Source organism: Saccopteryx leptura, chromosome 3 (genome assembly GCF_036850995.1).
Source record: "Saccopteryx leptura isolate mSacLep1 chromosome 3, mSacLep1_pri_phased_curated, whole genome shotgun sequence".
In the NCBI taxonomy this organism is placed as follows: Eukaryota; Metazoa; Chordata; class Mammalia; order Chiroptera; family Emballonuridae; genus Saccopteryx; species Saccopteryx leptura.
In genome coordinates this window covers 57465965-57754322 of record NC_089505.1, presented here as the reverse complement: position 1 = coordinate 57754322, position 288358 = coordinate 57465965, and the positions used below count along the sequence as shown (strand labels likewise).

The 288358-nt window shown below is 41.3% G+C and overlaps 1 protein-coding gene across 1 annotated transcript; it reads right to left on the bottom strand.

The window, feature by feature from the left end:
* Window positions 1-79353: 79353 nt before the first annotated feature.
* PREP (prolyl endopeptidase) lies at window positions 79354-223536 on the bottom strand. The gene is made up of 15 exons (XM_066373570.1): window positions 223273-223536; window positions 217847-217921; window positions 194477-194610; window positions 193177-193307; window positions 189467-189676; window positions 185381-185502; window positions 169844-169949; window positions 148573-148764; window positions 144102-144299; window positions 137654-137757; window positions 93697-93833; window positions 91180-91274; window positions 87685-87816; window positions 84656-84812; window positions 79354-80100 (listed from the first exon to the last, which is right to left on the bottom strand). Exons 1-15 carry the CDS (start codon window positions 223315-223317, stop codon window positions 79806-79808), a joined length of 2133 nt encoding a protein of 710 aa, XP_066229667.1. The 5' UTR covers window positions 223318-223536; the 3' UTR covers window positions 79354-79805.
* Window positions 223537-288358: the final 64822 nt, after the last annotated feature.

The following is a 288358-nucleotide window of genomic DNA, read 5'->3' as shown; positions in this document are numbered from 1 at the left end:
TACTTTAGTCATATCATAATAACCATGACATCATTGATATAACCTAATATTCCTTTGCATTTTAGATTATGTTTTGACAGCAGCCTTTATCTGTGTTCTTGAAAAGATAAGAAATTGCTGCTTTTCCCCCTAGGCAAGCATTTGAAGGCTATTATTGGTATATTTCAAGACTGAATTTTCTGTTGTCATTGAAGTAGACCACGAAATTATAAAACTCACTTGCAAGTACTCCCAAGCAGTATATCTGCAAATCAGGTGGCTGGGATTCTTCAAGGAGCTTAATTTTCTCTGTTCTTTTTCTTTCCTTAATTTCCTCTTAAATATCAGTGTTGTCAGGGTGTCATATTTGGTCCTTTTTCTTCTCCTGGTACACTCTACTTTGCCTACAATCATTACCATCACTGCCTCCTCACCTCTAACTCTCACATCTCCATCTCCCCTACATGCCTCCTTTCTGAGCCTCCTTTATTCTATCTCCGACTGTGCTTAGCCCTAAAAAATGTTTCCCCTCAGATCTCAGTAACCAGGATGGGTGGTTCTCTGAGGCCACCAACTTGCTTCTTACTTAGGGTCTCAATGAAATATTTACTTGATTGTGTTTCTCTCTGCTTTACCACTAAGAACTTCAGGGCAGATCTGGTGGCCAGTCTGAAATTACTGTTTAGGGTCTGCCTTTTGCCTTTTGTGCATTAACCTCATCTCTGTTTTAATTCACTTCACTTAAATTTTTCATTTGTTTATTTTAACCCTGCTATAATGTATGGATGTATATACTCTGTTTGGAATAATCAGGATATGAAAATAAGTAATGTGATATTATATAATAATATATAATAACACACACACACACACACACACACACACACACCCCTTCTGAATGTCTCCACTACCTCGATGTTCCACATGATTATATCCTAATTTCAACATGTTGGAAATGTATCCTCTTCCTAAAATTCTCTGCCATGAACTAATCTGACGAGTTTCCCAAACTAGTAGTAATCTAAACTTAATCTTTGACTGTTCTCTCTCTTTTTCCCACCATCACATCTAATAAGTCATCAAAACCTCCCAATTTATTGTGGGCTTTTCTGTCTGTCCCCACTGTCACTCCCAACAGTCTCTTGCTACTCCAGTTAATTCTGTATCTTGCTTCCAGAACTATCTTCCTAAAGTAAATATCAGATTTTGTTAGTGTCCTGTTTAAAACCCTTCACTATCCTTCCGTTGCCTATGAGATAAATTTTAAACAACGTTGTGTAGTGAACATGGCTGTTCGTGATTTAAACAGTGAACTCTTTTCTCTCCATATGGGAGCTTATTCTCCCTTCCTGGGGTCTGGTCTACCACTCTCTTGAGTTCCAGGTGGGTTCCCTTGGAAGCAGACTCTGAGACAGAGATTGGAGGGCAGCAGTTTGATCAGGGCATGGTTTTGGCATTACCACCTGTAGACAATGAGGAAATAAAGCAGAAAAGGGCTAAAAAAGACGTTGAGCTGTGACAAGTGGTATGTTGGTGCTAGCTTACCAGGAAATTGGCAAACACTGTAAATCAGAGCTTTCCCCTCCTCTGGAGAGTTCACTTACGAACTCATTTTGGGCTGCAGTGCTCTCTCAATTAAAGACTCAGCTGAATCCACAAGGTGTTCAAAAACTGGGATTAAGGACTCCGCTGAATCCACAAAATGTTTTCAAAAGCTGGAATTGCCCTTCAGAGTGGTTGAATTTGAGATGAGGGTGCCTGGCACCTAAACTTCTGTATCATCAGTCATTTGGCTGTGGACTTCCCTGGAAGGGGGCAAGACTTGGGCAAACTCTTCAGCAGAAACAATTACTAAAGAGGCTGACAGCTGAAGGCTGTGTGCAGGCACCATTACATCCCCTGGGGTAGTAAATCCTTCAAGAGAAGCTGGCCATAAGCTTCATATGTTGCAGCTCTCTGAGCACCACTGGCTCTGCTGGGTAGAGGGCCAAGTGGAGGAGCAAGGCTCAAGTCTCAAGTGTGTGATTGGACTTGGGCTTTCATAGCCTTGCAGCTGTAACAGGTAAGGGAGGTTTTTGGCAAAGTCAGGCAGTTTTATGATTTTCTCTCCATCTCTTGAATTGAATATTTAAGAATTATGGATTGTTTTTCTCTTTTATTGAGCTGTCCACCCCAAAGTTCTTTAATTCATCGGCTTCTTCATGCTCCATTATGACAATGGTTCTGAACTGGGGACATTTTTGCCCCGGGGGGGGGGGGCATTTGGCAATGTCTAAAGACATTTTTGTTTGTTGTAACTTCACAACTGTTGGAGGGGATGCTACTGACATTTAGTGGCTGGGAATGCTGCTAAACAGCCTACAGTGAACACACAGAGCACCCCCACAACCAAGAATGAACCAGCCCAAAGTATCAGAGTGTCCCTTACCCAGACCCCCCCCCAGTCCTTCAATCCTAGCTAAATCTTTATTGCCTTTTATCCTGACCAGGTCAAGTAATCAATCTCAGATTCCACCCTATTTCTGGAGTCTGTTGCCCTCAGCTATTCCATTATCAGTTAGGATGCCTTTCTAAGAGAAATAAGCCAAATCACTTTGATTTAGGAAAGAGATTTATTAAGACAATGTGGGATAACTCACATAAATACCAAGAGGGCTGGATTCTGCTATCTCTACTGATCAGGTAGCCCAATTCATGCAGGTCCTAGCCATCCAAAATTATACCACAAAGCTGGTCCAGTGAGGGGACTGCCCTAGCAGGCCGAACATTGAATTGTACAGCCTGTGCACTGGACAGAATGCTCGGCCCAGGCTGGGTGGCTGCAGCCCCTCAGCACTGGGTGTTGCTGGAGAAGATTCCCAGCTGTTTCTGCTTCTCTGCATCCAGTTTCAAAGTCTGGAGCAGATATATCCAACCGAAGATGTCAGCTTCAAATGATGCTGTGGGAGTAGCTGGCAATTTCAGCGCGGATGGTGGGAGGTGGCCTGTACCTGTAACCAAAACTTGTAAGGAGGGGAATTCCCCAGGCACAGAAAGTGTTTTAGATCCTGAAGAGCCAAATATGTGAAAAAGGTGTTAATTATATTGGCATGCATTTCGAGTCATTTTATTGTAAGTATCCCATACAACAAAAGCTTGGAGGTAGATAGCTCTGTTTTTCCAGTATATGTTCTCAAGTTAATTCATAGGTTTCTGATCCTGTCATACCTGCTATTTACTTTGTTGTGTGCACGTGCGCGCACGCACACACACACACTTATACCATGATGTGATAGTAGTCTGGTTGCTATATTTATTTTCTCAGTATAAAAATAGGAGTATGTCTCCTAAAGATCTTACCTTTATTATTCAAATTTATTTCGACATGTGTTATCAGAGCCACAATAAGCAATGCTGGAAGTATTTCCTAAGGAGATAAAGCTAGACAGTATGGCATTTCATTTGCCTTTGATTAATTGTATGCTTGCCTTTTCTTCCATGAAAGATAACTCCACATGCATAGCTCTATCAAAGCAGCAAAACAGAGACCCTTTTGAAGAGTTCTTTGTTCTAGTGTGACATTTCGCTATTTGTTTTTTTTTTTTTTCTTGTCATTTGATGGATCTTTCCATTCACCTTTTCTGACAACATCCAAGATGAAAAGTGCTATGCTTTGTGGATGAGCTGACTTTCTGGTGGCCTGTCTCGTACTAAGCCAGCATTGTCTGGAAGACTCAGGAATTGCCAGTAGGGAAATTATTATTTACTTTTTAAGTGAATTTAATGAGGCACCCTGAAGGAAGGATCTACAGGTGGGTCTATTTTGAGTCTCACATAAAGACTAGGGGCAGCCAATTTGCCTATCATTGTTGGAGATGTTTGGGTACATTAGTAAGAACGCAATTTTAGAAGTTAACACACCCAAACATAGGATTGCTTTCTCATTATTGCTTAAGGTGTCCTATATCTCCATTGATTACTCCAGTCTTATAGATGGAGAAACTGATTGTAGAAAGAGGTGAGGAGTCACTGCACCACCTCACCCGCAGATGTTGTAAAGTACCAAAAGCTGCAGAATTAATATTAATATTTTAAGAGGCTTGAAGAACGTTTTATTAATTTGGGTTAAGGTGTGCAGAGAAATTTTGAGAATAATCTCTGTACTGTGTGATTGGCCTAAAACCAGGATGGCCCTTGGCATTGTATTGTAAATGCTAAGGGAAGGAAAACATGGATTCCCTGACATTCCACCACACCTGTGGGGAAAGGGGTGAATGGCTAGCCATGTGCAGGAAGAGAAAAGCCAAAATAAACCTTTTTTTTATAGTAATGAGCCATTTGCAGGTATTTGTCCCCATGGAAACTACCTCTCCTATGTGAATGCATGTGGTTAATGTGTGTGACTCTGGACAGAGAGGTGGCGGATGAACATTAAAGAGTATAGGAATGCCTTTTAATATGTAAAGAGACATCTTTCTACCACTGTGTTGACTTATAAATTTTGTTTTCTCCAAAATGATTTATGGCTTGCAAATTGAACACTGTCCTATCATGTTAAAGGACATATGACTATAACCAATAGTGATAAAGGACACCTAATTGCAATTTTTGCTTCTGTACTTTTCACTTGCAAACTATAAAAACTAGGTAGAACAAAGGGCCAGCGCGCTCTCCCTCAGATTTCTGTCGGAGTTGCCGCTGCTTGGCCAAGCTAGACAATAAAGCTTTGGTGTGGAATCGATGGATTTTGTTTGTGTCTTCAATGTTTCGGGTCCCTCTGGATTAGGCTTAACAGAGGAGATCACAAATACTAAAAAACAAATGAGAAGAAACAAAAACCAATGCAGCCCTGGCCGGTTAGCTCAGTTGATTAAGAGCATTGTCCTGAAACAAGTTGGTTAAGAGCGTCATGCCATGTTTGATCCTGATCAGGGCACATATGGGAAGAAACCAAAAAATGTACGACTGAGTGAAACAATAAATGCTTCTCTTCCCCCTTCCCTCTCTTTTCTTCTCTCTGTCTCTAAAAGTCACTAAAAAAGTAAGCCCTGGCTGGATAGTTCAGTTGGTTGGAGCGTCATCCCAGAGCATGGAGGTTGCTGGATTCGATTCCCCAGTCAGGGCACATACAGGAGCAGCTTGATGTTCCTAGTTCTCTCTCCCTGCCTCTCAAAACAAAACAAAACAAAACAAAAAATGCTTTTCCATTTATAAAGACCAGTGAAGGAAAAAAGGAGAGGAATTTTTATCAGCTTGACGGTGGAGATCACAAACCCTTGTTTCTTGACTCATCTGACAGGCAGACTTTCTTCCCCTTCTTTTAAAATAAACCTTCCACTTTAAAATAGTTTTAGATTTGATAAAATCAATCAGAGTCCAAAAGACCAGTGTAACAGGCTTTAATGAAAGGAAACCTGATGGGCTGTCTCGTAAGGGAGAGCAGCCCCGGTTCTCTAACAGGTAGAGTTAAATAGGGGATTTGAGGGTGGGGGCTGGTGGTCATTAAGGAAAATGTCTCTTTCAGAGATTTATGTGAGATTAACAGTAAATAAGCTAGGACACCCTCCACACCTGGGTTAGTCACTCAGATGCCTGGGGGAAGGTGATCTGGAACATCTAGAGTCCCTTTGTCCACTTAAGGGAGGAGGGGGATTTTTCCGTTTTCCTCTTAATCCTCTCATCATAACTCTTAGACAACCAACACCTAAAAGCAAATCATTTTATTCTTGACCCAAATTTTTTCCTTATTTGCTTTTTGTGGGTCCATACGCTCTTTTTTTTTTTTCTTCTTCTTCTTTTTTCTTTTTTTTTTTTTTTTTTTTTTTTTTTTGCCCCTTTATTACTTTTCCCCAATTCAGGCCCTCCATCACAGGCATTGTTTGTTATAATTCACAGTCCACCACAAGATTTTATCAAGAAAGAGGGGAGAGGAGAGGAGAGGAAAAAAGGAGGGGGGGAATAATTTCCTTTTTTTTTTTTTAATTTTTATTTTATTTTATTTTTCTTTATTTCATTATTAATTTTTTTTAAAAAAAACAACTTTTTTCGATTTTTTTTTTATTTTTTTAAACTTTTTATTCTTTATTAAATCTCATTAATACTATCAACAAAACCACCCTCAGATGCCATTAAGGAAGAGAAAATCGAATATCATGGATACAAAAGAAAGAGAGGTAACACAGCTAGATGAGGAAAAATCTATGGAGAAAAAATTTAATATATTGCAAACCTTGGAGCTAAATGACAGAGAATTCAAGATAGAAATCCTAAAAATCCTCCGAGATATACAAGAAAACACAGAAAGGCAATTTAGGGAGCTCAGAAAACAACTCAATGAACACAAAGAATATATGTCCAAGGAAATTGAAACTATAAAAACAAATCAAACAGAGATGAAAAACTCAATTCATGAGCTGAAAAACGAAGTAACAAGCTTAGCTAATAGAACAGGTCAGATAGAAGAGAGGATTAGTGAAATAGAAGACAAGCAACTTGAGGCACAACAGAGAGAAGAAGAAAGAGACTCAAAAATTAAAAAAAATGAGATAGCCCTACAAGAATTATCTGACTCCATCAAAAAGAATAACATAAGAATAATAGGTATATCAGAGGGAGAAGAGAGAGAAAATGGAATGGAGAACATACTCAAACAAATAATAGATGAGAACTTCCCAAGCCTGTGGAAAGAACTAAAGCCTCAAGTTCAAGAAGCAAACAGAACTCCAAGTTTTCTTAACCCCAACAAACCTACTCCAAGGCATATCATAATGAAATTGACACAAACCAACAGCAAAGAAAAAATTCTCAAGGCAGCCAGGGAAAAGAAGAATACAACATATAAAGGAAGGCCCATTAGATTATCATCAGATTTCTCAGCAGAAACTCTACAAGCTAGAAGAGAATGGACCCCAATATTTAAAGTCCTGAAAGAGAGGAACTTTCAGCCACGAATACTATACCCATCAAAGCTATCCTTCAAATATGAAGGAGAAATAAAAACATTCACAGATACAGAAAAGATGAGGGAATTTATCATCAGAAAACCCCCACTCCAGGAATTACTAAAGGGGGTTCTCCAATCAGATACAAAGAACAAAAAAAAACAGAGCCACAAGTAAAAGCTCCAAGAAGAACACAATAAAACCAAATTTAAACTGTGACAACAACAAAAAGAAAGAGGGGGAGAAGATGGAGATTAACAGTAGCAAAGGACGATGGAGTGCAAAAGTACTCACAAAATAGTTCGCTACAATGAACAGGGTAGGGACCCTTTTCATTATTCAAAGGTAACCACCATTGAAAAAACCACCACAGAAGCACATGAGATAAAAAAGAGAGCAACAGTGGAAAGATGTATGGAATACAACCAAATAAAAACAAAAGATAGAAAAACAAAAGAGAAGGATCAAACAAGACACAAAACTAACAGAAAGCAAGATATAAAATGGCAATAGGGAACCCACAAGTATCAATAATTACACTAAATGTAAACGGATTAAACTCACCAATAAAAAGGCACAGAGTAGCAGAATGGATTAAAAAAGAAAATCCAACTGTATGCTGCCTACAGGAAACTCATCTAAGTAACAAGGATAAAAACAAATTCAAAGTGAAAGGCTGGAAAACAATACTCCAAGCAAATAACATCCAAAAAAAAGCAGGTGTAGCAATACTCATATCGGATAATGCTGACTACAAGACAGGAAAAGTACTCAGAGACAAAAATGGCCATTTCATAATGGCTAAGGGGACACTGAATCAAGAAGACATAACAATTCTTAATATATATGCACCAAACCAAGGAGCACCAAAATATATAAGACAGCTACTTATTGATCTTAAAACAAAAACTGACAAAAACACAATCATACTTGGAGACCTCAATACACCGCTGACGGCTCTAGATCGGTCATCCAAACAGAGAATCAACAAAGACATAGTGGCCTTAAACAAAACACTAGAGCACCTGGATATGATAGACATCTACAGGACATTTCATCCCAAAGTAACTGAGTATACATTTTTCTCCAGTGTACATGGATCATTCTCAAGAATTGACCATATGTTGGGCCACAAAAACAACATCAGCAAATTCAGAAAAATTGAAGTTGTACCAAGCATATTTTCTGATCATAAAGCCTTGAAACTAGAATTCAACTGCAAAAAAGAGGAAAAAAATCCCACAAAAATGTGGAAACTAAACAACATACTTTTAAAAAATGAATGGGTCAAAGAAGAAATAAGTGCAGAGATCAAAAGATATATACAGACTAATGAAAATGACAATACGACATATCAGAATCTATGGGATGCAGCAAAAGCAGTGATAAGAGGGAAGTTCATATCACTTCAGGCATATATGAACAAACAAGAGAGAGCCCAAGTGAACCACTTAACTTCCCACCTTAAAGAACTAGAAAAAGAAGAACAAAGACAACCCAAAACCAGCCGAAGAAAGGAGATAATAAAAATCAGAGCAGAAATAAATGAATTAGAGAACAGAAAAACTATAGAAAAAATTAATAGAACAAGGAGCTGGTTCTTTGAGAAGATCAACAAAATTGACAAACCCTTGGCAAGACTTACCAAGGAAAAAAGAGAAAGAACTCATATAAACAAAATCCAAAATGAAAGAGGAGAAATCACCACGGACACCGTAGATATACAAAGAATTATTGTAGAATACTATGAAAAACTTTATGCTACTAAATTCAACAACCTAGAAGAAATGGATAAATTCCTAGAAAAATACAACCTTCCTAGACTGAGTCAAGAAGAAGCAGAAAGCCTAAACAGACCTATCAGTAGAGAAGAAATAGAAAAAACCATTAAAAACCTCCCCAAAAATAAAAGTCCAGGCCCTGACGGCTATACCAGCGAATTTTATCAAACATTCAAAGAAGACTTGGTTCCTATTCTACTCAAAGTCTTCCAAAAAATTGAAGAAGAAGCAATACTTCCAAACACATTTTACGAAGCCAACATAACCCTCATACCAAAACCAGGCAAGGATGGCACAAAAAAAGAAAACTACAGACCAATATCTCTAATGAATACAGATGCTAAAATACTAAACAAAATACTAGCAAATCGAATACAACAACATATTAAAAAAATAATACATCATGATCAAGTGGGATTCATCCCAGAATCTCAAGGATGGTTCAACATACGTAAAACGGTTAACGTAATACACCATATCAACAAAACAAAGAACAAAAACCACATGATCTTATCAATAGACGCAGAAAAGGCTTTCGATAAAATACAACACAATTTTATGTTTAAGACTCTCAACAAAATGGGTATAGAAGGAAAATATCTCAACATGATAAAGGCCATATATGATAAACCATCAGCTAACATCATATTAAATGGCACTAAACTGAAGGCTTTCCCCCTTAAATCAGGAACAAGACAGGGTTGTCCACTCTCTCCACTCTTATTTAATGTGGTACTAGAGGTTCTAGCCAGAGCAATCAGACAAGGCAAAGAAATAAAAGGCATCCATATCGGAAAAGAAGAAGTAAAGGTATCACTTTTTGCAGATGATATGATACTATACATCGAAAACCCCAAAGAATCCACAAAAAGACTACTAGAAACAATAAGCCAATACAGTAAGGTCGCAGGATACAAAATTAACATACAGAAGTCAATAGCCTTTCTATATGCCAACAATGAAACAACTGAGAAGGAACTCAAAAGAACAATCCCCTTCACGATTGCAACAAAAAAAATAAAATACTTAGGAATAAACATAACAAAGAATGTAAAGGACTTATATAATGAAAACTATAAACCATTGTTAAGGGAAATCGAAAAAGATATAATGAGATGGAAGAATATACCTTGTTCTTGGCTAGGAAGAATTAATATAATCAAGATGGCTATATTACCCAAAGCAATATACAAATTTAATGCAATTCCCATCAAACTTCCAATGACATTTTTTAAAGAAATAGAGCAAAAAATCATCAGATTTATATGGAATTATAAAAAACCCCGAATAGCCAAAGCAATCCTAAAGAAAAAGAATGAAGCTGGGGGCATTTCAATACCTGACTTCAAACTCTATTATAGGGCCACGACAATCAAAACAGCATGGTATTGGCAGAAAAATAGACACTCAGACCAATGGAACAGAATAGAAAGTCCAGAAATAAAACCACATATATATAGTCAAATAATTTTTGATAAAGGGGCCAACAACACACAATGGAGAAAAGAAAGCCTCTTCAATAAATGGTGCTGGGAAAACTGGAAAGCCACATGCAAAAGAATGAAACTGGACTACAGTCTCTCCCCCTGTACAAAAATTAACTCAAAATGGATCAAAGATCTAAACATAAGACCTGAAACAATTAAGTACATAGAAGAAGACATAGGTACTCAACTCAGGGACCTGGGTTTTAAAGAGCATTTTATGAATTTGACTCCACAGGCAAGAGAAGTGAAGGCAAAAATTAATGAATGGGACTACATCAGACTAAGAAGTTTTTGCTCAGCAAGAGAAACTGATAACAAAATAAACAGAAAGCCAACTAAATGGGAAATGATTTTTTCAAACGACAGCTCAGATAAGGGCCTAATATCCAAAATATACAAAGAACTCATAAAACTCAACAACAAACAAACAAACAATCCAATAAAAAAATGGGAAGAGGATATGAATAGACACTTCTCCCAGGAAGAAATACAAATGGCCAACAGATATATGAAAAGATGCTCATCTTCTTTAGCTATTAGAGAAATGCAAATCAAAACGGCAATGAGATACCACCTCACACCTGTTCGATTAGCTGTTATTAGCAAGTCAGGTAACAGCAAATGTTGGAGAGGCTGTGGAGAAAAAGGAACCCTCATACACTGTTGGTGGGAATGTAAAGTAGTACAACCATTATGGAAGAAAGTATGGTGGTTCCTCAAAAAACTGAAAATAGAACTACCTTATGACCCAGCAATCCCTCTACTGGGTATATATCCCAAAAACTCAGAAACATTGATACGTAAAGACACATGCAGCCCCATGTTTATTGCAGCATTGTTCACAGTGGCCAGGACATGGAAACAACCAAAAAGCCCATCAATAGATGACTGGATAAAGAAGATGTGGCACATATACACTATGGAATACTACTCAGCCATAAGAAATGATGACATCGGAACATTTACAGCAAAATGGTGGGATCTTGATAACATGATACGAAGCGAAATAAGTAAATCAGAAAAAAACAGGAACTGTATTATTCCATACGTAGGTGGGACATAATAGTGAAACTAAGAGACATTTATAAGAGTGTGGTGGTTACGGGGGGGAGGGGGGAATGGGAGAGGGATAGGGGGTGGGGAGGGGCACAAAGAAAACAAGATAGAAGGTGACAGAGGACAATCTGACTTTGGGTGGTGGGTATGCAACATAATTGAACGACAAGATAACCTGGACTTGTTATCTTTGAATATATGTATCCTGATTTATTGATGTCACCCCATTAAAAAAATAAAATTATATAATAAAAAAAAAAAAAAAAAAAAAAAATAAAGGAGGAGGGGGTCATGGCCCCCACCTGCAACCCTATCAAGATTTAGAAAAAAGTTGTAAAGATAGTACAGAGAGGTCCTGTATACTCCCCATGCCTAATTTCCCCTATTAATATCTTATATTAGTATGGTACATTTGTCCCAATTAATGAGCCAATAATGATATTATTAATGAAAGTCTATGTACTTTATTCAGATTCCCTTAGTTTTTATTGAAATACAACTGTTACAGTAATATAATGTTATGGTGATTAAAAATATATAGAAATATGGAAGATATACAAAAGTAATTAAGATATAATATTAAAGCAATTAAAGAAATTAAATAAAGTTATGCTGTCTGGATAGGAATTAATATAGTGTGTACAGATGTGATAAACAGACTCTGCCTTTCACACATGGCCCAGTTAGTGTGTGTGTGAAGTTATGTATAGATAAGAAGTGGCTTGACGTCATAACTCTGTAAGTTAACATAAACAAAAAGCTTCCCTAGGAACATCTTAAAAGTGGCTTGATGTAACATTTCAGTAGATTAACATAAAAAGAGCTCCCTGTGAGGAACTCCCATAAAGGTGGTTTGAGGTGATAATCCTGTAGATTGACACCTGTTAGATGGTGGGTTGAGATGATAATCTTGTAGATTGACTCTTGTTAGAAAGCGTTGGCCAGAAAAGGTGATAAAGCTAAGGGGCCCCCCTGCTGCAGTAGTCGCCTAGACTCCAACATTGAATGTGGACTGTCTCCACACTGCTCCGACCAAGGACAGCCCAGAGAAGCAGCTGATGGGGTCCCCTTAAACTGTACCCAGGCACGCCAAAAGGATTTGTGAGTAATAAACTGCCTGTGTAATTCTTGCAACTAATATGTGTGTCGGTCATGTCTTTCCTCTGGTGGCAGTTGGTCTCGGCACTGATAAGTAGAATCCTCATAGCCACCTCAAGAGTAGTCTGGAAGAGGCTGACAGACTATTGTGTGGGGAAGTCGAATCGGAGATGCCTGATTGATGTAGAGCTCGAGCTCTACTGGGACAATAATTGACTTATAATATTATATTGGTTTAATGTATACAACATAATGGTCCAATATTAGTATATATTGTGAAAGGATCACCACAGTAAACCTAGTTAGCACTCATCACCACACATTGGTACCAATATTCTTTTCTTGTGATGAGAACTTTTAAGATCTACTCTCTTAGCAACTTTCAAATATGCAAGGCAGTATTATTAACTCTAGTCAAGTGCTGTACATTATGTCCTTATGACATTTATCTTATAATTGGAATTTTTACCTTTAAACCACCTTTGCCCACTTCACATACCCTGCTAGCCAGGTGCAGGAAGAGAAAAGATTAAATTAAACCTTTTCTTATATTGATGGGCTATTTACAGGTATTTGTCCCCATGGAAACTACCCCTCCCCTTCTGAAAGCATGTAGTTAATGTATATATCTCTGAACAAAGGAATGACAGGTGAACACTAGAAAATATAGGAATATCTTTTAATATGTAGAGTGACATTTTTACTATTGTGTTACCTTGTAAGTTTTAATGTGTAGAAATGGTTTTTATGAATCCTATAGACAAATGTTATAAACTTGCTAATGAATTGTGTTCCATCCCCCTCCTTCATCCTTTTCCCAAACCTGTATAGGTGAAAACAAAGGTTATAAATTTATGCCATGATGTCAGGCTTTTCCCCTGCTCATGTATAATTAAGGGTATATAACCAGCCCTTAAAATATTAATCAGGTACACGATTTGGGACTGCTGCCCCGTGTACACTATATGCAGCTGACATATTTAATGAATTTCCTCCTTTAATAAAACTCTTCAAAACTCATCTGGACTTGGTGTCTCTATGAAAACTCGTGGAATTGAGGAGTGGGTACTTTACAACAACAGGATTTCATCCAGGATACCACATTACATTTAATCATGTCTTTTTAGGCTTCCCTTGACTGTTTCTGAGATTTTTCTTGTTTTTGATGACCTTGAAAGTTTTTAGAAGTAGTGTTTAGGTATTTTACAGAATATTCCCCAGTTGAGATTTGTCTAGTATTTTTCAAACTGACTTTAAGTCAGCAGGGAGGAAGGGAGTCCTGAGCATCAGAATGGGGAGAGGTTATCTCCCATTCTGATTCCCAGCTGAGGAGGACGAGGAGTAATAACAAACTTCAAAGAGACCATTTGAAAGGAAGACCAGTAACAAACTCTAAGAGTTCATAGTGTTTGTAGACATTCACAATCTATAGGGTTTGCATTACTCCTTCTGGGGGAGAATGTAATGTTAAAAACCTCATTGTTGGTTTAGACTTAACATCTTTAGAGTTCATGACCTGAGGTTTTACTGATTGGAGAAAGTGGGGGCTTGATTGATTCCCTGGTCAGCCGAAACTCAGAACAAAGGAGTGGCCTACTGTGATTATACTCAAATATAGAAGCAAAGACTTTGTGACATTCAAGTAAAATTTAATTAGATACATGGATTTGAAGATCTATAAAATGAGATCAACATTCAGGAAAACAAAACATACAAAACAAAGCCACAGGGATTTTCTTTCTTGGTGGGAAAAAAAGAAGCAAATATCAGGGCCTTTTCACCCACTAATAAGGTGAAGTCTAGTAATACAAAGAACAAATGTAAAGATAAAAGGAAAAGGGGGTCAATATAAAAGCTACACATACTTTTTCCCCCTGTATAGTAAGAAACACCCTTTTAACATTGTTGACTCCCTGTGCATTGCTATTACATTACTCTTGCAAGATATTTCCCCTGGTGAACATAAATAACCATTTCTGTGCATAACTTTCCATATCACACTTAGAATGAAAGAAAAAATTTCAATAAATACAAAGTTAAAAGCCAGCTTTTTACTATAAAGCAAAATAATTAAACATGAACTTAATGGTTACACAAGTGGAGGATGTTGGAGAATCTGTTTAGACAGTATTTATAGATAAAAACCCATTTTTTTTCTCTTTGATAATATAACCCTACCTGTAAAGGGTTTTATAATTAAGATGAATAAAACATTTTCTGAGTAAGAATGCAAAATATCATATCTTGCCAGGATGAACAAAATGAGCTTTTAGAGGTGTTAGAAAAAATGATTTACATAAGATTTGGTACTGGGGGGGATGTCTTATTTAATTTATAACTACTTATTTTCTTTCCCTCAAAGGTTAAAAAAATAGCTTCTTGCATTGATCTTATTAACCTGGTGAATGGTTTGACTAGATCTCTGGGTCCAGTATTACACCTCAGAATAATTCAAGGAAAAATCTACACTAGAAGTTTTAAATGACTCCTTGCAAATTTTATCCACAAAGCTGCAAAGTTCTTACAATTGATAGCAGTGGGCATAGTACAAAGAGCACTCTAAAGAAAAAAGAGAACCGTTTTCTATGTGCCAGCTGCCATACTAGGCATTTTACATGTGATTTTGTTGAATCTTCTCAACAGCTCTGTGACCTTGACATTGTTACTTGCATGGTTCAGAAGAGCTGGAGCACGGAGGGGTAGTTTGCTCACTCAAAGTCACCCAGCTTATTGATGCCAGAGTTGGGATTTAAACCTTGTTTCTATCTGATTTCATGTTATTTCAAAAAAAGTTTTTTCAATATCACTCCAATGTCTCTAGGTGTGGCTTTTTACAAAAAAAATCCTACTTGGACTTGATTTAAACTTTTACTCTGTGGATTGGTGTTTTTAAAAGTTTGGGAAACTCTCAGCCTTTGTTTCTTCCAATATTCTCTCTCCCTTCCCCCCTCCTTCTGTGACTCCAATTAAATGTATGTTAAACGTTCACAATGTAGCCTCTATGCCTCTTACCCTCTTTTTTATTTGCCATTCTGTCTCTCTGTGCTTTACTCTAGACTGCTTCTTCAGAAATATTTTCCATTTCACTGATTCTTTCTTCAGCTATGTATCTATTGTTTTCTCAATTTTGGTTACTATAATTTTTTTGTTCTACACTTTCTGCTGTGTTATTTCTCAAATCTGTAATATCACTTTTTAAATTTCCAGTTTCTTGCTAGAGTTTCCAAGGTTGCCCTTTATCACCATGAACATGGTAAGCAAAGTTATATAATCATTTGTGTCTAATAATTCCACTATTTGGAGGTCCCATGGATCTCTCTCTCTCTCTCTCTCTCTCTCTCTCTCTCTCTCCCTCTCTTCTAAGTGAGAGGAGGGGAGATAGAGAGACAGACCCCCGCATGCACTGAGAACAGGATCCACCCAACAACCCCTGTCTGGGGTTGATGCTCAAATCAACTGAGCTCTTTTTAGCACTTGAGGCTGACGTGCTCTGACCAACTGAGCCACTGGTTGTGGCAGGGGAAGAGTGAGAGAAGGGGGAGAAAAGCAGATGGTCACTTCTCTTGAGTGCCCTGACCAGGAATTGAACCCAGGACATTCATATGTCAGGCCAATGCTCTATCCACTGAGCCAACCAGCCAGGGCCCCATGTGTCTCTTTATGCATTCTGTTTGTTTCTGATGGCTCTTACTAATTTCATCTTATTTCTTTATGTGTCTTGTTATTGTTTTATGTTTGCTGGGTGTTGTATTTGAAAAAATTGCCATGGGATTAATTTGGATTTTAGACGATGATTTCTTCCTCTTGAAAACTTTTCTTCTGCTAGTCCCTAAGGGTGTTGGAAATCCATGGATTGCAATCTGCAGCCGTACTTTCATAGTATAACCCTTTGGAGTCCCAGCCAGGACATGGGTGGTGGGGGAGGGTCAGCAGATTACAACCCTGATAAGCTAGACTCTAAATTTTTTTTTAATTTTATTTATTCATTTTAGAGAGAAGAGAGAAAGGGAGAGAGAGAGAGGAGAGAGAGACAGAGAGAGAAGGTGGGGAGGTGCTGGAAGCATCAACTCCCATATGTGCCTTGACCAGGCAAGCCCAGGGTTTTGAACCGGCGACCTCAGCGTTTCCAGGTCTATGCTTTATCCACTGCGCCACCACAGGTCAAGCCAAGACTCTAAATTTTGATACTTCTTCCCAACACCTCCCTACTCTCACAAATTCATCTTTTGGCTACTTCTTTCAGTCTGAGTATAGAAGACTGAAGATTGAAGAGACTGTATTTTCCTTTTCTAAATTTTGACCTAATAAATCCTTACTATTATTTATCTCTATGATGCTTTTTTTTTTTTTTTTTTGTATTTTTTCGAAGTTGGAAATGGGGAGGCAGTCAGACTCCCGCATGCGCCCAACTGGGATCCACCCGGCATGCCCACCAGGGGGCGATGCTCTGCCCATCTGGGGCATTGCTCTGTTACAACCAGAGCCATTTTAGCGCCTGAGGAAGAGGCCATGGAGCCATCCTCAGTGCCTGGGCCAATTTTGCTCCAATGGAGCCTTGGCTGCAGGAGGGGAAGAGAGAGACAGAGAGGAAGGAGAGGGGGAGGGGTGGAGAAGCGGATGGGCACTTCTCCTGTGTGCCCTGGCCGGGAATTGAACCTGGGACTCCTGCACGCCAGGCCGACGTTCTACCACTAAGCCAACCAGCCAGGGCCTCTATGATGCTTTTAAAATTAAAAAAAAAAAAAATTCTTTCAGATGTTATAGTTGTCTTCAGTGGAAGAATCGGTCCAAATGACATCCTCTGCTATTTCTAGCTGGAAGTAACCCTTTGCTCTTTTTATGACAACCTGAACCTGTTTCTTTCTGGACCCTCCCTGACAAACTATCCTTTACTGAAAAGGTTTCAGCACAGCTCAGAAAATTTGAAGGCTAATTGTCACAGTGAAAAGTGAGAACTAACTAAATACCTGGCAGACTGCCAGTTCTGCCATTTTCATGTTTTGTTTTTACCAGTATCCCTAAGTGATTTGCATGCACACTATAGTTTGAAAATCATTTAACTAATTCATGTTCCTGGTTAGCTGGTTGACTAAAAGTGTGCCTCAGTGTGCATGTGTGTGCATGTGTATGCATGCAAGGCTATCATCTGAATATGTTATTTTCAATTATTTAGCGAATTCATAATCTAGACCTGACTACACTAGAGTTGCTAAGAATCATCTACACTCCACGCGGAAATAAACCGCCTCTGCCCTTACTCTTCCTCTGCCTGGTATTTTTTCTCCCTCAAATCTTCGCATAGCTCTGCCTCACTTCCTCAGTTCGCTCCTCAGAGAGTCCTTTCTTAATCACCTTATCTAAATGGCGTCCGCATCTTCAATCCCCTAACCCAGCTTTATATTTCTTCATATCACTTATTCATTTCTCGCATTATCAAAGATATGGGGTTTTTAGAAAATTGTAATTGCCTGCTGTCTCCCCAACTCCTGCAGTAGAATGTGAGCCCAGTGGGAGCCAGGAATCTGTCTGCTAAGCTCCCCATGTAATCCCTGAGTCTCTGCTTACTCAGTTAAAATATTTTGCCTCATTTTCCGCAAATCACATGAGTGATTTGGTAGTACAAATTACTTTTCAATTTTCTTTTCATGAGAAGAAATTCAAGAAGTCTTGCTCATGATTTTGTACTAAGTTTTTCAGTTGAGATTTCTCTTTGTGTTTGAGTATATTTTAAACTTGGTTCCTATTACACAAATTTGTTGATAAAAAAACTAATGAATAAATCTTTTGCAATTGTGCTTTTAACTAGTTAGCTGTTTCATTTTTACTTACTGTGATCCAATTCTTATCTATATGAATGAACTCCGATTTTGTTTTTCTTTGAGAAAGAGATACAGGAAGGGAGAGAGATAAGAAACATCAACTTATAATTGCATCACTTTAGTTGTTCATTGATTGCTTCTCATACACACCTTGACCAAGCAGCTCCAGCAAAGCCAGTGACCCTTTGCTCAAGCTAATGACCGTGGGCTTCAAGCCAGCGACCTTTAGATCATATTGATGATCCCATGCCCAAGCTGCCAAGCCTGCGCTCAAGCTGGACAAGCCCGCACTCAAGCCAGAGGAGCCCGCACTCAAACCAGTGACCTTGCGGTTTGGAACCTGGGACCTCAGCATCCCAGGCTGATGCTCTATCTACTGTGCCACCACCAGTTAGGTTGGATTAATTTAGATTTTTAAATCAATTGCAGAGGTCTGCTGAACTAATTGACAAATATAGATCAGAGTTTCTCAGAGCTAGGGATTTGCAGTACATTTTTCCTTATTTTTGTTGTATTTCTTTTGTTTTATGTTTTAAATATTTAAACCTTTAAACATTGTAAGTGATAAAAATATTCAATAATTTAACCTTAAAATAATTATATAAAAAATTCAGTGTTTCTAAGGAATATGGAAGGATCATGTCTATTTGCAAGGGGTAGGGAACAAAAAGCCAGAAGGTGATGTTAAGATGGTTTCTTACTCACCATATTTAATGAGACATGAAAATTGCTTAAATGTAAAAGAAAGCTTATCCAATATGGGAAATAAAGAATGACTTTCCCAGAAAGAAAACATCTTTATAACACAGTGGTTCTCAACCTTTCTAATGCCGTGACCCCACAATACAGTTCCTCATGTTGCTGTGGCCCCAAACCAAAAAATAATTTTGGTGGCTACTTCATAACTGTAATTTTGCTACAGTTATGATTCGGATGTAAATACCTGATATGCATTATGTATTTTCATTGCTACAAATCAAACATAATTTAAACATAGTGATTAATCACAAAACAATATTTAATTATATATTGAGAAATATTTATTACTAATTCCAATAAGTAACATTTCACCATGGCATAGCATGGGTTTAAATATAACAACAGTAATATAACAGTAAACAACAGTGCAATATTTTGCAACAGTATGCTGCCAAATTCAGTGAGATGGTTGTGGTTGCTTCTTGCTTACCAATTCAGAAATTCTTGGGGCAAGGCACAGTGAAGATCATTTTCCACAACAAGTCTACTTCGGTATTTAGACTTGATTACCAGCAAGCTGGAAAACCCTGTTTCGCAAAGATATGTTGTTGGAAAAGGAAGAAGAAGGCGCAGCACAGTCTCAGACAGAATAGGATATAACTGTAAACACTTAATCCAGAATTTTGTCAGTGGCATCGTAGAGAAATCTGTTCTTGCTGCATCATTGTTAATTAGGTCAATGAACTCTTCTTGCGCTGTCTCCGAAACATCTTCAACTTTCACTGTGAATGGACTTCTGGCAAGTGCAAATGGGGTGTCAGGTAGATTAGGAAAGTATGATGAAATTTCGTCTGCAAGCATGTGCAAATGTTCTTTCACAGAAGTCAAGCGCCTTAAACAGTCGGCTGTTTTGGCAACTGTGCAACGAGCTAGATGCGCCAAACAATGCTCTGTTATTTCACACTGAAGTCAGATGGTTGTCAAGAGGAAAAGTTTTAAAACGTGTTTTTGAGCTTCGTGATGAACTGAAAACATTTTTTAATCAGAAAGCAAGACCTCAATTCAAAGCACTTTTTAGCGATAAAACTGAACTGCAGAAAATAGCTTACTTGGTGGACATCTTTGTCATCTTGAACGACTTAAATTTATCACTGCAAGGACCAAATGCAACGTGCCTCGATTTGTCCGAAAAAATTAAATCATTCCAAATGAAACTTCAGCTTTGGAAAAATAAATTGGATAAAAATAAAATTTACATGTTTCCTACATTTCTGCCTTCTTTGAGGAACATGACATTGAGCCAGACTTCTATAGGAGGCAGATCTTTTACACTGCAGAATCCGCACAGCAGATTCCTCAGTGTGAGGCCTCTTTCAGTCTATTGGGGGTGCGGATTCCACCTTTGGAATTTTTCTGCTCTAGGAAAAGTTCTAGCGTGGAAAAAATTAAGCAACATGCTCTATATTTGAGCGGAATCTGCTGAGGCCTCCCATTGACTTGAATAGGAGAGGAAGAAATGTGTCGAAAACCGTCATTTCTCCGCCTCTTATTGAAATCAAAAGGAGGCTGCAGGGGATTGTGTGTGGTAACCCGAGATTCTCGGGAGCTCTCTTCCACAAAATCTGCTGCACTCCCAATGAAATCCATAGGAGGCGGATTCAATGCCGGAAACCGCTGATTTCAGCAGTTTCTCATTCAGAATATGGGAAAATAGTGGGAGATATGGGAGATAATTATACTTTGGGGAACAGTGTGAACTACATCTTATAGTGGTCTCTTATAGTATAAGACCGATGTAGTTCACACTGTGTAAATGTATGGTGCTTTGTGTAAATGTAAGCTGCTTTGTGTACTGTGTAATGATTACACACAAAGCACCTTACACTTACACAGTATTGTGTGTATGGTGTGTGTACTGTTTTTACATTATTAACATTTTTTACACCAGCAGGCTGTCTCGCAGGCTCTCTTGGCTCTCCGCTTCTTGCCTCTCCGCCGCCTAGGCTTCTGTCCTCCGGCACTTGCTGCACCCGCCCACTGATGACGTCAGCAAGTGCCGGACACACGTAATGTGCTGCTATGGACTGTGGAGCGTTCCCCCCGCTTCCCCCGCCCCTTAGGCCCTGGACGGATGATGCAATCATGTCTGCGCATGACCGCAGGCATTCAATTTGGAACGCACGTCCATAACGGTGTGCGTTCAAGCTGAATAGCGCTGCTGCAGATGGTAGCGCGGCTTCTCAGTGGCTAAAGCCATCGGAAATATGTATTTTTCCGATGGCTTTAGGCGACCCCTGTGTTTTGGTCATTCGACCCCTGCGGGGGTCGCGACCCAAAGGTTGAGAACTGCTGTTATAACATGTATACATGCCATAATATTGGAGACAATAATACTAACCCTAATAGTCATACCATGTTCATCCTTTACTCAATTTTTGAGCTTTTAAATGTCATTTTCTTATATCACTTTAACCAGAATCATGGCCAGGCCAACCATCTGAATATTTTCATAAGTGATGATACTTGAAGGCATCTAATCAAAGTTAGGCAGCTAACAGTTTACAAAGTAGAAAATACCAAGTTCACTACATTGTATTGCATGTCATAAACAACTAGTCAATTGTACCCTATGGATAACAACTTGGCAATGGAATTTACTTTTTTATGCAAAAACATAAACAAATCTTGAAAACAGTAAGCTGAACAAAAGAAGGGTGTCACATGCTATATGATGCATGGTACCATTTATATGAAATTCTAGAAAAGGCAAAGTTAATTGATAGAGGCAGCAATTAGATTACTGGTTACCTGAGGTCAGGGAGAGGGGACCTAACTGCAAGAGTACAAGGAATATTGCGGGTGATGGAAATATTTTGTATTTGATTGTGGTGATAGTCACATGGTTGTATACATTTGTCAAACTCATCAAAATATATGTCAAAAGCGGATGTATTTGGTTGTATATAAATTATACCTTAACAAAATGATTTGAAAAAAATATTTAAGTCCATCTTCTCAAAACTTTTATTCCATGTACTTTTCTCATCGAAACAATTCCAAGATTCATTCAATATGATTAGTGCATTATCTGTTAAAAATGTGTTCTTATTTACTGTATGTGTTAACACTCCCAGTAATGATAATAATAAAATTAGCCATGTTTTATTAAACCGCTATTCATGTTATTTAGTGAACATTTTCTTTAGGATCTGCCTTATATGAGCATCCACACTTAAATATCTGCTCCTGAAAGCCTTCTCATTGGTTTATTTTTATTTTCTAAGAAATAATAGAGAGATGTGACAAGTGTCATAATTTTAACATATTATGAAATATACAAATGTATATTTAAAGGAGTAGAATAGAATGGTGAGTGCTGATTTCCATATTAGCCTCTTGGTTAGTTATTTTTACAAATAATAACTTACTAAACATAATTCTTTTTCTTACTATAGCTAGTAATTGGACTTACATGAACAAAATAAGACTAACAATGGAAAAAAATAGAAAGAGCCCAAATGAAATTATTTATATTGTGAATCGCATAGTAAAAATAAAGAATAAAACAAATTTGGCATTTCTGAGATGCCTTGGAAATCACACTCCATGCTGGTTGGTTCTGTGGCTGCCTGTTAACATGTAAGTCACTTTTGCACTCAGATTGAGATAGTCATTTTTTTGTTGGTGGTGGTCATTGTAATTCTGCTAATGCTGGTGCTCTTATTATAGCAATCATATAACTCAATTGGCTAGGATTGATTTGTTGACTTTGGGTCTTATCGATAACTTTTACTGACCTTGTGAAATTCACATCCTCATTATGGCATATGTCCAAAATGCTTCAGGAAACAAACTGTGTTGTCACAAGCATATGATTCTGTGAACACTGGACGGAAGAAAGGTTGCTCTGCAATGAGAAACCATAATACCCAAACCAAAGATTTTCCTTGAAAAGCCTAGTATGAAATACGCATATGTATGTGTTTATTTCTTCTCCGGCTGGACATATCTAACTCCCTATTCCTACATTCTTTGAGTTCCAAGGCCTTTAAAGCTTGCTTTGAATTCTGATGAAGCTGCATCAACACAAAAACCATGAAGTCTTATACATATCTGTGTCGACACAGAGATCTTTTACAGCTCTCATAGCAAAACTGAACTCCTGCAGTAAATAATTGTTTCACACAATAAGATGTAATCCCTTAAATCTTTTATTTCTTATCATTTGATTTGGAGACTTATGTGTTGGGGATGTGAATGTGTTAGTGAAGAAAATAATGTTATGAAACCCAGAGAAGCAGCTTTTTATTGATATTCCTGAAAAACAAATCCATATTTTCTAAAAGAGCAAAGCAAATGATCACATTCGCTACAGTAACTTCATCAGTTAGTTCATAAATTTCCTGGAGTGTCCACCCATAGTATGTAGAAGCCTGTTTTACATGCTCTGGAGCATTAGGAGAAGAAACATTGGAGGAGGCATTTTGCCCCCAAGGAATGTAAATTTTAATTAGTATTAAATGAGGGACATATAAGAACACTATGTGTGTATGTGTGTACATATACGCAAATGTCTACATTCATCTCTCTTCATCATCATCCAGCTTCTGCAGCGAAATACAAAGATTAACTAGGACTGCTGGGTTTTTTTCACACTGAGAAAGAAGTTTTTTATTTGCACAATCATTCTTTTCATTGTTAAATTAACAGGGTGAAGCAGTGATTTTTAAGTTTTTTTTATTGAATTTATTGGGTTACATTGGTTAATAATATTATATAGGTTTCAAGTATACACTTCTAAAACATATCATCTGTATATTGTATTGTGTGGTCACCATCCAAAGTCTGGTTTTCTTTCATCACCATTCATTCCATTTACCCTCCTCTACCTCCCCGAACCCTCTTTTCCACTAATAATCACCATACTGTTGTCTTTGTCTATGTTTTTTTTTCTTAATCCCTTAATCTATTTCACCCAGCCACTTAGCCCCCTTTCCCTCTGACTGCTGTCAGTCTGTTCTCTGTATCTATGTGTCTGTTTCTATTTTGTTTATTTTGTCCATTAGATTCCACATATAAATGAAATCATATGGTATTTGGTATTTTTCTGACTAGATTGTTTCACTTAGCATATCCTCTAGTTTTCTCTATGCTTTCACAAAAGATAAGATTTCCTTCTTTTTCTATGGTTGAATAGTATTCTATTGTGTAAATGTACCAGTTTTATTATTCTTATAATTATTATTATTATAGTTATTTGTTCATCTACTGATGGGCACTTGGGCTGATTCCAAACTTGGTGATTGTAAATAGCACTGCAAGGAACACAGGGGTGCATATATATTTTTGAATCAGTGTTTCAGGATTCTTCAAATATACTATATTCCCAGAGATGGGAATGCAGGGTCCTAAGGCAGTTCCAATTTTAATATTTTGAGGAAACTCCATACTGTTTTCCATAGTGGCTGCACCAGTCTGCATTCCCAACGACCGTGCACGAAGGTTCTGTTTTCTCCACGTGCTCGCTAACACTTGTCATTTCTGGATTTATTGATGAGCGCCATTCTGACAGGTGTGAGGTGGTTTTAATTTGCATTTCTCTGATGATTAATGACATGAAGCCTCTTTTCATATGCCTATTGGCCATTTTTATGTCCTTTTTGGAGAAGTATCTATTCAGGTCTTTTACCCATTTTTAAATTGGATTTTTTTTTTTTTTTTTTTATGTTGAGCTGTTTGAGTTCTTTATAAATTTTGGATATTAACTCCTTATTAGATGTATCACTGATGAATATGTTCTCCTATTTGATGAGTTGCCTTTTCATTTTGTTGATGGTTTCTTTCCTGTACAAAACTTTTTTAGTTTGATTAGTATCATTTGGTTATTTTTTCCTTTTGTTTCCTTTGCCTGAGGAATACATCAGAAAAAAAAAATATTGCTATGAGAAATATCTGAGGTTTACTGCCTATGCTTTTTTTTGTATTTTTATTTTTTATTTTAACAAAGTGAGAAGTAGGGGAGAGGCAGACAGACTCCTGCGTGCACCTGACCAGGATCCACCCGGCATGCCCACCAGGGGGCGATGCTTGGCCCCTCTGAGGCTTTGCTCTGCTGCAATTGGAGCCATTCTAGCACCTGAGGCGGAGGCCATGAAGCCATCCTCAGCACCCGGGCCAACTTTGCTCCAATGGAGCCTTGGCTGTGGGAGGGGAAGAGAGAGATAGAGAGAAAGGAGAGGGGGAAGGGTGGAGAAGCAGATGGGCGCTTCTCCTGTATGCCTTGGCTGGGAATTGAACCCAGGACTTCTACATGCCAAGCCGACACTCTACCACTGAGCCAACCGGCCAGGGCTGCCTATGCTTTCTTGTAGGATTTTTACGGTTTCAAATTTTACATTTCATCTTTAATCCATTTTGTGTTTATTTTTATATATGGTGTAAGTTGGTGGTCTAGTTTCATTTTTTGTATGTATCTGTCCTATTTTCCGAGCCCCATTTATTAACTAGACAGTCTCTACCCCACTGGATGTTCCTGCCTCTTTTGCCAAATATTAATTGACCACTTAAGTGTGGGTTTATTTCTGGGCTATTTTGTTCCATTGAAGAAGTGGCCAAGCCTCCGGGGTGAGGATGGAAGCTATGCAAGCATGGGGAGGTACATAAACTCAGTTTCATATGCTCTGAATTTACTTTATTAAAGTAAGGTAGGTTAAATGCTTGACTTTTTCCCTTTTGAGCCACTTTTTTAGAATGTTGAATTGAATCCATAGCTCCTCCAAGGGTGATCAATAAGGAATTTAAGTTTTTAATATTTTTAGGAGGGTGGGCATATCATTATAAATCCATGATTTAAAAAAAATAGATTAATTTCAATCCACTGAAATTTGTATTTCACATTAATGCATATTTTATAAATGTCACAATTATCCTTTCTTTGGCCAGTGAAGCCACTTCAAGTTGTTTTCTGATTCCTACATGTCTCTAAGAGCCTTTGAGAGCTTCCTTTCTTGCTCGTGCAACAAAGTATCTTGTGCATTTCCTGCTGCAGGCCTGAAAGGGCCATTTCTGCAGAGGGCTCTGGTTCATGTTGGTGGAAGTGGTTTTAAAAGATAGAAAAATTAAATTCTTAACAAGAAAACTAAAATTTTGACAAATGCATATAATGAATATATATATATATTCAAATCTATATATTTATTCAAATCTATATATATATATTCAAATCTATATATATTCAAATCTATATATTCAAATATATATATTTCAAATCTAGAGAAAAATTCCATTTTTTAGTTGAGTGATTTGGCATCATCTACTTAAAGACTCCTAAAAGAAGACAATTCCTGCCCTGGCTGTGTAGCTCAGTTAGTTAGTACGTTATCTGGAAGTGGGGAGGTTGCCCGTTCGATCCCCAGTCAGGGCACATTTGGGAACGGATTGAGGTCCTTGTCACTCTCTCTTTCCTTTCCTCTCTTGCTAAAATTAATAAATAAAAAATTAAAGAAAGAAGAAACAAAGATAGCATTTCATTCAATTGATCAATCAACATTACTTGGACACTTTTTGTTTGAAAATTATGTGATGTTAGTTGGGCCAAAGGAGGGATGCATGAGGCCTGATGAGTTGTATAAGAAGTTTATTTATGCATCTGTAAAACAGACGGGCTGAGACCCTAGTGACATCAGCAGAGAACTGCAGGAAGGGGGTGTCTGATATAGGGGCTACTGCAGGTGTCTGCCGATGTGGGGGTTGATGCCCCTGGATGTGCTCAGATTAGCATTTCATGGTTTGTGGCCTCTTTTCCAACCCTCAGGCCCCTCCCGATGGCCCTGTCCCAAGGACACTTCCTAGAACCTACCAGGGTGGGGGGAGTTACCTAAGGGAAGGGAGAAGTCAGGTGACGGAGATTGTTAATGAAGAATCTGCCCCAGTGGGTGGGGGGAGTCTGAGTGTAAAGAACCTTGAATTTGCCTGACCAGGTGGTGGCACAGTGGCGCAGTGGATAGAGCGTCAGACTGGGATGTGGAGAACCCAGGTTTGAGACCCCGAGGTCGCCAGCTTGAGCGTGGGCTCATCTGGTTTGAGCAAGGCTCACCAGCTTGGGCCCAAGGTCACTGGCTCGAGCAAGGGGTCACTTGGTCTGCTATAGCCCCCCGGTCAAGGCACATATGAAAAAGCAATCAATGAACAACTAAGGAGAGCAACGAAGAATTGATGTTTCTCATCTCTCTCCCTTCCTGTCTGTCTGTCCCTATCTGTCCCTCTTTCAGACTCTGTCTCTGACACACACACACACACACACACACACACACACACACACACACACACACACAACCTTGAATTTAAAGGAGCCCTGGACCCAAACTTAACATGTGAGGCCTTCTCAGTTCTCACAGGGTTTTAAGAGTGTACGTGGGTCCTGAGACTGAAAGCTTGCAATGGGCCAAGGATCTGTGTACATTCATTTTACAAAAGAAGCTTATTAAGTGTAGTGGTTAAATGTGAATGGGCTGTGGGAGAATGAGGCATAAAAAAGAATTGACTTATTAGCCACTTACCTTCCATGTACTGGACTCTGCCATCAAGAGTTCAAGAGTGAATTTAAATATGGGGATTTTCTCTCCAGGGTATTTCCAGATAATTTGAAATTAAGAGGAGAAAATAACTAAAAATACTGTGTCTTATGGCCTACTAAATTCCATAGACAGAGGTGGGGGAGGCCTACAGCCAAAGTAGAGTTGGGGGAAGGCTTCTGGAAGAAAGAACCATTAAACTTGGTTGTGAAGAGTGATTTTCCCAGGTAGAGAAAAGGCTGTGGTTCTGGAGAAAAGAACACTCAAGCCATGTAAAACAGCCTCTGCAAAGCCAAAGAGAAGGGAGAGAGAATGTTCCAGTGGACTGGCAAAACATTTGTGTGTTGGAAACAAGGAACAGGAAAGTGGAACCGGCCTGCAGTGAAGGGCGTGGAAGACCACGAGTCTGGAGATGCAGGTAATGATGTAACTGAGAAGGGGGTTATACACCATTCTAAACCGTGTGAGCTGTTTTGATAACTAAACAAGTCTGAGTTCAGGCCCTGGCTGGTTGGCTCAGTGGTAGAGCATTGGCCTGGCGTGCAGAGGTCCCGGGTTCGATTCCCGGCCAGGGCACACAGGAGAAGCGCCCATCTGCTTCTCCACCCCTCCCCCTCTCCTTCCTCTCTGTCTCTCTCTTCCCCTCCTGCAGCCAAGGCTCCATTGGAGCAAAGATGGCCTGGGCACTGGGGATGGCTCCTTGGCCTCTGCCCCAGGCGCTGGAGTGGCTCTGGTTGCAACAGAGCGACGCCCGGGAGGGGCAGAGCATCGCCCACTGGTGGGCAGAGCGTCGCCCCCTGGTGGGCGTGCCGGGTGGATCCCGGTCGGGCGCATGCAAGAGTCTGTCTGTCTCTCCCCGTTTCCAGCTTCAGAAAAAAAAAAAAAAAAAAAAACAAAAAAAAAAAAAAAAAACAACAAAAAACCAAGTCTGAGTTCATGTGGGAAGTATCATTTAAGAATACAATTTTGTCATTTCCTTTATAGATAAAATGTTGACCTTAAAAAAAAAACAACTTTCAAGCTTAGCTGGATAGGGCAAAGAGCACAGTGTTCTGAACAGGCCCGTGGACATCAAGAGGGCAGGGCTGCGGGCTGGCGGAGCAGGGGATGCATCTGGGAAGCAACTGCCCCAGACGGCCACAGGGCTCCCGAGCTGCTTCTCTGTAGCTCTGACTCCGTCTTCTGCAGTGCCTCTCAACTTCCAGTCTTGACATCGCAGGACTTGTCATTAGGAACTCTTTTTCTTCCCTAGTTCCTGACTTTGCTGATGATTTCTGAGTGACTGAATCTTCTAGGACAAGGGTCACTAAATAGTGATGGGAGTTAACATTTGAGTTCCAAAGTCTCACCCAGTGGATATTTAAGCTGGTATGAGTGCAGGCTTGTGGCAGGGTTTTAAGATCGATCCTTTTGGGCATAGGCACTTCCGTGGGGACTTTCAATAAAGTCTGACAAATGAGACCCTGTAGACAGTATTAATCTAGTGTTTATATTAGGAGAAATAGATGCTTCAGTAATAAAGATACTCCAAAAACACGACCTTAATAATGATAATAAAGTTTCTTTCTCCCTCTCACATAGTAGTTTCGAAGTGAGAGTGGCAGAGCAGCAGGATAACCCTGCTCACAGGAGAACCCAAATTTGTTCCAAGTCATGGCTCTGCCATCTCCTGGCCAGTTTTCCTCCAACTTCAATGCATATGAATTCCCTAGGGATCTTCTCAAAAGGCAGATTCCATTTTAGTGGGTCTGGGTGGGACCTGAGATTCTGCATTTCTAATAATTATCAGCTGCTGCTGCTGCTGTTCCCTTCTCACACTGCAGTAGCAAGACCCACGAACGTTATCATTGTCTACATTGTCAGAGCCGAGTCACTACTACAGTCAGAGTCTGACCTGCAGGACGGGGAACGTAGGGTGGCAGAGGCTTCCTTGTTGACTTGGAGGTGACACAGATCACTTCTGCTCATGTCCCTTGGGTGAAATCTTAGTTACATGGCCACACCTTCCGCAAGGATGGCCGGCCGAGAAAGGTCATCCTGCCAGGCAGCCATGTGCACAACATAGCTGCAACTCTGTTACTTTCAAAGAGCAGGGAGCAGATGTTGGCAGACAACTCCCAGGCCCTGCCACATGACTTTATCTGCAGTGCCCTCGTGCCTCCCAGAGAGCTCTGGTGGCCACCCAATCAGGTGAGCGCACTCAGAAAAGTGTCCAGGATGCTTTCCAGACCTGCACTTCACAGCATTCTTCCCTTCAGCACATTCTCACAATATTTCTTTCCTGGAATTTCCTGAGCACAGAGGTGGCCTATTTAGGAGAGAATTCAAGAGCAGATTTTCTCTTTCTACCTTTATGGCTTTGGAAGTGAACAAGATGACCAGATTATACCTCTTTAAGATCTACTTGTTTAATGCTTCCTGTTTTGGTAAGAATAAATTGACACTTCAAGCCTAGTAGCTCATTATTCTAGCAAAGACAGCTTGCTGGGTTGGATCAAATGGGCTGCCGGTTTTCCCGTCCAGTGAGTGAGATAAGATAAGGAACGAGTCCAGGCTGCTGGCCTGAGAATGAATCATAATCACAGTGCATATATAATAAAGCCCAGCTTGTATGTGGATAGACAGCAACAACATGTGGTCAAATAGCTCAAGGATATTGAATGAAAAACTGACTGTTCACAAGTGATGATATTTGTCCTTCTGTTTTTATTTGCCTGATTGAAAAGTGTCTGGCTTATTCAAACTGAAGGAAATTTTCATTTCCTGATATTCTTCTCAATACTCAGGCAAATGAAATAAAATTAACTAAAAATGGAATCAGGTGATCTGTTTTAGCCAAAAGGTTAGAAGGGCAAAGAATAATCTAGTAAACACTCCATGTCTGCTTTAATATGTCCTTGATAAATGAATGTGTTGGGAGAGATACTAAGCTGCTCTCTGAAAAAGAAAAAAAAAAACTGAATATGTACAGTCCCCCAGAACTGCAGGCTAGGGAACAATGAACCCTTAGTTGGATTTTCTCACCAGCATGGCATTTCTGTGCTGTTTTTCATTAAAGTGAAAAATTTCAAAGTCGGAAAATAACCCTGAAATCTTACTTATGAAATCAAATAAGCCTACCATGTCCTTCCATTAGCCCAAACAATTGCTGCCAATTACTGTGACCAGATTTTCTCATTTGTGCTTTTTAGAGAAACAAATTTATTTCAGGAGGAAAGCTGAGAATTGAATCACTTACAAAGATGCTTAAGACCATAGCAGTGGTCTAGAAGAGCAGAATAAATTCTCCTTGGATTCTAAGTCAAAAGATGGAGACTGAAATCCCAGCCCCTAGTTTTCAATAATCACGATAATGATGAAAAGAGTGGTAATGAAGATGTTGATGATGACCACGACAATGACAATAGCCAGTGTTTGTGGAATGCTTCCTGAGAACATAGCACTGTTCAAATGCTTCCTGTGAATTAACTCATTTAACCCTCATAAAAACTCTTGGAGGCAGGTAATACCACAATCCCCGCTTTGTAGTTTAGAGAAAATGAGGCACAGAGATGCTACGGAACTCTGCTAAACTCAGACAGTGAGGGTAGCGGCCACTTCTCACCCAAGACCTGTTTATTTGGGGGGGGGGGGAGAGGGAGGGACATATCAAGCTGACATTTCCCAGCTTCTTTTGCAGTAAGACCTGCAATGGCATGTGAAAGATATGTGCATGTCTAGACTAAAACTGCTAGAAACAGGATGTCCCTTTATGCTTTTCCATCTATCCACTGGCTGGACGAAGGCGATGACGAAGCCCAGGGGGTGGCAGAGCCACAGGTGGAAGGAGCCCAGTCTCTGCATCACTTCCAGCAACCAGAACGCCTTTCCTGGAGTATCCCACAGACAAAAAACAACTTCTACTCCGTCTGAATCATTCCACCTTTGAGGGTCTACTTGTGACCCCAGGCTAGCCAATCCCAGCTGAGCGAACACCTCAGGAAGTAGGGAAGTCTGGATTTCAGTCCAGGCCTTGGGGCTCCATAGTCCGCCTCGGTTAACTTGCTAACCTACTTCTTCACTTGAAAATGAGATCGATTGCTGCAACCTGTCTCTTCAGGCTTCAAAGCCAGTGACCGGAGGCTTCCAGAAGATGGAATTCTATGCAGTTCCTGAGGCAGTTTGGGGCAGAGTAAGAAGTGTCCTGGGCAAGGTGGTCTGCTTGGTTTTGGTTAACAGGCATTGGAGACTGTCTCTCTCTGGGGACCTCACTCATCAGCTGGGCTTCCATGGGCTCCATGATGCTCCTTCTGCCATTCCCCATTTGCCATTCCCCATCTGCCACTTACCATCTCCAGATGTGCGGCATTGATCTCCCTCGAGGAGGCTGCGCTGGAACACTGCCAGTTCTCCCGACTCGAGTTCCTCCCACTATAGTTTTCTTCTCTTTCCCAACTGTCTACTACTGAGATCTCAGTATAATGTAAGCCAATTTGCCTGACTTTTCACCCTGATAGCATCTACTCTGACGACTTAGAAGGGTTATTGTAAGAAGGAATTTAGGTGCATGAAAGTGTGTTGCAAACATTTGGTATAAAATTAGAAATTATTATTAACATGTTTAAGTCTTTATTTCTCATGCGAAAGATGAAATTTTATTTTTTTCAAATAAATATTAGTTGAGAAAATGATCCCAAATGTTTTTTTAAACAATAGTCTTTAAAATTTGACTTTGCAGATGAAATTAATCCAAATATGCTATGTGTCATAAGAGAGTTCTAGAAAGAATTGGAGTGAAAAATGAATGTGGCAATGGAGTATAGAAATAATTATAAAAGTTCACAACTACTGCCTGGCCAGGTGGTGGCATGGTGGATAGAGTGTCGGACTGGGACACAGAGGACCCAGGTTAGAAAACCCGAGTCACCAGCTTGAGCACAGGCTTATCCGGCTTGAGTGCGGGCTCACCAGCTTGAGTGTGGGGTCGCTGGCTTGAGCTTGGGATCATAGACATGACCCCATGGTCGCTGGCTTGAGCCCAAATGTCACTGGCTTGAAGCCCAAGGTTGCTGGCTTGAGCCCAAGGTCGCTGGTTTGAGCAAGGGGTCACTTGCTCTGCTATAGCCTCCCTCCTCACATCAAGGCACATATGAGAAAGCAATCAATGAACAACTAAAGATCTGCAAACGAAGAATTGATGCTTCTCATCTCTCTCCCTTTTGTCTGTCTGTCCCTCTCTCTGTCTCTGTCTCTGTTACATGCACACACAAAAAGTTCACAACTGAGAAGTGTTAATAGCTGCAAATAACACATTCACCAGTAGTTCTTAATGGCAGAGACTGCTGGCTCCTTTGTGGTTTCTTTATGCTGAATTATGACATGGAAGCAAACTGTTAATTATGAAAGACTAAGACGAAGCCTTCGCAATGCCGACCTGTAACTCTTTTTATTCATCTTTGGCAGATGCTTTCCCAGGGCATCACAAGCTCTGCCCATGGGGTTGGAAGTGTTTCTATAATATTCATTTTAATTCATGAGCACAATACTTTCTTCCAGATCTGCATATCCTGCCTGGTTCATTTTAAAGAATCAGGTTTCAGCTTCCAAGCAAAGCAATTCAAAATAAATGGAATAGAAACACCAGAATGGAGAGGACACTTTTATTTGCTTGAGTCATTGGCCAATACATTATATATTATATAATATGTACACTACATAGTTATACTATATAACATAAAAAGTATTGAATATATATTATAATGCATAATATAATACATATTGAAAACCTTTTGTTTTGGAATAATTTTAGATTCATAGAAAATCACAAATCAGGAACAGAGAGTTGACATATGTTCTTCAGCAGCCTCCCCTGATAATAATGCTGTATAGAACCATAATATATTGTCAGACTAAGCAATGAGTTCTGCAAATTATTAACTCAACTATGGCTAGTGCCTGCAGGTCATGGCTTTCCCACTACTCTTTCCTAGTCCAGGTTCCTATCCAAGATTTCACTGCATGTAGTTCTGATGTCTCCTTAATCTTCTCTGGTCTGTGACAGTTTCTCAGCCTTGAAGAGTCCTGGTCAGGTATTTTGTAGACTGTCCCTTAATTTTTAAATTTGTTTGATGTTTTCTCATGACTAGACTGGGGTAAGAAGTTTGGGGGGCAAATACTGCAAAGGCAAAATACCATTCTCATCACATAACAGCAAAGAACTTGACTTATAATGAACTTGACTTATCACAGGTGGTATTTCCTTGGTCACTTGGCCAAGTGTTTGCCAGGTTGCTCCACTGTAAAGTTACTTCCACCCCTTGCCAGTCTATCCTTTAGAAGCAAGTCACTAAATTAAGGAAGAAGGAGGATAAATATCCACCTACTCAAGCGTGAAGTATCTACAAAAATTATTTGAAATTTTCTGTAAGAATGATTTGTCTCTTTCCTCAAATTTTTCTTCAATTAGTTATTTATATTAGCATGGACTCATAGATATTTATGTTATACTTTGGGTTATAATCTAATGCTATGTTATTTTCTTTTTTTAAGTGAGAAAAAGAGAGTTAGAGAGACAGACTCCTGCATGCACCTTGTCCAGGATCCACCTGGCAACCCTGTCTGGGGCTGATGCTCAAATCAGCTGAGCTATCCTCAGCGTCTGAGGCTGACGCTTGGACCACTGAGCCACTGGCTGCAAGAGGGGAAGAGAGGGAGGAGGGGAAGGAGGGAGGGAGATAGAAGCAGATGGCCACTTCTCATGTGTGCCCTGACTGGGAATTGAACCCGGACATCTGCATACTGGGCCATCATTCTATCTGCTGAGCCACCAGCCAGGGCTGGTTATTTATTTCATTACTCAAATCGGTCCAGCTTGGCCCACTTTACTTGGGCCAAGTACTTCCAAGTATTGTATTAATATACTATTTTCTACTCTATTCATACTGTTGTAGAAGATGCAAAGAATAAATAGTTAATATTCCCTGATATTGTCATATAATAAATATACATGTTTTATGTATATTTTTAAAAGTGGCCCATTTATTTTCTAAAACAACCATTGGCAAAAGAGGCATTAAGATTAATTGTGGAAGACTCTCATGGATAATAATCACAAAGGCATAATTAACTTAGACATATATGACATAGGCACACCAAGTACTTGGAAGCACTTTCACGTTCCCTCTTTTTTTTAATAAATACATTTTTATTTTAATGGGGTGACATCAATAAATCAGGGTACATATATTCAAAGAAAACATGTCCAGGTTATCTTGTCATTCAATTCTGTTGCATACCCATCACCCAAAGTCAGATTGTCCTCCGTCACCTTCTATCTAGTTTTCTTTGTGCCCCTCCCTTTTCCCCTCCCCCTCTCCCCCTCCCTCCTTCCCTCCCCCCATAACCACCACACTCTTGTCCATGTCTCTTAGTCTCGTTTTTATGTCCCACCAATGTATGGAATCCTGCAGTTCTTGTTTTTTTTTCTGATTTACTTATTTCACTCCGTGTAATGTTATCAAGATCCCACCATTTTGTTGTAAGTGATCTGATGTCACCATTTCTTATGGCTGAATAGTATTATATGTGCCACATCTTCTTTATCCAGTCTTCTATTTTTTTTACAGTGATTATCATGTTCACTCTTGAATCCCTTTGACATGCCCTGTCTTTTTAATATTTATTTATTTATTTATTTATTTATTTATTTATAAGCATGATTTTTCTTTCTGGCACTAAAAGTGTCCCTAGTTTACCCTGTGTTTTAATGGCCCTACAATCAGTCATTTAGTCAAGAAGCCCTGGTTCATTTTATTGGAGAATCCTGCCTTGTATTTCATAGTTTCTGGAAGCTTTATAGCAGTGTTCTCTGTAGAGAAAACTTTGGCTCAGAGTGGATCTAACTTGGGCTCAGACTGAGAATTAAAATATAGTAGCATCAAGTTGCCCTACAAGGGGCTTCAGGGCAGGATCCAGAGGATTTGTATCATGTGTGAGCTAACAGGCCTTTCTTTTCCTGACCTTTTAGGGTTGGTGCTGAGAAATGAAAATCCTTTGCCCTGTCTCTCAATAGGAATTGGTGTGCCTATGTCATATATGTCTAAATTAATTATGCCTTTGTGATTATTATCCATGATAGTCTTCCACAATTAATCTTAATGCCTCTTTTGCCAATGGTTGTTTTAGAGAGAATTCTCTTTTCTCAGTCATAAATTGTTGTTGCAAGTTCTTGTCTATAGAGGTTGTAAACAAGGAAGAGACTGGTGATGTCCTGTGGAGATGATGTGTTAGAGAAAGGCTGGTAGTAATGAATTGTCTATAAGTAGCAAAGAGATGATATTGAAGAAGAATTCTTGACTGGTATTAATAAGTAAATGTCTTTGGTCAGAATGTTCTTTTAAAAAATTTACTATATCTGTAGCAGGACAATGTATTAGTATACTATTTTCTACTCTATTCATACTGTTGTAGAAGATGCAAAGAATAAATAGTTAATATTCCCTGATATTGTCATATAATAAATATACATTTGGTTTTTGTCCTCAGTTCTTGCAAGAGCTCTTAAAACCTTTGGAATTTTGTGGTAGGTATGACAGAAGCATCTTTTATTATTTAAAATAAGCTCCATTCAACCATAACTGACTTGACGCTAATAAGGTGACTTCTGCAGGATGGAGGCTGGTTGCCAGAGCAGCCAACCCTCAGTTAGAGGGTCGGAGTGGTCAGCCTCACCCCCTGACCTCTGGGGAAGGGAATGAGATTGGAGGTTGACTTGATCACCAATACTGAAGATTTAACCAGTCATGCCTATGTAACAAAGCCTATATAAACACACTGAACGATAGAATTTGGAGAGCTTCCAGGTCAGTGAATGCACTCATGTGCCAAAAGATTGACACATCCCAACTCCACAGGGACAGAAACTTCTGTGCTCAGGACCCTTCCTATGCACCTTTTCACTCAGCTGTTCATCTGTATATCCTTTATTTTAAAACAACAAACAAACCTTTATATAGTAAGCAGTGTTTCCCTGAGTTCTGTGAGGCATTATAGCAAATCATCAACCCTGAGGAGGAGGTCGTGGGAACCCCTAATTTGTGACCACGTTGGTCAGAACTACCAGAGACTTGCACCTTGCAATAGGCATCTGAAGTGGAGGCATCTGGTGGGACTGAGTCCTCAACTTTTGGAGGCTGACACTAACTCTCCGCAGTTAGTGTCAGATTTGAATTAAATTTTAGGACACCCAGTTGGTGTCCAGAGTGTTGGAGAATTGGTTGATGTAGGTAAGAAAAGCCATACCTATTTGGTGTCAGAAGTGTTGTGAGTAAACAGTTTTCTCTTTTATTCTCCTCTTCTTTTCCCTCTGTTTTCTTCACACACACACACACACGCAACACACGCACACACACTCTCAACTCCATAATCAGGTATTAGATCTTTGCTCATGTGTTGTGGGATCTATAGCTCCTGGGAGGAATTAACAGTTACCAGGGGTTGGGTAGCAAACTCTAAAGAGGAAAAATTTCAGCTAATTGTCTAAAGGGAGAGGGAGAGTGTACTCTGCAAGAAAGGAAAGGACTGGGATGGAATCTCTAGAATCTACATTTTCCTGGTACACGGGTGGGAGAGGGTGGAGCTGAGTGCCCACATGTCAGCTTGTGGACAGAAGGAAGAATTCTGAAAGGGACATACCTGGGGAGAGTCTTGGCCTCAGGAAAAGAATCGATAGTGAAATAGCAGCAGCTACAGGCTGAAAACCTTTTGCAGGGCTTTTCCACAATTTTAGGGAGAACAAAGAACTCAAAAGTGACAACAGCATATATCAGCCTTAGTGAATGATGGATGTGGAGCAGACTTGCTTTGATTAGAAAAGTAAGGGAAAATTACAGCATCTGAACTGGGAGAATGGCTATCATGACTCATAGGACTCAGTTCATAGTTGTACTCATGACGATGATTTACTACAGCCAAAGTATACCAGGCACAATCAACAAAGAGAAAAAAAAATGCACAGGGTAAATCCAGGGGGAACAAGTACAAGCTTTCAAGGATCCTCTCCCAGTAGAGTCACATAGGATGTGCTTAATTCTCCCAACAATGAGCTGTGACAACACATGTAAAATGTTGCAAACCAGAGCAGTTCATTAAAGACTCAGTGTCCAGGGTTTTTATTTGGGCCACCCTCTGCCTGGTATATACTCAAATTCCAAACTCTCCAAAGAAAAGTATGTCTTCTTCATAAATCACATTGTTTGTACAGATAATATAGAGACAGTGAGCCACTCTTAGTAGTTAATGATGGGAACCCTCCTGAAATCTAAGTTCTCAGGCACCAGCCAAGGGCCAACTTTGTAAGCAAATCTTTTGAAGGATAACATCAGGCCTGCTACTGTTAACTCTTTTCTTCACAGCATGGTTTTGGATTCTGTTTAGGTAGGATCATTTGATAGAAGAATATTCGTACTACTCTCACTCCCCTTCAGAATGTTGGGATTGGTGGTTTTGGCTGGCTCTTCATCTCAATTGTACCCTTGGAAATTTTCATTTATGGAGGTAACTGAGTGACAACAGAAGAAGTGATGGCCATTGAAAGAGGAATTTATTACAGACAGTTTCCAAGAGAAGGAGGAGGTGGAGGGAGGAGGCTACTCAGGGCCATGTGGGGAAGCACCAGGTTTATTCAGGCAGAGGAGCAAAATGAAAGCATGGCCCAGAGCCTTTTTGTGTTTCCTGTGGGAAAGGCAAGGCAGGAGATTAGCTAGTTTGACTAATGTCAGTAGCCTCTGGGTTATGCGGGTAGTCTCCAGTTTTCTGGTACTTGACTCTAAATTGATTTAGGGCAAAGGAAATATTTAGGGCCTGGTGTGTGAGAGTTAGATAAAATTTGAAGGTGAGTTGTTTATTATCTCTAGGAATTACCAAGCCCTAACAAAGACCTTCTCTCCCCACCAGCAAGCTCCTCAAGATGTCAAAACATTATAAAACTAAAAACATGATTACTACAAGAACCATGTAGTATTTACAGGTAGCACCATCCATCTCCATCTATCAGAGTTCCACGAATAGGCAGATCCACTTTTAAACACCAAGAACATTGTTGGTACAATTAATGACAACTGGGACTGGATCATAGACTCATAGACTTTTAAGGAAAATGACTTATGAACATTTAAGAAAATGTTTTAGGTGCATTTGATAAAATGGCTGGAAAGAAATAGAAGGATTCCAACTAGGTAGAAAGATCTATTTTATGAGAGTGGCTAGATCATATGTAAATATTGGTTAAATATTTGGTTTACATGAACCATAGTATAAACTGAAATAAATACAGGTGAATTATGGCAGTGGTTCTCAAACTTTTTGAAGTTGGGGTGCATTTAAAATCCTACAAATAATTGTAGATGCACTATGTACAAATTTCTGAGAAATATCTTATAATAATTAAGTCAAATATTAAAGAAAAATATAAAGTCTAAGCGTGTTTTTATGGTAATTAAACAAAATAAATATAACAAAATTAAATTTATTCTGACATTAAAAAACATTTTTATGTTACATTTTTTGAGTTATGCTTTTTAGAATTTGTAAGAAAGAGGGGTTAAAAATAAAAAAACGACAAAAAAGTTATCTTTTTATATATAGATACATTCTTAGTAAGATTTAGTAAATTTGGCAGGTCCTGGCGTGAATGTGTTAAGTTTTTTCATTCTTGTGTTTATGAGAAACATGAATCTGATGTGTCCTAGTGATTTCTTCAATGTTTCGGCATATATTTGAAAGGCAAACTCTCATTTCCTCGTCAATACGTTGAAGAATTTCTCTCTTTTTACTCTTAATTGTGTTGAGGGTAGAAAATCCTAATTCACATAAATAGGATGTTGAAAATTGTAGTAAAATGTTCAAAGCTTTTATAGATATTGCCACATATTCTTCTGTTATAGAAATTCAAAAGCCTTCAAGAGACAATTCCTTATGTTTAATCATCAATCCAAACCCTCCGCCATACATATTTTCTTAACTTTACACCAAACAAAGGATAGAAGAAACTTGTCTCCAGTCTTTCTAGGGAACATGGAGGGTGGTGTAAACAATCCAGCACCACAGCTTAACAGCCTTTTGCAACATAATCAGGCAAGTGAGGTGCGGGGTTGGGCAGACTGTCAGTTTACAGCCAATTCCCCACACCTCTGACCCACAAAAATCTAAACTCCAAAAACCCTGTTGGTGTTTTGGTCCCCAACGGGCACATATTTCTCTGGAATACTATAAGGCACACCTTGACATCTTCTAGGGTGCACCAGTGCGCCCTGGTTCACACTTGGAGAACCAATGAATTACAGCAAAGAGAAAAGGCAGTTTGTCACTGGTTATTCATAGATGTATGAACTGAGAAGCAACTGGGAGTTACTTTTTGAGTTGGAACATGAAGTGTTCAAAATCACATGTGAGCAAGAGAAGACTTATATCTGAAAGTGAAGGAATAACAATGATTTGTGGAGAATAGGGGTAGTTTGCAGTGAGTGAGGTCAGTAAAGATACTTGTAGATAACAAACCAGGAACAAATAGGGGCAGGTAAAAAATAAAATAAAGGGAAGACAAATTCTCCAGTCTTAACAATGTGAAGGATGGAAGGCAAAATGGGAGAAATCTCATAAGTGTCTCTCAACAGATGAATGGGAAAACAAAATGTGGTCTGTACACACAATAGAATATTATTCAGCCATAAAAAGGAGTGAAATTTTGTTACTACAACATAGGCCTTGCAGGTATTGTGCTAAGGAAAATAAGCCCGACACAAAAGGACAAATATTATATGATATCACTTACATTAGTTACCTAGAATAGGTGAATTCATTGGAACAGAAAGTTGTGTAGTGGTTACCATGGAGCTGGTGGGCAGGAGAGAATGGGGAGTTCTTTTGAATGGGTACAGAGTTTCTGTTTGGGATGAATAAAAAGTTCTAGTGATAGATAATGGTTATAGTTACACAACAATATGAATGTACTTAATGACACTGAATTGTATACTTAAAATGGTTAAAATGGTAAATTTCAGGTTATGTATATTTTACTACGATAAAAAAAAGAAAAGAAACACAATTAAAGGGGAAAAAAATAGATGTAGTTAAAGTGACCCTGAGAGGGATTCCAAGGTGGTGATGGAGTAGTCGGATGTTCCAACTGCCACCTCCCAGGACCAAATTGGATTACAACTTAATTTAAGAACAATCATCTTAAACGAAGAGGAGTCTACAACGAAGGATCACAGAAGAAGCCACACTGAGATAAGAAGGAAGGGTGGAGACGTGGAGGGGACTGCCTAGCCCCCAGGAGTGAGTGGTGGCTAAAGATTCGGAGGAACTCTCACAGCAAGGAGGGTTGCCCTGAGAGGTGTGCGTCCTCAGCCTCAGGCCAGGGGCTCCAGACTAGAGTGCCAGAGCCTAGAAGAGGCACCCACATAGCATTTGGAGGTGAAAAGAGCCAGGTTTCTGTCTGTGAGAAAGAGACAGAGCTCTCAGAGGAAACTTCATCTAAAATGGCCCGCGCAAGTAAATCTTATTCACAGCCACTTACCTGGGGCTCCGGTGGAGGAAGAGCTGAGAGGATTAGAGTTGCATGAGGACAGTGTACAAGTTGGAAGCCCAGAGAAAGACACTGCGGGGGACAGCCACTGGAACCCCTGTGCTGAGTCATTCTCTAATTCTGCCGTCGCCATCTTTATTGAGTGGGGCAGTCCCTTCTGAGCAGCATAAGCCTGGGGAAAAGCAACCTCTATGCCCCCAGGAGTCTCTCCTACCCCAGTCATAGAAACTGGGTTGTTGTGAAAGGCCAGGAAGCAGGAGACACATCAGTAAATCAGTTTTCTGGTGTTGAGGCTGAAGCTTTTCCACACATGCTCCCGAGTCTAAGACTCATAATTCTGCCTCATGAGAGACTCAGTAGAAACTGTTTGGAGTGTGGGCAGACCACACCTCTGGGTCTCAGAGGTCACACCCACCAGACTTCTGGGGCCACACCCTACTGAGGTCTGTGAAAAACGTCTGGACAGATTGATAATTGGGGCTGAGGGTTGGAGCCATATCCACCACCGTTCCTAATACCTGAATTTCCACAGACTCTAGAATCTACCAGAGGTTTTTTCAGTGGCCAAGCCCAATAAGTCCCATCAAGGTGGGACTCAGGGAACCTTGACCTTTTAAGAAGACCTTACTCCAGGCCTAGAGTGGATAAAAGCTAGCCTGCATGTGCAGCTTGGTTTTTCCATGAGCACCTGGGCCCAGCAGAGGCAGCCACAAACACTGGATTGCTTGTGGCTCATAGAAGGTTGCTGAGGGCCATTCATGGGCAGTGTCTTCCACTGGTCTGCACAGGGTGTCCTCCATGGAGGCCCAGGGTGGGCATATCCAGTGGCCAGGTGCAGAGAGCTTTGGTTCAGGACCTAACAACCCTTGCTAGTGGGGTATCCTAAGAAAGGGCTCTCCACACCTGGCCCAGTGGAGGTGAGTTCCACCCTCTGATCAGCACTGGCACAGAGGCTCATGTGCATTGGATAGGGTGGAACTTCACAATCAGCCAACCTGGGTGCTGGATATTCTGCCCTGTTGGACTAGATTCCTCAGGGGGAAGGAGGAGAGGCTAGGAGCATAGATATTTAATGTGTGGGTCCCTGTGATCTTATTGTTAGACCTGGTCAAGGGGCTTAGCCACTTTCTGGGGGGGGGGCACAATCAGCCTCAGGAGAGCATTCTCTCAGTCTTCCTCCCTGAGACCAGAATCTAACCAGCAGTAAGAACTTCTGCAGAGGGGACTATGAGCCACAGTCAACCTAAATTGCTGCTCATCTTACTAAGGGGAAATAAAATTTGAGGGTCCAGCAATGTAGCAATGTCTGAGGGATTAGGGTCTAGAGTAGGGGCCACTTTTGCCATTATAAGCTCCTGACCAAGAGAGCCCTGAAGTAAGGGGTTACAATAAGGTTGTATTCACAACCTCAGCTTCCCTTGCATGCAACCTGTAGAGAGGTTGGTTGGGTGAAGGCCATTTGAGCCCACCCTACAATCTTTCTACAGAAGACTCTGTGGGAAGACTCAGCAGCTGCAAGAGAAGAAGAAGCAGCTGAAAAGTGAAGACAAATCTTACAGAACTTGAGGCTTTTATGGAGCTGCTGTCATCTCTAAGCAGGAGGAAGCTGATCCTTATACAAAGGTTGGCCCCACTCACATTACCCAGGAACAGAAAATGCAGACAGAAACAGCAAAAGCAGCAGTAGCTATGGATAGGTAGCCTACAGTGGGTTACAAAAAACAGCTGACACCAACCCAAGAAGATCTAGAACCAACACAATGGGTAGTGGGTGGCAGATAGCATCAACCCTAGACTCAACTACCTACAAAAGCAGCACACCCAATGGTGATATCAAGCAGGCACCAGACACTGTGAAGAATAAATATGCCCAAGAGGACAGACATTGCAGAGTGTGTAATACACATAATCAAGATTTACCCTTAGAGCCAGCCAGCCTGAGGGGATAAACGTACCCACAAAAAGACCAACTTCATCTATACTCACATATAGCAAAAGGGAAAATAGTACCCTCAAGAAGCATTCCTAGAACAAGGAAAACAAGTGGCCTGGAGGACAGTACCACTGAGCCCATCTTCTTCATACAGACCACACAAAAATTTCAAAGTCAAACAGCACTACCTAATACATTTACAAAATGGGCAGACAGAGAAATGCAACCAAAAGAAATCAACAAGAGAAATCACCAGAAAAAGAACTAAATGAAATGGAAGTAACCAAACTACCAGATGCAGAGTTTTAAATAATGATTTTTAGGATGCTCAAGGATCTTAGAACAAAAATGAAAGGATATAATGAGCACCTAAATAAAGTGATGGCAAGCATCAAAAATGACATTGAAATCATATAAAAGAACCAGTCAGAAATGAAAAATATAATATCAGAAATGAAGACTGCACTAGAAAGAATTAATAGCAGACTAGATGAAATAGAGGATTGAATTAGCGATTTAGGGAACAAGATAAACAAAAGCATAGAAGCAGAGCAGCAAAAACAAAAAAGGCTCAAAAAGTCAGAAGAAATTCTAAGAGATCTCTGTGACAACACGAAAAGAATCAACATCCCATCATAAGGGTTCCTGAAGGAGAAGAGAAGAAACAAGGGATAGAGAACCTGATTGAAGAAATCATAGTTGAAAATTTCCTTAAATTGATGAAAGAAAAAGTCACACAAGTTCAAGAAGAACAGAGAGTCCGATTAAAGAGTAACCCAAGGAGGCCTAAACCAAGACACATCATAATTAAAATGCCAAAGTTAACAGACAAAAAAAGAATACTAAAAGCTCCAAGAGGAAAGCAGTTAATTACATACAGAGAAGCCTCCATATGGATGACATCTGATTTCTCAACAGAAACACTCGAGGCCAGAAGGGATTGGCAAAAGATATTTGAAGTGATGTAAAACAAGAACCTACAACCAAGGTATTTTATCCAGCAAAGCTATTGTTTAAAATTTAAGGAGAAATAAAAAGCTTCCCAGATGAAATAAAAAAACAAAATGAAACAATGAAAGACTAAAGGAATTTATTACAACCAAACCAGTACTGCAAGAAATGTTAAGGGGCCTGCTGTAAAAAGAGCAAAGAAAAAAAAGAAATAGAGAAAAAAGATTATAGATTTAAAGAATAAAATGTCAGTAAATAAGCACATATCAATAATAACCTTAAATGTAAATGGATTAAATGCTACAATCAAAAGACATAGGGTAGCTGCATGGATAAGAAAACAGGACCACTACATATGGTGTCTACTAGAGATCCATCTAGAGCCAAAGATACACATAGACTGAAAGTGAAGGGATGGCAAAAATATTTCACACAAATGGAATTGAGAAAGAAGCTGGGGTAGAAATAATTATATCTGACAAAATAGATTTTAAAACAAAGGCTATAGTGTGGGATAAAAAAAGTCACTACATAATAATAAAGGGAACAATCACGCAGGAGGATATAACCATTGTAAATATTTATGCACCTAATATAGGAGCACCTAAATATAGAAAGCAGACTTTGATGAACATAAAGGGAGAGATAAACAGCAATACTATAATAGTAGTGGATGTTAATGCCCCACTAACATCAGTGGATAGTTCCCCATACAGAAAATTAACAAAGAAACAGTGGCCTTAAATGACACACTAAATCAACTGTGTTTAACTGTATTTAACCTTCAGAACCTTTCACCCCAAAGCAGCAGAATGTATATTTTTTGCAAGTGCTCATGGTACATTCTCTAGAATAGACCACATGTTAGGACACAAAACAAGTCTCAATAAATTTAAGAAGATTGAAATCATATCAAGCATCTTCTCTGATTATAATGGAATGAAACTAGAAATCAACTACATTAGAAAACTGAAAAACATTCAAACACTTGGAGGCTAAATAGCATGTTATTAATAATAAATGAGTTAACAATGAGATCAAGGAAGAAATCAGAAATTTCCCGGAAACAAATGAAAATGAAGATACAACAACTCAAAATTTATGGAACACAGCAAAAGCAGTCCTGAGAGGGAAGTTCATAGCACTACAGGCATACCTTATGAAGCAAGAAAAAGTTCAAATAAACAACTTAACCCTGCAACTAAAAGAAATAAAAAAAGAACAACAAATAAAGCACAGAGGAAGTAGAAGGAAAGAAATAATAAAGATCAAAGTGGAAATAAATGACATAGAGGCTAAAAAACAATACAAAGACTCAATGAAACCAAAAGCTGGTTCTTTGAAAGGTATACAAGATTGATGAACCTTTAACCAGACTCATGAAGAAAAAAAAAGAAGAGACTCAAATAAAATTAGAAATGAAAGTGGAGAAGTAACAAATGACACCACAGAAATACAAAGTATTGTAAGAAAATACTATGAAGATCTATCTATATGCCAAAAAAAATGGACAACATAGGTAAAATGGATAGATTCCTAGAAACGTATAATCCTTCAAAACTCAATCTGGAAGAATCAGAAAACGTAAACAGACCAATTACAACAAATGAAATTGAAACAAGTTATCAAGAAACTCCCAGCAAACAAAAGTACTGGACCAGATGGCTTCACAGACGAATTTTAACAAACATTCAAAGAAGAACTAACATCTATCCTTCTCAAGCAATTTCAAAAAATTCAAGAGGAGGGAAAACTTCCAAGCTCCTTTGATGAGGCAAGCATGATCCTCATTCCAAAACCAGGTAAAGACACTACAAAGAAGGAAAAGTACAGGCCAATATCACTAATGAACATAGATGCTAAAATTCTCAACAAAATATTAGCAAACTGAGTTCAGCAATACATCAAAAAGATTATACATCATGACCAAGTGAGATTTATTTTGGGGAGGTGAGGCTGGTGCAATATTTGCAAATCAAACAATGTGATTTATCACATAAACAAAAATAAGGATAAAATCACATGATAATATCAATAGATGCAGAAAAAGCATTTGATAAAATCCAGCACCCATTTTTGATCAAAACTCTCAGCTAAGTAAAAATACAGAGAACATACCTCAACAAAATAAAGGCCATCTATGACAAACCGACAGCCAACACCATACTCAATGGACAAAAATTAAAAGCAATCCCCTTATGATCAGGAACCAGGCAGAGGTGCCCCTTTTCACCACTCTTATTCAACACAGTTCTGAAAGTCCTAGCCTCAGCAACCAGACAATAAGAAGAGGTAAAAGGCATCCAAATTAGAAAAGAAGAAGTAAAACTATCATTATTTGTTGATGACATGGTACTGTACATAGAAAACCCGAAAGTCTCAGTCAGAACACTGCTGGACTTTGATAAATGAATTTACTAAGATGGCAGGATATAAAATTAATATTCAGATATCAGTGGCATTTTTATACACCAACAATAAACTGTCTGAAAGAGAAATTAAGGAAACAAGACCCTACATCATTGCAACAACAACAAAGAAAAAGCACCTAGGTATAAATTTCACCAAGGAGGTAAAAGTCTTGTACTCAGAAAATTATAAGACATTGAAAAAAGAAATAAAGGAAGATACAGACAAGTGGAAGCATATACCGTTTTCATGGATAGGAAGAATAAACATCATTATAATTTCTATAATACCCAAAGAAATCTATGAATTCAATGCAATTCCTATTAAAATACCAATGGCATACTTTACAGATACAGAAGAAATATTCCAAAAATTTATATGGAACCAAAAAAGAACACAAAGAGCTTCAGCAATCTTGAAAATAAAGAATAAAGTGGAAGATATCACATTTCCTGATATGCAGTTATACTACAGGCCATAGTAATCAAAACAGCTTGGTACTGGCATAAGAACAGGCATACAGATCAATGGAACAGAATGAAGAACCCAGAAATAAACCCACAGCTTTATGGTCAATTGACATTTAACAAATGAGGTAAGAGCATACAATGGAGTAAAGACAGTCTTTAATGAATGGTGTTGGGAAAATTGGACAAGTATGTGCAAAAAATCAAACGAGACCACCAACTTACACCATTTACAAAAAGAAACTCAAAATGGATAAGAGACTTAAATGTAAGTCGTGAAACCATAAACATCTTGGAAGGAAACATGGACAGTAAACTCTCTGATATCTCTCATAGCTGATTTGTGTCCACAGGCAAATGAAATAAAGGACAAAATAAACAAATGGGACTATATCAAACTCAAAAGCTTTTGCACAGCAAAAGACACCATGAACAAAATAAAAAGACAATCCACACACAATTTGAGAACATATTTGCCAATATGTCTGATAAGGGGTTAATAACCAAAATTTATAAAGAACTTCTAAAACTCAACACTAGGAAGGTAAACAATCCATTCAAAAAATGGGCTAATAAATTTGTGGACTGTAAATGGCAAAAAGCCTTTGTAGATTCGAGGCTTAGCAAAAGGCTAAGTTCTCCCCCCCACACACACTTCACCTCCATATTGGCTATGATGCTGAGTATTTGCACCCACTTACTTGCTTGCTTAAGTTGCTGGAAGCAATTTACATGCCCTTCCTCTGACTCTTTGTTTGTTCAGATGTTGGTTGATTTCACTTATGCATGGTGGGGGTATTCCTGTTATTGCCTTGGGAGAGTTCCTGCTTTGGCCTCAGATGTGTAGCTTTTTAACAAAGACTTCCTTGATTTGCATATGGCTATATAATAAAGCAAACTGGAGCTATGGGGCACTCAGATATTGCCATCAGCATTTGAAGAGTCCTCCCGGTCCCATCTTTTTTTCTTAATAAGTATGTTTCCTTAATTCTGCACCGGTATTAGGAGCTGGGCTGGTCCGCGGCATAAACTAAATAGACTCTTCTTCAAAGAGAACAGAGAGATGGCCAATAGGCATATGAAAAAATGTTCAACATCACTAATCATTAGAGAAATGCAAATTAAAACCACAATGAGATACCACCTCACACCTGTCAGAATGGCGCTCATGAACAAATCAACTCATAATAAGTGCTGGTGAGGGTGTGGAGAAAAGGGAACCCTCCTGCACTGCTGGTGGGAATGCAGACTGGTGCAGCCACTGTGGAAAACAGTATGGAGATTCCTCAAAAAATTAAAAATGGAACTGCCTTTTGACCCACCTATCCCACTTTTAGGAATATATACTAGGAATACCAAATCACTTATTCAAAATAAGATATGCACCTTCATGTTCATTGCAGCATTGTTTATAATAGTTAATATCTAGAAACAGCCCAAGTGTCCATCAGCGGATGAGTCATAAAAAGCAGTGTGTGTATACACACACACACACACACACACACACACACACAATGGAATACTTAAGTGGCTGTGAAAAAGAAGGAAATCTTACCTTTTGAGATGGCATGGATGGACCCGGAAATTATTATGCTAAGTGAAATAAGCCAGGCAGAGAAAGAAAAATAGCATAGGGTCTCACTTATATGTGGAATCTAATGAACAAAGTGAACTGAGGAACAGAATAGAGGTGGAGCTAGGGTCACAGGGAGTAGAGGGACAGCTGTCAGAGGGAAAGGGGATGAAGGGAGTTATGGGAGGGGGAAAATGGGGTGTAATGGAGAATATGGGAGTGGAGGGTGAGGGTGTTATATTGAGTGGGACCCTTGAATTCATGTTAAATCAAGAAATTAAAAAAAAATAAAGTAACTCTGAGGTAAGTATGGATAACAAGATTGGTAGTGGTAACTCTGAGAGATGTGAGAATTTCATGGTTAGTAAAGCTGATACTAAGGTCATAGATTTTATATTCATGTAGACTTATCAGCTTTTTCTAGTTCCTGGTCACTGACTGTTCCATTACCCTCCCTGAACATTGTATGAATGCATGGCTTGGATCCAAGGAAGAAGAGCAGGGTTTTTGATGGAACAATGTAACTGTATTAATACTCCTGAAAAAGAAAGTGCCTTATGACAATAAATCAGCAGATTTGTGTGAGTGTGTATAACATAGAAACACTCTACATTTGTGGCAGTAGTAAAACTATGGGGTACAACTCTAAGAATAATAAATCAAAGGACTGGCTAGTGTTTTGGACAGAGTACTGGATTAGGCATCCGGACCTGGAGTCCTAGTTCTTTCTCTGCCATAAACTGGACTTTGAACAAGACACTTATCCTGTCTGAAGCTCAGTTTCCTGAACTGTCCTTTGTTTCCATACAAAATAAGGGAGCTATTCATGTTATATCTATTTTTTAGTAATTATCTTTAAAATTTAAAAAAATTTTTTTTTTGCATTTTTCTGAAGTTGGAAACGGGGAGGCAGTCAGACAGACTCCGCATGCGCCCGACCGGGATCCACCGGCATGCCCACCAGGAGGTGATGCTCAGCCCATCCGGGGTGTCGCTCTGCCGCAATCAGAGCCATTCTAGTGCCTGAGGCAGAGGCCACAGAGCCATCCTCAGTGCCCAGGCAAACTTTTGCTCCAATGAAGCCTTGGCTGCGGGAAGGGAAGAGAGAGACAGAGAGGAAGAAGAGGGGGAGGGGTGGAGAAGCAGATGGGCGCTTCTCCTGTGTGCCCTGGCCAGGAATCAAACCCGGGACTCCTGCACACCAGGCCGACGCTCTGCCACTGAGCTAACCGGCCAGGGCAAAATTTTTTTAATTTTTAATTTTGTCTGAACTACTTGTTAATTTTGTCTAAAATCAATCAGCCTCTCTACCTTTGGGGCTGACACTGTTGAGACCCAACCCAAAGGCTAATCTTCATGTGTTCATTACCATAGAGTTTGCCTTCCACAAAGGTGTTGAAAATGCCAGTCTCACTTTGCCAGTTTACCTTCCCTCAAAACCATAAGCATGTTACAGAATTCCCACCCATGGGACTTAGAGGAAGTCTGCTGGATGGGAAACATTTTCTACCTGGAAACAAGAGTCATGTGAGAAGCAAGGTCGGTATTTCCTCTTCAGTCATATACTGTGATGTCTGCAGCAGCCATCTTACAATCATAAAGAGACAAATTGAAGAATCAAGTCCTCAGTCTTCTTTGAGGGTTCTTTTCAGCTTCCTGACCACTAAATATTGATGTGCCTTGGGGCTCAGTCTTCAGAATTATTCCCCAGGTAATTTTATTTAGTTATATTTGCTACAATGGTGAAGCTAAAATATCTCCACTCAGACTGATGGCTCAGTGTATCTAACTGTCCAGTAGACATCCAGGTCTAGTTGCAAGGGCATTTCAATTTAACATCATCTAAAACTCTCCTATTTATTTTCCTCTTAAAACTGCTTTTTCTCATTTCATTTCCAGCTCAGTAAATGGTCTGGCCAAAATGTTTTGAAAACATCTTTGATACATCCTTGATGCTTTAAAAAAATTATATTCTACATTCAATCAATCAGAAAATGCCTCTTAGTCCCACTTCTACTGCTACCATCCTTCTCCGAGCCACTACCAACACTTACCATATTATTGCAACAGATTTTAAATCAGTTAACGATGGAATCTGGGTTTGAGGAAATGGTTCGCAAACCTACTCTATTCTTGGATTAAGATTGTTCAGACATAGAGGGTAGTTAACACAGCAAATAAATAATGGAATCAACTGAATGTAAAATGTCTTTGCCAACATAATCACAAGGATTTTGATTGCTTCTCTTTCCTTACGTTATTGTTTTCCCCACCTTTGTGATGAAAGGTGATTAATTGTGAATAAATGCTAGGTTTACTTCTTATTTTTCCTGAAAGATTGCTCCTAATTCTAACATTGCTTCACCAAGACAAGCATGTATCCTCCCGTATTTCTTTCCACAACTACAGTGTTCCAAAGGGTGCTGCTGGAGACATCTTGGTTTGACCTTGCTCTCTCCCACCTTTAATAAACCTGAGGGAATCTGAAATTGCAGGGAACAGCAGGTAGTCATAACCTGACTCACTGCTTGGCTCCTCACAGAGTTGAATATGGTGGCACTCATTAAATATTCAGCAATCTATTCCAGTTTAAGACAAACAGGCGTGATCTTTTCAGATGGTCTAGTGGGTCTGCATTTCAACTGAAGAATGACTTTCCTGCCTCATTAAACATTTAGTCTATTTCTTGGCGTGGTGCAGCTAGCTGCCTGTCGTGACAGCAAACTGAGTGCAGCAGGGCAGACTCCTTTCAATGCAGGAAAACTTTTATCATATTCTCATTGCTGATCTTTGCTAAGATGACAAAAGCGGATGGAAGTGTCAAGAAGACAACTAAGCACTCTTATTCCCAGAAAACTGGCACATGTTCTTAAGAAACAAATATTAGAGCTATCTAGTATCTAGGATGGTTGACAATAACATTATAACCATTTATTTCAGTCCTGAAAAGCATTATCTTTGCTCTGTAGTCTTAATGAAAGCTTGAGCGATTTCTACGAGCTTAGCTAAAAGCTTTTGTAAATGTGTGCTATTATTCACACTAATAATGACCTAAAAGACATGAAAAGTGTAAGCTTTTTTGGTTTCATCATCTTGTTTTTTTGTATTTGGAGCTTTTTGGCCCTCCTGATACTTATCATCATTATTTTAAGATTATCATTTTGTCATATTAATTGTTCCGAGAGACCGTTTATGATGTTGGTTGTCAATTGCTGCTTTTGTAGCATGCATATACTCAAACGTCCCCAGTAAGTGCTGAGTGTACCAGGAATTCAAAGAATCTGTGTTCCTACTAAACTAGTCGAATGATAAAAATCACAACTACTGTATATTTGTGAAGTGCTTTAAAATTGTGCTCACGTCACGTGTTTTAAAAAAAAATAGAGACAACTGCATTTCTTCTTCCAACTTTAAAACCAATAAAACATTGAGCTATTAAGTATGAATTCATTTTAAATATAAGCTCTCAAATTATTTCATTTTCCTTTCACTCCCTCTCCCTTCCATCAACGTTTTCTTACATTGTAGCGTCTTCCTCATGATCTCATAAAGCCAACTTCTAAAAAAACTTTTGTGCATAAATCACATGCTGTTTTACTTGTTGCTCAAACTCTGGGGATGGGTTTTTTACTGCTTTTAATGTATTTTGTCATAGGAGACATTCCTTTGCTTTGGCCTAATTATTCTGCTTTCTACTAATTCTTTTTTTTTTTTACATCAATTCTTTGTTGCAGCACCTTAGTTGTTCATTGACTGCTTTCTCATATGTGCCTTGACCAAGGGGCTACAGCAGACACAGTGACCTCTTGCTCAAGCCAGCGACCTTGGGCTCAAGCTGATGAGCCTTGCTCAAACCAGATGAGCCTGTGCTCAAGTTGGCGACCTTGGGGCCTTGAACCTGGGTCCTCCACATCCCAGTCCAACACTCTAGCCACTGTGCCACCACCTGGTCAGGCTCTACTAATTCTTAAATATCATTTAGTAATGAAATTTTCAAGCTGACTCTGATGTTGGAAATTGTCTAATCTAACTTTCTTATTGTGTAGATGTAAATCTGAAGTTTAGACAGGTTACATATACTTCCTGAGAATTGTTTCAAGTCCTTCTTGATTTCTCAATCTATTTTCTATCCCCTGAGAGATGTTTCTATTTGCCCTCAGACCCCAGGCCTTTATCATGCTCCACTTAACATGCCTATTCCAGGGAGTGCCTTTCTGGGTTGTATATATCTTTCTTTCCTCCCTGGTATCTCTCCAGCCTCCTCACTTCGTGTTTGGGGAGGGGTGTTGCCCTTTGATAGCCATATTTTGTCATCTTCTACCTTAGACAAATTTATTAAACCAAGAAAAAGTTGTACATAAACAATTCTCCACTGCCTATAATGGTGCACCAAGTACCGTTTTCTGAGTCTTTGTCCTCATATCACAGGGCTGGCTACAAAGTTTTCAGTCTATCAGATCTCCAGACTTGTTTCTATCAGCCATGTGTAACACACAGAATGTTGACACCAAGAAAGTGCTTAGTTTAAGTTTTGTCCTGATTCCTTCAGTTAATGTCCAAACACACATTTAGATTTTATCCTTTCTACTTAATTTTTCTGTGTTTTTAAAAAATATTCTTTCTATATCTAAAGAATGTGACAAGAATCGTCACTGGCCTAAGTTCTGTGTGGATTTAATCGAAGTATGCATAGGAACAGGTCTGGTTCTTCGGATTCTCAGGGTTGTCAGATCCAAGTGACAAATCAGAACACTGATTTATTTGTTTGCATGGAAACATAGAATAACTGCAATTGGAGTCCTTTTCTGGCAGGGCTGGCTCACCCTTGTATACCTGGCCCCTTAACTAACCTTTCTCTACACTTTGGCTGAGCCACAGTTCCCTAAGCACATTGCTCCTTGCTGTAAGACAGTGGTTCTCAAAGTGTGCACCAGGGTGCACTGGTGTGCCCTAGAAGATTTCTAGGTATGCCCTATGGTATTCCAGAGAAATATGTTCCTGTTGGGGACCAAAAAACCAACAGAGTTTTTGGAGTTTAGATTTTTGGGGGACAAAGGTCTGGGAAATTGGCTGTAAGCTGACAGTCTGCCCAACTCCATACCTCACTTGCCTGATTAGGTTGCAAAAGGCTGTTAAGCTGTGGTGCTGAATTGTTTACACTACCCCCCCATGTTCCCTGGAAAGACTGGAGGCAAGTTTCTTTTATTCTTTGTTTGGTGTAAAGTTAAGATGATATGTATGGTGGGGGGTTTGGATTGATGATTAAACATAAGGAATTGTCTCTTGAAGCCTTTTGGATGTCTATAAAAGAGATTATGTGGCAATATCTGAAAAAGCTTTGAACATTTTACTACAATTTTCAACATCCTATTTATGTGAATTAGGACTTTCTACCCTCAACACAAGAGTAAAAAGAGAGGAATTTTTCAATGTATTGATGAGGAAATGAGAGTTTGCCTTTCAAATATATGCCGAAACATTGAAGAAATCTCTAGGACACATCAGGCTCATGTTTCTCATAAACACAAGAATGAAAAAACTTAACACATTCATACCGGGACCTGCCAAATTTACTAAATCTTACTCAGAATGTATCTATATATATAAAAAGATAATTTTTTTGTCATTTTTAATTTTTAACTCCTCTTTCTTACGAATTCTAAAAAGCATAACTCAAAAAGTGTAACATAAAAATGTTTTTTAATGTCAGAATAAATTTAATTTTGTTGTATTTATTTCATTTAATTACCATAAAAGCACACTTGGACTTCATATTTTTTTCTTTAATATTTGACTTAATTATTATAGCATATTTCTCAGAAATTTGTATATAGTGCGCCTACAATTATAAATATTTGTAGGATTTTACATGCGTCCCGACTTTAAAAACTTTGAGAACCACTGCTGTAAGATTATGGTACAATTGAGTAAAGTACATTGGCCTCATTGCAGGCCCAGAGCTGTAGCCTGGTCACCGTAATAGGACTTTGCCAGCTCCCAGCACATGATGTGAAATAAGAGACCCTTACGCACTTATTTAAGTGGATCCATTTTAATTTTCCTGCTCCTATCAACATTTTCCCAATGAATATTTGAGTTGCTTAGATCAAATTTTGCTTGATTTCCCCCATTAGATTTATTAACTTCACTCCAAAAGTGCCTTTTCTGATTCTTTTTCCTCATCTTCTTCCTTAAAGAGTGTATCAAATACATGACAAATTTAGATGCAATATTTAATAATGTCAGAGATCCCCAGTTTTGAGTGTTTGCCCTATTTCTGTCTACCATTAACCCCGGCCAGCCCTCCTTGTTCATTGTGCTCTCCTCTGGTCACTGCTCTGTAGACCCCTCTCTGCCTTCCATCTGGATGAAATTTCTGGGGATAAAGAACGTAGGTCTCATGTTTCATAGCACAATAGCAACCTTAGCCTCCACTTATCTGGTTTCCAAAGCACATGTCCACACTCAATCAGCAGCTTAGAACACCGTGTTAGAATGGCAACAGGCTTCCGTGCCAGCCCTTGTAGTCCATTCCTGGCTCTCATCCACCATCTAGCTTCTAGCAAAGCTTGGCACAAAGGTGTGCCATTCTGTCTGAGAGCCTGGCTACTACTTCCACCTCCTCTACTTGGTTAGAAACCAATAGACTTGACCATGATGGTTTGGTTCAAAGTGATCAGTTGGAGAACTCAGTCTCATGGAGGCCACTTCTGTGCTGTCTGTAAAACAACTGTCATGTGACTAGTTACTAGCACGTGACTCAGTGTTGCTTATATGGGATTACATGTGAGAAGTATCCTTTACGATCCACTGTTAGCACTTCCATAACACTTTGTTTTCCATTGTTTCATGGCCATTTGTGTAGTTGTTCATCTCTCCTGTTTACTCTCTCTCTCTAGATTGTAAATTCCTGGCTTGTGGACCCTGACTTTCTCATCTTTCCCCTTACCTACAGCTTTCTGGCCTATAAGGAGCTGAATAAAATGTCTGTGTAAGGAATTTCACAAAATATCTCCTAGAACTGTGATTGAGAATGCACAAAATCTTTCATGGGTGGTGATGAACTGTTAGGTAGCAAAAAACTATAGTGTGGCCGTGAGAAGTTTGGACATCTGATCTTCTTACAGCATGATATATTTTTTGAAATAGTACTTAAAGGAAAGGAGACTGTGTGTTGGATTGGTCATCTTAGGATATACACATGACCAGAAGGCAGGAGTCAATGTGGTAATGCAAAAAGACACACGGCTTGCTTCATCCTCAAACATCCCCTTTCTGTGTTTTCCCCAAGGTTCCTATTTAAGCTAATCGTTTTAGGGGAACTTTTCAGCCCTGTTCAATCAGAAGAGAGGAAATATGAGGCAGAGAGAAAAACCATTACAGGAAGAGGTTCTTCTGAAGAATGTGTATGTTCTTTGAAATATTTATATATTAAAGAGAGTATGGATGGATTTGCATTTTCTGACCAGAAACATCTGGTTTGCCTTGAGGGAAGATTAGGTAGGTGTACCATAGCAGGAAGATGAAGAAAAAACTTCAATATCCAGCCTTTGACATCTAGAGTAGGACTTCTGAGTCTTCAGAAAAGCATTTGTTTTGAAAGGCAAGCTTAGTGGAGAGAGGAAATTTCTTTAGCACCTATCAAGAGCTGTCCTGTGGAACAGGGACAGGGAGACATCAGTGCAGGACATAGGGGTAGGTGGTTGAGCAGAAGAGGAGAGAAATGGAGGGGAGCTGGCAGTGAGACCCGTATGTCCTAATCACCTCTCTTTGAGCTGACCTCCAGGAGCCGTGGGGAATAGGTGGAGACAAAAGCCAAGGGCTTTGTGCCCCGCACCCCTCCAGATCCCTAGGAGGCTGGCAATGTCTACTGGAGGGCACATGTAAAGGAGAAGTTGGCTTGACAGATGGCCGTGGGACAGCTCCCAGCTCTCCACAGCCGGCGGGGGCTGTGTAGGAAGCTGAGGTCCTTCTGTGGCCCACTGAAGAAATCCAGAGGCTCTGGGAGGACAGAGGACTATTTGGAGTCTGAGATCAGAATGAAGAAGTGACAGAGAAAGGGGAAGTGGCCAGCATGCTGGATCCAGGCGGTGATAACAGAATGCAGGTGCATGAGCATATTGAGCACGGTCGCCAGGGTAGGTCCAGAGCAGACCGTTACTGTGTGGAGAGGCCTGCATCCTAGAAGGAAGGTGGAGACAGACTAGCCAGAGCAGAGACTGTCCTTTGTCAGGGAAGACATTTGTCCATGGAATCCACTTGTTATCTAGGAGCCCTGTGAGTTAAATAGCATTTTTATTTTGTCACTAAAGAAGCTGCAGCTCCTGAAGTTGTGGGCAATATGCCCAGGTTCACCCAGGGTCTGGCAGAGTCGGGGCTGTTTCAGCATTCAGCTCCAGCAGCTCATCCAGGTGTTGAACATCACTTTTTCTGCTCCTGTGAAGTTTTTTTTTATGTTTTCTGGTTTCTACTTTTACACATCTTGTTTATTTTGAAAGATGCCCAGAATTCTTCCAAGATATATACTCCAAACAAATAAAATGCAGTGAGGGTTGGCACCGTGGTAATGACGCAATCAATTACCTGTTAATAAAAATGCTGTAGTGATCCCAAAGGAAAAGCTCCACACAGGATGAAAGTGGCTGTTAGAGAACCCTTCTCCCAGGTGATCTATGACTCACTCATTTGGAGCTCAATGGATTGATGTTTTGGACTCCACAGTCAACAGGAGGTAGTTAAACATAACAGAGTATCTAATTTTCAAATGCATCACACTTTCATTTTCCTTTGTTCTGTATATTGTCAGAGTTCATCACAGTAATCTACCTCAATACCTATATTTTCCTCATTAATTAACCAAAACAGAAAGTACTACCAAAAGGAACTTCATTTCTTTTTTAAAAATTTATTATTAATTTTAATTTATTGTGTTTACATGGATTCAAGTGTCCAACCAAATATAACTCCCTCACCCCTACCCCCTTGTCCCCACTGATACCCCCCTTGTCCCCCTTCCCTCTAGGATTTGCTGTCCTGCTATTTACATCTCTGTGTTATGTACATATAATTTCACTAATCCCTTTATCTTCTCTAATCTCATCCCCTCAACCCCTTTCCCTCTGACAGCTGTCCCTCTGCTCCCTGTGACCCCACTTCTGCCTCTATTCTGTTCCTCAGTTCACTTTGTTCATTAGATTCCACATATAAGTGAGATCATATGATATTTGTTTTTCTCTGCCTGGGTTATTTCACTTAGCATAATACAGTGTGTCTGTAAAGTTCATGGTGCACTTTTGACCTGTCACAGGAAAGCATCAAGACAATAGAAATGTGAAATCCGCACCAAATAAAAGGAAAACCCTCCCAGTTTCTATAGGATGACGTGGCAGCATGTGCACATGCACAGATGATGACGTAACACCAGGTATACAGTGGAGCAGCCCATGGCCATGCCAATCGAGATGTGGACGGTACAGATCAAAGTTCAGTGTGTTCTGTGGCTCGCTAAATTCAAATCCGTGACCAAAGTGCAACGTGAATATCGGCACATTTATAACGAAGCGCCACTACATAGGAATAACATTACTCGGTGGGATAAGCAGTTGAAGGAAACTGGCAGTTTAATTTTGAAGAATGAGAAACCCCATTCTGGTAGGCCACCAGTCATTGACAAGTCTATAGAGGCTATACGGGATAGCTACCTAAGGAGCCCTAAAAAAATCTGTGCATGAGCTCACATTGAACTGCACTGAATAGGTATGAAACTGGGAGAGTTTTCCTTTAATTTGGTACACATTTCACATTTCTATCGTCTTTTGTTGCTTTCCTGTGACCAGTTAAAAGTGCACCATGACTTTACGGACACACTGTAGTCTCCAGCCCCATCCATGCTGTTGCAAAAGGTAAGATTTCCTTCTTTTCCACAACCGCATAGTATTCCATTGTGTATATGTACCACTGCTTTTTAATCCACTCATCCACTGATGGACACTTGGGCTGTTTCCAGATCTTGGCTATTGTAAACAATGCTGCAATAAACATGGGGGTGCATATCTTCTTTTGAATCAGTGATTTGGTGTTCTTAGGATATATTCTTAAAAGCGGGAGAGCTGGGTCAAAAGGCAGTTCTCTTTTTAATTTTTTTAGGAAACTCTATACTGTTTTCCACAGTGGCTGCACCAGTCTGCATTCCTACCAGCAGTGCAGGAGGGTTCCCTTTTCTCCACACCCTCGCCAGCACCTATTGTGTGTTGCTTTGTTAATGAGCGCCATTCTGACAGGTGTGAGGTAGTATCTCATTGAGGTTTTAATTTGCAGTTCTTTAATGTTTAGCAATGTTGAGCTTTTTTTTTTTTTTTTTTTTTTTTACAGATACAGAGAGAGAGTCAGCGAGAGGGATAGATAGGGACAGACAGACAGGAATGGAGAAAGATGAGAAGCATCAATCATCAGTTTTTCATTGCAACACCTTAGTTGTTCATTGATTGCTTTCTCATATGTGCTCTGACCATGGGCCTTCAGCAGACTTGAGTAACCCCTTGCTCGAGCCAGCAACCTTGGGTCCAAGCTGGTGAGCTTTTGCTCAAACCAGATGAGCCCAAGCTCAAGCTGGAGACCTCGAAGTCTTGAACCTGGGTCCTCCGCGTCCCAGTCTGACGCTCTATCCACTGCGCCACCGCCTGGTCAGGCTGAGCATTTTTTCATATACCTATTGGCCATCTCTATGTCCTCTTTGGAGAAGTGTCTGTTCAGTTCTTTTTCCCATTTTTTAATTGGATTGTTTGCCTTCCTGGTGTTGAGTTTTAGAAGATTTTTATAAATTTTTCTTTATTAATTCCTTATCAGAGATATTGGTGAATATGTTCTCCCATTGTGTGGGTTGTCTTTTTATTTTCTTCATATTGTCTTTTGCTGTGCAAAAGCTTTTTAGTTTGATATAGTCCCATTTGTTCATCCTGTCCTTTATTTCACTTGCCTGTGGAGATAAATCAGCAAAGATATTGCTGTGAGAGATGTCGGAGAGTTTACTTCTTATGTTTTCTTCCAAGATGTTTATGGTTTCATGACTTACGTTTAAGTCTTTTATCCATTTTGAGTTTATTTTTGTGTACGGTGTAAGTTGGTGGTCTTGTTTCATTTTTTTTGCATGTACCTGTCCAATTTTCCCAACACCATTTTTTATTGATTTTAATTTATTGTGTTTACATAGATTCAAGTGTCCCATAAAATATATCTCCCTCCTGCCACCCCCTTGTTCCCCTTGATACCCCCTTTACACCCTCCCCCAACTCGTTCCCTCCTTCCCTCCAGGATTTGCTGGCCTGCTCTCTTTATCTCTGTGTTATATATAAATAATTTCACTAATTCCTTTCCCTTCTCTGATCCCACCCTCTCCTCCCCTCTCCCTCTGACCACTTTCCCTCTGGTCCATTTGACCCCACCTTAGTCTCTATTCCATTCCTTAGTTCACATTGTTCATTAGATTCTTCATATGAATGAGGTCATATGATATTTTTCTTTCTCTGCCTGGCTTATTTCATTTAGCATAATAGTCTCTAGCTCCATCCATGTTGTTGCAAAAGGTAAGATTTTTTTCTTCATGGCCTCATAGTATTCCATTGTGTATATGTACCACTGCTTTTTAATCCACTCATCCACTGATGGACACTTGGGCTGTTTCCAGATCTTGGCTATTGTAAACAATGCTGCCATAAACATGGGGGTGCAATTCTTCTCTTGAATCAGTGATCTGGTATTCCTAGGATGTATTCCTAAAAGTGGGACAGCTGAGTCAAATGGCAGTTCCATTTTTTATTTTTTGAGGAATCTCTATACTGTTTTCCACAGTGGCTGCACCAGTCTGCATCCCCACCAGCAGTGCAGGAGGGTTTCCTTTTCTCCACACCTTTGCCAGCCCTTATTATGTGTTGTTTTGTTCATGAGCGCCATTCTGACAGGTGTGAGGTGGTATGTCATTGTGGTTTAAATTTGCATTTCTATAATGGTTAGTGATGTTGAACCTTTTTTCATATGCCTATTGGCCTCTTTAGAGAAGTGTCTATTTAGTTCTTTTGCCCTTTTTTTTTTTTTTTTTGTATTTTTCAGAAGTTGGAAATGGGGAGGCAGTCAGACAGACTCCTGCATGTGCCCAACCGGGATCCACCGGGCACGCCCACCAGGGGGCAATGCTCTGCCCATCTGGGACGTTGCTCTGTTGCAACCAGAGCCATTCTAGCACCTGAGGCAGAGGCCACAGAGCCATCCTCAGCACCCGGGCTAACTTTGCTCCAATGGAGCCTTGGCTGCAAGAGGAAAAGAGAGAGACAGAGAGGAAGCAGAGGGGGAGGGGTGGTGAAGCAGATGGGTGCTTTTCCTGTGTGCCCTGGCTGGGAATTGAACTCAGGACTCCCGCATGCCAGGCCAACGCTTTACCACTGAGCTAACCACCAAGGCCTTGCCCATTTTTTGATTGGATTGTTTACCTTCTGGTGTTGAGTTTTAGAAGTTCTTTATACATTTTGGTTATTAACCCCTTATCAGATGTATTGTCGAATATGTTCTCCCATTGTGTGCTTTGTCATTTTATTTTGTTCGTAGTGTCTTTAGCTGTGCAAAAGCTTTTTAGTTTGATATAGTCCCATTTGTTGATCCTGTCCTTTATTTCACTTGCCTGTAGAGATAAATCAGCAAATATATTACTGTGAGAGATGTCAGAGAGCTTACTGCCTATGTTTTCTTCCAAGATGTTTATGGTTTCACAATTTACATTTAAGTCTCTTATGCATTTTGAGTTTCTTTCTGTGAATGGTGTGAGTTGATGGTCTAGTTTTATGTTTTTGCAGGTAGCTGTTTAATTTTCCCAACACCATTTATTAAAGAGACTGTCTTTACTACATTGTATGCTCTTACCTTGTTTGTCAAATGTCAATTGACCATAAAGGTATTGGTTTATTTCTGGGTTCTTTGTTCTCTTCCATTGATCTGTACATCTGTTCTTATGCCAGTACCAAGCTGTTCTGATTATTATGGCCTTGTAGTATAACTGCATATCAAGAAGTGTGATGTCTTCCACTTTGTTCTTCATTATCAAGATTGTTAAAGCTCTTCATGTTCTTTTTTGGTTCCATATAAATTTTTGGAATATTTCTTCTGTATCTTTGAAGCATGCCATTGGTATTTTAATAGGAATTACAATGAATTTATAGATTTCTTTTGGGTAGTATAGAAATTATAAAGATGTTTGTTCTTCCTATCCATGAACATGGTATATGCTTCCACTTGTTTGTATCTTCCTTTATTTCTTTTTTCAATGTCTTATTATTTTCCAAGTACAAGTCTTTTACCTCTTTGGTTAAATTACACCAAGGTGCTTTATTTATTTTTTGTTGCAATGGTGAAGGGTTTTGTTTCCTTAATTTCTCTTTCAGACTGTTTATTGTTGATGTATAATAATGCCACTGATATCTGAATATTAACTTTATATTCTGCCACCTTACTAAATTCATTTATCAGGTCCAGGAGTGTTCTGACTGAGACTTTCAGGTTTTCTATGTACAGTATCATGTCATCAGTTAATAACGATAGTTTTACTTTTTCTTTTCCAATTTGGATGTCTTTATTTCTTCTTCTTGTCTGATTGCTGTGGCTAGGACTTCCAGAACTATGTTGAATAAGAGTGGTGAAAGGGGGCACCCTTGCCTGGTTCCTGATCTTAAGGGGATTGCTTTTAATATTTGCCCATGGAGTATGATGTTTGCTATGGGTTTATTGTAGATGGCCTTTATCCTGTTGAGGTATGTTCACTTTATTCCCACTTTGCTGAGAGTTTTGATAATAAATGGGAGGTGGAATTTATCAAATGTTTTTTCTGCATCTATTGATATTATGATTTTTATCCTTTCTTTTGTTTATGTGATGAATCACATTGATTTATTTGCTAATATTTTACCATCCTTGCCTCCCCAGAATAAGAGCCACTTGGTCATGATGTATGATTTTTTTTTAATGTATTGCTGGATTAGGTTTGCTAATATTTTGTTGAGTATTTCAGCATCTAGATTCATCAGGGATATTGGCCTATACTTTTCTTTCTTTGTAGTGTCTTTACAAAGTTTTGGAATGAGGATCATGCTTGCCTCATCAAAAGAGCTTGGAAGTCTTCCCTCCTATTGAATTTTTTGAAATAGCTTGAGAAGGATAGGTGTTAGTTCATTGAATATTTGTTAAAATTCACCTGTGAAGCCATCTGGTCCAGGACTTTTGTTTGTTGGGAGTTTTTTGATAAGTGTTTTAATTTCATTTGTTGCTAATCGCCTTTTTAGGTTTACTGATTCTTCCAGATTGATGTTTGGAAGATTATACATTTCAAGAAATGTATCCTTTTTACATAGATTGTCCAGTTTTTTTTTGCATACAGATCTTCATAGTATTTTCTTACAATCCTTTGTATTTCTGAGGTGTCAGTGGTTACTTCTCCACTTTCATTTTTAATTTTATTTATTTGAGTCATCTCTCTTTTTTTCTTGATGAGTCTGGTTAAAGGTTCATCAATCTTATTTACCTCTTCAAAGAACCAGCTCTTGGTTTCATTGATCTTCTGTATTGCTTTTTTAGCTTCTGTGTCCTTTATTTCCACTTTGATCTTTATTATTTTTTTCCTCCTACTTCCTCAGGCTTTATTTGTTGTTCTTTTTCTAGTTCTTTTAAATGCAGTGTTAAGTTGTTTATTTGAACTTTTTCTTTCTTTATAAGGTATATCAGTAGTGTATGACCTTCCCTCTCAGGACTCCTTTTGCTGTGTCCCATAACTTTTGAGTTGTTGTATGTTTATTTTCATTTGTTTCAAGAAAATTTTTTATTTCTTCCTTGATCTTATTAACTCATTTATTATTTAATAACATACTATTTAGCCTCCAAGTGTTTGAATGTTTTTCAGTTTTTCTAATGTAGTTGATTTCTAGTTTCATGCCATTGTGATCAGAGAAGATGCTTGATATAATTTCAATCTTCTTAAATTTATTGAGACTTGTTTTGTGTCCTAACATGTGGTCTATTCTAGAGAATGTACCATGAGCACTTGAAAAGAATGTATATTCTTCTGCTTTAGGGTGAAAGGTTCTGAAGATATCTATTAAATCCACTTGATCTAGTGTGTCATTTAAGGCCGCTGTTTCTTTGTTAATTTTCTGTATGGAGATCTATCCCTTGATGTTTAGTGGGGTATTAAAGTCCCATACTATTATAGTATTGCTGTTGATTTTGCCCTTTATGTCTAACAAAATCTGCTTTGTATATTTAGGTGCTCCTATATTAGGCTCATAAATATTTACAATGATTATATTTTCCTGTTGGATTGCTCCCTTTATCAGTATGTTGTGACTTCTTTTTCCCTTACTATAGCCTTTGTTTTAAAGTCTATTTTGTCAGATATAAGTATTGCTACCCTACCTTTATTTTCATTTCCAGTTGCATGAAATATTTTTTTCCATCCCTTTACTTTCTAGTCTACATGTATCTTTTGTCCTGAGGTGGGTCTCTTGTAGACAGTATATGTATGGGTCCTGTTTTCTTATCCATGAAGCTACCCTATGTCTTTTGATTGGAGCATTTAATTCATTTACATTTAAGATTATTATTGATAAGTAGTTTCTCTTGCAGTATTTTTTGTTTGTTTGTTTGGGCTTTTTTTTTTTTTTGGTCTAGGAAGCTTTTTATTTCTCCTTCTATTTTAAACGATAGCCTTGCTGGATAAAGAAGTCTTGGTTGTAGGTTCTTGTTTTGCATCTCTCTGAATATTTCTTGCAAATCCCTTCTGGCATCAAGTGTTTCTGTTGAGAAGTTGGATGTCATTCATATGGGGGCTCTTCTGTAGGTTAACTGCTTTTCTCTTGCAGCTTTTAGTATTCTTTCCTTGTCTCTTAAGTTTGGTATTTTAATTATGATGTGTCTTTGTGTGGGCCTCGTTGGATTCCTCTTAATGGGACTCTCTGTGCTTCTTGAACTTGTGTAACTTTTTCTTTCATCAATTTAGGGAAGTTTTCTTCTATGATCTCTTTAAACAGGTTCTCTATCCCTTGTTGTTTTTCTTCTCCTTCAGAAACTGATGTAAATGTTGTTTTTCTTCATGTTGTCACAGAGCTCTCTTAGAGTTTCCTCTGACTTTTTGAGCCTCTTTTGTTTTTGCTGCTCTGCTTCTGTGCTTTCGTTTATCTTGTCCTCTAAACTGCTGATTTGGTCCTCTGCTTCATCCAGCCTGCTGTTAATTTCTTCTAGTGCAGTATTCATTTCTGATATTGTATTTGTCATTTCTGACTGATTCTTTTTTATGATCTCAATGTCCTTCTTAATGCTCGCTATATCTTTATTTAGTTTCTCATTATGTCAATCCATTTTTGCTTTAACATCCTGAAAATCATTATTTTAAACTCTGCATCTGATAGTTGGTTACTTCCATCTCATTCAGTTGTTTTACTGGGAATTTCTTTTGTTGATCCATTTGGATTGCATTTCTCTGTCTTTCCATTTTGTCTGTGCATGGACTCCTCCTTTGGGTGTGCTGTTTGTGTAGTTAGCTGAACCTAGGGTTGTTGTTGTCTGCCTCCAGCTTCTAGTTGTGTTGTTTCTAGATCTTCTTGGGTTGGCATTAACTGTTGTTTGTAATCCACTGTGTGCTACTTGTCTGCAGCTACTGTTCTTTTTGCTGTTTGTGTTGGTGTTTTCTGTGCCTTAGCTTGGTCAGGTGTGAGGAGCCCTTCTTTCAGATACCACTCTAACAAGGTTTGTTAGGTCATGGACTGATGCTCTTTGCATTTGGCCACTGGATGTGACAGCCCTGGACCTCCCTGGCAGGAACCTGGCACCGACCAGTGGGGGTCACTGCCTATGAATGGCCCTTAGCAACCTTCTTGGAACCACAAGTGATCCAGAGTTTGTGGCTGCCTCTGCTGGGCCCAGGTGCCATTGTAAATATCAGCTGCACTCTTAGGCTGGCTTTTATCTACTCTTGGCCTGGGGAAAGTCTGCTTAAAAGTTCAAATTCCCCTGAGTTCTGCTTTCTGCCACCTCATACTGCTGGCTGCTTGTTAGGCTCAGCATGGTAATTCAGGGATTAGGAAGGGTAGTGGGTTTGGCTTGCCCCTTGGCCTCAGGTTTCATTTTATTGAGACTATTTTTTTCAGCCCTCAGTAGGATGTGTTCACAGGAGTCCAGTGGATATGGCCTCTGAGATCCAGAGGTGTGGTCTGCCCACTGGCCTGCCACCAGCCCACTGCCAGCATGCCCCTGTCCCTCTGGCAAGCACTCAGCAGGGTGGTGGGGTGGTGCAGCTCAGGCTTCAGCACCCAAAACCTGTGTCCCTGATGCGCTCCCTGCCCCTGAGTGACTCCTTGCCCTGACTGGAGCAGGAGAGACTCTGGTAGATGGGGCAATTGCCTCCCTTTGCAGGTGCTGCTGGAAGGTGTTGCTTCTCCCAGGAAAAATGGCCACTTTAGTATTGGAAAATGACTTAGCACAGGGGTGGCCTTCCTCCAAAGTATCTCTCCTTGGGCCTCTGAGTTTACACTCTCTTCTCACAACTCCAGTCCTCTCAGCTCTCTCCATCACTGGAGCTGCAGATAAGTGGCTGTGAATGATGTTTTCTGTGAAGGCCCTTTAAGATGGAGCCTGCATCTGAGAGTTCTGTCTCTTTCTCACAAACAGTAACCTGGCTCTTTTCTCAGCTAAAAACTGTCCTGGCACCTCTTCTAGGCTGTAGGGCTCTAGGCTGGGGCTCTGATTCTAGGGCTGAGGACCTGTATCTCTCAGGGCAGCCCACACCGCCGTGAGAGTCCCTCTGGGCCGCTGCTCACTCCTGGGAGTGGGGCAGCCCTTTCCGTGTCTCTGCCCTTCCTACCAGTCTTGGTGTGGCTTCTTCAGTGATCTTTGGTTATAGATTCATTTTAGTTTAGTCCAAATTTGGTTTTTCAAGATGATTGTTCTTAAATTAAGTTGTAGTCCAATTTGGTCCTGGGAGGTGGCAGTTGGAATGTCCGCCTACTCCATTGCCATCTTCTGGATCAACTTTGCATCTTTCCTAGTCATTCCCTTTCCCAGGGCAGTTTGTTCAGCCATCTTGGTTTGCAAAAGGGAGCTTGAGCTTTAAAACCTGTGGTGGTGTAGTGGATAAAACGTCAACCTGAAATGCTGAGGTCACCAGTTCAAAACCCTGAGCTTGCCTGGTCAAGGCACATATGAGAGTTGATGCTTCCTGCTCCTCCCCCTGTTCTCTCTATCTTTTCCTCTCTCTCTCCCCTCTCTCTCTCTAATAAAAATGAATAAATAAAATCTAAAAAGCAACAACAAAAACCCCTGGTGTTTGCAGGGTGTAATTTAAGTGTGCTGACTTGGGGATATGGGTGGGAAAATGCACCAAAAGAGACTTCATTTCTTAATCAAGATATTGCCATAATTTATGTCCCCAAGTTTTTCTTGAGAGTTAAAAAGTATATACATTTCTCACAGAAAAATTAACAAAGGAGAAGTGGTGAAGGTGCTGGGCCTGAGCACATGGAATCTACTCCATCTGCTTCTTGCTCAGAGCAGAGGCACTTAGGGACCCACGTAGTTTTAGCCTATCACAGGCCGGTACATGCTAACTCAAGGTTTCCACCTCTTGTCTCACCAGCATGTCCCTGGGAATTCAACTGCAAAACCAGAGTGGAGGGAGGTGCATGTTGACAAAAAAATCTGATTAAATACCACCCCTCTTATTTTTTTGGGAGACAAAATGTGTTCACATTATATATTTATTCAAATCTTATTGGTGTAATATGTGTTTTGTTTATAAACACCAGGCCAAGAGTTACTGTTGGGTATTATGCGAAGGCTTACATAAGTGTATGATACTTTTAGAGGGTTCAGGTCTTTACCCTTCTAAAAGTATCATAAAGTTGACATAAATAATTGCTTGAGTTTTCAAAATTGCTTACTTCTTAAATTTGAAAATATTGGTAATGACTGCATGTTTAGTGCTGGGACTGACTGTATTTGTCTTTCTTTCCTTCTTTTGGAGGAGAGATAGTGAGACAGACTTCTGCATGTGCTTCAACCTGAATCCACCTGGCAACCTGTCTGGGCTGATGCTCGAACCAGGTGCTGGAACCAATTAAGCCAGTGACTGCAGGAAGAGGAGAAGAGAAAGGGGAAGGGGAGAGAAGGAGGAAAGGAAGAAAAGGGGGAGATGGAGAGAAGGGGGAGACAAGCAGATGGATGTTTCTCTTGTGTGCCCTGACTGAGAATTGAACACGGGATGTCCACACACCAGGCCAATGTTGTATCTACTGAGCCAACTGGCCAGGGTCTGTATTTGTCTTTCAAACCTTGGGTGTCATAATGACGTGTAGCATTTACTGTACTCCACAGAAGGCATAATTCCCAGCCTGGCTTTACAGTATAGGGACTAGAGCTTGGTACATGTCTTTGCTGGACACTGCAGTGGTTGGGATCTTTAAATTTCGTGATCCAAAGATTTATATGCATACTACTAATGAGTTAAATTTAATTAGTCTTAGGAAATAAAATTATCACCTTTCTTAAGAAAAATTACAACATTCTTGTAATATATGCAAATTCAACTGAAGTTAGAATATGCCAGGACTTCTCACTTAGCTGATTTTTCCCCCCCACTGGTAAGCATATGTTTGTAATTTTTTAAAATCTATTTATTAAATTTAATGCAGTGACATTGATAAATCAGGGTACATATGTTGAGAAAACATCTCTAGATTATTTTGACATTTGATTGTGCTGTATACCCCTCTCCCAAAGTCAAATTGTCTTCTGTCACCTTCTATCTGGTTTTCTTTGTGCCCCTCCCCTCCCCCAACCCCTCTCCTTCCTCGCCCCCTCCCCCCTCCCCCCACCCCCCACCCCCATTGCCATTGCATTCTTGTTCATGTCTCTGAGTATCATTTTTTATGTCCCCTCTATGTATGGATTCATATAGTTCTTAGTTTTTTTCTGATTTACTTATTTCACTCCATATAATGTTATCAAGGTCCATCCATATTATTGTAAATGATCCAATGTCATCATTTCTTATGGCTGAGTAGTATTCCATAGTATATATGTACCAAAGCTTTTTTATCCACTCGTCTTCTGACGGACACTTGGGCTGTTTCCAGATCTTCGCTATTGTGAACAATGCTGCCATAAACATGATGGTGCATTTCTTCTTTTCATACAATGCTATGGTGTTTTGGGGGTATATTCCTAACAGTGGGATAGCTGGGTCAAAAGGCAGTTCGATTTTTAATTTTTTGAGGAATCTCCATACTGTTTTCCACAGTGACTGCACCAGTCTGCATTCCCACCAGCAGTGCAGGAGGGTTCCCTTTTCTCCACATCCTCACCAGCACTTATTCTGTGTTGTTTTGTTGATGAGCGCCATTCTGACTGGTGTGAGGTGGTATTTCATTGTGGTTTTAATTTGCATTTCTCTAATGATTAGTGATGTTGAGCATTTTTTCATATGCCTATTGGCCATCTGTATGTCCTCTTTGGAGAAGTGTCTATTCATTTCTTTTGCCCACTTTTGGATTGGATTGTTTATCTTCCTGGTATTAAGTTTTACAAGTTCTTTATAAATTTTGGTTATTAACCCCTTATCAGACGTATTGTCAAATATGTTCTCCCATTGTGTAGTTTGTCTTTTTAATCTGTTCTTGTTGTGCAAAAGCTTTTTACTTTGATATAGTCCCATTTGTTTATCCTGTCTTTTATTTCACTTCCCCGTGGAGATAAATCAGCAAATATATTGCTCCGAGAGATGTCAGAGAGCTTACTACCTATGTTTTCTTCTAATATGCCTATAGTTTTAAGGCTTACATTTAAATTTAAGTCTTTTATCCATTTTCAGTTTATTTTTGTGAGTGGTGTAAGCTGGTGATCTAGTTTCATTTTTTTGCAGGTAGCTGTCCTATTTTCCCAACACCATTTGTTAAAGAGGCTGTCTTTACTCCATTATACTTCCTTACCTCCTTTGTCAAATATCAGTGGTCCATAGAACTGTGGGTTTATTTCTGGGTTCTCTGTTCTGTTCCATTGATCTATATGCCTGTTCTTATGCCAGTACCAGGCTGTTTTGAGTACAATGGCCTTGTAGTATAACTTGATATCAGGAAGTGTGATACCTCCTACTTTATTCTTCTTTTTTAAGATTGCTGAGGCTATTCGTGTTCTTTTTTGGTTCCATATAATTTTTGAAATATGTGATCTATATCTTTGAAGTATGTCATTGGTATTTTAATTGGTATTGCATTGAATTTATAGATTGCTTTGGGTAATATAGACATTTTAATGATGTTTATTCTTTCTAACCATGAGCACGGTATATGCTTCAACTTGTTTGTATCTTCCTTGATTTCTTTTATCAATGCTTTGTAATTTTCCGAGTACAAGTCTTTAGTCTCCTTGGTTAAGTTTACTCCTAGGTACTTTATTTTTTTGGTTGTAATTGTGAAGGGATTGTTTCCTTAATTTCTCTTTCTGACTGTTCATTGTTGGCATATAAAAATGCCTCTGATTTCTGAGTATTGATTTTATATCCTGCCACTTTGCTGAATTCATTTATCAGGTCCAGTAGCTTTTTGACTGAGACTTTAGGGTTTTCTATATACAATATCATATCATCTGCAAATAATGATAGTTTTACTTCTTCTTTTCCAACTTGAATGCCTTTTATTTCTTCTTCTCTGATTGCTGTGGCTAGGACTTCCAGGACTATGTTAAATAAGATTGGTGAAAGGGGGCACCCCTTCCTTGTTCCTGATCTTAAGGTTATTGCTTTTAATTTTTGCCCATTGAGTATGATGTTGGCTGTGGGTTTTTCATAGATGGCTTTTATCATGTTGAGGTATGTTCCCTGTATTCCCACTTTGCTGAGAGTTTTGATCATGAATGGGTGCTGGATTTTATCAAATGTGTTTTCTGCATCTATTGAAATTATCATGGTTCTTCTTTTTGTTTATGTGATGAATCATATTGATTGATTTACGAATGTTGTACCAGCCTTGCCTCCCCAGAATAAATCCCATTTGATCATGGTGTATGATTTTTTCCATATATTGTTGGATCCGGTTTGCTAATATTTTGTTGAGGATTTTAGCATCTATATTCATCAGAGATATTGGCTTATAATTTTCTTTCTTTGTGTTGTCTTTACCTGGTTTTGGAATCAGAATTATGTTCGCCTCATAAAAGGAGCTTGGAAGTCTTCCTTCCTCTTGAATTTTTTGAAATAGTTTGAGAAGGATAGGAGTTAGTTCTTCTTTGAATATTTGGTAGAATTCAGTTGTGAAGCCATCAGGCCCCAGACTTTTCTTTGTTGGGAGTTTTTTGATAACTGTTTCAATCTCATTTGGTGCAATCGGTCTGTTTAGGTATTCTGATTCTTCCAGATGGATTTTTGGAAGATTGTATGTTTCAAGGAATTTGTCCATTTCATCTAGGTTGTCGAGTTTTTTGGCATACAGTTCTTCGTAGTATTTTCTTACAATATTTTGTATTTCTGTTGTGTCAGTTGTTATTTCTCCACTCTCATTTCTAATTTTATTTATTTGAGTCCTCTCTCTCTTTTTCTTGGTGAGTCTGGCTTAGGGTTCATCAATCCTGTTTACCTTTTCAAAAAAACAGCTCTTGGTTTCATTGTTCATAAGTATTGCTTTTTAAGCCTCTAATGTCATTTATTTCCACTCTGATTTTTATTAGTTCCTTCCTTCTACTTCCTCTGGGTTTTCCTTGCTGTTCTTTTTCTAGTTCTTTTAGATGCAGGGTTAAGTTGTTTATTTGAGCTTTTTCTAGCTTCTTTAAGTGTGCCTGGAGTGCTATGAACTTCCCTCTCAGTACTGCTTTTGCTGTGTCCCATAAATTTTGAGTTGTTGTATGCTCATTGTCATTCATTTCTAGAAATTTTTTTATTTCTTCTTTAATCTCATTTTTAATCTATTCATTATTTAACAACCTGCTATTTAGTTTCCATGTGTTTGAGAAATTTTGAGCTTTTCTGTTGTGGTTCATTTCTAGTTTCATGCCATTGTGTTTGGAGAAAGTGCTTGATATGATTTCAATCTTCTTAAATTTGTGGAGAGCACTTTTGTGCCCTAACATGTGGTCTATCCTAGAGAATGTACCATGAGCACTTGAAAAGAATGTATATTCTGCTGCTTTAGGGTGAAAGGTTCTGAAGATATCTACTAAATCGAGTTGATCTAGTGTGTCCAATAAGTCTGCTGTTTCTTTGTTAATTTTCTTTCTTGAGGATCTATCTAGTGATGTTAGTGGAGTAGTGAAATCCCCTACTAGTATAGTATTGCTGTTGATCTTGCCCTTTAAATCCACCAAAGTCTGCTTTATATATTTAAGTACTCCTATATTAGGTGCATAGATATTTATAATAGTTATATCTTCCTGTTGGATTGCTCCGTTTATCATTATGTAGTGGCCTTCTTTATCTCTTACTATATCCTTTGTTTTAAAGTCCACTTTGTCTGATATAAGTATTGCTACCCCAGCTTCTTTTTCATTTCCATTTGCGTGAAATGTTTTTTTCCATCCTTTTACCTTCAATCTATGTGTATCTTTTGTTCTATGGTGTGTCTCTTGTAGACAGCATATGTACGGGTCCTGTTTTCTTATCCACGCAGCTACCCTATGTCTTTTGATTGGATCATTTAATCCATTTACATTTATGGTTATTATTGATATGTAGTTGTTTGTTGACATTTTATTCTTTAAAGCTGTATTTCTTTTTTGCTATATTCTTTTCCCACTTTGATCTGTTTACAACAGGCCCCTTAACATTTCCTGCAGCATTGGTTTAGTTGTAATGAATTCCTTGAGTTGTTTTTTGTCTGGGAAGCTTTTTATTTCTCCTTCGATTTTAAATGATAGCCTTGCTGGATAAAGTAGTCTTGGTTGTAGGTTCTTGTTCTGCATTACTTTGAATATTTCTTGCCATTCCCTTCTGGCCTCAAGTGTTTCTGTTGAGAAGTCGGATGTCATCTTTATAGGGCAGGCATCCCCCAACTACGGCCCGCGGGCCACATGCAGCCCCCAGAGGCCATTTATCCGGCCCCCCACCACACTTCCGGAAGGGCCACCTCTTTCATTGGTGGTCAGTGAGAGGAGCATTGTATGTGGCAGCCCTCCAACGGTCTGAGGGACAGTGAACTGGCCCTCTGTGTAAAAAGCTTGGGGACCCCTGTTATAGGGGCTTCTTTGTAGGTGATAGCTTTTTTTTCTCTTGCAGCTTTTAATATTTTCTCTTTATCACTTAGCTTTGGTATTTTAATTATGATGTGTCTTGGTGTAGGTTTCTTTGGGTTTCTCTTTAATGGAGTCCTCTGTGCTTCTTGAACTTGTGAGAGTTTCTCCTGCATTAATTTAGGGAAGTTTTCAGCTATGATATGATTGAACAAAGTCTCTATCCCTTGTTCTTTTTCTTCTTCTTCAGGAACCCCTATGATGCGGATGTTATTTCTCTTCATGTTGTCACAGAGGTCTGTAAGAGTTTCCTCAGACTTTTTGAGTCACTTTTCTTTTTTCTTCTCTGCTTTCATGCCTTCATTCCAGTTTTCCTCCAACTCACTGATTCGATCCTCAGCTCTATCTATCCTGTTTTTAATTCCTTCCATTGTGGTCCTTATTTCTGATATTGTATTTGTCATCTCCATCTGATTCTTTTTTATACTTGCTATTTCTTTATTTAGGTGTTCATAATGACCATCCATTGTTGTTCTAAGATCCCTAAGCATCCTTACAATCATTATTTTGAACTCTGCATCTGGAAATTTGATTATTTCCATATCACTCAGTTCATCTCCTGAAGGTATCTCTTGTGGTTTCATTTGGATTGCACTTTTTTGTCTTCTCATTGTGTTTGGGTGTTTTATTTGTAGAGTTGGTTGAGTCTAGGCTTGGTGTTGTCTGCCTCCAGTTTTCAGTTGTGTTATTTCTATGTCTTCTTGGGTTGGTATCAGCTATTATTTGTAATCCACTTTCGGATTTGGGCAGCTTTGAAGTCTTGATTTGTTTGTTTTCTTAACAGATGATAATCGTGTTTACTGATCTCAGCAGGGGGCTTCCTTGAAACTGTATCCAGGAATGCAATGGGTGTAACCTGAGACTCTGAAGGCCTCTTCCACCAACTAATCTCTCTGGGGGCAGGGTGTTTTCTCAGCTTCAGTAAGGGGAGGTATATCTCAGATCTCCATGGAGACCTGAGTTACTGCCCCTCCTCCCCACTTCTTGTTTTCAGTTGTTTCTTGTTGTGCTGATTGGAGCTGGAGAGATGTCTGGAGATCTCTGATCCAGAAGCAATTCAGTACTGTTTTGTGGAAGGTTCAGTCCCTCCCCCAGCTATGGCTGCCTCCAGCACGAATTAGTCAGCTTTTTTAGTTCATTTCCTGCATTCCTTAGCCCCTCACAGTCTGTCCCTCTCCCCGTCCTTTCCACTTGGGAGATAAGCTGGTCTTTTCAACACACCTCGCTCCCTGGTCACCAGGCAAGTGGCTGTGAGCAGTATTTTCTGCTCTTTTCCCTTGGGTGAGATCCCCTCTGGGCTCTCAGCCTCCCCCTCCCCTATGTTCCTGTAAGCAGAGGAGATTCAGGCGCTCCCTACCAGGTTTGTTGTGGCTTCTCCTTTGCTCCTTGGTTTTTGAGAGCTGTTCTTGTAGTCCAGAGTTGGTTTTTCATGCTGATTTTTCCTAAATTGATTTGTATTCCAGTTTGGTGGTGAGAGCTGGGCGTCTGTGCGTCCGCCTACTCCGCTGCCATCTTCCCATCCTCAGCTGATTTTTTATTTCATGTAATTTCAATAAATTTAGATACATTTACTACCACATTTACCCATGTATAAGACGCACCTATTTTTGTAAAATTTGGGGTCTAAAAACTGGGTGCATCTTGTACAGTGGTTATAGATTTTTTACTTGCAATTCCCACTGTTTTGACAGTGATGAGGAGTTGTATGAAGTTTATAATGAATAAAACTTGAGTTCAATAACTTTATGTATTACATTGTTTTTTCAAATTTTGGGCCCCAAAATTAAGATGCGTCTTATACACGGGAGTGTCTTATACATGAGGAAATACAGTAATTATGACAGGATTGCAACATCATTACAGACATTTGAAAACTCAAGAAAACTTTCCGCATAGCTCCTCTTAAGAACTAATGCCACTTTGGTGTGTCTAATCTGTGATTCCTTGGCTGACCCCCATATCTGAGTCATCTGGGAGCTTGTTACCTTGCAGAGCCCAGGTTCTTCCTCTGAGTCAAACTCTCCATGGGTTGATATTTTTAACAAGCTCCCCAGCTGGTTCTGATTTTCCGCTGGGAGATTGACATGCTCAGCTACCCAGGGGATCATTTTATCACCAGTCCATCTGGAGGGCCCACACCAGGCTTTGCAGCATAGATAATCTGTGCCTAAGGGCAGTGGGAAGCCACTCAAGGCTCAAGGTGGAAGGTAACCTGATCTTATTTGCTTTTTATAGCTCATTCTGGAGTTAATGAGTAGATAGAATTTGAGTGGATCAAGACTTGGAATCACTCAATGGTAGAGCATCGGCCTGGCGTGCAGGAGTCCCAGGTTTGATTCCCGGCCAGGGCACACAGGAGAAGTACCCATCTGCTTCTCCACCCCTCCCCCCTCTCCTTCCTCTCTGTTTCTCTCTTCCCCTCCTGCAGCTGAGGCTCCATTGGAGCAAAGTTGGCCTGGGCACTGAGGATGGCTCCATAGCCTCTGCCTCAGGTGCTAGAATGGCTCTGGTCACAACAGAGCAATGCCCCGGAAGGGCAGAGCATCGCCCCCTGGTGGGCATGCTGGGTGGATCCCAGTTGGCGCATGTGGGAGTCTGTCTGACTGCCTCCCCATTTTCAACTTCAGAAAAAAAAAAAAGAAAGAAAGAAAAATGAAGACTTGGAATCAGAGAGACAAATTATGAAACATGATGGGGCTGGAGAGAAGAAGACACAGCTGGGGCATGGTTAGAAGGTGCAACTGGTAGAATCTGGGATGACTGGATTTAAGAAGGAAATAGCAAGACTTCTTGCAGGCTTAGGAAACAAGTAAGGACTATTCATTGAAAGAGGACATTCTTATTTGTATATATCTTTTATTGTAATTTGTCTCAAATAATTTTCCAAAAGAATGGCATTTAAATATGTACTTTAATTTAGGCAAAATATAACTATCATTAAGTTATAAGGTAATCTGCAAGAAGGAAAAGTAGTAACTTTACAGTAGTGGAAAAATCAGGCAGACACCACCTTAACCAAATGATTCAAATTGATATCACCAGGAATAAGGCATACTGTGAGCAAAACAGCTGTGTTAGGCTTCTCAATGGTTTACTGGCTGCAAGCACTTTGCTTGATTAGTGCGTGAATATGTGGCAGCGCCACATGTGGATAGTCTATGTAAGGCTGTGGGTGCTTGTGCTTAGGGTGGATTGCGGATTGCAGTGGCAGATGGCAGATTGCAGACTGCCTGCCTGCCACTGTGAGGGGCCATTTCTTCTGTTTGTTTGCTTGAAAAAATGGTTTTCCCCTGCTGGTTTGCTCATCCACTCTTGCTTGCAAGAGTCTATTAAATGGGAATGGCCCAATGCTTTTGTCTTTGCAGTTTTTCTACCATCTGCCTGAATCCAATGTGGACCTGCCTGGCCTTGGCCGCTGGCATTACATCTGGCATAGTGGGCAGGATTTGGAGCAGATTGGTATAGGGCCACCAACACCCTTGAAAAGTGGGTTAGGGGAGTGGTTGTTGTTCTCCAGAGTATGGTTCCCTGTGGCTATCCTTTCGGGAGCCATGGACTGGGTGTTTTTTACAGCCCAGAGCAGGGGTCCCCAAACTTTTTACACAGGGGGCCAGTTCACTGTCCCTCAGACCGTTGGAGGACCAGACTATTAAAAAAAAACTATGAACAAATCCTATGCACACTGCACATATCTTATTTTAAAGTAAAAAAACAAAACGGGAACAAATTCAATATTTAAAATAAAGAACAAGTAAATTTAAAACAACAAACTGACCAGTACTTCAATGGGAACTATGGGCCTGCTTTTGGCTAATGAGATGGTCAATGTGCTCCTCTCACTGACCACCAATGAAAGAGGTGCCCCTTCCAGAAGTGCAGCGGAGGCTGGATAAATGGCCTCAGGGGGCCACATGCAGCCCGCGGGCCATAGTTTGGGGACCCCTGGCCCAGAGAGAAGGGACCAAGCACCAACAATGGCGTGAACTGGAACGAGTGCTAGAGAAGGAGGCTGACCCTTCTGAAGAGTTGCTGCATGACAGGAAGGCTGAGCACCAACGGCTCCTGGAACTGTAATAGTCTCTGGAGAAGGAATTACAGGTTTGCAAGTTGCAATTTGCCCTGGAAGCTGAACATTGGCAGAGACTGTTGTTTGAGAAACAATTGCGGGTTTAAGAGCTCAAGTCTCAACTTCAGACCAAGAGCCGGCAGCTGTAGGAGCTGAAGCAGGTGCCAAAGAAGGAGCTGCATACATGCTGGCAGAGTGGCTCTGAGTCAGCAGGAGCAGGTGTTTCCAATTCCTTGTCTTCTGAGGAGGAGGTTTGGGCTGAAACTGCCATCCGCAGACTCAGAGCCTGGCCAGTAGTCACCCAGAAGGTAAAAACCCAGCAGCCAAGAGTTCCTCAGGGGAAGGCACAACCCCCTCTGCAGGTAGTGCAGCACTCTGTGGTCTGGCCCTACATCCGTACAGAGCTGATGGAGTCGGGGGTGAAATTCAGGCAGAAACCCAGCAAGGCCCTGGCAGCCTGGCTGCTACAGTTGTGGGACCTAGGGGTGGATGGTATCATGCTCTCAAGAACAGAAATGGAGAAATTGGCCACCATTACCATGCACAACTTCTTGAGGCAGCGTCTTCAGAACTGCCATGACAACCCAGGAAACGATCCCCTATCAGAATGAGTGATGGCTGCCATTCGTACAGCCTGTCAGAATGCTGGGGACTGGCTGGGGGCAATGAGTCAGTGACAGTCCTATAGTGAGCTGCCCCAGGCCCTCCAGAAACTAGTTATGAAGAATGCTGCTTTCAACCCAAGGTCTTGTAGGCCAGTTGAGGAAGTGTTTACAGCAGGGAGGAGGGATCTTATTCTCTGTAGTGCCCCATCAGCCCTTTTTGGGTCACTAGTGGCTATCCTGAGCCCCTTTGTGGGGTAGCCCATCAACGTGGTTACACAGATTTGGGGGAGCTGGAGGCAGCATGAAATCATAAAGCTGTGAGGGCTACTGCCCTTGCCTCCCCCTGACTAACAAGGGAAAGGGGACTGTAAAGGCCGAGGGACCCGTCCAACAGAGATGGGCAGGGGGCTGGAGAACACATGTGAAATCAGCAACCCATTGGTCCACTTCTAATGTGCAGCAGGTGTTGGCATTAGAAGATAATAGGTGGGGTTTTTTTTGGCTTGTTTTTTTTGCAGCAACAGCTAAGAGAACTTATCAAGGTGGCACAGGCCTTGAATGTGTTTGACTCCACTAGGCCCTGTGAGCTTGGACCTCTGAGAGGTTTGGATGGGCTTGTGGTAATGGACAGAGCACTATGGAAAGGCACTGAGGTCCATTCATAAAGAACTATGTGGCTAGTTGCCTGTAATGGACCTTTACCTTGGTGATTTGCACAGACAGCTGGGTTGTCTATCGTGGATTGAGCATTGGACAGTGTAGTGGACTCTTGGACTGTGACCAGAGAGGGGCACTGGCTCCCTTGCTGGATGGACATGCCACTGTGGACAGTACTATGAGACCTTGATGTGGGCGCAGCACCTGCAGAGGCCCTCCTGCACTGGAAAGCTGCTCCCATCCAGTTGCAGAGATGCACCAAGGATACTTTGTGGTTTCAATGGACACAGCCCTGGACTATGTACATGGCCACCCACCTACCATGGAGTAGGAAGCTAGAGGTGCGCCTCCAGTTAACTCCCTGGGCAGAGAGCTCTGGGAGACATTGTGAAGGGCACCTTGGTAATTATTGTATAACTTGTGCTGTTGCTGTAGACTGTTTATTTAATGTACCTCACTCCTCGCACAGGGACCATCACGGAAGATACCTGTTGTGTAGATTGTGAGGTGAGCTACCCTAAAGGGGTGAAATGTGGGAAAAACAGCTGTGTTAGGCTTGCTTGCTGGCTTACCAGCTGCAAACACTTTGGTTGATTAGTGTGTGAGCATGTGGCAGCACCATGTGTAGGTAGTCTATGTAAGGCCCTGGGTGCTTGCCTTCAGCGTGGATTATAGATTGCGGATGGTGGATTGCCTGCCCGCCACTGTGAGGGGCTGTTTTTGCTGTTTGTTTGCCTGAGAGGTGGTTTTCCCCTGCCAGTTTGCTCGTCGGCCATCGCGAGAATCTATTAAACAGGAATGGCCCAACACTTTCTGGCTCCGCAGTTTCTCTGTTTGTTGTCTGCCTGAATCCAACGTGGAGCTGCTTGGCCTCGACCACCGGCAGTACACATACCTATTCTATGTTCCCCCTGATATTATGCACTGAGAAGGGCAGAACGTCACAGTGGGGGATATTCTTGCCAAAAGCTCATAACCTCATTCTAGTTTTGAGAAAATGTCAGGAAAACTAAAACAGAGATGTTCTACAAAATAACTGGCCAGTCCTCTTTAAAGGTGTTAAGGTGGCCCTGGCCAGTGGCTCAGTGGATAGAGCATTGGCTGGCTGTATGGACATCCCAGGTTTGAGTCCTGGTCAGGGCATACCAGAAGAGCTCCAGATTATGTGCTGACTCAGTAGTTAATTCATAAGACAGCCGCCTCTAATAGCTTCATCACCCATAAACAAGGGAGCCGGAATGGATGAACTCAAGTGTATTATACATATTTCCAGTGCTAATGTTCTGTAACTCCATTGTTTGGAAATTAGTTTGTGTGGAAAGGCGAACTGCTTTTTTCCATAAAAAAGGGACGTGGGCCAGAATGACTACACTGAGGGAGTTAGCTGTCCCTCAAAACAAAGGAACCAGAAATAGCCTCTCAATCTTAAATAACATTTATTGTTGTTGCAAAGAAGTCTTTCATGAGATCAGTTCTCACATTTATATTGAGATATATTGGTTATGACTATAGAAGCAAATTTCACTGAGGTGTTATATATGGAGTATGCCTATGACTCTTATTCAGCAATTGAATATTCACAATGCATTGGCCGCCATTTAGTAAATTATCCAAATATGCCTTTTAAAAAAAACAACAACAAAACAACATGTGCCCGCACAGGGTGTGGGGGGAAAAACGCCAAGGGCTTGCTGAAAAGAAGAAGCCTAAAAAAGATAAAATACTTCCTGCAGCAGTTCTGTTCAACTGCAGTCTGTGGGTGCAGGAATAATGTTCATGTGGGGAGTCTCATGCCCAGTGGTGTCTCGGTTGTAACGGTGTGGAAGCCCTTGAGGTTTTTTGCGGCTGTCGAGAGCGGGGGGAAGTCCCACTTACTGAATCCAGTCAATGTTCAGGCACCGTGCTATGAATGCAAACATGTCTGAAACTTCTTCTATCACTTTGGCCGTGGGCTTTCCAGCCCCGTGGCCCGCCTTGGTGTCCACATGGATAAGCAGGGGGTTGCTTTGCTTCCGGCTGCGGCCCACAGTGTACTGAAGGGTGGCAATGAACTTCAGGGAGTGCAGAGGGACCACACGGTCATCGTGGTCAGCAGTGAGGAGAAGCATGGATGGGTACTGGATGTCGTCGGCCTCTGGTAACTTCACATTATGTAACGGAGAGTATCTGGAAGGCAAAGACACTTTCGTGATGCTAAATATCAACAGCAGTTGTTTGTTCACTAGGATAATCAAGGAGGACTGCAGGGCACAGTGGCCTGTGTGGTTTACCAGTCAGTCTAGCAGCAGCAGCAGCCAGGGCTACGCTACCTAGTATGTAGGTAAGCACCGCACCGCTGTGTGGGCCTTCACTGGCCAGGGCCGCTGCCAAATGAAGAGCTGTGTCGCTTATTTGGCGCCTACTATGGAGGGCTGTATAAGAAAAGAAACTCTCAGGGCTGTTGAAATAACCCCACTATATGCACACTTACTGTTTTGAGAATTTTCACATTCTTTAAACTTATTTTCTCACTGCTACTAAGTGGACTGATTGTCATTTTAGATTATTAACCTTTTCTTTGTTGAAAACTTGAAATCAGCTTCCTGTCCCGTTCACGTCTATAGAACCTTTATTCCAGGCTCAGCTGGGCAGTCTTAAGAAGATTGTGCATCCTCGCCAGGCCTACGTTCCTGAGTGTACACCTGGACGGGCTGCTGGCCTCCAGCAGGAAGGAACTGCCTTGGGCAATGGTGAGAAGGTTCGTGGAGGAACCGAGAAGGCACTTTCTGAAGTACAAGATAAGTTCCTAGTCGGCTAACAAGTGTTTTAGAATAACAGCATAGTTGAATGAAACACTGATTGATATAGTTAAGAGAGGGAAATCTCTGGGTATTTTTTCTTTACATTTCTTTACATTATTCAATATGGAGGTCATGTTTTTCAAAGGGTTCAGCATTAATGAATAGAACCAACTACTTTAGTTGAGTTTTATTTTGGAGGGTAGCTGAAAATGGTAAAATTGCTATTCAGTTAACCAAGTCACGGCTAAACATTCTGGGGTTTAGCCCTCCCAATAGATAAGATGAGATGTCAATGAACCAGTTTTCTGACCTCATTTTGGTGTTTCTGGATTAGCCCCAGACTTCCAGGTAACAAACAGTTCTATGGGGAAACAAGATTGGAAAACTCTGTCTAGTAATATAACCCAAGATACACCTGCCACCTTTATACATGAAAGATCCTGAGATACGCTCTAGAAAAAAATCTGTTAGGCTTTATTTATCCAGCTCTTTTTTTAGGGGTCCCCATTAATATTCCAGATGGTGCTTCATGGGACATACTCCAGGCGTGCGGGGCTTGAGCAGCTCCCTACACGGCCCCTTCTGGCTCCACGTGTGGGGCTAAGCTCTCAGCTCGCTCGGGAGCGGCAGGTAAGAGGAAAATGCAGGCCTGTGAGTGCTAGGCTGGAAAGTTAAAGTCTGAAGTGGGAATATAGATGAGTGGGTAGAATGGGTTTACAGTTGTGATACAAACAGTAAGTGATAAAGAATAAACCGAGTTTCGCATACTCACAACTTTAAACCTACTTTTACCTACCCTGTATATCACAGACATCATGAGAGGAAAAAAAATTTAGAACTTTCTTTTCTGGCTTTCAAATTAATTTTAGAAGTATCAGGTTCCATCAAATATTTTCCTGTCTTCAAGATCCAATTAACTCAGTATTTTCAGTTGAGTCCCCCTAAATGTGTATTTCTTCTAAGTTAATTTGAATTATGGCTTCTTCAAATATTCAGCTTTTACCAGTATTTGTCAATGAGGCTATTTGTGCATTTAAAAGTAATAGTTTTTAAATGCACAAAGTAAAGTGTCCCTACCCCTGCCAAAGAACTGGATTTAGTAGTTTAAAAGGATCTAATTTAAGAAATCCAGTCATTTTAGGTGAATCTCTAACTGGAAAGAACTAGGCATAAAAAGCATACAAAATGAAAGAAAAAAACCTTGATAAATTTACAATTAATTGAGAAGTGTGCGGCACAGGCTTCTTGGGTTATTTCAACAGCAATTCTTAAATACTGCTGATAATCCCTAAACCAGTGGTTCTCAAACTTTTTGAAGTTGGGGCGCATTTAAAATCCTACAAATAATTGTAGACGCACTATGTACAAATTTCTGAGAAATATGTTATAATAATTAAGTCAAATATTAAAGAAAAAAATATAAAGTCCAAGTGTGCTTTTATAGTAATTAAATGAAATAAATATGACAAAATAAATTTATTCTGATATTAAAAAACATTTTTGTTAATTTTTTGAGTTATGCTTTTTAGAATTCATAAAAAGAGGTAAAAAATTAAAAATGACAAAAAAGTTATCTTTTTATATATATACATTCTTAGTAAGATTTAGTAAATTCGGCAGGTCCCGGCACGAATGTGTTAAGTTTTTTCATTCTTGTGTTTATGAGAAACATGAGCCTGATGTGTCCTAGCGATTTCTTCAATGTTTGGGCATGTATTTAAAAGGCAAACTCTCATTTCCTCATCAATACATTGAAGAATTCCTCTCTTTTTACTCTTAATAGTGTTGAGGATAGAAGATCCTAATTCACATAAGTAGGATTTGAAAATTGTAGTAAAATGTTCAAAGTTTTTTTAGATATTGCTACATATTCTTCTTTTATAGAAATCCAAAAGGCTTCAAGAAATAATTCCTTATGTCTAATCATCAATCCACGATCAGTGGATATAGCTGCCAGTTCTTCTCTGTTAATGTTAAACCAAAATCACTTGAAGCTTCCAGGAATGGGTTTCTAATCCAATTGTATTGTTCAGTGTTAAGTGATGGAAAAATGCTATAAATTAAATTCTGCCCATCAGCCTTCAAGTTCTATTTTATTTACACTTAACCTTTGCTCACTTCCAGAATCAGATTCTTCAATACCATGCTTCTTTTTGAGAAATCTATCCATTTTATTTGGGTGTATTTATCTAAAAATAATATAATGATGTGTTAATAATAAATATAATAATGATGTGTTAACAAAAGAGCGGTATTTCTGTTAATGAAATGGTATAATAGAGTAACTATATTTATTTTTATATCTGGGCACATGCTGCGAACCAGTGCAGCTAGTAATTCCAGGTCCTGAGTGGGAACGGTGTGGAATTAAGAAAATATGGGGTCAGGAAGGCCCTGTAATTGCTGCTGGCAAGAACAATGTGCACCCCAAAACCACATCTTGCTTTATTTATAGGGCAAAGTGAGGCCATGAGCAAATCAATGGTCTCTGATCATGTTTCCAAGGCAACCCAAGAATTTTACCAAGTGCAGAAAACCCCCACCATACATATCATCTTAACTTTACACGAAACAAAGGATAGAAGAAACTTGCCTCCAGTCTTTCTGGGGAACATGGAGGGTAGTGTAAACAATCCAGCACCACAGCTTAACAGCCTTTTGCAACCTAATCAGGCAAGTGAGGTGGGGGGTTGGGCAGACTGTCAGCTTACAGCCAATTCCCCACACCTGTCCCCCAAAAATCTAAACTCCAAAAATCCTGTTGGTTTTTTGATCCCCAACAGGCACATGTTTCTCTGGAATACCATAGGGCGCACCTGGAAATCTTCTAGGGCATACCAGTGTGCCCTGGCGCACACTTTCAGAACCACTGCCCTAAATAAACCCTTACAAGTGTGAAGAAAAGAGAGTGAAGAGCCAAGAAAGAATGTAGCCTGTGGTCTGGTGAATCTAATATCTGCCATTTTCTCATTATCTCCAAAGTTGGTTGAGGCTACGAAAGGGAAGCTGGATAGTATTTCCGTAACGCAACTCGAAGCTTCAAATATACATAGTTACACTGAGAGCACAAAATAAGTTTACATGTTCCTCTTTATTTCCTTCATTCTTGATTTAAAAAAAGAACTCCCATATAATGATATAAGGTATAGTGTCACTTCTTTAAAAAGTAGTTTTTGATTAATGTACTATAATTTTAGTAGCTTTTTAAAACAATCCTGTTTTCTTATCTCACAGTTCTGTAAGTCAGAAATCTGCATTGGTTTAAGGGTTCTCTGCTTTAATCCATCCAGACTAAAATCAAGATGTCAGTTGGCTGAGTTCTTAGCAGGAAATTCCAGGGGAAAAAAAAATCTATTTCCAGACTCTTTAGGTGGTTGGCACAATCCAGTTCCACAAGGCTGTAGGACTGAGGTCCCCATTTCTTTGCCCTGTGGTTCTCAGGTGCTAGAGGCTCCTTTGTGCATCTTCAGAGTGAGCAGGGGTGGGCAGGTCCTTCCCATGTTCCAGTCTCTGTGACCTCCCTTTTTGCTGCATCCCTGACTCCAGCTAAAGTGCTGACGTCATTATAGATTGGGCCAGTTGGATAATCTTATTTTCATGTCAGATGATCAATAACCTTAATTTAATCTGCAAAATCCCTTCACATCAGTACCCAGATTAGTGTTTTAAGTGAAGAAAGTAGCAAATCTTTGCCAGGGGGTGAGCTGGGGCACACATTTAGAATTCTGCCTTTCACATTTCTGTAGTTTGTTTTTGCTAAAGACAACATTAAAACAAGGCAGACAGACAGTATTCTCATCACTTCCCCTACTTTTAAAGTAAATTCTATGCAAATATGAGACTTAGAGGAGAGCAAGAAGTCAAATGGTATAATTCTGAAGTCAATCAAAGGGATATCAAAATGTTAGCAACACATACATCAATATAAATGAAAACCTTACTTGATAAGCCATTCAAAGTGGTGTTCGCTGTCTGAGCACCCGTAATCGGTGGTCCAGGCATGACCGATGGTGTATTTATGGAACTTTAGCATGTCCATTACTCCGACTTGGGCAATAACACAACCGAAGAGGTCAGGACGCTGATTTGCACAAGCAGCTAAAAACCAAGGTGAAAGACCAGGGAGGCAATCTATCATTAAACACTTAAACAAACCAAAACAAAACAACACTTAGATGCTTTCAGAACCTTGGTTGCCTTTTTACTTAGAGCACAGGAAGAAACCATCATAAATTACCTACTTAATGGTCTACAAGCTTTCCCCCCTCCTTCCACTATATTGGAGGGTGGAATATTCTCACCAGTAATAGAGATTTACTCCTCAAAGTGAATCTCAATGGAGAAGGGTTATTTGAAAAACTCAAGGAAAACCTATGTCCCCTTCCTCTTATCTCTACTTACTTTCACAGCTGATGAAGGAGGTTAAGAAAACTGTTCAGGATCTCAAAACAAGCCTGCGATATTGTGATATAGTAATATATATATTAGTCGTTGTCCCTGACACAGAATTCTGGAGTGTCTTTTGTAATTTATAACTAGCTCCTTTCAACCATACCTGAGTTTATGCTAATGAGGTGACTCTTGGTGGGCCTCTAGATAGCTTCAGGATGGGGACCAGTTGCCAGAGCAACCAACCATACGATTAGAGGGTTGGAACTGTGAAAGTGTTGTGAGAAGAAATAGTTCCGCAGCCCATGGCAGAAGAGGGGCCTAAAACCCAGCTCAGTGTTCTAATCAACATTGGCAACCATCTTGTACTGTTTTAAAAATACTCGTCTTTGTATATATAAGTCACTTAAATAATTATTTTTTAATAATTCAGCAACTATTTATTGAACATCGGCCATGTGCCTAGCAGTGATAGGTCAGTGAATATTTCAGTGGGAAAGACAAAGAAACGGACAAGCAAGGACAGTGTTGAGAAAATTCAGGTGCTATGAAACTAGGGTACAGGGGTACCCAACAAGGTGTAAGGTGGTTAAGGAGGAAGTCACATTAAAGCTGCACATGACTAGGACTTCATCAAGGGATTTGTACTTCTCCTGCCTCTGGCAAAAAATATAGTTCCTACCCTCTGACTTCAGAGCTTATTCATAATGCTGAATCCTTAGTCCCACCCTTGGAGATCCTCCTCAAAGGTGGGAGAGACAGGCATCTGTCCTTTCAAATAAGCACTGTGCACACTGCATCCTGCTGGGGGCACTCTATCTCTGCAGACTCCTTAAGGGACCAGGTTTGTCAACAGATACAGACCAATGCCTGAGTATAAAACCCTGAAAGTATAAAGAGAGTTACTGGATGAACCAGTAAATTTCACAATTCTCCCACTATTGAAATCAGATGGTATTTTCAACATCTTCTGTAAATCTTAGACTTAGTTTGTCTTTCTTTTACAATTCACACATGTAGTCCATAGGCAGAGTCAACTGGGTCCAATTCAAAATACAGCCAAATCCGACCACTTCTCAGAACTTCTGCCACTACACCCCAGGTCCATGCCACCACCGTCTCCCATCGGACAGAAGTCTCCTACCTGGACTGCTTTTTGGCCTTAACCTACACTAACACCATTATAGGTAAGTCAAATTGTGGTACTTCTCTCAAAACTCCCCCAAAACTTCTCATTTCTCAGTAAGCAGTTCCTCTAGTCTGGCTCTGAGGTGCTGCCTGGGTTAGCCCGCGCCACCTCTTACCTCTCCCTCGCTCGCTGTGCCCAGACACAGACGTGGGCCCCTCACCTTTGCTAGAGCCCTCTGAGCTCATGCTGGCTGCAGGGCCTGAGGTGTACTGCCCGCCTCCTTAGCCTAGAATGAAAGCTCCATGAAGGCAGAGGCACTGTCTGCATTGTTCATAAGGTTTTTTATCAGTATACTTTCTAAACTTAAAACAAATTATCTAGGACGTATATATTTCACCTTCAAAGGACAATGTTTTTTTTCAAGATTATATTATTTCGGGGTAAACAGTTCAGAAAAGGAGTTCAGGTTTTGACATGGCTCAGTATATTTCCTAGACAAGGAAAAACAGTGTGTGTGCCGCTACCTGGCCACCCTCCTCCAAAACCGTGGACTGAAAACCCCAAGAACTGTCACATGTGTTTTAAGCTGAGCTTACAGATGCTATTCCACCTTTGTACGATGGCCCCTCATGTCCTAATGACACTGGATGTAAGACTCAGCAAGCAAAGTTTAGGTCCACTATAAATGTCCATACAACGTCCAGTGCTACTGAGAGAGAAAATGCAAACTAAAATTTCATTACCACCAAGAGTTAGGTACTTGGAGGCAGTGCTGGGCCCTGACCCCAGCATCACCATTCGTGCTGTGTCACACTGGGCAAGCTGCTCAGCCTCTGCGTGCCCAGTGTGCCCTCCTCTGTGACATGGAATACTCTAGTTCCCTCTCCTAGGCTGCGTGCTCGCCAAGGGCTCAGCCTGGGCCCGGCACACCAGGTACTCATTATCTTGGAAGCTTTTCTGTGAACTATTTCATTACTATTGTGCCACGTGTCCATTTCTGTATGTACCTCACTTTCCTCATGTCTTTTCTCTGTACCCACAGCATTTAGCATCACCGGGTGTAGTAGCTCAACAAATGTTTAGTGCTATTCACATCTTACAGTCCAAGTGACACAATTCGAGGGGTTATCAAGTTTTGTGCTGCCTGAAGCCTAGAAACCTGGGGCTCTAGTTTGTGGGGTAGGGGGTCCCCCACCCAGCCGGGGGGAGAACTGCAGTCCAGCCTGGAATAGCACAGAACAGGAGGGCAGACAACTTCTCTGGCTATCATGAGTCAACTCTGGAGTGTGGGTTCAGCTGGGTCTTCAGGCCCAAACACAAAGGAGTTTTGCTTACTTTGTACCACTGCTTCCACCCACAAGCCAGAGCAAATCAAGAGCTGTCTACAGACAGTGTATCTGAAAACCCCAGAGTGTTAACTAGTAAGTACCATGAATAAAATTTAGTTCTTACCCACTAAGAGGCCTCCGTTTGAACCTCCATTAATAGTCAGCCTCTTGGGAGACGTGTAACCTTCCTTGATAAGATACTGGGCAGCACACTGAAAGTCGTCAAAGCAGTTCTGTTTGTTGGCCAGGATCCCACCTACAATGTTCCAAGGTGGAAGATAGTTAATTAGCAACACAAAACATTAGCAAACACCACTGTTTAACCCAATGGGAATTCAAATGATGACAGGGATAGTTTCAACTATTGCTCAATTTAATTTAAATACAAGGGGCTAATTCTACATTTAGAAAAATGCCTCAATTCAAATTTTGTTATTCATTGTGAAAATCCACAACAGTTCCACAATTGCTAATTCATTCTGGAATTGTTTGTTTTCTAAGAAATCCTGGAACTTCAAAGGTGAATGTCGCACAGAGAAGAAAGAAATGATCTGTTACGTCAGCAAACCATGAAAATGAAAGACCCTGTGCTTTGGAGAAGCCGAACCGAAGACTGGAAGGAGACTGGAGCAGCGTTCCATCCCAGCGAGCACACGCTGGCCTGTGTGGCTTCCCTCCCGGGAGGGCAGACGGGAGTGCTCCGTGTGGGCACACCGCTCACCCTCTTTGCAGGAGTCTGAAACGGGTAAGTAAGGAATATGTCCTCCAATTTTGTTGTAAATAAGAATTAGGTGGGGAGATTTCTTAAGTCTTTAATGAAGAGAGTCTCAAACATCTCCCCAGGGACTTTGGGCTTTTTCATTGTAAAGCCAGTAGCTTCGACCACCACCATCACAGCTGCCTGGCCTGTGCAGGTTCCCATTGAATTCGGATAGATTGGATAGATCGTAATGAAACAAGGGAGCCAAGAACAGGTGGGCCATTACCTTTAATCCTAGCTTGCACCTGGCAAGCGAGTAAATACACACAGAGGGAAAACACTTCCCTTTGCATTCAGGCCTCCCAAAGCCACTGACTCATCCGAGGTCTCCTAGAATCAAGGGCCCCACCTCTGTTCCCCTTCAGCTCCCCGCCATCTTGCTCCCTGCCTCCTCTACAACCACGTGGTCTCCCCCCAAAAAGGCCTCCTAGCTCCTTCTTTTAAAACTTTTGGGCACGAAAATCCCTCCTCCAGCACACATTAGCATAACCAAGCCCCTTCCCAAGCAGAAAGGTAATTAACCGTATTACCTGGGTGATGGCCATTCATGTGGGCAGAACCATTTTTAACAATAAAAGTGAGCAAAACCAGAAAATACAGATTTTACAAACTTATTTTTCCCAACACTCAACTGGAAGTCACTCCAATGTATAAAACCACACAAAGCACTTACTTACAGAGAGGAACATTTGTAAGGTCTTGGAATATCTAAAAGTAAAAAACAACGGCCAAGGCATGCCCTCCAAGGGACCGATGTCTACAATAAGCACCTATAAACTAAAGAAAAGGCAGCCAGGCCTAATATGATATTTGAGATTAACCACATCTGCAGAAATTCAATGAAAGATAAAGCAGTGGTACTAAAAAAATATTTTCATATCAAAACAAATGCTATTAAGATTTTAATAAGAAATTACTGGTGAATTAGAACAGCTAGGATTACTCAGTTTCCAGGATAATATCATTTTGGCTAGATGATTATGTTTTTTAAAGAGTATTATATTAGCAGAATGGAGTTTAACTTCATCAACATTCAGTAGACTAGGGTCTAACTGAGAAACGTCTGTTTCTGGTCCTTTCACTGTCTAAATTTAAAGAAAGTTTATGAATCAGTCTAAAACATGGTCTACTTTTAGCCTCAGTCAAGCTCCCCAAGGCTTTGGATAATAAATTGGTTCTAATTAATAGAGAGATGAGAAAGAAAAGTGTTGGCCAAGACCCGGGCACTCTGCTGGGTGAGAGCATGGTGGGCCCCTGATGACTGGAGGGGTCTTAGAGGAGAATCCGGTTTCTCTGCGGAAAGACCACAGGCGTTTGTGGTGTGTGTGTGTGTGTGTGTGTGTGTGTGTGTGTGTGTATGTCTGGGTACATCACAAACATTTAAAATAGAAAATTAGGCAAGTTAAAGGGTCCAGAGCTGGCATATGAATTTGGAATGTAAATCAAACATACGGTATATAGAGATTTTATTCTCCTTTTATCAGTCATCTCTTAATATCACAATTTCACAGTATGATTTTAAATTTTAATATCAGGTCAAAGTTAAAAGTATATAATGGAGTCTATGCTGTTTCAAACACAATGAGAAGTGATAAAGTCTTTGGGAATGCCATGGCAGAATTCTACCTAAGATGGGAGGCAGGCCTAGAGCCCATGGGTCGATTAAGAACTCTTGCTAAGACACTCCAACAGTTTGTTGTCCACCGTCAGCCCTTGGGATGTATACCTAGGGGTCGGGCCTTTCCTTAATCTCGACACCTAATAGGTACATATGAAAAATGTCTTTATAGATCTGTCATTTCTGATCATTTGACTAGTGCAGAAAAGCAGAGCCACTGGCCTCAGGTTCGGGAAGGTAGAGAAGAACAGTGGATGAAGGGTAGTGTCTGATGTTTCTACTGTGGGAGAAGACCCCTCTTGCCTGGTGCTGTTGACCAACCCCACGCACGAGTGGCTCCCTTTGTCCCTGAAGGCCTCCTTATAAATGAGGGCTGGTGATGAAAGGGGAGGAGCAGGGAGCTGAGGGCATGACGGGGCCACGTCCTCCCCACAGGACACAGGAGTGAGGTAAGCGAGAAACACGATTTTCAGGCCAGTGGTTAGCCCATGAATTCCAGATACACAAAAGCCTGGAAGGGGGTGTGTGCTCCATATATTAAGAAAAGGGAGAGGTAAGGCTTTACAAATAAAAATTACTATCCTTTAAAAGAGTTGTGAGAATCCAGGAACGAGGCTGAGTACAGAAGCAATCGACTCAATCGACGAGCATACATGCCTCAGGAGGCCAGGGAATGGAGAGGGAAGCATTTAAACCAGAAAAGAACAATGCCCTAGTTCCTGTGTCTGAAACCTGCTTGTGCAGAGTCATAGCAGCAGCGCTTGGAGGGTGCTATTTCTCAGTGACGCTGGGGAATGAGAGAACAAGCAAAGGGTGCCCACAGTGGGAGCAGGAAAGCTCTCTTTCAGGTTGCTCTTTTAAGAGAAAATGACCCACTTTGAAGTCTTTTTTGAGATAGCCAATTAATGCTGAACTGTAGAAGCCAGGCTAGCAGGAGAAAGAATAAATACCCAAGAGTGCCCCCAGACTCACTTCTGAGAGATGGGGAAAAATTTACCCACTGTATTGCCAACACAGCAAATAATTCTGATTATGGTCTACAGTGAATGCTTCTGAAAAACAGGTACTTCATTAAACGAAATACAACGAAAAACAAAATGTGTAAAGACCAAGTTGTTTTTAAAGGAAGGAAATATCCTTTTCATTTGGTTATAATACTTTTTCTGTTCCTAACCCCCTCAGCTCATTCAAACACAGCTCTGACTATGCTGCATTGTGTTTCTGCAGAGAAAACACCTCACCTTTATGCCACGTCTCTCCGTATTCGCCACCTCCTCTGATGTTGGCCACTGCGAGGACGCCACCCATGTGTCTCACAAAGATAAGCCTGGACACACTGAGAAACAGTAAAAATAGTTGGCCTTCCATTATCGCCTAGTAAGGACCACATTATTTCCCTCCATTTCAGAAAAAAATGTACCCCCAAAACACTCCATGTGTAGTATCATCTAGTTTGGAGCCCAATATTTTTATGTTACTTGATTAAAAAAAAAAAAGAAAAGAAAAAAAAAATATATATATAAACTTCTGATGAATGTTTAACTGCAAAACACACATGTTCATGAGTACTCAGTATATGTCATTTTTCAATATTGGTAAACCTTTCACTGTACAAAGTTGGAATGCAGAGGTTCTCATTTCATACTGAATCTACCTTTCAACTATCCTGGCAAACCAAATCCCACTAGCCACGTGACACGGGTCTGGTGTGAACGGGCGGCTCGCAGGAACGCCCAGTAACGGCTCCTGCTCCGCTCTTCTTCTTTCCCGTATCTTTCTCCATAGTCCTCAATTTGGAAAAAAAAGAAAAGATTCTTCCTGAAACATGGATTTTTAAAGTTTTACTGAAACTTAGATGTTATACTAGACAACAGATGGTGAGAAAGGTAGAGGAGCTGAAAGGACACAGCCCAGAAATAAGAAGGGAGAGCTCCCAGACGGAGTGTTTCTAGAAATAAACAAAAGAAACTACAGCACCAGGCTTCTAGGAAAAGAATGGAAAGAGAATAAGGAAACTTTGGATTTTATGGTTTTCTCCTCTTTCCACTGATTCTAAAAATGCTAAGTGATATGTATTTTTCTAGCTGCTGTTAGTTAAAACTAAGTTGTCTTTGTGAACTGTTTCTGAGAATTTTACATTGTTTCTTTTAGTAACTGGGGAAACCGTGAGCTTCTGCCACCTGGGGCTCTGGATGGTCTGAGTGCTAGTTCCCGGGGTCTGGAGGACGGAGAGCAGAGGGGAGCTGGGGTGGGTGGCGTGAGTACACAATTAGACTAGGCTGGCCAAATGGATTTGCAATTGCTTGGTCTTTTCTTCAGTGTTTTTCATGCACCTCTGATGGTCTCCACTGAAACTATCAGCATATCCCTGGCGTTCTGGGATGAAAACAGTAGGGGCTTTCCCTTACTTGTGTCCTGATTCCCAGCAGAGCAGGCTTCACACATACTTGTTGCACAAATGAACAAAGACAGAGGTTAACTACGATTTGCTCAGGAGTTAGTGTTGCCTTGATAACAGCCTCCTTGTGGGGATCACGGGTATGGGCTCAGCATACAAGTCTGACTTGTTCATCAGATGAAGCATGTGATCACTGGCCCTACACTCAGGCATAACTGTGACTTGAAACTGAAGCTTGTATTTCATCACTGTGAGAGAAGGGGCAAACAATGACACACGGTATTTTTGTTGTAAGGATTAGGTGAACCCAATGAACAAACAGCGACTGCCTTGTATCCTTAGACTAACAGTTACAGAGAATAAGTATGGCTTCTGCTTTTACCACATAGACAGGGATACTACTGAAACAGCGACTCTCACGGCCTGGGAAACTCTAATAAGAGATGGGTAGCCCGTCTGTGGGCTTGGGCTTTGCCTAAGATGGTGCTTAGTAGAGAGGAAGCATTCAAGAAGGTAGAATGGCGCCTGACCAGGCAGTGGCGCAGTGGATAGAGCATCGGACTGGGATGTGGAGGACCCAGGTTCGAGACCTCGAGGTCACCAGCTTGAGCACAGGCTCATCTGGTTTGAGCAAGGCTCACCAGCTTGAGCCCAAGGTCGCTGGCTCGAGCAAGGGCTCCCTCGGTCTGCTGTAGCCCCCCGGTCAAGGAACATATGGGAAAGCAATCAATGAACAACTAAAGAACCGCAATGAAGAATTGATGTTTCTTATCCCTCTCCCTTCCCGTCTGTCTGTCCTATCTGTCCCTTTCTCTCTCTCTGTCTCTGCCAAAAAAAAGAAAAGAAAAGGAAAGAAGGTAGAATGGTGAGGTCACTACAATGAGTGAAGAGCAACCATCGGTACACTCATATGATGGTGCCTCACAAACTCTGAAAATACTCTTCTACATGATTTTACACCTTCATCAGCTCCTTAGTAACAGAAGGACAAAATCAAACTGTTTCCCCAGATGTTCAAGACAGTTCACAATTTGGCAATAAACAACTTTGGGGCAGGGACCCCTTTTCAGTTTGATTAAATCCTAAATAATTAGCAGAAGGTCTACTGATATCAAGTACTCAAAGTAACATTTTTCTTGTATTTAAATTTGGGACAGCTGGTGTAATTTACTCTGAATTTATGTCCTGACAGTCACCAGCCCATGAATTTCTTCCCAAATCAGAAAGATGAATCTGTGAATCAGATTTCATGGGAGGTACTATTTATAAGTTGGCTTAGAACTGATCTTGATGGTAGGAGACTTCCACTGGAAGGAGGGGATAAAATATATTCTGAGTGCCTGGAGTGCTCCATGCTCACCTGTAGTTGGGGGTGATCGATATGTTGAAGCCACCGTAGCCATATAAGAAGGCAGGATGAGAGCCATCCAATTTTATGCCCTTTTTATGCACGATGAACATTGGAATCTTTGTACCATCCTTGCTAGGGTAGAAAATCTAGAACAAAAGAGAGAAGAATAAACGTAACACTACTTAGTACACAGCATGCTTTTACGTGGGAAAATTCAAGGGTAGCAATCCTCTCTTAAAGATGCAGAGCAGCAGAGTGGAGGTCCAGGACCACAAAGGTGCCCAATGGTGGAGCAGGGAAGAGTTCATGGGTCTGAAAATAGGGCCACTTGAATTTGAATTCCTGTTCCACAGCGACCAGCTAGGAGACGTCGGGCAGACTGTTCATCCTCCCTTAGCCTCAGTTCTTCCTCCCTAAAACATGGCCTTCCTGGGGCACACAGAAAACACACATTTGTTTTCCGCCCCAGCTCTGGAAAAAGTCAGATTTGGTCATCCTGCTGAACAATTCAATCTAGGGAGAGTTCTTTTCTAGAAAAGAAATTTCACATTCATCTTCCTCTCTAAATGTTAATATACTCAACTGGCCTGCAATTTTCTTTTTCCTTATGTGGGAGGCAGAGAGGCGGAGAGGCGGGGAGGCGGGGAGGCAGAGAAGCATGCTCCCACTAGCACCCTAGCCTGAATCCACCCGGCAAGCCCTCTATGGGGAGATGCTCTGCCATCTGGGGCTTGCTCCATTGCTCAGCAACTGAGCTATTTTAGTGCCTGAGGCAAGGTCATGTAGCCATCTTCAGTGCCGGGGGGCCCACTTGTTTGAGCCATTGGAGCCATGGCTACGGGAGAGGAAGAGAGAGTATGAGAGAGAAGGGGGAGGGGTGGAGAAGCAGATGGTTGCTTCTCCTGTGTGCCCTAACCGTGAACCAAACTCGAGATTTCCACACGCTGGGCCGATGCTGTGCCACTGAGCCAACCAGGCAAGGCCAGCATTCTTTGCCATTTCCATTCGTGGAAAGGCAAATGATTTTTTTCTTGTATTTTTCTGAAGTTAGAAGCAGGGAGGTAGTCTGACAGACTCACACATGTGCCCTACCAGGATCCACCTGGCATGCCCACCAGGGGGCGATGCTCTGCCCATCTGGAGCATTGCTCTGTTGTGGCCGGAGCCATTATAGTGCCTGAGGCAGAGGCCATGGAGCCATCCTCAGTGCCCGGGCCAGCTTTGCTCCAGTGTAGCCTTGACTGAGGGAGGGGAAGAGAGAGAGACAGAAAGGAAGGAGAGGGGGAAGGGTAGAGAAGCAGATAGGCACTTCTCCTGTGTGCCCTGGCCAGGAATCAAACTTAGGACTTCCAGACCCTGAGCTGATGCTCTACCACTGAGTCAACTGGCCAGGGTCTTGATCTGACTTTTCAATGAAAGCATAAACTGAGTCCTGAGTCTTTTTGAAAACTATGGAAAGAATCCATGTGGACATTTTCGACAGAGTCATTAAAAATAGCCCAGGCATTTTCTATCTTGCACTTTCTACTTCCTTAACTAAAACTGAAACTTCCTTAACTTGAAACCACTTCCTTAAAAACTTTTCTTTAAGAGGCTCTGGGGTATTTTCTTTCCCACTGCCCTAGATTTGCTCAATTTGGAGGAGAAGCTAGTAAGCTCCTCGTTCCCATTTGGTTCCCAAATCTGGCCAAACCAGGAAGCTCCACTTCAGAATCCATGCCACTGGTTCTTGAACCTTATTGTCTGGTTCTACACATTTGTGATGGACACGTTAAAAATATAGTTCCCCAGGCTGCCTTCCTCAGAGATTCTGCCTCCACAGGGCTGGGTGGAGCCTTCACACTGCAGAATTAGTAAGTCTCTTCACTAGTCTGACACGGAGGGACCAGAACTAAAAAAACCTAGTCAGATCATCTGTTTTTATCACTTTCTCTGTTCTCATCAATTAATATAAACTAAAATCAGTTATTTTTCCATAATCCCTGAAAGTTTCAATATGGGACTCCATAATTCTTTTTACCTGAGTCCCCTGTGATTTTCTCCAGTGAATTTTTTTTTTAGATTTTTATTTACTCATTTTAGAAAAGGGTAAAAGAGAGAGAGAGAGAGAGAGAAAGGGGGAGGAGCAGGAACTCCCATATGTGCCTTGATCAGGCAAGCCCAGGGTTTCAAACCGGCGACCTCAGCATTCCAAGTTGATGCTTTATCTACTGCGCCACCACAGGTCAGGCTTCTTCAATGATTTTGTCCATGAAATTACTGACTGGTCCAGCATCCTGACCTCCCAACAGTCTTAAATGCCTCAACATCAAGACCCTTGCTACCATCCCACCTATTCAATACTTGCTGAGTCAATTATGTGCCAGCACTGCACTAAACACTGGAGACATAAATATGAACAAGACTTGAATAGTTCTTTCCTTCATGGGACTTAAGAGCCTACAGAAATAAACCACCAGGCACTACAAACACTCATCGCCTTAACTTTGCCCTTAGAACTCACCCTTCTGCAAGCAACTCTGACAGTCCCCATGTGACTACATTTTGTTCTTTCATCACCGCCTTCCCTTTCCTACTCTTGGGGCATCTGATTTTACTCTTTCAATTTATGTATGTATGTATATATTTATAACTTTTACTAAAACATTCCACCCCTTATACTCTGTCTGGCTGTAAGTCCCCTTGGGCTTTCTTCCTCAGCTTGGGACTCTTGGCCAACCCTTTAAGTATTACTAATGTCTAAAACCCTCTAATTCTAACCCAACCCACTGGATTCCTTCTCCTCTGCGCTGTTGGGTACTCAGGAAATGCCAACTCACTTCATAACAAATTGACAATACTTGAACTCATAGGCTTTGAACTTATGCCTTTAGTTACGCCTGCTACCCAAATGAATTCCTTATGTGTTTCCTTGTGTTTTGCTTCCTATGCCTTTTTAAATGTCTTCCTTATAACTTTTTTGTTCCTAAGTCAATTCCAGAGTAGTTGTTTTCAATGTTTTCCATTTTCTTCCATGACCAGCACCACCCATTTGCACCCCCTGCTCTTTTTATCCGCCACATGCTAGGAGGGCTTTCTGCCGACTTCACTCCCTATCTACAACCTCAGAGAAAGAAGGATCGCTCAGCCTTGACTCCACTCCTCTCCCACTCCACCCCAATCTCACTCTCCCAATTACCACAATTTTCTTTTTGTATTATCTTTCTTTTCTTGTCATACAGACTCAAATTTCTCCTTTACTATATAACAAAACAAAGACCCCAAACCTTCTGCATTGTCCTGTCCACCCCTCAAGTTAAGTCTCCATCTCCCTCCCTCCCTGACCAAACATACCCAGTAACTTGTACCCACTACTTGTCGCTTGTTACCCTGTTCATTTCTCTGTCCCCATCATTTTTCAAAGGGCGCCAGTGAACATTTGTGTCTTTCCTCCTGTCCCTCTGTCCCTGCCTCTACCCAGGGGTGTATACCCTTCCCAACCTTTTCCCAAGTTTATAGAGACACATCTCTTTATAATTATTCACACACAATTACATGTGAATTAATATTATATGGATATTTGCTAAGTTTACTCCTCCTACTCCTCACTTTGCAATACTTCATGGAATTCTTTCCAGGATAAAGCATCCTGATTTATCTCATTAAAAAAAAATCACTGCCTAATATTCCATTGTATGGGTATATGTACATTTATTTAAACATTTGTTCACCTAAAGATATTCAGACTATTCTTTTTATTCTGTTAACAATGATGGAATGCATTCTTTTAAGGTAAATATTATATACTCATGCTATGATGTCTGTGGGATATATTCTTAGACATGAACTTTGCTAGATCAAAGTGTATGTGCCTTTGAAAATTCAATAGATTCTTACAAATAATTCTCTAAAAATGGTGTATTAAGTTAATCTCCTAGAGACAATGATTACCTACATGTCCCTTTCTCATCAGCAGTGGATGTTAAAATGGATTTTAATTTTTGCTAGTCTAGAAGACAAACAGTACCATCTCATTATTGCTTTAAGAATCAGTTTTTACATTAGTTAAATTTTTCATCTATTTATTAGTAATTTTCTATCTCTTCAGAGAATAAAGTATGACTCCCCTTTTACTGTGTTACTGTTCAAATAGTTTATAGAAACTCTTCTTACATTAAGGATATTAACCTTTTGCCATCATATGTTTTATTTGTATTTCTTTCTAGTCTATGACCTGTTGTTTTTTTAAAATTGATTTTAGAGAGAGGAAGGGAAAGAGATAAACATGGATTTGTTGTTTCACTTATTTGTGCATCTGCTGGTTGATTATAGTAAGTGCCTTGACCAGGAATCTAATTTTCCCTAAATGGCCAACTATTACACACCATTTACTGAAGAATCACTCTTTCCCCCACTGCTCAGAAACACCATTTTGAACTGGTTTCTTCCCAGGCCTCATCTGTTTCAATCCCCACCTGGCCCTACCACTCCTTTGGCTCCTGGGTAGAGAATTTCTCTGGTTCTTTTTTAATTGCTCTAATTCTTTTTCAACCTTCCTCGTGGGTCCATTACTAGCTCTTCTTCCTGTTGCCAAATGCTACTGTTCTGCAATTTTGTCTAGTTAGTCTTCTCTTTTCTGTCTGAAATCTCCCTCTGCCATCTTAGAAAGCTCCACTAACCCACTGAGGACCCCCTGTGCACAGCTGCAGGCCCACGTGAGGGTCGTGACTGCCTGGTCCGTGCTCCTCTTCCACATACTCTTGTTTCGCCTAGGCGCTGCAGTCTCTTGTTTCTCTCTCTTCTCAGCCACCCGCTGCCAACTCTCTGAATCATATCTTGTGCCAAGGACCCCCATGCCCAGGCCCTCACTGAATCATTTTAGTTCTCACAATCAGGCCCCTCCTCTCTATTTGGCAAACCTCAAAATTCTCTACCCCATTAGCCTCAAACCAACTGGTCTAGAATAAAACCTTAAATGATTATTTGTAGCATACAAAAATTATAATGTAAATGATATATACAGACAGTCCCAGCCTTACAGTGGTTTACTTACATTTTTTTTTCAACTTTACAATGGTGCAAAAGAGATACACACTCATTAGAAACTATGCTTGAATTTTGTTCTTTCCCAGGCTAGATGTGTGGTACCACACTCTCTTGTGTGCTGGGCAGCAGCGGTGAGCCAGCTCCCAATCTGCCACACAATCAGAAGAGTGAAGAACAACCACGTCTTTACTGTGTAGTATTAAATGCATCTTCAACTTACAGTATTTTTAACTTAGGGATGGGTTGGTACATTAGAATGTAACCACATTGTAAGTCTAGGAGCATCTGGATATATAATACAACAGCCATTAGTGCTGGATGAGTAGACAAGAGCAGACAATTGCCAGAGCTTAAATTCACATGTTACTTCTCCATTTGCAACAGTTTATTACTACCACAATACTCAGGTTCAAGTTAAAAAGTAAAAACACTTATATTTTTCCTCTTACATATAACCAAACAAGACAGCTGACAATACATATCCATTCTTTTTGAGTGCCTGTAGGTACCACCCTTTCATTGGATGACAAAGCTTTTATGGGATTCTTAATGGACAGGGAAACAAAGTGCTCACAGGGCGCTGACAGGCACCCATTTGAGAAACAGAAAAAGTCTGTCTGTTATCCAGGCTCATCACGTGATGGGCCTTGTCTTTCCTGCTCGCTGTCAGCAGCTGAACAAATGGGTTGTGCAACAGATCGAGGTCAGCAAAGAGCCTGTGACAGCAGCGTTAGCAACAGGGTCTCCTCCTGGCATAATCTTTCATCCTAACAGATGACAAACACCACCCAAGAATCTAAGACAGACTGTCTCTGGAAGCATCCATGAGATCTTAAAGAGGGACTACTTTAGTGTGTTTTTCTTTCTTTCTTTCTTTCTTTTTTTTTTTTTTGTATTTTTCTGAAGTTGGAAACGGGGAGGCAGTCAGACAGACTCCCGCATGCGCCTGACTGGGATCCACCCAGCATGCCCACCAGGGGGCGATGCTCGGCCCCTCTGGGGTGTCGCTCTGTTGCGACCAGAGCCATTCTAGCACTTGAGGCAGAGGCCACAGAGCCATCCTCAGCGCCCGGGCCATCTTTGCTCCAATGGAGCCTTGGCTGCGGGAGGGGAAGAGAGAGACAGAGAGGAAGGATGGGGGAGGGATGGAGAAGTAGATGGGCGCTTCTCCTGTGTGCCCTGGCCGGGAATCGAACCCGGGACTCCTGCATGCCAGGCCGACGCTCTACCACTGAGCCAACCAGCCAGGGTCTAGTGTGTTTTTCTATGAAACCTTCATCAGGGACACCACACATAAAAAAAATAAATAAATAAACACCCCCACAGTGATTCAAAGCAACAGTGGTTTCCAAATATGAATGAACCAGCCAAAGGCTGATCAAACATTAAACTAACAACACTTCTTTCCTTAAATTTTGTTTACCTTCTCTTCGAAAAAAAATTCATCATTTTGGAGACTCACATTGTAGCATCGAAAACCAAGACCATTAAGCACAGCGAGGCATAAGGAACCGCACCCTCTATGAAGGGCACACTGCTCCGCGATGGACAGGGACGGGTGTTTTCCGGGCGGCTGCAAGACTGCCAGCCTGGCAAAGAGTCTGTGCCAGGTCTTTCTCAGCACCAAGGAATTAAGATAATTCCAAATTCTGGGAACTTAAAATGTTTGAGAGATGAGGAGAGGTGGTCACTCCGGGACCTCACCTCACCAGTCACCCCACTTACTTTTACAAATGACAAACCTAAAATCCAAAAGAGTAAGAAATTTGCTAAGCTAACACAGCAGCTTATGGAAAATTACCATATAGGTCTCCCAAGTCCCTGCTCCAGAATTTTTTCTTCCGTGACACAAAGTAAATCACTTCAATTTATGAGTTCCTTGTAAATACCTTTATTGGGAGTAATTATGCAAATTTTTGAAAATGTTAGAACACAGATTTAAGATAGTCTCCCCTCACCCCCAACAATGATTACTCGTCTCTAGAGAATCTAGGAGACAAAGATACTATGCTTTCTTTGCCTGTCTTTGTTACTCTCTTGAAAAGGAGACTCATTCAAGAATGTCAAAAGCCATGTCCCAGATGAGAAGTTATTATCTATTATTATTATCTTAAATTGGAGATAGATTATTAAAGTAATAAAAATGCCACCGCACCCTGTCATGTTGCACCACTAAAAACATTCAGTTTCAATAGTATTTTTAAAAGGCTTAACTAACACAATCCATTTCACAAACAAAATAAGAAATGCTTGAGGGAACCATAATAAAAAGCCTCTTCAAATATCTAAGTAATTAAATTTAAAGCAGCTTCTAATTTTGTACATTTAGAACCATATTTTAATGAATGACTGCTTAACAGATAAGAGCTCACAGATTTCTGAGCTGAAATCCTTTAAATTAAAAAAAGGACCATATTGCTATGGTCAGTTGGCTTAGCGGTAGAGCGCTGGCCTGGTGTATGGAAGTTCCGGGTTTGATTCCTGGTCAAGACACACAGGAGAAGCAATCATCTGCTTCTCCACACCCCCTCTCCTTCTCTCTTTCTCTCTCTTCCCTTCCTGCAGCCATGGCTGAAATGGTTTGAGCAAGCTGGCCCCCAGGTGCTGAGGATGGCTCCATGGCCTCACCTCAGGTGCTAAAATAGCACAGTTGCCAAGCAATGGAGCAGCTGCTCCAGGTGGGCAGAGTATCACCCTGTAAGGGGCTTGCCAGGTGGATCCCAGTCAGGGTATATGCAGGAGTCTGTCTCTCTGCCTTCCTGCCTCTCATTTAATAAAACAAAAACAGAACAAAACAAAACACTATATTAAGGGAAAGAAAGAAAAGGTCTGTGTTTATATAAAGTACATAGTCTAAAATGTCAGAAATGACCCATCCTTATCATCAAGCATGACTTTCGAAGACATCACCAAAGAGAAAGTGGTTTTACTCTGGAGCAGTGGTTCTCAACCTTTCTAATGCTGTGACCCCGCAATACCATTCCTCATGGTGCGGTGACCCCAAACCAAAAAATAATTTTGGTGGCTACTTCATAACTGTAATTTTGGAATATAAATACCTGATATGCATTATGTATTTTCCGATGGCTTTAGGCGACCCCGCTGGGGTCGCGACCCACAGGTTGAGAACCGCTGCTCTGGAAGCATGTTTTGGCACAAGGCAGCATCTCTGAGTACATGGCTAGCTGTCTTAACATCTGAATATGGCCTCAGATAGAGGAAATAAAATATCTGCCTTTAAAGGAAAAAGAGGAGCAAGTAAACATAAACCAAGGAAACATGAATGTTCTTCAAGAGAATGACACTGGTCATGAAAAGATCAGCTGTCTCTACCGAAATGATTACTTTTCTTGAGAGGAATACATTTAGCAACAAAATCAGTAGTAAGACACTCAAAGATGTGCAACCATTTAAGCTCCTGACAATAACCTTCATCCCTACATTTGATCTGGTTCAGATTTGGTGCTATGAGTCAAATGCCAGGACTCACATTATCATCAGTAGCGGGACCACTCATCCACGGAAGATGAAGGTGAACTGCAGAGGGCCAGCCCTTCGGAGAGGAGCGCATCTGGTGGCGGCAGCGCCTGCTTAATTTTAGAGCCTGACAGGCAGGTTTAAAGGACAATGTTCATAAAAGGGTGTTGAGCTTCCCTTTTTATCAGAGTTGACAGGAGCCACTTGTATGGCCTATGCTGAGTGTGGCAAATTCATCTGACAAGTAGCAGAGCGGCTCAGAAATCCTGCGGTCAGCACGCAGGGAACAAGACATCCCATCACCTGAAGAACCGAGCTGGAGGCAACCTCGCTGCTCCCATTTTGTAAAGCAAGTCGTCCGTGAAGAACTTCTTAGGACTTGGAGCGGGCATTGCAGATTTCTGTATTGTGCTTAGGTTAAAAATCCTAGTCTGGCACTAGAAAGTCATTATCTATTTTCTAAGCATTTAATTCTGGAGGAGTGGGGAGGGGTTTAAGATTACCTTTAGGCAGAAAATATAAGAGCCATTTTCCATTCCGTTTCCATTTACTTTTCAAAGGATGGTTGGAGATTTCTGTAACATTGGAGATTTAAAAATTCCCCTGGGGCCCCTCATTAACAACCAAGTCAAATTGTTAAAAATATGTTTCAAGTTTTGGTACATTTCTTGAGCACTACCAATGTGCTAGGTGGTGGTATACTGATAGTCTAAAATGCACCAGCTCTCTAATGCTCGACCATCTATCTGTTCTTTTGAATAAAAGGCCTATCCCCAATCTCAAACTGTGGAGCCACAAGGGAAATAGAAAGTGGAAGGTTCTGGACACAGGAAAGAAGGATGATGATAGAGGCACAACTGGCTCTTTAGCTACTGGTACTTTGATGAGATTATTTATAGGTACTCAGGTGTTTTAAGGCAGAAAGACATTCAGGGCTATGATGAATAAATATGACTTGATTGCAAAGCAGTTCCACTGCTCTGATTTGTTTGTGGGCAATACAAATACTTAATCAGACATTTTCACTAAAGTGAAGGACTGACTACATGCAGAGGTCTAGAGCAGGGGTCGGGAACGTATGGCTCGCGAGCCAGATGTGGCTCTTTGGATGGCTGCATCTGGCTTGCAGACAAATCCTTAATAAAAAAAAATTAAAAATATAAAATATTCTCATGTATTACAATCCATTCATTTCCTACCACTCATGTTCATGGTTGTGGGTGGCTGGAGCCAATCATAGCTGTCCTCCGGGACAACACCAAATTTTTATTGGATAATGCGTCACATACACGGGTCGTTGTGAGGTCAGGAAGTAAACTTCCTTTTAATCAAGTAGTCAGCTAGCTAATTGTAGAAACCCTTTTGACGAAGAAGATGGCTCAAAGAAAAAAAGATGAGGAGTATCGTACTTTTCAGCAGGAATGGACAGAGGAATTCACCTTTGTGGAGAGAGCAGGTTCTGTAGTGTGTCTAATATGCAATGATAAAATTGCATCGATGAAAAGGTCAAATATAAAGCAGCACTTCGACACACACCATACTACATTTGCATCGAAATATCCAGCAGGGAACACCAGGAAGAAAGCATGTCAAGAGCTACTGTGCAGAGTGCAAGCTAGTCAGCAGCAACTCCATGTTTGGACCCAACAGGGTGACTGGAATTCAGCTAGCTTTGCTGGTGCTTTAGCAATTGTGAGAAACGGAAAGCCATTCACAGATGGGGAGTATGCCAAAATATTCATGCTTGATGTTGCCAATGAATTTTTTGACGACTTTTTGGATAAACACAAGATAATCAAACGAATAAAAGACATGCCTCTGTCGGCAAGAACTGTTCACGATCGTACCATCATGATGGCAGATCAAATTGAGGGGAGGATTTATTCAAGTCTTTCACTGAGTTCGCTACAGAAAAAAAATCTACTGATGGATAAACTTATTTCGGTGTGTACTGATGGTGCTCCGTGCATGGTGGGGAAAAACAGAGGATTCATAGTGCTTCTTCATGAACATGAAAAGAGACCCATCCTAAGTTTTCACTGCATCCTACATCAGGGGGCGCTTTGTGCTCAGATGTGTGGTGAGCAGCTTGGTGAGGTGATGTCGTTGGTCATTCGGGTGGTCAACTTTATTGTTGCCTGAGCTTTAAATGATCGCCAGTATAAAACACTGCTGGATGAAGTTGGGAATAATTATCCTGGTCTGCTTCTGCACAGCAATGTGCGTTTGTTGTCAAGTGGGAAGGTGCTGCTCAGCTGTTTTGCGGCTTGTCTGAGTGAAATCTGGACTTTTCTTGAAATGAAAAACGTTGAGCATCCTGAGTTAGCTAACACTGAGTGGCTCCTGAAGTTCTACTATCTCGTGGACATGACTGAACATCTGAACCAGCTCAATGTGAAAATGCAAGGCATTGGAGATACAGTCTTACCCCTTCAACAAGCAGTGTTTGCATTTGAAAACAAGCTGGAACTCTTCATTGCCAACATTGGGTTGTTTACTACACTTTGAAAAACTGAGAGAGTTTAAAGATGCATGCACTGCAAGTGACCTTGATCTCCAGCAGTTAGCGGGCTTCACATCTAATCTCCTGCAGTCATTCAAAGTGCGCTTTGGAGAATTTCGTGAGCGCAGTCATCTTTTTAAGTTCATCACCCATTCACATGAGTGTGCAGTGAACAGCACCGACCTGAGTTACATCCCTGGTGTCTCCGTCAGAGATTTTGAGCTACAAGCTGCTGACCTGGAGGCCTCAGACATGTGGGTGAATGAAGATTTGGAAAGACTTGCATGACAGCAAGCAGAGTTGGTGAGCAAACACAAGTGGGGAGAAATGAAAAAACTTCAAACTGCGGCCCCACTGATTGTCAAAACTTGGAATGCGCTACTGTCACATACCACACACTGCAGCGTGTGAGTATTGCTGTACTGACAATGTTTGGCTCTACGTATGCATGTGAGCAGTATTTCTCACATCTAAAGAACGTTAAGACCAACCTACGATCACGTTTAATGGATTGAAATCTCAACGCCTGCATGAAGCTTAACATCACCACTTATCAACCAGATTACAAAGCCAACAGCAAAACCATGCAGCCACAGAAGTCACATTAATGGTAAGAAGTACTTTATTCATCATTGGCTAGCAACAGCATAACAACATTATTAAAAAGAATTCAGAGACTTATTGTACTTTAAAAGTGTTGGTCTTACATAAAATGCACACATTTACTTGTATTTAGTGTTAAACATATTGTATGGCTCTCATGGAATTACATTTTAAAATATGTGGCGTTCATGGTTCTCTCAGCCAAAAAGGTTCCTGACCCCTGGTCTAGAGAAAGCAGCACTGTTTTTATAGTAGGCACTGTATCTAAGGGCGTGCGTGCAGAATGCATGAATTGCCCTGTAATAAGGCTCACTATGACGAGATTTAAACTGCGCATGGAATGCACCTGTGTTTGTTTTGCTCATCATGAAAACAGTAGGATAAATCTATCATGAGGGGTTATGAGCTCTGCACTGGTTGCATTCATTAAACATGCACTGTTTGCATAAAATAAACTGTTCCTTGAATGAATGAGTTATAATTGCATATGAAATACTCTCTTTCCATTCTCCAAATACCTAACTCAGCCAGCCTCAGTTCCTGAAGGTCAATGTCATCTTCGATGCTTCTCACACCCTCTTCTCCCTGCCTGTCTACATGGTAGCCTTGCCATCTAACAGACCTCCTGCTTCCAATCTGGGCAACTGTTAACACGTTACTCTCCCCGAGATCTACCTTTTAATGTAGGCCACTCCCCTACTGAAAACATGCAAGACTTCCCCATTCGCTACAAAACAAATCCCACATTTATACCAGAAATGAAAACTCTCCACTCTGCTTTCAAGCTTTGTGAATCCTTCTCAACCTAACTGCCCTCCCCACTGAACCTGTCATTTCACACCTCCAGAAACCCTGCTCCCAATGTTGCATGCCTTTATAAACTAAAGCATGACCCCTCCCCCCAAATTAATTGGTTGTTAGGCATTCACCTGTTTGATGCCCTCGACTCCTACCCAATACAGGCATCCCCAAAGCTACATCTCAGGTAGGTTGAACGTTTCGTATTTCTTTTCTTGTTTTTGTATTTTTACGAAGTGAGAAGGGGTGGAGGCAGACAGACTTCCACATGTTCCCAACTAGGATCCACCTGGCATGCCCACCAGGGGGCAATCGGAGCCTGCAATCGGAGCCATTCTAGTGCATGAGGTGGAGGCCATGGAGCCATCCTCAGCACCTGGGCCAACTTTAAAGCTCCAATGGAGCCTTGGCTGCAGGAGGGGGAGAGAGAGATAGAAAGGAGAGGGGGAAGGGTAGAGAAGCAGATTGGTGCTTCTCCTATGTGCCCTGGCCAGGAATCGAACCCAGGACTTCCACATGCCAAGCTGACGCTCTACCGCTGAGCCAACTGGCCAGGGCATGTGGCTACTTCTATAAGTGGGAAAGAACTTTAAAATGGCACAAATGACAGCTCATTTGACTTTGGAGCCTAATTGTTAGAAAGTTCTTCCTTCCCTGAAAACATCAAAATAACTAAAAGCATAGAAAACAAAAGTTAGCCAAGGCTCTGGAGATAGAACCTAGTGATAGTAAATTCCTATATAAGCTAACTAACTAAAATTTCCATACATTTAAAAACATATTAAAAATCTTGCCAGTTAGTTTACATATTTTTCACAATAGAGTTTTCCTTAGTCCTTATATAGGTCAAAATACGTGTTACTTATTTTACTTGTTTTGTTTAAAACAGTCACACAGTTCTTACCATGTACCAAGCAGTATTCTAAGGATTTTATAAAATATTCCCTCATTTTAATCCACATGTGAGGTCTATGACATGAATACTCCCACTTTTTAGAGGGGGGTCATTCTGACCCAGAGGAGTATTTAGTCCAAGTCATGTATCTCCTAAGTGATGGAGTCTGGATTTGAACCTGGGCCGTCTGACTCGACTCAATGCATTAGTGACCCTAAGTGAGGGATCAGCAAATCCCCTGAAACCTCCCGCCAGGGGCACTTCCTGAACCCTCTATGGCAGGATCGTGCCCTCACAGATGTCCCTTCTGGGGTTATGTGTCTATTCTGTACCTAGAGGGTGCCTGGAAGACAGTAGGACAGAAGGCACTTGAAAACAAAAGCTAGATAAATGCATGAATGAATGCTTAAACCGGGCCCTAAGCTTCAATCAAACAGAATGAGAGTAAATATTTTAAATGGCAGTTCATTAAAAAAAATCCATACAAATATAGCAACCTAAAGTCTAGCATCAAAATGCTTGTAAGTTGAACAGTGTAATAAGACAAATTAACTCAGGTTAAGGGACTTAGAAGCAACATAGGCATGGGTATGGTTACAAATTTCCAACTTAATGAAAAATATTTAACAGCTGACATTTTCTTATGCACAGCTGTTAATCTATTTTAGCCATGCCTGGCAGAGGAGCGGTATGGATTTTAAATTGTTTAGTTATGGTAATTTACTGCATGAGACTGCACCCACATGGTAAAACTGGACAAGAATACTTGAAATCCATTTCAAATCCTCATTACTTTAAAATTATAGCAGACTGCTTATTTATTTTATTGCATTAGAAAAATAAAATCAATAACCAAAATGTTGCAAAGACAAACTCTGGGCAGGACTATCAGTAACAGAACAGAACAGAAAGAACTGCAGAGCTTTAAGAATCTGTGGCTGGTAGTTCCGTGCACCGTAAAAGGGTGAACTCAAGAAATGTTAGCCAGAGGAGGAACAGCAGGGTGGGGTGTGGACGGACAAAAGCCCAGGAACCAGGACGTTGGCACAAATTGTCCAGTTACCATTTGCTGTTTGTACGTCCAAGGGGTGAGATACCACAAAACCCCGCCAGAAGCAAATGCACACAAAATTTTATTGCAGAAAAACAAATTATTGGAATACTGAAAAGGTGAATTTGGAAGTAAAATTCTCTGGCACAAAGACATATTTCTGTTGGTAAATATGTCCAACAGTGTAATAACACTCTGATCCACTTCTACCTAGAGCCTCTCAGACAACACAAATTCAAATCATCAAAGAACAGCCCTCCGGCGAGTGAGAGGCAAGAAAGAAACCCATCTTAGAAGATTCGAGGCGCTTACAGAAGCATCATCAAGAAGCCAGGTCCTGAGCACTGTGGTGCATTTCGCTCCCCCCACTAGGAAACACGAGGCTAGGAGTTCAAAGAGGGTCACTTAGAGCAGTGGTCCCCAACCCCCGGGCCGTGGACCGGTACCGGTCCGTGGGCCATTTGGTACCAGTCCACAGAGAAAGAATAAATAACTTACATTATTTCCATTTTATTTATATTTAAGTCTGAACAATGTTTTATTTTTAAAAAATGACCAGATTCCCTCTGTTACATCCATCTAAGACTCACTCCTGACGCTTGTCTCGGTCACGTGATACGTTGCCGCTAAAATTGAACCCATAAACTAGCAAAATGAGTGAAAAACAAAATTCCATTGAAAGTTTTTTTGCGAAGTGGAAAAGGGCCAGTGAGGAGACAGAAGAACCTACAACCTCGAAGAAAAAGAAGGCTTCATTTAATAGACAATACCAGGAGTCCTACTTGAAGTATGGATTTATCGCAACTGGTGATTCTCACGCACCAAGGCCACTCTGCATAATATGTGGCGACTGGCTAAGTAATGAGGCCATGAAGCCTTCAAAACTGCTTCGCCACTTGGAGACCAAGCATCCTACTTTAAAAGACAAGCCTTCTGAGTATTTGGAAAGAAAAAAGCATGAACAAGAAGGACAGAAACAATTACTGTGGCCACTATATCAATAAATGCGAGTGCACTGAGAGCATCATACTTGGTAGCTAATTGTATTGCTAAGGCTAAGAAGTCATTCACCATTGGTGAAGAATTGATCCTTCCAGCCACTAAAGACATTTGTCGTGAACTTCTAGGAGAGGCTGCGGTTAAAAAGATAGCACAGATGCCTCTTTCGGCTACCACCATCACACGGCGCATTGAGAAAATAGCAGAGGACATTGAATCACAATTGTTGGAAAGGATTAATAAATCACTGCGGTATGCTCTCTAGGTTGCTGAATCTACAGATATTGACAACAAGGCAATGCTACTTGTTTACGTGTGTTATCTTTATCAAGAGCACGTGCATGAGGATATGTTATGTGCACTATCATTGCCAACCAAAACCACAGCTGCAGAACTATTTAAATCGCTGCATGACTATATATCAGGAAAACTGAAATGGTCTTTTTGTGTTGGCATATGCACAGATGGAGCTGCTGCCATGACCGGAAGGATGTCTGGTTTAACTACTCGGATTAAGGAGGTTGCACTGAATGCGAGTCTACACATTGTGTCATTCACAGGGAAATACTGGCTAGCCGAAATATACCACCGGAACTTAACAGCGTATTGAATGATGCCATTCAAGTTACTAACCACATCAAAGCACACGCCCTTCACTTGCGCCTGTTGGAGTAGCTTTGTGAGGAAATGAACGCGGAGCACAGACACCTTCTCTTATACACAGAAAAAGATGGTTATCCCGAGGGAAGTCCCTGGCCAGAGTGTTTGAATTACGGGAGCTGCTGCAGAGATTTCTCTCAGAAAAAAAGTCACTGCTAGCAGCACATTTCAGTGATGAGGAATGGGTTGCAAAACTCGCTTACTAGTGTGACATATTTAACCTCCTCAATGAACTCAATCAGTCACTTCAAGGGAAAATGACAACTGTCTTCAAGTTGGCAGATAAAGTAGCTGCATTTAAAGCCAAACTGGATTTGTGGGGACGACATGTGAACAGGGGTATATTTGACGTTTCAAACATTTGCAGGAATTTTGGAAGAGACTAAACCCAAGCCTTCATTGTCCCAGCTGGTGCACGATCACCTGTATTTGCTTTTAAAAGAGTTTGAACGCTTTAAAAGAGTTTGAAGAGTTCCCAACCACAAAAGACCCACAAATTGCCAAGGAGTGGATCCGCTATCCATCTGTCAACAAACCAGGTGAATCCAGCGTGTCTATGCAAGAAGAGGATCAACTACTGGAGATCACAAATGATGGCAACCTTAAAAATATGTTCGAGACTACAACTCTGCTGGTATTCTGGATTAAAGTCATGGCAGAATACCCCGAGATCGCCACAAAAGCACTAAAATCCCTGTTTCCATTTCCGACATCCTATTTGTGTGAAGCGGGATTTTCTGCATTGACAGCAACCAAAACAAAATTACGGTATAGACTGGACATAAGCAACACACTTCGGGTGTCACTGTCTCCCATTACCCCTAGATAGGACCCTCTCGTTGCAGAGAAACAAGTTCAGGGCTCCCACTGATTTAGCTTTATGGTTGTTGAGAGATAGGCTACTATCTCTCATTCTATAAAAACATTATGATAACCCTCAACTTACAATATTCATAACAATGGTGAGTTGTATTTTTCATGCACTTTATATTTGTTTTTGTGTTGTTTCTTATTTTTAAGGCATGTTTAAACGTTACCATAGCGACTGGAAAGTGTTTGGAGGCAGAGAGGATGTTACTCATGTTATGTTGTTGGTGCGATGTTAAGAAGACGCTTCTAATAAAGTTGCATACGAGTACACAGTGGATTCATGTTTATTTTTATTGTCGTAGGTTCATGATTGGTAGCGAGCCTGAACCTATCATATTACATATTGATGTCAGACATGAAACGTTGTCAGAATAACAAATTTAAATACAGCCTGAATAATGAGGACATGCTCGTTCCTCCTTTAACTTAGCCCAATAAATATCGTAAGTTCAACAATTATATTTAAAAATACCACAGTTTTTGTGCAGGTTGCATAATTTTATTTTGTCCATTTAACTGTCCCACCCTAAAGGCTGGTCCGTGAAAATATTTTCTAACATTAAACTGGTCCGTGGCCCAAACAAGGTTGGGGACCACTGACTTAGAGGATACAGAACTAGAGACTCAGAAGAGCATTACAAATACCTGTGGGAGGCAACTCATCAGGGGTCGGAAAAGAGGAAGGGCAAAAAAGGAGGGCAAATCACAAAGTTCAGAAATCACAAGCACTAATTTTTCTGTGATTTATAAACCAAATTTGGATGTGTAAAATATTTTATATTTGTACAGTAGAATAACTAGCAAAAATCTCATCAGTATTTTTTTCTCATTTGATGGCTATGAAATGCCCCCCCATTTACCCCAACACAACCATGATAGATCTTGTCTACTAGTTTTAAAATGTGTAAATAACATATTTTTAATTACACACAAACCTTTTTTTTTTTTTTTTACAGAGACAGAGAGAGACTCAGAGAGAGGAACAGACAGACACAGACAGACAGGAATGGAGAGATGAGAAGCATTAATTATTAGTTTTTCGTTGCGACACCTTAGTTGTTCATTGATTGCTTTCTCATATGTGCCTTGACCGCGGGCCTTCAGCAGACCGAGTAACCCCTTGCTCAAACCAGTGACCTTGAGTCCAAGCTGGTGAGCTTGCTCAAACCAGATGAGCCCACGCTCAAGCTGGTGTCCTGGGGGTCTCGAACCTGGGTCCTCGGCATCCCAGTCAGATGCTCTATCCACTGTGCCACCGCCTGGTCAGGCCACACAAACCTTTTTATTAGCACTAATAATCAAGGTGGCATTAAGGTAGAAAAATCCACTTGAAGAAAAATGAATAAGCGAATCATGTTCGTGGAAGAGCTAGACAAGGACACCATGCTGTTCTGACATGGATGCATTCAGGATGGTAGATGGGAAACACCTGACGATTATGATGCATTGGGATCAGTGTGCAGAAGCTGGCTACAAAGCCAGCACACTTAGTACAAAAACTTAGTGAATTCCAGTTACAATCTCTACTGCCTAGTAATGAACACATATGGCCCAGGCTTGTACGGAGACCCCTCACTCCCTAAGAGGCAGCTGGATTCATTGGCTCCCCTCACAGCCTCTTCAGTCCATTGCTACCTGACTTGAACTGAATGCTCTCAAATGCTCATGGCCAAAACCTACACTGCAAACTGTATCGCCCATGACTTCTCTGCAATACCAAGCCATCCTCCTTGAAACTTCTCCCCCAGCTCCCATGATGCAAGTTCCCTCCACCCCGATCCAACTAAATGTTAGTGCTTCCTTGAGACTATACCTACTGCTGGGGTTTCCAAGCCAAGCCCATTGGTTCACCAACCACCTCCCTGCCAACCTTCACGATTCTCCCTGACTCCTGAGCACTTGGTAGATACCAGCACATTCGGTATAGGCCCCTTTTAAGGGCGCTCTATTGTAGAGGGGATACCAGACGCCCAGGGTAGGACCCATCTCCTTTCCCTGGCTCATTTCCTGCCACTGCTTCCAGCCAGAGTGCTGGTGACTCCTCTGCTTTTGGACAAGCTCGATGCTCTCCAGTGCCCTTCTGCTGTCTGCCCAAAATGCCCTTCCTGGCAGCCTTGTTCCCAGGAGCCATCTCAGGTTCTCTTCTGCCTCTGGGTTCCCGCAGAACCTGTGATCAACTTTTAAACAGTTTTTCCCGCTATCACATTGCTAAGAATGTTTGCTAACATCCCTACTTCCCCAGTAAATGCTATCCCCTTCCTTATATCCCAGCACTGCCAGACCACAAGGTAGTAGCTTAATAAATGTTTGTGAAATAATTATGCACACATGTTTACTTAAGTAATCTTCTCACTTGAAATTTTTATTTTACTTAAATTAGTATTAGTCAGTATAACTATCATTGTCTTAAGCACCTGCTTAGGCACAGGGATGCTATACGCACGTTAGACTAGCAACATGGAAAGACATTATAAGAAGCACAAACAAGGAGATTCCAAGATGGTGACGAAATAGGTGGATGTTTCAACTGCCACCTCCCAGGACGAAATTAGATTAAAACTTAATTTAAGAACAATTATCTTGAAAAAGAAACTCTGGACTCAAGGAAGAGGACTCTATAACCAAGGATCACAGAAGAAGCAACACCAAGACTGGTAGGAAGGGTGGAGACGCGGAAAGGGCTGCCCCGCTCCCAGGAGCGATCGGCGGCTGAGGGTCCGAAGGGACTCTCACGATGAGGAGAAAGGTATGGGTGCTCAGTCCCAGGCCTGGAGCCCTAGCCTAGAGCCCCAAAGCCTAGGACAGGGTCACACATAGCATTTGGCAGTGAAAAGAGCCGGGTTTCTGTCTGCGAGAAACAGACAGAGTTCTCTGACCAACAGGCTCCATCTTAAAGGGCCCGCACAGAAAATCTCATTCACAGCCACTTACACGGGGCTCCAGTAGAGAGAGAGCTGAGAGGACTAGAGTTATGAGAGGAGAGTGTAAAGTTGGAGGCCCAGGGAGAGACACGGTGGGGGATGGCCACCAGAACCCCTGTGCTGAGTCATGCTACAAATACTGCAGTTGCCATCTTTCTTGGGTGGAGCAGTCCCCTCTAAGCATCATCAGCCTGGGGAAAAAGCAACTGTTCCACCCTCAGGAGTCTCTCCTGCTCCAGTCATGGCGACTGGGTCGTGCTGAGAAGCCAGGAAGCAGGCAGAATGCCAGTGACTCAGTTTTCTGGTGTTGAGGCCAGAACTTTTCCCTAGACACTCCTGAGTCTAAGACTGATAATTTCACCTCATGGGAGACTCAGTAGAAACTGTCCAAAGTGTGGGCAGACTACACCTCTGTGTATCAGAGGCCACACCCACTACCCTTCCCAACAAGCAGCCAGCAGACACTACAAGAGACGGAACTCAAGGAAGCTTGGCCTTTTAAGCAGACCTTCCCCTCAGGACCAGAGTGGGTAAAAGCTAGCTTAGGTGTGCAGCTGGTATTTCCATGTACACCTGGGCCCAGCAGAGGCAGCCACAAACTCTGGATGGCTTGTAGCTCCAAGAAGGTTGCTGAGGGCTAGTATAGGCAGTGTCTCCCACTGGTCTGCACCAGGTTCCTGCCACAGAGACCCGGGGCTGGCACATTCAGTGGCCAGCTGTGGAGGGAATCGGTTCAGGACCTAACAACCCTTGCTAGAGTGATATCGTAAGGAAGGGCTCCTTACATCTACCCAGCTGAGGTGAGTTCCACTCTCTGTAATCAGCACCGGCACAGCGGCTCTTGTGCATTGGATAGGGTGGAGCTTCACAGTCAGCCAGCTGGGGTGCTGGATATTCTGCCCAGTTGGGCTGGATTCCACAGGAGGAAGGGAGAGAGGCTTGGAGCATGGACATTTAACATGTGGGTCCCTGTGAGCCTATTGTTATATCTGGTCAAGAAGTTTAGCCACTTTCTGAATGGGGGGGGGGGGGGCACATGAGTACCAGGAGAGGACTCTCTCAGTCTTCCTCCCTGAGACCAGGGTCTCACCAGCAGTAAGAACTTCTGCAGAGGGGACTGTCGGCCATACTCAATGTGAACCTGCTGCTCACCTTGTTGGGGAGAAATAAAATTTGAGTATATAGCAGTGGCTGAGGGATTAGGCTCTGGAGTAGAGGCCACATTCCCTGTACAAAGCTCCTGACCAAGACCCCTGAAACGTTGTATTCACCACCTCAGCTGCCCTAATCCACCAAGAGTGTAACCTGTAGAGGGGTTGATTGGGTGAGGCCAGTCTGAGCCCACACTATAGTCTTACTACAGAAGACTCTGTGGGAAGACCAGGCAGCTGCAAGAGGAGGAAGAGCAGCTGAAAAGTAGAGACAAATCTTAAGGAGCTTGGGGCTTTTACGGAGCTGCTGTCAGCTCTAAGCAGGAGGAAGCTAATCCTTATACAAAGGTTGGCCCCTCTCACAGTATCCTGGCACAGAAAATGCAGATGCAAACAGCAAAAAGAGCAGTAGCTACAGACAGGTAGCCACAGTGGGTTACAAACAACAGCTGACACCAATTCAAGAAGATCTAAAAACAATACAATTGGTAGTGGGTGGCAGACAGCACCAACCCTAGACTTAGCTAGCTACACAAAGAGCACGCCCAATGGAGGAGTCTAGCAGGCACCAGACACTGCTGAGAATAAATGTGCACAACAGAGTGGACATTGAACAGTGTCTAATACACATGGTCAAGGTTGACCATTACAGCCAGTCAGCCTGAAGAGACAACCATACCCACAAAAGGACCAACTGCATTCAATACATACAACAAGAGGGAAATAGTATCTTCAAGAAGCATTCCTAGAACAAGGAAAACAGGTGGCCTGGAAGTCAGTTACACTGAGCCCATCTTCCTCATAAAGACACTGCGACAAATTTCAAAGTGAGATTGCACCACCTAATACACAGACAAAATGGGCAGAGAAAGGTGACCCAAAAGAATCAAGAAGAGATATCCCCAGGTAAAGAACTAAATGAAATGCAAGTAACCAAACTACTAGATGCAGAGTTTAAAACAATGACTTTTAGGATACTCAAGGATCTTAGAGCACAAATGGATAGATATAATGAGCACCTAAATAAAGAGATAGCAAGCATCAAAAAGGACATTGAAATCATAAAAAAGAACCAGTCAGAAATGACAAATACAATATCAGAAATGAAGACTGCACTAGAAGGAATTAAAAGCAGGCTGGATGAAGCAGAGGATCAAACCAGGAATTTAGAAGACAAGATAAACAGAAGCAGAGCAGAAAAAAAAGAGACTCAAAAAAACTGAGGAAACTAAAGAGACCTCTGTGATAACATGAAGAGAAACAACATCCACATTATAAGGGTTCCTGAAGGAGAGAGAACGAACAAAGGACAGAGAATCTGTTGAAAGAAATCAGTTGAAAATTTCCCTAAATTGATGAAGGAAAAAGTCACACAAGTTCAAGAAGCACAGAGAGTCCCATAAAAGAGAAACCCAAGGAGGCCCACACCAAGACACATTATAATTAAAGTGCTGAAGTTAAGAGACAAAGAAAGAACACCAAAAGCTGCAAGGGAAAAGCAGTTAATTACCTACAGTGAAGCCCCCATAGGATGACATCCAACTTCTCAACAGAAACATTTAAAGCCAGAGGGACGGGTAAAAAATATTCAAAGTGATGCAAAACAAGAATCTACAACCAAGACTTCTTTATTGAGCAAGGCTATAGTTTAAAATTGAAGGAGAAAAAAAAAGCTTCCCAGACAAAAAAGGACTCAAGGAATTCATTATAACCAAACCAAGACTTCAAGATGTGTTAAGGGGCCTGCTGTAAAAAGAGCAAAGCAAAAAAAGAAATTGAGATACAGAGGACTGTAAATTTAAAGAGTAAAATGGCAATAAATAAGTACATATCAATAACAACCTTAAATTTAAATGGATTAAATGCTCCACTCAAAAGACATAGGTTAGCTTCATGGATTGGAAAACATGACCAGTACGTATACTGTGTACAAGAGACCCACCTCAGAACAAAAGATACACACATACTGAAGGTGAAGGGATGGAAAAAAAAAGTTATTTCATGCAAATGGAGATGAATAAAAAGCTGGGGTAGCAATTCGTATATCTGACAAAATAGACTTTAAAACAAAGGGATAAAGAAGGTCACTACACATAATGATAAAGGGAGCAATCAAACAGGAGGATATAACCATTGTAAATATCTATGTGCCTAATATAGAAGAACCTAAACATATAAAGCAGATTTTGATGGACATAAAGGGTGAGATCAACAACAATACTATAATAGTAGGGGATTTTAATACCCCACTAACATCAATGGATAGATCCTCCAGACAGAAAGTTAACAGAGGCCTTAACTGACACACTAGATCAGGGGTCTCAAACTTGCGGCCTGCGGGCCGTTTGTGCGGCCCGCAGACTAATCCACGAGGTTCAAAATATTTTGGATAAAATTAAGTAAGCCTAGGGGCCTACTTGTATTTTTCATTTCTCTAGCATCCTAGCTAGATATTAGTTTAGTTAATAGCAGTTGTGATGCAAACTACAGTTTCTGGTCGTTTTGTGACACTGAGTAAACTGCATGTACGATTGTGCTTGTTGTACTGATTTTTTTTTGTTTTCAACTGCAGTGAGAAAAGTGTTGCGTAACAGTTGCCTTTTGTAGACCTAGTGCGGCCCGCCGAACGGCTGTGATCTTGCTCTGCGGCCCACATGCTGAGTTGAGTTTGAGACCCCTGCACTAGATCAACCGGATTTAATTGATATCTTCAGAACTTATTACCCCAAAGAAACAGAATATACATGCTTTCAAGTGTTCATGGTACATTCTCTAGGACAGACCACATGTAAGGACACAAAACAAGTCTCAATAAATTTAAGAAGATTGAAATCATACCAAGCATCTTCTCTGATCACAATGGCACAAAACTAGAAATCAACCACAGTAGAAAAAGTGAAAAACATTCAAACACTTGGAGGCTAAATAGCATGGGTTAACAACAAGATCAAGGAAGAAATAAAAAAATTTTCTTGAAACAAATGAAAATGAAGATACAACTCAAAATTTATGGGACACAGCAAAAGTCGTCCTGAGAGGGAAGTTCATAGCATTACAGGCATGCCTTAAGAAGAAAAAGCTCAAATAAACAATTTAACTCTGCATCTAAAAGATCTAGAAAAAGAACAACAGATAAAGCCCAGAGGAAGTAGAAGGAAGGAAATAATAAAGAGAAGAGAAGAAATAAATGACAGGCTAAAAAAACAATATAAAAGATCAATGAAACCAACCACTTGCCCTGGCCGGTTGGCTCAGCGGTAGAGTGTCGGCCTAGCGTGCGGAGGACCCAGGTTCGATTCCCGGCCAGGGCACACAGGAGAAGTGCCCATTTGCTTCTCCACCCCTCCGCCACGCTTTCCTCTCTGTCTCTCTCTTCCCCTCCCGCAGCTAAGGCTCCATTGGAGCAAAGATGGCCCGGGCGCTGGGGATGGCTCTGTGGCCTCTGCCTCAGGCACTAGAGTGGCTCTGGTCGCAACATGGCGACGCCCCGGAGGGGCAGAGCATCGCCCCCTGGTGGGCAGAGCGTGGCCCCATGGTGGGCGTGCCGGGTGGATCCCGGTGGGGCGCATGCGGGAGTCTGTCTGTCTCTCCCTGTTTCCAGCTTCAGAAAAATGAAAAAAAAAAAAAAAGAAAAGAAACCAACCACTGGTTCTTTAAAAAGGTAAATAAGACTGACGAACCTTTAACCAAACTCATCAAGAAAAAAAGAGAGAGGACTCAAATAAAATTAGAAATGAAAGTGGAGAAGTAACAACTGACACCGCAGAAATACAAAGTATCTTAAGTAAATACTATGAAAATACATGACAAAAAACTTGCCTAACTAGGCAAAATGCATAAATTCGTAGAAACGTACAATCTTCCAAAACTCAATCAGGAAGAATCAGAAAACCGAAATAGACTGATTACAACAAATGAAATGGAAACAGTGGCCAAAAACTCCAGGCAAAAAAAAGTCCTGGACTGGATGGCTTCACAGGCCAATTTTGCCAAATATTCAAAGAAGAACTAACACCTATCCTTCTCAAGCTTTTTCAAAAACTTCAAGAGGAAGGAAGACTTCCAAGTTCCTTTTATGGGGCAAGCATCATCCTTATTCCAAAAACAAGTAAAGACACTACAAAGAATGAAAACTATAGACCAATATCCCTGATGAACCTAGATGCTAAAATGCTCAACAAAATATTAGCAAACCGGATCCAGCGATACATTGAAAAAAATCATACATCATGATCAAGTGGGATACATTTTGGGTAGGCAAGGCTGGTACAAGTGGGTTTTATTCTGGGGAGGCCAGGATAGTACAATATTCGCAAATCAATGTGATTCATCATATTAACAAAAGGAAGAATAAAAATCACATAATATCAATAGATGCAGAAAAAGCATTTGATAAAATCCTACACCCATTTAGGATCAAAACTCTCAGGAAAATGGGAATACAAGGAACATACCTCAACATGACAAAGGCCATTTATGACTAACCCATGGCCAACATCATACTCAAGGGGTAAAAATTAAAAGCAATCCCCTTAAGATCAGTAACAAGGCAGGGGTGCTCCATTTCACCACTCTTATTCAACATAGTTCTGGAAGTCCTAGCCACAGCAATCAGACAACAAGAAGAAATAAAAGGCATCCAAATTGGAAAATAAGAAGGAAAAATATCATTGTTTAAAAATATATATTATCATTGTTTGCTGATGACATGATACTGTACACAGAAAACCCTAAAATCTCAGTCAAAAATCTACTAGACTTGATAAATGAATTTGGAAATGTGGCAGGATATAAAATTAATATTCAGAAACCAGTGGCATTTTTATGCACCAACAATAAGCTGTCTGAAAGAGAAATTAAGGAAACAATCCCCTTCACTATTGCAAAATAAAATAATAATATAGTACCTAGTAGTAAATTTAAGCAAGGAGATAAAACACTTGTACTCAAAAAATTATAAAACATTGGTAAAAAAATCAAGGAAGATACAATCAGGTGGAATCATATACCATGTTCATGGATAGGAAGAATAAACATCATCAAAATGTCTATATTACCCAAAGCAATCTATAAATTCAATGCAATTCCTATAAAATAACAATGGCATACTTCAAAGATAGAGGATAAATATTTCAAAATTTAATGGAACCAAAAAAGAACACGAATAGCTTCAGCAATCTTGAAAAGGAAGAATAAAGTGGGAGGTATCACACTTTCTGATATGAAGTTATACTACAAGTCCATAATACTCAAAACAGCTTGGTACTGGCATAAGAACAGGCATACAGATCAATGGAACAGAACAGAGAACCCAGAAATAAATGAACGCCTTTATGGTCAATTGATATTTGACAAAGGAAGTAAGAGCACACAATGGAGTAAAGACAGTCTCTTTAATAAATGGTGTTGGGAAAACTGGACAGGTACCTGCAAAAAAATGAAACTAGACCACCAATTTACACCATTTTCAAAAATAAAGTCAAAATGGATAAAAGACTTAAATATAAGTCGGGAAACCATAAACATCTTGGAAGAAAATAAAGGCAGTAAACTCTCTGATACCTCTCACAGCAATATATTTGTTGATATTTCTCCACGGGCAAGTGAAATAAAGGACAGGATCAACAAATGAGACTATATCAAACTGAAAAGCTTTTGCACAGCAAAAGACACCATGAACAAAATAAAAAGACAACCCATACAGTGGGAGAACATATTCGCCAATATGTCTGATAAGGGGTTAATAACCAAAATTTATAAAGTGCTTGTAAAACTCAACACCAGGAAGGTGAACAATCCAATTAAAAAATGGGCAAAAGAACTGAATAGACACTTGTCTAATCATCAGAGATATGCAAATTAAAACCACAATGAGATACCACCTCACACCTGTCAGAATGGTGCTCATTAGCAAAACAACAAATAAGTGCTGGCGAGGGTGTGGAGAAAAGGGAACCATACTGCACTGCTGGTGGGAATGCAGACTGGTGCAGCCACTGTGGAGAACTGCATGGGGTTTCCTTAAAAAATTAAAAATGGAGCTGCCTTTTGACCCAAATATCCCACTTTTAGGAATATATCCTAAGAACACCAAATCACTGATTCAAAAGTAGAAATGCAGCCCCATGTTTATGGCAGCATTGTTTACAATAGCCAAAATCTGGAAACAGCCCAAGTGTCCATCAGTAGATGAGTGGATTAAAAAAGTATGGTACATATACACAATGGAATACTATGCAGCTGTGAAAAAGAAGGAAATCTTTCCTTTTGTGACAGCATGGATGGACCTGAAGATTATTATGCTAAGTGAAATAAGCCAGGCAGAGAAAGAAAAATATCATATGATCTCACATATATGTGGAATCTAATGAACAAAGTGAACTGAGGAACAAAATAGAGGCAGAGGTGGGGTCACAGGGACCAGAGGGACAGCTGTCAGAGGGAAGGGGGATGAGGGATGGGATCAGAGAAGGTGAAGGGATTAGTGAAATTATATATACATAACACTCAGATACAGATAACAGGACAGCAGATCTCAGAAGGAAGGCGGGAGGGAGTTAGGGTAAGGGGGGCAAAGGGGTGTGATGAGGGACACGAGGGTGGGTGGCGAGGGTATTATATTGAGCGGGACACTTGAATCCATGTTAACACAATAATTAAAATTACTAAAAAAATACACAAACAATGAAGAAGACAAGAACTGTGGATACAAATCAATAAAAATATTAAGAAATGAAGAAGAAATTTAAATACATGAAAAAGGCTGCTGTGGAAAATGTCAGAAAAGTTAAAAGCCAAAGAGAGTAAATTAAACTTCCAAAGTCTTTAAAAAGTAATAAAAATAAATCCAAAATAATGATCACACACTTTCATAAAACATAAAGAATGGGTTGATTGAATTTGCATGTTAGTAGAATTGCTTTTTTTATAGGTCAACTTGTCCAAAGTGTCCCCAAACATTTGTAAGCAGGTAATAGCACAATAAATGTGTGCTAGGAAAATATAAAAAATTCTTACTTTGATGCTCTAAGAAGGAGGGGTAGTATTATTTCCTGCTTTGGTCATAGACTATATATGACCCCTAATACACTTATATTTTGTTTTTAAATTATTGATTTTAGAGAGAGAAGGAGAAAGGGTCAGTGAGAGATATAGATAGATTGATAGATAGATAGATAGATAGATAGGTAGATAGATGGATAAAAAGAGGTGCATTCATTTGTTGTTTGACTTAGTTGTGAGTTCACTTGTTGCTTCCCATATGTGCTCTGACTGGGGATAGAACCTGCAATGTTAATGTTTCGGGACAACGCTCTAATTCACTAAGCTAACCAGCCAGGGCAGACGCAAAATACTCTTAAAAGACTAGATCATGCAAAAAATTCAACAGAAGTACAAATGACAGTAAACATTCATTTTTCTGACAATATTTGCTGGTTTTGAATAGACAGGACCAATTACCACAGGAGAGGAGAGGCAGATGTCTCAGCTTAGAAATGTTACAGAAAGGACATGTTCCATATTCATAGGTTTCTGGCAATCACAACTAGACAACTTCAGAATGTACCATCTATCTGGGCCTCTATTAGTCAAGTATTTCTATGTATCTACTCTGTGCTCTTAGGGCAGTGGTCCCCAACCTTTTTTGGGCCATGGACCGGTTTAATGTCAGAAAATATTTTCACGGACCGGCCTTTAGGGTGGGACGGATAAATGTATCATGTGACCGAGACAAGCGTCAAGAGTGAGTCTTAGACGGATGTAACAGAGGGAATCTGGTCATTTTTTAAAAATAAAACATCCTTCAGACTCAAATATAAATAAAATGGAAATAATGTAAATTATCCGTGGCCCGGGAGGGTTGGGGACCACTGCTCTAGGGACATAGCAGGGGGCAAAAACACTTTACAAATAAGAAACGGACGAGAAGATAATGTCAGCTGGTGGTAAGTGCGAAGGGGAAACACTAAGGCTGGAGCCGTCAGGAAGGCCTGCTCTCTCAACGGGACTGACAGGGACAGGATCTCTGATCAGAGCAGTGAACGGGGGGTGAGCCTTACAGGCAGAGAAAGGGAGGGCGTTGGGGGTGGGGGAGTGCGTGCTCACTCACAAGCAGAGCAGCAAACAAAGCAAGAGGGCTGGTCAGACAGAGGATGAGGGGAAGAGGGCAGGGGCCGAACTGTGGGGTCCGTGGGCATTACTCAAAACTGGTCCAACTAGCAAATGAACATAAATCATAAGGGATATGCTATTTATTAAGAAACCGCTTTAATTTATGAAACAATAGCAAATAGTCACTTCCTTTTGACCACTGATCTCAGAACTGGCTGCCCTGCCTACTAATACTGACCCCAGTCAGGAAGTTGGCTGCTAATGTATCGAGAAGAACATTCATCATTCACCCACACTGACACCAGCCCAAACTCTAAACACTGCGGGGGCATTATGTTTACGAGAGACTGAAACCCAATGAAGTCATCCCAGGAGTTTGGCTAGATCACAGGTACATTTCCCAGAAGAAAAAGCAGCTTCTGAGAGGCACCCTAGCAGACAGGACCAGTTTCAACTCCACCACAAACCAACTGGCCACTGGCTGTGCCGCCAGGGCGGCCCCTGAGGCTGTGGAGGAGAGTGGGAAGGGAGGATCCCAGAGCCCCAGGGAGGGCTCTACCCCCGAAGGGTGGGAGACAGAGGGAGGTGCCCCAAAGGGGTAAGACAAAGGGGCAGGTGGGCAAGGAGGGGTTGGAGTAAGTGGATGGAAAACTGGAGAATGAAGACGAGTCCAGTTTCCTGCGACACCATGACACAGCCAGGGGGCCCTAGTGGACAGCAAGCCCTCCCACCCCACCCCATCCCAGCCCAGCCCCCGGCTGCCACCCTGCCTCCAGCACCACCCACCCTCCTCTCACAGATCCGGAGGCAGCTGAGAATTTGTGGGCCCCATGCCAAGTTCCTGGATCAAACGTTTTCATGAAGGACTAGTGGAGGCCCATGCTATGGGCAGAATTCTGAAAAGCCCAGAGGACAAGGCTGCACAGGACAGTCTACAGTTAACATCAATTCAGGCGAAGCAGGAGCTCAACCAGCAGTTCTAATTCAGTAAAGAAGGAAAACAAACATTACTTACAAAGCACTGTGTTGACAAACTCTCCCACAATCTTGAGTTTGCCAGAGGAAATAATAAGGTCCTTGGAGAAAAAAGGTGACGGACAGTTCAACAGGTTTTCTAGAACTGCTTGTATTTTTAGAGAATAGACTTAGAAAATGAAAGCTCAAAAACAATGGAATGGATTTCTACTGACAGAATTTTAGGTGCTGTGGTCAAAGGAGGAGCCAGTTACAAGGCAAGCCCCCCCTGCACCAAGGCCCACTCTGCTTGCTCGGGGAGGGCCTCGTGGTGTCAGCAGGATGCGTCCTGCTTGCCTGTCATCTCTTCTCCCAGCACATGAGGGCTGCCTGTCACCAGCTGTCCATTCTGAAGCTGGTCTGTCCTCACCTCATGGTGTTAACCAGCAAACCTTCCACACAAAAGGTCCGCGGGCCATTATGGCATGGAAATGCTTTCTGCGCCACCAGGACAGGCAGTGCTTGTGGGGAGGTGCCTCGGGCAGGGCCTAGAGAAAGCCCTGTCTGACGGCTGACCAACAGCACACCAGAATGAGAGGTAACACTTTTCTGACTTCAAGCCCCTGAGATTTCGGAGGTGCCCGTTAAGCACAATGGCCAGGATATCTTTTTTTATTTTTTTATTTTTCTGAAGCTGGAAACGGGGAGAGACAGTCAGACAGACTCCCGCATGTGCCCAACCGGGATCCACCCGGCACGCCCACCAGGGGGCGACGCTCTGCCCACCAGGGGGCGATGCTCTGCCCCTCCGGGGCGTCGCTCTATTGCGACCAGAGCCACTCTAGCGCCTGGGGCAGAGGCCAAGGAGCCATCCCCAGCGTCTGGGCCATCTTTGCTCCAATGGAGCCTCGCTGCGGGAGGGGGAGAGAGAGACAGAGAGGAAGGAGAGGGGGAGAGGTGGAGAAGCAGATGGGCGCTTCTCCTGTGTGCCCTGGCCGGGAATCGAACCTGGGACTTCTGCACGCCAGGCCGACGCTCTACCACTGAGCCAACCAGCCAGGGCCCAGGATATCTTGAATGATACAGAAAAGAGCCACTGGGAAGAAATCCATTAGTAAGACACAGAAAATTCTAATGTACCCAACAAAAATGTACATATTTCAAAATTTTAAAACTACTTTTGACTTTTAGTTGAAACTAAAAAACTGTTATAGGGAAAGAAATAGGTAAGAAGAGCATTCAGGGCCTAAGAGAGCTCACAGAAGGCAAGTGAGGAGCTGGTACTTGGCGTTGCTGGGAAGCCCCCGCTCACTCTTGCACCACTTTCCCTTTCTCGCCTCCTAGAATGGAGAAGGCCACGCCTCGGTGAGTGCCAGCCCCTCCCCCAGGGCCTGGGTTCCCCTGGCCTTCTCCAGGAACTCAGCTGCTGTGGTAGATCCCTTCCTGCTAGAACCAACTCATCACCATACCAGAGTAATCTGGTCTCTCCCACCTGAATACGATAGCTATGCCGCTGACTCCCATACCCCTCTACCCCTTGCAAGTTCATCTTCTCCAAAGACTGTCTATCCCAGTGCTTCTCATTTCCCTCCCCTCAGGCCTTCTCCCTGACCCTGAACTTACTGCTACAAAAGCTATGGAAGGCTGCATTTGTAAAATGTCTTGTGAAATTAAAGATTGAATTTTTGGATTGATAGTCTTCTTAGCACAGCTGTACATGTTATTTTGCTGACAGAAAACAACAAATCTGAAAAGTACTCTGTGGGAGAGATAGAAACCACAGCTGTTAAAGGTTATAGATGTTCCGTTCACTTATCAAAGATTATTTTTTCTTGAAAAGTTTAAAAATAGGAGCTTTTCAGATTATAGCATTAATACAAGATTTGTGTAACTAGAAAAATTCTGCAATGCACTAATGTTTGAAAGCCAAGTGAATGCCCTAATCCCTCAATCCACTCACCGCAGGAAACCAGTATTATGAACACCATGTACACTTTTCCCCTTTTTCTTAGCTGCCATCTACCTTCACAACTCACTGAAAGTGCTCCTGTCAAGATCACCAAGGGGCCCACTTTGTCAAATTCAAGAATTCCTCTTCTTTCCTTACTTGTCTAACCAAACACGCCGAGTGTCGTCTGCTACGCCCGCCTGTTACTCTCTATCCTTCCTTCGTGGTTCCAGCCCACCTGGTTTTCCTGGCACCTCTCTGTGGTGCCTCAGGCTGCTTGGCTGGTGTTTCCTCCTTCCACTCCCTCCTAGATGTCCTGAGCCTTCTTCACTCTGTACATGTTCCTCCTTGTATTGTCTTTGACCTTGGATTCAACAACACACTTAAAACCCCAACTCAGATCTCTTTTGACTCTAAGACGCAAATATCCAACTCAGTATTTGACATGGCCACCTAGATGACAATTTAATAAGCAACGCAAACTTGACAATGTCCGAAACACCTTTCCTCCCAAACCCACTGCCAACAACTTGATACACGGTACCAGTGCTGAGCTCAACTTCAAAATCTCAGAGTCCTCCCTGCTGTAGCCCTGTCCTTCTCCGCAGCACATGCGATCCCTTCATGTTCCCTGTGGACTGTCCCCTCCAGGTATATTCCAAACACACCCTTCCCCAACGTCCACTGTCTCTACTTTAGTCCAGGCCAACTTATCTCTCACTGGTCTACTGCTAAAGATGTCTACCAGCTCTTTCTGGGTCCTACCTGCCCTTCCATCTATTCTCCATGTGAGAGAAGATGGTTTTCTAAAATCATAACATGTCCCTTTCTATTAATAATAGTCTAGAAGCCTGCAAAGACTCTTACTACACTTGGGATTGCTAACAAGGCCCTTCCCTCTCCCACTCCCACTGCCAATCCCCTCGGCTCATCATGCCCTCGACTTTTCTCTCAGGTCCTTGCTGAGGCCAAGAGCTTTGGTCTCAGTGGGACCTTTGTTCGACATTCTGGGCTCATTTCCCTTCATTTTCACATGGTTAGTTCCTTCTTAGCCTACATTCCACTTAAATGAAAACTCAGAGGAACTTTTGTTGACCACTCAATTCACACTCATCATTCTCTGCAACAGTCTTTTATTTCATTTGCAGCCCTTCCCCTAACTTTATTTTCATATTTATTTTCCGTTCACTTGTTTTTGCCTGCATGTCCCACAGGGCGAAGACCACATCTGTCTAGGTCACTGCTACAGTCCTAGTGTTCAGCACAGCACAATGCTTGGCCCAGAGTAAATTCTTAATAGATACACAGGTCAGATGCAGGAAGTGGTTTTCCCCATCCCACCTCTGCCTACAGATTCTGAAGGCTGACAAATTTCTGAAGGCAGGAGAGGAGAGCTGCTGGCAGTTACACATGCACTTGTAGGAAGGGTAACCATCTAGCTCTGAGCAGGGAAAGCTCCAGAAATGCCCTAACACTCCTTTGTCCTTCCTATCTCTGAGGAGTCTGAGCAATGATTCAAAGTTGGCATTTCAACCCAGTCAAACCTGCAGATTCTCAACCCAACACACTAGCCAAAGTTTATTCACATTTTTCTCTAATATTTTCCAAATATTTAAATGAGCTATATCCACAGTGAATTCTAGACTTGAACTAGATATATCCTATACAAAACATGGAAAACGTTAAGGTCCAGAGGTAACATGATTTTTACTTGCACCCTAAATGGGTTTTCTGTTTGAGACTCAATTTCAGAATTATCCACTACCTTAATTAGAATCAGAGAGCATATTCCCTGTTTATGCAATGTTAATATTCATAACTACTCACTTACATACACATATGTACAAACAAATGCAGCTGGAGGCAAGGAGGACAGAAGGCATCATCTATAACTAAACTCAGCAGAACTGACTAGCAGATGATTTTAATCACATAAGAGTTAATATGAGCTGCATATATCAATACAGCAGGAATAGATGATTCACAATCCTTTTGAGACATTAACCAAGGTAAATGAAGAAGCTTTCTCTAGTGTCTTCATAAAGTCACAGTATTTTATATCAATTTCTCCAAGAAGACCCAGAACTACCCACACCTCAGGGTACTCAACTGTTGCCTGTGACAACCTGATCAGAGAAGCCAGCACTTCTCAGAGGCGGCAGCGCCATGCTTAGGAGCATCGCAGAATAGCAGACTTGGGTGTGAGGGCCAGATATGCCACTGTGGGACCTGGGGCAACTTATTTAACTTCCCGCCACTGTAGGCTCTTCATCCAGAAAATGAGGACCATGACAGCCTTGATCTCAAAGAGGGTTTTTCTCTGAAGAAACGAGGCGACGCAGAGAGCACTCTGGCGCAGAGTTGGGCACACTGTGTGCACATGCCCAGGCTACGCTTCCAAGGAACAGCTGAATACCCCCCTCTCCCTGCCTTCTGCTCTAGACTGAGTCCCCAAAGGCAGGAATCAGAAGAGAAGCTTCTATACAGGAGTTGGGACTTGGTCGAATACTAAAAAATGCGTAGTTTCAGAAAAGGGAGTAAGAAAAGGAGAAGTGCCCGGACGGAACACGAAGGAAGGAGAGCTGGGCAGACGAGAGCCGAGTACGAGGTCAAGGGCTGCGGTGGCGGGTGGGCCTGGATGGTGGAGGACCTGCGGGAGGACTCCGGGCAGTGAGGTGGCCCCTCTGCAGGGATGGAGGCAGGAGGGCATAAAGAGTTGGACAGAGGTTGCCCTGGCCGGGTAGCTCAGTTGGTTAGAGCATTGTCCTGATACACCGAGACTGTGGGTTCAATCCCTGGCCAGGGTTCATAAAGAATCAGTCAATGAATGCATAAATAAGTGGAACAACAAATCAATGTTTCTCTCCCCCTCCTTCCCACTCTCTCTAAAATCAACAACAACAATAATAACAAAAGAGTTGGGTAGAGGAGCTCAGACTCGATACAGACAATGACCAGAAACCGGACTGTGTCCTCTTGAATACCGCCATGATGCCTTTTAATTCACAATATTTTACCATCATGTTTACCCCTATTGCAACATTCTAATCTGACTCTTACATTTAGTTATCCCTGAGAGCAAACAATGAGAGCTCTTCTACTTCGCTAAAACCAGGAGGCAAAACCATTACTGACCTAACTTCATTGGTCTGAAGAGTCTACAAACTACTCACCAGATACCTGATATAGAAACATCCTTTTAGGGGTAAGAATCTTAAGGATTTAGAGGTCTTTCAGTCTAATTTTTAATTTTAGAAGTGAAACAAACAAACAAACCCCAAACCAAAAACCACTGAGCTATACAGAGTGCAAATAACTTCTGAGAACGAAAAGTGCAAGATTAACACATCTCTGGAGGTCTACATTCTAGTCTTGGCTCTGTCAATTATTAACGGTGTGACCTTTGTTTAAACACATTACTTGAGTTTTAGTTTCCTCATCTGTACAATGAGAGGGCTGAGCTAGATTAACCCCAATGTATATGCAATTGGAAGGTATGTAACTTTGTCCAGAGCCCAGAACCATTTTGGCAAAAAAACAGACATCAAGGAAAAAGCCAGAGGCGACTATGAAATCAGGGACCTGACCACCTCCCCAAAGGCTGAGTCATGCCACACTTCCATTCTAGAGAGAGGCCCCTCCCCTCACACCCTCTGCAGTTACACAGAGGAGGCTGCCTTCCTGCTGGAACCACAGCAGCAGCTGTCTGGGGCCATGAGGTAATGCTGGGAGCAGAAGCCACGTGTGATGAAGCCACAGGAGAGAAGGCACTTTGATTGCTTACACCTTGGACACCAAGACGGTCTTGACTGATTCACTCTATGCTTCTTTTATTTAAGAAGGAAACAAACATCTCTCTCTTGAAAGCCATGCTCATTCTGACACTCTTCCTGTTGTTCACAGCTGAAATCTAATCACACCTTGAAATTCTGATTCATCTTTAAAAACAAATTATTATTAAGTAGCAAAAGATAAGTGTCATCAGCACACACATTCAGAGATGATACGATGCTACTGACTCAGTTCTAAAAAGCTGGAAATGACTTCCTACTTTCTAAAATATTAGATAATGAAACATAACATTTTTTCCCCAACATAGTTTTCTCCCAAGGAGCTGGAGCTAGTTGTTAGCTGTGAGTAATCTGAAATCTACCCACTCAGTATCAGCAAAGCTGTCCAACCTGCAACTGTCATGGATCTCAAAAGCCGGGATTCTAAGACCAACGTAAACAAAATTTAAACCTATAAACTCAGTATGACCTTTAGATATCTAAATATTAAAAGAAAACTCTATACACACTAATGGGTAGGACCGTCACCTGATCTCGGGCAGTTACTGCTTCTGACACTACATTTTTAAAGAATTAACCCAGACTGCCTTCTAGAAGTCAATCTAAACATTCAAAACAAATCAATACCTATTCGAACCTAACATCTTGGTAAAACAAACTGAGCCAATTCCTATGAGGCTGAGTCCCCACCAAGTTTCCCAGGGGAGTCAGCCAATAGGGCTTCTTTACCTGGCTGACTTCCCATGCTGCTCGTCACCACGCTGGGGTTCAGCCGCTTTCCCCAGCCAGGCTCACTGCAGCTCACTGCGGTCCCCATTCATAATTTAAACAGGATCTACTTCCTCAGGTCAAAGTTCAGAGACACTCAGGAAGGCTCAGTACAGCCTGGGCCAGCCTGAGCTGTCATCCACCTTGCCCCGGGGAAGGCCCACAGGGGGTTCAGAGTCTCCCCAGGCCTATCGTGGGGGTTGGAGGCTCAATTCTCAAGGCCACCTTTTGCTTTTTACTAAAAGTGAGTCACATAATCCCAGGTTGCTGCAAAGTAATATCCTTTCTCCAAGCACAGAAAAGGATTTATGTCCAGTGATACAGAGACTACAGCAACTACAGACTCGGACACCATAAATCATTTCTCTATTATATGATAGCAAGAAAACAAAGACTCTTATCAGTCACAGTCAGACCATCATAACAGCTGACATCTAAAGGGGAAAGACACAAACATGCACCCTCTGAATATTATGCCTATAACCTAAATTGCCTGCATGACAAAGAGAAGTCTAAAGAAAGGCAGGAATTTCTTCATGCAAGAGTACGTCACAGTGAAGCAGGCTGAATAAATAAGTAAGTAACATGAGTCAACAACAACTGACTAAATTAAAACAGGCTTCCAACCACAAGCACGGTGACTCCTCACAAAGTTCTTTGTTGAAAATGGCCCCCCATTCACTGTTCACTAACACAGTCTGAAGATTTCTTGAGAACACAATGTCATAGGAAACGCTGCCACTAGCTTGACAGTCAGCTCACCAAGGATGTGGATGTATGTGCCATGTGCTCAGCACAGCAGTTAAGCAATTAATGAGTATCACACACTAATTAATGTTCTGAGAACACATTCTCTGAATGGCAAAGCCTGTATGGAGCAACACAAATCAGTTACCACCAAGGTTAGAAAAATCTTGACTAAATTAAAACATTCTTTTTTTTTTAATTTTATTTATTCATTTTTAGAGAGGAGAGAGAGAGGGTGAGAGAGAAACAGAGAGAGAGAAGGGGGGGAGGAGCTGGAAGCATCAACTCCCATATGTGCCTTGAACAGGCACGTCCAGGATTTTGAACCGGCGACCTCAGCATTTCCAGGTCGACGCTTTATCCACTGCACCACCACAGGTCAGGCCAAATCTTGACTAAATTAAAGAAAACAAAATGCCTGCCTACTCCTTCTACCCCCAGGCATCTTGGTAAAACGCAAAGAATCATCTATTTTTTTTTTTTTTTTTTTTTTTACTTTTCTGAAGTGAGAAGCTGGGAGGCAGAGAGAGAGACTCCTGCATGCGCCCCACCAGGATCCACCTGGCTGCCCACCAGGAGATGATGCTCTGCCCATCTGCTGCTCTGTTGCAACTGGAGCCATTCTAGCGCCTGAGGCAGAGGCCATGGAGCCATCCTCAGCGCCCAGGCCAACTTTGCTCCAATGGAGCCTTGGCTGCAGGAGGGGTAGAGAGAGAGAGAAGCGAGAGGGGGAGGGTAGAGAAGCAGATGGGTGCTTCTCCTGTGTGTCCTGGCCGGGAATCGAACTCAGGACTTCCACACGCCAGGCCGATGCTCTACCATTGAGCCAATCGGTCAGGGCCAACAATCATCTAATTTTAACATTTCCGTTTGGCTACACAGCAAACCACCTTTAGGTTGTTATTGGTGTTTCAAAGGTATCATTGTAGGTAAACCTCAAAAGTAAAATTCCTACAAAGTGTAAGAGAATAATAGGTAATGAAACTGGACTACAGTTTGTCCCCTTGTACTAAAATTAACTCAAAATGGATCAAAGATCTAAACATAAGACCTGAAACAACTAGGTACATAGAAGAAGACATAGGTACTAAACTCATGGACCTGGGTTTTAAAGAGCATTTTATGAATTTGACTCCACAGGCAAGAGAAGTGAAGGCAAAAATTAATGAATGGGACTACATCAGACTAAGAAGTTTTTGCTCAGCAAGAGAAACTGATAACAAAATAAACAGCCAGCCAACTAAATGGGAAATGATATTTTCAAACGACAGCTCAGATAAGGGCCTAATATCCAAAATATACAAAGAACTCATAAAACTCAACAACAAACAAACAATCCAATAAAAATATGGGAAGAGGACATGAACAGACACTTCTCCCAGGAAGAAATACAAATGGCCAACAGATATATGAAAAGATGCTCATCTTCTTTAGTTATTAGAGAAATGCAAATCAAAACTGCAATGAGATACCACCTCACACCTGTTAGATTAGCTATTATTGACAAGAAAGGTAATAGCAAATGTTGGAGAGGCTGTGGAGAAAAAGGAACCCTCATACACTGTTGGTGGGAATGTAAAGTAGTACAACCATTATGGAAGAAAGTATGGTGGTTCCTCAAAAAACTGAAAATAGAACTACCTTATGACCCAGCAATCCCTCTACTGGGTATATACCCCCAAAACTCAGAAACATTGATACGTAAAGACACATGCAGCCCCATGTTCATTGCAGCAATGTTCATAGTGGCCAAGACATGGAAACAACCAAAAAGCCCGTCAATAGATGACTGGATAAAGAAGATGTGGCACATATACACTATGGAATACTACTCAGCCATAAGAAATGATGACATCGGATCATTTACAGCAAAATGGTGGGATCTTGATAACATTATACTAAGTGAGATAAGTAAATCAGAAAAAACCAGGAACTGCATTATTCCATACGTAGGTGGGACATAAAAGTGAGACTAAGAGACATTGATAAGAGTGTGGTGGTTACGGGGGGAGGGGGGAGAGGGAGAGGGAAAGGGGGGAGGGGGAGGGGGAGGGGCACAAAGAAAACTAGACAGAAGGTGACAGAGGACAATCTGACTTTGGGTGATGGGTATGCAACATAATTGAATGACAAGACAACCTGGACATGTTGTCTTTGAATATCTGTATCCTGATTTATTGATGTCACCCCATTAAATAAATAAAATTATAATAAAAAAAAGAGAATAGGAATTAAGATAAAAATCTATGGTACATATTTATAATTCTTACTACTTTTGTACTTATTAAGTTTGTTTTTTCACCATAAAATTGGCTCTTCCTTCCAAAAAATTGTCTTTTATAAAATGTGGAAACTGTCATTAATGGAGTTTATTCACAGTACACACAGTGCACTGTTCTTTTTCATGTCTATAAATTTTATTTCATTTTGGGAGGAGAAAAGGCCAATCTCTCAACTAGATGAAAATGAGATATTGAGAAAACAAAAAGTGTGTTTTCACTACACTCCCTTCCCCTTCGTTATGCCACATCCAGCCAGGCACAGACACTGCTCCTCGCATAGGAGGTCACTGCCCAGGGCCACCCTGCTGTGCAGGATCCGGAGGGCAGGGTTCCTTTCTTCTTGAATTTACTGTGAAATCATGAAACCACACCGCTACGAAAAGGCAGAGGCGGTCTCTGAACGAAGGGTGGTGGTAAAATTGTTCGTGAATTCAGTGGGGAATGAGGAGCTTGGGAAGCCCCTCAGAGCCCTGCCTGGCTTCCCCTCTGCTGTGAGGACAGCCCCCTTTTCCTGGCCAGGAGGGTTTCAGGCACTGCACTGTCGACCAAAGCTTGCACCTTTCTGTCCCTCCCTGTAGTGACATCCTTGGGGCACATGACCTTTCAGATCTCTGTCTCAACTTCCCAGTCTGACTATAAATTTCCAAAATTAATCTAAATTAATATAGATTTCCTGTGTCTCAAATTTCCCTATATTCCCACTGAATGTCATGTCATAAATATTTGCTGATGGACTAAATTTAACTAACATTTTCCTATTCACTTTTGTTTAAAATGAAACATATTACTGATTAACAAACATAGACAGATTTTCAGGATAATCACGTATTACCCAACCTGTTTAATAAATGTAATTTCTACTGTTCAGTAATTCAACTTCTTTTTAAAACATGGGCACAGAGATTCTAATCAAAGTTATGTGGTCATGTCATTCACAACAAAGGAAGGAGAAAGAAAAGATTAGATGATTGTAGATCTGATAAAACTATCTAAAACTAAATTCCTAATACAGCCCAGACTGGAAGAAAAATGAACAGCCTTCCAGGATCTGATTCTCAAAATTATCTTTCTGACACAGATCCATTTTCTACCCACAGCTGCAGTCAGGGATGGAGAAAGGCTATGTAAAGAGCAACTTTGTTCTGCAACTGTCATATTTTGTCAGCAAAATATGACACCATATCCTCCCCCTGCCTCCTCAACGTGCTCTGGGTCCTGAGTCAAAGAAACCACACAAAGGACAGCTCTCTGTGGCTTATGCTTCTGTTTCTTTAACACCCCTCCCCATTCTCTTTCTTTGGCTTGGTCTATCTTATCATCTACATCACCAGGTCGATGGGCACAGTCACAACCAGCATTAACTTCACTGGCCAGCCACGCAGGGTAATCCATGCTGCAGTATTTGCTTCAAAATGACAACACTGCCTCAAAGTCTGCTTGTGCCCCAAACAGGCTGGGGATCGTCTTTTTAAACTATATACAGAATAAATATAAACACCAGGGTCACATGGAATTAAAAGTGGCAATACCCTAAAGTGACTGAAAACAAAAACAGAATACGTGTTGTGTTTCAAAATGCTGTGGTGTCTCTGGTACCCCATCAAAATGCTTCCCATTCATGCCCAGACCCTGCTGGAGGGCGCTCCCACCATGGTGGGGGGCTGTCAGCCATCCCACTGAAAGCCTCATCAGAATGTGCGACTATCTGTCACACTCACATTTCATGTCCGAGCTCTGCTGCACGTACTTGAATCTCAACCACTGCAAAATGGATGTTAAGTGAAAAGAGTCTGTGGTGCCGTCCATTTCAAAGGTACCCTTACACAAGGAAGAACTCTATTTTAATGACTCAGTGCAGTATGTGTACAATCAATAGATATAAAATCTTCTACTGGCATTATACAAAGTCCCTACCCCACCCACAGGCACAGCTCCATTTTCTAAACCATGGAAATGAGGAGCAGTGCATTAAGATCTGTAAACAATGTATCCTGTCCAGTTACCATCTCTTTAAATATTTACCACGAACCGTTCTCCCCCTACTGCAGCAGTACAAATACAAGGTTGTCAGTATTTGCATAGCTCAACGTCAGGGAAGTTATCATTGTGAAGTAGAGTCGGGCACAGAAGAATTCAGGGACTCTTCCGATGACACAGGCAACTGGCACCACCCAAGCACACCCTCCCCCCGTTTAATCTGGAAATTTCAGGCTGCTCTCAACACAGCTCAGACTTTCACTCCACACAAGCACCTGCTCAACTGTAAAGTTTTATCTTTCCATTTGTAACTGAAAATTATATCAGGTGGTAACCAGTTTCTTTGTTTATTAATGTAATTTTGTCAATTATTGGGATAGATAAAAACAGCTATTTGATAGGAGGGACAATTCTAGCCATCGTCACTGAGAAGAGTTGCTTCCTTGTAAGAAGCTGCCTCCCTGACAGCTGTCATCATTGCAGGTGTCTTTCCTCCCCAGACTCCAAGGGTAACTGCATACTTGGGCAGTGTTTGGGAAGATAGAAAACAGCATTTTGCTTTTTTTGCTATAGACCTGAAGGGTCGTGTAGTAGAGATGAGGAGATAGGGGGTTTCTTGTAGACAGCTAAGCCCAATTCTAGGGCAGCCAAGGCAGTGCCCTCGAGGGCAGGAGAGGGGGTGGTCACTGTGCCCGGGCATCTGTGCCATTCCTGATGGGAGAGGCAGCGATACACCCACATATGCACACCACGCCCCACCCCGGCCCTGGGGATGCCCCGGCAAGGACTAGAAGTGGGCCCTGAGATGGGCAAATGTTACAGTTGATAGGAACAAATTTTCTACACATGGAGAAAAGGGAAAACAGAAAAGAATGACAGGCAAAAAATGATTCTGAATTCTATGCAGGACGAGGCTGAATTAATGAACCATCTTACCACCAGACAGAGGCTACCTGCCCCTACAGGATCTCTCTCCATGCAAGGCTCATCTTGAAAATGAAAGAGGAAACAAGCCAGAATAGATATGGAAGATAAAAATCTGTTATATTGATGGCCAACACTGATTGAAAAATACCTGATTATATGCTATGTGCCAGACACTGAGTATATATCTCATCCCATACACTCCTATAGGAATCCCGCAAAATACATTTTACAGCTAAAAATATTCATGGCAGAAAGGTTAAAGGACTTGCCCAATGTCACCCTCTGAGTGTGCAGATTTTGGGGCCAACAGAGCTTCATGACAAAGGCCCTAAGCATCAACTGAGAACATTCTGATTTTATAAATACTAGTTATATAGACCAGGGATCAACAAACTTTCTCTTAGAGGACTAAATACTAAGATATTAAGTACTTTAGGTTGTGTGGGCCATACAGTCTCTGCTGCACCCATCCAGCTAAAGCGCTAAAGCAGTCACAGATACTATGTACACAAACGGGGGTAAATGTTCTCCAAGAACCTGCAGGCCAGTCTGCCAACTCCCGCTACAGAGCAGGGGGCTGGCAAGCTGCAGAGCTAGCCAGATCCAGCCCACCATCGGTTTTTGTCAATAAAAGATTTAATTTTTTATTCTCAGGATCTAGCACATCATCTACTATTTCTAGATAGTAAAGAGTAATTCACCAAGCTAAGATAAGGGGCCCTGGTTTCACAGAAACATTCTCAGGAGCACCAGGCTCTTTGTTCTAACCTTCCTTCACAGACCACATTCTGATTCCTAAATTCCTGATCTGCGGTCCATGTGGCCTCGCCTCCAGGTGGGAGAGCCCTGCTACACACCTGCTGCCTGACAGGTGCACTCACTCCCACTGCAAAGGGGCACACACATTCTGCTCATTGATCAGTAAGTGATCCAGTTTCCAGGAGGCTCCGTATCTTTGGGGAGCTGAACAGATAAGAATGGAGATTCTTAACCTAAAAGGATGGTGACCAGAGGCTGAGCTTGTGGTGCCAAAACAATTAATTAGTTAATTCATTCATTTTCATATTTTATAGCATGCCCGCTCTGTGCCAGGCAGAAATACATATGAACTTCAGACTGAAAAGACAGATTCGTAGCACTTGACTGAGTACTTCAATAGAGCAAATCTATGTTGTTATTTATGACACCACAAGGCTTGAGCTAGAACACAACCCACTTTCAAGAAAACAAACTAACATAGGCAATCTGTGTTGCTCCGATAGCTACTGAAGAAAGACGCCCCAAACAAGGGACTCACGCTTCCTGTCAAGAGCTGCAGCTATGGGAGGACCCGTAAGCTGGGGGCGGGCGGGGACCAGGCCTGGCTCAATGCATTGGAAACAGCAGGAGCTGTCTTCTGCATTACTGTGGATTACCTCCACAGCTCCCGACAAGCTGGGGTGGGAATGACCTAGCCTAAAGGTCAGACTTTCTAACTCACATATCAAGAGTAAACACACCTCCGTACCTGGATTGTCTGGTAATCAGAAGCATCGATGCCTTTCACAGTCACCTCTCGGAAGACTCTTGGCTCCAGCTCCTCTTTGGTCAGATCACAGTGATAAATGATGCCTAGAAGGAAGTGGAAGTTTTAGTTTAGTTTATGAACACGCTAGACACAAGGGGAGCAAGGATCACCGAGCACAATCAGATGCCACAAGGAACAAGAGAGGAACATTCGGGAGTATTAGAAGAGGGAAAAAAACTAACTGTGGAAACCGAACATGTCTTCTCCACACCATGTCACTTGAGTACAAGTTAAAAATAAATAAATAAAAAAGAAAACTGCATGCAGGGCCATTTTATCTAAGAGCCAATTAAGATGAAAACTCAAGATTTTCCCAAAGTCAACAGCCAGTCAGGGGTCTCTGGATGGCAATCTGGGGCTCTTGCTACCTACCTGACACCCATTTTTTCAGGGACACACAGCTGGACAGCAATCAGGGACCAAAGACGATTGGGGAGCCATTTTCAAATCGCTTTTTAAATTTTGATTATACCAGTTAATTGATAAGTATCAATTAACTGGTATAAACGATCCCACAAATGGCTAAACATGCACCAAGATTTCCAACTTATTTAACCACTAACTCAGTGGTTCTCAACCTTTCTAATGCCGTGACCCCGCAATACAGTTCCTCATGTTGCGGTGACCCCAAACCAAAAAATAATTTTGGTGGCTACTTCATAACTATAATTTTGTTACAGTTATGATTCAGAATGTAAATACCTGATATGCATTATGTATTTTCCGATGGCTTTAGGTGACCCCACCGGGGTCACGACCCACAGGTTGAGAACCACTGCACTAACTAAAACTCCATTTCCTGAACTTAATGCTTCTCTACTCTAACATTTAAGGACTAAAGCAGTGGTCCCCAACCTTTTTTGGGCCACGGACCGGTTTAATGTCAGAAAATATTTTCACGGACCAGCCTTTAGGGTGGGATGGACAAATGTATCACGTGACCAAGACAAGAGCCAAGAGTGAGTCTTAGACGGATGTAACAGAGGGAATCTGGTCATTTAAAAAAAATAAAACATTGTTCAGACTTAAATATATGATAAATAAAACAGAAATAATGTAAGTTATTTATTATTTCTCTGCGGGCCGGTACCAAATGGTCCACAGACTGGTATCGGTCTGCGGCCTGGGAGGTTGGGGACCACTGACCTAAAGCGAAGAAACAATAACGACAAGTTCTACTGTTTGGAAACAACACTGCTGTGGTTAATGAAACAGAATGAGTCATCCAGAGTGGCTGTATGGAAACAGCCCTCCCACGTAACAGTGTAAATATATGCTGTCAAACATAGAGAAGATCGATTTCGTGACCCCCACACTTGTTGGAAAACCAGAAACCAGCCCTGGCCGGTTGGCTCAGCAGTAGAGTGTCAGCTTGGCATGTGGAAGTCCTGAGTTCAATTCCCAGTCAGGGCACACAGAAGAAGCGCCCATCTGCTTCTCCACCCTCCCCCTTCTCCTTTCTCTCTATCTCTCTCTTCCTCTCCTGCAGCCAAGGCTCCATTGGAGCAAAGTTGGCCCGGGCACTGAGGATGGCTCCATGGTTTCCACCTCAAGCACTAGAATGGCTCTGGTTGCAAGGGAGCAATGCCCCAGATGGGCAGAGCATCGCCCCCTGTTGGGCATCCCATTCGGGCGCATGTGGGAGTCTGTCTCTTTGCCTTCCCACTTCTCACTTCAGAAAAATACAATAAAGCCCTGGTTGGATAGCTCTGTTGGTTAGAGGGTCATCCTAATACACCAAAGTTGTGGATCTGATCCCCAGTCATGGCACAAACAAGGATCAACCAATGAATGCATAAATAAATGGAACAGAAAAATACAAAAAAAAAAAAAAAAAAAGAAAAAAAGAAACCCAGAAACCAAATGGTCCTCCCACAGGACACATTCTGATTGATCTTGTATCAACTTGTGGCTGCTTTCTTCTCAAATGCTCTGTGTGCTTCACTAACAGTTAAGAAAAAATACTCTGCCCCTGACTGGCAAAGAGTAGTACATGTAGATTCCTAACAGCATGAATGCGAAACCCTACAAATTTTATCTCAATTATCACGCCTACTGACAAATTATTGTAAGGTACTATAACAGGGTGTCGAATTAACATCCACAGTGGGGAGATATGTAACATGACTGCAGGATTGGCGATCTTCATTTAAGCTATACTTAGAGTATAACTTAAGTCCTTCCAAACTACACTCGGGGCATATGCGAATTTTCCTAGATGAATGGAATCTCGAGGGCAAAGGTTATGTTTAGATATACATAAATTTTTGAAAAGCTTCTTGGTCAGAACCCACCCTCTTCCACAAAATACACAAAACATCCCATCTGAATCTTTGGAAGAAAAATAAAAACACTCAAACAACCAAACAACTAAAAATAGAGATGGCAGAGCAAGCATGTGCCGTTGGAGCACCTGACCCCCCTGGCATCACTGCTACCTCTAGCGCAGTGACTGGAAAAGGACCTGCGAGCCAGGTTCCCAGCTCTGACAGTTTCTGGGCCAGCGAGCTTAGACGATTCACCAAAGTACTAGAATGCAAATTCCCTAGTGAAAGACAAAAGAATAGGAAACACACTCTAAATGTCTGTTTATCTAGAAAAAAAACAACAAAAAACTGAGACATCAAATCCTCCAACAGCAGAATGAAATCACTGTACTACAGGGGCTGGCTACTGCCTGACCTCTCCTCTCCTCTTGGAGGAGGCTGGGTTAACACTAAGCTACCACTGCTTAATATATTTGATCTATACCTGCTATGTATTTACAGACCCATCTGGGTTAGCCCAGGTTAGCCACTTGCACAGTCACCCTATAATGTGAATCCTTATGATGCAATGATGGCTTGTCTCCTGTCTGATTTGCCTTGTTAAGTATAAAGGAAGGTGGGGTTTGGAGAAAATATCCTAGAATCATGAGCCAGAGAGGACTGGTTAGGTGATCTCTAGGAAATCCATTTCAAAATGTAAGGGTCAAAGGGAGAACTGGATTATAGAGATTCCTTTGCATGTCTGGACTTGAGAGGGGTCTCTGATGAAAACAAGTATTTTAATAAGGTTATTCTATTCTAGCAACAGGAAAGAGGCAAGGACGATCAGCTGGGACACTCTTGCTAGAATCTGAAATAAATGTAAGGAGATAAAAGAAATGGGAGTTAAGAGGAGCAGGTGACCCCATAAGAAACCATGAAAGAAGAATCAGAGAGATATAAAAAATTGGATATGTAAAGAAAAGGCAAAAAACTCTGCAAAAGACCCACGTAGATATTGTTTTACCTGATTATAGGTTGGGTTTGAAGGTTTTTAAAATAAAATAAAACAATTCTCTTAAAAATTTCTGTGTACCTAGGTATTTACCCAAAGGAGTTAACTTATTTATGTCTCCAGAAAAACATGTTCATGAATGTTTACAGCAGCTTTAATCATGATTGCCAAAACTGAGAAGTAACTGAGATGTCACTCAGTAGGTGAACGTGTAAACATAAACTGTGCTACATCCTGACAATGAAATATCCAGTGCTAAAATATAATACGCTATAAAGCCATGAAAAGACATGAAACACCTTAAATGCATATTACGAAGTGAAAGAGGCCAATTTGAGCACAGAGGATTTCTAGGATATTTGGAAAAGGGAAAAGGAAGGAGATAACAAAAGGTTGCCAGGAGTTGGGGGATGGGAGAGGGGTGAAAAAGCAGAGCACAGAGGATTTCTAGGGCAGTGAGAATATTATGTAGACACTATAATGATGGACACATGTCATTATACGTTTATCCAAACCCATAGATTCACCAAGAGTGAATCCTAAGGTAAATTACGGACTTTGGGTGATCATGATGTGATGTTGGTTCATCAACTGTCACAAATGTAACACTCTGAAGGGGTGGGGGCACGCTGAGAGGGCGGGAGGCCATGCATGTAGGGGAGCAGGGGCTATGAGAGAAATCTCTGTTCCCTGCCCTTAATTTTGCTATAAGCCTTAATCTGCTCTAAAAAATACTTTTTTTTTTTTGCCTTTCCCAAACAGTTTGGGAAGGTTCTTCAATTTCTCACTGCTGCTTCCCAGAGCCGTGCACCGAGGCTGCTGGACTGGATTTTTACGACAAGCAAATCTGTCTGGAGCTAACCCTAGACAGCCTTCCGAGGTTCCACAAGCACAGAATTAATCGGCTCAACCACTAAGTGGCTTGAGCCACAGGGAGTAAGAGCATCAAGCTTCAAACTGCCTTGGCTGCCTATTTTCTCCATGTGTGACTCAAGGTACGTAAGTCCTAAATGTCTTGGGCTCAAGGCACATCTTCACTCTGAACCTCCATGGGGACAACAGTCAGCTGTGGCGTGCACCTGCCAGATGTATCACATGTCCATAGCAGCTGGAGCTGCAGTAATTTTTGGCCCTGGGGCTTTACTTATAATTTACTATCTCTGTTGTTTACTGTAGTAGCGGATAGCTAACTTTCAGAGACCTGAGTAGACAGCCTTTAAGGTGATATGTATGTGTGTGAAGATATATATACACATACTGACAATTCTTGCTTTTAGGAGATTTAATTTAACTATCTGATGACCATTTTTACATTTGGACCAAAAGGCCTGAGTCTGGAAGTATTGTTCTCTGGTTTTAGATATTGAATTGCACAAAGGAGACAAAAAGCAGATAGAGGCAAAATGAAGAACGGAGAAGAACAAGCCATTACAGCAACGAATTAAAGCTTCTTCATAAACTGCCTGGAGGTACAGAACTTAAGAAAACACTTCTCCTTCCGAACTTCACAGCCACAGGCCCAGGTAACATTTCACTGCTTGGCAAAGAACGCACTGTTTTACCCTGGGACAATGAGTCCTTTCCTTCCTAGGTAGTAATGAGCTTGTTTCTAAAATAAAAGACCACATGGGGTCACTGAGGGAGTTACAGGCCTTTGGTGACTCTGGCTTTTATTAAGAGCAGGTGAGTCCCCCTCCCCGCCCCCACTCTGTTCTTCTCTTTGACCTTTAACTATTTCCATTGTTTAAGCTGTGAGCTTTTCCCATGTAAAATTTCTAGAACCAGTGTAACCTGAGCAAATAAGCTGTGGACCCTACAGCAGAGGGCTAAGACTGGTGGTTTTTCTTGGTTCCTGTCCATTGGCTGCTGCTGTACCCCAGTCCCCTGGGGAGGAAGGGTGAAGTACAGGACACCTAGATGTGGGGTTCTTGATCTGACAGTCCCTGACTGCTGGCCCTGGTTTCCGTGGCCTGTGGGCACTTTCCCTAGACTCCTAGAACCTGTGAAAGGCACGTGGGAAAGTCAAGCTTGACAGGTGTCCCAGGTATGCAATCAGACCTCCTCACTAAGCATCACTCTTTTGGTTTTAATAACGTTGACAGCAACCTGTCAAATGATACGATTCCTATGAACTGCTTGCTCTGTGATTCTGAGGTGCAAAAAAAAAAAGGTGGATGAGGCATCATTGGCATCTGGCCAAACCCCAGAGGGAGGGCTGATGAAGCCATTTCCACACCTGCCCAGCTCTCCCTGATGTCTGCTTTATTTGTCAAGGCCCAAACTACTGCAACAAAACTGGGTAGGACCAAAAGGACTTTGGAGGAACTTGGAAAATGAACAAGAAAATGTGCAGGAATTTTTTTAGCCAGATTGATTTTTAGGATAGGATCCGCTTGGTCAAATGCAAACTGCCAATTGAACCAGGCTCCTGGGACAAATCGCAATACACGTATCGGTTCAGCTGTAAGTGTATCCTTCAGCTGTAACAAAAATAGGACAGCCAAGTAGAGAAGCCCCCCCCCAAAAAAAAGCAAAATGAGTGTGACCAACTTAAAAAATTAAAAAGAGAAATATGTTTACTATGTTTACTTTCGGGAAAATTAACCCGTACCATAAAATGCAAAACTATAATTAATAAGCACTTGTTTCCATTTATTAGAATCAAATAACCAGGTTTTTTCTATATGATGCAAGACTGTATTTTAAAAATTCTCTTAAGTTCAGTTTAACAACTGCAAAAGTTATTCTTAGTATGTTCTAGAAAACAATTTTTAATGTCAGATGTGACAATAGATTTTTATTTTAAGCTTTTAGTTCTCATATAAACCAAGGCTGAATCTGAGGTTACACTTGTTCATACTAATGTTTCTGATCAACCTAGAATGACATTCAGTCCTGTCCCAGACACAGAGACTCAGGATATAAGGTTAACAACAGTGCCGTTTAGGCGGTCACATTTCCTTTTGTTCTGAGCATGTGTCTTACTGTATTCTTCCCATTAAGTGATTTGGCTGTAATAGAGCATCTGTGATTTCAATAACACAGCATTATAGTCCCATTTCCCAAAAGAAACCCAAACATTAGTCTGATTTTAAAAATGAACCAGACTTGGTGAAAAGGCTCTCACCTGGAGATAAAAAGGAAGTAAACTGATAAAAGATTTCGGAGTCTTTCTTCTGCCCGCTGTACCCCACGATGCTGCCAACCTCGAGTGGGAAGGTCTTCAGGAGAGCACCAGTGGCCAGGTCGTGAAGCTGCAGGGTGTTCTTCACATCATGGAGGTAGCACAACACCAAAAAGTTAGACCTGACGCAAGCCACCCATTCTGCAAAGACAAGAATCTAGATGAAGCCTCACGCAGTCCTGAAAAGGAGGGGAAAGCACACTGATGTCACTGGACAACAGTTCTTGAGCTTTCCATTGTGCTAGGCAGCGACAAGACTTGTGAAGTGAATCTGTAACCGGTTTTAATCATTCAACTAGTGTTTAGCATATTCCTTTAATAAATGATTGTCACTGTTATGTCCAGAGGAAACAAAATATTCCCCACCTTGGGCCAGGGGCTTCCGATGGTGTAGATAACGTGTGTACTATAAATAACCCCGCCTACCTATTTTGTGTTCAGTATCATGCCACAGGAGATATGAAAAAGAAAACAAGCCCTGGCTGGTTAGCTCAGTCAGTTAAGAGTGCTGTCCCCAAACAAAATGGTTGCAGGTTCGATCCCTGGTCAGGGCACACATGAGAAGCAGCCAATGAATGCACAATTGAGTAGAACAAATGAATACTTCCCTCCCTCCCCTCTCTCGCCCTTCCTCTCTCCATCTCTCTAAAAATCAATCAATAAATAAAACTCTGGCTGGATAGCTTGGTTGGTTGGAGTGTTATCTCAGTGGGGAGGTTGCTGGTTTGATTACCTGGTCAGGGCACACACAGGAACAGCTTGATGTTCCTGTCTTTCTCTCCCTGCCTCTCTCAAATAAAAAATAAGAAAGAAAATAACAAAAACCAAATTATGATCCATTTCTATTGGGATTGTTTATTCAACAAAAATGTGGCAAGTTCTTAGTATGTGCCATGTGCCATGTAGGGTGCTGGGAGCCAAGCAGGAAGATGATGTCACTTGTGCCCTTCCAACACAACCATACAAAAACACAAGTAGTAACGTGGAAACAAAGCTAAGTATAATAGTTAGCTGAAGGAGCAAAAAAGTGAGCGCCTTTCAGCAAATGACAAATTGAGTCCCGGGTAGAGGGGTGCAGAGATGGGAGTCCCTGGGGTGGTGGCAGCAGGGACGAGGGGGTGGGAAGCCAGGCAGCTCACGGAAGGAAGGCCAGACCAAGGAATGAGGGGAGAGAAAGGAGTATGAACAAATGAATGAATGCACAGCGGGAAGGGAGAAAGGGAGGGAGACTGGTAAAGAGAACAAGTGAGAGATCTGTTTTTAAAGAAAACAGTCGTTCAGTTTGGAAGTGGGTGGCCATGGTGGTGGACTGAAGGGGGACACAGTGAGCTGGTAAGAGCACAGTTTAGTTCCGGCTTGGCTGTTAGGAGCTCCTGTTGGACAAAGGGAGATATAAATAGAGACGACATCAGGGAAGGCTATAGAACAATGAAGGTGCACATAGCGGGGAGAGGAGACCAGGAAGAACACTTCTGCCCTAAGCCAGTCAAAGCAAATCAGGTGCGGATCAAGTCTAGAGACAGAGAAAACAAATAAAAGGCATTTCCTAAGAAGAATCCCCAGGACTTGGTGACTGTGGGGAAATGGAAAGTAAGGTAGAGAGATCAATCCTCAGCTGCCAAGGCTGCAATGGCAGGAATGGTGCTGTCATCTGGCGAGCGGGGAGGGCAGAGGCAAGCACGGTGACAGGGAAAGGGGAAAACAGAAGGGCAGGCACAGAGCTCAGTCCACTTCGTTCTAGACAAGGTCAGCCTGAAGTAAGGCCAGGCCACACAGAGGGAGACGCTGTCGCAAATGGCTAAGGACAGGGACGCCGGTAACGGCTCAGACCTGTGGGTGACCAGCCCTTCCTGGGTTTCATGATGGGAAGTGTGATTGTGGGATCCTTGATACTGCTTTTAAAACCCACGAAATCAGTAGTTCACTTATAACATTATCAACCATCAACACGAGGAAGGCATCCATCAGGGAAGGCTGAGGGGCACGGGAGGCTGGCGTCTGGCTGGGTTGTTTAGATGACCACAGCAAATTGGTCCTCAAGTGAAGACACAGAGAACTCTTACAGCTAAAGGTCATTTGCTCACTCTCCAATACAATTTTTTTTAAAGTGCCTTAAGTAATTTATCTCATGTGGCCTTAATGTTTTAAAGAAAGTATGGGGGAGCGGTGGTAACTCCTTCAAAGAATAATTAATCTGTGTTAACTATGAGTACATCAGAATTATAAAACAGACAAAGTGAGCAAGAAAAGGACAAAGTGATTTGCCGACTGCCATTAATAAATGCTCTGACTTGACAGCGGTACTTTATGACTCATCCCTGGTTTTTATACTCAGTAGGGCATTGCAGGCTAATGACATAGCGAATTTAACTTTTTGAATCAATGAGTTCTAGAAAATATTGATGGTTTCCCCTTTCTAGTTTAAAGAACTTATAATCTTCCAGAAAGAAGGTTATAAAAATATATCACTCTGCCCCCAAATCTCTAAGCAGTGATTTGCATTTCATTAGATCTACACGTGAAAAAGGATGTCACCTTAAGGCATAGTTGAATCACATTTTTTGTGCCTTTAAAAGGCAGAAAAGTCACATGCCTGGGAAGATACTTATTTCTGAGAGCTCCCTATTTATTCAAGAACCACTGATCCCACCTGACTTACACCTGAAACGCATCCAGGACACCCAACATGAAGATTGATGCCACCAAAGTCTCACTTGGACCAGCCAACATATGAGGTCAATTCATGTGGCTCTTAGGAAGTAAGTACTCACTACATGTCCAGCTATTACCACCTTTGCGGGGGGGGGGGGGGGGGGGGGTGTCATTCTGTTTCAATTTGGACAGAAGCCATCAGGTAACCAAAGGCACTATGAACCTGATTCCTCACATGAAGATGTTCAGGGAAATGGCCAGTAACCTGTGTATTGACTCATGGACCCCTGACCCAAATATCAATAAGAGCACAGAGTGGTTCTGATTTTCTGGGAAAGAGCCCAGTCGTGCTGTAAACCCGTTTCCTGCTGGTGAGATCAAGCCAGAGAGCGAGCACTGGTGCCTGATCCGGACCTGGGAGCTGAAGGGACTGGGACATCTGGAAGGCTGGAGAGGGTCGACTAGGCACTTCAGGGGACCAGCCCGGGCTACTGTTCTGGAGGTGCGGATGTGGGTGTTTCCGGAAAGACCAAGCATGAGCTTGTCTTGGGTCCTGTCCAACAGGACTGCCTCGAGGGGGAGGAGACCTCAGTACAGAACAGTACGGAGGAGTGCGGCCAGATGCCCCGGAGCTGGGGTAAAGACCCCAGTAAGCTTCCTCTTGGGCCTGGGTACGACAGAGAAAGGGGCCAGGAGGGGCGCCCACGGGCAGCTCTCCTGGAGACAGCCCGAGCCAGCAGCTGCCCAGCTTTCCCCTCAACCCACCATGCAGGCCAGGTTTAAGTACCAGCCAGGCACAGAGCACCCCGCCTTGAGTCAAGGGAGAAAGAGTCCCTCACCTTTCTAGGACGTGGATCTGGGTCTGTCTGTCTGTCTCTGGCAGCTGGGCTTTTAATTCCTTGGAAAACACCTGCAGGGACTGTTTCACTTGAGATGGGGCCATCGGGCAGATCTCAAAAGAATTTGTTTTCTTTATTCTATACCTTATTCGTTCCCATTTTGGAATGGCCCTAGCTTTTATCTGCATTGAACCCATTAGCAGAAGTTCACCTCCAACTAGTAAACTCTCCATTGTCTTGAACATAACTGGACTCTCCCTTTTGTGTAAAAAAACTGTAGCAAACTTAGCGAGTTTTATTCTAATCAAATCCAGCTGTCAGGCAATAAATAATTTATAAAGCAGTATGTCATTTTGGAAAGTCACATAGGAAATGAATAAAGGGAACTTAAAGGCATTCGGAAACATGACTGAAACAGAGGTGAGATTCTCGGGAGGTGACTGGGGCCCCGGGCACACAGCGGCACTGCGGCGGATCTCAGTTCACCCTCACAGCAGTCTCTGGTCTAATAAGAGGACTGTAGATCCACCCTATGATCTACAGTAGGTGTGACGCAAACAGCCAGAGGGTAGTCAAAAGCTAAAAAGCTAAGGTTTTTGAATCCAAATGGTTTAAAAAATGAAATGTGATTAGCAGACAATAAGTATATGAAGACAACTGATATTTAAAAAAAAAAAGGCACTACCTTTGAAAGTCTGGACTCTTAGCTTCACAGTAAATTATGAAGATCCTGTATAACATTGTAGTAACTACAAAAATGTCATATAGTAAATTACTGGTTGCATTATTTAGACACCTCCTGCCCAAAGATTAGAGGATGAAGGTTCTTTACTTTGTAATTGGACACCAGAGAATGAGATATACAATCTGCTAATGTTCTCAGAAGAAACAAATGCACAACTTCAAGCAGCACACAGCCTTACCCAAGACATCTTTCTCATGCTCGGGAACAAGCACTTTCCACTTAGACTCCTTGGGGTCCGTGAAATCGATGTTGATCAGGCGATAGTTGGGAGCAAGGCGATTTGTCTTGAACGTGAACACCGTCCCCTCGTTGGTCACGTAGTCATATTCTCCTTCAAAGTTGTCGATCAGTTTTACCCACTTCAGGATTCCTGGTGAGAGACCAAGCGTCCCTGTCACCTCCCAGTGTTTACAGAGGTGGGGGGTGTGTGTAGGGAAGGGAGGGCACATCTTTTCTGTCTCCAGAACACAAAGTGGCACAATATTTGGAAGGTCTAAGGTCTGAGAAAGAGTGAGGACAACTGTGGGTAAATTTTGAGGTTTTAAAAAATGTGAAGGAATTATTTTTGTCCTGGAAAACCTGGCCGTGCAGGAGAGTGAAGGACCTCTCCTCCAGCCCACCACCCCACATAACCTGGCAAACCCTCTTCTGCTGAGCGTGTCCTCAGACCTGAGCACTCCTCCCTATGCTATGGTCATCACCCCATGCCAAGTCTTCACCAGTCCCCTCTGGGTCTATGTCGGTGGCCCTCATCCGGGGATGATTCTATCGCCCTAGCGGATGCTTGGGAATGTCCGCAGACATTTTCAGTTGTCATAACCTAGAAGGCGAGAGGAAGGCGCCTATCAGAATCTAGAAGCAGAGAAACCGCTAGACGTGCTTCAGCACACAGGGTAGCCCCTGCAGCGAACTACTGGTCTGCAGCAGTAGCTTCCTGCCTGGTCTTCCCATGGCCAGCCTGGGTCCTCTCAATACAGCAGCCACCACAATGGTGTAACAGCCACACTGGGCCATGCTGGTGCCCAGCTTAAAAACTTCCCCAGGGCTCTCTGAATAAAATCCGAATCCCTTTTTATGACCTCCCTGGTGTTGCTTGTTCCAGTCCTCACCCAGTGAGACAACCTCAGCTTGTTTCCACTTTCACTGCACCTCTCTCTGTCCTCCAGCAATACATGCCTTCATTAGGTTCCTTACACACGCTTGTCACGGGGCACGTCCTCCACCTGACCCCTCCCCTCTGCAATGGCTGGGCACCCCTCACTGCACTCAGACAATTTCTTCACAGCATTTCTCTCAAGGTATGTACTTGTTTACACTGTCTTTTCACTACTTATTACTCAGCACCTAAATAGAGTGGCAGGTACTTCAAAGGTACAAAATAAAATTGATGTTGAATGAAAGAAGTAATACTTTCCAGGCCTTTAGTGCTAAGAACTAGTCTGGAGATGGTCAACACTCCATACCATCTTAAATGTGGTTCACTATCATCATCATTTAAATGACTCACTAAATGCCACTTTCAATATTTAAAAAACCCACCCAGAAGACACCTGCTTCACAATGTTATCAGAACTGTATGTTCAAAGTACATCCTAGAAGTTTTATAAACAAAAAGTTCTATAACTTCTAAACTGTTGAAAGGCAATGCCAGATTCTAGCTATTCTCCAATTAGTCTCCTAGTTTCAATTTCACAGTGAATTTGCGACATTAATTTGGATAGTTCATTTATATTCTTTGAGTCTTTCAAGGCAATTTTACATTCATTAAGTATCTTTATATAATTGGTTGTTGAATTAAATTTATCAAGAAAATTATCCCATGGTGAAAGAAAGTGAGTTTTATGGTCAGACACACTGGATTAAAACTCCAGCTCCAACAGTAGTTAGTTGTATGAGCTTGAGCAATCTCTTAATCCTTTTATAAACCTCATTCTACTCAACTGTAAACCAGAACTAGTAAATACATTTTAAAAATCCTTATAAAGTTACTACTAATACCTACTGCACGACAAAAACTCAAGAAATATTTAAAAATAAACAACTGAAATTAAGACTAATAATAAGATAAGCAGTTTAAAAAATCTACAACTTTCCTACATGCTAGCAATAACCAGTTAGAAAATTCGGGGGGTGGGGAGGGTCCAGGCAGGGGAAGGACTCATTTACAATAGAAGCAAAATTAATACAGTATTTAGGAATGCACTTAACATGCAATGTGGACTCTATATGAAGACAGTTCTAATTTTTTTCTAAGGAATCTTAAAAACAACAATAAAAGTAACAAAACCTGAATAACTGGAAACACATACCATAGCACTAGATGGGAAGACTCAATATTTCAAAGAGGCAAATAATCCCAGAGGAAATCTACAAATTTAACACAATTCTAATCAAAATCCAAATGACTTTTAAGGAATTTGACAACATCATTCTCAAGTCCATCTGGAAGAACAAGCAGGTAGAGATGACCAACACATTTCTGATCACAGAACGAGGAGGCGCTTCTTGCGCTATGATTCTCTGAACAAGTCCCTCCCTCGTGAAGGTAACCACCATCCTGAATTTTATGGTAATCTTACTTTTATTTGTTTTTACTGTCTTAATATGCATCCTTAAAAACTATAGTCTAATCTTACCTTATTTTTGAACTTCATATTTAATGAAACCATACAACATGTATTCTCTTGCATGTGACTTCATTTGATATCACATTTGTTTTTGTATTTTTCTGAAGTGAGAAGTGGGGAGGCAGAGACAGACTCTCGCACGTGCCTGACCGGAATCCACCCAGCATGCCCACTATGGGGTGATGTCTGCCCATCTGGGCCACTGCTCCATTGCAACTGGAGCCATTCTATCACCTGAGGCTAGGCAATGGAGCCATCCTCAGTGCCCGGGGCGAACTTTGCTCCAATGGATCCATGGCTGCAGGAGTGGAAGAGAGAGAGAGAAAGAAGGAGGGGAATGGGTGGAGAAGCAGATAGGCGCTTCTCCTGTGTGCCCTGACTGGGAATCAAACCCAGGACTTCCACATGCCAGGCCGGCGTGCTACCACTGAGCCAGCCAGCAAGGGCCTTGATATGACATTTATGAGATTTTCACCCTCTGGTTATTATTTCAGCTAAATCCCATCGTATGCAAAGAACACACTCTGTATAGTTTCAATCTTTTAAATTAGTTCAGAAATACTTTATGGTCTAATCTTTTTTTTCTTCTTAAATGACTTTAAAATGTTCCTGTGTGCCTGTATGTGACTAAAAAGAATGTGTATTTTGCAACCTTTGAGTGTGATATGTTAACTATATCTATTAAGTCATTTGTTCATCATATTGTTCAAATCTATATATTTACTGATTTAGGGGGCCAATCTTTTCTGTTAGTTCCAGAAAAGATCTGTGAAAATGTTCCCCTACGATTGTAGATTTATCAGTTGTGTCTAATCTCATCTTTAATCCAATAATTTAATTTTTAATGTTAATCATAACTTTATTTGTAGAATTTCTACCTAGTCCTCCGTTTGGTCATTTTTTTACAGAATTGTTTCTTGCTTTGCTGCCATGTTTCTCATTTACTTTTTGTAAAAACAGCATCACACTCATTGCTTATTTTTAGAAGTGTGTGTAACATATTAGTTTTACATTAAGAATCTGATAATTCCACACTGGTGTTTCAGCTGGCTCTATTTCTCATGCTGGTGAATTTCTTCATTGGCTTTGTGATTTCCGTTGAAACATTATGTGCAGGAATTCTTGGAAACCTGAGCAGGCTGGCAGTCTTCCAGAGAACGTTTATATTTTCCTTGTTTGCCTTTTGGAAGGCAACCAAACTGGGAGTACTTTAAATTCTTGGTATGAGAATTTTTGGACCTCATAGGGACAATCAAGACAACTTGCACCCATGTGAAAGTCAGCCTTTCTCATTTTATGAGAAATGACATCCTGCCTACCCCTCCGCTTTACTGGTGCCAAGGTAAAGACAGGTAGGTTTCCATCCTATACACACCCTCCTCCTTACCTCTTAGCTCTACCTCTGGTAGGTTAATTTTTCAGTCACCCTTACACTGAGGCAATCTCTCATTAGACTCTCCACCATGGAGAACCGCAGGCATTAGCTTTAATTCCCCTTGCCTGAGGTGGCCATTAAAGGGAAGTTCAGCCTCCAGGGCCTCCCAAAAATATTCTGGGACAATCCAGGATTCCTGCTTTCATTTTGTCTTTGGTCCCAATGGTTTATCTTCTTTTGTGTCAACTTTTAATATGCCTAGAAAGATGCTTTATAAAGTTTTTACAACATGTTGGTTGCTTCCATTGGAAGGCTATTCAGAACAAATAATCTGACAAACTCCCTTAAACAGAAGTCCATACAATTAATTTTCATAATACATTAAGCTCTGTATTCAAGTTACAATTTTATTTTCAGTGACAAACAGCTGACCTCAAAAGGAGGTGACCACTCAAAGGTAAATGCATCTTAGTTTACATAAACCAATGCTTTAAAAGAAAAAGAACCTAAAAACTACTCCTTAGAAGAATAAGTAAGAAAATTAGCTGGCAATGAAAAATTTGTAGATAATCAGAAAGGTACATTTCTTTATGAGAAGAATGATAAAACAATTTTCTGGAGTATAACTTTTGTAGACACAGAATCTTGGTTCAGGGAAATATCGGATTCCTTAAATGTTCCCCGACAATAAAATACTTTGCGATGTGAAACCTTATTTCACAAAGTAACCATCTTAGAGTTTCTGCTTGAAAAGGTCTTGTAGCAATTGCAGTGGTATTTATCATAATTCTATCCACTTCCATGATATAAAAAGCCACAGAAATATCCGACAAAGGCAAAACAGTAGAAGCTTCCTCAGTACCTCAGTATAATCAGGTGAGCCTGAAGATGTGCCACACTTGTTTTAAGTAACCAAGCTCCACTGAAAACACACACACACACACACACACACACACAAACACACACATGCACACACACGCACATGCACACGCACGCGCACACACACGCACACTCAACAAGTTTGTGGTTTTATTTGCCATCAAATTCTAAAGCTTTAACCTTAGTCATTATAAATAGATACTACAAGTCATAAATTCATTCAGATTAGGGAAGGTGGCTGGATTTATATAAATCCAGCTATGAATTTGAAAAGCAGTTCAAAGTATCAGCCCTCACAGGGCAGCATGCTTAAAACGGGAGCTCACTAAATCTTTCTGCTTTCCCAAAACTCCCGCTCCTCAGGGCTTTGGACATGACCTAATTCAAGAGAAATGGCATTTCAGATGAACAATGGGGCTCATTCAATCTTGCCATGCATAAGTTAGAAAATTGCTGATTTAAATGGAAAAAAGAAAAATCACTTTTAAGAAGAGACATGGCTAAACTCCCAAACCATCTCACTGTATGCTCACCTTTTCTGAGGTTCTTTTTGTCTGTAAGTGACATTATTCACTCTGAAGCCAAAAGAATTCAGTTCCTGAACTTCTCTACATTAAAGTCAAAATTACTTTTTACGAACCTGCTTTATGGTGGGGGAGTGACTTGCTTACTGAGTGAAGACTACCTTGCAGTAAGTTATCTCAGGCTTTCCCTAGAGCGAAGGCATTTACTTTCATTGCTTTTTTGGACATCAATGGTATTAACTATGTTTCATAGGAAATGGTTTGTAAGCTCTCTAATAAGAGGAGCTAAAAAGTGGTTATATACTTTACAGAACATAAAGGGCCTGACGTAACGACGGCAAGCAAATGAAAAGTGTGGGTTCTGCTTCAAGATGGAGGGGACCAGAAGGCTACTACTGGTCCTCCTGGTCGGATGCCCTCCTTCCATCTCATGATGGTGAGAACGTGGGCTTGGGAGTTCAGCTGACATGGGTCTGAATCTTTAAATGGCATCAGGAAGGCTAACTGGTTTCACCAACCTCAGTTGCCTAAGGACATAGGCTCCTCAGAGGCTGCTGAGAAGACTGAAAGATCTAAATTTAAATTTGTAGTTCAGAATTTGGCACACCTAAGATAAATAAACACCACTTACTACTAGGCCGAATAACCCCAGCGTTTTTCAAACTACAAAAATAAGCTAAATGTGGCTTCTGAACAGCACGACTTGCTAATAGTGAACTTCTAAAGTTTAATTCCCATCTCTCACACCACACAGCTCTTTTCCTAGAAAAACCCTTATGAGCACTAATTTTAAATTAGTAAAAGTACTGATTTTATCATTATTATTTTATTCCCAAATTCATATGTTGCTTATTTTTATATGGCCTCTTGATGTTCTAATTCTTTTTTCAGTCCCACTCTGATATGTATACTATTTTCTAATAACTCTCTACCTGTCACAGAAGTCCTCTGCTGGTGGTTTAGCTTTTATGCTCAGATGATTTTGCTAAACCGTGGATAAATCATTTGTTTAAAGGTTCTCGAATGTTTCTCTCTCCCTTTCCACTGTAACCCCAAAGACGGCCAGGCCCTCCAAGTGTGACCCATACGTCAATATTGTCTCAACTACCTAACAACAAGAGGTCGTCTGCTTGGCATTAGCCAGAGATGGCTGAATGTAGTTGTCTGGCCAATACCGAGCTGTCTTTTATCTTTATGTGTAGAGTGATTTCTTATGCAGGAGAAAGCCAATTTTCATTAATGACGTGAGAGCATTAAAGACAGGGTGAGTACCGATAAGTTCCTCAGTCTAAATTGACCAAACTTTCAGCAAACAAGGACAAAAGGTTAATAAAAGTCTGGACGGAGTACAAGATAAACTGATACTGCTTACAAAACTCAAATATGTTAGCACCATCCATTTTCCTCCAAAATGATTGATAAATGCTGTGACATAAACAAAGACCACTTCAGGCTTGTTTTAAGGATGGTGTCATTGAAGGAGAAGAATGTGGCATTCCTAACAAGGATTTTACACATATGTAGTTCCTTTTACCTACCAAATGCCTCCTAAAGATTCTAAAGAGAAAGAAAAATAAACAAAGGAAAGGAAACAGAGAGGAGATGGAGGGAGTTTAGCCTTTTCAATCTCCAGAGATGTCCTAACGCTGATGGTGCTCAGTCCCAGCACCCCTGACCTGCCCTGAAATGGTGCACTGGTGGTCTCACGGCTACTATCCGGCGGACAGGGGGCACTCCACAGGCAGGGACAACAGCCCACAACAGGGCTTCAGTACATGTCTGCTTCCCCTATATCTGCCGATGACATCAAGACAACAGAGAAACCAAATTCAATTTTTTTTTTTTTTTTTTTTTTTTTTGTGGCAGAGACAGAGAGGGAGACAAAGAGAGGGACAGATAGGAGAGGGACAGATAGGGACAGACAGGAAGGGAGAGAGATGAGAAGCATTAATTCTTTGTTGCGGCACCTTAGTTGTTCACTGATTGCTTTCTCCTATGTGCCTTGACCGGGGGCTACAGCAGATGGAGTGACACCTTGCTCAAGCCAGATGAGCCCGCCGCGCTCAAGCCAGTGACTTCGGGGTTTTGAACCTGGGTCCTCTGCTTCTCAGTCCAATGCTCTATCCACTGCGTCACTGCCTGATCAGGCAGAATTCAAATTTTAAAGACGTTAGTAGCATCTTCTAACTTAAAAAAAATTCAGAAACATTCACATTAAGTGAAATGTATACAAAAGTATACTGAAAACTCACATTTTTAGGGTATAAATTAAGTTCTCATGAACATTTTTTAAAAGTTCATACATTTGAAAGAAAAGAGGTCTAGGCCTGATATTTAACGGTAATGTTAAAAAAAAGGTGAAAATTTGTTCTAAATGTAGTCTAAATGAAACTATATATATAATCAAAATAAAATTATTTATAACAAATTTGGAAGCAAAATGTGTATTTTATATAATTCAAAAGAAACAGTCTTAATTTAGAAAAGTACACAACATATAATTAAGAAAATGCAGACACACATCATTTTCTTGCAAGGTTCAGGATGAAAAATTTCAATTAATATGCAGCCATGAATCACGTTAAAAATCACAGGGTCAAGACTTTTCTACAGACAACTGATAAAATGTCATGCTGGCCTGTGTGATACTTCGATACTTCTACACTTTTTAAACGAGGAAGAAATCTGCTCATACCACATACAGGACTGGAGAAACACAGGCTGATCTAGTTATCATTCTTAGAGTTTAATAAAGGACAGAAATTTAATTTAAAATATTAGGAGACCAGGAAAGTAGATTCAAAACACCCAGGAGAGAGACCTGAAGATGGCAGCGGAGTAGGCGGACACAGAGACGCCCAGCTCTCACCACCAAACTGGAATACAAATCAATTTAGGAAAAATCAGCGTGAAAAACCAACTCTGAACTACAAGAACAGCTCTCAAAAACCAAGGAGCAAAGAAGAAGCCACAACAAACCTGGTAGAAAGCGCCTGAATCTCCCCTGCTTACAGGAATGGGGGGGGGGGGTGAGGCTGAGAGCCCAGAGGGGATCTCACTCCAGGGAAAAGAGCAGAAAATACTGCTCACAGCCACTTGCCTGGCGACCAGGGAGCAAGGTGTGTTGAAAAGACCAGCTTATCTCTCAAGTGGAAAGAAAAGAGAGAGGGACAGACTGTGAGGGGCTAAGGAATGCAGGAAACGACCTAAAAAAAAGCTGACTCATTCGTGCTGGAGGCGGCCATAGCTGGGGGAGGGACTGATCCTTCCCCACAAAACAGTACTGAATTGCTTCTGGATCAGAGATCTCCAGACATCTCTCCAGCTCCAATCAGCCCAACAAGACAAAGCTGAAAACAAGAAGTGGGGAGGAGGGGCAGTAACTCAGGTCTCCATGGAGATCTGAGATACACCTCCCCCTACTGAAGCTGAGAAAACACCCTGCCCCCAAAGAGATTAGTTGGTGGAAGAGGCCTTCAGAGTCTCAGGTTACACCCACCGCATTCCTGGATAAAGTTTCAAGGAAGCCCCCTGCTGAGATCAGTAAACACAACTATCACCTGTTAAGAAAACAAACAAATCAAGACTTCAAAGCTGCCCAAATCCAAAAGTGAATTACAAATAATAGCTTATACTAAACCAAGAAGACCTAGAAATAACACAACTAAAAACTGGAGGCAGACAACACCAAGCCTAGACTCAACCAGCTCTATAAGCAAAACACCCAAACATAGACATAATGAGAAGACAAAAAAGTGCAATCCAAATAAAACCACAAGAGACAACTTCAGGAGATAAACTGAGTGATATGGAAATAATCAAACTTCCAGATGCGGAGTTCAAAATAATGATTGTAAGGATGCTTAGGGATCTTAGAACAACAATGGATGGTCATTATGAACACCTAAATAAAGAAATAGCAAGTATAAAAAAGAATCAGTCAGAGATGACAAATACAATATCAGAAATAAAGACCACAATGGAAGGAATTAAAAATAGGATAGATAGAGCTGGGGATCGAATCAGCGAATTGGAGGACAATGGAATGAAGGCATGAAAGCAGAGAAGAAAAAAGAAAAGAGACTCAAAAAGTCTGAGGAAACTCTTAGAGAGCTCTGTGACAACATGAAGAGAAATAACATCCGCATCATAGGGGTTCCTGAAGAAGAAGAAAAAGAACAAGGGGTAGAGACTTTGTTCAATCATATCATAGCTGAAAACTTCCCTAAATTAATGCAGGAGAACTCTCACAAGTTCAAGAAGCACAGAGGACTCCATTAAAGAGAAACCCAAAGAAACCTACACCAAGACACATCATAATTAAAATACCAAAGCTAAGCGATAAAGAGAAAATATTAAAAGCTGCAAGAGAAAAAAAAGCTATCACCTACAAAGGAGCCCCCATAAGGATGACATCCGACTTCTCAACAGAAACACTTGAGGCCAGAAGGGAATGGCAAGAAATATTCAAAGTAATGCAGAACAAGAACCTACAACCAAGACTACTTTATCCAGCAAGGCTATCGTTTAAAATTGAAGGAGAAATAAAAAGCTTCCCAGATAAAAAACAATTCAAGGAATTCATTACAACCAAACCAATGCTGCAGGAAATGTTAAGGGGCCTGTTGTAAACAGATCAAAGTGGGAAAAGAATATAGCAAAAAAGGAATACAGCTTTAAAGAATAAAATGGCAATAAACAACTACATATCAATAATAACCTTAAATGTAAATGGATTAAATGATCCAATCAAAAGACATAGGGTAGCTGCGTGGATAAGAAAACAGGACCCATACATATGCTGTCTACGAGAGACACACCTTAGAACAAAAGATACACATAGATTGAAGGTAAAAGGATGGAAAAAAACATTTCATGCAAATGGAAATGAAAAAAAAGCTGGGGTAGCAATACTTATATCAGACAAAATGGACTTTAAAACAAAGACTATAGTTAGAGATAAAGAAGGCCACTACATAATGATAAACGGAGCAATCCAACAGGAAGATATAACTATTATAAATATCTATGCACCTAATATAGGAGCACCTAAATATATAAAGCAGACTTTGATGGATTTAAAGGGTGAGATCAACAGCAATACTATACTAGTAGGGGATTTCAACCCCACTAACATCACTAGATAGATCCTCAAGAAAGAAAATTAACAAAGAAACAGCAGACTTATTGGACACACTAGATCAACTCGATTTAATAGATATCTTCAGAACCTTTCACCCTAATGCAGCAGAATATACATTCTTTTCAAGTGCTCATGGTACATTCTCTAGGATAGACCACATGTTAGGGCACAAAAGTGCTCTCAACAAATTTAAGAAGATTGAAATCATATCAAGCACTTTCTCCGATCACAACAGCATGAAACTAGAAATGAACCACAACAGAAAAGCTCAAAAATTCTCACACACATGGAAACTAAATAGCAGGTTGTTAAATAACGAATGGATTAAGAATGAGATCAAAGAAGAAATAACTCAAAATTTATGGGACACAGCAAAAGCAGTACTGAGAGAGAAGTTCATAGCACTCTAGGCACACTTGAAGAAGCTAGAAAAAGCTCAAATAAACAACTTAACCCTGCATCTAAAAGAACTAGAAAAAGAACAGCAAGTAAAGCCCAAATGTAGTAGAAGGAAAGATATAATAAAGATCAGAGCAGAAATAAATGACATAGAGGCTAAAGAAACAATACAGAGGATCAATGAAACTAGGAGCTGGTTCTTTGAAAAGGTAAACAAGATTGATGAACCTTTAACTAGAACCACCAAGAAAAAGAGAGAGAGGACTCAAATAAATAAAATTAGAAATGAGAGTGGAGAAATAACAACTGACACAACAGAAATATAAAATATTGTAAGAAAATACTACGAAGAACTGTATGCCAAAAAACTCATCAACCTAGATGAAATGGACAAATTCCTTGAAACATACAATCTTCCAAAAATCAATCTGGAAGAATCAGAAAACATAAACAGACCAATTACACCAAATGAGATTGAAACAGTTATCAAAAAACTCCCAACAAAGAAAAGTCCGGGGCCTGATGGCTTCACAACTGAATTCTACCAAATATTCAAAGAAGAACTAACTCCTATCCTTCTCAAACTATTTCAAAAAATTCAAGAGGAAGGAAGACTTCCAAGCTCCTTTTATGAGGTGAGCATAATTCTGATTCCAAAACCAGGCAAAGACAACACAAAGAAAGAAAATTATAGGCCAATATCTCTGATGAATATAGATGCTAAAATTCTCAACAAAATATTAGCAAACCGAATCCAACAATATATGGAAAAAATCATACACCATGATCAAGTGGGATTTATTCTGGGGAGGCAAGGCTGGTACAATATTCATAAATCAATCAATGTGATTCATCACATAAACAAAAAGAAGGAGAAAAACCATATGATAATTTCAATAGATGCAGAAAAAGCATTTGATAAAATCCAGCATTTGATAAAATTCATGATCAAAACTCTCAGCAAACTGGGAATACAAGGAACATACCTCAACATGATAAAAGCCATCTATGAAAAACCCACAGCCAACATCATACTCAATGGGCAAAAATTAAAAGCAATACCCTTAAGATCAGGAATAAGGTAGGGGTGCCCCTTTCACCACTCTTATTTAACATAGTCCTGGAAGTCCTAGCCACAGCAATCAGACAAGAAGAAGAAATAAAAGGCATTCAAGTTGGAAAAGAAGAAGTAAAAACTATCATTATTTGCAGATGATATGATATTGTATATAGAAAACCCTAAAGTCTCAGTCAAAAAGCTACTGGACCTGATAAATGAATTCAGCAAAGTGGCAGAATATAAAATCAATACTCAGAAATCAGAGGCATTTTTATATGCCAACAATGAACAGTCAGAAAGAGAAATTAAGGAAACAATCCCCTTCACTATTACAACCAAAAAAATAAAGTACCTAGGAGTAAACTTAACCAAGGAGACTAAAGACTTGTACTCGGAAAATTACAAAGCATTGATAAAAGAAATCAAGGAAGATACAAACAAGTGGAAGCATATACCATGCTCATGGTTAGGAAGAAAAAATATCATTAAAATGTCTATATTACCCAAAGCAATCTATAAATTCAATGCAATACCAATTAAAATACCAATGACATACTTCAAAGTTATAGAACACATATTCCAAAAATGTATATGGAACCAAAAAAGAACATGAAGAGCCTCAGCAATCTTAAAAAAGAAGAATAAAGTGGGAGGTATCACACTTCCTGATATCAAGTTATACTACAAGGCCATTGTACTCAAAACAGCCTGGTACTGGCATAAGAACAGGCATATAGATCAATGGAACAGAACAGAGAACCCAGAAATAAACCCACAGCTCTATGGACAACTGATATTTGACAAAGGAGGTAAGAAAATACAATGGAGTAAAGACAGCCTCTTTAACAAATGGTGTTGGGAAAATTGGACAGCTACCTGCAAAAAAAGGAAACTAGATCATCAGCTTACACCATTCACAAAAATAAACTCAAAATGGATAAAAGACTTAAATGTAGGCTGTGAAACCATAAGCATCTTAGAAGAAAACATAGGCAGTAAGCTCTCCGACATCTCTCGGAGTAATATATTTGCTGATTTATCTCCACGAGGAAGTGAAATAAAAGACAGGATAAACAAATGGGAGTATATCAAACTAAAAAGTTTTTGCACAGCTAAAGACAATAAGAACAGAATAAAAAGACAAACCACACAATGGGAGAACATATTTGACAATACGTCTGATAAGGGGTTAATAACCAAAATTTATAAAGAACTTGTAAATCTCAACATCAGGAAGACAAACAATCCAATCAAAAATGGGAAAAAGAAATGAATAGACAGTTCTCCAAAGCGGACATACAGATGGCCAATAGGCATATGAAAAAATGATCAACATCACTAATCATCAGAGAAATGCAAATTAAAACCACAATGAGATATCACCTCACACCAGTCAGAATGGCGCTCATCAACAAAACAACACAGAATAAGTGCTGGCAAGGATGTGGAGAAAAGGGAACCCTCCTGCACTGCTGGTGGGAATGCAGACTGGTGCAGTCACTGTGGAAAACAGTATAGAGATTCCTCAAAAAATTGAAAATCGAACTGCCTTTTGACCCAGCTATCCCACTTTTAGGCATATACCCCAAGGACACTATAGAACGGCTCCAAAAGGAGAAATGCACCCCCATGTTTTTGGCAGGATTGTTCACAATAGTGAAGATCTGGAAACAGCCCAAGTGTCCGTCAGAGGACAAGTGGATTAAAAAGCTTTGGTATATATATACTATGGAATACTACTCAGCCATAAGAAATGATGACATCGGATCATTTACAATAACATAGATGGACCTTGAAAGCATTATACGGAGTGAAATAAGTAAATCAAAAAAAACTAAGAACTATATGAATCCATACATAGATGGGACATAAAAATGAGACTCACAGACATGAACAAGAATGTGATGGCAACGGGAGTGGGGGGGGTTTGGAGGGGGTTGGAGCAAGGAAGGAGAGAGGGGGTGGGGGAGGGGAGGGGCACAAAGAAAACCAGATAGAAGGGGACAGAAGACAATTTGACTTTGGGGGAGGGGTATACAGCACAAGCAAATGTCAAAATAATCTGGAGATGTTTTCTCTCAACATATGTACCCTGATTTATCAATGTCACTTCATTAAATTTAATAAAGATTAAAAAAAAAAACACCCAGGAGAATATTAATAGGTACTAATGGAGGATGGCTTATAAAGTGGAACACCTGAGCACCAGGACACCTAAGGGAGCAAGTGAAGTCATTCAAGACAGGCCGATGCCACTTACTAGAAGACTATGTAAAGAAAAAATTATTCTGGCACCTGTTAAAATGGTAAAGACTTCATTCAGGACTAATGCAATAGGTGTCAAGACTATCACAATAACAGAGCGTTCCAGCTTAGCTCCTACAGAAAAGACAGATGGGGATTTATAGCTAATGAGCAGAACTGGAGGTTGGGAGTGGATGAAAAATTGCTAAGAGGAGACAGCAGGGTAGGATTCTTGCTAAACTGACCCATTAGGACTCCTGGTGAAGGCACATGAAGGTACTCTGATAGCAAGTAGGGGTGGGTAGAGAAGGAATTTGATCAGATATCGAAGGTGGGGGAATTCTGTCCAAGCTGATTTAGTCGAGTTCTTCTACAACTGGGCTGTGCAGGCCCAGCAAGGAGGTAGAGGGGGAGGAAGCAAGGCTGAGGCCCAGTTGAGCAGAGGGCTCAGAGGAGCCTGACTAAAGGCTGATCAGGGAGAATTTTGTCATCTGTCAGGCATGATTCTGGGCACTGAGGACAGCACTGGGAGCAAGACAGCAAGGTCGCTGAACTCACGCAGCTCACGGTCCTCAGTGTGTTTGCATAGAGAGAAAAAGGAACCAGAACAGGGGACCGGAGCAGAAGGGCCAACTGTGGAGGGAAAGGTACCAACCAAAAGCACGAGGAAGTTTCTGAGGCAGAAATTCCTTTTCCTCAAAGAAAGAAGAGTGTGACGCAGAACATGCCCCGACCACCAGCGCAGAAAGGGCTGGGACATTCTTTGGAGGGGCCCTGCTCAGCTGCTGAACATGTGGGACAACGATAGGAGCTTCTAAGACCCAGACAGAAGGCCTGGTAAGGCGAGTCAGGGGAGTGACCTGAAGAGCGGAGCAGCACAGGTCCCATCTGCAGTTCCTGCTGAAAGGTACAACAACCCGCAGTTTGTAAGGAGCGTGCGAATGCAAATGGCAGAAATGAGGTTCTTCAAAGAGAGGCAGAGGGTCACAGGAGAGAGACTGGCCCACAGGGCAGCAAGCAGGCTGACGGGCAGTCAGCAAGTCAGGGAACACAAGTTCAAATCTACACGATCAATGTCAACGACAAAGGAAACCAGTTTTGTGAAGAACTCTTTTTTTAACTCTCAAACTTTCAAGACTTTTTTCCATCCTGTATTTATGCAGTTTTTTCCATGTGCTGTCTTTTTCTATGACATTCAACAGCCAGCCACCACAGTATTTGTGTTTTTTCAAAGTGCATAATGTGAAAAGGTACTCTTGGCAATATGTGCTGACAAAAATGACAGGGTAGAGAAGAGCTGGTAATTCTCCCTGCCTCTATGGTCAAAAGGATTAAAACCACAGCATAAAGTCTTCAGGGATCAAAAGGGGGATACATTTCAGTAATATAAAGTTAAAGATTTCATAAGATTGGATTTAGCTTTCAGTCACCAGCTATTCAGGTTTTACTCACTCAGTACTTAACAAGGACAGCTAGCACTGATGTTAAGTGTTCATCTTCCCCTTAGTTTAAAAAGTAAAACAAAAATGAGGGAGCTGGTAAGAAAGAGCAAGACAAAGACCCCAGGCAGTGGTCGTTGTTACCACGGGGCACATCCCCTTACTGAATTTTCAATTATCCACCTGCAAAATTAGACACTTTTTCCCTCATAGTCTCCCACTACAGGAACATCTATTTATGTTTCCTTCAGTGAAAGAATTCTTTTCTGATTATGAATCTGGCTTTGCAGAACACAAATCAATACCAAGAGCTGTGTTGAGAGCAGCTTTAATACGCAATACAAGTGTGTACGTTGGGGCACGCTCCATCTATTTTACTACACTACTTAAAACCAAAAGGGGGTGATTCCCAATAGTCCCCTTTTGTCAAGAAACAACGGGGTGGGGGGAGGAGTACTTGAAAACCCACTACATGCCAGGAACTCTGCTAAGCCCTTTCCTATGCATTTTCATTACGCCTCACAATTCCTTGTGAAGTAGCTATTACTTTCCCATCTGTAGTTATGGAAATATTAAGACAGAAAATAACTTACCCAGGCCTAGGGTCATCAGTTATTTAGTGTTGGAGCTGAGACTAAAATTCAAATTTGATTTGAAAATCTTATCATTATTGTCTCAATATATCCAACTGCATTTAATAGAAATTATTTTTTAAAATTTAACAATCACTATTTCAGTCTGCTGTGTCTATTTTATAAACTAAATATATTTACTAGTGTCTTCACAGTTAAATTCACATATAGTACTTATTTCTTTAAATCAGGGGTCCCCAAACTTTTTACACAGGGGAACAGTTCACTGTCCCTCAGACCATTGGAGGGCCGCCACATACAGTGCTCCTCTCACTGACCACCAATGAAAGAGGTGCCCCTTCCGGAAGTGCGGCGGAGGGGGGGGGGGAATAAATGGTCTCAGGGGGCCGCATGTGGCCCGCGGGACTGTAGTTTGGGGACGCCTGCTTTAAATAGTCATAACCATATCATAATAAACTAGCATTCAATTAAAACAAACACACAAAAAATCCCCCCGCCTCCTGAAACCAAGTCTCTCTATTCTTGTCTTAAAAAATTGACTTTTGAACCCACAGGTAGAAACTGATACACATTTCATCTTTTTATGGCTGGTCAGTCACTGCAACTATCAAGAGCTTTCAGAATCCTAGGACTGCCACTCAAAAGAATTAACTACTCTGAGGTTCATATTATCCACAGATTTACTGCTAGCAAAGCAATAATGTAAAAAAATGACAGGCCCAGCACTACACTCAGAATTTGGCAGCTATAGCTGGAGAGCTCTCTCCATGTTGATCCCAATCTATCAGTACATAACTCAACAGCTTCAAATCTACTTCAAATTCTAATTTCTTGTTTATAGAATAGTATATACTTTTCTAAATGTCTAAAATGAATTCTAAAGCTGGGTCAGTTTAGTAACTTTATTAAAAATAAAATTAGGCCCTGGCCGGTTGGCTCAGCGGTAGAGCGTCGGCCTAGCGTGCGGAGGACCCGGGTTCGATTCCCGGCCAGGGCACACAGGAGAAGCGCCCATTTGCTTCTCCACCCCTCCGCCGCGCTTTCCTCTCTGTCTCTCTCTTCCCCTCCTGCAGCCAAGGCTCCATTGGAGCAAAGATGGCCCGGGCGCTGGGGATGGCTCTGTGGCCTCTGCCTCAGGCGCTAGAGTGGCTCTGGTCGCAACATGGCGACGCCCAGGATGGGCAGAGCATCGCCCCCTGGTGGGCAGAGCATCGTCCCTGGTGGGCGTGCCGGGTGGATCCCGGTCGGGCGCATGCGGGAGTCTGTCTGACTGTCTCTCCCCGTTTCCAGCTTCAGAAAAATGAAAATAAATAAATAAATAAATAAATATAATTAGGGCCCTGGCCGGTTGGCTCAGTGGTACAGCGTCGGCCTAGCGTGCGGAGGACCCGGGTTCGATTCCCGGCCAGGGCACACAGGAGAAGCGCCCATTTGCTTCTCCACCCCTCCGCCGCGCTTTCCTCTCTGTCTCTCTCTTCCCTTCCCGCAGCCAAGGCTCCATTGGAGCAAAGATGGCCCGGGCGCTGGGGATGGCTCTGTGGCCTCTGCCCCAGGCGCTAGAGTGGCTCTGGTCGCAACATGGCGACGCCCAGGATGGGCAGAGCATCGCCCCCTGGTGGGCAGAGCGTCGCCCCTGGTGGGCGTGCCGGGTGGATCCCGGTCGGGCGCAAGCGGGAGTCTGTCTGACTGTCTCTCCCTGTTTCCAGCTTCAGAAAAAAATGCAAAAAATAAAAAATAAAAATAATAATAATAATAATAATAAAATTAGGCCCTGGCCGGTTGGCTCAGCGGTAGAGCGTCGGCCTGGCGTGCGGGGGACCCGGGTTCGATTCCTGGCCAGGGCACATAGGAGAAGCGCCCATTTGCTTCTCTACCCCCCCCTCCTTCCTCTCTGTCTCTCTCTTCCCCTCCGGCAGCCAAGGCTCCATTGGAGCAAAGATGGCCCGGGCGCTGGGGATGGCTCCTTGGCCTCTGCCCCAGGCGCTAGAGTGGCTCTGGTTGCGGCACAGCGACGCCCCGGAGGGGCAGAGCATCGCCCCCTGGTGGGCAGAGCTTCGCTCCTGGTGGGCGTGCCGGGTGGATCCCGGTCGGGCGCATGCGGGAGTCTGTCTGACTGTCTCTCCCCGTTTCCAGCTTCAGAAAAAATACAAAAAAAAAAAATAATAATAAAATAAAATAAAGTAAAATAAAATTAGGTGAGCATTGTGAGACTTGTGTACTCTACTCCTCTCCCTGTGGCTTTCCATGAGCTCACTGGGATGGTATTTTTTGACATGTCAACTTATCTAGGTGTTACTTGGAACTTGGAAGGTATTTTGTAGAAGTGACTGAAGTCTATCTGATCAGTTGACCCTAAGTAAGGGAGATATCCTATACTGTCTGAGTGTCTGATTCAATAAGTTTAAAAGTCTTCTGGCAGAGCTGAGAATTCCCCAAAGAAGAAAATATTCTGCTTATGGCAGCAGCTTTAGCTTCTGTCTGAGTTCCAGCCTGCCCTACCTGATGGCCTACTCTACTGATTGCAGACTTGGCCGGCCCGAAATCATGAGCCCACTCCTTACAATCAATCTCTTAATATACATGTCCTACTGGTTCTGCTTCTTAACTCAAACCTTGACAGATACCTTCACAACCATCGATCTCTCACAAATACAAAATACCTAGAAATGACCTGAACAAGAAATATGTGGGATAATATAGGGGCATAGGCCCTGGCCGGTTGGCTCAGCGGTAGAGCATTGGCCTGGCGTGCGGGGGACCCGGGTTCGATTCCCGGCCAGGGCACACAGGAGAAGCGCCCATTTGCTTCTCCACCCCCCCCTTCCTCTCTGTCTCTCTCTTCCCCTCCGGCAGCCAAGGCTCCATTGGAGCAAAGATGGCCCGGGCGCTGGGGATGGCTCCTTGGCCTCTGCCCCAGGTGCTAGAGTGGCTTTGGTCGCAAAGAGCGATGCCCAGGAGGGGCAGAGCATCGCCCCCTGGTGGGCAGAGCTTCGCTCCTGGTGGGCGTGCCGGGTGGATCCCGGTCGGGCGCATGCGGTAGTCTGTCTGACTGTCTCTCCCCATTTCCAGCTTCAGAAAAATATAAAAAAATAAATAAATAAATAAATAAATAAAATATATAGGGGCATAACTTTGAGATATCTAATCCCAAATAAGCATACAGATTCACACACAGTCCTAGTCAAACATAGAGCTGAACTTTTGTTTAGATCATGACAAAATAATCATAAAGTTCCTCTGGGAAAAAAAAAGGGGAACAATTTGGAAAATAGTAATTGCTAACATTTATGAAGTCTTTGCACTGGGCTGCAAAAACAAAACAGACAAACAAACAAACAAACAAAAAACACCTAGGAAGCAGAGAAGACAGCTGTCAAGTAACTGAAGGAAAGATCAAGCTAGGAAGGTAGGCCGGGACCCGGCTCATTTTGTAAACAGTGTCATCCAATCGGAATGTAGTATAGCAATTTAAGGTTTCTGAGATGCCCTTTTTTTCTTCTTTATGTTCATTCATGGCTGGACTGTCTAGAATTTTGTTTATGAGGGTCTCATGCACTTCTGCACCATTGACTTCATTCTGGAATCCCAATCTGCAGGTATCACACCCTCTTCTCGAATTCCACACTAATGTTTGCCATGATAAACTGGGGGATGAAAAAATATATAAGGTGAGGAAAAAAAAACCAAGAAGTCAGGAAGAAATCACAGAGGCTTTCCTCAAGTTCTGCTGGTACTGATAAGTTTCACTCAAAGCATCACTATCCATTATTAGAGTGGACACAGCAATAGTTCAGTCTTTGAATATGTAAGTAAAATTTTCTTCTCTGTATTTGGAGTAAATTAAGCAATGTGTTTTTTTTTTAATTTGTTAACCCCTATTGTTTAATAATAATCTTATCCAGGAATTTAAATATTTAAAATGATTAAATAGAAAATGAAACTAGAACTCTCTGGAGAAAGAACACTGTAACTGGCATTTATAAAGAACTAGAGAAAGGCCAAGTCCTTCCCATCTCCTGTCACACAGAAATAGAGAGCAGGACCACAGCGCAGTAATGGCTGCTCCTGTTTCTTTCAGATTCGATCTTCAGAGGTTTGCTCAGTTCTATGTACACCTGGACTTGTCCCTCAAATGAACAATTCCTGGGTGGTAGTCTGCTCCTGTCAGGGAGTGTGAACACCGATGTGGTTGATCCCATTTTCTTGAGATCAGAATGGATGTATCTTTAAAAAAAAAATAGGAAAAAAAAGCCCATGTACGTTTATTAAATGGATATATATTTAACACTAGAATAAGAGTATTGACTTCATTCTGCTGTATGTGTGGCTAGTACTCTGCAGTATCTAAGAATGTTTGGATATGACTCTTACTTAGAGAATTTTAAAAATGGTACAATGACCAATCAATAACAAAAAATATATAGTCTTATAATGTAATATATACATTAATACCAATAATGAGGTCATCTAATAACAGAAAAGTATACTCAATATTGTATAGTTTGAAAATCTGTGTCACCATCTCTAAAATATATTTATTTTACATTAAGCAGAACATAGTATAATTGGTGTAGTGTCTTATCTGGTGCCAGTATATCTGATAAAATTTTTGAGCCTGGGAATTTTTAGCAAAGTAAATCATGCAGTTGAAAGCTTTAATGCTTGACGGTGGTGCTGGTATGACATAAGTGTTGGAAGAGAACATGTAAAATGAGCCACCTCCAGAATTAGGAACTCGCTGCTTCTATGCTTACATCATGACATACAAAGCTTCAGGAAGAAAAAGCAGGCTATCATTGCGCATGTGGCTCTGTACTGAGGCGCTGTCTTATGAGTACCTGCTAACCTAGTTAATAGTACTGTTTTACAGACCAAAGTGCCAGCTTCTCCTTAACACTCTTCATCTGCAATACTCACAGGATATTTTCTCACTTACATGTAAGAAAAATATGGTTAACCTCGACCTACAGAGAAAATGCTAAAGCCAACAAATACCTTCCTTCAATTTTTCTTCATTTTATGGGATAATGTGGGAAGAAATAAAACCTATGAATGAAGATGATACGGTTAAATTAAAGGTTTCTTGGAAAATCAACTAGAAGACAAAATAACTGCTTTTTAAGGGAGCTTTCTGGAATAATTATCTGTGATTGAAAGGTAACTTACCAGTGATGCCATTGGATTCCTGCTGCAGGTCACAGTACCATAGGCGATTCACGGGATCACAACCCTCTCTTATCGATAACAAGACATAGTGACCATCGTCAGACAACTATAAAGGAAACAAAAACCACGCCCGAGGATGATTACAATGTACGTTTTTGTGAGAGTTCTGTTAAATATTAAGTAAAAAAAATAAAGGTTAAACTCAAACACAGTAAATATTCCTCAAAGTTATGAAGAGATTAAGAAAGTTACCAGAAAAAGAGATGGACATACTCTTAATCACAGTTTAACAAAACAGTGAAACAAATAAGGAGAAAGTATCAACAGGTGTAACTGAATGTCATAATGGCGTGATGTGATATTTACTTAAATTCAGCCTAGTCCTTAACTGCAAATACAGACAATCTGTCATTTTGAATATTAATGTTCCTGACTTTGAAGTTTCGTAGCAGGCTACATTTTCAAAAAGTTGTTCTAAATGAGTAAAAAATTAGCAAAATGGGTATGGATGCAAAGAAGTCCGTTTATGGTTCACATTGGTCTCATTAACAATTTCTATTGAACAACTCTTCATGACTATCTTCAGTGACCTCTACCACAAGACATCAGAGAGCAAGACCTGTGCTAATGTCATGTTAAACAGGAAAATCTTAAGTAGCAAAAAATAACCTTGATAAAATACTAATGTAACAAACTATGGTTTTGAGTTGTTAAAATATACCTGCTATCAAACTATATATATATAGTTGAAATATGTATATATACATACATATGTATATAATATATATGTATATATATGCACACTATAATTTTTTCATTAAACAATTTAAAAAATTAACCCATGTTGATATATGGAATTTTCATTTAACTGTTGTGCCAATCTAAGAATATAGCACAACTAGTTAATCCATTGTCCTATAAATACCGTATTTCCCCATGTATAAGACGCACTTTAATTTTGGGGCCTGAAATTTGAAAAAAAAAAATTGTATTGCATAAAGTTATTGAATTCAATGCCCTGGTTAGCTGGCTCAGCGGTTGAGCATCGGCCTGGTGTGTGGAAGTCCCGGGTTCGATTCCCAGTCAGGGCACACAGGAGAAGCGCCCATCTGCTTCCCCCTCTCCTTTCTCTCTATCTCTCTCTTCCCCTCCTGCAGCCAATGCTCCATTGGAGCAAAACTGGCCCGGGCGCTGGGGATGGCTCTATAGCCTCTGCCTCAGGTGCTAGAATGGCTCTGGCCACAATGAAGCAACGCCCCAGATGGGCAGAGCATCGCCCCCTGGTGGGCATGCCAGATGGATCACAGATGGGCGCATGCAAAAGTCTGTCTGACTGCCTCCCTGCTTCTAACTTCAGAAAAATACAGTCCCCCCAAAAGTGTTATTGAACTCGTTTCATTCATCATAAAATTCATTCATACAACTCCTCATCACTGTCAAAATTCCCATCCATTAGCTTCTTCTCATCTGTGTCTGATGACCAATCACTCTTCATATATTGTATTGTCCTCAGTCCCATCTATGGCATTTGAAATGCCACACTTCTTAAATGACTTGACAGTGATCTCAATCTTGATATTATCCCAGGATCTTTTCACCCAGGTACAAACTTCTCCTATAGTTGGTTTCTTCACTCTTTCTGCTGATGTCAAATTGTCCCCAGAAGACTTCAACCATTGGTTCCATTCATCTCTCATGGCAGCTTTGAAGGGTTTGTTAATGCTGACATCAAGTGGTTAGAGCTGGGATAGCAAGCCTCCAGGTATGACGGCAAGTTTTGTTTTTTGCTCTGCAGCAATCTTCTTTGTGTTTTTTGTTACGTATGCCCTGAACTGAACAAGCACCAACAGGGCAGGTTTGCGTAAGAGCACATCTGGTCTCCTTCTCCAAACTTTCTCAAACCGGATCTTCATCCCATTCTGACCCATGCAACCCTTGTCATGAACATGGACAATCACTCCTCGAGGAATATCTTCTTTTGGCATTGTTTTGCATTTGAAAAACAGCATAGGAAGCAGCTTGGTTCCATCAACACAACAAGCTAGAACAACTGTATAATGGCTCTTTTCATGTCCACTTGTCTTCACAGTTACAGTTTTCACCCCCTTCTTATCAACAGTTCCATTACTTGAGACATCAAATTGAAGGGGAACTTTGTTCATATTTGCAATCTGTCCCAACTCACACTGATGAGTCTTCCAACATGGAATGACAAAATGATGAAATTCAAGGACCTTCTGCTCATAGCTTTTAGGCATCTTTTGGGCAGTCTGGTGCATGTATGCATGCTTAGTCCATTCTGTTTCATGAACCTGAAGCTCCAATTGTGTCGTCCTTTGAAATCAGTAACTTCCTTTTCATCAGCAATTCTTGCCTCATGCGGAACCATCTTTGTGGACACAGGAATTCCAATTGCCCTTTGCTCTTCAATCCATATCTTCAATTCCCTCTCTAAATCAGGCCATTTTGCTGACTTGACTCTCATGGCCTTCTTCTGCTGTGGTGTTTTCAGTAGGGTTTCTTCTTCCCGTAGCCAGTCTTGGATTCATTTCTCAGTAGAAGGAAAACCAAATTTACATTCAGCAGCATGATTCCATTCACTTTTGCAAATTGCATCTCTTTTAACTTGAGTTCAGCACTGTATGAAAATTTTTTCTGAGTCATTTCTGGGCAGAATGTGGCAAAACGTAACCTACCGTAATATACTCCGTAACAAGTGAGAAACAATGAGCACAAAGACAACAAGTGTGAAAAAAGCGGCAAATGCAAGTAAAAAAATCTACAACCACTGTATAAGACACACCCAGTTTTCAAACCCCAAATTTTCCGTTAAAGGGTGTGTCTTATACATGGGGAAATACGGTAAACATTTAGTTTATTTCATTTCTATTACAAGCAACATTTTAGAAAAAAATTCTTGAACATGTCTATTTGTGGCCTTTTATAAGTGTTTGTTTCCCTTATATAAGTATTTCTATATAACTAAAAGTAAAATTGCTCAGGGGTTGGATATGCACAAATTCAACTTTATGAGCTATTGCCAAATTAAGTGGTTAACCAACTCATACTCTTACATTTCAACAGTGTACAACAGTTCCTATTTTTCTACATCCTACTGTGTAGGATAATTTAATGTGTCCACTTGGCTAGGCCACAGTATCTAGATACTTCATCAAACATTATTCTGAATGTTTCTGGGAAGGTACTTTTTTGGATAAGATTAGTATTTAAATTAGTGCACTCTGAATAAAGCTGATTAACCTATGTAATGTGAGTGACTATCATCCAATCAGACAAAGGCCTTAACAGAAAAAGACTTACTTCCAAAAGCAAGCAGCAACTCTGCCAGTAGATGGATTCCAACAGAAACTCTCCCCTGGGCTTCCAGCCTGCCAGTCCATCCTGCAGACCTGGGACTTGTCAAACCCCCACAATCACGCTAGCCAAGTTCTAAAATATAAATCTTTCTCTCTACACTTATACACAGACCCTCTTAGTTCTGTTTCTGAGAACCCTGACTAACACACTTACCAACTGTCATTTGTTCATTCAATAAAAATTTCCCAAGCAGATATGTTCCAGTCATTTTCTAGGTGTTAAGGATACATCAGTGAACAAATCAAGAAAAAACAAACCACGTTCTAGTCTAGTGGAGGAGACACACACAAATATAGAATTGCATAGTACATGGAGAGCAGGCAGAATGCATGCGAAGGGACTGGAATATTCAGTATGGCAGTCAAGGTAGGCCTCATTAAGAAGGTCTTTCCATCATTGCCCTCTGACTTACACTGTTTCAGATGGAAAGTCGTTTCTTATCTTCTTCTCCCTATCTGTAATGTGTTTTCTTCACTGGCTGCTTTAAAGATTTTAAACATTTTTTATTATCTCTGATTTTCTGAGGACTAATTATAATAGGCTTTGCCATAGTAGCCGGCTTGAGATTTGCTGAGTGTCTTGGATCTGTAGGTGTCTATTCATCAAATTCATAACATTTTTGGCCATTTTTTCACTCATATACAGAGTGGGGCAAAAGTAGGTTTACAGTTGTGTGTACACAAAAACATGTATTCTTGTTATTTATTAATTATTACATTACTTTCCACATGAACAACTGTAAACTTGCTTTTGCTTCACCCTGTATATTTTTGTGTCCCCTTACACCTAAGGTAAGTCTTCAAATACATAATGTTGAATCAGTTAGTATAAATCAATGACACTATGTTCATTTTTGTTTCAGTTTTTTTTTCTCTTTGTGGTTTAGTTTCAATGATCCAGTCTTCAAATTCCCTGATATTTTCTTTAATAGTCTCTAAACTGATGTTAAGCCTATGTAGACAAGTTGTCAATTCAGATAGTTTTTTTTTTACCTTTAAAAGAATATGTAGTTTGTTTGTTTTTATATTTTTTCCTTTCTACATTATAATGTTTTCTAAAATCCCTTTAAAATCACTTTTATAATAGCTTTTAAAAGGTCTGCTAATTCTCTTACCTGTCATTTCTAGATCTCTTTATTGACTAATTTTTCTCTGGTTATGTCACATTTTTTGCTTCTTTACACATAGTAACATTTTTTTATTTTTCCAAAGTTAGAAGCAGTGAGACAGACAGACAGACTCCCGCATGCACCCAACCAGGATCCACCCGGCATGCCCACCAGGGGGAGATGCTTTGCCCCTCTGAGGCACTGCTCCTTTGCGGCCGGAGCCATTCTAGCGCCTGAGGCGCAGGCCATGGAGCCATCCTCAGCACCCAGGCCAACTTTGCTCCAATGGAGCCTTGGCTGCGGGAGGGGAAGAGAGAGATAGAGAGAAAGGAGAGGGGGAAGGAGCTGAACCTGGGACTTCCACATGCCGGGCCGACGCTCTATTGCTGAGCCAACTGGCCAGGGCCCATAGTAACATTTTTATTGGATTCTGAATATTTGAATGTTGTCTAGCTTTTTTTTTTGTCTTCCTTTAAACATTTTGAGCTAGATAATTTGTTGGAAAATCAGCCTGATCCATTCAAGGCTTGTTTTTAAGCTTTGTTGGTAATGTCCACAGCCTACTGCTAAGGCTTGGCTTCTCCAGGTCTCTGCTGAATACTCTGGATATTCACAAGGTCTTTCTACTTTGGACAGAATGTGAGTCTTCCAGACTCATTAAACCTCTGGTAGTTATTCTTAGCTTGAATTATGGTGCCTCCTATGCATGTGCCACTAATGGCTAAAGATGTAAGGGGCTATCAAGGCACATTTCTGGGACTCTTCGTGGGTAGTTTCTTCCTTCTTTGGTACTCCATCTGAAAATTCCAGTGGTTTCAGTTTTCCTAAATCTCAATTTCTGGATCCTAAATTCAGCGAGACTACAATATTCTGTGGGCTCCCCTCTTTGTGCTGGAGTTCAGGAAATGCTTCTAGGTAGAGAGCTGAGCCAATCACAGTGTTCATTTCATTCACAGATGAAAGCCCTGTGATGCCAGCAGACTCATATCTGCAAACAGTTGCTTTGTCTATTTTGTATCATTTTCTAATAGCTTGTTGCAAGAGGGCTAGTCCAGTACCAGTTACACCACCATGGCCAGAAGCAAAAAGTCTGTCACAATGTTTTTATTTTTTAAATTATTTTATTTTATTTTTTAAGTGAGAGGAGAGAAGATAGTTAGACAGACTCCTGCATGCATTATGACCAGGATCCACCCAGCAATCCCTGTCTGAGGCCGATGCTCAAATCAACCAAGCTATCCTCAGCGTTTGGGGCCAACATTCTAACCAACTGAGACACTGGCTGCAAGAGAGGAAGAGGAAGAGGAAGAAAAAGACAGAGAGAGAAGACGGAGAGAAGAGGGAGAAGGAAGGGAAGAGAAGCAGATGGTTGCTTCTCACGTGTGCCCTGACCGTGGATCGAACTTGGGATGACTGCACGCTGGGCCGATGCTCTATCCACTGTGCAACCAGCCAGGGACTTATTTTTTAACTTACTTTTAATTTTTTATTGGATAATGACATTTTTAATGTATATTATTTATATGCTTAAAATACACAGATATAAGAATAACATAGGATTAATTCAAAAGGTAATACCTATGATTAATAAAAATACATAGTGATATATTTCCTTCAGTCTCATTACATAGTAGTATATTTTTACTTTTTCTGTTTCTTCTTCCAATAGAACTTCCATAAACTTTGGCATATGCTTCTTTTATTTTATGCAGAGGTCAAACTGTCAAACATAACATTCATGTTGACTTGTTGCACTGCTCTTATCAAGCCCATCTACGTATCATTTTCAAAGAAAACTTTTAGGTGTTTTATGATAGAGTTACTGAACTGCATAGTCACCTGGTCTTGTGTTAATAACCAAATCTTCATGGACATGAAATTTCTTTAGAATCCAATAAGAAAAGGGTAAAGAAAGTTTTTTCATAATCTGAATCTACATGCACTTTTTCAAACTAACGAAAGTATTTTCTTTTATATATTATGTTAAGAGAATTAACTGTGTGTATAAAATTGTAAGTATACTAAAAAGCTGGGAGACTAAAATCGTCCAGGAAATTAACAAAAGGAGTGAAAATGGATTTTAATAGCTTTAAGAGTTAATCATTTTCCTCTCAGTGCAGGAAACTTTATCAACTTTATTTTAGAGACGATTTTGAATTTCTTTTCTTTTATAATAGCAGTCAATCATAACAGCCCTTTAATATTAAGTACATCTGCAAAACTTAACTTAGAAAAACTTTAAAATGTCAAACTAATCACCTACAATGTTCTTTTACATTACTTATTACGGGTTTGTGATAAAGAGATACTGTCAGGGTAGTCACCGCACACATGACGTGCATTAACAAACATTTCTAACTGGTAGCCGTTAAATCTAATTGCCCAGTGTTCCTAAAACAGTGTGGTACTACAGCAACGGGGGAAAAGAAATCAACCTAAACTCTGCATGATGTGTTGCTTGTTATGCCAGAAACAGACATAACAGAAAATTCTAGGAAAGGATAACCCATTCCAAATAAAGTAAGTAATGTAGGTTTAGACCTGACACAGCTGCTACTGTTTCTAATCCACCTGGCTGTTTTTATTGGCAGATAAGCTTGGTTATTTAAGCATCTATGGTTTTTTTGCTTGTTTTTTTTTTTTTGTGACAGAGAGAGACAGAGAAAGGAACAGATAAGGACAGACAGACAAGAAGGGAGATTGATGAGAAACATCAATTCTTCGTTGCGGCACCTTAGTTGTTCAATGACTGCTTTCTCATATGTGCCTTGACCAGGGGGCTACAGCAGACCGAGTGACCCTTTGCTCAAGCCAGTGACCTTGGGCTCAAGCTGGTGAGCCTTGCTCAAACCAGATAAACCCACGCTTAAGCCGGCGACCTTGGGGTTTCTAACCTGGGTCCTCCATGTCCCAGTCCGACACTCTATCCACGGCGCCACCACCTGGTCAAGCAACTATGGTTTTTCTCTTCTCTTTTAATGAGCGATAGAGGTCAGGTGAGAAAAGTGACTGATCAGCAAACCCCACCTTACTATTACAAAAACCAACTCTCCACCAGGAGCTGTGTTACGTGTATACACAAGCAGTACCGCCTTCTAGCTTTACTCACATCAGTCTTTAGTCTGGCTTCCTGACTGTTCTGCCTTCCCAAGCATGCTGCTGAGATTTTCCTGCATGCTAATCAGCATGATGGATACGATCACTTCATGCAGTGCTAATGAAAAAGAGGACGCAGACAATGAGCCACGGGCACACACAGTCCAGTTAGGAATCCACCCCGGGATGAATATAAAGACAACCACTCAGCCACTCCTGGGATGAAAATGGAAAGTGCAGGATTCCCAGGGAGTGCAGAAGGAACTGAATGGTCACCAGCAAGGACACCTGCTGGCAGCCTCAGGCTCAATTACTAGAGTTAATGTCAAGAGGACAATGGTGCCTTTAAAATGATACACACACCAGACATGGGGGAAAGTCTGTTATGAGCCCCTCCTAAACTTTGTATTATATAAAAATGTTAAAATAGAACAGGGTGCTATGACAGAACATCTTCCAGAAGGGCTGGAGCTTTGTTTGCTCTTTGTTCCTAAGCATTAGCTGGCCCTACCACAGGAGTGGATGCAAAGCAAGGTCGTCGGGGAATAAATGCATGACCTGTGCTGACCACAGCACAGAAGAGGGCTGCCGAGCAATTTCTGCTCCAAGTCACAACATTCCAGCATGTCCCCTTACAGGGACAGGTGAGGCAGCATTCCACGAGGGACGTCTAGGCTTCACTGACTGTACATGTTCTGGAGGTGAGGCTGGGTGCACACCAGATCCAGAAGGTCTTTGTGAGGATGAACGTCTGCAGGCGAGGGGGGAGACTAAGAAAATTAATATTCATGAGTGCCTATGGTGAGTCAAGCATCAGGCACAATTTTACATGTTAATATATGTATAATATACACAAATGTGTACACAATGTTTTTGTTCATTCTAAGGGTCACAAGTAAACACATTAAAATTGCTTATGGAGAGATATGCAATGAATATTAAGAAACAGGATTACTTCTGTACAAAAAACACTTTTCTTTTCAATTCTTAGGTATAACAGAATGAGGTTTTCAATAATAGGATTCAGCTAAGTAACCAGAGTCTGGCTATTTTCTCCCTAATCTTTTCTAAACGGACTTGATACATTTTTGGAATCTTTATTCTACAGCACCCTCTGCTGGGAAAAGTGCCTCAAAATGCTTGATTTCTTTGTTGTTGTTTTCCCTCCAAATGCTCTACAAATCATTTTGAATAAAGAGCTTTGTTTTTCTGCCCAAGAGAACCTTCTAAAATGACAATTTCTATCCTTCCGCAATCACTGCCATGCGACTAAAGTCTCTTGATCTATATTAAATAATAATTTGTCACTGTTCTTTCCAGCCTGTTGAGACCAGCTCAGCAGTGGATGTGCACAAAAGGAAGGCGCTGCGGGATTTAAGAAAAACACACAAGATGCAACACAGAATAGATGGGTGCAGGGGACACCCAGCCTCTAGGACTGAGAGCCCAGATCTCTGCAGCCTCATCGTATTTATTCATGTCTTTTCTCATCAAGCAAATCAGCAGAGCCTGGGTCAAATTAGTCTACAATGGATTCAGGTGCAGAGAAAGATGACCAACCGATGCCCCAGGCATGTAGGAAAATGACTATGGGGATCAGCTGCTTCCTATAAACAATCATAGTGGTGCTTGCTGGAGCTGCGTTCTGCCCCCACAGGACTTGGCCTTCCGAAGTCCACACGAAAGGCTCGTCTCAAGGCTGCTGTTTAATCTCTCAGCCATTTTCCTACACAAGCCAAATGTTAGAGCTCTCTGTTGGATGTCACTGGCATGAGGACGCTGCTGGGAGGGACCGAGAGCAGGGGGCTGGTCGGTGAGGAGGGCAGCGGCGACACTGCACTTCTAGGATGGAGCAAGGCAGGGATGCGGCTTCCCGTGGATCAAGAGGCACCCAGAAGGTAGCTGGCCGCCAGTCCTCCGAGAGGTCCCTGCTGATAAAGGACGGTGGCAGGGGTAGGATGTGGCAGAGGTACAGTTCGGAAGGGAATCCTGCTGGGAGCAGAAGCTTTGAGGGACAATGCAAAAGAGAATAGTCAAAGAGTTTATAACCCACATCAGGGAACAACAAAGTACAGAGGTTCCCAGAATTGAGGGGACCTTATTACCAAAGGGTACCTAAGGGAGCTGGTGGGCTGTGAGCAGCCAGGAGACATCAACAGCTCCTGAACAGCAAAAGCCCTGTTGCCCTTCTCCGCCTCTTCCTGCCCGCACAGACACCGAGGACAAAAAGCCGAGGTGAGCACCCAAGGAGAGGTAAATGGGGATCGTGCCGCTGTTCATAATGGCCTCGCCTATAGAACGTTATTTCCACGTCCAGCCTCCTCATCCCCAGCGTTTCCTTCTGCCTCTTCATATTCCCCACTTCCAATCCCCCAGTAGCTCTGATCTGCCCGCCCTGTTTTGAACTAGGTTGCATTTTCTAGAGTGTTTTATAAATGGAGTTGAATACTCTTTCTTTTCTGGTTTCTTTCACTAAGCATAAATAACTATTTTGTTAGATGTATCAATAGTTATTCCCTCTTATTGCTGAGTAATATTTCACTGCAGAGATATACCACAATTTGTTCATTCATGTACTTTTTAGTGGGTATTTGGATTATGTTCAGTTTGGGGATGTTATGAACAAGGCTGATCTGACTATTCATGTGCCAAGTCTTTGGGAAAAACAAACAAACAAACAAACAAATAAAACCAGGGGAAGGACTGAACAGTCCCACCCATCTGCCCACCAAATTTGAGCTGGGGAGAGGGAAGAAGAGCATCAGCTGGAGTTGGTACTTTGTTTTGGACTGCAATGGATCTTTAGTAACAGTGACAGTTCTAATACCCAAAAGTGCCCAGAAGGCTATGGGTTCTGCCAGGTGAAAGCTGCTTCCTGGGGAGAGACGCTGTCATAGGCAACAGTGGGAAAGTAAAGCTGCTTCCTGGTTGTAACTTACAGAATTCCTGAAGGCAAGAAAGGCCTGTCCAGTGCAGGGAAGCAGAGGAGGGGTCTGGATTGCAGCAGCCAAAGGGGAAGAGGGTGGCAGCAAGCCAGGGAAATCTGTGCACACTCAGCCAGCCTCCCACGTGCAACTCGAACCACACCTACAACGTCTGACAAGCCACATCCCACTGCTCTCATCTCAAACCCAGCAGCTGCGTTCACACCCAGGAAGCCTGCCTCACAGTTTCTGAGATGCTGTGATAAATCCTCCAACCACAGACTCTCAGAGCTGAAAAGCCCTGGAGAAAACAAAGGAAACAGGCTTGGGGAGTGGAAGTGACTTGCCCAAGGCCACCCAGACAGGAGTGCTTTCTGCTCCAGTACCCGCCACTGCTGTCACACTGTCTCTCCGTTCAGAGACATTGTTAAATGTGTTGATGAAACTCAAGCGGTCCTGGGGTTACGACACAGTTCCATTCCTAGACAATGACGTAATCTGAATCTTGGTGTAAGTTGAAACATATGCTAACCTAACACAAATGGAACACTTGAACTTTTACCAGTCCAAAAGGGCGTAGGCAGTGCACTGGGGGACGCCAACTCTCTCACTCACAGGCCGCATTACTGCATATTCTTCCACCGCGCACAACCAAACTAGTTCACCCACGTATTCTGTAAGTATGATGCTAACAGCGTCAGCCGAAACACTCATGTCTCAATTTTTTAAAGTTTTTTATGGGAGTGAGAGTTGTAAACTCGAAACATCATATGTCCAAACTGTTGTAAACCGAGGACCCTCTGTACTAGGTTCAAAACGATAATCCTCAGAGGTGGGTGCATGGGGTGCGTCCTGGGCCCCAACTTCTAAAGGGCCCTGCAAAACCCCAACTTTACACTTTTTTCTAATGACACCAAGTTTGGTTTCATACGTGCAATTTTAACATTAAGAGTACATAATATTTTTTATTTAAAAATATGGTTAACATGTATTTTTATTTTCCCTCTCTCTCTTTTTTTAAGGGGTCCAATATTTTCTTCTGTGCCTGGGACCTCAACAGACCTTAATCCACTTCTGATGATAAAAGCAACATTGCAACACATGCATGGTTATGAAAAGAACTACTGCTTTTCTCTAAGGAACTGATCACTAAATAAAGGCTGTTTGGAAACTTTGCTTCATTTCCAGTGAATGCCCCGTGTGCTCAACCATACACTGTGATCCACATTTTTCTGACCTGGAACCGAACCACTAATTTAGGATGGGCTGGGGCTCCTGAAGGTTTATACCTAGAGAACCACAGTCCTCATGTTGAAAGGACAGAGTGCTCCTTTATGCAGATCACACAGAACAGGGTGAAGGAGGATGGGAACACTCACCAAAGTCAGCCAGACCTGCCCAACCAACCCTGGCAACTGCTAGGGTGACATCTGTCTAATAAGGCAGCTCAGGCAGTTGGAATAGAGCTGAAGGGAAGTCTCCACCCAGTTTGTGTTCACTAAACCCACTGGTTTTCTTATAGACTTTCTTTGCACTATTTATTAATTGGGGTCCTGATCCATTATAAAGTTCCTTAGGACTCACTTTGTCCCTTTAGCTTTTTTTTTTTTTTACAACTTTATTACTTCTGTTCAGTACAGATGCATCTCTTCACTTCATTCTGTAATAGCCACTGCTGTTGTTTTTGGGTGGCCTCTTTCTTCTAACCAGAGATACAGAGTGCATGGGGGTTAAGAAGACAAAGGGGCTTGACATACCCAGCAGGTAGTTCCAGTCATGGACTTGCAGACGAACCACTCTAACAGGTATCCTATTCTGTCCATGCAATGGATAATCACTGATTCTCAAGACTGTGGTAAAGATTATATTAGACAAGATATGCAGAGTGAACATCTATTGAATAAACGGTACAAGAATCATGTGAACTAGTTAAGTCTGTTTTTCTTTTCAGTTTCCTAGCTAGAATTGAGTATACAGATGTTAAATGTTTATATGATGTATCACCACTCTATTTTTAAAATCTACAGCTCAAAGCAGCATTTTGCATAATAATGCTATGGAAACACCTCAAGTGTCCATTCCTGAATGAATCCATGAACAAAATGTGGTATATACACTGACGAAATATTATTCAACTTTAAATAGCAAGGAATTCTGACATTTGCTATGACATGGACAAACCTTGACATTATGCTAAGTGAAACAACCAGACATAAAAGGACAAATGCTCTATGATGACAGTTATATGAGGTACCTAGAGTAGTCAAATGCATGGAGACAGAAAGCAGAATGGTGGTTAGCAGGAACTGAAGAGGAGGGGATGGGAATGCATTGCTTAAGAGGAACAGTTTCAGTTTTGCAAGATGAAAAAAACCTGGAGATGGATGGTGCTGACTGTTGCACAACAATGGGAATGTACTTATCACCACTTGTTGGGCAGATAAAATATAAATATATTATGCTCACTTTGTTAAAGATGGTGCTGCCCACTTGGAAGCTTGTCGCCCAGGTGATATAATGTGTGTTGGGGGCGGGCTGTGGGCAGGCAGGATCCTTGTAGCCTGGGGCTTGGTTTTGGGATTAAGCCTTTCCTACCCTTTTTGATGTGGGGTGGTGCAATTCCATCATGCCTCAGATAAGTGACTGTATTAGAGACTTCCCTATTTTGTATATTGGATTAAAGGTTTGATTTCTACACTATAAAATGGGGGCAGACTGGGAGCTTGCTCTCTCGGTTCCTGAGATCAGCGTTAGAGAAGAGAGTAGAGAAGGGCCTTGTGGAGGAGACCAAGAGAAGCAGCCAAGATGGTGGAGTGCTGAGTAGAAAGTCAGTTTGTGCAGAGTTTGTGCAGGGAGAAGGAAGGAGATGGGGAACAGAGGTGAACGAGTCTGGTGAGCTAGAAACCTTTAATTCTAGGAAACTCAGATAAAGTCAGTAGCTTTGTGAGTGCTGAATGAGTGGGTTTGGAGCCCAGTGTGTGTTTTTACTTGCCCGACGGGTGCAAGCTAGGATTAAAGATAATGGCCCACCAGTTCGTGGCTCTGTTGTTTCATTACCATCTGTCCTATTCCAATGCAAACCTGCATGGGCCAGGCAGCTGTGATGATGGCCATAAATACTGGCTTTACACCACTCTACACATAAAATGATTCAACTGGTAAAATTTTATGTTATGGATATTTTACCATGATTTTTTATAAGGTATTAAAAACTAATTGCTTCAACCATGTGCTAATAAAGAGATCTGAGCAACTAGAGTTGCATGCATATTCTACCATTAAGCTGTTTTCTTTTAGACCAGTTTGCTAAAATATACTGACATTCTGGTATTTATTTTAGTATTCCTGTTATTGTGGCAACCAAATAATTTTAATTTGATTAGAATAGGCCTGATGTAATAAGTTAGCTTTGAATCAAAAAATTTCTCCAGGAGAGCATGTTTTTGACCTTATAATGAATCCAGGGAGAATAAAATTTGATTACTAAAATATGTTATTTTAGGTTTTCCATATCAATAACCCCTCTACCTCCCCAAAAAAGGTAAGTGAAAGAGACACATATGACCTGACGTTTTAGGTGTTTTGGGTAGCATACTTTATCTTCCTAGTTGTTTCACTCAGATGAAAGTAAAAACGTATATTATTTTATAAATAAATATGTACTGTCTATAATAAGCAGAAACCTTAGGTAAGAGGAAAAGCAGGCTAAGAAGAAAACTTCATAGAGACATTACAAACGAAGTCAGAAGAGCCGTTAAAGATAAATATGTCAGAAATACGGCAATAGTAAATACACAAGAGAAGTTCGTAGGGTGGTTATTAGGGAGAAAGAAAAAGTATGAAAAAAGGGTACAGTTTCCAGTTTCAGGTAATGAAACGTAAGTCCTATATAGTCATTTTTAACACACTGTATTAAAGTCTGGGAAAATATTTCTATGAAGGGCCAGAAAGTAACTATTTTGAGCTTTATGGGCCAGCTGGCAACTACTGAACTCGGCTGTTAGAGCTCAAATGCAGCCATAGACAATACGCAAACAAATGGGTGTGGCTGTTTCAATAAAATTTTATTTACAAACACTGGCCAGATCTGGTCTGAGGGCAATAGTGTGCCAAGCCCTGATGTAGCAAAACAAAATAAACAAAAGGACAATTTGGAATAAGGTGTATCAACGCACACAGACTAAAATACCATGGATTCCTATGCTCTGCCCCAGTGAACCAAACCCATGAGCAGAAATTCAAATTTAAAAAGTCCCTTTCTTACCCAAGTCCTAATAGTCGCTCAGAGGAGCTATATTGCTCAAAGCGCTAAACAGTTTCTAGTGGATTCTTCAATCCCACTAAAAGTGGGATGATAGCCTATTATATTAAAACATTCAAAGGTTTCCTTTCTTTAAAAAAATATTTCTTAGTACCCAGAAGTGAATTCACAAGAGTAAATTCTTACTCTAAGCACCTCTAAGTATTTTTCAGTTGATTAGCAAGATACAGAATAAAACCCAGCCCACTAATTTCAAAGACGCATCACTTCAACAGACAGTGGTTATCGTCAAGATCCCCAAGGACTGTATAAACTATCTATATAAAATGGAAAGATATCTGAAGAATACATATTTTCGTGTAAAAACAAGTAAGCAATATACATACACAAAGAATACACTTGTGTAAAAAAGAAAAACACACTGCATTTTCTTTTATATATATATAAAAGGAAAATTGTTAGGATACTTTTCTCACCTCTAAGAAGCAGGATGCCAAGTTTCACAGTGCTCATGTTTTATGTCATCTGTACTCTTAAATTTTTTATCATAAGCATGTACAACTTTTAGTATTAATATTTTTATGTTGCAGTTAAAAGTTCTATAATCACCTTATTATTAAGAGTCATTTTGAATGCCAGTATTTTTGACGAAAAGACCATTTTCTCAAAGGATTTCTACCATTCATAAAGGTCATCATACAACAAGGATATTTATATACACAGTCCATGGGACATGGTCTTTTTGGGTAACTTTCATAGCAGTACATTACCTCAGCTCCGCCCATCCATTTAGGCTCATCGGGAAACTCGGCACACAGAACATCTTCTGACTGATCAGTCCCCAGGACATGGTAGCAAAGCTTTTGGTGGAGATTGCTTGATGTCTCTGTGCCTGAAAGAGTTAAATATTTATACTGAAAGGCAGTTTACAAGTTTAAGAGAATCTATTCCACTCATATTGTATAATGCTAGGAACAAAGTTATATACCTGGTTGCAGGATATAAGGTTATTATATAAAAGTTAGTCACTTTTATATATACCTGCCATGAACAAATGGAATTTGAAACTAAACATACAATACCACTTACATTAGTATCCCCTAAAAGAAATACTTAGGTATAAATCTTAACAAAATACATGCCAGATCTATATGAGGAAAACCATAAAACTCTGATGAAAGAAATCAAAGAATTAAATAAACGAGAGGTATTCCATCTTCATAAACAGGAAGACTCAATATTGTCAAGATGTCAGTTTTTCCCTACTTGATCTACAGACTCAATGCAATCTCTGTCAAAATCCCAGCAAGGTATTTTGTGGATAGCAACAAACTGATTCTTAAGTTTATATGAAAAGAAAAAGATCCCAAAATAGCCAACACAATATTGAAGAAAGAACAGAGTTGGAGGACTGACACTACCTGACTTCAAGACTTACTAAAGGTAATCAAATATTGATGATATTGGCAAAAATAGACCAAAAGATCAATGAAACAGAGTAGACAGCCCAGAAATCGGCCTACATAATATAGACAACTGATCTTTGATAAGGAAGCAAAGGCTATATAATAAAGACCTTTTTTTTCCAATGAAGTGTTGGAACTGGACATCCACATGGAAAACAATCTAGACCAAGACCTTACACACTTCATAAACATTAACTCAAAATGGATCACAGACATAACTGTAAATGCAAAACTCTAAAACTCCCAGAAGACAACATAGGAGAAAACCTAGATGATCTCAGGTTTGGTGGTGAGTTTTTAGATACAACACCAAAGGCACAATTCATAAAAGAAAAAACTGATAAGCTGAACTTCATTAAATTTAAAACCTGCTCTGTAAAAGATACTGTCAAGGAAATGAAAAGACAACCCACAAACCTAGGAGAAAATGTTTGCAAAAGACATATCTGATAAAGGACTGTTATCCAAAATATACCAAGAACTATTAAAACTTGACAATAAGAAAACAAACCAACTAATTAAAAACTGGGCCAAAGACCTTAACAGACACATTGTCAAGGAAGGTACCTAGTAGAGATGACAAATAAGCACATGAAAAGGTGCTTCACATCATATGTCATCAAGAAAATGCAAAGAAAACAATGAGATACCACTACATGACTATCAGAATGGCCAAAATCCAGAACACTGACAGCACCCAATGCAGATGAGGATGTGAGGCAAGAGGAACTCGTACTCACTGCTGGTGGAACGCAAAATGGTACAGCAAGTTTGGAAGACAGTTTGGCCATTTCTTCCACTCCTTGGTATTTACCCAAAGGAGCTGAAAACTTATTTATGTCCTTGCAAAAACCTGCACACAAATATTTATAACAGCTTTATCCAAAATGGTCAAAACCTGGATGCAACCAAGATGGTCTTCAGTAGGTGAGTGGATAAATAAATTATGGTACACAGACAATAGAATATCATTCAGTGCAAAAACAAAATAAGCTATCAAGCCACGAGAAGATATAAAACAACCTTAATGCGTATTACTAAGTGAAAGAAACCAATGAAAAGGCTAGATACTCTATGATTCCAACTATACGATGTTCTGGAAAAGGCAGACAGTAATACTGGTGAGACAGTAATAAGATCAGTGGTTGCCAGGGGTTAGGAGGGAGGGGGGATAAAAGGTGGAAAACAGAGTAATTAAGGCAGTGAAACTACTCTAATAATACTATGTTAGGTAAAGATCATTATACGTTTGTTTGAACCCATGGAATATACAACACAGACTTTTAAAGTCTAATATAAACTCTCAATTTGCAGTGATTCTGAGGTGTCAATGGAGGCTCATCAACCGCACCACTCAGGCGAGGGATGTTAATAACGGGGGAGGCTTCGCATGTGTGGGGGCAGGGGATGCAGGGGAAATCTCTGTACCTTCTGATGAGGATGTGAAGGTAAACTGCTTCTGCTGTGAACCGAAAACTGCTATAAAAGCTAGTTATTAAAAAACAACAACTTAACAATCAGTTAGGCGTCATCCTGAAAGTAAATCACACATGCTGATTTTGGAGGCTACTATGAGATTGAACTGTTTTGTTTTGTTTTTAATTTTGAAAATGCACAAAGCTTTCAGAACAATGAAGAAAAAAAGTAAGATAACACCATAATATATATTAAAAACAAAACAAAACACAGAGCCCTTGAGTACTTGGTGATCTTCCAAAGTCTTCTTTCCCAGAAACTGGTGAGAAGTGCAGTCTGAATCGCTTAGTTTTTACTGTAAGCACCTCCATCTCACATCCCAGGAGGCTGCTGAGGTTCTCCGGACCACAAGGCAACAAATGACAGTTGGGAGGCGCTGGCTGTCTTAATTTGATCACATTTCTGTTTTTGCCACAGCAAGCGGAAGGCAACTAAAATTTTCCATGTTTTTCACAAGTTAACTTAACACTGTTCTCCAACAAGAAATGGCCAGTTATATACTATTTTGATCTCCCAGAGCTTAGAAATAGCCAACACTTTCTAAAACCACAGGCACTCTTATCATAGGCAGCTACTTCAATGCACAGAGCCCAGAGGTCTTTCTTCAGCCAACATCCTTGATTAAACAACCTCTTAGTTCCTCGTCTTGTAGTTCCTTGGTGAATTCAGAGAAAGGTACTGCAGTAGTGTAATCAAGAGGCAGCAAGCACTAAACATAGATAAAAGAGATGGAAAAGTGTTACAGCCTTATTCCCAGTTCAACTTGGGGGTAAACAGCAAAGAAAGCGTATCTAAAGATGACAAAGATACAGGAAGTCATGACAAGGGGACACCGTGTGCAGCAGAAAGCACCGGAGTAGCTGTGCTTCTTGCCAGCCACAGGCTCTGACACAAGTGACTGAGACTCTGCCTCCCAGCTCCAAATCTCTAACAAAGGGATTATAAATCCACCTGTAAAGACCAGTCAAGACATGAAAATGCTATACACCACCTGGAAATATGGAGTACATAAAGATGATGATGTTGACAGCTTGTCTAGCAAGGTATAAGGTATGGGGCCCTCCCTGCCTGGGAAGATGAGGAGTGAGAGGGGAAAGAAAGAGGGACCAGTGAACACAACAGGATCTTTGTGCTACTGAAGAGGAGAGAATAGATGTGTGTGGGAAGTGAATAAGGAGAAAAGTGTCAAGATAAATGCAACCAACAGGGCACTTGCAACTCCTGATCAGGGAAGACTTGATTACTGCAGTAGAAAAAAATTTTTAAATATTCAACGTGATTAAATAAGTTGGTTTTACCAAAAAAATAAAATAAAAATCCATCTTCTCCATTATCCCCTTGGGAGACAGAACACATTTGTGAAGGACTGATTGCAATAATGACCTCAATTTTTTATGGTTCCTTGTATCTATTTCACCACCCTCTGAATAGGGGCTGGGCAACAGAATGCAGGGGTGATAATATAACCAGCAAGCCCAGGCATCCAAGAGGTTGTGCCTTTGGCTCTCTCTCTCTCTCTCTCTCTCTCTCTCTCTCTCTTTCTTGGAATCCTGCTGAGCTGCCATGAAAATTAGTCTGCTAGACTGGTAGAGGATGAGAGACCACATGGAGCAGAACTGAGGCCCCAGACATGTGAATGTGTCAAGCCAAGATCAGCCAACTGCCCTGCAGCTGATCATAAATACATGATCAAGCTCAGCTAAGCCCAGAAATGCTTCCTGGCCAACCTATATACACTTAAGCAAAATAAACAGTCATTCTAAGACACTAAGATTTGGGGTGATCGGTTACACAACAAAGCTAACTGATACAATATTCTTTGAGGAATCTTGGCTCTAAATCAGACAACCTCTGTTAGGGTTTAGCTTCTCTTTTTGAAGTTATATGAGTCACACTTCTGAAGTCTTAACTCACCATCACTTTTTCCATCTTGTTGGGGGTAAGAGTTGTAGAACATTCCCTTCCCATCATGGGTCCAAGCCATACAGCTGAACTTGACTCTTTCAAGCACATCTGGAAGCTCTTTGGCACCACTGACTTTCATAAACTTGATCGTCACCCAGTCTGAGCCACTGGCACTCAGACCATAGGCAAAATATTCACCATCTTCACTGAATGCATAGCCTATGGAACACAGGAGAAATCAAACAGTGATGGAGACATGATCCCAAGCCCTGCTCTGCCTTCTGTGTGGTCCGATGACGCTCTCTGTCATACATGAGAGCAGAACGTGGTAGTGAGGAACTCTGGGGGCTGAGCCCAGGTGTTACAGGAATTTGCTTTACGACCTTGGACAAGTCTGCATTTCTTCACCTGTAAAATGAAGTATTGGATTATAAGACCACTAAGATGCTTCCATTAGTTAATGTCTATAATTCAATAGGCAGTTCAGTTAAGCAGAGCTCATCTCGGACTTTCAGCATATTTCATTTATACTCTAAAATGAATGGGAGGGAAAAGGAGTAAGGAAACTGCCTGTACAGTAATGACTACATTATGACACATACCATGTAACAGAACTAAGGTAATTTTTTTTTTTTTTTTTGTATTTCTCTGAAGTTGGAAACGGGGAGGCAGTCAGAAAGACTCCCGCATGCGCCCGACTGGGATCCACCTGGCATGCCCACCAGGGGGCGATGCTTTGCCCATCTTGGGGCATTGCTCTGTTGCAATCAGAGCCATTCTAGTGCCTGAGGCAGAGGCCACAGAGCCATCCTCAGCGCCCGGGCAAACGTTGCTCCAAAGGAGCCTTGGCTGCGGGAGGGGAAGAGAGAGACAGAGAGGAAGGAGAGGGGGAGGGGTGGAGCAGATGGGCGCTTCTCCTGTGTGCCCTGGCTGGGAATCGAACCCGGGACTCCCGCACACCAGGCCAACACTCTACCACTGAGCCAACCGGCCAGGGCTGAACTAAGGTAATTTTTGAAAAGGACTCCAAACTATCTGCGGTCACTCTTTACAACCTCATTCTCTGAGCACGGCTGGCACCCAAGGATAATCTTCCATATCACCTGACCACCGCAAGCAGGTAAGTAAAGCCTGAGGGTTTGCAATGAAGATCTCACACAGTGCACATTCCAAAAGGGACCACGGAAAAGAAAAGCAACACCATCCATGGACTACTCTCCCATGTCCAATTCTTTAGGGCCACGATAGGCAGAGACTGTAATCACTATGGAATGTTTCCTGACAAATATGTACACTTTTCTAGTAGCTTTCAGAATCATGAAGTATATACGGCATTTGGTACCAGACAATGACACCAGAAATTTCCTCTTATGATGTTTGCTGAACTTTACTCAAGGGTTGAAAATTACCCTAAGACACCCAACTACATTCAGAGGTTTTCTACTAATTATTTTACATAAAACTTGTATTAATAGAAAATATGTTTAAAATTTCAAAAAGCCTACTGATTAATCACTTATAATTCCTATAAAACATTCAGTCTCATAAGTATATAATTGCAAAAAAGAAATTAGAAATGATGGGAAGAAAATATTCACTTTCCATTCTACATAACATTGTAGTGTTTGGATTATTTATATATAATTAGAAACTTTACAGGAAAAATTTAAATAAAACATTTTGACTTGAAATATATATTTTAAAAAAGGATATACTATCAAAAGAATCTGAATGTTTACCCATACTGTAACTTCCCTATTATTACCAATCAGAAAGACTGAAGCCAGGTCCCAGTCTAATTTTCCCTTTCATCCATCAGGGCCTGTATATGGCAAGAATGCTATTAAAAAAGTTATTGAGATGAATTAGCAGAGCAGGAAGTGAGACCCTATTATAATGAAGTCTTTCTGGATGAGTTGCAAGATAGACCTTTGTTAAAACTAAATGAATTCCTATATCCCTATACAGGGCATACTACTGCACAGAACCAATGTATTAAGTTCATTTAACGTCAGGTCTGACCAGGCAGTGGTGCAGTGTATAGACCATTGGCCTGGGATACTGGGGACCCAGGTTCAAAACCCCGAGGTCACTGGCTTGAGCACAGGCTCACCAGCTTGAGCGAGGGGTCACTGGCTTGAGCGTGGGATCATAGACATGACCCCATGGTCGCTGGCTTGATTCCAAGGGTCACTGGCTTGAGCAAGGATTCACTGGCTCAGCTGGAACCCCCACGCTTCCCCAAATCAAGGCACATATGGGAAGGCAATCAATGAACAATTAAGGTGCCGCAACGAAGAACTGATGCTTCTCATCTCTCTCCCTTCCTGTCTGTCCCTGTATGTTTCCTCTCTCTCTCTCAAAAAAAAAAAAAAAAAAAAAAGTGCATTTAACTCCAAGCTCCAATTCATGGAAAGACACTCTTATAAGTTGGCTGGCATCTTATTTTCAATACTGATTACCTTCAATACTAATTAGTAAAGGATCGTCATTTACATACACAGCCTATGTGGGGACAGGAGGAGAGGGAACCACTAAATGAATGCCTTTATGAAAGGGTCTTTGTACTGATCTGCTGGATTCCCAACTAACAGATTATAGGACTTCAGTGTTCCAACTGCTCAAACCTGTATGACTAAACCTATACCTGTGCTTTTTTAATAAAACAGAAGATGCTAAAAAAGATGTGCCAACTTCACGAAAATCATCTACAATGCTACCAAGACATGGTTCTCCGAGTCTACAATTATTAAACCACAGAGCAGCAAACCTGCTGACCCTAGAACTAGTGCTGATGGTGCAGAGTTACTTAGGAGGCATACAGAAACTGCAGACTAGAATTATTTTTTACTCAGTTATTAAACTTATATCTTTAGGGTGCAGGGTATCAAGCTGTCCAATTTTTACAAGATTGTATTTTTTAAAACTTTTCATTCTAACATACTGGTAATTATCTAAATTTATTAATAAGTTTCCCCTCCCAAGGAAAGAGATCTCATAAAAAGTCCTTCCTATTTTATATTTATAGTGGAAACATTTTTTTGCATAGCTTAAATTTTTTATAGAAGAAGATTACCAGTAATTTTTTCCTAACCACAGATAGTTCTCAGGGATGTTGGAGGAAATGATGATGATTTCCGGATCCCAGAAGCCCTAGAAGCTAATTTGTGTCCGGCATGAAGTTTTCTCCAGCTCCGCTTCCTGCCATCAGAACAACACACGACGACTCATGTGCTCTAAAATGCTGTGCAAAATTGAGCTTTCCGCTTTGCCAGGTGGTGGTGCAGTGGATAGAGCATCAGACTGGGATGCAGAGGACCCAGGTTCGAGACCCTGACGTCGCCAGCTTGAGTGTGGGCTCAAACGCTTTGAGCAAAGCTCACCAGCTTGAACCCAAGGTCGCTGGCTCGAGCAAGGGGTTACTCAGTCTGCTGTAGCCTCACAGTCAAGGCACATATGAGAAAGCAATCAATGAACAACTAAGGAGTCACAACGAAAAACTAATGATTGATGCTTCTCATCTCTCTCCGTTTCTGTCTGTCTGTCCCTGTCTATCCCTCTCTCTGACTCTCTCTAGCTCTGTAAAAAAAAAAAAAGCTTTCCTGACATTGCATGTGCATCTGTTCTGCGATACGGCACGTGTTGTTTGGCATTTCAGAGCAGAGGTGACTGTAAGTGAAGGCCCTGGGAGTCCCATGGGCTGGCTGTGGAGCACTCACCTCGAAGTGCCACGGTGCCATCATCGGAGAGGACATTGGGGTCTAGGAATACTCTGGCTTCATCCTCTAAGGAATCCTGTACATATAATACTCGTTGGTTCTGTAAACCTGTATTGTAAAAATAAAAATACCTGGGAGACAGAGACAGTTTTTATTTAGCTGTGGAGTCCCCTACTTCTGAAGAAAAACCAAATACACGTAAGTAAAGAAAAAACCCACATCCACACACACAAAATTACAACTGCAAACTGGCCACACCAGGGACATGGGGACTAAGGTGGAAGGTCCTACCATCTCCCTGTAACTAAGGTTTGTTATCTGAATTGCTATAGTATTTAAATTCCGCATCTTAGTCAAATACAGACAAAGTCTTTTATTTGCTAAAATGAATACTAATATTTAAATAGAGCAGTAACTTTTTTTCAATGAAGAAAGCAGATTTTCTAAACTGAAATTGCTGGTTCCCTTCCCTGCCCAGGCTTCTAGGTGGGGGTTGGCAAACCTTTTCTGTAACGGGCAAGACTGCAAATATTTTCAGCTTTGTGGGCCATACAGTCTCTGTTGCTACTACACAACTCTGCAGTTGTAAAAAAAAGCAGTCATGGATAACACATAAATAAATGGACATGGCTGTGTGCCATTTCCACTTTGTTAATAAAAACAGGTGGTGGGCAAGGTGGGCATGAAGATTGCACTTTGCTGATCCTTGCAGGGGAAGACAGGGCTTCTAGAAATTGTAAATTCTAGATGGGGCTTCCAGAGAGGCTTAAGGATCTAACAAGAGAACACGTTTGAGTGAGTGTAAGCAGGAGAGGAACAAGAGAGGTGAATTATTAGCTTCTACTTCTTGGTCAATTTTCATTTTTGGATAGACAAAATGTATACAATAAAATCTTTTTAAGTGGTATAAGCCAAAGATAATTAGTTTTACAGGCAAATAAATCTCCACTGTTGTTTATGGATCATCCCATTTCAGTACTTACTAGCCATAAAAAAAGCAAGAATTTCTTTCACTCTAGATTGCTTTCTAGGACATCTCTCTACTATATTTCTACCTTTTTTTCATTTTTTGGCAATTATCTTTAATTATAGCTGACATCTACTAAATTTCTTAATTCTTATTTTAAGAATTTGGACAACAGACCAAAAGATATTATTCTCATATTTAAGCATAAAAATGAATCAATTTTATAATGAGTTAATTTGATAAACTGACAAGTTATTTAGAATCATTTTAAAATTTAAGAAAGCATTCAATTAGAAAAGTAAAATACATTTAAATGGAAGCAACCTCACATACCGCTTTCCTTTCTTGAAGTGGCAGCTATACTTGGGATAGTCATACAGTTCAGTCATTTTCTCTTTGAATAAACCTCTGATAGGACATTGCTCAAGAAATGGCACAGTAATCTTGTTCTGAGCCTCCACAAAAGCCTGCAGAAAAAATTTAAATGGTCAGAGCAAGTCATATATAAAATTTTCCATGAAAAATGTTATACCTTAATATGTATCAAGAGATTCAGCAATTCTACTTCTGGGAATACATCCAAAGAAAAGAAAAACATTATGATGAAGAGCTATCTGCACCCTCATGTTCAGAGCAGCATTATTTATAATAAACACAATTTAAAAAGACTTAAGTCTCCACTGATGGATTAACGAATAAAGAAAATGTGACCTATATGTATATATTGTACAATGGAGTATCATTCAGCCACAAAAAGCAAGAAATTCTGCCATTTCTGACAATATGGATGGACCTTAATTGCATTATGCTTAGTGAAATAAGTCAGCGGAGAAAGACAAACACTGTATGGTTTCCCTTACATGTGAAATCTAAAAAAACCATTCATAGAAAAAAAGATCAGATTTGTGGTTAACAGAGGTGGGGCAGTGGGGGACAGTGGGGAGGGGGTCAGTGGGGTAGGGTAGGGGGGAAAAGGAGGGCAGGGGAATTGGATAAAGGTAGTCAAAGGTACAAACTTCTAGTTATAAAATAGTAAGTATTAGGGATGTACTGTCTAACATGATGGCTATAGTTAACACTGCTGTATGACATATGAAAGTTGTTAAGAGAGTGAAACCTGAGTTCTCATCATAGAGAAAAAATAGATTTTTTTCTTTGTATATCTCAGATGATAGATGTTAACTAAATTTAATAAGGTAAACACTTCATAATATACAGTGTGTCCGTAAAGTCATGGTACACTTTTGACCGGTTACAGGAAAGCAACAAAAAAGACGATAGAAATGTGAAATCTGCACCAAATAAAAGGAAAACTCTCCCAGTTTCATACCTATTCAGTGCAGTTCGATGTGGGCTCACGCACAGATTTTTTAGGGCTCCTTAGGTAGCTATCCTGTATAGCCTCTACAGACTTGTCATTGACTGATGGCCTACCAGAATGGGGTTTCTCCACCAAACTGCCGGTTTCCTTCAACTGCTTATCCCACCGAGTAATGTTATTCCTATGTGGTGGTGCTTTGTTATAAACGCGCCGATATTCACATTGCACTTTGGTCATGGATTTGAATTTAGCGAGCCACAGAACACACTGAACTTTCCTCTGTACTGTCCACATCTCGACTGGCATGGCTGTGGGCTGCTCCGCTGTATACACGGTGTTACGTCATCATCTGCGCATGCGCACATGCTGCCACATCATCCTACAGAAACTGGGTTTCCCTTTTATTTGGTGATTTCACATTTCTATCGTCTTTGGTTGCTTTCCTGTGACCAATCAAAAGTGCACCATGACTTTACGGACACACTGTATATGTAAGTCAAATCATTATGCTGTATACCTTAAATTTAGTGCTTTATGTTAATTATATCTCAAAACTGGAGGGAAAAAAGAATAAAAAAAGGTATCAGTGAAAGCATGTTTTCCCTTAATAAATAATGACTAATACTTACATGGCACTACATATGTACGAGGCAAGTATTAACTCATGTGGAACACAAAATCAAAGGTTCCTTTTCTCTTTCTTTTTAGCAAGAGAGGGAGAGAGAGAGACAGACAGACAGACATAAAGGCAGTCAGGAAGAAAGAGAGATGAAAAGCATCAACTCGTAGTTGCACCACTTTAATTGTTTACTGATTGCTGCTCATCCGTGCTTTGACTTGGGGGGAGGGGCTTCAGCCAAGCCACTGACCCCTTGCTCAAGCCAGCAACCCTGGGCTCAAGCCAGTGACGCCGCGCTCAAGCTGGATGAATCCACACTCAAGCCCATGATCTCAGGGTTTTGAACCTGGGTCCTCAGTGTCCCAGGTCACCGCTCTATCCATTGCACCACCACCAGTCAGGCTCAAAATTTAGCCCAGCTTTATGGATAGGGAAATTGAGCCTCAAAGTGGTTAAAAAGCTGCCCAACAGCATATGGCAAGGAAACAGCAGAGATGCCTCCTGTGAGTCCATGCTCTCAGCAAACACACTGTACTGCTGCTCGTGTCACACATGGTCGGTAAACTACACTCACACTGTGCCAGGTTTTGCGCTGCTTAGTCAACAGCCAGCCAGTGATTCCAAACAACATCAGAGTAAAAGAAGTAAAGTTAGAGATACCTAAGTGCTATTTTATAAATTTTGTTTTTGGCTTACTATCTTTCTAAGACCTACTACCTTATCAAATTCACAGAACTTCACTAAAATTTGAAGCTAAAGAATACTTTTTAAAGATGGAAAATGGGTAGCATTAAATATTTATAATAAATGGTTTATATCAAGAGCAAGAGGTGGCCTGTCAGAAGTCAAGAGACCTGGCCACAAGGCAAGAAAGGGCAGTGTTTATAACAGATCAGCTGTAGCCAACATACTCTATTCATAACTAAGCAGTAATAAATTTAGACTTAGGTTTTGATTTTTAGTTACAAATTTGATACACAGTTGTAAAGCCACACAGGAGAGCATTTTGGACATGACTAAGTGTGTGCAGAAGCATCACCTGATGGGGGAAGGAAATGCCATGACTTCTTTTTTTTTTTTTTTTTGTATTTTTCTGAAGTTGGAAACGGGGAGGCAGTCAGACAGACTCCTGCACGCACCTGACTGGGGTCCACTCGGCACGCCCACCAGGGGGCGATGCTCTGCCCATCTGGGTTGTTGCTCTGTTGCAACCAGGGCCATTCTAGCGCCTGAGGCAGCAGCCTTGGAGCCATCCTCAGCGCCCGGGCCAACTTTGCTCCAATGGAGCCTTGGCTGTGGGAGGGGAAGAGAGAGACAGAAAGGAAGGAGAGGGGGAGGGGTGGAGAAGCAGATGGGCGCTTCTCCTGTATGCCCTGGCCGGGAATCGAACCCGGGACTCCTGCACGCCAGGCCAACGCTCCACCACTGAGCCAACCGGCCAGGGCTTGACTTCTTGACAGATATGGAAATGGAGGCATTCCATATCGTGGTCATGGATCACGGTCATGCTGAGTTACCAGTAGCTCTGAAGCCAGAATCACCTTATCCCAGTCACCGTAACAGTGACTGAGGCTGACACCATGTCTGATACTGGACGTGAAGATGAAGCAGACCCACCTATGGGGGAGAAGGGGCTAACCTGGGCCTCCTATAATTTCCTCCTACCTGGGCTGAGCTGAGCAGGGTAGGGCAGGCACCTCGGGGTGCTGAAACACCAATACAGATTTAGTAAGAAACGAGTGTGCTTCAGCACTGGTCCCGGCATTGAGGATGGAGGTGTGACAAGTTCAAGGCCAGCTGCCTATTATCATGGAGCTAACATTCTACTAGGGAAGGCAATACACAAGCCAGAAGGTTCCAGAGAGCAGTCAGTCCTACAGTCATCATGGAGAGGTGCTGCTACTCAACGCAGCATCCACAACCTGTGCTGGTCCTGCACCATTTGCTACAAGCCGAGGATGTGAGGAGCAGAGACTGAGAGGCTGTGTTATGAGCAATGTGACCTTGCTGAGACATCTTTGTTATGGTTCATAAAAATACCAATCCACATGGTTTGGAAATTTAAAGGCCAGTGATTCACCACAGATCCTGGGAAGTACTGAGAAGAAAGACACTTAATTCAGGGAAGGCAGCAGGGAGATTCTTCAGAGAAGGTTTGAATTGAGGTCTGACAGGCAAGAGGGAACAGCCATGCAAAGGGGGGAAGAACTTGCCAGGCCTAGGACCCGGCACATAAGTCAGTGAGGCTAGGAATGAGTAGGAGAGAGCAGAGACCCAGGCAGGGGCCGAGCCCGATCATAGGGCACCTGCTGGGCAGTTATGAAGTTTGAAACTTTGTTCTAAGTGCAAACAAGCTATGGTCACTTAAGGAGACAGTTACCTAATCTGGTTTGCTCTGGGTGAAGAATAAACTGCAGGGGAGCAAAAGTGAAAACAGGGAGGTCAGTTAGGAAGCTGGGGTAGTAGTCTGGTGAGAGAAGAGACCACATGGAGTGGAATGGCTGGTCTGTAAATGGAGCGGGAATGGCCACTGAAACGGGAGTGGGACAGAGAAAATGAGCACCATGCACATTAACATGTTGGTTTGATGGCTGCTTCCCAGAAGGGCCTCACTAGGACATTCTAGCTACTCAGGGCTCCCACCCTGAGACCCCAGCATGCTGAGGGTCCTGGTTGGTCCCTCCCCTTCCAGGGGGAAGGTCCTCTGAGGAGGGAAACCTGCTGACTTCATTTCCCCAATCCTTCTGATCTGTGTTTGTATGGGGCTACATCTAGGCCTTATCCTGCCTGCAGGTGGGTCCAAGAGTCACAGATTGCTCCGTTTGTTTTCCTTGGAAAGCTAGAACAGTTTCTCTGATTACTCTGTTTTGGTTTGCTTCTTGCAGATGTCTCATGGCATAATCACACCTGCTGCAAAAGAATCCATCTCAGGTGAAAGCAGACACACTGGTTCTTCTCGCTTCAAATGTTCATAAAACCATTATGCCAGGTATACGAATGCTACCAAATAACTAAATAATTCTAGGATTATTACATTCAATTTTGTCACCTCTCAACCACAAGTGTTAGTCAAGTACTTTAAATAGAGCAGTATTTAAAGACTGGGCCCTTTCAAGTCAAATACCTAGATGCAAAACCAAACAGTGTTCAAATTCCTTAGGGTCTAAAGCTCTTTCATAACATACATCCTCGTGCTTGAGCAAATCCTTTTTATGAAGGTACGGGAAATTTTCTGTAAAGGGATTTTGTAAAATTTAGGGTTCCACAGAATGCCAATAAAATTTTTAATATTTTACCTAGGAAAATACCTTCTTGCTCATTTATGGATTCAATAGTCTGGTTTTCCTTGGTCTAAAAATTACAACAAATCTGGGGGAAAGGAAAGGTGTAAGGATAAAGGAAATAACCTGGAGGAATTACATGTTGATACACAAGCAGGGGGAGGAGAAGGAATGACCTCAGTGTCCCTCAGCTGTCTCAGCATCCAATGGATGCTATTAAAATAACTGAACCCAAAAGCCCATTCAAACACCTGCAGCTAAGCCTCCAGAGAGGTTTAGCAGGGTAGATTTTACAGCTATGGATGAATTTGAACGCATTTTCCTAAGAATAGCTTGCTCAACGCACAGAAATCCTGTTTATATATTATAAAACTTCAAAGTTTCAGTTATGCAAGATGAATAAATTCCAGAGATCTTCTGGATAACACTGTGCCTGCCTCTAAGTTAACAATACTGTATTATACACCTAAAACTTTAAGAGGGCAGGTCTCATGAAATTTAATTCTTACCACTGAAGAAAAAAAAGAAAGAAAGGAAAGAAAAAAGGAAAAGCGCCCAGGAGAGAATTGCTCTGCTGGAAGCCGGAGAGTCCTTTAGCCCTACTGTCTCTAGAAAGAATTTTTTCGAGTTGTCCTCACATGCACTGTATTTTAATCCACAAAATACCGCAAGTCCTTTTAGAAGTAATATTCTTACATAGATGAATAAAAATGAGGCATAGTTACTTGTTAAATATATACACAAAACAGCACGATTATATAACATGGGATTAAAGAGATGAATTAAGGATAAAAATAAGTGCTACAGAAGAACAAATGAAGGAGAAAGAACTCCCAGGTGAGGGTGAAGTGGGCTGGGATAGAGCCCATACAGATGGTCCAAACGACCAGGGGGAGGTCCAGGTAGAAGACCAATTCAGGCATGGGTATCAACCTCCAGTCTTCCCAAATACCAATGACAGCTAGGGGTAGTGTCATCTATACTCCACAGATTTTGAGGAGTTTCTGCTGCAAATTCCAAATACATCTGTGTGTGCGCATGTGGGCTCCTTGTATCCCAGTGACCAGAGGGGGTTAGTACACTTCCATCCCCTTTGCGGGAAGTTTAGCAGAACCTGGAAATGACTCCCCAACTGCAAGATAACCCCATAAAAAGAAATCAAAAGGTGTCCAAGTAATCCCTGAGGCTGCGGGACCCAGGGCCAGGAAGGCTGGACTGTCACACGGAAAACTGGAGGCAGGTCATGCCAAACAGAAAATCTGATGTAGCTGCTTTAGGAAACACACCTAGCAACTGGGACTATAAATGGAATAATGTATTTTATAAAACTAATACGAGGACTCTATACTTCAAAGAAAAAAAGAGTGCCCCTTATTTTCCAGCACTCACTGAATTATTTACAAAAATTAGGAGTACACCAGAGGACAAAGGAATCCTTAAAGCCCCGAGAAGCACTGGGACCACAATGCTATTAACCACGACTAAGGGAGGCGCCTCTCTCTTCCTGGCCTCACAAACCCCTGACTCATTCCCAAAGAGAATTATCGAATTCAATCCATGAAATCACGAAATCCACTGGGCTTGTCTTTTAACATTAAAAGCTCAGAGTGAGTCCATTTACTCTCTCTGAGAACATCTGTTCTCAGGTTAAGAGAAGCTCCCCATGAGTGTACGGCTGCACATGCCGAGCAGAGCAGGTGGAGCCTTCCAGCAGCCCTCCCAGGTCTCCCTCCAGTTCTTGCCTGTCCCCATCTGGGCTAACCAGTGTCCTCACTGAGGCTAGAACTGTCTACCAGAAAAAAGCAGAGACTCACATTTTGACCTGAGAGTCAAGCCTTGTTTTCAAATCGAGTCTTAGAAGGGAGCGTGCTCGAAGCTGAAACTTTAACCCCCTCCACCCATCTAGCTCAGTTATCTGGTGTACACTACTGACCAGAAACTTCGCAACCTAACTAAAGCCCAATCACGAAGAAGTTAAACACATACACATCCTTTCTTGAATATTCTGTGGATCAATGAGGGGATCCAAACTAGAACAAGAACATTTAGAAGAACAACAGAAGACCACTAAGAATTCAAGTTCATGGGGCGTGGGGAAAACATTTGGCATTGACTTTTTAAATTTTGGTACCTTTGGGAAGTCCCACTGATAGAGTGGGGGATGTGACCTCTGCTGGCCATCAGAGCACCCCCCCGAACTGCACTGACCCAGGGTCGCAGTGCATCCATGCAGGATGAGACTTGTGATAGTCTAGAGCAGCGGTTCTCAACCTGTGGGTCGCGACCCCGGCGGGGGTCCAACGACCAAAACACAGGGGTCGCCCATCGGCTGGGGTCGCGACCCACAGGTTGAGAACCGCTGGTCTAGAAGCTTGGTATCAGGAGTCCCACACACATAGGTTAGCTGACCGATCCAGTCCCACAGCACTGAACTCAGGAGTGTACTGGAACAGGTCAGGAGACAGTGTTGGTGCCTGGGTGTGCCATGTACTGTAGGACAGTGATCACACTGTGATTGGTACGGTACATCTGACCCTGGGCAAGATGCTCAGTATAAAAAAAAGGCTGGGTCTAGAAAGTGATAGTTATGCCTTAAGAAAGTTTGGGGTTTACCCTCTCTCTCAATCAGATTTTATCATTTCTGGGTATTGGTAACTTGTACCACCATCTATCATAGATATTACTGATACCTCTGTCTCTTTTCTAACTATGCTAACTCCTTTCTACATCTTTATGTAAGTAAACCCTGCTCATTTTCACAAGCAGAGTCTTTCCTCAATTCTTAGCTACAGGCAACAGTCCATAAAGTAGTCGCGAACCCAGACAAAGCAACAAGAATCCTTTGCAGGGAGATAGGAGTTGTCACCCTAAGTCTGGGGCTGTAAGGGTCACGTGACGTAACACCTGAGGAGGCTAGGCCCGTCCTTCCCTACCACACAAGAGAGGATACTGAAAATAAAACCATTGGAGAAAAGCATATGAGCTAAAAGACAAAGAGAGATAGTTTGCCAGAAATATCATGTGTACTCCTGGACCATCATTTATATGAGCGAGTGTGAGCTGGGGTTCAGGCACTGCTCACGGCGAGTCCTGATGAACACAACTCTTCTGTGAGTCCTGCAGATCGCTGAGCAAGGGGAGGCTGCGGGGAACGTGTGATGGGGGGGGGGGGGGGGCGCTGAGCAGGAACTGAGCAGAACTCTGCCTGAGGGCTGGCTGGGGAAGCCTGAAAAAGATGTTTTATCGGTAAAGGAGAAATAGTGACATTGAACTAAATGCTCAAACAAAAAAGTTTTAAAGAAACAAACAAAAAATAATGAACTAGAGAAGTAAAGGAGTATAACATGTAAGTCCTAGAAATGCTTCTTTAAAAAAAAAAGAGGAGGAAAACACATTCTACCAAAGGGGAGAGAAGTTACAGGTAACTAAAAATTAGCAACAATCAAGAACCATAACAACAGACTGGGAAAGTAAAGTTTAATATAATTAAACACTACATATAACCCATGCTAGCAAATTTTGAAGTCCCAATGATGCAGACCATTTTCTAGGAAATACAAATGACTAAACTGATCCAAAAAGAAAGAAGATCTGAAGTAATAGCCATGAAAGGAAGTGGAGAAAAAGAGCCCAAAACTGCAATGAAAGAATTTTTCCCAAATAGTTCTACAGATGAGGTCTTTCAATTATTAAGCAGAATATTTCCATGCTATTTGACTGTTCAATAATTAATGCAATGGCAGGCATTTAGTCAGCGCTGACCTGTGTCTACCACTGTGCTGCATTGTTCAAAAACACTACCACTTAACTTTCACCACAACCTTACAATTTTCTCCAATAATCAGAAAACTGAAACCTAGAGAGGTTAAACAGCATGACCAATGTCACAAATCTAGTAAAATCATAGAGCTAAGATTCAAGCCTGTCTTTCTACCTTTAATGCTTCTCTTTCATGACTACACACTATTGCCCTCCCATGAATAAATAGGTCCCATGGTCTCTAAGGGTTCTCTCATTAGTTGCTGGGGGGAATGGGTAGAAAGAAAACTCTGGAAGCAGGAGACAATTTAGGAAGTTCTTTTACATCCAGTTCAGTGGCAATGTATGCTTAAACAGGGACAATGTCAGCAAAGATAAAAACAAAGAGAAAGGTCTGAGATTTTACGAGGTCAGAACTGGAGCTCCAAAGAATCTTGCGTATGATTAGGGCTGGTGCTCTCCCTAACTCCAACAGTCAGAGCGCCATGCAATTGTCTATAGAAGAGTCCCAGGTGTCTTTGTTATGAAATATGCCTTGGTTTCCCCCAATGAGAAAAATTAGAGCCACAAATACTGCCTCCCACACACAATTCACAAAGATGCTGTAAACCAGGGGTAGTTAACCTTTTTATACCTACCGCCCACTTTTGTATCTCTGTTAGTAGTAAAATTTTCTAACTGCCTACCAGTTCCACAGTAATGGTGATTTATAAAGTAGGGAAGTAACTTTACCTTATAAAATTTATAAAGCAGAGGTACAGCAAGTTAAAGCATATAATAATAATTACTTACCAAGTACTTAATGATGGATTTTTGCTAAGTTTGGCAGAATAAATCTTTATAAAACAACTTACTATAGTTAAATCTATCTTTTTATTTATACTTTGGTTGCCCCGCTACCGCCCACCATGAAAGCTGGAACGCCCACTAGTGGGCGGTAGGGACCAGGTTGACTACCACTGCTGTAAACAATAGTGAGGAGCTGACTAAAACTTAAGCCTCTTGAACATGGCCTCATAATAACCAAAGGTGTTATCTTTCCCTAACCATGTCTAACTAAACATTCTCAAGGGCCATTTCTCAAGCTTTTTGGATCTTAAGAACTACCTGTGAGGTGCTTGGGAAACAAGAGATTCCTACTGAGATCAGATGCTCCGGAAGTAGAGCTTGGAAATGTGTAACAAGTGCCCAGGTCCTCTTCAGGACCCTGTGCTTTCTCCCCTGAATATGGCAGATTTTAGATACCTAAGTGTGAAGAAAGGACAGAAAAAAGCAAGCCTGGGAGAAGTCATAGTTACCATAGTTCTTTAATTGTTGGTTCTTCCCAAAGACACCATATCTAATAGCATTTCTCACAGAGAAACTGTAGGTGATTGAAACCAAAGCTGAGTTAACTGCCTGCAGGGAAAATATCAACCTTAAATATATACAATAGCTAATGAAGATGAGCATCTTTTCATATATCTGTTGGCCATTTGTATTTCTTCTGGGAGAAGTGTCTGTTCATGTCCTCTTCCCATTTTTTTATTGGATTGTTTGCTTGCTTGTTGTTGAGTTTTATGAGTTCTTTGTATACTTTGGATATTAGGCCCTTATCTGAGCTGTTGTTTGAAAATATCTCCCATTTAGTTGGCTGTCTGTTTTGTTGTCAGTTTCTTTTGCTGTGTGTAGTCCCATTCATTTATCTTTGCCTTCACTTCCCTTGCCTTTGAAGTCAAATTCATAAAGTGCTCTTTGTAACCAAGGTCTATGAGTTTAGTAGCTATGTTTTCTTCTATGTAATTTATTGTTTCAGGTCTTATATTTAGGTCTTTGATCCATTTTGAATTAATTTTAGTACAAGAGGACAAGCTATAGTCGAGTTTCATTCTTTTGCATGTGGCTTTCCAGTTTTCCCAGCACCATTTGTTGAAGAGGCTTTCTTTTCTCCCTTGTGTGCTGTTGGACCCTTTATCAAAAATTATTTGACCATATATATGTGGTTTTATTTCTGGGCTTTCTATTCTGTTCCATTGGTCTGAGTGTCTATTTTTCTGCCAATACCATGCTGTTTTGATTGTCGTGGCCCTATAATATAATTTGAAGTCAGGTATTGTAATGCTCCCAGCTTTGTTCTTTTTCCTTAGGATTGCTTTGGCTATTTGGGGTTTTTTAAAGTTCCATATAAACCTAATGAGTTTTGATGGAATTTTGATGGGAATTACATTAAATTTGTATATCGCTTTGGGTATATAGTCATTTTCACTATAATTATTCTTCCTATCCAAGAACAAAGAACATTTTCCCATTTCATTATATCTTTTTCGATTTCCTTTAACAATGCTTTGTAGTTTTCATTATATAGGTCCTTTACATTCTTTGTTATGTTTATTCCTAGGTATTTTATTTCTTTTTTTGCAACCATGAAGGGGATTGTTTTTTGAGTTCGTTTTCTGATGTTTCATTGTTGTCATATAGGAAAGCTATGGACTTTTGTATATTAATTTTGTATCCTGCGACCTTACTGTATTGGTTTATTGTTTCTAGTAGTCTTTTTGTGGAATCTTTGGGGTTTTTGATTACCAACAAGACAGGTAATAACAAGTGTTAGAGAGGCTGTGAAGAAAAAGGAACCCTCATCCACTGTTGGTGGGAATGTAAAGTAGTATAACCACTATGGAAGAAAGTACAGTGGTTCTTCAAAAACATAAAAATAGAACTACCATATGACCCAGCAATCCTCTACTGGGAATATACCCCCATAACTCAAAAACACTGGTACGTAAAGACACATGCAGCCCCATATTCATTGCAGCATTGTTCACAGTGGCCAAGACATGGAAACAACCAAAAAGCCCTTCAATAGATGATTGGATAAAAAAGATGTGGTACACATATACTATGGAATACTACTCAGGCATAAGAAATGATGACATTGGATCATTTACAACAACATGGATGGACCTTGATAACATACTGAGTGAAATAAATAAATCAGAAAAAACTAAGAACTATATGATTCCATACATAGGTGGGACATAAAAATGAGACTCAGGGACATGGACAAGAGGGTGATGGTTACCGGGGGTGGGGAGGGGAAGAAAGGGGGTGGGGGGAGAGGAGGGGCACAAAGAAAACCAGATAGAAGGTGATGGAAGACTATTTGACTTTGGGTGATGGGTATGCAACATAAATGTCAAAATAACCTGGAGATGTGGCCCTGGCCGGTTGGCTCAGTCGTAGAGTGTCGGCCTGGCGTGCGGAGGTCCCGGGTTCGATTCCCGGCCAGGGCACACAGGAGAAGCGGCCATCTGTTTCTCCACCCCTCCCCCTCTCCTTCCTCTCTGTCTCTCTCTTCCCCTCCCGCAGCGAGGTTCCATTGTAGCAAGGATGGCCCGGGCGCTGGGGATGGCTACTTGGCCTCTGCCCCAGGCGCTAGAGTGGCTCTGGTCGCGACAGAGCAACGCCCCGGAGGGGCAGAGCATCACCCCCTGGTGGGCAGAGCGTCGCCCCCTGGTGGGCGTGCTGGGTGGATACCGGTCGGGCGCATGCGGGAGTCTGTCTGACTGTCTCTCCCCGTTTCCAGCTTCAGAAAAAAAATAAAATAAAAAAATAACCTGGAGATGTTTTCTCTGAACCTATGTACCCTGACTGATTAATGTTACCCCATTAAAATTAATTTAAAAATAAATAAAAAAATGTATACAAGCACATTAACATTAAATAAATGGTTTTGGGTCTGCTTTTCTAAAACAGAACTTGACCTTATAGTGAACAAACAAGGTTAGATACCTAGCTTCAAGTGAGGGTGTGGCTCAGCTTCCTTCTGACACTGACCTCCAGCAGCTCAAAGGTCAAGTGGCTTGCCCGTCTCCAACCTCTGGTCCCTAGGCTAGAATGTAGTAATTCCATGTCTGCATGGGCCATGTCTGTCCGCTAATGACAGTGTACCCCTTCCTTCCTGCCCCCCTCCCATTTGACCAAATTCCTGGCACAGTGGACACACTGTGAAACTAAGGATGGGAAGAAAGGGAAGGTACAGCACATATGGAGAAAAGAGAGAATGAAACCAGAGGACCTGTGGCTGTGGGATGGCCAGCAATCCATTCTCCTTCCCCGGTGTCCTCCCTTCTCAGAGGGACAGTAACTCCAGTAGTTGTCCTACTGGACAGAACACAAAGAGGATCCCTGGGGGTTTTCTACCAAATATTTTCTTATTGCCTCCTCTCCTGGGACACAGTTACTTGAACAAGTGACAGAGGTTGAACACCCGGAGATCAATGACGCCACGCACAGTGCTGGGGGAAGAGTGGAAGGAAACGCCTGCCACAGAGCCCTAGAAATATCTGCTCCTGCCTCTTCCAAGCCCGGCCCTGCAGTCCATCCCCAGAGCTGGCCTCACATGCTTGCCGTCAATTCCCTACGTGCCTAGCATGGCCAGAATCAGTTTCTATTCCTTGCATCAAAAACCTAGTTGCAGAAGGCAAGAAAAGGAGATAGAAAAAGAAAAGAGAAAGCAATGCTTGGAAAAAGTTGGTCTTGTGCCAGTAATGCCTTCATACTTTGACAACTCTCCCATCCACAGATCAAAAGAAAAGTTGTTCCGTAAATACATCTTTCAACTGTGGATTTATGAGACCTCTGTTTCCAAATTATAGTAAGGCTCAATATTTCCATAGGAGGTGGTAAGACACCTATGACCTCAGAAGTCTTAGAGACTGAGATAGTATATTTACCTAAAGCATCTCCTGTTTCCACTAGAGAAGTGATGACCAAGTAGTAATTCTCAATCCACATCCTGACATGAAATATTAGTGGGCATTTCACAGTTTTGCCAGTGGGGTTCAGAAGGCAGCAATAAAAAATAATGCTACCAAACAGCTTTAAAGTACTCTTGACCTAGATTAATCATCATGCCTGAGAACAAGGAAACAACATTTAGAAGTCACAGTTCCATTTAAAAAAAGAAAAGAAAAATCAATGCTCAGAATGTGTTAAACAAACAAACAAACCATAGAATTCCAAAGGAAAATCCTGCTTAGTTTCACTGGTGAAAATTAAGAGTCTTTAAAGTTAAACATTCCTGCCTGACCAGGCAGAGGAGCAGTGGATAGGGCTTCGGACTGGGATGCGGAGGACCCAGGTTTGAAACCCCGAAGTCGCCAACTTGAGCGCGGGGTCACTGGCTTGAGTGTGGGATCATAGACATGACTCCATGGGCAGCTAGCTTGAAGCCCAAGGTCACTGGCTTGAGCAAGGTGTCATTCGCTCTGCTGTAGCACCCCCTTCCCCGGTCAAGATACATATGAGAAAGCAATCAATGAATAACTAAGATGCTGCAACAAAGAATTGATGCTTCTCATCTCTCTCCCTTTCTGTCCTTCTCTCTGTCTCTCTGTCTCTGTCACACACACACAAAATTACAGTAAAGTTAAACATTCCTTTTTTTTCTTCTTTTTCCAAGTGAGAGGAGGGGAGACACACAAACCGGGATCCACCTGGCAACCCATCTGGGGCAGATGCTCTGCCCATCTGAGGCCATGCTTGCAACTGAGCTATTTTTAGTGATTGAGGTGGAGGCTCCACGGAGACATCCTCAGCGCCTGGGACTGATATGCTCAAACCAATAGTGCCATGGCTGCAGGAGGAGAAAAGAGAGAGAGAGAGAGAGAGAGAGAAAGAGAGAGAGAGAGGGAAGGGGTAGGGGTAGAGAAGCAGATAGTTGCTTCTTCTGTGTTCCCTGACTGGGAATTGAACCTGGGACATCCACACTCCAGGCTGATGCTCTGCCACTGAGCCAACCAGCCAGGGCCTTAAAGTTCAACATTCTGATGAAGCAATCGGAGGACAAGAGTCTGAAGGTCTGTATTCTAATACATTTAAGCAGGAATGCAGAAGCTGTACTATCTATGTTTTTACAGACCACTGTTGTGCATGGAAAATGAATTTTTACCTACATTTGCTTAGTTGGGTGCCATTAAAACCTTGGAGCTAAATGAACTGAGTATGATTACATTCATTGTATAGGTGAAGAAAATGAACCCAGGTAAGGTAGCTTACTGTGCTCACAGAACATAAAAATGCAAGACCAAGGGTTCCAATTTGTGTGTTTTGATTTCTAGTCCCTTCTTGCAAATACTCTATTCCTTCATCCTGCCTCCTAACAGAAGTAACATCACAAATGCCTGTAAAGCTCACAGGATGCAGGAACTAGTTACAGAGTAGAGTTACAGTTTGTCTTAAAGTCTTCAAAGAGTACCATAAACCAAACACACGTGTGTGTGTGTGTGTGTGTGTGTGTGTGTGAGCTTTTTGCTCAAACCAGATGAGCCCGCATTCAAGCTGGCAACCTCAAGGTCTCGAACCCGGGTCCTCCACATCCCAACCCGAAGCTCTATCCACTGCGCCACCGCCTGGTCAGGCTCTTTTATACTTTTAATTAATGTATTCTTCAGTTCCACAGTCATCTCTATCTGCCGTCTTTAGATATAGGACATTGAACTCGAACTTCATGGTACTGGTACTGGAAGCCCTGGAAGCAAGCATTCCCTTGTTGGTTCCACAGGGGTCCACACCCTGACAGCACAGTGGCCTCACAGGGAAATGCAATGAACAAAGGAATCCTGCTCACCTAGCACCCCGCCACTTCCTGCACACGCTGTGCTGGCAGATCTGGGCCACACTGGTACCGGAACAGAGCAGAAACTCCTTATACCACACACTTTTAGGGTTGACCTTAAAGAATGAAAACAGAGCAAGAAACAAACAAAAAAACAGATGTCATAATAGACAGAAAGGATACCTGAAAGCAGGTATTGACCTTCCTAAACTTTGACTTGCATGACATTAAAATACACAGAAATCCTAGGCTACCCAAATATCCTAGAGATGATAAGAAGTCCTTTAAGATTTAAATCTCTCCTGCCAAGGAAGGAAACAGTACAGGGACAGGAGAATATAAAGGTGACATACCCAGAATTTCTTACCTGGCAAGACAAGGAATTTTCTCCTCTCTACTTTCCCTAACTCTTTATCAGCAAGTGTAATGGACAACCCCTAACTATTCAGCCAAAATGGGATTTGGGAAGGGAGAGCAAACAGTGTCCTAGTAAAGAAGACCTCTGGTGTGTCTTGATCCTCTTTGAAACAAACGGTCATTTTATTTTTTAAGAAAGAATGAGCATAAACAAAAAGCAATGTTTTGCTTTTTAGCTGATTCCTATTAGAGTTCTTCTCTCATGAGCCACAAAGGAAATGAAGCTGTTGCCACTCTCACTTTACCCGGGGCAGTTCTCAGGAGGAGAAATATTAGTCATTCCATATATGCAGTTGATATTCTACATTTGGTTACCTCCGGTACCAAAACCCCAGGGCAGAGTTTGTGTGAAAGCCAGACTTGACAATGATTTACAATTAAGGCAGTTATCCCCTGAAGAGTATACATTCTTACTTTCTCTGTGTATCTCCCCTTCAGTAACTCCGCAACAAAGTCTGGAAAATTCAACTATGAAACTGAAACCACAAAAGATAGTTACATGGGGAGACTCAAGAGATAACAGGGTTGCAAAACCAAGCCCAGTGATGTAAAGAGAATGTGTCACCATCAGGAAAGACAGCAAATGGCGCAGAGTGGACTGACTGCACCATAATGAGGGAGAGGCCAGTGACCAGCCAGAGAGGCTGTTGTCTCAGCGAACAAAACAAAGTAAGCAAGGGCCTGAGAGTTGGGAGAGTGGTCCCCTCGCCAGTAGAGAGAAATCTCTATGATTCCCCCCAGATCTGTGGTCCATCTACACAGTGAAAAACATAGGCTGATTTTGAAGTCTCTGGATTTGGCCACTGGGCCTCTGATGATCATGAAGAGAATGGTTTACATGGATGAGAGAAGTTACTGGGAACAGTGACAGCGGAGGAGGGGGTCCTGGCTACATCAGGGGCACGCAGAGTGGCTTGTGGACAGTTAGAGAAAAAGAGGTAGGAGGCTCGGTGTAAGATCTGAAATAAGATCTGAACAGGGCACACCGGAAGGGACCTAGAGACAGACTGAGGGAATTAGAAAGAGAATGCAAAGAGCCAGGGCAGAGTATGAGGTCTGGGGTTTGCTTATTTGTCACAGTAAACTAGAGGGAAATTTAGGAAGTTAAAGATTAGGAAGTCAACCAATGCATGTTAATATCATGGATGGCAGAGCAGGGCAGAGTCCTGTTATTAGTAGACTGGAGGCTCAAATTACCTCAGTGTCAAAATATTGGGATGCAACAAGATGCTACAGGCTTCCTCCTACGATCTGCAAAAGGCCAATCTGGAAACGCCTGTTGACCGGGAAGTATGGGTTGCCTGTTGGATCCTGCCTATCTAGTTTTCAAATCATTTTAATGACTGAAAACCTCCCGCTCTGGCACCTCAGGCTGCAACTTCCCACTTTATACCAGTGAAATTTCTCTCAATTCAGACACTAATATCTAAAGTGCTTTGAACCAGAGCTTTCTCTTTTCTTATTTTTGTTATTCAGTTAGCATTTCCATATAGATTCTCCTAGAATCATTTTTACAAAGGTAGTTTTTAAAGTTCTGGTAATTTGCAGCACTGCAAATTTATATCCTTCCCTCACTTAACATTCTACCAGAAGCACTTTTCATCTTAGTAAGCAACCTGCATCCCCCAACATTTTCATAGCTACATATGCTGTTTCATCAAGCAGATTCACCATATCCTGCTTAAACACTATACTATTGCTGGAAATGGAGATCATTTCCAATTTTTCACTACGATAAATAATGCCTATAACTGGCCCTTTTCTAGATCTCTATATGTCTGATGGACATTATTACTCTCCAAGTAGACTTAAAGTCTCTTCGTCATTTTCAAGTATTTGCTTTGCTGTTGCTATCAGACAGGCTGAATTTTTCATCACTGATGGTATATATGAGTACTGCTGGGATCATATTTACTTTGTACATATTCACTTTATTGAACTCATTAATTCTAGAAAGTTTTCAGTTATTTCCCTTAGGTTTTCTAGCTACACAATCATATAATCTACAATTAATAATTTTAGTATTTTCTCCCGTCCAAATGTTGGTTTGTCTTTTATTGCACTGGTCAAAGTTTTGCAAACACATTAAAAAATAGCAGCGACAGAGACAGTCAAGCCCACAGTTTAGGCTGTTGATTTGGTTGAGCTATCATCTTGTTAAAGCACTATTATTCCAACTTACAGTTTTAGATTATCTTTATTTTTAATATGCATTAGGATAATTATATAGCTTCAGTTAGATTAGTAATATTAAACTATTCTTCAATTCCTGCAATAAACTCTTTTTGTTAAACCTTCTAATATTTATTTATATTGTTTACATCTATATTCAAAAGAAAGGCTGGCCCATATGTTCGTAGTCCAACAGCTGTGGTTGGTCTCAATTAATATATATATTATACGTGTAAAATACACACTGGATTCAAAACTTAGTTTAAAAAAAAGAATGTAAAATATCTTAATATTTTATATCAATTATCCATTACACTGCTAGTATTTATGTACAGTTGACCCTGGAACAACACAGGTTTGAACTGCAAGGCCCACTTACATGTGAATTTTTTTCAATAAAGATACAGTTAGCTGGAATCTCCGGTTTTGCATTCTCAGATCCAACCAACCACAGCTGAAAACAGTATTTTCTTTTTTTTAATAAATAAATTTTTATTAATGGTAATGGGGTGACATCAATAAATCAGGGTACATATATTCAAAGAAAACATGTACAGGTTATCTTGTCATTCAATTATGTTACATACCCATCACCCAAAGTCAGATTGTCCTCCATCACCTTCTATCTAGGAAAACAGTATTTTCAATCCATGGTTTGGAATCTGCGGTTGAGAGCAGTGGTGGGATCCAGCCAGTTTGCACCAGTTTGGCAGAACCGAAACCTAATTTTTGGTTGAGTTCAGCAAACAGGTTGTTAAAATGGCCCTTGTAATCAGGGTTCTCTCTAAGGTGGATGCCTGGGCAGCTGCCCAATTTAGAAATCACAAATTTACATTCCTTAATCTTTTTTAACATTCATCTGAGCAACAGCATATTCTAAGTGCCTGTAGGAATGTTCATTCCGTCCATGGATGAAAAAAATTGCAATTAAGGACGCCAATCAAGAAGCAATATGGAAATATCTTCAATAACAGTTTTATTGTTTTTCATCAGGTATTAATATTTTTTCATTAATATTTCAAAACTCTTCCTTATAACAATCTAGTTTTATTTACTTCTTTAATTGTTCTTATTTAAGTATGAAATGCATGAAATAATAAACTACCTTTTGGTATATTGCTTTTTTATATTTAAAATTGTCATTAGAGCAGAGAACCAGTTGTTAAATTATTTGAATCCCACCACTGGTTGGGAGGGTGGGGTCCTAGATCCAATCCTCCGAGATCAAAAGTTATCCACAGATCTTGAGCCGCTTGGGAGTCGGCACCATTAACTCCTGCATTGTTCAAGGATCGAATGTACTAGATTAAATAAAATATATTATTACAATTATTTCCACCTGTTTCTTGTTATTTTCTTAAAATATGGCTACTAGAAAAATCTGAATTATCATATATATATGACTTGCATTATACAGCTACTGAGCAGCATGGGTCCACTTTTTCCTCTTTACAAAACATCTATGTTAAGTTTTCATATCAAGGCTAGATGTACTTCAAAGAATCAATTAAGTTGTATAAGATTTTCCACAATCTGGAACATTAGCTTAAAAAATGCATTTATACAGGCTTTGACAGCTTGAAAGGACTCATCCAGATCCAACTCCTCCCACCCTGATATTTGAGGATTTTCTAAGGTATAAGTCTGCTCTCTTTTTTTTTTTTTTTACAGAGACCGAGTCAGAGAGAGGGATAGACAGGTACAGACAGACAGGAACTGAGAGAGATGAGAAGCATCAATCATTAGTTTTTCATTGCGCGTTGCAACACCTTAGTTGTTCACTGATTGCTTTCTCATATGTGCCTTGATCGCAGGCCTTCAGCAGACCGAGTAACCCCTTGCTGGAGCCAGCGACTGTGGGTCTAAGCTGGTGAGCTTTTGCTCAAACCAGATGAGCCTGCGCTCAAGCTGGCGACCTTGGGGTCTTGAACCTGGGTCCTCTACATCCCAGTCTGATGCTCTATCCACTGTGCCACCGCCTAGTCAGGCTGCTCTGACTCTTTTTTAAAGGGAAAAGCCTTAATGGCAGGCACTGTCAGAACCAGAAAACCCACATTAAATATGAAATTAAATCAAAGAACTACTGATAGCATTTCAGATCTTAGTGTCAAGAGTTACCAGTGTTCCTCGCTTCTAGACCGGGTTTTAATGAAAATGTAACAAGCAGCCTTTTCTTTGTTTTGGAAGCAATGTGGAGATTCTCCGGATGTGGTTAGTGTACCTTGGTATATACGTGAATAAATAACTACAAGTGGAAAACATTCATGCTGCTCTTCTGCTCATTAGAAAAACACACCCTACTTTTTCAGTCTGAGACCCAAATTCAACTCATCAGATCCCAGATGACACATTAGACTTCTGTTTAGAGAGGAATAAGAAAAGTGTGCATGGAGGATACCAAGGGAAAGCTAAGTTTGCACAGGCCCTCTGACATCTGAGGTATGCTGTCTGAACGGGTTAGCGTGGGAGTTTGGGGGTGAGCCCACAGTCCACGCAGAAGGACCTACAAAGACCCACAGCAAGCACAGACATGAATATATGTCTACAGCTTGTATTCCCAAAGCTATTACACCCAGAGTCCTTATTTTCTTTTGTTATTTTTAAAATCTAAAGTTGAAAACCACCTGGGCTACCTGGGTTCCCATACTGGCTCCACATTTACCAGCTGAGTGACCTTAGATATATTACCTAATCAGTCAGTAACTCAACTTCTTCATTTGTAAGATGGGGAAATAAAAAGATCTATTTTCGGGTTTGAGAATGAAATGAGGCAAGGTAGGCAAAACTACCAGTAAAGTGCCCAGCACACAGTAAACATCTAATAAATGTATACCATGAAAATAACAGTGTACACTCATCAGTTCTACCAAATGCTGACTATAAAATCACTAATTAGCAAAGTCTCGTCTACTAATAAGTGGCTTGTCAACCACAGGACCAGCCATTATTAATTAAGGAACAGCAAAGTGTACATTCATTAACACATAAACCAAAACTGAGCCATCCTGACAGTGCTGAATCACTCAGTTCACCACCAACGCCTGAAGAAACACAGGTTGCATCCAACACCTCAGTGTAACCACCACACAGTCCGTGGGGACAGTTTTCCAAGAGACGCAGAAGCAGCTCATTCCCTTCCCTGCTGCCTGCCTCCCATCCATCACGGGTTACGGAGCTGCCTGTGATTCTCCACTCTCAGGCTCAACCCTTACCGTTAGCCCAATGCTGGACGATCAAGGTAGTCCACGGCAGGTTCAGGGGAGGGGCAGCCCCCACCTTCCCCCTGCTCCTCCTAGCCTTACCTGCAGAGGTACAGCCTATGCCAGCTTTAGATACTCATCTGTTTCTCATTTGGGAATGTCTACCCATCTATCTCTATAACCCAATGCTTCATGAAAGAAAAATGAAAACCCAAATATGAATCATTCTCACCCAGAAAAGGGAGAGAAGGACTAAAGGTAGACGTAAAAGCCATTACAAAGTCTGAAAATGATGCTGTACTTACTCCAAGGACAAAGGACAGGGAAGAAGGTGCAGGAGTTTCTGCAGTGAGTAGCCATGTCTTAGCTCCTCCTGTACCTGCGGTCCCTCACCACAATTTATACCAGGAGGAGGGAAATGCTAGAAGGAATATGTGAGGGCGGTGACAAAGAAAACAGGCAGGACAGCATGTAGGAATGAAGGAACAAAGAGACGACGTGGGATTTACCCGAGTAGGAGCAACCTCTCTCTGCCTCCACTTTTTCCTCTTCCATAGCTTTCCGTGCCCGCTAACCCCATTCCTGTCCTCATCAAGCTTTTTCCCAAGAAGACAGCAGAATCTGTAACCCCGCCGACCAGGAGCTGCAGAGCAGCTGAGGGGCAAGGGGGAATCCGAATCCACTGCCGGATCCACATCAGGAGTGAATACTTCTTGGCAAATCTGAATTGCCTTGGAAATGAGAGTCAGTTTTCCAGAGAGCATTGGTATACACGGTGGAAAGCGACCACAAGTGCAGCAGGTGCTTTCTGAGGCTGGCCAGGAAAACCACCCAGACTACATTTAACATCTCTTTTTTTTAAAAAAAAATGAGACCTGACTGGGTAGCTCTGTTGATTAGAGCAGTGGTCCCCAACCCCAAGGCCACGGACCGGTACCGGTCCGCAGAGAAAGAATAAATAACTTACATTATTTCCGTTTTATTTATAGTTAAGTCCGAACAATGTTTTATTTTTAAAAAATGACCAGATTCCCTCTGTTACATCCATCTAAGACTCACTCTTGACGCTTGTCTCAGTCACGTGATACATTTATCCGTCCCACCCTAAAGGCTGGTCCGTGAAAATATTTTCTGACATTAAACTGGTCCATGGCCCAAAAAAGGTTGGGGACCACTGGGTTAGAGGATACACCAAGGTTGCAGGTTCAAGCCCCCGTCAAGCACACCCAGGAAGCAACCAATGATTGCAGAACTAGGTTGAGCAACAAATCAATGTTTCTCTTCTCTCCCTTTCTGTCTCTCAAGTCAATAAAAAAAATTAAAAAGAAAAAGAAAAATTGCTAAACGTTCTCTGGGATTCTAAAGAAGCTCCAATAAACTTCTGGGATGGTAAGCATATTAGAAACTATATACATATTCTTATGTACTAAGTAATACGTAAATACAGTTATAAATAAGAGTCAAAGAATTTGAAGTGGATTAAAGAAACACTATTCCCTCATCTAGGCAAACTTAATTAATCACACACAGCATATATAAATGATGAGTCCCAGATGACAAGTCCTGGGCACTACAAGGAAGAAAATAATATTTGTGGGGTATAGTACTTAAGGGTAGCTGTATATCTGTGGGGTATAGTACTTAAAGGTAGCTGTATATCTGTGGGATATAGTACTTAAAGGTAGCTGTATATCTGTGGGGTATAGTACTTAAAGGTAGCTGTATTAATGAAATGACTTCAGCTCAAAAAATTATGTGTTTCTCCAAAAGAACAGGAAAGCTTTATGTTTTTAGACAGAGCAGAAAAGTCTCCCCTTCACCCCCTTACTTCTATAAAATGTAAGATACTTACTAGTTTATTTAGAATTTCATTCATTTTTTTGTTACATTAAAACAAGTAGGTAATCTAAAATCAACATTTAGTCTTCAAGACCTGATATTTGTTCAGTGTATTAGGTTTTCTTTACTTTGAGGGGAAAAAAAATGTGTCAGGCAATTCTTTTCCTTCACATTATTTTTCTCCTGGTTTTCATTTTTTTGGTAAGAATTAGTTTTCTTTCTGATATTTTTATTTCAAATAGTTGGTTCAGCGGTGTCACTATAAACCATAAAAATTATTCAGAACGGTACCTGATCATCTCTGGGGTCTAAAAACATTATACTTTCATCTTCTCCCATTAAACACTTGACAAAGTGGCAGTACTAACAAGAACATTCAGCATCCCACAGCACAAAACACAGGAAGATACCAGCAAGGAACAGGCAAAGTTACCAATGTCTACAGTTTGCTGCTAGCCACGAAGGAGGCCTTATCTTGAATTATAAGCCCCAATTACCTTTGTCTGCTCACTGTCTGGGTCTTCAAGCCAAGCATAAGGGTCAGGAATTTTATGCCCATGATAATCCTGTACCTGCAAAAGACAAAATGTTTTATTAGGTATTAGTGTCTAACCCCAATTAAATTAGTATTTCCTGAACATGATGGAGAAACAAGAAAGGAACAGATAAAAATATCCCAATTGGCTCACTGGCAATGTATCTGCCCAAATTACCCCATGAACCAGAGTTGGCTGGTTCTCAAAGGTGTCAAGCCACCCTCCATGAAAAGAATGTTTTAGCTGGAGAGGGAAGAAAGATGAAAGGTCAGAACACGAAACAACTCCATCTGTACAACACAAAACAAAGGCCTGCTGTTGGGCTAAAGAAACTTGAAAACATGTCAGGGGCACAGCACAGACTCACACAATGCTGCAGGGATGAAAAAAGGGCACTCACACGTGTTTATTCTCCTGCTCTTACTCAGCTAATGATTAGAAAATCTCCCTATAGAATGTGTGTGTGTGTGTGTGTGTGTGTGTGTGTGTGTGTATAAAACACATGATCAGTTTTGCCTTGTCTAAGCTGTCAAAATGAAAGTTACTAATGTGTAGTTAAAATGATTCTAATTGACACCAGCTGAAAACACCGGCTTCCATGCAATGAAAGTGTACTTCTAAACTGAAGCTTTTCTTTCTTTCTTTCACTGTTTATAAAAGGAGCAAAGGCATCCTCCATTCAGACAACCTGATGAATAAAACTGCTTCGTGTTAAGTAGGGCCTGGCTGGGAGGAAGCCTCAAGGAGCTTCCATGGGAGATGGTCATCAGCACTTCCTCGGGGTGTCTGAGAAGCCCAAATTCCCGGCCTGGCCTCAGAGCCTGTCCGAGTCTAGAACAGCAATCTGGAATCACCCCTCCCCAGGTGATTGATTATGCCTAAAGAAATTTTGCAAAGAAAAAACTGTTACAAAACCTCTCCATTTCATACCATCAATGATTAATCTATAAGTTAGTTAAAACCACGTTGACAATATCTTTCCAATCAAGTCTCTCTGAACAACTCCAATATTCAGGTTAAAGCTTCTCATATAAGATTGTGTGAAAGACTACTATCTTAGATAAACTTTTAATCTGTGTCCTTGCTCTATTCTTTCGTACTGGACGGCAGGGGCTATTCTCTAAGGACAATAATCACTCTCCTGGGGAAGAAAATCCCGTTTTTACTTCTGGTCAAAGTTCAGTGTGCCTGCTACCAATTGAGAAGAATGTCCCTGAGCCTAAAACCCTACACTAGTGGTTCTCAAAGTGTGCGCCCTAAAAGAATTCCAGGTAAGCCCTATGGTATTCCAGAGAAACATGTGCCTGTTGGGGACCAAAAAACCAACAGGGTTTTTGGAGTTTAGATTTTTGGGGGACAGAGATGTGGAGAATTGGCTGTAAACTGACAGTCTGCCCAACCCCCCACCTCACTTGCCTGATTAGGTTGCAAAAGGCTGTTAAACTGTGGTGCTGGATTGTTTACACTACCCCCCCCCCCATTCCCCAGAAAGATTCTATCCTTTGTTTGGTATAAAGTTAAGACGATATGTATGGTGGGGGTTTTCTGCACTCAACACAATTAAGAGTAAAAAGAGAGGAATTCTTCAATGTATTGACGAGGAAATGAGAGTCTGCCTTTCAAATATATGCCCAAACATTGAAGAAATTGCTAGGACACATCAGGCTCATGTGTCTCATAAACACAAGAATGAAAAAACTTAACACATTTGCAACGAGACCTGCTGAATTTACTAAATCTTACTAAGAATGTATCTATATATATAAAAAGATAACTTTTTTGTCATTTTTTAACTTCTCTCTTTTTATGAATTCTAAAAAGCATAACTCAAAAAATGTAACATAAAAATGTTTTTTAATGTCAGAATAAATTTAATTTTGTCATATTTATTTTGTTTAATTACCAAAAAAGCTCGCTTGGACTTTATATATATTTTTGTTAAGGTTTGACTTAATTATTATAACATATTTCTCAGAAATTTGTTTATAGTACAGCTACAATTATTTGTAGGATTTTAAATGCCTCCCGACTTCAAAAGGTTAAGAACCACTGCCCCAGGCTGTCTGCAAAGGGTCTGCATCTGTCCTCCTCGAGTGTCGGGGAGAACACTTGGGGACATGCACACCTGGAAGGATGTGCTGTTCAGGTGGAACACTCAGGAACTGCTCATCCAACAGCTGACAAGCGCAAAGGGCATAACATCAGACTAAAACCTCTTCTGATGAGTCTCCATAAAATAACCAATTTTCACGGAAAAAAAACACCAATTTTCAATTCTTATCTAAAGCTTCTAAATTTCAGCTGTCACAAATGAAAGAAAGCTTTTTATCTTCTTATGCTCGTCTTTTACATTTTACATATCTATATGTGGTTATAAATTATGCTTAAAATAGCAACCTTCTTTTTCTTGACAATAAGAAAGCAGATAAAGAGTCCTGTAAAGCAATGGTTTTCACCCATCGGTCAGTGGATTGGCGCCAGTCTGCCAGAAATTTCGTGCCTGTCCCTTCACTTAAGAGTGAACCACCTTGATGTTGTATGAAGGTTATGGTCTATAATCACTGGGAAATTTCTGGTGGCCTGGCACTGATCCAAGGGCCAGTGGTTGAAAAACCCTGCTATAAAGGATCTTCCAATTCAACATTTTTAGGTTTGATGGCAGGAACAAGGTTGGGCAACATGCCCAGGGCCATACTGAACCAGAGCTGGGGCTAAAAAGAATCTGCCAACAACTTTCCTCTAAATATTCCTTGGAGGGGACAGAACAGACACTTTAAACATGTTTCTAGATTATGATGTTACTAAAACTCAGACATATCCAGGGACTTAACTTTTCATAAGGAAGTGGAAAAGGTTAACTGGAAACCATGTTCATTTTATGACTAAGTGTTGCCAAGAACTACACCCAAAGCAATAAATCTTTACTGAATATCCACACTATTGTGCCCAATGTTTTAAAGAAACCTTGTAGGAGGGTTAATGATAGTTCTACTTTACAGATTACAGAATGAAATTCAGAGAAGTTAGTAAGAATAAAGGCCACAGATGTACTGTTTACCCAGATCCCTATGAGCTAACCATTGTGCCATAGACTATAGCCACATTATCTCATTTGTCCTCACTGTGAGGACAAAATTTTCCTCATTTTCCCAGAAGAGGTGACTGAAGCTGGAGAGAGCTAAAGCAATGGACAAAGGTCAGATGGCTAATAAGGTAGGGCTGTGACCTACTCTGAGTCCATCCCAAAGCTGGACTTAACCTCTTGCTAATGAACCGGGTCAGGTTTAAATTGGCAGATGGACAGCTGGACCCTGACTCAGAACCCTCTATGTCCTACCCTGTGCTGACTCCTGCACAGTGTTGACCACTGAGGAGACTGCCCAGTATGTGGCTGAAAGATATCCAAGTGAGAGACAGAGAGCTACAGCGATCTCTAGTACCTGCTGGAGAGAAACAAAGCCATCCTAGTACTCAAGGCTGTAATTTGAGCAAAGCTGTAAGTCCAGTCTAGGGCTTAGTAATCAGGACTCCTGTCACAGGAAAAAGATACCCCAAGTAGCTATGTGGGATGAGTACACTGTGGAATCCACAGAGCAGGGTCCAAGCTGGACCATGGCTACTTTCCCTTGGCCATGAGGTTTTGTGCTATCATGAGTTCTTTGGTGAGAAGGAAATGAGAGTATTAAAATCCATGGTACTGTATATATAACCTTTCAAGTTATTCATAATCTGATGTCTTCATGAAATTCTCACTTAGCCCCTCCAAGAACTACTAAACAAATAAATGAACCGTAGGATTCTGGTAACACGAATAGAGAAAAACAAAGTGAGAAGCAACCCCTATTCCAAAAAATAAAACTTATCAAACCACATAATGGGTTACTGTTTCTATTTTTATCAATCCTGAAAACTCAAAGATCCTCAAGACTTGAATTGAGATATTCACATGTCTTTCCATTACCAAAGTCTGGCAAACTGCAGTGCTAGACTGATGTGAATGAATGAAAGATGATATTCTTACTGTAGAAGCAAGTAAGCCCTCTGGTTGGTTTGCCAAGCCAGCCCTAATATTTCATATATGAGAAAGAAGACCTAAACAGGTAAATGAAATGATCTGCCAGAGGCCATCCTACTAGTGAGCAACAAAACTAGAACTAGCACTTGGGTCTTCTTACTTGTCCTGTCCCTATCCTGTTCGGAAGAATCACTTTACAACCAAACACAAAGGAAACAACCTTTTGAACCACAGGATTAGGGCTTCTTGAGCTGTTAGAGTAAATTTAATAAGCAAGCAGCTAAACAGACTGAGAAATATGGTTAGCAGATGGCCACTGGTCAAAGAAACTGTGACTACATCAGTGCCACTTGGAAGTTTTAATTTAAAACAATATGTCCTTTACTCTAAAGGCTTAGTACCCTTTAACCTAAAGTAAGATATGCTTTACACTACAATCTGGCATAAATCGGGTCCAGCAAGAAGAAAAAAAATTAGAACTGTATTACAAAATTATTTTTATTGTGATTCTATTTTAAGTAATCTGAGAAATTTGGCTATTTCTAAGAGAATCATGCCTATATTTGAATGCACTAATTAACCTGGCATCTTATGATGCCAAATTAATTTACACAGAAAAAGGTGTTTGCCCACCAACTCCACCCACTGAATGGATCTCAACAGTAACTCTGAGTTCATCTATAGTTTAGGTAAATGGTGGCTAACCCCTCTACAAGGCAAAACTTAAACTCATCCTGAAAAAAGGCCATTCCCTTTCTCTTCTAATGCCTCCTCTCACCCCCTCTCAACTCCTTTTCTTGTCTAGGAAAACTTGGATCAGCACTGCCACACTACGGGGTCACCATTCTCCTGCCTGTGAGCCTAGTCTCTATATCCCCAACGCCCAACAACACCCGGCCTGGGGAAAGGCAGTCGCTCAATACACGTTTTTAAAATCGAATGAATGAACTTCAAACTCTAAGGATTTTAAATTTGGCAGTTTAAAAAGTTTGCTTTGTGTTTAAATTCTACATTATCTACACACATACACTCTCCTACCACCATATTTACGCAAGAGCCTCTTCCAGTTAAAAAGCAGTGACACTTTCTACCTGGGCGTCTGCCCTTGACCTCATTGATTTTAGGAAGCCACCCAGCGGCGGCAGAACGCAGGCTCCGCCGCCAGCAGGCGGATAGTGACGGCCACCGGAGACTCCGGAGCTCCGAAAGAGCCCCGCGCCCCCTGCCCGTTTCTTGCAAACAAAGGCCGAGGGGGAGGAGAGGGGAGGGACACAGGAGCCGAGGGGAGAGGGACTGCGGGTAGAGCAGCTGCGGGCGGTGGCTGGCGCGGCATGGGTGGTGGGGAGCCGGTTGGGCGCGGGCTGGTACTCACAGCGGTCTCGTCGCGGTACACGTCGGGGTACTGGAAGGACAGCATGGCCGTGGCGAGCAGGGGGCAGCGCGGGGCGCGGGCTCTGGCAGGACGCGAGCGAGCTGGCCTGGCTGCGGGCCAAGGTGGGGCGCGGGCAGGAGCCGAGCGGGCGGTGGCACGCGGAGAACTATGGGCCAGGGCAAGCTCTACAGACCCGCAGCGCGGTGGCGAAGACGTGCGGAAAGCAGGAAGCAGCTGTCGGCGAGGCCGGGAGCCCCTCCCCGGCGGGCGGGCCCAGCGGCGGCGTCTGCGGCAAGAGGGAGCGGGCGGCGCGGTGCGTGCGCCGGGCTGGGCGCACAGCTCCCTCTGCAGGAGCACCGGCATGCGAGAGCCTCCTGGGCGCACGACCGCCGCGCTGGGGGCGCGCCGCACCCACGCCCGACACCCGGGCTGCCGCGCCGGGCACGCGCCGGCCGGGCACGCGCCCGACACCCCAGCCCGAACTACCGCGCGGGGCACCCGTCAGGTTACGCTTGCTGGGACCAACCCTCCTCCCGCCCTCTCCGGAGTCCCTAAGCTGCCAGCTTCGCCATTTCCCCGCTCCCGAGGACTAAGGGAATGAACAGCAGGGGTTGTTTATTGATCGATTCCCCTATTTTCCAGTTCTTTGGGTGGGTAGGGGCGGTAGGGACCTTGCCTCTCCCCAGCCTTGTGAGCGAGCGGAGGGCTTGAGGTACCCTAACTTCCACTGCTTGCGACTTTGGACTTTGAAGGGAAAGGATAATGGATCGTGGTGACCAAGAAAGAAAAAACACATCTCCCTTCATTTCATCATCCCTGGTGGACACAGCGTGGTTTAACATCCAGATTACGGAAATTCCTTGAGATGTTGGTCGACAATGGATGTGCCCTTATTTGAGATTTACCAATTCAGAAGGGACCAAGAAAACATTTAGGGTCTTTTGTTCATTCTCCTGAGTTCTTTTATTCCTCTCCTGCCAACATGTTTATTTAGTGAGCACCTACTATGGTCCCTGCGCTTGGGGTAATGGTGGGGTGTTAGAGATGCTTGACCTCAAACTCATGATGATAATTACATTTTGGCTAGTGATATGTGTTCTGGTCTTGCTTTCTGGCCTAGCTGGAAGAAGCTTTATAGCCTCAATCATCAGAGATGTGGTGCTTGTCCAATGTGTTTTGCACTCCTGATTTCTTATAAGTCCTGGGAAGAAATCATGGGTATGACCAGAAAGTCCTTCACATCCTGAATTCCAAGCGGACAAAGTAACTACTGTAAACTCTATTTGTTTATATTTGGGGGGGGGGGGGTTGTTGTTGTTTTTGTATTATTGTCTCAGTTCCATGCCTCACCATTAGTTCAGTGTTTCTCTTCATTGTGGGATGTTTTATAATAAATTTTTGCATATGTTCCCAGACCCTTCCTTTTTGGGCAGTCTGAGAATCCTCAGATTGTAGTGGGGGAAGCTCACTCTACTGATGCCAACTTAGTGCAAACAAATACAAGGACATAGCATGCTACAGCCCAGAACCCCTGATCCCAGTCAGCCTGTCCAGGGGCTGCCACACATTGCCCTATGCTTCTGCCACTTTCGGGGTTCTTAAGAGCAATCCAGAACACATGACCCAGCAGATCTCCTAATGACAACAACAATAATAATAGTCAATTGCTTATTGAGTGCTTCTTATATGTCAGAAATTTTCATATTTAACTTTATGAAATAAAAGCTAATATTATCCCACTTTTACAGTTGAGAAAACTGAGATCACTTTTGCCTAGGACTTAACAAATTAAAAAAAGAAAAAAATAAAGCTAAAATTCAAACCCAGGTCATTCTGATGCCAGCACTCATTCTTTTTTTTTCTTTTTCTTTTAAATTATTTATTTATTTTTTACAGAGACAGAGTCAGAGAGAGGGATAGATAAGGACAGACAGACAGGAATGGAGAGAGATGAGAAGCATCAATCATAGTTTTTCATTGCGACACCTTAGTTCATTGATTGCTTTCTCATATGTGCCTTGACCAGGGGGCTACAGCAGACCAAGTAACCCCTTGCTCGAGCCAGTGACCTTGGGTCCAAGCTGGTGAGCTTTGCTCAAACCGATGAGCCCACGCTCAAGCTGGCGACCTTGGGGTCTCAAGGTCCTCTGCATCCCAGTCCGACGCTCTATCCACTGCGCCACTGCCTGGTCAGGCCCAGCATTCATTCTTAACCACTCTGACGATCTCCCTCTTTATAAATAAGTAGGAGTACTCTATGACCTACAAGGACACCCATTAATAGGAGGAACTTCCCTAGGACTTCATTTTAGAGGTATCTAAAGTAGAAATTATGGGAATATGGTATGCAAAGAACAAATCAAACCTCAGGTATCATCCTCTGTTTCTCTCTAGGCAGCTATCCTGGTGCCCAGCTCCTCTGGGCCCTAAAAGCCTGTAGGGTTAATACTGATCATGGCCCTTCCACACCTTCTAGCAGATGGCTCTTGAAAAGTGCATCATGTTCTGCAAGGAACAAACAGACCTTGAAGAAGCCTCCCTGCTCCCTGAGTCCCGGCACATACAATTCCTGATATTGGCTTTGGGCCACTATTGTTGAATTGCTTTACAGTATAAGCCAGACCACGATGTGACCAGTGCAGACCCTCAGCTGACTGGCTGCCACTGGTACTTCCCCATATGTAAGTGATAAAAGCTATGTCTGCTCCATCTGATCCTCCTTGTGTTTTTATTAAATATCTGAGAGACAAGTGGACATACCTGGTCTCAAACTCCTGAATTCCAGTTGGCTTGCTGGCAGGATATTCCAGAAAATATCCATGAACAGCATCTCTGTTGAGGAGTTGCTGGGGCTAATCCCAGAGACGTTGCTGGAGGAAATCCTAGAGAAGGTGCTGGGGGAGATCTCAGGGCGCCCAGCCAACTGTGTGTAGCATGGTGTTGCCCCACTGGTGGATTCTTTTTTTTTTTTTCATTTTTCTGAAGCTGGAAACAGGGAGAGACAGTCAGACAGACTCCCGCATGCGCCCGACCGGGATCCCTGGTGGATTCTTAAGGTCCACCAAACAACTGGGTGGATGCCCCCAAAAGTCCTGTGAATGTCCTAGCTGTTTTGAAGGTTATGGGGGACCATTAGAGTCTGGGAAAGAAAAAGGCTTTAAGAGAAGCTGCAGAAGCACTTACCTGGCCAACGTTCTACCACTGAGGCAACTGGCCAGCGCTGGGCACCTTGCGTACTGTGACACAGAAGCAATTAGCTGCTGAAACAAGAGTGCAGCGTTTAGAGAAAGAATTGAAACTAAAGAGATATGAGAGGGTTGCAGGCAGACCATAAGGAAGCCTTAGGATGACAGTTAGAACAGGGATTTTTTTTTTTTTTTTTTTTTGTATTTTCTGAAGTTGGAATCGGGGAGGCAGTCAGACAGACTCCCGCATGTGCCTGACTGGGATCCACCTGGCATGCCCACCAGGGGGCGATGCTCTGCCCATCTGGGGCATTGCTCTGTTGCAACCAGAGCCATTCTAGCGCCTGAGGCAGAGGTCATGGAGCCATCCTCAGCGCCCGGGGCCAACTTTGCTCCAATGGAGCCCTGGCTGCTGGAGGGGAAGAGAGAGACAGGGAAGAAGGAGAGGGGGAGGGGTGGAGAAGCAGATGGACGCTTCTCCTGTGTGCCCTGGCCAGGAATTGAACCCAGGACTCCTGCATGCCAGGCTGACGCTCTACCACTGAGCCAACCGGACAGGGCCCTAGAACAGGGATTTTTTAAACATCATGGAGCCTCCTTCTGGAGGTCTGAAAGTTGCTGTGGTCCTGGGAACAAAAGGGGCCTTAATACCACCCCAAACCTTGTGCAGGCTGTCAGAGTAGGAAGGGTTAATAGCACAATCTTAATGTGAAGGGAAAAATAGCAATTATAAAACCTCAAGCCTGAGTAACCCATGCCTGATATCTGCCCTCCCTCCTCTCTAGCCTCCTTGGAAACTTGTCAAGGACAAATGAAAATCTTGCCTTCTCTTCAGCTATTAACAATACTCATATATATATATATATATATATATATATATATATACACTAAAAAATAAAATTATTCCAAAGTCTTTTTAGCTAATGGGGTCTGGGGAAGCATATGATATTACCATTGGTTTAAGTTTAATGAATATCTTTTAAAGACATTAACAGAAAATACGTATTTGCTTTGCCTGGGTTTCTAAAAGTTTCCTGTTATGTCTTTTAAAAAATATCAGTGTGTTTGCCAATGAAAGAACCTATTTCTAGAAGTTATGAAATGTGTTCATAAAGATATCAATCTAAACAATTCTAATTAGGTCAGAAAGAAACAGTACATTTAAAAACTTTTTTTTATTAATTTCAATTTACTGGGTTAACATAAATTCAATGTCTCACTCAATATAACTCCCTCACCCCCACCCCTCTTTGTCCCCTATGCCCCCCCTCTCCCCCCTTCCCTTTGGGATTTGCTGTCCTGTTATCTGTATCTCTGTGTTATGTGTATATAATTCACTAATCACTTCACCTTCTCTGATCCCATTCCCTCATCCCCCTTCCCTCTGACTGCTGTCCCTCTACTCCCTGTGACCCTATCTCTGCCTCTATTCTGTTTCTCAGTTCACTTTGTTCATTAGATTCCACATATAAGTGAGACCATGTGATGTTTGTCTTTCTCTGCCGGGCTTATTTCACTTAGCATAATAAACTTTAAGTCCATCCATGCCATCACAAAAGGTAAGATTACCTTATTTTCACAGCTGCATAGTATTCCATTGTGTATATGTACCACTGCTTTTTAATCCACTCGTTCACTGACGGACACTTGGGCTGTTTCTAGATCTTGGCTATTGTAAACAATGCTGCAATAAACATGGGGGTGCATATCTTCTTTTGAATCAGTGATTTGGTGTTCTTAGGATATATTCCTAAAAGTGGGAGAGCTGGGTCAAATGGCAGTTCCCTTTCTAATTTTTTTGAGGAAACTCTATACTGTTTTCCACAGTGGCTGTACCAGTCTGCATTCCCACCGGAAGTGCAAGAAGGTTCCCTTTTCTCCACACCCTTGCCAGCACTTATTGTGTGTTGATTTGTTCATGAGCACCATTCTGACTGGTGTGAGGTGGTATCTCATTGTGGTTTTAATTTCCATTTCTCTGATGATTAGTGGCGTTGAACATTTTTTTTTTTTCCATTTTTCTGAAGCTGGAAACAGGGAGAGACAGTCAGACAGACTCCCGCATGCGCCCGACCGGGATCCACCCGTCACGCCCACCAGGGGCGACGCTCTGCCCACCAGGGGCGATGCTCTGCCCACCAGGGGGGCGATGCTCCGCCCATCCTGGGCGTCGCCATGCTGCGACCAGAGCCACTCTAGCGCCTGGGGCAGAGGCCACAGAGCCATCCCCAGTGCCCGGGCCATCTTTGCTCCAATGGAGCCTTGGCTGCGGGAGGGGAAGAGAGAGACAGAGAGGAAAGCGCGGCGGAGGGGTGGAGAAGCAAATGGGCGCTTCTCCTGTGTGCCCTGGCCGGGAATCGAACCCGGGTCCTCCGCACGCTAGGCCGACGCTCTACCGCTGAGCCAACCGGCCAGGGCGTGTTGAACATTTTTTTCATCTGCCAATTGGCCGTCTGTATGTCCTCTTTCGAGAACTGTCTATTCAGCTGTTTTGCCCATTTTTTAATTAGACTTTTTACCTTCCTGGTATTAAATTTTAGAAGTTCTTTATAAATCTTGGTTATTAACCACTTATCAGATGTATTGGCAAATATATTCTCCCATTGTGTGGGTTGTCTTTTATTTTGTTCATGGTGTCTTTTGCTGTGCAAAATTGTCCAAGCTGGATGGCTCACTTGGCTGGAGCATTGTCTTGCTGTGCAAAAGCTTTTCAGTTTGATATAGTCCCATTTATTTATTTTGTTCTTTATTACACCTGCCCATGGGGATAAATTGGCAAAAACATTGCTACGAGAGATATCAGAGACTTTACTGCCTGTTTTTTCCTCCAGGATGTTTATGGTTTCACGACTTACATTTTAATCTTTTATCTATTTTGAGTTTATTTTTGTGAATGGTGTAAGTTGCTGATCTAGTTTCATTTTTTCCATGTACCTATCCAATTTACCACACAATTTATTTTTTTCAGTATTTTTTAAATTTTAATTTATTATGTTTACATAGATTCTAGTGTCCCCCAAATGCATCACTCTCACCCCCATGTTCCCCACAACATCCCCTTTCCCCCCTCCCTACAACGCCCTCCCCACTTCCCTCCAGGATTAGCTTTTCTGCTCTCTATAACATTGTGTTATGTGTGTATAATCTCACCAATCTCTTTCCCTTTTCTGATCCCTTCCTATCATCCCCGTTCCCTCTGTCTGCTTTCCCACTGGACCCATTAATCCCGCCTCTGTCTCTGTTCTGTTCCTCAGTTCATATTGTTCATTGGATTCCTCAAATGTGTGAGGTCATATGATATTTTTCTTTCTCTGCCTGGTTTATTTCATTTAACATAATAGTTTCCAGGTCCATCCATGTTGTCACAAAAGGTAAGATTTCCTTTTCTCATGGCTGCATAGTATTCCATTGTGTATATGTACCACTGCTTTATAACCCACTCATCCACTGATGGGCACTTGGGCTGTTTCCATATCATAGCTATTGTAAACAATGCCGCCATAAACATGAGGGTGCATTTCTTTTTTTTCTTTTTTTTTCTGAAGTTGGAAACGGGAAGGCAGTCAGACAGACTCCCGCATGTGCCTGACTGGGATCCACCTGGCATGCCCATCTGGGGCGTTGCTCTGCTGCAACCAGAGCCATTCCAGCGCCTGAGGCAGAGGCCATAGAGCCATCCTCAGCGCCTGGGCCAACTTTGCTCCAATGAAGCCCTGGCTACAGGAGGGGGAGAGATAGACAGAGAGGAAGGAGAGGAGGAGGGGTGGAGAAGCAGATGGGCACTTCTCCTGTGTGCCCTGGCCGGGAATCAAACCCGGGACTCCTGCACGCCAGGCCGACGCTCCACCACTGAGCCAACCGGCCAGGGCCACATTTCTTCTTTTGAATCATTGATGTGATGTTCTTGGGATATATTCCTAAAAGTGGGATGGCTGGGACAAAAGGCAGTTCTATTTTTATTTTTTTTTATTTTTATTTATTTTATTTTTTTGCATTTTTCTGAAGCTGGAAACAGGGAGAGACAGTCAGACAGACTCCAGCATGCGCCCGACCGGGATCCACCCGGCACGCCCACCAGGGGCGACGCTCTGCCCATCCTGGGCGTTGCCATATTGCGACCAGAGCCACTCTAGCGCCTGAGGCAGAGGCCACAGAGCCATCCCCAGCGCCCGGGCCATCTTTGCGGGAGGGGATGAGAGAGACAGAGAGGAAGGCGCGGCGGAGGGGTAGAGAAGCAAATGGGCGCTTCTCCTGTGTGCCCTGGCCGAGAATCGAACCCGGGTCCTCTGCTCGCTAGGCCGATGCTCTACCGCTGAGCCAACCGGCCAGGGCCTATTTTTAATTTTTTGAGAAATCTCCATGCTGTTTTCCACAGTGGCTGCAGCAGTCTGCATTCCCATCAGCAATGCAGGAGGGTTCCCTTTTCTCCACATCCTGGCCAGCACTTATTCTGTGTTGTTTTGTTCATGAGCTCCATTCTGACTGGTGTGATGTGATATCTCATTGTGGTTTTAATATGCATTTCTCTAATGATTAGTCATGTTGAGCATTTTTTCATTTGCCTATTGGCCATCTGTATGTCTTCTTTGGAGAACTGTCTATTCATTTCTTTTGCCCATTTTTTGATTGGATTGTTTATCTTCCTGGTGTTCAGTTTTACAAATTCTTTATAAATTTTGGTTATTAACCCCTTATCAGACGTATTGTCGAATATGTTCTCAAATTGTGTGGTTTGTCTTTTTATTTTGTTCATGGTGTCTTTTGCTGTGCAAAAGCTTTTTAGTTTGATATAGTCCCATGTGTTTATCCTGTCCTTTATTTCCTTTGACCGTGGAAATAAATCAGCAAATATATTGCTGCAAGTGATGTCGGAGAGCTTATTGCCTATGTTTTCTTCTAGGATGCTTATGGTTTTATGACTTACATTTAAGTCTTTTATCCATTTTGAGTTTATTTTTGTGAATGGTGTAAGTTCGTGATCTAGTTTCATTTTTTTGCAGGTAGCTGTTTAATTTTCCCAACACCATTTGTTAAAGAGACTGTCTTTACTCCATTGTATGCTCTTACTTCCTTTGTCAAATATCAATTGTCCATAAAGGTGTGGGTTTATTTCTGGGTTCTCTGTTCTGTTCCATTGATCTATATGCCCATTCTTATGCTAGTACCAAGCTGTTTTGAGTACAATGGCCTTGTAGTATAACTTGATATCAGGTAGTGTGATACCACCCACTTTATTCTTCTTTTTCAAGATTTCTGAGGCTATTTTTTGGGGGGGGGGCGGGGTTTCATATGAATTTTTGGAATATTTGTTCTATATTTTTGAAATATGTCATTGTTATTTTAATAGGAATTGCATTGAATTTATAAATTGCTTTGGATAAAAGAGACATTTTAATAATGTTTATTCTTCCTAACTATAAACACGATATATGCTCCTACTTGTTTGTATCTTCCTTGATTTCTTTTATCAATGTTTTATAATTTTCCGAGTACAAGTCTTTAACCTCCTTGGTTAAATTTACTCCTAGGTACTTTATTTTTTTGTTGTTGTTGCAATAGTGAAGGGGATTGTGTTCTTAATTTCTCTTTCAGACAGATAATTTTTGGTGTATAAAAATGCCTCTGATTTCTGAGTATTAATTTTATATCCTGCCACCTTGCTGAATTTATTTTTCAGACTTAGTAGTGTTTTTACGGAGACTTTTGGGTTTTCTATGTACAGTATCATATCATCAGCAAATAATGATAGTTTTACTTCTTCTTTTCCAATTTGGATGCCTTTTATTTCTTCTTCTTGTCTGATTGCTGTGGCTGGGACTTCCAGAACTATGTTGAATAAGAGTGGTGAAAGGGGGTACCCTTTTCTTGTTCCTGATCTCAAGCGGATTGTTTTTAATTTTTGCTCATTGAGTATGATGTTGGCTGTCGGTTTGTTATAGATGGCCTTTATTATGTTGAGGTATGTTCTCTATATTCCTATTTTGCTGAGAGTTTTGATCATAAATGGATGTTGGATTTTATCAAATCATTTTTCTGCATCTATTGATATAATCATGTGATTTTTATCCTTCCTTTTGTTTATGTGGTGAATCACATCAATTGATTTGTAAATATTGTACCAGCCTTGCCTCCCCAGAATAAATTCTACTTGATCATAATGTATAGTATTTAAAATGCAGGCCCTGGCCGATTGGCTCGGTGGTAGAGCGTCAGCCTGGCCTTCAGGAGTCCCAGATTCGATTCCCAGCAGGGCACACAGGAAAAGCACCCATCTGCTTCTCCACCACTCCCCCTCTCCTTCCTCTCTGTCTCTCTCGTCCCCTCCTGCAGCCGAGGCTCCATTGGAGCAAAGTTGGCCCGGGCACTGAGGATGGCTCCATGGCCTCGCCTCAGGTGCTAGAATGGCTCTGGTCACAACAGAGCAACACCCCAGATGGGCAGAGCATCGCCCCCTGGTAGGCATGCTGGGTGGATCCCGGTCAGGCGCATGCGGGAGTCTGTCTGACTGCCTCTCCATTTCCAACTTCAGAAAAATACAGATAAAATAAAATAAAATAAAATAAAATGGATCCAGTTTGCTAATATTTTGTTGAAAATTTTAGCATCTATGTTTATCAGGGATATTGGTCTATAGTTTTCATTCTTTGTAGTGTCTTTACCTAGTTTTGGAATCAATGTTATGCTTGCCTCATAAAAGGAGCTTGGAAGTCTTCTCTCCTCTTGAATTTTTTGAAATAGCTTGAGAAGGATAGGTGTTAGTTCTTCTTTGAATATTTGGTAAAATTCCCTGTGAAGCCATCTGGTCCAGGACTTTTGTTTGTTGGCAGTATTTTGTTAACTGTTTTGATTTCATTTGTTGAAATTGGTCTTTTTAGGTTTTCTGATTCTTCCAGATTGAATCTTGGAAGACTGTATGTTTCTATGAATTTATCCATTTCACCTAGGTTGTCCTATTTTTTGGCATATAGATCTTTATAGTATTTTCTTACAATTCTTTGTATTTCTGTGGTGTCAGTTTTTCTCCTTTTTCATTTCCAATTTTATTTATTTGAGTCCTCTCTCTCTCTCTCTTTTTTTTCCTTTTTTTCCTTTCTTTTTTTTTTTTTTTTTTTTTTTTTGTATTTTTCCAAAGCTGGAAACGGGGAGGCAGTCAGACAGACTCCCGCATGCGCCCAACCGGGATCCACCCGGCATGCCCACCAAGGGGCGATGCTCTGCCACAATCAGAGCCATTCTAGCACCTGAGGCAGAGGCCACAGAGCCATCCTCAGTGCCTGGGCAAACTTTGCTCCAGTGGAGCATTGGCTGAGGGAGGGGAAGAGAGAGACAGAGAGGAAGGAGAGGGGGAGGGGTGGAGAAGCAGATGGGCACCTCTCCTGTGTGCCCCGGCCGGGAATCGAACCCGGGACACCTGCATGCCAGGCCGATGCTCTACCACTGAGCAAACCGGCCAGGGCCTCTCTCTTTTTCTTGATGAGTCTGGTTACAAGTTTGTCAATCTTGTTTACCTTTTCAAAGAACCAGCTGTTGTTTTCATTGATCTTAAGTATTGTTTTTTTAGCCTCTGTGTTATTTATTTCCACTCCTGTCTTTTTTATTTCCTTCCTTCTACTTCCTCTGGGCTTTATTTGTTTTTCTTTTTCTAATTCCTTTAGATGCAGGGTTATGTTGTTTATTTGAGCTTTTCAGGCAAAAGTTAATAGTAATAAGTAATTGTATACTATTTGTATACTTATATTTTTATTAAAGTATATGTTTGGAAATTCTATGAAAATCTTCAAGAGTCTACAATGTTCTGAAATACTTTCATTTGTAGTTCTGATTGTTATCTTAAATGTTGTCACGGTGACAATGAACTACCCGAAGTAAGCAAAGTTTGGTTCCCAATGCTTACATGGGTACCACTTGTTGAGGCGACAGTGAACTGCCCAGAGTCCAGATGCTTCGAAGGGCTGAGGGGAGGCAACAGCCCCAGTTTGCAGACTGAAGGACTGAAGCCCCATCCCCAGCCTGACTCAGATATTTATTAGCCTATACAAATAACTCAGGTTAATAAACAGAAGAAGTTTTCAGGGGTGAAGTGAAGGACAAGGAACATGCTGACTTCTAATCTCTGTTCTGAGAGCCTAAACAATTTTCTTGTTGCTGAATCTTATCCTACTGTTTTTCTGTTTCCAGCATGGGGTCAGAGAGGTCCTGGACTCTCATTTCCTCAGGGCTTTTAACCTAAGGAGTTTCTCTGCCTCTAATTGTTTACCTTAACTCTGCAAGTCTTCACAGCATATTCCTACAAAATGTTGTTAAAAGAAACATACTCCTTTGCCAATTGTGTTATAATCAGGTCTATAGTCATGTCATTTTAAGTTTTCTTTCTGCATTTTAGAGATAGCCAAGAGCAGTTTGCCTACATGGGAAGGCCAGCAGTGGGCATTCACTGTCTTAACCATGGTAAACTTGCATAGCTATCTGCCAGGGGCTAGTTGTAACTGCTTCATCAGCTTGGTCCAGGCCAGCAGAAATGCTATTGTATCATTACATTGATGGTGTCATGTTACCTCTGGTTCTTTTCCTGCCCTAGAGAAAGCTGCTCTCTCTTTATTGGCCCACCTCAGGCTATGAGGATAGAAAGTTAACAAATGCAAAATGCAAGGTTCTGGCTTATCTGTCAGATTCTTGGGGGTTGTTTGGTTGGATAAAACAAAGGTGATGCCAATCACGGTTATTGAAAAGATCCAGATATATGCCAAGCTTCAGTGGTCAATGCAGTAGCAAGAATTTCTTGGGTTTTGGTGTTACTAAATAGTTTTTATTCCCCATTTAGCTCAGCTAGTGTGACCCTTGTACAGCTTATCATGGAATGGGATCATCTTGGATTGGATGGAGCATCATAAGGCAGCTTTTCAGGCCACTAAGCTGGCTATAGCTACTGTCCAGGCATTAGGGATAGTAGACCAGGGCCAGCCATATGAACTGGATGTTCACATAACACCTGAGGGGAATGGCTGGGGCTATGTCAGAGACAAGGACAGCTGTGTACACTGCTAGGTTTTTGGTCCCAATTATGGTATGGAGCAGAAAGCTGGTATAGCCCCATTGAACAGCAGGTGAGCATTGCATACCAGGCCTTACCATAGAAGCAATCACTGAACCTGCTCCAGTAGGTATATATATCCTATCACCAGATTAGTGCATTTGGTTTTGAATAAACCCAAAAGCGTGGTAGTCCAGATGGCTACCTTAACCAAATGGAGTGTGTACATACAGCAATGATGTGAGCTAGCAACCAGCTGCCTGAGGAAGGGACTGCAAGGAATACTGGTCCTGGTAACTTACCAGGCTACCAGTCAGACAAAGCCTGAGTCTGAGCTGTGACCCTCCCTGTTCCGGGAAGGGAAGCCCCCCATCCTGGAGGTAATGCAGCAATGGGCTGAACTGCAGGCAGCATAAATTTTCATAACCCAGGAACCTGGGTCCCTAATAGTCTGCACCAATTGTTGGGCAGTGTATAGAGGACTGACTCTCTGGCTCCCTGCGTAGGAGCAAGCCAGTTGGAGCATACATCAGAAACCCCTTTGGGGTCAAGACATGTGGGCTGATTTTTGGTGAATATTCCAGAGCAAGGCTGTCATGGTGTCTCATGTCATGGAATATCAGCCTCTGAACAGCCCTGGTGATGAAGAAGCTGACACTTTGGTGTGGATCCGGTGGTTGTAAGATGTACCAGCAGGTGACACCACAGACTAACTGCACCAGAAGATGCATCATGCTGGTCAGTGCACCATGTAAGAGACCCATGCCCCCTCCCACAGGAGGGTGGTAAGATCCAACTATATTGGACCCTTACCTCATAGTGAGGGATCGAGGTATGCACTTACCTGTGTTGATATGACGACAGAACTTCTGCAAGCACACCCAAGTGGAAAGGTCAATCAAAGAGCAACCATCTGGAGGCTGCAACAGCTCTGTGCCTCTGACAGCACCCCTGAAGTAATTAAAAGTGACCAGGGAACCCATTTTACCAGACACCTGGTCCAGAATGTGCCGGGCAGAGAACCGGCACATTGATTGGCAATTCTATCTGCTCTATAAGCCACCTGGAGCTGGACTCACAGAACAGTGCGATGGACTGCTGAAATGGGCTCTCAGGATGGATACTGACTCATATCAAGGATGGATGACACGTTTGGCAATTGCCTCAGGGTCTTGAATGAGCAGGTGCAGGGTGGACAAGTCGCCCTGGGGCGTTGTTGACCCAGCCCTGGTTGGCACCTGTGAGTATCCAGCTGCAGTCCACACTGGGATAGCTAACTCTGTTTGGGATTAGATGGTACAGATTAGCCCCAAGTGATGCTCCATTCTTTTCCCTTGTTGGGGAGGGTCTGGCCTAGGACCTGCTTTTGCAACTGGTGGTCTCAGATAGTTGGCCAATGCAAGTCCCATTTCCAGAATTCCGGTAGTCAGACCATTCCCAAAGGGACATACATTGCCTCAGTTTGGCAGATTAGGACCCCACCTATACACCTATCCTCCATGGGTAAGGAGGGGGGCACAAAGGCAAGGTATAGAAAACAAGGCATGCCTTTCAGAGTGTGACCATACTGACACAGGATCATACAACTGCCTGCATCTTACCTGATGGTAGGGATTTGCCTTTGTTAGTACCCTTATCTTACCTATATATCATCCCTAGGTTAAGTATGAGTAATTCTTTTTTTCAATGGGCAGGACACTTTGCTGACATCCAGAACCACAGTGCATGTTGGGTGTGCTCAGAATTTCCTACCTCAGCAGGGGATGGGCTACCCTGGCAAATATATCCAGCCCATCAGACAGAACGGACCTAGTTGCAGAGGGGGAACCACACTGACCCTACTTTCAACAACACCAAGGGGCAGGTGTTCTGCCTGGTATGGAGGGTGTACAGTGGGTTGGGAACCAGACTCAAGCCTGGCCTCAGCTGCCTCTCAGCCATGTAGTTTGGACTGGACTAAGTTGGATGGCCACCTTAGGCACTGACTCATGTATCCCAGCCCCTCGTTGCATTGAAAGAACTAGTGGGGCTGGTAATGTAACCCACGCCATGGGGTGGCTACCACAGTCTTTGTGTGAAAACACAACTTACATCTACATCACTGCCAATGACTGCTGGGGTTGACAAAAAGCAACCTTCCAAACAAGGGCCTTCCCCATCTTGTGGGGAACCTTCTGGGTCTATGGACCTTATGGTTGGCCCTTCCTGCCTCACAACTGGACTGGAAGGGGTTCCTGGGGGTATCTATGCATCCCTGGCCATGGTTTAAATACATTGCCTGGGATACCAAGGAATTAGGCCAGCATCAAGACCTGATACTGGGTGTAGTGCATGGCCTAGTGGGAGTAGGCCTTTGGCTTTCTTCGCCTCACCTAAAGGTAACATCATGACAGGGCGAGCTGTAGATGCCCTGGCCCAGTATGTGGCCTCTGCTTTGAACCATTCCAGAGAGGCTACTGCCTAACTGACGGGTGAGGTAGCCCAAATGTGTCAGGTTGTTTTGCCACGTGCTTAAGGAGGCAGGCTACTGATCATTTGTTGCTTCTTGGCTACCTCAACCCTACCCCAAGTTCTTGTCGAAGCGTCACTCCCAACCACATTTAGTAATCCTCAAGAAAAGATTTCTGGTAAATGCACAAGGACACTGAGTCGAGGTGTAAGTAGGGGCTGAGACCCACCTGGTTCTCCACTTGCCACACCGAGCACACAGGCACTGGCTGCACCCGCCTGCAGGAAGGGCTATATTTATATTCTCACAATGCTCCACTGAAAAGAGGTGGCATTTTACACAAGACTGCCATCTTGTCAGCATCTCTTAAAGACTGATGCCCTGGATGCTGCCTGGATGATCCACCTTTTAGTTTGATTGGTTTCCAGGTAGCCAGCTACCCTACTAATTGGTGAATGCAGTCTTTTCTGACTACTTTCCCTCAAATATTTATACTCTTTTTTCCAATGTAACTTTTTTATTGCTTTTCTAGAGAGACAGAGAGAAGAAGGAAGAGAGAAATAGAGAGGGGGAAGGATTCATTTGTTGTTCCACTTAGTTGTACGTTCATTGGTCACTTCTTGTATGTGTCCTGACTGGGGATTAAACCCTCAACCTTGGTGTTCTGGGACAATACTCTAAGCGACTGAGCTAACTGGCCAGGGTCCTCCCATGTAAGTTTTAATGAAAATGTTAGGTTCTTGTATATATATCACCTGTACAGCATCATGAAATGTGAAATAGCACCCAGAATAAGTGAGGTTCTTTTCCTGGCCCTGCACTAATGGTTGCCCTGGCTTTGAATGAGTCCTTACATCATCATTATTTTTATCTGTAACATGAGAAAATGGAACAGGTGGCTTCAAAGAATCCTAAGAGTCTGCTTCTAAGTGAGAACTAAAGTGAAGATATAGGAACTTCAAAACTAACTCTGGAATTAAGAATAAAATTGCCCTGAGGAAAAGGGGGTTTATACCTTGTGAACAGATGGAGGTGAGAGTGGGCAGTGATTGTCAACCAAAAGGACTTTCTCTGTAGTTTTCTTTTGTTTTTAACTAACCATGAGGGCAGATTTGGCTCAGAGGTCATCACTGGCCTTATAGTCTTTACTAAATTCACAGATCTGACCTTTTCAAGAACTGTAGCGTTTCCCTTCTACTACCCTTTTCTTGATAGAGGCATGTGGTTAAAGGACATATATATGAGCTGTCTGGAATTACAGCTGTGAAATCTAAATCTCCACATCTTCCTCCCCTTCTCGACTTAATGCCCAACTGAATTAGAGACTAAAATGAGAGGACAGAGCTGAATTCAATCCAGATGAAAAATTTGGGCAGAGAAAGTAGATCAACAATGAACGTGAAGCATGTTTCTAGTTCAGTTCATGGAAATTATCTTTACCATTTCTAATGAAGTTCTCAAGTTAGGGGTATTTAGAGATCTGGAGAGAGGGAACTTTTCCCACCTACATGTAGAATGAACTTGTTTTATTTAACCAGAGCAAGGTGAAAATGATCTATTCATCTGTTTTAAGTTAAGAACTGAGAACTTAAAACGATACAGTGAACATACAATACAATGTACAGGTGATGTGCTGTAGAATTGTGCTCCTAAAACCTGTGTAATTTTGTTAACCAGTGTCACCCAATAAATTGAATAAAAAGGAAAAAACTATTCATAAATATGTAATAGAAAAATGTGTCAGTTCAAACTTAATGCCTATAGAAGTAGAGAGGTGAGTCAAGATTTGGAAGGAGCAGAGAGGGAAAGAAAATAAGATAGACAAAGCAAGATGGAGTGACAGCATCTCAGATTTGCTAATATCAAGAAAGGTAAAAATAAGCATAAGAAGATAGTATGGAGACAGACAGTAAACACATGAAAACACATGCAGACAGTCAGAGTTGGACAATAAGAGAGACAGTCTTCCACGGAACAACAACTCATCTTATGGCCTTTAGAACATTAATGTTAAAATTCCTTTAAAAACTTCAAAAACATATTTTATTTATTCATTTTAGAGAGAGGAGAGAGGGAGAGAAAGAAGGGGGGAGAATCAGGAAGCATCAACTCCCATATGTGCCTTGACCAGACAAGCCCAGGGTTTCGAACTGGTGACCTCAGTGTTCCAGGTTGATGCTTTATCCACTGCGACACCACAGGGCAGGCTAATATTAAAATTTTTTTGTTCTGTTGAAACGTTTACAATTTTGGGATAATGAATCACATGCTCTTTTGATGTTTTTCTTATTAATATAAACTAAGCTGCATATCTGACCTACACACTCACAGTTCTCTACCCTGCTCAGTATCTCCAGTTTTCTCTGGAGTTACTGAATAGCAACAAGACTATTTTTCCCAGTTACTACCGCTTTTCTAATGCAGTAATCACAGGTATTGTCTTGAGTTAATGATTTCAAGTTCACTGGGTTGGTCTTATTTGACATGCATAGTTTAATCATTTCACAAAAGACCAGAGTGTAGTATTATACCCTCTAATATGTAATGTGTGCTGGGAAGCATTCGTCTTCAGTCCAATACCCTCTGCACTTTTAGAGATTCAATTAAACCTAAAGAGTTTGGTGTCTAGCTGGTTTAAGGGTTGCCCAAACCCCTAGGACAATCTCAGTTCTATAAGCTTACTCTTGTTGATAGCTCAAATTCCATCAAAAGGTAGCTGACAATTCCCAATTCTACATAAGCCTTACTTACCATTCTCTCCCTTTGGGCGGAGGGGCGGAGAAAGAAGAATCACTTTGTTTTTGTTTTTCTAATAAAAGTGCTACATATTTGGGCGAAAAGGCAGGCTAGATAATTCCTGCTAAAGGAAGAATTGTTAATGCCTTTTCCAGGCTCTCAGAAGCACCTCCCTTACTACCTCCACACAGACTGGCCGTTAAAAAACATGAGTGATCAGGAGAATGGGAAGCAGTGGGGTCACTGGGATACAGAACACCTAGCAGCATCATTTACGCTGTGTTCTATGTAAATGGTACCCTCTGGAGTTATGCAATGTAGGTTCCCTGTACACACTTCAGAAAGACTGTCCTGAAAACAAATAACTATGTTTGTGTTGTCTATCACAGGGGCCATCTTTGAAGTAAAGCATCCTTTTGAAGGCCTGGAGGTTTTCTACTGAGAATCAACCATGATTTAACTCACAATCACAGATCAGGCAAGGAAACGATACTGGCTTTTAGTTTGTTAGCATTCAGCAACAGTTTCATATTTGCCATCTTTCCAATGTTGAGCCCTCCCCCACAAAGCCAAATCTGAATCTGCATTAGCTTGGTAAACTCTACTTCCTCCATCTTGATGATTCTCTGAGACCCCACACCACCCAACTCATGCACAACACAGCACCAGGGGCTATTTCAGCAGCAACTAGCTGGTCTTGGCCTACTACAGTCTTTTCTTTAAAATCTCTCAAAGGCTCTCAGGCCCCAAGCGGGTGGTTGTTGGCTTCAGTGTGCCTTGTGTCTTTCTCTGAATGAACACAGGTTCAGCACTGATGAGGAAGCTGAATCTATATTAATCTAGTGAACACCACTTGCCCAACCCTGGGAGCTTCCTGAGACCCAACCTCACCCAACTTCCATACCTCCTGAGGCTCTTGTCGTGGTGGAGCATTACCGGCAGCTGGCAAGCAGCAGCAGCAGGACTTGGGGTCCCCTGTGCATTTTGTGAGCTGTCCCAGGCCTGGCACTGGTGGAAGCCGCCTTGGTTTGTATCATAGCCCCTCCCATGCACTTTCAGGTACAGCACAGGCAGCTACTAACTGCGGATCACTTTGCAGCTCTCACCAGGTAGCCGGGGGCCAGTCACAGGCAGTAGCTGGCCTTGGCTTGCACAGGGGCTTCTCTCAAGATGCCGCAGAGTCAACATATTCAGTGACTGCTGTTAGACCACAGCAGCATGACCCATTAGCATCACAGTGGCATATTCAAAGTGTTTTCAAAGTGTGGTCTCAGTAGCACCAGAGACTACTGGCATGAATCCTGCTCTATAGTGTCAGCTCCCATGGCAGCTTGTATTCTGTGGTTGTGGCCAACCCTCCCAGTCTGTCAGCCTGAGAGTCAAACTCACCCACAGACATGCCAACAACAATCAAGATTCAACTATAACAGGAGGGTCACAGAAACCCACACCAGGGACTCTCCTGGTGCACTTGGCTTAGGTGATCAGGGAGACTATGCCACTGGGCCCAACAGAACACTTACTACATAAGACCATCCTGCTAACACTGGAAGATATAGCAGATCTGCCTAATAATAGATACAAACGCAGAGGGGCAGCCAAATAAAGACACAAAGAAACATGTTCCAAATGAAAGAACAGGAGAAAACTCCAGAAAAATATCTACATGAAATGGAGGCAAACCATCTATCAGATACCAGAGTTTAAAACACTGGTTATAAGGATGCTCAAGGAATTTAGTGAGAACTCAAGCAAAGAAATAATAAGCATAAAAAAGGACATAGTAACCATAAAAAAGAACCAGTCAGAAATGAAGACTACAATAACCAAAATAAATAATACACTAGAAGGAGTCAATAGCAGATGAAAAGAAGCAGAGAATTAAATCAGCAATTTAAAAATTAAAGTAGCAAAAAACACCCAGTTGGAACAGAAAAAAAAAAAAAAAAAAAAAGGTAAGGATAGTTTAAGAGACCTCTGGAACAACTTAAAGCATACCAACGTTTGCATCATAGGGGTACCAGAAGGAGAACAATAAGAGCAAGAAATCGAGAATTTATTTTAAAATATAATGACTGAAAACTTCCTAATCTGGCAAAGGAAACAGACATACAAGTCCAGGAAGTGCAGAGTTCCAAACAAGTTGAATCCAAAAAAGCCACCAAGTTACATGATTAAAATGGCAAATGTTAAAGACAAAGAAATAATTTTTTTTTTAAGTGAGAGGCAAAGAGGCAGAGACAGACTTCTGCATGGGTCCCAACAGGGATTCACCCAGTAAGCCCCCTACTGGGTGATGCTCTGCCAATCTAGGGCCACTGCTCAGTTGCTTGGCAACCAAACTCTTTTAGTGCCTGAGGTGAGGCCATGGAGCCATCCTCAGTGCCTGGGGCCAACTTGCTTGAACCAGTCAAGTCATAGCTGTGAGAGGAGGACGGGGATGGTAGAGAAGCTTCTCCTGTGTGCCCTGACTGGGAATCAAACCTGAGACTTCCACATGCTGGGCCAAAGCTCTACTACTAAGCTAACCAGCCAGGGCCAAAAGAATTTTAAAAGCAACAATAGAAAGGCAGTTAGTTACTTACAAAAGAGCTCTCTTAAGACTGTCAGCTGGTTTCTCAACAGAAACTTTTCATGCCAGAAGGAATTGGTACAAAATATTCAAAGTTATGAAAAGCAAGGACCTAAAACCAAGACTACTCTACCCAGGAAGGCTATTGTTTAAAATTCAAGGTGAAATAAAGAGCTTTCCAGACAAGAAAAGTTAAAAGAATTTGTCACCACCAAATCAGTATTATAAGAAATGCTAAAGGGACTTCTCTAAGAAGTAGGATGGAAAAAATATATAAACAATAAAATGGCAAAAACTATGTACTGTCAATCATAATTTTTAATGTAAAAGGATTAACTAATTTAATCAAAAGATAGTGTAGCTTAATAGATAAGAAAATAAGACCCATATAGAGGCAAAAGTAGACTTACAGTTGTTTGAGTAGAAAATAATACAATAATTAATAAATAGTAATATAAAAACAAACTGTTTTACCTACTCACAACTATAAACCCACTTTTACCCCACCCTGTATATACTGTCTATAAGAAACCCACTTCAGACTGAAAGATACACACAGACTGAAAGTAAAAGGATGGAAAAAAATATTTCATGCAAAAGGAAACAATAAAAGCTGAGGTAGCAAACTTATACCAGACGAAACAGACTTTAAAACAAAGGTTATAATATGAGACAAAGAAAGACATTTCATAATGCGAAAGGAATCAATTCAACAAGAGGATATAACCCTTGTCAACATTTATGCACTCAACACAGGAGTACCTAATTATATAGAGCAAATATTGATGGCTATAAAGGGGGAGATCAACAGTAATACAGTCATTGTAGGGAACTTTAACACCCCATTGGCATCAATTGATAAGTCTTCCAGACAGAAAATCAATAAGGAAATAGCCACCTTAAATGACACATTGGACCATATGGATTTAAATTATATTATTTTTAGAGTATTTCACCCCAAAGTAGCAGAATATACATTCTTTTTAAGGGCACATAGAACATTTTCTAGGATTGATCACATGTTAGGTCACAAAACAAATCTCAATATTTTTAACAAGATTGAAATTGTATCAAGCACCTTCTCCAAACACAATGGTATAAATCTAGAAATCAATTATAAGAAAAAAACCTCGAAAAATGCACAAACACATGGAGGCTAAGTAACATGCTACTAAACAATAAGTTAACAATAAGGTCAAGCAAGAAATCAAAAGATATCTTGATGCAAATTTAAAAAAGATAAACACAATGACCCAGAATCTACAGGACACTGTGGAAGCAGTCTTAAGACAAAAATTCATAGCAGTAGAGGCCTACCTCAAGAAAAAAGAAAAATCTCAAATAATCTAGCCTTACACTTAAGGGAGCTAGAAAAAGATCAACAAACAAAAACAGTGCAGTACTCACATTAAAACAGACATGTAGATTAATGAAACAGAATCAAGATCTCAGAAATAAACCCACACTTCCATGGCCAATTAATATTTGACAAAGGAGGCAAGAACATACAATTGGGTAAAGACAGTCCATTTAGTAAGTGGTGTTAGGAAAATTGGACAGATGTATGCAAAAAAAGTGAAACTAGATCACCTTCTTACACCATATACAAAAATAAACTCAAAATAGATTAAAGACTTAAGTATAAGACAGAAACCATGAAACTCTTAGACAAAAACATAGGCAGTGAACTCTCTGACATTGCTCTTAGAAATACTTTTTATAATACAACCTCTTAGGTAAGGGAAACGAAATAAACAATAAACAAATAGGACAGGCCCTGGCCGGTTGGCTCAGTAGTAGAGCATCGGCCTGGTGAGCAGAAGTCCCGGGTTCAATTCCCGGCCAGGGCACACAGGAGAAGCACCCATCTGCTTCTCTACCCTTCTCCCTCTCTTTCCTCTCTGTCTCTCTCTTCCCCTCCCGCAGCCGAGGCTCCATTGGAGCAAAGATGGCCCGGGCGCTGGGGATGGCTCCTTGGCTTCTGCCCCAGGCGCTAGAGTGGCTCTGGTCGCAACAGAGCGATGCCCCGGAGGGGCAGAGCATCACCCCCTGGTGGGCGTGCCGGGTGGATCCCGCTTGGGCGCATGCGGGAGTCTGTCTGACTGTCTCTCCCCGTTTCCAGCTTCAGAAAAATACAAAAAAAAAACCCAAAACAAAAACAAATAGGACACATCAAGCTAAAAAGCTTTTACACAGCAAGGGAAATCATCAACAAAATGAAAAGACAACCTATAGAATAAAAGATATTGGCCAATGATAATTCCAATAAGGAATATACAAAATTTATAATGAACTCACAGAACTCAATCGTCCAAAACCAAACAATCCAAGTAAGAAATGGGAAGAAGACCTGAATAAGTGTTGTCCAAAGAGAACACATAGTAGATGGCCAACAGGCATATAAAAAGATGCTCAACATCACTGATCATTAGAGAAAGGCAAATTGAAACCACAATGAGCTGTCAACTCATACCTAACAGAATGACTATCATCAATAAATCAACAAACAACAAATGTTGGCAAGGATATGGAGAAAAAGAAACCCTTGTGCACTATTGGTGGGAATACAGATTGATGCAGCCACTGTGAGAAACAGTATGGAGTTTCCTGAGAAAGTTAAAAATTGAACTATCTTATGGCTCAGCAATTCCATTTCTGGGTATTTATCTGAAGATTTCCAAAACACTAATTTGAAAAGCTATGTGAACTCCTATGTTCATTGCAGCATTTATTATAGCCAAGATATGAAAGCAAGCTAAATGTCCATCAATAGAAAATTGGATAAAGAAGATGTAGGACATTTATACAATGGAATATTACACGGCCATAGAAAATGAAAACTTACCATTTGGGACAGCCTGAATGGACCTGTGCTAGGTGAAACAAGCCAGACAGAGAAAGATAAATGCCATATGATTTCACTTACATGTGGAATCTAAAGAACAAAATAAATGAAGAAACAGACCCATTGACACAGAGAACAAACTGATGGTCACCAAACGGGTAGGGAAGTTAGGGGACTGGATAGAAATGGTGAATGAATTAAGAAGCACAGATCGGTAGTCACCAATAGTCATAAGGACATATACAGTACAGCATAGGGAATACAGTCAATAATATTGTAATAACTATATATGGTGCCAGGTGGGTACTAGACTTATTAGAGAGAATCAGTTTGTAAATTATATAAATGTCTAACCATTATTCTGTGCACATGAAACTAATATAAAATAATATTAAATGTCAATTATAATAGAGAAATAAATAAATAATTTAAAATAATTTTAATGATTTTTAAGGAAAACAAGCAAAATAAATAAGCTTTGGGATTCTTGAGTGTATTTTAAAGAGAGTGTAACAACCCAGAATAAGATATATATGTAGAATATAAAGCTTATGAACACAGAAAAATATTTTCCAAGAAATTTGTCATGCAATATAATGGCAATTACCATAGTATATACTTTTGTGGTGCTCAGTAAGTTTTGTTTATTTAGATTGACTTCTGTAGCGGTTTGCAAGTGTTTTAAAATTTAAAGTTGTCTTAAATGTACAAATTATTTTCCAAATATATCCATGAAGCACATTCTGAAATCTCCAAAACATCCCTGGATAGTGGGAAATATTTATGTAAGATGAAAATGAAGGGGAATGAGCTTAGGGAAATATCTGCAATTACACGAAGCAAGTTAACTCAATTAACATTTCTGACCAAAAAAAAATACTTGCTTCTGACTTAAAATGATGAAAACAATTGCTTCATTTATTAAAATTTGTGAAATATTATATTTATATATTTTTAGAAGCAAATGCTTTTCCTGATTTGGATAACCTTTGCTAAGAAAATGTTAACTATTTTTAAAATAATTTTTATAAATTGTAATTTTATGATTTATTTTGATAATTCTGAACATGTTTTCCTGAAGTTACTTCCTTGATGATAAGAATGAGGCTTAATATTTCTTGATGAATGTAAACTTAATAGTACCTATGTGAATTTTTTCTACCTCTGAAGGTACAAAACTGATTAATATGTTTTAGAGCTTTTCCTTTAATTACAAAAGAACTGCACATATATATTAGGACATTTAGAATATATAGATAAGCCAAAAAATTAAATAAGACTTTAATGTTAATTAAAAAGTGAAAAGTTTATATTAAGGATGATAATAGATATTTATAGCACATATAAGTATTAAAATCTAGTATGCAGAATATATTTTAACTATTCTGAGAAGTCAGTAAGAAAAAAATTCTCAGCCCAACAAAATGGGCAAAAGGTTTAAATAGGTCGTTCATAAAAGAAGTCCAAATGGCCAATTAACACGTGGAAAAGAGCTTAACTTTACTAGTAATCAGGAAAATGCAAATTAAAACCACAGTGTCGTACTCTAAAATCTACTCATCAGAAGTGTGGGCTTATTCCCGTTGGTTTCCTTATCTTCTCATGGCAGGCCCAATTTCACAGACGGTCTTCCACACCTTATTCACTAACAGGCTCTGGTTCATGCTAACACCTGCCAAACTCGCTGAAGCGCAGCTATAACGGTTTCAAAGTTCAATGCTCTGCCCTCTGCTGGCCTGACTCAGATTTGGTAGCTTTGCTTTCACTTCAGACTCGGGCGGCTCTTACTGTTCAGTAATAATTTCTATTGAGAGCTTTATTCGACATCAACTGCTTCACCAATTCTCATTGCCCCTAGGTCTCTTCACTTATTTTGTGAAGTTTCCAATTCATAGAGAACTTGAAAATGCTTATGCCATCGTACAGTTTCTGCAGATGCTGTATCAGGCTCTCCGAAAGGGAGACTTCTTAAGGCTGCTCACCTCCTCAGGGCTTAACCTCTCCAGTGACATCTTTATCTAAGGCCAAGGTCTGAGGCTTACTCTACTTTCTAAGTTACTGATCCTCTCTTAGTCCTCAGGTAGGTAATCCAATACTACCTACCTAGGTCCTTAAGGTGGAGTTAGGCATCCCTTCCCTGAAGTGCTATACATATCAAGAAAGTCTGCAGTGATATTGATTACTTTCAGTTTATTATAATTAAGACCATTCCCATGAAAAAGCGTGTGTACTGCACTGACAGCTGCCCTAATCACTCATCCTGTGTATATAGCCCAGGACTGTCTGTTTCCAATTTTCTCTACAAAGAATGTACACATTTTATATATATATTATATATATAATATATATGTTATATACTGTAAGGTAGTCTATCGTTATAATACAGGACCAACACAAAGTGTATTACTAAAAATTTACCTAGAAACTCAAGATTTGCAATTATAATTCAAAACTTTAACATGAATATGATTTTCTTTGCTCCTTCTCCCCTCTTGACCTTCTGAGACTTAGTTCTTCAGAATCTATTCCCTTAGAATTCTAGTGTGTGTGTGTGTGTGTGTGTGTGTGTGTGTGTGTGTGTTTGAGTGTGTATACATATACACCTTTCCATTATGGAAATTGCTTCTCTCTAAAAGGCTTTTACAAATATGAGAGTTCTTGATCAGATTATTATTTGCTGGCCTACAGGTTTTGACAACCCATTAAAATCTTCTACACCTTCAGATTAACATCTTAGCATCAATTCTAAACCTAACCTAAAATATTTCTTTTGCATTTATGTCAGTTATCAGGAAATTTATTCCTCACCTATATTTAATTGTTATATTGCTCTTTCTGGAATTTTTCCAATTATCTCTTGAAAAAAATTTACCTATGTCTATGAAAGTACAATGAGGAAAATGGATAAAAGAATAATTTCTGGGATAAAATGCACATATTGGGTGAGGTATCAAAACTTCACCTGGTTTTCCCTCAAATGAAAAAATGAGTCTTTCTCCAAGAAAACAATCACTTAACAGTTATATACAGGTAACATCCCTGTATAAAAGGTTGAATTAAATCATGGAATTATAAAAAGACATAAAGTCATCATCTTGTTCTCAAGCATGACCTGATTATTATATTAGGATTTTGATAGCCAGTTCAGAAGTAAGTCTTTGATTTAATTAATCTTTTATGAGGATGTACTATTTTCCAGGTACCATGTTAGTAGATGGCAATCCACTATTATGAATATCACAAACATAGTTCCTGTTTTGATGGAGCCTAGATTCTGGAGGGGAGGCCAGTGCAGCAGGACCTGCAGGACAGGGTGCAGTGGGAGGACAGAGGTCACCTAACTCAGTCTTGCAGAGATAGAGTAGGGTTCCTCAGGGTAGCCATGTTAAAGCTACAATTGTGAGAATGAGTAGGAATTAATGAGGTGCAGTCCAGGAGGTGGAGGGTGAAGTGGGAGGTAAAGAATGTTTAAGGGGGCATCCCATGGAGATGCTGAGAGCGGAGGGCAGGACACATTTGTGGCCTTGAAGCTTAGGTCCCTCTGGAGCACACCGAGCAATGTGGGAGTTGGCGGGGGAAGCAGGAGAAGAAAACTGCTCCAAATCATACAGGCCTCTTGCACTTGTTGGTAGAGAGCTAGGAGAATTGTGCACTGCCTTTACAACAAATAGATTTAGTACTGTGTGTCAGATAATGGCATGGATGTAATAAAAACAACAAGAGTCAGGGTAGATCTAGCTGCAGTAGTAAAGAGATCTTAAACATTCTGTGTCTGACGGCCCTGGCTGGTTGGCTCAGTGGTAGAGCGTTGCTCTGGCGTGCGGAAGTCCCAGGTTCGATTCCCGGCCAGGGCACACAGGAGAAGCACCCATCTGCTTCTCCATCCCTCCCCCTCTCCTTCCTCTCTGTCTCTCTCTTCCCCTCCCGCAGCCAAGGCTCCATTGGAGCAAAGATGGCCCGGGCGCTGGGGATGGCTCCATGGCCTCTGCCTCAGGCGCTAGACTGGCTCTGGTCGCAACAGAACGAGACCCGGATGGGCAGAGCATTGCCCCCTGGTGGGCATGCTGGGTGGATCCCGGTCGGGCACATGCAGGAGTCTGTCAGACTGCCTCCCTGTTTCCAACTTCAGAAAAATACAAAAAAAAAACAACCCCAAAACACAACAAAAAAACATTCTGTGCCTGACAGAACAAGATGTTTATTTCTTCCCCACTTTATTGGACCGAGTGGTTTCAAGCCAGTAGCTAAGGGTAGGATAGGGGAAGGTGGACTCTGCTCCTTGCACAGATGCAGGGTGGTTGCAGCTGAGCTGTCTTGAACACACAGCCTCCAGTGCCACCGCCACACAAGAGGAGTAGTGGATTTGAGTAGGTGGTTTTTAAGGGCCAGGCCTGAAATGAATACAGTGCTTTCTCCCACGGGTCATCAGTCAGAACCGTCAAGTGGCTATACATCAAGACATCTGGACAATGGAGCCCAGGCGTCGGCCAGGAAGAAGAGGATTTGGGGGGAGCCTGGCAGGTTTGGCCCTGTGGTGGAGAGATTAACTGGCAGACGGTCCATCAGAACCATTGCTCAAACTTTTCCCTCAAAACCCTTTGTCTGTTTGCCTCTGGTCATTTCATAGTCTTTGTCTTCTTTCAATTTCTATATAGGTCCCCTTTGATTATTCTTCTTAACTCTACCCACCACTCTTTCCTCAGCTGCATCGATACATTGATCAAATCCTCTGACTCTCAGCATAACAGGCTGTTTGCTTGCCCAGCTCAGCCTGTTTGAAGGAAAGAGTAGCCCTATTGGTCAGATGGGGTAACCAGAAATGCTGGTTGGAGAGTCAGTAGGTGGTGCTGTGTGTCAGCAAGACACCAATTCCAATGCCATGCACGCTGAATGTGTGCAAGGATGTAGTCACTCTAGAACACAACATTGGCTCACTTGACCTACTTCCTCAAGACTACACTTTCAAAAAGAGGGGCCACCCCCAGGCTGACCAATGGATTGTTGAAAATAGTGATGTTGACATGCTCTGATCTGACTGCCAACAAAAATTTTCCTTTGTGCAGATGCTTTCTTCATGTTGTACTCAGGAAGGGCAAAGAAGTTCGACCTGTCTGGGTTGGAGAGCTCCACGAACTGCTCTCCTTGGGCTCCTTGGGAGTTACAGAAAGAGGCGTGCATGTTGTTTTAATGGGAGTTGGACCTACTACTTTCATAACTACTGATTAGTCCTGTTTGCTGTTGAGAAATTCTAGGGCTCAACATCAAAGGTCTCATTGTTCGGTTATTTCTCTTTTTCACTGTGTCACCTTGGTAAGGTAGCCTTTCACTCAGCAATGTCTGCTGGGTCATTTTTCATAATACTGAGAAAGTGTGGGTGATAGTGGTAAGATACAGATTTGGAGATACTCATTCTCATCAAGAGTTTAAAATTGACATTCAGCAGAGATGATGAGGGATGAGAAATGTGTTAATGAAGAATTTGTTTTTATTTGTTTATGTCCCTTGGGTCTGTTTTATTTTTATACAAATTTAAATATTTTAAAATCATATATCTGTGCTTGTGATTAATCAAGCCCTCCACAGGCTTTGTATAAAATAGGTGCTACCTAGAAGAAGGAAATCTGCATATTAACATGTTTATTACTCTCTTAATATACCAGTCTCATATAAATGCAGGTAAAAAATTGATCTTCCTTAAGGCTAATTAGGTCTTACAGTGTATAAGAGATTAGTATTTTGGTATTGTCTATAAACATCACATAGTTATAATTCACCATCTAATTCTTAACCATATTTCAAATTAAGCCTACCATATAAATGAACTCTCTCATTAGTAATGCTCATCTATTATTATTCTGTTAGTCTTTTCTTTCTCCCTTTCTCCCTCCCTCCCCTCTCTTTTTCTTTCTTTCTTTCTTTCTCTTTCTTTCTTTCTTTCTTTCTTTCTTTCTTTCTTTCTTTCTTTCTTTCTTTCTTTCTTTCTTTCTTTCTTTCTTTCTTTCTTTCTTTCTTTCTTTCTTTCTTTCTTTCTTTCTTTCTTTCTGTGATAGAAGGGGAGGCAGATACAGACTCCTGTATGTGTCCCTACTGGGATTTACCCAGCAAGCCCACTAAGAAGCGATGCTCTGCCAATCAGGGGCATTGTTCTGTTGCTTAGCAATGAAGCTTTCTTAGCTCCTGAGCCAGAGGCCATGGAGCCATACTCAGCATCCAGGGCCAACTCGCTCCAATTGAGCCATGGCTGCAGGAGAGAGAGAGAGAGAGAGAGAGAGAGAGAGAGAGAGAAAGAGAGAGAGAGAGAGAAAGAGAGAGAAGCAAGAGGGGGATCGGTGGAGAAACAGATGGGCACTTCTGTGTGCCCTGACTGGGAATTAAACCCAGGACATCCACATGCTGGGCTGAAACTCTACTACTGAGCTAACTAGCCAGGGCCTTTTAGTCTTTTCAAAAAACTTTCCTTAAAACATCTCTTCTAAGAAGCCATCCTCTTTGCCTGACCAGGCAGTGACACAGCTGATAGAGCATCGGACTGGGATGCAGAGGAGCCAGGTTTGAAGCCTCAAGGTCATGGGCTTGAGTGCTGGGTCGCTGGCTTGAGCCCAAGGTCACTGGTTTGAGCAAGGGGTCACTTGCTCTGCTGTCGCTTCCCAGTCAAGGCACATATGAGAAAGCAATCAATGAACAACTAAGGAGACTAAGGAGCCACAACAAAGATTGATGCTCCATCTCTCTCCCTTCTTACTTGTCTGTCCTTCTCTCTGACTCTCTCTATCTCTGTCACAAAAAGAAGAAGAAGAAGAAAAAAAGAAGCCATTCTCAATCACCTCCACTTCACTCATATTGCTTCTTTGTATTTTATATATCTTTTATCCTCGTTATCCTAGCGAGGATCCTGGATCAATCAGGATAGGCCAAGTAATACTGTGGTAACAAATAGTCCCCAGACCTCAGTGTCTTAAATCACTCATTGGATTTTTCTCTCATACTTCCTATACAGTATGGCTCAGTAGGGACTCGGGACCGAATCCAGACTGACAAGAGGCTCCATCCTCACACGTGTTCCATAATCATCACATTAGGGCGAAGTAATTGTAGCAAAATACACACTGGTTTTTCATATTTTATTGGCCAAAGGAACACACATGGTCATAATTAACTGCAAATCGAGAAGAAAGGTATAGGTTAGATTAGCAAACATTACCTCCTATTTGAATAAGTCTTACAATTTTAAAGCACTTTCTTTTCTCAGGTAAGTAGGAAAAGTTAATTACTAACTTTTCCATCTACATATAAAAAAGTCAAGCCTTAGAGAGATTAATATATATATTTACCATTAGTTTTTATTAAAAATTTAAATTTATTGTTAACATGGATTCAAGTGTCCCACTCAATGTAACACCCTTGACCCCCAACCACATGCTCCCCATCGAACCCCTTTGTCCCTCTCCTCCAACTCCCTCCCCCTTCTCACTGAGATCTGCTGTCCTGTTATCTGTATCTCTGTGTTATGTATATATAATTTCACTAATCTCTTTACCTTCTCTGATCCCATCCCTCATCCCCCTTCCCTCTGACTGCTGTCCCTCTGGTCCCTGTGACCACACCTCTGCCTCTATTCCGTTCCTCAGTTCACTTTGTTTATTAGATTTCACATATAAGTGAGATCATATGATATTTGTCTTTCTCTGCTTGGCTTATCTCACTTAGCATAATAATCTCCAGGTCCATCCATGCAGTCGCAGAAAGTAAGATTTTCTTCTTTTTAGTGGCCACATAGTATTTCATTCTGTATATGTACCATAGCTTTTTTTATCCACTCGTCCGCGGATGAACACTTGGGCTGTTTCCAGATCTTGGCTATTGTAAACAATGCTGCAATAAACATGGGAGTGCATATCTTTTTTTGAATCAGAGTTTTGGTGTTCTTAGGATACATTCCTATTTGATCCTAATAGCTGGGTCAAAAGGCAGGTCCATTTTTAATTTTTTGAGGAAATATCATACTGTTTTCCACAGTGGCTGTATCAGTCTGCATTCCCACCAGCAGTGCAAGAGGGTTCCCTTTTCTCCACACTCACCAGCACTTGTGTGTTGATTTGTTAATGAGCACCATTGTGACAGGTGTGAGGTAGTATCTCATTGTGGTTTTAACTTGCATTTCTCTGATAATTAAATGTTAAGTGACATTGAACATTTTTCACAATTCTATTGGCCATCTGTATGTCCTCTTTGGAGAAGTATCTATTTAGTTCCTTTGCTCATTTTTAAATTGGATTGTTTGCCTTCCTGGTGTTGTGTTTTAGAAGTTTGTTATAAAGTTAGAAGTTTGATATAGTCCCATTTGTTTATTTTGTCCTTTATTTCACTTGCCTGTGAAGATAAATTGACAAAAATATTGCTATGAGAGATATCGGAGTTTACTGCCTATATTTTCTTCCAATATGTTTATGTTTTCGTCACTTACATTTAAGTCTTTTATCCATTTTGAGTTTATTTTTGTGAATAGTGTAAGTTGGTAGTCTAGTTTTATTTTTTTGCATGTCCAAATTTTCCCACACCATTTATTAAAGAGACTGTCTGTACTCCATTGTATGCTCTTACCTCCTTTGTCAAATATCAATTGTTCATAAAGGTGCAGATGTATTTCTGGGTTCTCTGTTCTGTTCCATTGATCTATATGCCTGTTCTTATGCCAGTACTAGGCTGTTTGAGTACAATGGCCTTGTAGTATAACTTGATATCAGGAAGTGTGATACTTCCCATTTTATTCTTTATTTTCAAGATTGCTGAGGCTATTTGGGTTCTTTTCAGTTCTATATAAATTTTTGGAATATTTATTCTATATCTTTGAAGTATGCCATTGGTATTTTAATAAAAATTGCATTAAATCTATAGATTGTTTGGGTAGTATAGACATTTAAATGATGTTTGTTCTTCCTATTCATGAACACAGTTTACACTTCCACGTGTTTGTATCTTCTTTGATTTTTTTTTCAATGTCTTATAATTTTCCGAGTACAAGTCTTTTACCTCCTTGGTCAAATTTATTCATAGGTACTTTATTATTATTTTTTTGTTGCCATAATGAAGAGGATTGTTTCCTTAATTTCTCTTTCTTACTGTTTATTGTTGGTGTATAAAAATGCAACTGGATTCTGAATATTAATTTTATATCCTGCCACCTTGCTGAATTCATTTATCAGATTTAGTAGTGTTTTTACTGAGACTTTAGGTTTTCTACATACAGTATCATGTCATTAGCAAATAATGATAAATAATGATAGTTTTACTTCTTCTTTTCCAATTTGGATGCCTTTTATTTCTTCTTCTTGTCTGATGCTGTAGCTAGGACTTCCAGAACTATGTTAAGTAATAAGAGTGGTGAAAGTGAGCACCCCTGCCTTGTTCCTGATCTTGAGGATTGCTTTTAATTTTTGCCTGTTGATTATGATGTTGGCTGTCAGTTTGTCATATATGACCTTTATTACGTTGAATATGTTCCCTGTATTTCCATTTTGCTAAGAGTTTTGATCATAAATGAGTGCTAGATTTTATCAAATGCCTTTTCTGCATTTATTTATATAACCATGTGACTTTTATCTTTCCTTTTGTTTGTGTGATGAATCACACTTACTGTTGCAAATATTGTACTAGCATTGCTGCCCTGGAATAAATCTCACTTGATCATGATGTATGATCTTTTTGATGTATTACTGGATCCAGTCTGCTAATATTTTGTTGAGAATTTTAGCATCTATGTTCATCAGGGATATTGGCCTATAGTTTTCTTTCTTTGTAGTGTCTTCATCTAGTTTTGAAATGAGGATAATGCTAGTCCCATAAAAGGTGCTTGGAAGTCTTCCTTCCTCTTGAATTTTTTGAAATAGCTTGAGAATGATAGGAGTTAGTTCTTCTTTGAATGTTTGGTAAAATTCACCTGTGAAGCCATTCGTTCCAGGACTTTTGTTTGTTGAGAGTTTTTTGATAATTGTTTCAATTTCATTTGTTGTAACTGGTCTGTTTAGTTTTTCTGATTCTCCAGGACTGAGTTTTGGAATATTGTATGTCTCTAGGAATTTACCCATTTCACTTATGTTGTCCAATTTTTTAGCATTAGATCTTTATGGTATTTTCTTACAATTTTTTGTATTTCTGTAGTGTCACTTGTTACTTCTTCAAATATATTTATTTAGGTCCTCTCTTTATTTTCTTGATGAATCTGGTTAAAGGTTTATCAATCTTGTTTATCTTTTTAAAGAACCAGCTCTTGGTTTCATTGATCTTTTGTATTGTTTTTAGCCTCAATGTCATTTATTTTCACTCTGATCTTTATTGTTTTCTTCTGTGTACTTCCTCTGGGCCTTATTTGTTGTTCTTCCTTTAATTCTTTTAGGTGCAGGGTAAGGTTCTTTATTTGTACTTTTTCTTGCTTCTTAAGGTATGCCTGTAATGCTATGAACTTCCCTCTCAGGACTACTTTTGCTGTGTCCCATAGCTTTTGAGTTGTTGTATGTTCATTTTCATATTTTTCAAGGAAATTTTTTATTTCTTCCTTGATCTCATTGTTAACCCATTTGTTATTTAATAACATGCCAATTAGCCTCCAAATGTTTGAATGTTTTTCAGTTTTTCTATTGTAGTTAATTCTAGTGTCATGCCATTGTGATCAGAGAAGATGCTTGATATGATTTCAATCTTCTTAAATTTATTGAGACTTGTTTTGTGTCCTAACATGTGGTCTTTCCTAGAGAATGTGCCATGAGCACTTGAAAAGAATGTATATTCTGCTGCTTTGGAGTGAAAGATTCTGAATATATCAATTAAATGCAATTGTTCTAGGGTGTCATTTAAGGCCACTGTTTCTTTGTTAATTTTCTGTCTGGAGGATCTAGCCATTGATGTTAGTGGGTATTATAGTATTGGTGTTGATCTCGCCCTTTATGTCCATCAAAATCTGCTTTATATACTTAGGTACTTCTTTATTAGGTGCATAAATATTTACAATGGTTATATCCTCCTGTTGAATTGTTCCCTTTATCATTGTGAAGTGACCTTCTTTATCCCTTACTATAGCCTTTGTTTTAAAGTCTATTTTGTCAGATATAAGTATTGCTACCCCAGCTTTCTCTTCATTCCATTTGCATGAAATACTTTTTTCCATTCCTCCACTTTCAGTTTCTGTGTATCTTTTGTTCTGAGGTGTGTCTCTTGTAGATAGCATATGTACAGGTTCTGTTTTCTTATCCATGCAGCTACCCTATGTCTTTGTATTGGAACATTTAACCCATTTCCATTTAATGTTATTATTGATACATACTTATTTATTGCCATTTTATTCTTTAAATCTACAATCTTCTTTCTTTTTATAGCAGGCCCCTTAACATTTCTTGCAGTACTGGTTTGGTTGTAATGAATTCCTTAGGTTTTTCTTTGTCTGGGAAGCTTTTTATTTTTCCTTCAATTTTAAATGATAACCTTGCTGGATAAAGTAGTCTTGGTTGTAGGTTCTTGTTTTGCATCACTTTAAATATTTCTTGCCAATCTCCTCTGTCTCAAGTTGAGAAGTTGGATGTCATCCTTATGGGGGCTCTTCTGTAGGTAATTAACTGCTTTCTCTTGCAGTTTTTAGTATTCTTTCTTTGTCTCTTAACTTTGGCATTTTAATTATGATGTGACTTGGTGTAGGCCTCCTTGGGTTCCTCTTTAATGTGACTCTCTGTGCTTCTTGAACTTGTGTGACTTTTTCCTTCATCAATTTAGGTAAATTTTCAGCTATAATTTCTTCCAATAGATTCTCTATCTCTTGTTTGTTCTCTTCTCCTGCAGGAACCCCTATGACATGGATGTTGTTTCTCTTCATGTTGTCACAGAGCTCTCTTAGAGTTTCCCCAGTCTTTTTGAGCCTCTTTTCATTTTGCTAATCTGCTTCTGTACTTCCGTTTATCTTGTTCTCTAAATCGCTGGTTTGATCCTCTGCTTCATCCAGCCTCCTGTTGATTTTTTCTAGTGTAGTCTTCATAAATGAAATTGTATTTGTCATTTCTGACTAGTTTCTTTTTATTATTTCAATGTTCTTTTTGATGCTTGTCATCTTTTTGTTTACGTTCTCATTGTGACCATTCATTGCTGCTCTAAGATCCTTGAGAATCTTAAAAATTATTATTTTAAACTCTGTGTCTGGTAGTTTGGTTACTTCCATTTCATTTAGTTCTTTTCCTGGGGATTTCTCTTGTTGATTTATTTGGGTCATATTCCTTTGTCTCCCCATTTTGTCTGTGTATTAGGTAGCACTGTTAGACTTTGAAATTTATTGTAGTATCTTTATGAGGAAGATGAGCTTGGTGAGACTGACCTCCAGGCCACCTGATTTTCTTGCTTGAGGAATGCTTCTTGAGGGTAGTATTCACCCTCCTGTTGTATGTGAGTATTACATGCAGTTGGTCCTTTTGTGGATGTGGTTATCCCTTCATGCTGGCTGGCTATAAGGGTCAACCTTGATCATGTATATTAGACATTGTGCTATATCTGTCCTGTTGGGCATAGTTATTCTCCACAGTGTCTAGTGCCTGCTAGACTCCTCATTTGGGTGTGCTGCTTGTGTAGCTGAGTCTGGTGTGGTGCTATCTGCCATCCACTACTGGTTGTAATGGTTCTAGGTCTTCTTGGGTTGGTATCAGTCATTATTTGTAACCTGCCATGGGCTATCTATCTGGAGCTACTACTATGCTTACTATTTTTGTCTGCATTTTCTGTGCCTGGGTAATGTGGGAGGGGTTAAACTGTGTATCAGGATAAGCGCCCTCTTGCTTAGAGATGACAGCAGCTCCATATAAGCCCAAGCTATGTAAGATTTGCCTCCATTTTTTAGCTGTTCCTCCTTTTCTTGTGAGCTGCCTGATCTTCCTACAGAGTCCTTTGTAGAAAGACTTTAGTGTGAGCTAGACTGGTTTCACCCAACCAACCCCTCTACAGGTTATAAGCTTGATGGGTCAGGACTGCTGAGGTTGGAATACAACGTTAGTGGAACCCCCCTACTTCAGGGGGTCTCTTGTTCAGGAGTTCACTATGGGGAAAGTGGCCCCTACTCCAGAGCATAATCCCTCAGACACTGCTAGATACTCTAATTTTCTTTCTCCCCAACAAGCTGAGGAGCAGGTTCAGATCAAGTGGGGCTGACAGTCTCCTCTGCAGAAGTTCTTTCAGTTGGTGAGGCCCTGGTCTCAAAAAGGATGACTGAGAGAATCCTTCCCTGGGGCTGACTGTGTTTCCCCCTAGAAAGTTTCTAAGCCCCTCAACAGACCCAACAGTAGGCTTGCAGGGACCTATACTTTATTTTTTTTAATTTAATTTAATTTTATTTATTCACTTTAGAGAGGAGAGAGAGAGAGACAGAGAGAGAGGAGAGAGAGACAGGGGGTGAGGAGCTGGAAGCATCAACTCCCATATATGCCTTGACCAGGCAAGCCCAGGGTTTCGAACTGGCGACCTCAGCATTTCCAGGTCGACACTTTATCCACTGCGCCACCACAGGTCAGGCGGACCTATACTTTAAATGTCTGTGCTCCAAGCCTTTCTCCCTTCCCCCTGTGGAACCTAGCCCAGTGGGGAAGGATATCTAGCACCCAGTTTGGCTGACTGTGAAGTTCCACCCTATCCAATGCACATGAGCCGCTGTGCTGGTGCTGATCACAGAGTGTGGAACTCACCTCAGCTGGGCCAGGTGTAAGGATCCCTTCCTTAGGATACCCCACTGTCAAGGGTTGTTATGTCCTGAACCAATGCTCTCTGCAGCTGGCCTCTGGATGTTCCAGCCCTGGGCCTCCTGTGAGGGAAGCCATTGCAGACCAGTGGGAGACACTGGCTGTGATTGGCCCTCATCAACCTTCTTGGAGTTACAAGCTATCCAGATTTTGTGGCCGCCTCTGTTGGGCCCAGGTGCACATGGAAATACCAAGCAGCTGGCTTTTATCTACACTGGGCCTGGGGGAAGATCTGCTCAAAAGGCCAAGTTTCCCTGAGTCCCGCCTCCTGCAGCCTCTGTCTGCTGGCTGCTTGTTGGGCTCAGCAGCTAAAAAACCTAAGCTATTGTCTAGCCCCTGCAGCAATTCAGGGGTTAGGAAGGATTATGGGTGTGGCTCTGCCCCAGGTGGTAGTTTGTCCAGATTTTTTCACAGACCTCTTTCTTGGGCAGAGAAGTCCCTCTGGGGTGTGTAGGGTGTTGGCCCCAGGAGTCTAGTAGGTGTGGCCCCTGAGACCTAGAAATATGGTCTGCCCACAGTCCAGACAGTTTCTACTGAGTCTACTGCTGTGAATCAGTGAGGCTAGTAATTCCAGGTCCTGAGTGGGAATGGCACGGAATTAAGAAAATAGGCTTAAAGAGAAGAAAGATGGGCTCGGGAAGACTTTTTGCAATGCAGAAGATAGCTTGCAAAAGGCGAGCCCCCCCCCCCCCCCACACACACACACCTGCTTTATTTAAAGGGCAAAGTGAGGTCATTAGCAAATTAAAGAGATCATTAAAACAAAGTCACATTTCCAAGGCATCCCAAGTGTAAAGCCAGTAGCCACGGCCACTATCACAGCAGCCTGGCTCATGCAGGTTCCCATTTAATTCGGACAGTCAGTAAAGAAACAACGGAGCCAAAAACTGATGGGCCATTATCTTTAATCCTAGCTTGCACCTGGCAGGCAAGTAAAAACACACACTGGGCTCCAAAACCCACTCATATTCAGTGCTCACAAAGCTACTGACTTATCCGAGTTTTCTAGAATCAAAGGTTTCTAGCTCACCAGACTTATTCACCTCTGTTCCCCATCTCCTTCCTTCTCCCTGCACAAACTCTGCACAAACTGGCTTCTCACTCAACACTCCGCCATCTTGGCTGCTTCTCCTGGCCTACTCCACATGGCCTCTTTCTGCTCTCCTCTCTGCTCTCTCCTCTAATATTAATCTCAGGAACCAAGATACAAGCTCCCGTTCTGCCCCATTTTATAGTGTAGAAATCCAAACCTTTAATCCAATATACAAAATAGAGAAGTCTCTAATACAAAGTCACTTATCTGAGTCATAATGGGATTGTACCACCCCACATCAAAAAAGGTGGGAAAGGCTTAGTCCTAAAACCAAGCCCCAGGCTATAAGAATTCTGCCTGCCCACAGCCCACAGAGACAAACATTAATATCACCTGGGTGATGGCCTCCACGTGGGCAGCACCATCTTTAACAAAGTGAGCGTAATATATTTTATCTGCCCAACACCAAGAATTCTACCAAGTGCAGAAAACCCCCACCATATATAACATCTTAACTTTACAAAACAAAGGATAAAAAGGAAATTGCTTCAAGTCTTTCCAAGGGACATGGGGGATAGGATGAGTATAAATAATCCAGCACCATAGCTAACATGAAGGTGTGGAAAATTGGAAAGTATGGCCTTTAGCAACTTCACAGAACAAGTGAGGTGGGGGGGTTGGGCAGACTGTCAGCTTACAACCAGTTCCCCACACCTCTGTCCCCCAAAAATCTAAACTACAAAGACCCTGCTGGCTTTTGGTCCCCAACAGTCTACCATGAGGAGGAAGCACTAGTCATAGACTCTGGAGTATGTGGGTGGGGAAAGCTCTGGCCCCAACACCAGATACCGAGTCACTGATGGGCCCCCTGCTTCCTGGTTGACTTCTCAGAAGGGCCCAGTCTCCATAGGGTGGGGCAGGAGAGAGTCCTGAGGGTGGGGAAGTTGCTTTCCCCTAGGCTGATGCTGCTCAGAAGGGACTGCTCTGCCCAAGAAAGATGGTGACTGCAGTATTAAAAAATGACTCAGCACAGGGGTTCTGGTGGCCGTTCCCCACAGTGTCTCTTCCTGGGCCACCAACTTTACACTCTCCTCACACAACTCCAGTCCTCTCAGCTCTCCCTCTGCCGGATCCTGGGTAAGTTGCTGTGAATGAGATTTTCTGCACTGACCCATTAAGACGGAGCCTGCATCCCCGAGATCTTTGTCTCTTTCTCGCAGACAGAAACATGGCTCTTTTCACTGACAAATGCTGTGTGGGCGCCTCTTCTAGGCTTTGGGGCTCTAGGCTAGGGCTCTGGGCCTGGGGCTTAGGACCCACACCTCTCAGGGTGACTAGAGGCAGATAAGGTTGGTTGAGGCCCCAGGCACAGAAGAAAATATTGGGTTCTTTACATTAGAAAAAAGTATAAAGTTGGGGTTTTGCGGGGCCCTTTAGAAGTCGGGGCCTAAGGTGAGTGCCCAGTGTGCCCGCCATTAAATCTGCCTCTGAAGGCGACCCTTCCTGCAGTGAGAGTCCCTTTGGACCCTCCGCAACTCATTCTTGGGAGCAGGTGGCCCTATCCGCATCTCCGCCCTTCCTACCAGTCTCAATGTGGCTTCTTCTGTGATCCTGGGTTATAGACTCCTCATTGTTTAATCCAAAATTGATTTTTCAGATAATTGTTCTTAAATTTAGTTGTAATTCAGTTTGGTCCTGGGAGTTTGCCATTGGAACATCTACCTACTCTGTCGCCATTTGGGAATCTCCTGAGAGATTAATATATTTTAAGGTCAAATATATCCCTTTTAGGGTAGACTATCAAGACTGGTGGAGTTTTTTTTTGTTGTTGTTTTTTTCATTTTTCTGAAGCTGGAAACAGGGAGAGACAGTCAGACAGACTCCCGCATGCGCCTGACCGGGATCCACCCAGCACGCCCACCATGGGGCGACGCTCTGCCCACCAGGGGGCGATGCTCTGCCCATCCTGGGTGTCGCCATGTTGCGACCAGAGCCACTCTAGCGCCTGAAGCAGCGGCCACAGAGCCATCCCCAGCGCCCGGGCCATCTTTGCTCCAATGGAGCCTTGGCTGCGGGAGGGGAAGAGAGAGACAGAGAGGAAAGTGCGGCGGAGGGGTGGAGAAGCAAATGGGCACTTCTCCTGTGTGCCCTGGCCGGGAATCGAACCCGGGTCCTCCGCACGCTAGGCCGACGCTCTACCGCTGAGCCAACCGGCCAGGGCAAGACTGGTGGAGTTTTAAAAAATAAATTATCTACAATTTTCAATAGCATATTTGTAATGTTTGAATGAACAAGTGTTAATGCTGTGGTTCAAGTCTGGTGTTTGCAGGAGTAGAAAATAAACATTTCTCTGGCTATGGGGCCCTCAGCAATCAAGGGAAGTCCGAGTCCTTTAGAGTCTTCCCTCTCAGCTGTTCTAGGAGTCATGGGGATATTTACTGTGCGCTAATCAATATGGTCAGCCTGGCACCATGTGGTCCTCTGTCCTTGCCCTGTCTGCGTAGTGACAGTTCCTGCTAAGCACTTTGTGCTTGTGTTGAAGGAGCTCACACCGCTTGCAGAAAGATGACACACCCGTGAAATGGAAATGGGTTGTGGCCTTGGAGAAGCTGTCTCTTTTGACTTAGGAAACTACAGCCCACAGTTGGAAAAACTCTTTTAGCTTGCTTGTATTGAGTCTGGTTTCAGCTCTTTCTCTTTCAGACTCAGTCATGAGCCTTTAGCCACTTTGTGACATAAACAGGATCTCGCTGTCCTCTTGGGTCAGAGATATGGGCCTCAACTTTCTTTTCTCCTAAAGATGAATTCTTTCTTAGAAAGCCCTTTAATCACTCATGCAAGCAGACACCTGGTGAGTCCACCTTACCATCTTCTAGGCATGCCCCTACTTGTCTGACTGACATATCAATTGTACCTACTTGCTACAATATTTTAGAGAGGCATAGACTTGTTTCTCCATATGAAAAAAATATTACTAATTAATGTAATGGATCTAAGCACATCAGTATTTCATGATCTGTGCGAAGATCAACATGCATTTCAGATGTTCTGCCATCTAAGCAAGTGATAACGACTGGTATAGGAAAATGAACACTGAACTCCAAGGCCCAAACTTAAATAATCGTCTCAGATCAGCAGTCTGTGAATGACCTTGAGAAAGTATCTCAGCCTTTCTGAGCCCTTTTGCTATTCATAAAATAAAAGTAGCATGGATGGATTTCTAAGGACATTTTTAACTATGAAATTTATGAGTTGTGCACAGAATTTACTATTTGCAATTACTGTCAGCAGGTGGCAGCAAAAACCCAATCTTTAATAAGTCTACGAGAAGGGAAAGCTAACTGCTGTTGATTTATCCTCAGAATTTTAGAGAACGTTTAGTTGATTTTGTTCATCTTAAATATACAAGACACTGTGATAGAAAGAAAATTTGTACAATGTATGTTGTAAAATGAATGGAAAAGTACGATGTTTAAAATTAATATGGTTACTATGAATTTAGTACTTTTCTTCTAGTTATGATTATATTTTCAATGTGGCTGTGGCTGAAGGTCTTAGGACACCAAAACTAAGTGATATTTAGAATGGGTCATTTATATTTTTAATTTAGCTATGGGAGGGTGGATTAACAACTACCTTCACAAGTTTCTTTTTGCATGTTGAATCAGTTTGGCATTTTTGTTGTGTGTTGGAAAAGTTAATATATATTGCAATATATGCTATCATTATATTTTATATTTTATCATAGCTCAAGTCTCATTAAAATGAATTCCAAAGAACTATTAAAATATAAAACCTTATTCATTTATTAAAATTTTGCTGATTTTAACAGTTTGAAGTGAATAGGCTGTTTATGGAACATTGACATTTTTATTATCCATAAGTTTTATTGCAATTACCTAAACACTAATATAAAATATATGGATAATTTATTAAAATGTCAATGCAAATGTATTTATGCCACTTGATTTAATATTATTAAAAAAACAATGATATATGGAACTGGGTAAAATGCTACAGAAAAGACTTGAAGATAGGAGCTTTATTGCAGGTGGTCTCTTAAAGGAATTTATAATTTTAATAACATGAATATTTAGATAGCATGTTATTCTTTGAAAATTAAAGGGAAAAGCCTGACCAGGTGTTGGCACAGTGGGTAAAGTATCGGACTAGGACACAGAGGACCCAGGTTCGAAACCCTGAGGTTGCTGGCTTGAGCATGGGATCATAGACGTGACCCTATGGTCGCTGGCTTGAGCCCAAAGGTCTCTGACTTGAAGTCCAAGGTGACTGGCTCGAGCCCAAGGTCACTGGCTTGAGCAAGGGGTCACTCAGTCTGCTGTAGCCCCCTGGTCAAGGCACATATGAGATAGCAATCAATGTACAACTAAGGAGACTAGGAGCCACAACGAAGAATTAATACTTTTCATTTCTCTCCCTTCCTGTCTGTTTATCCCTTTCTGTTCCTCTCTCTGTCTTTGTAACAAAAAAAAAAAAAGAAAGAAAAGAAAATTAAAGGGAAGTTATGGAAACTATAGTCTTGAGCTCTTCCTGAATTACAGACTTGTACATTCAAATGCCTTCTTGACATCTGTACTGAGGCTCACTATGGACAAAATAAGCTAAGTATGAACAAAAGAAAGCTTTATATGAGTATGAAACTTTAGGTAACTTAGATAATCAGGTCCCTTGCTCAGGAGGTTTAATTACATTATTTATTAGCAGTGTTTGAATCTTTATAAAATTCTTTATATTAAAAAAATATGTTAGCCTGACCAGGCAGTTGCTCAGTGAATAGAGCGTCATACTAGGATGCAGAGGACTTAGGTTTGAAACCCTAAGGTCACTGGCTTGAGCATGGCTTATCAGGCTTGAGCGCAGGCTTACGAGCTTGAGCGTGGGGTCGCTGGCTTGAGCGTGGGATCAAAGACATGACCCCATGGTTGCTGGCTTGAATCCAAAGGTTGCTGGCTTGAAGCCCAAGGTCACTGGTTTGAGCAAGGGTTCACTTGCTCTGCTGTAGCCTCCTGATCAAGGCACATATGAGAAAGCAGTCAATGAACAGCTAAGGTGCCACAATAAAGAATTGATACTTCTCATCTCTCTTCTTTCCTGTCTGTCCCTCTCTCGGCCTCTGTCACACACATACACACAAATATATATGTTAGCTTAAAATCAGTCATTGTCAAGTTGACCACCAAGATTACAGAGCTACCAACAGACAGGACAGAGGAATACTAAAAATTATACAAGGTACAATCCTTGTTGGTTGATTAGGATAAAATTCTGAAAAATACTCTGAGACTTTTAAAGTACATTCTTCTCTAATGTCACAAATTCCTATTTTACAGCTGAAGAGATTTAATGGTGATAAATGATGGCTACAAAGCCCAATACTCTCCAAACTTTACACTGTTTTTTATACTTAAACTAGTGTTTACTCTGACCCATGTGCCATAATACCCTTACTGACCAGAGGTACCCACTAGCTATATGTGGCTACTTAAATGTAAATTAAATACAATGAAAATGTATCTCCTCAGCCACACTAACCCCATTTCAAGTGCTTAGTAGCTATCTGTCTAGTGGCTCCCATTTTGGATAACACATATATAGTACATTTCCATTATTACAAGTAGTCCTACTGGGTAACACTGGCCTAAGAAGTGGAATACTATGACCTTCGTGTGTTCAGGTGTCATCCTTTCTATATATAATACTCAGTTTTTACAACTGGCAAAATATAAAATACACTTTGGAAGGAAAGCACACACTTGCTCTAAAATTGATCTCCTTAGCTGTATAAAGATGGTTTAATCTTTGTAAAGTTGGTGTTAAGTATTGTTTGGCTGGAATATGTCACAAGAAATAAAATAATATGATACCTTTGAAAGAAAATGTCTCTTGATGAAATCCTTTTCTGAGGTTGCTTTATCTAATGCAGGAGAATTTTTTTTCTTCATTTAGAAGATGCTAATTATTCTCTTTTAGGCCTGATAAACTGTATCTAGCTCTATATAAGTGGACAGTTGTGCCAGCAAATAGAAAAGTTGGCCAGTAGCACAATGGATTATCCTTTGCCCCACCTCCTCTTGAACTGCCTTGGCTGCATGTATTTAAAAGTCTAGGCACAGGACATTTCATCAGAGTAGACTCTGTGATATCTGGTTATTGATCTATGAATGAATCTTGTCAACATGACTGTTTATTCTACTTCAAAATATTTGTGAGTCAGCCAATTCAGGTAGCTACTTATTCTCTTTTAGAGCCTGGAGTTGTGAAAACATGTTAAAATAAAGTGTTTTCCCCACTGAAAATATTACATTATTTTGTGTTGGCATGATATTCTAGAACAATATTTAAGAACACTATTGCCCCTTTTGATAGGTGAAAATAACTTAGAGAGAAGCTCTTGGTAAGGATGAATACACTTGATATCTTCAGCACAGATTCACTGGGCACACAGAAGTGTTACAAAATCTAGTAGCCTTGCCTAAGTAGTGGGATGTTCATGCTCCTTTGTTTGGGAAAGTAAGAGGGCTTTAGAAAGCTTGCTGGACATAAAAATTATGAAGGAATATCAGAGCATACATCCTGCATGAATTTTTTAATAATAATAAACTTATTAAAACATTCATACTCCAACAGTATTAAAAAAGATAGATTGCAAAGAGCGTTAGCTATCACAAGAGCTAAAGAAAACATTTACAGCCAGACTTCTCACTCTATTTTATTTTATTATTATTTTTTTTCATTTTTCATTTTTCTGAAGCTGGAAACAGGGAGAGACAGTCAGACAGACTTCTGCATGCGCCCGACCGGGATCCACCCAGCACGCCCACCATGGGGCGACGCTCTGCCCACCAGGGGGCGATGCTCTGCCCATCCTGGGCATCGCCATGTTGTGACCAGAGCCACTCTAGCGCCTGAGGCAGAGGCCACAGAGCCATCCCCAGCGCCCGGGCCATCTTTGCTCCAATGGAGCCTTGGCTGCGGGAGGGGAAGAGAGAGACAGAGAGGAAAGCGCGGTGGAGGGGTGGAGAAGCAAATGGGCGCTTCTCCTGTGTGCCCTGGCCGGGAATCGAACCCAGGTCCTCCGCACGCTAGGCCGACGCTCTACCGCTGAGCCAACCGGCCAGGGCTCTTCTCACTTTAAATGTCAGCTCTGATACATGCCTGGCTTAGTGTCCCAAGCAGGACAGTCGTGCATGACTGTGCTTGTTGTACAAAGGGCAATCTACACAACCATAAAAGATGGCCTCCAACAAGGCATTTAGTTACATCATCAGAGAGTCACAGTCACTCCCAGAAGCGATCAGAGCATACAGAAGAATGTTCTTTCCCTGAAGTTGGTGCCTAACTAACATCCCTTTGAGGTCACTGAGCTGGAGCATACGTGGTAAGTGCTTTCTCTTTCGGAGATGTTCTGAGATATAAGCTGAAAACTCGTGCAGACTTTGAGCTTGTAGTGGTCTGCATATGCCTGCCTTTTCCAAAATTCCAGAAATTTAGAGCAACTTTAAAGCAAAGAATCAAGAAATATTCATGATTTTTAAAGTACTATATTCAGCTATGCCAATACCTAGAGCACTTCAAATTTTAAGTTATTGGGAAATATTGGGCCATTATACTAAATTTCTGGTTGTGAGACTGATCTGTCCTTAGGAATTAACCAATGAGATGTATAGGCAGATGGTCAGCAGACTGGTAATATCCAAGAATAAAATTACTTATGTTCAATTGGCATTTTGTTGTAGTGGGTCTTCATAGTTCAGGGGCAAGGAATCAGGGGGCTGGGGTTACCTTCTGGCTCTGCCTCTTAGTTCCTTACTTGCTCATTCATAAAATAAATGTTTGGGTAAGAATATTCCCAAGATCTCTTCCAATCCTTAGTTATAACTCTTGTTGTATTCAAATTTATTGAAAGAGTATGTCATAAAGGAATATTTTTAGATCAATACTAACCCACAAAGACTTGTATATATTGCTCAATCAGAACTTTCATGTTTGAAGAAATCTTTAATCTCTAACATTGGTATATCAAATTGCCCCTCTATTATCCCTACTTATTTACTTTTAAAAATTAAACCTTTATTTTGGGATAATAGTTTTAGATTTACAGAATCAGGTTTGCAAAAATATAACAGAGTTCCCATGTATTAATACTTTGCATCCAGTTTACCTTATTAGCATCTTATATTACTATGATACATTTGACATAATGAGTGGGTCAATTTTAATACACTAATATTAGTTAAAGTCTATGCTTTATTAATATTTCCTTAATGTTTACCTAATGCCTTTTTCTGTTCCAGGAAGGATCCAATCCAGGACACTATATTACATTCAGTTAGGTCTCCTTAGGCACCTTTTTGTTGTGAGTTGCTTACACTTTCCTTGGTTTTGATGACCTGGACAATCTTGTGCAGTGTTGGTGAGGTATTTTGTAAGCTGTTCCTCAAATGAGATTTGTCTGTTGTTTTTCTCATGATTAGACTAGAATTAGGGACTTTGTAGGAGAAAGACCACAGAGGTAAAGTGCCATCTCATCACATCATCTCAAGGGTACATACTATCAGTAAGACTTATCACAGTTGTTGTTGATCTTGATCACTTGGGTGTTTATGAGATGTCTCCATTGTAAGGTTACCTTTTTCCCTTCTTTACTTTTTGGAAGAAAATCATTTTGCTCAGTCTACATAATGGGTGGGAAAATTTAACTAATTTTTAAGTCACCAGAAGTTAAATTTTAGAGTAAGGTCATGGCCCCATAGTATTCCATTGTATATATGTACCATAGCTTTTTAATCCACTCGTCCTCTGACAGTCACTTGGGCTGTTTCCAGATCTTCGCTATTGTGAACAATGCTGCCATAAACATGGGGGTGCATTAATTTTACCTTTTGCGACAACATGGATGAACCTGGAAACTATTATGTTAAGTGAAATAAACCAGGCAGAAAAAGAAAACTATCATATGACCTCACTCATTTGAGGAATCCAATGAATAATATGAACTGAGGAACAGAACAGAGACAGAGGCGGGATCAATGGGTCCAGAGGGAAAGAGAACAGAGGGCAAGAAGATGAGAGGATGGGATTAACCTGAAGGGAAGGGGGGAGGGCGCTAAGGGGGACAAGGGGGGTTGAGGGGAATATGGGGGAGGGGGGATGCATTTGGGGCAACACTAGAATCTATGTAAACACAATAAATTAAAAGAAAAAAAAAGAAAAAAAATTTAGAGTAAGGTCTTCCAATGTTTAGCCACAGTTCTGAAACTAGTAGGTAGGTTAAGAACAAACAGTTTTGCTAGTTCTTACTAACATGGAACAAAATTGATGGGAGCAAAGAAAAATGGCTATGATTTATCCTTCTGCAATATTTTAATATTTCGCCTTTTTCTTAAAGGAAGTTGTTCTAACTGTCAAGAAGTGCAAAACAACACGACTTCCTGCCTCCCTCTCCCTCAAAGTCTAGCAAAAATAATCTATTACTTTAAAGGTGGAGGAAAACAGGCTTCTTTTTAGTTGCTTTAGTGAGGATTGGGGAGCTCTGGGTCAACCTAGTTTTTCTCAGTTCTAGCTATGGGAATCTTCATATTTACATTAAGCAGTTTCTGTGCTTCAGCACCCCTGAAACTTCCTTTTGTCTCCACCCCCCTAGCAACAATGGATTCCTGAAGTGTGAATGTTCCTGCCCCAACAAAACATTTTTAACCTATTATTTTAACTTATTTTTTTAAATTACAGGATATATGTTTTTATAATAAAAAATTGAAACAATCCAGAAGTACATAAAATATAAAAGTAGAAGGCCTCTCTGGCTCTGCACATGCTAGAATTTAGTCCATTATTAAATGTTGGCTTTTAATCAAAGATGCTGGCGTCGCTTTATTTGAAAAACCCCTACTATAATGCAGTACACAGAAATTAAAAGATGAAAAGATCTGTTTAAAATTTGGCTTGGGCTATTCATTTGTTACTTATTTAGCAAATATTTAGTGGATACCAGTTATGTGCTAGGTGCTAGCAATATGTGGGGGTATAAATGATGTAAAAGCAAACGATCTGTCCTTAACCCTTTGAGAAGTAGGAACGTTCATGTACATCCTCGTGCTTCCTGATCATCCAGAGTACAATCGATTTATTTTAAAAATGTGTAAGGCAAAATTGAAGAAAAAGGCAATGTATGTTCTTGTTTCCATAAATTGGTTATCAAACAAACATGATTTTAAGTTAATAAAACTGTAACTGTAACTAATTTCATTTTTTAAAAAAAACTCACTTCCGGGGGTCAGCATGAAAAAAACTCACTACTCAAAGGGTTAATGTTGCTTACAATCAAGAGAGAGGGGCAACTTCCATAAACAACAAAGAAGTAAACCAATGTCTTCATGCAAGCACATCTGTCGTACACAGAACTTTGAAAAAGGAATTTTTGCTTTGTTAATAAGATTATGCCCAACTCACAATATACTTTTTTTTTCCCCAGGAGGGAAGATAGCGAGGCAGACTCCCTCATGCACCCTGACCAGGATCCACCCAGCAACCCCATCTTGGGCCAATGCTTGAGTACCAAACTATTTTTAGCACCTGAGGCTGATGCACTCCAATGGAGCTATCCTCAGCTCTCAGGGCCATGCTTGATCCAATTCAGCCACTGTCTGTGTGAGGGGGAAAAGGGAGAGAAGGGAGAAAGGGAGGTTGGGAGAAGCAGATGGTCACTTCTCCTGTGTGTCCTGACTGGGAATTGAACCCTGGATGTTCATGTGCTGGGCCACTACACATTATACTTTTTAGTTTACTTAGTTTATTAAATGCTATTAAATGTTCTTGTTTTAATTTTAAAAATAGTAAGGGCCCTAGATGGTTGGCTCAGTAGACAGAGCATCAGCCTGGCATATGAATGTCCCTGGTTTGATTCTAGGTCAGGGCACACTAGAGAAACGACCATCTGCTTCTTTCCCCTTCCCTCATTCCCACTCCTCCCTCTCCCCCTCCCACTGCCAGTGACTCAACTGGTTCAAGCGTTGGCCCTGGGTGCTGAGGATAGCTCAGTTGATTCGAGCATCCATACCAGACATGGTGGGGGGGTTGCCCAGTGGCTCCCGGTTGGGGTGCCTGCAGGAGTCTGTCTTACTATCTCTCCTCCTCTTACTTAAAAAAAAATGGTAAGAACTGAATCTATTTTAGCTATATGAGACACTTACACTATTTTTCTTAAACTGCACATGGTAATTAATTCTGGTTTTCTAAGATGATAAAAAAAGACTTTTTCAACTAATCATGCCATGAAAGGAGGGTGCAGAACCTAACATCTGAATCTTTGTGAGTGTGTTGGGTATACCTCACCTAAAACCATTGATGGCAAAATAATTTCAGGAAAATGTACCCCTGACAACAATCACCATTAAATAAGTACAAATTAATTTTATTATAAATTAACTATGATTAAATCACCTTTGAAGCATTGTATCAGAGAAATTATAAAAGACCAAAAAACCCCTCAAAGAATTTATTTCCACTTATTTACAGAACCTTTCAATATATTAAAAAATTATTTAATGATTATGGTCTCTTTAATATAAATATATATAGAACTTTATGTTATTTTACTTTATATTATATTTTTCCATGTTCACCCATTGCAGTTATTATTTTCATGCTTGCTTAACATTCATAGCACTGATCTTTTATTATGTTATTAGCCTTTTTGTTGGAATTTTAGATTTTTCCCAGTTTTGGCTAGTGTATTTAATGCTGTTCTAAGCTTATCTCTTTATTTAGAGGCACTTTCCAATAATATGATTTTCTCCTCATGAATTGTTTCCTTAAGATATGTTTTCAAAAATAGGATAGTGCATTACTTGCCATTAGATATGCATTGTCAACTTGTTATACATTGTCAACTTGTTCTGCAAAATAAATGTTATCCATTCACAAAGCCTAGAACAATAAATGGACAAAATTTTTCTGAAACATTGCCAATACTATATTGAAGCAATTTTATTAGTGGTAGGCAAACAAAACAAAACAAGACAAGACAAAACAAAACAAAAAACCCTCATTTTTTTTTATTTCTAATTTTACCGGTAAATTTTGTAGTTATTTGGAAATCTCTCTTTATTGATCTAAGACACATGACACTGATCCATAGATCATGCCCCTAACACCAAGACTGTGCTGGCAGGAAACAGAAACCCAGTACAGGCCACCTAAGACCCTCCATGGAGATGGTTTTTTCTTCTCTTCTTTCTCTCTATTCTTTCTTTCTAAATTAGATTCTCTGGGTATATAGCAAAGAAAATAAAATCATTATGCCAAAGAAATATTCACACTCCCATGTTCATTGAAGCATTATTTACAATAGCCAAGACATGGAAGCAACCCTAAGTATCTGTCAACAGATGATATATATGGAGTACTATTCAGTCACAAACAAGAAGCAAATCCTGCCATTTACAATCACGTGGATACATGGATGAGCCTCGAGGGCATTATGCTGAAATGAAATAAGCCAGACAGAGAAAGACAAATACTGTATGATCTTATTTACATGTGGAATCTTAAAACAAAACAAAACAAAAACAAAATTCATAGAAAAAGAGATCATATTTGTGGTTACCAGAGGAAGGGAGAGGAGGGGGATGGAGGGTGAGGGGATATCGGATGAAGGTGGTCAAAAGGTTCAAACTTCCAGTTATAAGATAAATAAGTACCAGGAACATAATGTACCGCATGATCTTATATATATAATAGTTAACACTGCTATAGGGTATGTTTGAAAGTTCCTCAGAGGGTAGGTTCTAAAAGTTCTCCTCACAAGGAAAAATTTTTTTTAAATTTTTGTATCTATATGAGATGATGGATGTTAATTAAACTTATTGTGGCGATGTCTTTGCAATATATGTAAGTCAAATCATTATGCCGTACACCTTAACTTTACACAGTGCTGTATGTCAAATTTATTTCCATAAAAGGAAATAAAAAATGTCTTAGATTCTGAACTGCTGAAACCAGAACAGGAATAACACAGAACATCGAACAGTGAATGTCACAGTTGTACTCCCTCAAATAGCCTTTGACTCCCTAAAAGTAGCCTGTAATTTTTTGGTTTTCTGCAGGGAAGAGGAGAAGATAGTGCCACCTTCCAATCCTGGAGACCTTGCTTAATAAAAACAGTGACTGATGCTCTTATGGGGATGATCTCTCATATGGTCTCCCTCTGCCTCAGGGAACACATGAATAGTCACTGGTGTCACTCATTAAGAGAATCAAGCTAACACAAAGGGAAAAAGAGTTCCAGAATATATTGTGAGTAAACAAATTGCTTAATAAAGTGTAAACAATATCAGCTCAGAATGCCCAGGGCATTCCATCACTACTAAAATATACAAAGGCCATTTTTTCAGATGTAGCTTACTAAAGAGACATCTAAAGTGAATGTACTAGGCCCCGCAGTCTGAACTTTGACAATTATGTAAAATAAAGGACAAAGACAGGGTTATCAATAATAATAATTCATCAATGGGAGTGTGTTCTCTACCTTTCAATGTGTTGTGAACCCGTCAAATGGCACCATTGTCTCCTTAGATGGGCAGGCAATCCCCCGGGAATCTTTGTTGCCTCCCTTGAAAAACATTTAAAACAAACAAGCCCCTTTCTCTTCCCATAGACAGTACAAGCAATATTAATGGTTATCTACCTGTGATAAGTACAACAGTCTCATTTTACCTGACTTGAAAGGGTCATCTGTACTGTCAAGCCCAATTAACTTGTCTTACTCTCACACAAAGAAGGGAGGTTACTGAAAGGCCACATCTTGCCTTATATCTTGGCTGCTCTGGTAACAATGGCTTGATCAAAGGCCATCAAAGCATCAGGCCAATAAAAGCAGTCCCTGCTTTTTTGGATACTGGCATAGTGCCACACATGGGTGCCTGTGGGTTCTTATTGAAAGGTTCAGATGCCAAGACAGGGTTTTATACATATAGGTCCTCCCAGGGTTGAGAGAGGCCTGAGGCCACTTCCCAACTTTATAATAGTGTTATAAATAATTGCGGTGTATTGTAAATATTTATGGCTAATAAATGAATGCTTTTAATACAAAAGCAATGCAATATAATTGAGATTTTCATAAGATAATTATAGGATTTATAAAAAATAGTCACTTAAAATAGTACAGGATAGGTGGGATGCCCATGATGAGACAGAGCTTAAATTTGAATGATGAATATCTTCTGTCAATCAAAGACTTCCTTTGTGAAAAAGAACTAAAAGTACATATTTGAAGCCCTGGGTTAATAGGAAGCCTGAGTCAATTACAAGTCAATAGCTCCACTGGCATAGGTTATATATGTGCTTATTTTAAGTTGATCACAAAACTGAAGTTACTTTCCTGGTCCACAGATGCTAGGCCAGTGATAAAAATCCATGGGGCACTCAAATATCTGTTGGTATACTGGGTGCTGTTTCATAGATTTCTAATGCTAGAAGGAAATAAACAACAACAACAACATCATTTGTTTATTCTCTTCTCTCTAGGGCAGCTTGATTCTAAGTCACCTATATGCTTAGCTAGATATGTATGCCACGGTGGTTCTTGCTTCCATTAATGGTTCATTTTGATGTTTATAAATCTGAATTTGTGATGCAAAATTAAATAGGACCGGGATTACTTGATCTGGAGAGAAAAGGGGGAATTTGGCAGGATTTTCAGATGTCCCATATAGATGGGTTTTCTGGTAATTCTGTTTTTAGAAGAACAAACAAACACACACACATGCACCTGTACACGTGTACACACATGCACACGTCATCACTTATGTGGATTTACTCACACAGTGTTAGAGTCCAGATTAAACACTACAGGGCATTACTATTAGTACAGGTCTTGTCAAAATACATACCATATTCTCCAGATTTAGATCTGGCAAACCTAACAAGGATGAACATTGATAAAAGTCATTAAGTAGTTAAATGTCTTCTGTATCAAGTTGAAAAATAGAATTTTCACAATTCCGTTAAGGATATAAAAGAATAAGTGGATTTAAATAGGTTGGACAAGGCATACATTCCAGACAGAAGAACTTTTAAACTTCAAAATACATTGCTAAGAAAACTTGTGGAGTTGCGGCCTCTGTTGGAATGAGGATACTAAAAACCAAACAAGATATTTTTCTTTGATATAAGTGGTTTGATCCTTACTCTGGTACAAAAGAGAAATGAATGAAGAAAGACCATTCAAGGTCTAAAAATAGGTTATTTTTCAACTTGAAAAGTAGATTTAACTCTCCTGAAATAGCTCTAATACTTTTATTATTATTATTATTATTATTGATATTAATATTATCATCACCATTGTTATTTTGACTACTCCTTTTTGATGATCCCAACTCAACTAGACTGATTGGTTGATGACTTGAGTTTTAAAGGTACAACTGAATGTATCTGTTTTCTTTAAATTAGGTCAGATCTGAGTTCTGTTATACTGAGGCATTTTGGAAATGAAAGTTTAATACTTAGCAAGAAAGTAAAACCAACAAGAGACAAACCAGGGATTATTACGAGCCACTCTAGCTAGACTAAAGGGATGGCAAATGGGCATGGTGAAGCATAATAGACCCTCATACAGAAGCTCTGGGTATTCCTGAGAGTGTGAAAGGATGGTCCTTCTGAGCAGGAGAAGCCCTTAGTGTGCATAATAAAGGCAAAGAGCAAAAGGCTGGGTGACAGAAGCTGAGCACAGGACATAGCACCTTGACTCTCTTTTGTCTTCTCTCCTAGCCTCTCTTCATGTTAGTAGGCAGAGTTGCCTTTCTAGATAAGTGCCTATGATGCTAAGGTGTCTATGTCTGGCAGGATTAGCAACTTTAGTAGGTATTTTTGGACAAAAGAGAGCCTTACAACCTAACTAGCAGCAAATTAGTTGAACAAATAGTTTTGAGAATGTATTTTGGTACCACTGTCTACTCTGGTGGGCAGGATTAGGTCCCCAAAGATATCCATGTTCTAATCCTTAAAACCTATAAATATATTACCATATGTGACAAAGGGAAATTAAGGTTGCTAATCTGCTGACTTTAAAATAGCAGGAGTTTCCTGGAATGTCTAGGTGGGCTCAATGTAATCATAAGGGTTTCTATAAATGGAAGAGGGAGGCAATAGAATAGGTCAGAATGATGTAGTACGAGAATGATTGGACTTACTTTTGCTGGCTTTGGAGAGAGAGGCAGAGGACCTGGAGACAAGGCTTGCGGGCAGCTTCCAGAAACTGGGAAAGGCAAGGAAATGGATTCTTCCCTCGAGCCTCCAGAAAGAAGTCAGCTCTATCAACATCATGATTTTAGTTCAATGAGACTCATGTTGAACTTCTATTTTATAGAACCACAAAATAAATAAATTTGCATTATTTCAAGCCATTAAATTTGTGGTAATTTGTTACTGCAACCATAGAAAACTGATACACCTACCTTTGCAGTTCCAAATGATATTCCTCTCACCACACTAAGTAGTCCATTGGAGGAAGAAAACCAGAACCAGGAGTTTTCAGTAGCTTTATGCATGTGTCATTCACCCATGGCAATGAAGAAGACTATTTGTGACGATCTGTTCTTTTCACTTAGATAGAGACACAAACCAGCCTCCCAGCAATATATGCTTACTTGCCTTTCTTACCTCTCCAACAAAAGCCCTCCTCACTGGACCCAAATTTGGTGTTTTAATTTTTCTTTTCATCACATGATAGAAGATTTTCATGTCCAAAATGCATGACGCATTTTGTTGGCAGTACTCGGTACTCGGCTCAAATCTTTGTGAGTGCATTGTGACTTCAGTTGTATTATTTACCTCTAGTTCAGGATTGTGGGGCACAAGTGAGAGGCTAGTTTTATTGAAATAACCATTTTCATTCAAACAAAATGCAAGTCATATGCAACAAATACCACAAACCCACTTTCTAAGACAGAAAGTAAATGGCAGTTTAGGCTAAATAAGAAGTTGACTTACTTTCTTATCCTAATTTCTGCAGTGGATCCACTGAACTCACTAATATTCAACAGTGAAAAGTAAACGTTATCTTTGTGGAATGGATACAGGGTTCATTCACCAAATTGGTCTTTAGTTTCCTGTAAAATGAGAGTGAAAATAAAATGATCTTATGCTTTAGCACAAGGAACTAGTGACAAAGATAAGAAAGTTTTTGAATTATGTCATGTCCTTGGGAAATAAGAAACTGAGATCTGAGTTAGGAATATCCCATCTACCTTCTAGTCTTATTAAATGCTGCATATTGTTAGTCTCTAGCATTCTAGTGCTGTGATAGCTACTGTTGATTGCATATTACATGAATTATTTAAACCTCTCTTGTTACAGGTGAGAAAATAAAGCAAAGAAAATTGCCCTGGACAATGTTGTAGTACTTGGTGAATCCAGGATTAAAATCTGGGCTTCTGGGACTTCACAGCTCTAGTTTGTAACATGGAACTTTATCAGCCTCAAAGTATGCTTTCCACTATGAAAACAGATAAGCTTAGCATGTCATCTTCTTGCACAACATAATCTTTACATTTGCATGCCCCTCACACCAGGAATGTTCCTAACTTTCTTCTCCACCTACCCAAACTCTGCTTAACACGTAGAGCTCAACTCATTCCATTTTCTTCCCCCACATTTTCCTTACCTTTATAAGCAAGGTTTTGGGAATTGAATAATCATTGTAGGATCCTTGGCAACAGCCAGCACAGGGCTCTGCACATAGAAGGCAGCTGCTGAGTAGTGTAAATCCCCCTGCTCCTTGTCTCAGAAGATCAGGACTTGAACCTCTGCTTTCCCACATACTAGCAGTGTGGCCCAAGAGTCAGTGAGCTCATCTGTAAAGAAGAAGCAAAAAAGGAAAGAAAAATAAGTAATACCCACTCATAGATTTGTTCTGGAGATAAAATTAGCTATTGCTTACAAAAGTACATTCCAAAATAAAGTACTGTTCAAATATGAGGGGTAGTAAGATAAAGTAAAAAAATTTCATAGTGCATTTCTTGAACCAGTCCTGAGATTGTTCAACTGTGTCCAATTGGACATGAGCACATTATCTTATATACGTTATAATGCCATTGAGGAAAACTGCTGGGATCAGGACTGTTTATCCAGCTAGACAATGCTAAGGCAAGTTTTCAAAAACAAACTCCAAGTGTTTGTCTGTTCAATAGACAATTGGGAGCGACTCTACAAAGTCTCTGGCCTCAAATTAGAGCAAAAGGGATTTGGTCCAGACATAAGGAAATGCTTCATGAATATAAAGACTATGAAACCCACTATTAAGGGAAATTGTGGAGACGTACAGCAGCCACAAATAAGTTACTTCATGCTGCCAAATTGACCAAAGAGAAAAAGAGACATGTTTATTTTTCAAAATGTGGATATTCTAAAGCAATGAAATATCTTCTTTCACTATACTGACATACAGTGCTTTTTGCACTATAAAAGTAAATTCTTTAAAAGAGGTTTAAAATATTAGAGATGGCATCTCTTCTGGAGAAGAAAACAAAATGAAGAAACTATTAAAAATGGAACCACTCAAAACTCTATATTATGGACTGTTATAAAAACTTACCTAAAAATAAGAAAATCTGTAAGAGATTGTCTCAATGGCATTAAAACCATCCTGCTGCTTCCTGCAACAATAACTCTGTATCTTTGAGCACCCACCACTGTTATGCTAAAATTGGGGACCACACACCCTATTTGGCATAGCGAGTAGTAGGAGTCTAGAAGGCACAGCAGACTTAAATCCTTATGTGGATGTGACACAGAACAGGTGACAACTTTAATGCCATTACAGACGTTGCTTCAGTCTAGCTGTCCTTTGTATGTGTGTTTCAGAAGAATGAGACCATTTCTGTGACAGCTGAATACTGACAGCAAATGTAACCGGAGTCCAGTTAAAGGTCACTGACCGAGCTCCACACTCTACTGTGAGCTTATCAGGGCCATCTCTTGAAATAATAGTCACTTCCAGGTCTCCTTCATCTTCTTCATTCTTTGCCTTCCTTTCGCCTCCCCCACCAGCGCCCACCCTTCCCGCCCAGGCATGTATCCTTCAGCAAGGTTCTCTCTTTTCTTGGGCTTTTCCTGTTGCCATCACAAAGCCCTCAATGTCCTTTATGGAGTATCTTAATCTAACCTTGAGTCAAAGGCCATTCTTGCCTCAGGAAAAAAGAAAATCCCCCAATTTAATCTTTTTTTAAAAAGGAGAGGTTGTAGTTTAAAAGTCAATGCTCAATTAACATGTACAGAAGAAAATTACTAGCCTAAATTATGTCATTTCATAATTTCCTTAGAGAAACTGAGTGAAAATGTTTCTAACAATTGCAGAATCTGCCATGTGGGCAGTGTGCCTCTGCATTTCCTGGGTGATTGACTCTATATTCCTAAAATACAGAAGTACTGGCTTAAAATGATTACCAAAGCAGACTTGTGTCATTACTGCTCCAAGTCTTAGGACATTTCAGACACTTATTATGTTGAGCATTTACATTCCAAGTTCCAAGAAAGTTGGAACAGTTCAGCAGTTAGGTGGAAATAAAAAGGATCAGTCTTTTATTGTAGAAAATGTAACTAGTTAGTGATGTGTGATGTAGAGAATTGCCAAAATCTCTAAGTAAATTACACACGATGTTTCATGGCTGGGTGTAAAGCCAGTAGCCAGGGCCGCCACTACAGCCGCCCGGCCCATGCAGGTTTGCATTGGATTCGGACAGTCGGTAAAGAAACAACGGAGCCAAAAACTGATGGGCCATCTTCTTTAATCCTAGCTTGCACCCGGCAGGCAAGTAGAAACACACACTGGGCTCCAAAACCCATTCACATTCAGTGCTCACAAAGCTACTGACTTATCCGAGTTTCCTAGAATCAAAGGTTTCTAGCTCACCAGACTTATTCACCTCTGTTCCCCATCTCCTTCCTTCTCCCTGCACAAACTCTGCACAAACTGGCTTCTCACTCAACACTCCACCATCTTGGCTGCTTCTCCTGGCCTCCTCCACGTGGCCTTTCTCCCCTCTTCTCTATCCTCTAATGATAATCTCAGGAACCAAGAGCACAAGCTCCTGTTCTGCCCCCATTTTATAGTGTAGAAATCCAAACCTTTAATCCAATATACAAAATAGGGAAGTCTCTAATACAAAGTCACTTATCAGAGACATGATGGGATTGTACCACCCCACATCAAAAAGGGTGGGAAAGGCTTAATCCCAAAACCAAGCCCCAGGCTACAAGGATTCTGCCTGCCCACAGCCCACAGAGAGACACATTAATATCACCTGGGCAACGGCCTCCACATGAGCAGCGCCATCTTTAACAAAGTGAGCATAATACATTTTATCCGCCCAACACCGGGTATACCTAATGTTCTTGTACAGTGTTTCTTCCAGTGTAGTTTATTCAGTTTATTCCAGTTTCTTTGAAGAGAATGTATAGAGTTAAAGCATGGCAGGGAACTTGGGGTGACTGACCCCAAGTCCTGTGCTCTGTGGTCAGGAACAGTTCTGAGAAGGGCAGTATCAGCTTGTCCTAGAACCCCTCTCTGCCTGCATCTGCACTGATTCTCCTGCTGCCTCGCTATATTCTACTCACACCAGTCTTCTCTTTTGTTCCTTAAATGTGCCAAGTTAGCCCCCTGCTTGGAGCCTTGGTCTTTAACACTGCCTGCCTGGTACCCACAGGTATGTGTGCCCACTGGGCTCCCTCCTCACTGCATTCGGTCTCTGCAGCCATCTTATTTAAGGGAGCATCCCTTTCACTTGCCATCTCCTTTCCTTGCTTTAATTTTCTCCATTCACCTTATAGATTTTGTTTTATTCACAGCTATGTCCTCAATATCTCACCCACTGTCTGGCACATGGTCAGTGTTCAATAAACATCACTAAACTAATGAATGAATGGATGACTGGTTGTGCAACCTAACGGGGGGACTGGACACCTTCACAGATAGTTACAGTACAGTCACTGCCAGAAGCCTTGTGATGGTTCCTTTATTCCCAGTTTCCGTAACCCCAAACTCCCCACTCTCCCATTCACCTAGCATCGTGCCCCTGGGATACTGTGGAACCTCCTTCTGCCACTGAGGTTATCTATTCATGCATGAAAAACCCAGCAGTTTTCTTGGTTAGGGTCCATTTGAAGATTGTAGAAAAGTTTCTCTCTTAAAAGCATTCAAATTTAAACCAGGCACCCCACCTTCATAAGCATTCCACCTAAACAGGTTATATATTTTGGCAATATATAGAATCAGACTCTGACACAATTCCCTCCTCTTTGCTAAATTCCTATCTGAGTAAACTTAAGGAGGAACTTAGCTTTAACAATAATATGATGATCTTATCTGTGAAAGTGTTTTGAAACATTCCTAAGAATGTAAAGAATTTTTTATTAAGACCAACAATATTCCTTCAGGACAGTCAGCTACCATGATTCCTGAGAAAGAAGGGTCAGAGAACTGGCTAGCATTTATCAAGTGCCTGCTGACTATATTCCGTGCACTGACCTAGAGATTTAGAACTTCGTGTTGGCCTACCATAGGGTTCCTATTTGTTATGCATTACTTGAGGCAGCCATCAGAATACCAGCGGCCTATGAGCCCACCTCTAGTACTTCAGGCATCTCAAGAGCTCTGGAAACATACATGCTACCTCTTGGATGACTGAGCATATTAGGTGGTGTGGAGCCTAAGCTGCTGTAACAAAGAGCCCATAAAACCATCACTTGAAATAAGAGAGAAATCATTTCTTTTCCATGTAACAGCCCAAAGGTGTTCTAAGAGGGCTGGAAAGGCAGCACAACCCTACAAAGTCACCCAGGAACCACTACTCTGTGAGGTCATCCAGGACTAGGTGTGTGGGCTGGTTTTGACAATGTCAGCACATGCACCCTGTTGGGCAGATAAAATATATTATGCTCACTTTGTTAAAGATGGCGCTGCCTACGTGGAGGCTGTCGCCCAGGTGATATTAATGTGTGTTAGGGGCAGGCTGTGGGCAGGCAGGATCGTTGTAGCCTGGGGCTTGGTTTTGGGATTAAGCCTTTCCCACACTTTTTGATGTGGGGTGGTGCAATCCCATTATGCCCCAGATAAGTGACTTTGTAGTAGAGACTTCCCTATTTTGTATATTGGATTAAAGGTTTTGAATCTACACTATAAAATGGGGGCAGAACGGGAGCTTGCGCTCTTGGTTCCTGAGATTAGCATTAGAGGAGAGAGCAGAGCAGAGAGCAGAGAAAGGCCACGTGGAAGAGGCCAGGAGAAGCAGCCAAGATGGCGGAGTGTTGAGTGAGAAGCCAGTTAGTGCAGAGTTTATGCAGGGAGAAGGAAGGAGATGGGGAACAGAGGTGAATAAGTCTGGTGAGCTAGAAACCTTTGATTCTAGGAAACTCGGATAAGTCAGTAGCTTTGTGAGCACTGAATGTGAATGGGTTTTGGAGCCCAGTGTGTGTTTTACTTGCCCGCCGGGTGCAAGCTAGAATTAAAGATGACAGCCCATCAGTTTTTGGCTCCGTTGTTTCTTTACCGACTGTCCGAATCCAATGTGAACCTGCATGGGCCAGGCGGCTATAGTGGCAGCCCTGGCCACTGGCTTTACACACCCTTAAATAGATCTAGTGCAGCTGATCCAATTGTTGCCATTTCTAAGTCAGAGGAAGAAGAAAAGAGGAAGTCTAGGCTAAGTACTTTCATCTTAAAGGAAAAGATTGAGGAGCTACAAACGCCATCTTTTTCTTACATCCATTGGTGAGAATTCAGTCACATGGCCATACTTGCAAAGGAAGCTGAGAAATGTAGTTGCTAGCTGGGTGGTCATGTGTACAGCTAAACTTGGAGATAGTTATAGAAAAAGTAGTGGTAATGGTTTTGGGAGATAGAAGTCTTTTACCAAACTAAATTATTAATTAATTAAATTTTAGACCCAAAGAATAAGTCCTCTGGTAATTTAATGGATACTTGCATGTTTTTGTGTGACTTGAATCTTTTGAACAACTTTCCTAAGTTTGGAGAATTTCCCACTTTATGACTTCTGCCTCCCCATGAGTAAGAGTGATGGACCGTTTTTCCAGCATCTGCTGCAGGTAGGGCCCACGCGCGTGATCCAGGCTCTGCTGGCTCGGTCTGCTCTTCGGGACTCGGATTCAGAGGCAAGCAGCACAGGGAGCTGTGCAGAAACCAGGTTCCAGTGAAGAGGTGTGCTTTGGGGAGAGGAGCGGCCCGGTTCTGGTGTCAGTTATTTAAGCATGGATAACTCACAAGAGGAAGTTTGGCTGTTCCTGTTCAATTAAAAGAGTTTCTTCCCAATGTTTGACTTGCTTTGGGTTTCCTATGCTTTGAACCTTGCAGTCAGAACCAAAAATCGAAACAGATTGTGTGTTTATTACTCCCCCCACACTCTTCCTAGAAGTAAGGTTTCTAACTCGGGATAGGGATTCTGGTTAACTTTTTAATCGGCTATGTTCTGGTACTGGGTTTTGTGGGATAAAAGCTCTACTTCTATTTCAGTCATTATGGACAGTGAGTCAATTCAGGACTTTAAGTGAAGTTTTTTATCTTCAGAGGTTAAGGCAGCAGTTTCTGCACAAATTTATTTACTTAAAAAAAATCTTGCTTAATTAAAGGGCTTCACTGGACTGTGTTCATCATCAGATTGCTGGCTCCTTCCTGTGTCAAATCCCTCTCATCCCTCAGGTCTGCACTCGCGACAATTAGGAGGGCTATGTCTCAGCCACAGCCACCCGCACCCACGCTGAGTGGACATAAAGGGAAAGAAAACTCAGAAATAAGACATGGGTGGGAAGAACTAAGGTCCCTCATTGTGTTCTGTCATGTTTTATATACGTATGTCTTATCCTAATCTATGCCTGAAATTCCCTTTGAATCTTCCGTAGATGCTAGTCATAGGCCAGGATCCTAACTGGACCCAAGTGATCAGGCATAAGAAGCATAATAGGCACTCAATACATATTGGTTGAATTGAATTAAATGAGATTGAAATGTGCCCCCACTGAGACAAAGACCTCTTTAAGGGATTGTTCGGTTACAAAAGCCAGAAACCTAGATGAATAGCTAAAGCCAAAAAGGGAAATTTATTGGAAGGCTAAGTAAATGCATGCAATGTGGAAATAGACCGGGAATGAAGCAGAATGTTCTCTAGGGTGGTAAATTCTCTCATTTCTGAAAATCTGCTCTCTCTCCCTCTCTCTCTTTCCAGACTGACTCTTTGACATCTCTGTGTACATGATGGAAAACAGCCTTCCCAACCCCACATGAAGTCCTCTTTCAAGTGCTCAATATATGTTCCACTTGTGCAACACCTGGGCACTGGCTTTCTTTCAAGTGCTGGACAGACATCATTGTCAAGCAGAATGCTTCCCCACTGACCTTGGATGTTGCCTCACATTCTTTTTAATACAAAGCTCCAGATGGCCGTTACCAGTTGTTTCAAAATGACCATCTCTGTTCTAATTCCTCTTTCACTGCACAGTTCTCCACATATTTTAAGGTAGCTGGAGGTCTTCTGTGAGTCTGTTGCCCTAAGGCTCAATGGCTCTAATTTCTGGAGTTAGATGACTAGGTTTTGAGCCTCCCTTACTCTCCTTGTAACATGGACATGCATCAAAGGCTCATTTAATTTTCAGAAATTCCACGGTATCTGTGTTGCACAGAATGACAACAGAGGCGTGAGGGTAAAAATCTCTTTCTCCTCTCCTCCCCGCTTACTCTCACCATTCCCACAGGGTTCATGGAGAACCAGGGAAAGGGATCCCAAAGGAAACATACACTGTGAAACAAAAGAAATGAATATTTGGCTTTTAGCCTTAATGTGACCCAGGTCCTGGCAATATAAAATTGACTTAAGGAATTTCCAAAGATAAACTTGTCCATACATAATTTGTAGTGTGGTGATTTTAGAACTTGTGTTCCACCAAAGATGAGGCTCCATCCTATTCTTTTCTGAGGGCAGTTCTATTTGCCTGTCTCAGGCTTAGAGAATAGTCTTCAGAGTTGGAAGCAGGACAGCCTCTGTGGTTTCCGCAGCAGAAGACAGCGCAGTTACCATGGTGGCAGTTCTGGCTGTGATAGTTCTGCATGTGCAGCTCCTCAGCAGTACAGGGCTTCCCAGGCCCAGAGCCCTGCCTCTCCTCACAGTTACTACCCCAGAACCAGAAGATATGGACCAACTCATACCATGAGTTCAGATATACAATAGTATATTATATCCAGTGCCTGTTCCCATTAACCTTGCATTATCTCATCCTGCTTGATAAAAATCATACTCTGAGGGTGTGATTTTACTATAATTTACAAAATTTACAACATAAGCAAAAGCACATTGAAGAGGAGCTCATGCCAAGAAGATATTCAGTCAAGGTAAGCCTCCCTTCCAACCTCAGCAGCCACGTTGTTGCGCCCAGGTACAGGCCTTTACCTGGGTCATTATTGTTTGTACTGCGTTGCTTCTGGTCCACAGCTCAAGCCTGTCAAGATGTTTGTGGTCTCCAGTCTATCATCCAGTCTGATTGCTGTTCTTCCAGGGTGTGTATGCTTCTGGGTTTCCAACTGACTTTTGAACAGCATTTCCTCACTTTTTTTTTAATTTAGAAAATTTAACTTAACAGGATGACATTAATTAACAAGAGAGCATTTTCTCACTTTTTCACATATCTAAACTGGGTGAGAGATGGAAAGGTCAGATACAACGGGAGCAAAACGTCTTTCACGCTGTATAACAGCCAGCCACAAGGTTGGAAACATTCTAAAATGTCATTTCATGATTTTTACAAATCACATGTATTGAAATAACTTTCTAGGTCCAAGGTGGGGCTGCTTCTGCCTGAGGTGCCATGTGAGCAAACTGAAATGGTGACTTTCTTGTCCCTGTAAATGCTTGGCTGGACCAGAAAGGCACTACTATATTCAGTCAATCTGTCCCCAAAGCTAAGTCAACTCTGGGCCTTCTCAGCCCAAACAGGGTTGACCATGTGCCCACCCCCACATCAGATATTTTCTACTTTTCTCTTCCTTGTTTTTGATTTTTTTTTTTTTTTTCATTTTTCTGAAGCTGGAAACAGGGAGAGACAGTCAGACAGACTCCCGCATGCGCCCGACCGGGATCCACCCGGCACGCCCACCAGGGGCGAAGCTCTGCCCACCAGGGGGCGATGCTCTGCCCATCCTGGGCGTCGCCATGTTGCGACCAGAGCCACTCTAGCGCCTGAGGCAGAGGCCACAGAGCCATCCCCAGTGCCCGGGCCATCTTTGCTCCAATGGAGCCTTGGCTGTGGGAGGGGAAGAGAGAGACAGAGAGGAAAGCGCGGCGGAGGGGTGGAGAAGCAAATGGGCGCTTCTCCTGTGTGCCCTGGCCGGGAATCGAACCCGGGTCCTCCGCACGCTAGGCCGACGCTCTACCGCTGAGCCAACCGGCCAGGGCCGTTTTTGATTTTTTTATCCTATAAGAGCTTCCTGCCTTTGGCCTCATCTTGCAGTTCTCTGAAGAGACTCTCTGTGTCATGGACTGTTAGATAAAGTTTGTTTGTATCACCTAAACTGTTCATTTTAATAATTTTTAAACACACGCAACAAATTGAAATAATAGAACACAATCTCCATAGGAGGTCTTCTGTTACATAGCAAATATTATCAAGTAGAGGAACAAGAGAATTAATATTTTATAGTTGTTCATTGACTTTCTCCTTTTTCTTAAGTTCAGGGTACACTGAGTTTAAGAATTGCCTCATCACCCTCCCACCTTTGGTCTGGCTTCCAACAGCTTTGCTTATAGTCATGCCTGTACTAAGCCTGCAGTTACAACAAGGCAGGAAAGCATGAAAATGGTTCATAAAGGCTCTGTCAGACTTTCCAAATGCTTAAGGATGGCACAAAAGAGACATGAAATAGAGCCCTTCAAGTAAGGTGAGGTATCCAAAGGGAGAGCAAAGTTTTCTGCCTTGTTTCAGGAAGGCTTTTGATACTATGTGACTACTGAAGAACAAAGCCCAAGTGGGTTAGGCAAGAAGAGTAAGAAAAGAAATGCATTTTTCAAAGAGGATAGAGAGCTCTGAAGAAAACTACCACGATGAACATCAAACTTAAAGTGGCTTGATTTCAATCAGATAATATTTATATAAACAGAAAACAGAATTGGAACATGAAGCCCTAATATGCCCCTCCCTCCTTGCAATTTCCAAAGGTGAAGGTCAGTTGTTAACAAAGCCATAGAGATTAATCAAGAAACACACACATGTATATACCTTGAGAACATTATATTAAGTGGGATAGAAAATGAGACTCATGGACATAGATAAAAGTGAAGTGGTTACCAAGGGGAGGGAGGTAGAGGGGAGGGTGTGTGGGGGGGAAAGGAGTAAAGAGGGACAAATATAAGGTGGCAGAAAATGATTTGACTTTGGGTGACGAGTATACAACATAATCAAC

Excerpts from the sequence above, each read along its gene's own strand:
- PREP (XM_066373570.1), bottom strand. The coding sequence starts at position 223,317 with ATGCTGTCCTTCCAGTACCCCGACGTGTACCGCGACGAGACCGCT. Across the intron at positions 189,677-193,176 it reads TGGCACCGTGGCACTTCGAG|GCTATGCATTCAGTGAAGAT; the intron begins GTGAGTGCTCCA and ends TGTGTTCCATAG. Across the intron at positions 93,834-137,653 it reads CTGATTACCAGACAATCCAG|ATTTTCTACCCTAGCAAGGA; the intron begins GTACGGAGGTGT and ends CTTTTGTTCTAG.